The following is a 243,793-nucleotide window of genomic DNA, read 5'->3' on the forward strand; positions in this document are numbered from 1 at the left end:
TGAATGCTAGTTACACTGCTCAAGTCCCTACAACCTTAGCCTTCATCCAAAGCCATCTCTTTCTCTAGGAATCAGCATCAACAGGACATTAAGGAAAGGTCCCCAGAGTTACTGCAAAATGCTATATCTCAGGCACCCATCACGAGAAGGAGGGCGACCACCCACATGGAGTCAGTACAGAGGACCCGTGCTCGGGACACACACCCCAAGGCCACAACCCTCATAGCGGGCAAGCTCAGAGGAGCGCAGACCAGCAGCAAGGCCCGTGCCGAGGAGCCGGGCAGAGCGCCCACCCCCACCAGAAAGGCAGCACCGCAGACGCGGGCGAGCAAGGACACCGGGGTGGACGCGCGACCCCCGACAGCTGGAGGTGGGGGCGGGGCCTCCGGCAGGACCGAGGCGCCGTCACTGAACAGCCGGAGCCCGAGGACGGCCAAAGGATCTGGGGACCGGAAGGCGAGGCCGACAGGCCCCGGAGCGGTGCCCACGAAGCCGCGGGACAGCCCGGCAACTGCAGCCAAGACACTCCTTCCAAAACACCAGGCCGGGGCGCGGACCCCCGGGGCAGGGGGGCGGGCGGGGAAGGGAGCCAGAGCAGCCACCCCAGACGGAGCCCAGCCCACCCGTTCCTCGGCCCCTCTCCCGAGCCCCGCCACCCGAAGCCAGAAGCTGAAGGCCGCCAACTTCAAGTCTGAGCCCCAGTGGGATTTTGAGGAGGAATACAGTCTGGAGGTGGGCGGCCTGCAGACGGTGAGTTTTTCCTCTTCTGGAGACCCTGAGGCCCGCTCCCTCCCGTCCCTCCGGGGCTCTGCTCCTAAGCTCTCCCCCACACGCTCAACCAGGTGAGGGTGTGATCGAAGGGCTGCCCCGGTCCCCAGGAGGCCCGGAGGCTCCTCAGAAAGGGTGAGAGAGTGTGACCTCAGCAGGCGGAGGAGCAGGACTGGGCAGGGACCAAGGGACAAGAACGCCCCAACCTGGTGCCCAGCCCTATCCTCCCCAGAGAGAGAATTCCAAGACCCTCTCTCTCTTCCAGCCCTAAGAAAAGCAACCTGGGGCCCCAGCCACGGGAGGGGAGACACGGAAGTTTGCACACAAAACTGCAGCCAGGCACCACACATGAGACCCGTGGCACACGTCCTGCTCGCGGTGGGCTTGGGCGATCAATGACCAGGGGGACCAGAAGGCTCTGGGAATAGGATGGAAGATGTAGCGGAGGTGGGGCCTTTCCAGCTAGTTTCTGCTCCCGCGCCAACCTCCCCGTCCGGGCCCCAGGGCCCCTCACCCCACCCGACCCTATCCCCCCCGCCCCACAGCTTCCCCGGCCTCTCTCCGGACCTGACCCATCCTCCTGCTTGCAGACCTGCCCTGACTCGGTGAAGATCAAAGCCTCCAAGTCACCCTGGCTCCAGACTCTCTTTCTGCCCAACCTCACCCTCTTCCTGGACTCCAGACACTTCAACCAGAGCGAGTGGGACCGCCTGGAGCACTTCGCTCCGCCCTTCGGCTTCATGGAGCTCAATTTCTCCTGTGAGTCCTCGTTCAAGGGGCCTGGATGTGCATTAGGCCACAGCAGAGGGCCATGCTTCTTAAAAAGTATTTTTAAAATATTTTTTGGCCATGCTCTGCAGCATGTGGAGTCTTAGTTCCCCGACCAGGGATCAAATCCTCAGCCCCTGCATTGGGAGCGCAGAGTCTTAACCACTGGACCATGAGAAAAGTCCCAGAAGGCCAGGCTTTTTAAAAAGTTATGTTTTAAATCTGTATTTACTCTTTGGCCATGCGTTGCAGCATATGGGATCTCAGGGATGGAACCCAAGGCTCTGCACTGGGAGCGTAGGGTCTGAACAACCGGACCACCAGGGAAGTCCCAGAGGACCATGCTTTTCTGCCTCTGGCCCACCTCTCCCCTGCGGGCAATCAGCCCCGGGAGAAAGGGCCGGCGGCCCCCTGGCCCTGGCTGGGCTCTGAGTGGAATCCCCCCGGCCCCCACATTGCAGTGGTGCAGAAGGTCGTGATGCGCTTCCCCCCCGTGCCCCAGCAGCAGCTGCTCCTGGCCAGCCTCCCTGCCGGGAGCTCCCGGTGCATCAGCTGTGCCGTGGTGGGCAACGGGGGCATCCTGAACAACTCCCACGTGGGCCCAGAGATAGACAGCCACGACTATGTGTTCCGGTGAGCCTGCACCTGCCCCGACCCCCACCCCTCTTCTACAGAGCAGGGCTCTTCCCGGAGAGCTCACAGGGTGCTCCCTGCCTGGATCCAGAAGCTGGCTCCATCACTGGGCTCGCTAGTGCCGGCCCCCCATCCCTTCTTCCTTCCCCCGACCACCTCCACACATCACCAGCAGCCCTCATGTGCTCTGATTTTGTCTTTCTGGCTAGGCTGAGTGGCGCCATCATCAAAGGCTATGAACACGATGTGGGTACTCGGACCTCCTTCTACGGCTTTACTGCCTTCTCTCTGACCCAGTCACTCCTTATACTGGGCAGTCGGGGTTTCCGGCATGTGCCTCTGGGGCAGGTGAGCAAAGAGGGATGGGCCTGGCTGCCCACAGACTTTGGATATGGGAGGATGCAGGTGAGACAGGGAGACAGACAGGGAGTTAGGGAGCATCCTGAGTCTAGAGCCTTTCGTCGGTACAGTCTCCAGGCATATGAGGGACAAGGGCAGGGAGGGCAGCCATACCAGGCCGGAGGAGAGCAAGCAGGCAGCCTGGGATCAAAGTCAGGCCACCCCATCAAAGGTAGGACTCCTGGACCACACGCTGTCCTTGGTCTTCAGGATGTCCGCTACCTGCACTTCCTGGAAGGCACCCGGGACTATGAGTGGCTAGAAGCACTGCTTCTGAATCAGACCATGGCTTCAAGGAACCTTTTCTGGTTCAGGTACCCACCGCCCCCTCCCCTCACCCACAGACAAGCTGTGGAGGGGGCAGCCGGGAAGGGTGGACAGGTGGGGACATTCTGAGCTCTCACTTGGAGATGGGGGACCAGTCATGCCCATGACCCTGCCTTGGCCCTCCCCCGGAGAGGTAAGAGAATGAAGGACCCATTCCTGCCCACAGGCGCAGACCCCAGGAGGCCTTCCAGGAAGCCTTCCAACTGGACAGATACCTGTTGCTGCACCCAGACCTGCTCCGATACATGAAGAACAGGTGAGAGCAGGAAGCCCGTGGAAGGGGCGAATCCCTCTCATCCTGGTGAACCTCCTGACAGCTGGGGGGCTGGGCTGTCTCTTAGATTCCTGAGGTCTGAGACTCTGAACACTGCCCACTGGAGAATATACCGGCCCACCACGGGAGCCCTCCTGCTGCTCACTGCCCTCCAGCTCTGTGACCGGGTGAGGCCCTGCTTCTGGAGCCCGCGGATCTGGAGAAACAGCTCTGGGGTAGCCCTGGGCCTGCTCAGCAAGGGATGATGGCTGGGGGATGGGGGGAGGGGCCTGAGTGCAGACACCTGCCTGTGTGCAAGCGTGCCTCCAGGGGTCCTGCACCCAGACCCCCAGGGATAGAACCAGGATACAGGACCCTGCCCCCAACACACACAGAGAAGAAACCCAAGAGACACACACGCAGGCCTTATTTCTCCTCCACCTTCCTGCAGGTGAGTGCCTACGGGTTCATCACTGAGGGCCACGAACGCTTCTCTGACCACTATTATGATAAGTCCTGGAAACGAACGATCTTTTACATCAACCATGACTTCAAGTTAGAGAGGACACTCTGGAAGCGGCTACATGATGAAGGTATTATCCGGCTGTACCAACGTCCTATAACTTCCAAACCGACCATCTGAAGGGAGCCAGGGCTACCGAAGTCCCTTCAGTTATTCTAACACTTGGAGCACAGTGGGAGACCAGCGGCTCATCCGTCATCTTCCCAGCGCCTGGACCAGGCTCTGAGCCCCTCCAGACTTTGGGGGTAGAGGTCTACCAAACTAGTGCAGAGGCGGGGACACCCTCGAGATGGCAAATGATGGACTGAGGTTTCGGAGACCTTGGAAAAATTTCTGCAGGGTCTGTTCCATGGAGGTGGGGACTCAATTTTTGAAACCAAGGGGACTTCCCTGGTGGCTCAGATGGTAGAATCTGCCTGCAAAGCAGGATACCTGGGTTCAATCCCTCAGTCAGGAAGATCGCCTGGAAAAGGGCATGGCAACCCACTCCAGTATTCTTGCCTGGAGAATCCCATGCACAGAGGAGCCTGGCAGGCTACAGTGCATGGGGTTGCAAAGAGCTGGATACGATTTAGCGACTAACACTTTCACATTTTCACTGTTCAAAAGCTACTTGGCACAAAACGAGGAGTCTGAACTTATGGAGACATGTAGATTTGGGATTGAATTACAGATCTTCCACTTAGCAGCCATTAAATCTTGAAGGCATGACTGTATTTCACTCTAGACTGTCTGTTGGACCCTTCCAGGGGTTATCTGATTCTAATAGAAGGTCTACAAACTTTCCTTATCTTTGAGCTACTTGACAACTCTCTGGGTTGTAGAAAACTGATATTAATAAAAATGATTTCTGTCTGAATGAAAAATGGGGATAGTGATCAGTCTTGTTCCTATTATCAAATTAATTTTAGTATTCCGGACTGCCAATGTATATGTCTGGACTTTGGACTCTTTTTTGACCAGTTTTTACTAGTTCCTTCACTAATTAATGAGTTAAATAAAATCTCTGATATGTGTTCATTTTATATTTGTATAAGAATCACAGTTTTATCCCTAAAAAAAAGAAAAATCATCCTTAGGACTTCCCTGGTGGTCCAGTGGTTAAGAATCTGCCCTGCAATGCAGGGGACGCAGGTTCCATCCCTAATCGGGGAACTAAAATCCCACATGCCGTGGGACAACTAAGCTCATGTGCCACAAATTCTGAGCCCATGTACCTCAGTTAGAGCCAGTGAGCCACGAACTGCAGAGCCCACAGGCGGTGAACCATGAGCCGCAACTAGAGAGAAGCCTACACATGGAAACAAAGAGCTGGAGCACTGCAGCTAAGACCCAGTGCAGCCAAAAAGAAATAAATGATGAATACTTTTTAAAAAGTCATCCTTTAACATTTCCTTAGGCCGTTGTTTTCTAATCTGTAAAATGACTTTTGTTGTGTTGTCCAGTTTCTAAGTTATGTCTGACTCTTTTTGACCCCGTGAACTGCAGCACACCAGGCTTCCCTGTCCTTCACTATCTCCCAGAGTTGGCTCAAACTCACATCCACTGAGTCTGTGATGCTATCTAACCATCTTATCCTCTGTCACCCCCTTCTCTTGCCCTCAATCTTTCCCAGCATCAGGGTCTTTTCCAGTGAGTCAGTTCTTCACATCAGGTGGCCAAATTATTGGAGCATCAGCTTCAGCATCAGTCCTTCTAATGAATACCCAGGGTTGATTTCCTTTAGGATTGACTGGTTTGGGAGTGTCCATTTCACAAGAATTTTTTAAGTCACTGATGCAACAAGGCACGTTTTCCTTCTCCTTTCATTTTTATTAATCCTCCCATCAACCTGCATTTTCTAAAACTCCAGAAAGAGAATTTGGGCTAAGCTGAAGATACTTCAGTTCACCTTACCTCTTTGAGCTCTGTCTCCAGGATTTGAACTCTGAAGCCCAGAAGAACTTGGGCAGGCAGCAGAGTAGGGGAGTGAGCGGGTAGGGGGTGAGGGGTGGGGGACGGGGGGTGGGTGGCAGGGTGTTGTGAAGCAAGCTCCCTTTCAGACTTAATTCTCAGGTTCCAAAGCTAATTAATATTAGTGCTGCTGATTTGGTCAGTCGTGGCCGACTCTTTGCGACCCCATGGACTGTAGGCCACCAGGTTCCTCTGTCCATGGAATTTTCCAGGCAAGAATACTGGAGTGGGTTGCCATTTCCTTCTCCAGGGGATTAATACCAGTAGGTCCCGATTTGCTTTGTTCAAGGGTGCAGTACCAGCTCTGGGCGGCAGGTGGCGGCATCTCTACGTCCCCTTCTCAGTGGTACCCAGCTTTTATTAGGTTTTCCTAACTATTCCTGAATATTGGAGAAGGAAATGGCAACCCACTCCAGTACCAGTGTTTTTGCCTGGAGAATCCCAGGGGCGGGGGAGCCTGGTAGGCTGCCGTCTGTGGGATCACACAGAGTCGGACACGACTGAAGTGACTTAGCAGCAGCAGCAGCAACTATTCCTGCGGGGCTTCCCTGATAGCTTAGTTGGTAAAGAATCCACCTGCGATGCAGGAGACCCCTAGCTACTTGCTAGTTTGTTCTTTCATGTGAATTTCAGTATCCGTTTAGAATCATATGCTATTAGTAGAGGACGTTCAAATCTGCCTCCTCAAATTTAAACTTGGGCTACCCAAATATAAAGGCTGAGTCCCATGTGAAAGTGAAAGTGCAATGCCTCAGCTGTGCCCAACTCTTCGTGATCCCATGGACTATAACCCACCAGGCTCCTCTGTCCATGGGATTTTCCAGGCAAGGATACTGGAGTGGGTGCCCATTCCCTTCTCAGGGGATCTTCCTGACCCAAGGATTGAACCCAGGTCTCCTGCACTGCACGCAGGTTCTTAACTGACTGAGCTACCAGGGAATCTTTATCTGGGTCCAAATAGGACGGTGAAGAACTGGGAAGCCTGGTGTGTCCGTGGGGTTGCAGAGAGTCCAACACCACTTAGAGACTGAACAATACAAATCTGCATAAACGGTAAGATTAACTCACTCTGAGTGAATTAGAAAAGAGAAATCAAAGGCATAAGAATTAAAAAAGAATCCATGTGCAGATGATATTGTAGATATCATTGATATATTGATATAGTAACATACAGAGATAGAAAATTAATGGACTGAAACCAGTAGACTTCATAAACATAAATAATAACCAGGGAGATATAATGTAGAGAAAACCCCTCCATAGCAACCAAGAAGATGACATACTTAGCAATAAATTCAACGGAATGTCCAAAATTAAAGAAAAGACACAAAAGTAGGTTTGAACAAAAGGAGAGTCATTTCATCTTTTGTTCTTGGAAAGGATGACTCAACATAATAACTGTGTCAGTTCTCCCCAAATAAATTAATAAATTTAAGGCAATTCCATTAAAAATAACAAACTGTTTTTTCTAGATTCTAAATGCATACTAAAATACATATGGAAAAATAAACATGTAAGAATAGCCTAGAAAACATGAAAAAGAAAGGCAGGGAGGGAGATCTAGCCTTGCCAAATATTAAGACATAACATAAAGTCTCTGTTATTAAAACAACATAGGGACTTTCCTGGTGGTCCAGTGGCTGACTCTGCTTCCAATGCAGGGGGCCCAGGTTCCATCCTGGTCAGGGAACTAGATCCCACATACCACAACTAAATGTTCACATGCAGCATCTAAGACCCGGTACAGCCAAACAAATGACCAAAAATAAATAAATATAAAATAGTAAACAGCAACAAAAAAACAACAACAACGTGATGCTCTGTGTGAATAAGACAGATGACTAGCTGAATGGGGTAGAAAGTCCAGAAATCTACCCAAGTGCATAAGAACATCACTGGGTCAAAACCAACTTTGTGACTAGTGGTCCTCAGATAATAGATTCCTATTTGGAAAGAGATCAGACTAGGTCTACAACTTGCCCCCACGCATGACTAAACTCTAGATGGGTCAGAGACCTACATGTAAAAAATGAAATGCTAAGAGTCCAAAGAGATACCAAGGGAATATTTCATGCAAAGATGGGCACAATAAAGGACAGAAATGGTATGGACCTAACAGAAACAGAAAATATTAAGAAGAGGTGGCAAGAATACACAGAAGAACTATACAAAAAAGATCTTCATGACCCAGATAACCACGATAGTGTGATCACTCACCTAGAGCCAGACATCCTGGAATGCAAAGTCAAGTGGACCTTAGAAAGCATCACTACTTACAAAGCTATTGGAGGTGATAGAATTCCAGTGGAGCTATTTAAAATCCTAAAAGATGATGCTGTGAAAGTGCTGCACTCAATATGCCAGCAAATTGGCAAAACTCAGCAGTGGCCACAGGACTGGAAATGGTCAGTTTTCAGAATCTCAAAGAAAGGCAATGCCAAAGAATGTTCGAACTACCGCACAATTGCACTCATCTCACACACTAACAAGGTAATGCTCAAAATTCTCCAAGCCAGGCTTCAACACCATGAACTTCCAGATGTTCAAGCTGGATTTAGAGAAGGCAGAGGAACCAGAGATCAAATTGCCAACATCCGCTGGATCATCAAAAAAACATGAGCATTCCAGAAAAACATCTACTTCTGCTTTATTGACTACGCCAAAGCCTTTGATTGTATGAATCACAACAAACTGTGGAAAATTATTCAAGAGATGGGAATACCAGACCACCTGTCTCTTCTGTACATCTGTGTCTCTTTTTCTGTTTCGCATATAGGGTTATCGTTACCATCTTTCTAAATTCCATATATATATATGTTAGTATACTGTAATGGTCTTTATCTTTCTGGCTTACTTCACTCTGTATAATGGGCTCCAGTTTCATCCATCTCATTTGAACTGATTCAAATGAATTCTTTTTAATGGCTGAGTAATATTCCATGGTGTATATGTACCACAGCTTCCTTATCCATTCGTCTGCTGATGGGCATCTAGGTTGCTTCCATGTCCTGGCTATTATAAACAGTGCTGTGATGAACATTGGGGTGTATGTGTCTCTTTCAGATCTGGTTTCCTCGGTGTGTATGCCCAGAAGTGGTATTGCTGCATCATATGGCAGTTCTATTTCCAGCTTTTTAAGAAATCTCCACACTGTTCTCCATAGTGGCTGTACTAGTTTGCATTCCCACCAACAGTGTAAGAGGGTTCCCTTTTCTCCACACCCTCTCCAGCATTTATTGCTTGTAGACTTTTGGATAGCAGCCATCCTGACTGGAGTGTAATGGTACCTCATTGTGGTTTTGATTTGCATTTCTCTGATAATGAGTGATGTTGAGCATCTTTTCATGTGTTTGTTAGCCATCTGTATGTCTTCTTTGGAGAAATGTCTGTTTAGTTCTTTGGCCCATTTTTTGAGTGGGTCATTTATTTTTCTGGATTTGAGCTGCAGGAGTTGCTTGTATATTTTTGAGATTAATCCTTTTTCTGTTGCTTCGTTTGCTATTATTTTCTCCCAATCTGAGGGCTGTCTTTTCACCTTGCTTATAGTTTCCTTAACTATAAGTTAAGTTTTCCTTGTGCAAAAGCTTTTAAGTTTCATTAGGTCCCATTTGTTTATTTTTGCTTTTATTTCCAATATTCTGGGAGGTGGGTCATAGAGGATCCGGCTGTGATTTATGTCAGAGAGTCTTTTGCCTATGTTCTCCTCTAGGAGTTTTATAGTTTCTGGTCTTACATTTAGATCTTTAATACATTTTGAGTTTATTTTTGTGTATGGTGTTAGAAAGTGTTCTAGTTTCATTTTTTTACAAGTGGTTGACCAGTTTTCCCAGCACCACTTGTTAAAAAGGTTGTCTTTTTTCCATTGTATATCCTTGCCTCCTTTGTCGAAGATAAGGTGTCCATAGGTTTGTGGATTTCTCTCTGGGCTTTCTATTCTGTTCCATTGATCTATGTTTCTGTCTTTGTGCCAGTACCATACTGTCTTGATGACTGTGGCTTTGTAGTATAGTCTGAAGTCAGGCAGGTTGATTCTTCCAGTTCCATTCTTCTTTCTCAAGATTACTTTGGCTATTCGAGGTACAATTTCCATACAAATTGTGAAATTATTTGTTCTAGTTCTGTGAAAAATACCATTGGTAGCTTGATAGGGATTGCACTAAAATCTATAGATTGCTTTGGGTAGTATAGCCATTTTGACAATATTGATTCTTCCAATCCATGAACACAGTATATTTCTCCATCTGTTTGTGTCCTCTTTGATTTCTTTCATCAGTGTTTTATAGTTTTCTATGTATAAGTCTTTTGTTTCTTTAGGTAGATATACTCCTAAGTATTTTGTTCTTTTTGTTGCAATGGTGAATGGTATTGTTTCCTTAATTTCTCTTTCTGTTTTCTCATTGTTAGTGTATAGGAATGCAAGAGATTTCTGTGTGTTAATTTTATATCCTGCAACTTTACTATATTCGCTGATTAGCTCTAGTAATTTTCTGGTAGAGTCTTTAGGGGTTTCTATGTAGAGGATCATGTCATCTGCAAACAGAGAGAGTTTCACTTCTTCTTTTCCTATCTGGATTCCTTTTACTTCTTTTTCTGCTCTGATTGCTGCGGCCAAAACTTCCAAAACTATGTTGAATAGTAGTGGTGAGAGTGGGCACCCTTGTCTTGTTCCTGATTTTAGGGGAAATGCTTTCAATTTTTCACCATTGAGGGTAATGCTTGCTGTGGGTTTGTCATATATAGCTTTTATTATGTTGAGGTATGTTCCTTCTATTCCTGCTTTCTGGAGAGTTTTAATCATAAATGGGTGTTGAATTTTGTCAAAGGCTTTCTCTGCATCTATTGAGATAATCATATGGTTTTTATCTTTCAATTTGTTAATGTGGTGTATTACATTGATTAATTTGCAGATATTAAAGAATCCTTGCATAACTGAGATAAAGCCCACTTGGTCATGGTGTATGATTTTTTTAATATGTTGTTGGATTCTGTTTGCTAGAATTTTGTTAAGAATTTTTGCATCTATGTTCATCAGTGATATTGGCCTGTAGTTTTCTTTTTTTGTGGCATCTTTGGTTTTGGAATTAGGGTGATGGTGGCCTCATAGAATGAGTTTGGAAGTTTATCTTCTTCTGAAATTTTCTGGAAGAGTTTGAGTAAGATAGGTGTTAGCTCTTCTCTAAATTTTTGGTAGAATTCAGCTGTGAAGTCATCTGGTCCTGGGCTTTTGTTTCCTGGAAGATTTCTGATTACAGTTTCGATTTCCTTGCTTGTGATGGGTCTGTTAAGATCTTCTACTTCTTTCTGGTTCAGTTTTGGATAGTTATACTTTTCTAAGAATTTGTCCATTTCTTCCAAGTTGTCCACTTTATTGACATAGAGCTGCTGGTAGTAGTCTCTTATGATCCTTTGTATTTCAGTGTTTTCTGTTGTGATCTCTCCGTTTTCATTTCTAATTTTGTTAATTTGGTTCTTCTCCCTTTGTTTCTTAATGAGTCTTGCTAACGGTTTGTCAATTTTGTTTATTTTTTCAAAAAACCAGCTTTTAGCTTTGTTGATTTTTGCTCTGGTCTCTTTAGTTTCTTTTGCATTTATTTCTGCCCTAATTTTTAAGATTTCTTTCCTTCTACTAACCCTAAGGTTCTTCATTTCTTCCTTCTCTAGTTGCTTTAGGTGTAGAGTTAGGTTATTTATTTGACTTTTTTCTTGTTTCTTGAGGTAAGCCTGTAATGCTATGAACCTTCCCCTTAGCACTGCTTTTACAGTGTCCCATAGGTTTTGGGTTGTTGTGTTTTCATTTTCATTCATTTCTATGCATATTTTGATTTCTTTTTTTATTTCTTCTATGATTTGTTGGTTATTCAGAAGTGTGTTATTTAGCCTCCATATGTTTGAATTTTTAATATTTTTTTTCCTGTAATTGAGATCTAATCTTACTGCACTGTGGTCAGAAAAGATGACTGGAATGATTTCAATTTTTTTTGAATTTACTAAGACTAGATTTATGGCCCAGGATGTGATCTATTCTGGAGAAGGTTCCGTGTGCACTTGAGAAAAAGGTGAAGTTGATTGTTTTGGGGTGAAATGTCCTATAGATATCAATTAGGTCTAGCTGGTCCATTGTGTCATTTAAAGGTTGTGTTTCTTTGTTAATTTTCTGTTTAGTTGCTCTATCCATAGTTGTGAGTGGGGTATTAAAGTCTCCCACTATTACTGTGTTACTATTCATTTCCTCTTTCATACTCGTTAAGATTTGCCTTACATGTTGCGGTGCCCCTATGTTGGGTGCATATATATTTATAATTGTTATATCTTCTTCTTGGATTGATCCTTTGATCATTATGTAGTGTCCTTCTTTTTCTCTTTTCACAGCCTTTATTTGAAAGTCTATTTTATCTGATATGAGTATTGCGACTCCTGCTTTCTTTTGGTCTCCGTTTGTGTGGAATATTTTTTTCCAGCCCTTCACTTTCAGTCTGTATGTGTCCCTTGTTTTGAGGTGGGTCTCTTGTAGACAGCATATATAGGGGTCTTGTTTTTGTATCCATTCAGCCAGTCTTTGTCTTTTGGTTGGGGCATTCAACCCATTTACATTTAAGGTAATTATTGATAGGTATGGTCCCGTTGCCATTTATTTGTTGTTTTGGGTTCACATTTATACAACCTTTCTGTGTTTCCTGTCTAGAGAAGATCCGTTAGCATTTGTTGAAGAGCTGGTTTGGTGGTGCTGAATTCTCTCAGCTTTCGCTTGTCTGTAAAGCTTTTGAATTCTCCTTCATATCTGAATGAGATCCTTGCTGGGTACAGTAATCTAGGTTGTCGGTTATTCTCTTTCATTACTTTAAGTATGTCCTGCCATTCCCTTCTGGCCTGAAGGGTTCCTATTGATAGATCAGCTGTTATCCTTATGGGAATCACTTTGTGTGTTATTTGTTGTTTCTCCCTTGCTGCTTTTAATATTTGTTCTTTATGTTTGATCTTTGTTAATTTGATTAATATGTGTCTTGGGGTGTTTCGCCTTGGGTTTATCCTGTTTGGGACTCACTGGGTTTCTTGGACTTGGGTGGCTATTTCCTTCCCCATTTTAGGGAAGTTTTCAGCTATTATCTCCTTGAGTATTTTCTCAGGGCCTTTCTTTTTGTCTTCTTCTTCTGGGACTCCTATGATTCGAATGTTGGGGCATTTCACATTGTCCCAGAGGTCCCTGAGGTTGTCCTCATTTATTTTGATTCTTTTTTCTTTTTTCCTCTCTGCTTCATTTATTTCCACCATTTTATCTTCTACCTCACTTATCCTATCTTCCGTCTCCATTATTCTACTCTTGGTTCCCTTCAGAGTGTTTTTTATCTCATTTATTGCATTATTCATTTTTAATTGACTCTTTTTTATTTCTTCTAGGTCCTTATTAAACATTTTTTGCATCTTCTCAATCTTTGTCTCCAGGCTATTTATCTGTAACTCCATTTTGTTTTCAAGATTTTGGATCATTTTTATTATCATTATTCCAAATTCTTTTTCAGGTAGATTCCCTATCTCCTCCTCTTTTGTTTGACTTGGTGGGCATTTTTCATGTTCCTTTACCTGTTGGGTATTTCTCTGCCTTTTCATCTTATTTAGATTGCTGTGTCTGGAGTGGGCTTTCTGTATTCTGGAGGTCTGTGGTTCCTTTTTATTGTGGAGGTTTCACCCAGTTGGTGGGGTTGGACGATTGGCTTGTCAAGGTTTCCTGGTTAGGGAAGCTTGCGTCAGTGTTCTGGTGCGTGGAACTGGATTTCTTCTCTCTGGAGTGCTATGGAGTGTCCAGTAATGAGTTTTGAGATGGGTCTATGTGTTAGGTGTGACTTTGGGCAGCCTGTATGTTGATGCTCAGGGCTATGTTCCTGCGTTGCTGGAGAATTTGCGTGGTATGTCTTGCTCTGAAACTTATTGGCTCTTGGGTGGTGGTTGGTTTCAGTGTAGGTAAGGAGGTTTTTGGATGGTCTCTTATTACTTAATGTTCCATGTAGTCAGGAGTTTTCTGGTGTTCTCAGGTTTGGGGCTTAAGTCTCCTGCCTCTGGATTTCAGTTTTATTCTTTCAGTAGTCTCAAGACTTCTCCAACTATACAGCACTGATAATAAAACTTCTAGGTTAATGGTGAAAAGATTCTCCCCCGAGAGGAACACCCAGAGAGGTTCACAGAGTTACATGAAGAAGAGGAGAGGGAGGAGGGAGATAGAGATGAGCAGGAGGAGAAAAAGGGGGACTCAAGAGGAGAGAGACAGATCTACGCAGTTATCTGTTCCCAAAGTGTTCTCCGTAGCCCAGACACCCACAAAGATTCACAGAATTGGATTGGGAAGAGAAGGGGAAAGGAGGAAATAGAGGTGTTCTGAGGTAGAAAACAGAGAGTCAAAAGTGGGAGAGAGTAATCAACAGACACCTGAATAAACAGGAACTGAATATTGGATTCTTACATGTCCAACATTTATATCACATACTGAAAAACAAAGATTAAAAATCTAGAGGTTAGACTCTTAAAAATACAATATTAAAGACAAAAACAAAAACACAAAAAATTTTTAGAAATATATGAAGTTCGGTTTAAAAATAGGGCTTCTCTCTTTTTTTTTTTTTGGCAAGGTTATAGTGAAATGAAAATGAAAATTAAGGAGTAGTAGAGGAGTAATAGAGGACTTTAAAAGAAAATAAGAGAAAAAAAGAAAAGAAAAAAAAAAACAAGAAAAAAAATTTTTTTCCTAATTAAAAAAAATCATAAAAATATAAGAAAATGAAAGTTAAGGAGTAATGGGGGAGTAATAGGGAATTTTAAAAGAAAAGAAAAAAAATTTTTTTAATTAAAAAAAAAAAGGTAAACATATATCTAGGAATTTCTCTGGAGCTGTTGCAGTCAGTGTGGGTTCGGTTCAGTTTCAGATAGCTCCTCGTTCCAGCTTACACTTCTCGATATCTATAGGCCCCTTCCAGTGTAGTCGGTGTTACCTACAGGGATTTTAATCTGTTGCACGGGCCCCTCCTGAAGCGGTTCCCTTTGTTTATTTGGCTTCTGTTTGCGGTCTCTTCAGTGTCTAATTTCCGCCCTGACACAGGCGGGCGGAGGTGGTCTCTTGTTCAGGTTCGCTAGTTCAGTCCTGCTGCGGGGAGGGAGGGGCGCTGCAGGCAGATTTCGCTGTGTGTGGGCAGCGCTCCCCGTGTTCCGGCCACACTGCTCACGGGTGTGTGCTCTGCTCATGGGTGTGTGCTCTCGCCGTCTACGCTGCTCAGGCTCCCGGCTGCTCTATGTGGAGCGGGCCCTGTTGCGTGCGGTTCCAGCCCTCGGGTGTTCCACAAAAGCGCGGACTCGGTTGCGCCTGCGTTTTGTGCCTTCCCCGGCCGGAGCAGCTCAGGCAGCCAGGAGCCTGACGGGCGCACTCTCCCGGGGTGCAGTGCGCCTTCCCCGCTCCGCGGCCCCAGCCTCAGTTTCCGCTCGCGCCAGTCGAGTCTGGGTGCGTGTGCCTTGTGTTTAGCCGCGACCCTCCCGGCGGATGTCGACCATCCAAAATCTCAAGAAGTCTTTGGTTAGAAACTGGAGGCCTGTTTGCAGTGTGGTAGGGGATGCCGTCTCTGGGGCCGAGTTTGCCCCTTTCCCCTCCCCCCTGCCTCCTGCCTCCGGCGGGGCTGGGCCGGTCCGCAGCCGGCTAGCTCCTCTGGACTTTCTCGGTCCCTTTGTTCTGCGAACGGCCGGCAGTGTGTTCGGGCCAGTTAATTTTCTCTCTCTCTTTTGCCATCCCACAGTTTAAGTTGTATCTCACAAAAGCTCCCTCCAATTGCCCTCAGGGCACTCAGGCCCGGTCCTTACCCTAAGCAATGCCGCCCGCTCCTCTCCGTTGAGCCCCCACTTGCTGGTGGTGGATGCGGCCGTCTGGGGTACTTTTCTGTTGGGAGTTGCTATTACGCACGTAATCTGTGGGTTTTATTTATTTTTCCTCCCAGTTAGGTTGCCCTCCGAGATTCGAAAACTTCCCCCAGAACCGCCAGTGCGAGGGTTTCCTGGTGTTTGGAAACTTCCTCTATTAAGACTCCCTTCCCGGGACGGGTCTCCGTCCCCAGCTCTTTTGTCTCTCTATCTTTTATATTTTGTCCTACCTCCTTTCGAAGACAATGGGCTGCTTTTCTGGGCACCTGATGTCCTCAGCTAGCGATCAGAAGTTGTTTTGTGAAGTTTGCTCAGCATTCAGTTGTTTTTTCGATGAATTTGTGGGGAGAAAGTGGTCTCCGCCTCCTATTCCTCCGCCATCTTGGCTCCCCATGACATCACTCTTATGGCAGAAAGTGAAGAAGAACTGAAGAGCCTCTTGATGAAAGTGAGAGGAGAGTGAAAAAGTTGGCTTAAAACTCAACATTCAGAAAACTAAGACCATGGCATCTGGTCCCATCACTTCATGGCAAATATTTGGGGAAACAATGGAAACACTGACAGATTTTATCTTTTTGGGCTCCAGAATCATTGCTCACTTTACTCACTCACTTATCTTTGTATCTCCTCATATCTGGAGAAGCACTAAATCCCTTCATGGGGACATCAGATCCTCATGACTAACAAGAACCTTTTGTAAAATGAGTGCTTCATGGCACTGAACACCCCCTTCGCCAAAACCTTATATATTGAGTTTCCCCCACAGCTGCTTTGGAGCAGTCTCTCAGAGCTATCTGAGATGCTGCCTCCCAGGATGCAGTCCTCATTTCGCCCCAAATAAAACTTAACTCACAACTCTCAAGTTGTACATCTTTTTTTAGTTGGCAAGGTCTAGAGCCTGTGCTCCTCAATGAGAGATGTGAGTGCAGTGAGAAGCCTGTGCACCGTTAACGAAAGAGTAGCCCCTGCTTGCTTCAACGAGAGAAAGCCAGTGCACAGCCACAAAGACCCAGCATGACTGAAAGTAAGTAACTCATTCATTTTTTAAACTGGTACCTTAAAAAATAACCAATGTGACTACATAAATACAATAAAATTTTGTATGGCCAAAAATCACCATAAAGCCAAAGACAAATAAGAAGTGGGGAAAATATCTGCCGTAAATATCATGGTAAAAGGGTGAATGTCTCTGATATATTTTTTTTAAATCTCATGAAAATGGAAGGAAATAAGACCCAAAACCCAACAGAAAAATGGGCAAAAAATATGAACAGCAACAACTTCCTCAAAAAAGATATAAAAGTGGCCCTTAACCAGGTGAGAAAATGTCCAGCTTCACTCATCAGGGAGATCCAAGTTGAAACAACTCTGAGATACCCCTCTTCAGTTTTCAGATTGACAAAAATTAAGAAGCTTGACATTTTCTGGGCCAGGCTGTAGGAAAGCAGGAACTTCTAAAATAGACCATGGAAATGCAAATTTCAACAGCTCTTGTGAAGGGGAATTTGGTTATCTCAAACCAAACTATTGATACATATGTGTTTACCTCTTGATCTTTCCCACCAGAAAAACTCTTTATCTGTGAATTTACCCTGAAGATATACCTCCAACAATACAAAAATAAATATGCACAAGATTATTCACTGCAACATTGTTTGAAGTTGCAAAATATTGGAAACTGCTGAAATCCTTAAGCATAAGAAATGCAAACGTTGGAGTAGGAAATGGCAACCCACTCCAGTATTCTTGCCTGGAGGATTCCATGGACAGAGGATCCTGGTGGGCTACAGTCCATGGGGTCGCAAAGAGTTGGAGACGACTGAGTGAATAAACCTTTGAAATAAGCAAAAAAAAAAAAAGAAATGCAAACAAAGACTGGTACATCCATACCTTGTATGGAGTATGATGCAGCTGAAATAAAATAAGGAAGATACACATGAACAGATAGGGAGTGGTTTCTAGGACATATTGTTAAGTGGGTTTTTTAAGTAAAAACAAAAAGCATATACAATATTTATATGCTTTATGTAAGAAAGAATAAACAAGAAGATATACATGTATCTGCATATTTTTGCAAAAAGAAACACAAAGAGAAGATACCAAAATGTAGTGAGATTGGTTAAGGAGGTGGAAGGGTGAATAGGAAAAGGGTGGCCAGGATGAGTGTAGGAAGGGTGGCAGGAGGGAGAGACTTTACTGAGTGGATTTTTGGTTTTGCTTTTGTTTTTTTCTAGTTTTTGGCCATGCCACACGGCATGTGGGATCTTATCTCCCCGACCAGGGATCAAACCAGTGCCACATGCAGTGGAAGTGCGGTGTCTTACCCACTGGACTGCTGGGGGAGTTCCCCTGAGTGCCCTTTTTGGTGTATTTTGCCTTTGTATCTTACATACTCAATATCCTTTATTTTTTTCTATATAATCTCAAACCATCTCCCCCCAGACACTTACAAATTAAAGGGAAAACTAGTCATTTTAGAGTGAAGAAACCTGGTAAACACTAGCTTCACCAAGTGATGACAGTTAATATCACTAGTAATGGAACAAACCAACATCTGAGAAGGATGCAGTATTGCTTTTACGGCATCCCTGCGCTGTGCTGCTGTGCTGAGTTACTTCAGTTGTGTCTGACTTCGTGTGACCCCAAGGACTGCAGCCCGCCAGGCCCCTCGGTCCATAGGATTCCCCAGGCGAGAATACTGGAATGGGCTGCCATGCTCTCCCCCAGGGGATCTTTCCTACCCAGGGACTGAACCCACCTCTCATGTCTCCTGCATTGGCAGGTGGTTTCTTTACCACTAGCGCCACCTGGGAGGTGCTATAGTGTCCCTACTGATGGCATAATAACTTCAGTCTAATCATAAGGGAACACCAAAAGAATCCAAACTGAGGAACAGTCTATAAAATATTCTGTGAAACTTACATATTATCTTTAAAAAACTCTAGGGTCACAAAAGACAAACATAGGCTGAGAATCTGCACAAGATTAAAAGAAACCAAAAGGGATGACAACTCATTGTAATGCGTTATCTTGGAATGGACCCTGGACTAGGTTTTTATTTTGTTTGCTATCTAAGACTATTGCGACAATTGACAAAATACAAAGAAGGTCTACAGATTAGACAATGGTTTCATATCAATGCTAATTACCTGATTTTTAAAATAGTTGTACTGGGTTATATAAGAGACATGGGCCTCCCAGGTGGTTCAGTGGTAAAGAATCTGCCTGCAACACAGGAGACTCCAGTCTGATCCTGGGTCAGGAAGATCCCCTGGAGAAAGGAATGGAAAACCACTCCAGGATTCTTGCCTGGAAAATTCCATGGACAGAGGAGCCTGGCGGGCTACAGTCCATAGGGTCACAGAGTTGGACAAAAATGGCTTAGCGTGCATGCATGCATGCATGCACTGGGTCTTAGTTGCAGCATGCAAAATCTTTTAGTTGCAGCATGCAAACTCTTAGTTGCAGCATGTGGGATCTAGTTCCCTAAATGGGGATGGACCCTGGGCCCCCTAAATTGGGAGCATAGGGTCTTATCCACTGGACCACCAGAGAAGTCCCGCAAGCTCTTTTGAACTGAAGGCAATCAAGACCTAGATTTATAATCTAGGTCAAGAAAAATATTTACCCCTGCCTTAATCACCTAGAATTTAGATAGGGGACCTGGGCCAGGAAGAAAGGTAACTTTTTATCTAGATCACCTGTCTATGTGGCAGCACAAACATCTGAACACTAAGCCTCTGCCTTCTTATCATCTTGTGACTTACCCTCCTCCCCTTGGAAGCTCCAGTCTCCCATCCCATCTTAACAGCTTATAGCATAACTGACACCGTCTTGGGCAAACAGCCTAACTGGGAGAATCTGGAGCAATTAGGGCCACCTTCCAGAACACTGTTCAAGGACCATATATGAAGGAGGAGGAATAAGGCACATGCCTCTTGAGAAAGATCATCACCAGAAAAAAGATGAAGTCTCTTTATTTGACATTTCTAGTGCTACCACTGAGTAATCTCTAATGGAGAAGATCTTCAGCAGAAGCAGAGTGAGGCAAACTGCAGATCGTTGGACACACCCAAAGTCTGGTCATGGGCCAGTGCAGCCATGCCCAGGCTGTTGGCTGATTCCCATGTCCTTCTCTGGAGGATTGCCTTTGGCTAATAGGAGGCCTTTGCCCTGAAAATCTAGGGACAATCCACCCTGCCCCCAGTCCTGGAAGCCAAAGCTTCACGGAAGGACTGTAAGCCCCCTCCCCCTCACTTGTGTTCTTCAGTCGCTAAGTAGTGTCCGACTCTTTGCAATGCCATGGACTGCAGCATGCCAGCCCACGTCTTTCGCTATCTCCTGGAGTTTGCTCAAACTCATGTCCATCCAACCATCTCATCCTCTGTCAGCCCCTCCTCCTCCTGTCCTTGATCTTTCCCAGCATCAGGGCCTTTTTCAATGAATTGGCTCTTCCTATCAGGTGGCCAGAGTATTGGAGTTTCAGCTTCAGCATCAGTCCTTCCAGTGAATATTCAGGACTGATTTCCTTTATAATGGACTGGTTGGATCTCCTTGCAGTCCAAGGGACTCTCAAGAGTCTTCTCCAACACCACAGTTCGAAAGCATCAACTCTTTGGCTCTCAGCTTTCTTTATAGTCCAACTCTCACATCCATACATGACTACTGGAAAAACCATAGCTTGGACTAGATGGACCTTTGTCGGCAAAGTAATGTCTCTGCTTTTTAATATGCCGTCTAGGTTGGTCATAACTTTCCTTCCAAGGAGTAAGTGTCTTTTAATTTCATGGCTGCAGTTACCATCTGCAGTGATTTTGAATGAGTGATAGTTGTTCAGTCGTGTCAACTCTTTGCCACCTGATGGGCTGTAGCCTGCCAGGCTCCTCTGTCCATGGAATTCTCCAGGCAAGAACACAGGAGTGGGTTGCCATTTCCTTCTTCAGGGGATCTGAACATGTTCTGTTCTGTGTTGCTCCCTGCTCTATCACGGGAGGCTGTCTGGTACAGAAGGCTGAGGCAGTTAACCCCACAAGGGCAGCGATGATGTTAGGGGAGGCCTGAGAGGCTATGGTGTGGAGGCTGACCAAGAGTGCGGGGAAGGGTGGAGTTCTCTCTGCAAGGCCCACCTCTTACGCATCGGCCTCCTTCAGGCAGCCGACGACGGCTGCCCCCCAGGCCCAGCAGGTACTGCACACATTCATTCCATGTGGCCCACGGAGGCACCTCTTGCAGAGCCCGCTTGTAACCTCAGTTGACAGCCTCGATGTCCAGGTCCCAGGCCTCGACTAGAGAGGCAAGATGTCCCAGCAGCTGTGGCGTGTGCAGCAGGGTGTCCCCGGTCAGCCCGGTGCAGCCCGCGCCCCGCCACACACAGCTCCTCCCGCAGGGCGCACAGCCCACCGTCCTGCACCAGCCCGCACAGCTGCCATGGGTCTGTGGACGCCGTCCTGGAAGTGATTTTGGAGCCCAAGGAAATCAAATCTGTCACTGCTTCCACTTTTCCCCCCGTTATTTGCCATAAAGTGAGGGGACCAGATACCAAGATCTTTAGTTTTTTGAATGCTGAGTTCTAACCCAGCTTTTTCACTCTGCTCTTTCACTCTCATCAAGAGTCTCTTTAGTTCCTCTTCGCTTTCTGCCATTAGAGTGGCATCATCTTGCTTCAGTTCAATTCAGTTCAGTCACTCAGCCTGCAGCATGCTAGGCTTCCCTGTCCATCACCAACTCCCAGAGCTTGCTCAAACTCATGTCCATCGAGTCAGTGATGCCATCCAACCATCTTGCTTAGGTTAGAATAAAGCTGTGATATGATCTGTGCTCAGATCCCAAAATCTAGACTTTACCTGAGGCCTCAAGCTGACCGCCCCTTTTCTCTCCCTGACAGGTATTTCCTGAGGAACCGTCTCCTGATAAACCACCTCAGGCTCAGGGTCTGGTTCTGGGAAGTCAACCTGTGACAGAGCCCTTTCTGGCTGATCTTTAACCCATATCGCTGATTCAAACTCTCGGGATAACCCTGACACATTAAACCTTTCTGGGTCTCATTGTTTTATTGAATCATTCTTTCTTGCTAGAAAATCTCTCGACTGGAAACACATTTTGAACTGGCTTTCTTGGAAGCCTAGTTCTGTCATACATTTAAAAATACAATTTTAGGGACTTTCCTGGAGGTCTGGAGTTCAGATTCCACACTTCCATTGCAGGGGGGCCTGGGTTCATTAAGTGCCCAAAAACCATGAGGCTTGCCCACCCCCCCCCCCAAAAAAAAGAAAAGAAATTTAGCAGGAACACACTATCAGTTCAATGAGAGAAGCTGTACTTAATAGCTCTCACCCTTTTCTTTGACCTATTCCAGCCTGGTCTAAGAGCCTCAAGTTCAAGTTCACCCTTCCAAACCCTAAGGCTTGGGCATTCCTTGGTGGTCTGGTGGAATGAGCTTCCACTGCAGGGGGCATAAGTGCAATCCCTGGTCAGGGAGCTAAGATCCCACGTGCTTCCTGTGTGTGTGTGTGTGTGTGTGTGTGTGTGTGTGTGTTAGTTGCCCCGTTGTGTCCAACTCTTTGCAACCCCATGGACTGTATGTAGCCCACCAGGCCACTCTGTCCATAGAATTCTCCAGGCAAGAACATTGGAATGGGTTGCCATTCCCTTCTCCCAGGGGTCTTCCTGACTCAGGGATCGAAGCCAGGTCAGATTCTTTACCATCTGAGCCGTCAGATGAACACATGCCTTGTGGTGCGCACCCCCCCCCCCCCAAAACAACCACAACAACAACAAAACCCTACATCTCTTCCCCCCACCAGGAGTGCATTCGTAAGGATTCAAAGCCTGGGCCAGGAAGAGGGAGTTTTGCCAAAGGGCAAAACCCAGAATCTGCCAACTCAAGGGGCTCCCATCACTGAGCTTTCATTAGCCCACGTCTCTCTTGCCTCCCTCTGCTCAGAATTGCTGCTCAGGTTCTCAGTGTTACGAAGCCACTTGCCACTAACATTGCTTCTCCTTTCTCACACTCCTGGGCCTTATGTTTCTAAATCAGCACAGCTAGAGGATTTACAGCATGAATGTGCAATCCTACCACTGCTCACAGTTTTCTATTCTGACTACCTCTGCTCCACCCAGTGGCTTCTGGGTCAGCAGTTTTCCTTCCTGCTTTTCTTCTTTTTTTATATAAATTAAAAAACAAACAAAAAATTGTGTTTCTTTTCCGATGTGGATCACTTTTAAAGTCTTTATTGAATTTATTACAATATTGTTTCTATTTTATGTTTTGCTTTTTTGGCCACAAGGCATATGGGATCTTAATTCCCCAACTAGGCAGGGATAGACCCCGCACCACCTGTCTTGGAAGGCCAAGCCTTAACCACTGAACCTTCAGGGAAGTCCCTCTGCTCTTCTTGTAGTGAGAAAGCACTTAGGTTTTTTTGAAGTTTGTGAAAATGAGAGGAAATACCTGGATGCAAAAGTTGTTCCTGGGTCCAGGGAGTGCTACAGAGATGGAGAGGGATTATGAAGCAGAACGGATGTTGGTGTTAGTGACAGAAGGTCTGGAGTTGACTTAGCAGAGGATGGTGGCATCTTCCGTCCTCAGGGGCGATCCAGCACCTGCTGTAGACTGGTATAAAGGGACGGTGAAAGACCACACCAGTGTTCACAGAAGGCTTATCTTAACAAGCTCAAGGATTTATACACATCCACAGAATTGGTTGCAGAGGGGTTGATACTAAAACACGGCATTCTCTGGACTACCACCTTCTGGAAAAGCACAGAGAGCTGCAGTGTGCTGGCTGCCTGGGAACCAGGAAACTGGGAGCCTTCCCTGATCCTCTTCACGCACACACCAGCTTCCTCAAGATCTCAAAGCAAAAGCACACCCAGGTGATGCAGGACATGGCAGCCATCATATGTTCTCCATCAGTGGAATGTGAGGGCAGGAAAAGGCATGGCTCCATGTCCCCTTTCATTTCCGGTAGGCAACACACTCCTTCCAAATGAAACACAAACTCTTGGAAGACCCTAACCTATGTCATGGCTGAAGAACTCCTCTCCCCCGAGATGCAATAAACTTACCCAGCACTGGTAGTTGTTTGGGAGGTGTCAGAAAAGTACAATGAGGGGCTTCCCTGGTGGTCCAGGGGGTTGATAGTCTGCCTTGCAAATGCAGGAGGCAGGGGTTCAATCCCTGGGCTGGGAGGATCCCACATGCCCTGGGGCAGCTGAGTCCCGCAACACAACTACTGAACCTGCGCTCTGGAGCCTGTGAGCAGCAACTACTGAAGCCCGAGTGCCTTCAAGCCCATGCTCCGCAACAAAAGAAACCACCTCAATGAGAGGCCTGCACACCACAACTAGAGAGTAGCCCCTGCTCGCTCTCTGCAACTGAAGAAAGCCCACACTCAGCAACGAAGACCAAGCACAGCCAAAAATAAACTGTGGTTTGTTATTGTTTTTAGTCACTAAGTCATGTAACCTGCCAGGCTCCTCTGTCCACGGGATTTCTCAACCAAGAATGCTGGAGTGGGTTGCCGTTTCCTCCTCCATGGGATCTTCCTGATCCAGGGATCAAATTCAGGTCTCCTGCAGTGGCAGACAGATTCTTTACCACTGAGCCACCTAGGAAGCCCAAAGTAATTAATTTAAAAACTACGATCAATATCTCAGAGTTAAGGACTAAAGAAACCAGAAAACCCACATCAGGAGATATGATTGAATCTGAAAAAGAGGGTTGGTGAGGAAAGTGTTTGGGATGAGGGACCAGGTAGGTTTCTGATTTAGGCATTTAGACAGCCAGAGCAGTATCATTGATCACAGGGCTCGGCTTAGAGACAGATGCATGTCCCCTCTTGCTGGGGACGTTTATGGGTTTATAAATACACCCACACGGTTTCCCAGGAACCTCTCTCTCCCGCCTCATTGTCTTCCAGCCTCCAGTCTGGAAACTGGAAAGAGTCCAGTAGAAGGCTAATTCGTTTTCTAAGTAATCCATTCCTGCCACTGGAATTCCACTCCTGGGAATTCTGGAATTTCACCAGGATAAGCCCAGGGCTGATCTTCTCCAACCTGCAAGTCTGAGTCAGATCAGGAAAATCTTTTTCATTCACCCATGTCTTCCTACCTTATTGAGCTCCCTTTTGTCCCTAAGACCCATCCTTCAAGTCTCTTGCTTGATTTATAATTTACATATTTTTAGTTGTTATTTTTTGTCCTGTGAACCAAGCATTTGGATTTCAACCGAAGACTACACTCTTTTTTCAGATTCTCTTGTGAGGTTTTTGATTTAAAAATCCTGTAGCCCTGAAACTGATACATCTTTGTAAATCAACTACAGTTTTTTTTTCTTTTTGGCTGTGCTGGGTCTGTGTTGCTGCTTGGGTTTTGGTCTAGTTGGTGTGCGGGCTTCTCACTGCAGCGGCTTCTCCTGCTGTGGAGCACAGGCTCTAGGCTTCACTTCAGTAACTGCAGCACATGAGCTCAGCACTTGTGTTGCATGGCTTAGGTGCTCTGAGGCATGTGGAATCTTCCTGGACCAGAGATCGAATCCACGTCCCCTGAATCGGCAAGCAGATTTCTATCTACTATACCACCTGGGAATTCCTCTACTGAGTTTTTAAATTTATAAATCCTGTCTACCTGAAACTAACACAACACTGTAAATCAACTCTACTTCCATTCTTTAATGGTAAAAAAAAAAAAAAAAAAAAAACACTGCAAAAAAATAAAAAGTCAAGGTCTTTTTTTTTTTTATTCTTTCCGTTTGTTTTGGCAGGCGGGGAGGGGGGACATCAGTCCCAGAACATTTTTGAAAGTTCTAATAGAATCTCCCTGAAAGGACTCATAACAATTTAAAGTTCCCCTCCCACCCGCCCTTCCTTCTATTTCAGTGGTGACAGCTGGGGTGTTCAGCCTTGACCTCGGGTTGTGCAATCCTCCTAAATTAGCCGCCCTCTTTGGGCTGCTGAAAACTTAGCATTTCCTCAGCCACCAGGCCAGGCGTGTGGGATCTGAGATGTGATAAGAAAGCTGTTGGCACATTTGCAGGCCAGGGTTGAAGAGCCCAGAGTGAACCCTCTGCGGAAGCCCCAGCAGGAAGTGCCACCGCTGCTGGGCCCCCAGACGTCAGCAGCAGCTCCACCCCAGAGCCTGGGCCTGTGAATCCAGCTCCCTGAGAAGCGGTCCTCCAGGCCTTCTGAATTCTGAAGCCTTAAACAAATGACCACATATTTGCTCACGATTTTATGGCTCAACGATCGAGTCTGAGATTGGCTTCCTCCTATTATGGTCTGGAGTCACCCACGCAGCTGCCGGCCTGGAGCTGGATGCTCCAAGATGGCCTCACACTTCTGTCCAGTCATTCATGCTGGTTCTCATTCTCCTCTGTGAGCCCTCTCATCCTCCAGGAGGTTAGCCTGACTCCTGGACATGGTGGTAGAGGGTTCCAAGGACACCCTGGAGCAGAAGCTACAAGGCCAGGGATTTCCCTGGTGGTCCAGTGGCTAAGACTCCGTGTTCCTAATGAAGGGGACCGGGGTTTGACCCCTGGTCAGGGAACTAAGATCCCACATGCCACAGCTCACTGTCCTGCGTGCCACAACTGAGACCCAGCACAGCCAAATAAATCAATAAAAATAAATAAACATTTTTAAATTAAATTTATTTTATTTTTGGTTGTGCTGGGTCTTCATTGCTGCCTGTGGGCTTTTCTCTAGTTCTCGAGAGCAGGGGCTACTCATCACTGTGGTGTGCAGGCTTCCCCCGGTGGTGGCTTCTCCTCCTGTGGAGCACGGGGTCCAGGTGCCTGGGTTTCAGTACTTGCAGCTCGAGGGCTCAGTAGTTGCGGCAACCGGGCTTGGTTGCTCCACGGCATACGGCATCTTCCCAGATCAGGGATTGAACCTGTGTCCCCTGCATTGGCAGACAGACTCTTATCCACTGTGCCACCTAGAAAGTCCAATAAATAATTAAAAAAAAAAAGATGCTACAAGGCCAAATGAGGCTGATTGTCAGAAAGCACACGGTGTCATTTTGGCCACATTCTATTGACCAAAGAAAGTCCAAGGCCAGCCCAGAGTTAAGGGATGGGGTAACAGACTGGACCTCCTGTTGGGAGGAGCATGTATACTCAAGGCGGTTGAAGATGGGAGGGCTTGTTGTAGCATCTACGCCAGCAACGCACCTGCTGACACTAGGCTTTCATGTGTAGCCTCCTATCGCACCATCCAAAGCCTGGCACTGTGGGCAGACACAGCAGTTCACCCACAAGGGCCCTGTCTTTCTCCTGGTCCAGCATCTGTCCCTGACACATCACTTTTCAGTCTGCATCAGACTAAAAACCTCTGTACAGGACTTCCTCCACTTCTAGAACCACTGCATGCACATTTGATAAGTGTAGCAGTTCTTTTTTTAAATTATTTACTTGTAATTGGAGGATAATTGTTTTACCATATTGCGTTGGTTTCCACCACACAGCAACACGCATCAGCCAGAAGTACCTGCACATCCTCCCTCCCGTTTTTCACCCCATCCCACCTCTCTAGGTTGTCACAGAGCAGCAGATTTGAGCTCCCTGGGTCATATAGCAAATTTCCACTGATTATCTAATTTTACATACGGTTATGTATACGTTTCAAAGCTTGGTAAGTGTAGCAATTCTTATCAAGTTGTTACAGATGAGGAAACCGAGGTGTAGTGAGCTTGAAGAATTTGTCCCAGCTCACAGTCAGTCAACAGTAGAGCTGAGGGTTTTCCCTGGTGGCCTAGAGGTAAAGAATCCGCCCGCCAGTGCGGGAGACACAGGTTCGATCCCTGGTCCTGGAAACTCCTACAGACCGCAAGGCAACTAAGTCTGTGCACACCGTGACAATTGAACCTCTGCTCTAGACCCTGGGAGCTGCAACAAGAGAAGCCACTGCAACGAGAGGCCTGCCACCACAACTAGAGAGTCGTCCCCACAACTAGAGAAAAGCCCCCGCAGCAATGAAGACCCAGCACAGCCAAAAGTAAATAAATAAGTTAAAAAAAAAAAAGGCACTGAAATTGTGGATTGTGATCCACTCTCTTGGGCATCCCACTCTCCTGCCTTCTGAGGCAGAGGTATCTAGAGGTACCTTCTACCTTGACATCCCTCTTTCCTTCCTTGTCTCATCCCAGAGGCTCAAGCCCAGAGCTTTGAGGGGGATGGTGGCTGGAGAACACAGCCCTACCCCTTCTCTCCCCTATGACAGCAGCCGTGGAGGCCAGCAGGCAGGGCTTGGCATGAACATCTGAACTCCAGAGTTCCCTGGGGAAGGAGGCAGGTGAGGACTTGATTTGTTTCGGTGCAGTGGGCGACTGTCGCCAGGGACCGGCAGGGACAAGGAGCACTTGCCTGGTCTTGTGGAGGCAAAGCTGTGTAGGAAAGTGCAGTCACGTGGGCTCCCTGTGAGAGGACCGAGCCAGAGCGGATGGAGGGTGGGGTGGGTCTGTGCAGTTCTGGGCACCAGCTGAAGGGCACCAATTAGCACTGCCCTCACAGACACCCCTGTGTACGTGTAGGCGTGTACACACACACACATGCTTTCAATTACATCCTCTTTTTGAGCCCAGTGCTCAGTGCTCTCATAAGGTATGAAGTGAAACCAAATAGGTGCTCATGTGACCAGGCAGCTGAGCCTGTATCCAAGCTCGATCTTGCCCCTGGAACAGTTCGCTGGGACAACACCCCTGTGTCGCTCTCACCAGCTATTTGCCAGAACTCCACTGGGCTTTGAGCAGGAACAGGAGATCTGTGGTGTAAATTTCTTCATCACTTATAAGACATCTCCATTTATCCATGCATCTCCCAATCTGCCCAGGGAGAGCGTCCAGGTAGAGCGACAGGGAGCCGAAGCCCCTCCAGCTGTGCCTGGTTGCCAGTGAGAGAGGGCTGACTGTCTTTCAGCTCCCACAGTGGGAAGGAGATCCTTCTCTCTGTTTACTTGGCAACTGCAAAATAATCATGTGTTTGGATTCTGGATAGACATGGCAAATTTCCATTGCATATGAACTTTGTTGCTTTCCCACCCAGCATTTTTTTTAATCTTTATTTATTTGGCCGCACTGGATCTTCATGGTGGCATGTAGGATCTTTAGCTTCAACACGAAAACTCAGTTGCAACATGTGGGATCTAGTTCCCTCGCCAGTGATTGAACCTGGGCCCCCTGCCCTGCAAGTGTGGAGTCTTAGCCACCGGACCAGCAGGGAAGTCCTTCTACTCAGTATGAGTCCAATAGATTTGGTTTCTGTGTATGTGTGTGTGTGTTTTAAGATTTTCTTTTAATTTATTTTTTGATCTAGGCCCATGGCAATGAAAGCACCAAGTTCTAACCACTGGACCACCAAGGAATTGCCAAGACTTTATTATTTTATTTACCCTGGGTTCAATCCCTGGGTTAGGAAGATGCCCTGGAGAAGGGAAAGGCTACCCACTCCAGTATTCTGGTCTGGACAATTCCATGGACAATACAGTGCATGGGGTCGAAAAGAGTCGGACACGACTGAGCGACTTTCACTTTCACTTTATTATTTTATTTATTTATTTTTTGGCTGGGCTGTATGGCATGTGGGATCTTAGTTTCCCAACCAGGAATCAAACCCATGTCCCTTGCATTGGAAGCTCGGAGTCTTAACCACTGGATTGCCAGGCAAGTCTCAAGGCTGTATTTTTCTTTCCTTCTTTCTTAACTTTTATGGCAGTTTTAGGTTCACAGCAACATTGAGAGAAAGGCACAGAGATTTTCCAAAGACCTGCTGCCCCAGCACATGTGTAGCCTCCACCATTATCAACATTCCCCCACCAGAGCAGTACATTGGTTACAGTTGGTGAAATACATTTGTTTTTACATCAATAAGATTGGTTTCAGATTTGCTGATGTAAAGTGTAAAGGACACTTTTAACCCAGACTGTATTTTCTACAGATGAACAGATTTCAATTGTGAATTCACAAAGGGCCAGTTCCTGCATATGAACCTGAGTACCTGCCACAGTAATGTTCAACCAGATATTAAGTGCTTCCCAGGTGGTGCAGTGATAAAGACTCTTTCTGCCAATGCAGGAGATACAGGAGATATGGGTTTGATCCCTGAGTCAGGAAGATCCCCTGGAGGAGGAAATGGAAACCCCACTCCAGTATTCTTGCCTGGAAAATCCCATGGACAGAGAAGCCTGATGGGTTAGTCCATGGGGTTGCAAAGAGTTGGACACGACTGAGCACGCATGCAAGGGCTGGCTAGTGTTCAAAGAAAACCAAAGGAAAGGAAGCGAGTTCTTCCCACCCCTGCTCCTATGGGAACTGGACTTTATCTCTTCAATTCAGAAATATAAACTCTAAATTGAAGTCTATCTACAACCCAAGTGAGAATTTTCTAGTGCATTGCTTTGTGTTGAACATTAAACAGCAAGTAAACAAGTCTGAGTACAGCAAAGTTTACAGATAATAAAGCAACTTTAACACAATTCACATTTCTCCCGGAACTTGGCTGCACATTGAGACTTTGAATTTCTCCCCACTATGAATATAACGTATTACTATAAATTCTTTATGGTATTTTAGTTAGCTTTTATGATATTTTGTTGCTGTTTTAGGATATTTAGAGTATAAATAAATGGGAACATATTTTGTTCTGAGTTGTATATAAATTTGGATAGATAGGAAAGAATAAACACAGGTCATAAGGCAGAAAGGGAAAGGAAGTATACACTTGGTGTATAGACACTGAAACACAGACGTACATTCATACCACAATCACACACCATCTCAAGCATACCTCTGCCCATGGTACTAGCTGAATCTATTGGTGAATAGAGCCAGTATATGGCAAGTGTCCACAAAGCCAAGCAAAGGAAAAGCACCAGAAAAAGAACAACTACTAAGAATCTGAGAGGTGAATGAACCAGAGCTCATATAGCTCGAAAAGCCATGGCCAGCAGACCTGTGTTAGAAGAACTGTCAGAGGAAGTCCTGGAAGAAAAGGAAATTATACCCAGTGGGTACTCAGACCTACAAGAAGAAAGGAAGAGCTCTGGAAGTGATACAACACCGATTTCATTTTCAGTGTTTTTGAAAGATGATTGATTATTCAGAGAAAAGAAAATAGTGATGAACTGTAGGGTGTTAAACACATGTAGAAGTAAAGTGTCTGATAATATTGATATAAAGGATGCGAAAGGGAAATAAAAGTATACAGTTTCCACATTCTATGTTAAATGGCATGCTGTCATTTGAAAGTAGATTATGATAAACTAAAGATGAATGTTATAAACCTTAGAACAACCATTTTCAAAATAACCCAAAGAAATACAGCCAATAAGCCAATAGAGGAGATGAAATACAAAAGAAAAAAAGAACAAAGAACAGACAAAACTAATAGAAAACATTCAGTGATCTTGTGGGTATAAGTCCAATCATATCAGTAATTATATTACATGTAAATATACTAAATACTCTGAAAGACAGAGACTGACAAGCTGAATGAAAAAAAAGCAAGACCAGTCATAGATTATTTAAGAATGAAAAAAGTTAACCATGTAAACATTTATAATAAAAAATATTATATATATATATAATAATTCATATAGAGTGACTATATGAATACCAAACAAAATAGACCTAAGGACAAGGAATATAATCAGAAACAAACAGGAACCTTTTATAATGATAAGATGGGCAATATATCAATAAACAGAACAATCCTAAAAGCACATACATTAAATAACGGAGCTTCAAACTACATGAAACAAGAACTGACAAAACTGAAAAAAGAAATAGATAAATTCAAAGCTGTTTTGGAAATGTCAGGCTCTTTCTCCCTTCCTTATGATGTAGCAATTCCACCTCTAGATATTGACCCAAGAGAAATAAAAATATACACACAAAGGGGTTTGTACAACAATGTTCATAGCAGATTTACTCATAGTTCATAATAGCTAGAAACTGGAAACCTAAATGTCCATCAATAAGAGAATGGATAAAAAATGTGTGGTATATGCATACAGTGGAATAATAAATACGAGAAAAGAGAACAAGCTACTAGTGCACATAATCACAAAGAATACAGACTTCATGATCACATATTTATGAAGTTTGAGAACAATCAAAGCTAATTTTTATCGAAAGAAAACAATAGTGGTCGTGTCTAGAGGCAACAGTGGATTGACTGGAAAGGTAATGGAAATGCCTGTATTTTGATGGGGTTTCGGTTGCATAAGTATGTGCAGTTTCAGAACTGTATACTAAAACTATGTATTTCACTCCAATTAAAGATAAACACAAATTTTAAAAATATGTATTTCAGTATATATATGTAAGTATGTAAGTTATTCCTCCATTTAAAATATGGTATGGCAAAAGCAATCAATCTAATTCATACTAACAGAGGGAAAAGAGAGACCTAATAGGATTATCTCAATAATGCATTTGAAAAACTTTAAAATTCAACACCCATTTATGATTTTTTAAATTTTTAGCAAACTGGGAATGGAGGGGAATTTCCTTAACCTGATAAAATACAGCTACTAAAAAATAAAGTCAGTAACAAATATCATTCTGAGTGGCAAAATATTGAAAACTTTCCTCCTGAGACTAAGAAAAAGAGAAAGATGCCAGCTGTCAGGACTACTATTCAACACTAAAGTGGATATCCTAACCATATCAATAAGCAACAAAAAGCCATAAAATGCATAAAGATTAGAAAGTCATTCTTGTCTAGCAACATGATTGTACATATAAAAAATCCAGAATAATCTAAAAACTACTGATATTAATTAGTGAGTTTAGCGATATCTCTAGATACAAAGTTGATTCAACAGACCTTTGTGTTTCTGTATGTCAGCAACAAACAAATAAGAAATAAAAATTTTAAAATAGCATAATTTACAATAACATCCCAAGGCATGAAACTCCTAGGAAAAAATCCTAAGGGAAAATGTGCACATATCTATACTGAAAATTATGAAACATTACTGAGAAATTAACAAACTCAAATACATGCAACTATACACAAAGAGATATACTTAGAAACACTATAGATAGGAAATTCCCCAGTGGTTCAGAGGTTAGGACTTCTTGCTTCTACTGCAGGGAGTATGGGTTGATCACAGGTTGAGGAACTAAGATTGGACCAGGCACTTGGCAAGGCCAAATTTTGATTTATAGATAAATCAAAGTAGACTGCTAAAATAACACCCAGGCAGGCAGTAAAGGGTGGGGGATGTGGGGATTAGGGGCAGCAGGGAAGAACTGGGCTTCTCAGGTGATGCTAGTGGTAAAGAACCTGCCTGCCAAGGCAGAAGATGCAGGTTCTATCCCTGGGTTGGAAGATCCCCTGGAAAAGGAAATGGCAACCCACTCCAGTATTGTTGCCTGGGAAATCCCATGGACAGAGGAGCCTGGCGGGGCTACAGTCCATGGTGGCACAAAAGAGTCAGACATGACTTAGCAACTAAATAACAACATGTATGACCACAGTGACTAAGACTCTGAGCTTAGCAGGAAGTCTGGTCCAATCCCTGGTTGGGGAACTAGATCCCACATGCTGTAATTAAGTAGTTCACATGTCGCAAGTAGGAAATTGCATTCTGCGACTAAAAGATACCACATGCAGCAAGAAGATTAAATATTCCACATGCCACAACTAAGACCCTGCACAGTGAAATAAATATTTTTAAAAATATATGCATGCATGTGTGCTAAGTCATGTTTGACTCTTTGTGACCCTACAGACTGTAGCCCACCAGGCTCCTCTGTCCATGGGATTTTCCAGGCAAGAATACTGGAGTGGGTTGCCATCTTCCTGCAGGGTATATTCCTGACCCAGGGATCGAACCCACGTCTCCTATGTCTCTTGCAGGTGAGTTCTTTACCATTAATGCCACTTGGAAATCTGCTTGGGTTCATCAGTGTACCATATCTTCCACTGTGCCTGGTATCCTCCAGACCAAGACTCTATTTAACTCTTAGAGGAAAACAACCCTCTGGTCTTTTGCCAAGAATGAGGGGCAGCACATGGTTGAAGAGTGTGTGGAAAGGAATTTCCTTAAACGTATTTCTATCAAGCCTCATTATAGTTCACACCCCTTATCCTATTTCTAGAGGTACAAAATGCCAAAAATTCCTAACCCCTTTGAAGCTTCTATAGCATAAATTAGTTTGGTTGTTGCCTCCCCACTAAAAGTTCATATGCAGCTATCTGGAGATGTTAAATCAGTTACTTCTTATCCATCTGATTTCAATTTGCAGAAGTGTGTTACTATGATCTCTAATCCTCTCTCCCTCAACTTTGTGGGTTTATGCTTCCAAAAAATCCCTTTATTATCTATCGTAGTGGTTTCTTAAGAGGGAATAAAAATAAATGCATGTGTTTAGCCTATCATCCTTATCCAGAAGCCTGTGAGAAATGTTTAGTCTAGTGCTTTTCATTGTACTGTTTTCTTTTAAAAGTTTAAGAGAAGCCTTCCTGGTCATCTGGACACTGGTAAGTATTGTCCTATGGTTTCAGTGCCCCATTTATATTGATGATTATTTACCAATCTCCTAAAATGTCATATTTTAACTTACTTCTACCACAATGTTTCTCAAACTAGAGGACAGGGCTTTTCTATATATATGTAGAAAAGTATCCTCACACTTTAAAAATTACTATCAGTGATATGGACCTGGGCTTTCCGGGTGATTTGTGGTAAAGAACCCGCCTGCCACGGCAGGAGACATAAGAGCCGAGGGTTTGATCCCTGGGTCGGGAAGATCCCCTGGAGGAGGACATGGGAACCCACTCCAGGATTCTTGCCTGGGGAATCCCGTGGACACAGGAGCCTGGTGGGCTACAGTCCATAGGGTTGCAAAGAGTCAGACGTGACTGAAGCAACTTAAGCACACACGTATGATATGGAAACTCTGAAATCTTTTAAGAAGAAGAGAGGTATGTTTAGAGCTCCATCTAAGTCACATTGGCAGCTAGCTGAGCAAAAGTTGAATTTGAGAGGACAAGATGGAAGGCAGACTGGTAATTAAAAACAATTGTAACCCAATATCGTCCACTTATAGTAGGGGCGGGGACATGAGCACAGATTTGAAAAATATTTAGGATCCAAATAGTAAATGGATAGTAAATAGAGGGACTTCCCTGGTGGTCCAGGGATTAAGACTCCCAGCTCCCAATGCAACAGACCCAGGTTCCATCCCTGGTCAGGGAACTAGACTCCACATAATGCAACTAAGAGTTCCCTGTTCCACTAAGAGTTTGTGAGCCACAACTAAAGATCCCACATGCCACAACTAAGACCTGGCACAGACAAATAAATAAATATAAATAAATAAACCTCTAAAAAACACTTTATTTTTTAAAACAAGGCTCTCCTCCCTTAAAAACAAGATAGCACATGGATTCAATTTGGATTCCAAACTAACAACAAAAAAAGAAAAACCATAGTGAACTGTGTTAAGCATCATAGACAGAAAAATAGTAAATCACTGATTTATTTTGGAACAGTTAATTCATTATAATAAATACAGTATTATGGCAGTACAATTGAGATTAATGATGAAACTTAAAAGTAAGTTTCATAATTTTAACATTTTTGTTTCCTATTATTCCCAGGACCAATTATAATTGTGCAAAATTTTATCAACTGCACTGTCATAACAAACAGACAAATTATCTATTGTTAAGACTAGTTCTAATTTCTGACAAAATAACATTTGTTTTCTCAAGAAGCTGACATTTTTCAAGGGATTGAAAAAAAATTCCCATTAATAGGTCTATAGAAAAAAACATAAAAAAAGAAACATTTTACATCTTGAAAAGCATTAGGCACTAATTGTTTGAATCACAAATGCTAATCCATGTTCTGACTGACCCAGAACATCCCAGCTGATATTCAAAATTTTGTCATCAACTGTATTTTCTTTTTGCAAGCTAAGTTTCTACTCAGCTTCAATTCAATGCATAAATTTCTCTTCTTATAATTTCTTGAATTAAAACTGGAACAATTTTCATCATGGCTTTTTTCATAAAATAATAATTAATCATCTAAAAATGGTTTTGATTGAAATAACAAAAACTAGTTTCTGATACATAATTAGAACATCTGATAAATTTTGATTAGGAACTTGCTTGAAATTCATGCCATTTCAGATACTGAAAAATAAATTAATTTTTAGTTAAAAAAATTTTTTTACAAAGATGCTTATAAAAGTTGTTTCAGAATGAAGATCTCTCAGTTCTGTAGAACATAATCTTAGGTGAAAAGTATGTATATATACTCTTCAAGATTTTAATTCAACTAAATGACATATTTCTAAGATATCTAATGAAGTATATTTCACATGTAGACAAAAGAAAAAATTAACCATCAATTATGGAAAATTTCAAACATATACAAAAGTAGATAGGAGAGTGTAGTGAACTCCTACCATGCAGCTCATATTAATAACAGTTAATATAAGTACTAATACAACATAATAGAAAAATTGTCAACTCTTAGCCAATCTTGTTTCATCCGTAGTCCTTATCCCCTTCCCACTAGGGCCCACACTCAACTAATTTAGGCAAATCTCATGCATCATTATTGTTTCATCTGCAGACATTTCAGTATGCATTCCTAAGAGGTAAGAACTCTTTAAAATAATATTATTATTACGCCTAAAAGAGTTAAGAATTTCTTAGATTCACCAAATATCCAGTTTGTATTCAAATTTCCCTGATTCAAACAATAAAATTAAAGAATAACAAACCAACAGAAAAACCAACATTAAGTTAAAAATCATTGCAGGGGATAAATTTCCACTATGACAGCCCAAGAAATTCCACAGACCCACTCTGCAGTGGAACTGGTGAAAAGTAAAAAAAGATAACCATTGGGACTTCCCTGGTGGTCCAGTGGCTAAGACTCCACACTCCCAATGCAGGGGGCCCAGGTTCGATCCCTGGTCAGGGAACTAGATCCCACATGCCCCAACTAAGACCTGGTGTGGACAAATAATAAATAAGTAAATATATATATTAATATATATATTAATATATTAATATATATATTAATATATATATATTTTAAAAAACCAGAAGGCTGTGTTGAAAGGCAACTGGAAGGAGAGTGTAGATTCCATGAAGATCAGGCTAATGTGTAAGTCAGCTAGTTTGCAGGAAAGAATCAGGGAGAGAAACAAGAGACAGTAACCTCAGGAGCTGTCCCTTCAAAGGAGCCCGAGTCTGTAGAGCAATTTATGTGCCAGGGCATTGTTGAAAGCAACAAATCAACTGGCAATTAATGCATCTTGACAGCTGCGTGTGGTCAGGATCTAGCCCACGTCACGGCTGACCCAGGGTGACAGTGGGCAGACCCCAAACGGCACTTCCTTGTGCATCAGAGGTTAACACTTCAGGGACCACAAAGATCAGCGGGAAAGAAAAAAGTCTTCAGAAGTGTGAGGAGGAGGAGGAGATGTGAACTGACACATTCTAGCGGTGGGTTGCGGTGGGTGAGAAGATCCTGCTTTCGCTGGCCGAGAGGGTGGAAGGTTCTTGGAGGAAAAACCCAAGGGGTCGTGGAGGGGGACTTTCCCTGGCCAGGTCATCTGGGAAGGCTTAGGAGGCCCTGTCTCTGTGGATGGATGTCCTGCAGGGTGGCCGTGGGCCAAGCAGGTGTGGAGTACAACCCATCTAGTAGGTCCTAGCTAATGAGAGAAGACTGGACATCCGTTTCTTGATCCCCAGGCCTGATCTCACCCCTAAGCTGTGACTTTTCTGAGAACAGCATTCAGGGACTTTGTGGGTAGTGAGACCTGAAGGGATAAAAGGAGAACAAAAAGAAAATGGTAAAAGACCAAGTGAAATGTAGCATCTCAAAAAAAAATAAAATAAAGAAATGTGACATCTCCCAAGGTCCTGTGACCTCGAGTTACTTCTCAGCTTCTTCATCTGCAAAGTGGGGAGAAGGCGGTGGGTGAGGAGGGTGGCTTCATTAAAATAAGCCAGCCAGTCATAAACAAACAAGGGGGTTACAACAAGCCTGGGGGGCAGTGAGGGCGGGGGACCAGTACCCAGAGTTGCTACAACTCTAATTAAAATGTCCAGTTTCCAACAAAAACAGATGAGACAACCAAATAAGCAGGCGTAAAAAACTAATAAACAGAAACCTCAGTTAAATAGAGTCAGGAGACAGAAGGGGGAAGCTTTCATGCCCAGCGAGGGCAGCGGAGCCCAACAGGAAGAAGAAAGAGACCTCTTTCCTCCTGGAAAGGGCTCAAGTGAAAAGCCCTCGGAATCTTTGTTTACGGTAGCCCTCCCAGATCCCGTTTCCTCTGTAAAAGCCACTTCCTTCCCTTGCCCTGGGGGACCCGCACATGGTCCTTAGCTATAAATCCAGAATTCCAATTCTCTGCTGAGCCCAATTTTTTTTTTTTTTTTTTTTTGGCCATGCCAAGTGGCTTGCGGGGATGTTAGTGCCCTGACCAGGGGTCAAACCTGGTCCCTCTGCAGTGGAAGCACAGAGTCCTAACCACTGGGCCACCAGGGGAGATTAAACATATTTATACATAACTCGTATCTGGACACACCTTTCCTCCAGCTACGAAATACAAAAAAGGAATCTGTTCGGGACTAAAAACAACTGCATGCAGATGGAGAGAATGGACTTGTAGACACAGGGGGAGGAGGAACTGAGAGAGTGGCTGTGACGCATACACTGTCAAGTGTAAAATGTAAAGAGGGCTTCCTTGGTGGTTCAGTGGTAAGGGACCCGCCTGCCACTGCAGGAGACGGAGGAGACAAGGGTTTGATCCCCAGATGGGGAAAATTCCCTGGAGTAGGAAATGGCAACCCACTCCAGTATTCTCGCCTGGGAAATTTCACGGACAGAAGAGCCGGGCAGGCTACAGTCCATGCGGTCACGAATCAGACACTCCTGAGCGACTAAGCACGTGTGTAAAATAGATGCCCAGTGATAAGTTACTATATAACACAGGAGCCCAGGCTGGTGCCCTGTGATGACCTAGAGGGTTGAGACAGGGGAAGGGGAGGGAGGCTCAAAACGGAGAGAATGTATACGTATAATTATGACTGATTCACATTGTTATATGGCAGAAACTAGCACAACATTGTAAAGCAATTTTCCTCTGATTAAAAAATAAATTAAAAAAATAAAAATAATTGTGTGTGTACACAGTTGGGGCAAGTTCTGTTCCCAGACAACACAAACAGACCAAAAAACCCAAGTGCCACTTTTAAAGACCGGATGTTGAGAACAAAAGCAGGGTACGGTGCACACGCCCTGCACACACAACCACCCAAGGGGTGGGCAAACCATCTAAGCCACCACCCCTCTGGCCCAACCCCTGGACACACCCCTGCCCTGACCCCATATAAGGAACAAGCGTGCCCCTCCTCGGGGATCAAGCAAGCAAGAGTTCCTTCTGGCCCCCAGTAAAGCCTTGCCTGAATTTCTTATCTGGCTTCTGATCAATTTCTATTGATTAAAGAGGCCAGGAACCCTGAGCAGTAACTGTTACTTGTGCTATACAGTAGGTCAAATAAAACCAGTTTTACTGTTGAAATAGCTGGCCATCTGTTTGTTTCAGGTCCACACAAGAAAGCATGACTGTTAAACCGGAAAAATGCAGTCAGCAGAAACTACCTTGTGGGCGTGGTCAGATGCTGGATTTAACAAACACCTAAAAGGAGTCCTGAAGATGACACTTTCAGTTTTTTTTTTCCAAAATTCAAATTCAGAGGCCGTCGCAGCAGGACTAGAACCGGAAAATGTCTGTTCCACTGTTCCACTGGTAACGACACAGGCCCTGGTGGCCTCCGTGGGACAGTTTCAGTGGGGAGGTAGGTAAAGAAACCAGCTTCAGAGAGAATTGGTAACTGTGGATGTCCCAACAAGAACGAGGATGAAAAGGAAAGCGTAGTTAAGAGTGTCAGCTCAAGAGGTTTTGTTTGACTTTGTTCTGCTTTTTAGAATGAGCTCTTTGGGATATATTCATAGCCCAGGGGGGCTTCCTAGGTGGCGACAGTGGTAAAGAATCCACCTGCCAATGCAGAAAACACAAGAGACAAGGGTTCAATCCCTGGGTTGGGAAGATCCCCAGGAGTAGGAAATGGCAACCCACTCCAGTATTCTTGCCTGGAAAATCCCACGGACAGAGCAGGCTAGAGCAGCCTGAAGGCTACAGTCCATGGGGTCACAAAAGAGACGGACACAGCTGAGCACACACGCATAGGCCAGGACAAGGACCCTGTAGGTCGGGAAGGGACGGCTGCCAGAGGGCGACCCAAAGATTTGGGAGCACACAGCAGAGAGGCCGGCTTTTACAGGGGGAGAGCTTGGGCGGGTGCAGGTGAAGAGGCGTGGACTAACACATTAGGTGCCCTCACCGGATGAATCACATTTCTGCACACATTAGCAGATGCGCTAACTGCCTTTTGTCCCAGACTCTCTTTCCAAGAATGTTGGTATACAGCAAACTGTCTTGGAAGATAAAGATAATACCCCCATTTGGAGCAGAGGACAAATTTTCTTACTTCCAGGCTAAGTGTTTTTTTTTTTTTTTTTCCTCTCTTTAAAAAAAGTCTTTTGAAAAGAAAAAAAAAAAAGTCTTTTGGCAGTGCCCTGTAACAAGATCTTCATTCCCTGACCAGAGATTGAACTCGCATCCCCTGCATTGGAAGATCGGGCTCTTAACCTCTTCACCACCAGGGCAGTCCCTCCAATATAATTTTTAATGCCTGCCTCGAGGGAAATGGCAGGTTTGCTTGCAGCCCATTGTAAAAGATTCTGGTTTCCCTTGTTCAAGGTTCCTCATCAGTGGGGCAAACCCACTGTATGTGCAGCAAACCCGCTGTGTGGCCCCTTTTGGGTCCCTCTGCCTCACCTTCTTGGGGTCTGAGGAGCAAGGGGGCACCATCATGAAGTTCATGTTGCTCACTGTGCCACCAGTGATCAAGTCATTCATCTCTGACCCCAGAGTCTCATGTCTTCTGCCAGCATCCATAAAACTGTAGCAGGCTGATCTGTCAGCCTGATCACAGGGTAAACCTCAGACCCATCACGTTCTGGCCAGGAGGTGCCTTTGTAATTAGGGGCCTGGGAAATTGAAGCTCCCCTCTTGGAGGTATGGCAGGGAGAAAGGAGGCTTGAGGTGACATCCTGGAATCCCTGTTGGGCAGGATGGAAGCTGGAACTAACCAAGGACGGGGAAATGGCTGGTGTGGTGAGCCCAGCTGATGCCCAGTGGGTACTATTCTACTCTGGAATGAAACAGTCTCCAGCCAGCAGCTCCCAGCCAGGCCAGGGAGCGGGCAGCGTAGGGGAGGGGACACTGCACAGGCCGATCAGAGTGTGAATCCAGGTCGGAGCTCTGCTGGGCGGAAAGCCAGGAACACAGGAGAATCTGGGTTACGATGAAAGTAGCTCTCAGATTATGACCCCCAGGGGCCTGGCTGGAAAGGAAAGAAAGCTTCAGGGAGAGAACTGACGTGCCGGGAGACAGTGGAGGGGCGAGGACACGGGAGGCTGCAGACAGGAAAGAGAACCCCACGTGGTAGATAGGAAGCTCTGGTCTTAGTGGAGTATTACCTTTTAAAAATATATCTATTAAAAAAAATTAAAAATATATATGTATATATTTATTTATTTGGCTGTGCAGGATCTTAGTGGCAGTATGAGGAATCTTTTTAGTTGTGGCACTGGGGACCTTCAGTTGTGGTATGTGGGATCTAGTTCCCTGACCAGGGATCAAACCTGGGCCCCCTACATTGGAAGCTCAGGGTCTTAGCCCCTGGACCACCAGGGAAGTCCTGAGGTACTTGCCTTTTAGTCACTGGAGGTGGACCCAAATCCTTAACACAGATATGCTTGTGTGCATGTTAAGTCACTTCGGTGGTGTCTGACTCTTCACGACCCTATGGACTGTAGCTTTCCAGGCTCCTCTGTCCATGGGATTCTCCTGGCAAAAGTACTGGAGTGGGTTGTCATGCCCTCCTCCAGGGGATCTTCCCCACTGGGGGATCAAACCCCAATCTCCTGCGTTGCCGGAGAATCTTTACCATCTGAGCCACAAGGGGCTGGGGGTAGGTTTGGGACTTAGGGACTTAGAGAGAGGTCTGATGTTTTATCAACCCCTGAGGAAATGGGAGAAGGTGCTGATCAAGGGATAAGTAACAGAGACAGGGATTTGGGGGTTGGAAAACCATAAATATTAAAAGACTTGAAATCATCAGTTTAAGTCGGTCCGACAGGAGGGTAGCCAGGGGCGGCATTTTTTAAATAGTGTGAACTGAACCTGAAGGACCTGCTCTGCCCTAGAGCAGAGGCTCCAGCAAGTTTTCCCGAAAGCCTTGCAATTAGACAGATACCTGCTGCTGCACCCAGGCTTGTCCTTCAAATGAGGATCGGGGCCCGGTTGGGGGTGGGTGGGTTGCAGGTGCCTGTCATCCGTGCATTTGCCGACAGTTCAGGGTCTAGGGTATTTCACAGGTTTCTGGGGCCAGGATGATGTCCACCAGAGAACACAGTTTCTCATCTACTGCTCACCCCTGGAAAGGCTCTGCTTCCAGGGCACGGGTGCCTGGACTTCCCCGGGCCTTCCTGGTGACACCTGAGCCTCTGCTACACCTTTCAGGTGTCTCTGGATTGCTGAGATCTCCAGGTTGCCCCGGGTTTGTAACAGGGACACATTATGACTGAAGGCTCTGGCCAGTCACCAAATGAGGGAGACGGACAACCTCAGTTCTCCCGCCCTTCCCATCCCGGACAGGCCCCCTGCCTCACCCCCTCCAACTCCACCCGGGGTCTGAGCGGTCGGGGTTTAACCCTCCATGCTCCCCGCCCCTTCCCACGGGCCTCGGGTGCCAGGAAGCCGTGAGCCCGGGTAAGGGGTCGGGGGCGGGGTGGGCGAGGGCGCAGTGCGCGGCCCAGGCGGCAGGTGGCGGCGTCTCCCTGCGCCCCGCGGCCCCACGGAGCCCCCGGACCGCGCGCGCGCCCGCCCTTGACCGTACTGGGAAGCGCCCTGCCCAACACAGGCGTCTCTGGGCTGGGCCGTCCAAGTGCAGAGGACTGAGAGAAGCGCCTGAAAGGCGCGGGCAGCTCCGGGTGCCGGCGCGACACTCTCGCTCCGGGACCCGCCGCAGCCCCCAGGGGTGCGGCGGCGTCCGGAGCCCGGGAGCCAGCAGAGGGGGAGAGGCGGGGCGGGAAGCGCGGCGGGGCCGGGCGGGGCCGGACGGCCGACTCCGGGAGTCCAGCCCGGCGCACCCGGGCCTCTCCTCTCCGCCCGGGTCGGCTGCCGACGGGACGCCCTCGGGCCGAGGCTGCATGGGGCTCCCGCGTGGCCGGGTCTTCTGGCCGCTGCTCCTGCTCGCGGCTGTCAGCTCAGGGATCCTGGTCGCCCTGTACTCCTCGGCTGTGGAGTTGCACCTGGGGCCCCGCACCGGAGCCAGGTAGGAGCTGCCGCGCGGGACCTGTCCGGAGGGCGCAGGGGACGCGCCGGGCGCCCACCCCGGGGCCGGGCCGCCCTCTGGGGAGGCTTGCCGCGGGGACTTGGGCTGCGGCCCTTTGTACCCAGAGCCTCCACCCCGGCGTTAAACTCGTGCTACCAGGGGTCCCACAGCTGCTGCCGTATCCAAGAGGAGCTTCGCCCCTTGCGCACCGGAGATCCACTCCCGACAGCTTTCTGCTGACTTCCCTCCGGCCCTGATTAGAAACACTTTCATTTGTCCAACTTTGGCTGGGACATCGGAATCAGATAAAATCAGTCCCGGATTTCCAAGAAGTGTCCCTCGCTAACGTCACATTTCTCAGATTCTACTCTGGGGGCAGGGACCCAAGTCTCCCAGGTCCAGCGTTGCGCGCGGCTCCTCAGCCAGGCGGCGGCAGGTCGCGCCTCTCCGGCTCGCTGTGGTCCCCGCCCTCCCCGCGTCCGGCTGGCTTCTGTCCTCCTGCTCTGTTTCGTTGTTTATTTTGATAAGCCCCGTCTGGGCGCGATCCGGTGAAGAGGTGGACAGGGGCCCACCTTGGGCTCCATCCAAGTTTCCCTCCCTGAGCTGCTCCTGCTGCGCTCCGCTCCCCCTCGCTGACCCTGGGCACCTTCCTTTCATTTGTGCCCCAGGAGGAGAAACCTGAGAGCCTGCCTTTGGTAGGCCAGGGTTCCAGTTACTGAAGAAACCGTAAAAGGGATTTAGCTTTACTTCTGGAAGGTGGACCGAGCTGTGCCCAGCATGTGGATTTGTGAGGCCCCATAGGTACCTACAGCCTGGTGCAGAGGCCTCTGGGCCCTGGCTTTCCCTTCCCAGTGCTTTGCCAGACACACAGTCCTCACTAAAGGGAATGAAGTCAGAATTAGTGTCTGCTCTCAGGAATGGGGCTCTGCAGGTGGCTCGGTGGTAAAGAATCTGCCTGCCAAGCAGGAGACCCAGGTTCAATCCCTGGGTCAGGAAGATACCCTGGAGAAGGAAATGACAACCCACTCCAGTATCCTTGCCTGGGAAAACCTATGGACAGAGGAGCCTGGCAGGCTATAGTCCATGGAGTCACAAAAGAGTCAGACACTCAGACAGGACTTAGCAACTAAAACACAAAACCAAAAACACTCAGGAAACAAAGTCAAAGGGCACCCAGTGTCGCAAAACAATATGAAACGCGCTTGCCATTGATTATGCGTCCCCTCCGTTTAGAACCAAAGGTGCTCTAGCTGGCAACACCTGAAGTTAACTTTGCCTCCTTGGAGTCAGGCATTGCATAAGGAGAAGGACTGAAAAGGACTGAAGGTATTAAGAAAGGAGATCCATATCAGTTTTCTGTAAAGATTTTTTGAAACACATTTATTTGAACATCCTTCAAAAGTAACTAATATACCACTATAAATATGAGGTTGACTGAACATCCATTATACCTCAACAAAGCTTTTTTAAAAGACCGTTCATGTTTTAAAAATCTAGTACGACCTGACCATATCCTTGATGTTTTGGTGATGTTTGCATTTTAGCTAAACCCCAGGGGCCAGGTCCAGACTCAGCCTCATTAGGAGCTGGACAAGCAGAGGGGCAGGTGGGATGGAAATCTGAGCAGGGCGAGCAGGCTGTGTGACCCACTCACCTGGGGATCAGTGGGGAGTCCAGGGGAAGCCGCTGTGCTGGGACCAGGCCCGGCACACTGGAGATGGGAGGTGAGGCTCTCCTTGCTGGTTAGTGGGTGGAATCGGTCCAATCAGTAGTTCCCGGGCTTGGGATTTCTAGACTTGTTTTAGAGTGGGTTGGCATTTCCTCCTCCAGGGGATCTTCCTGACCAAACCCATTGTCTCCTGCATTGCAGGCAGATTCTTTACCACTGAGCCATTGGAGAAGCCTTATTCCCAGGGTGGTGTCTAAAAGCCTTTGGATTCTGGGGGAGGGTGTCGGGGGAGTCTCTTGAGCAGAAGGGGTGCTCTGGAGAGGAGCTGGCCTTCCTGACACCCAAGCGATTCAGGGCTCCCTCCTGTTTCTATTCCGCCCATTCAGCAGTTCCTCTGTCAGGTTCCAAGCCTGGCTGCACATTAGAATCACTGGGGAGAAAGGGATGACAGTGGGGGAAGGGGGGTTGAATCACTGGAGATCCAGAACCATCCGACCAGAATTCTGGTGTTTTTCAAAAGTTCCCTGGGGGTTCCTGAAGGCCACCTGGGCTGAACACCAAGGTCCCAGTTCCTCCTCCGAGAGGAGCTACAGGGTTTCGTGGTCGGCCGATTTGGGTTGAGGAGGAAAGGGGATCGCTCTGCTTTTTCTGGCCTGCTCTTCCAAAGTCTTTCACAACCTTGAACGCAGGTGGGGTCCAGGCGCCCTTGCGGCTCAAACGGTCTTGGTGCCTAGAAGCAAGTCACTGGAAGCCTTTGTTTCCTTCGAGACTGCTGGTCTCAGATCCTCCCCACCTGCTCCCTCGGGGTTGTAGGGGAGGCGGGAGGAGTAGCCTGACCACCCATTGAATGGATCGGGGCTCCTGTTCCTTCCTGTTTGCCCTCAGCCCAGCTGGCTCAGTGGTAAAGAATGTTACTGCTGATGCAGGAGCTGCGGGTTTAATTCCTGGGTCAGGAAGAGCCCCTGGAGGAGGAAATGGCAACCCACTCCAGTATTCTTGCCTGGAAAGTCCCATTGACAGAGGAGCCTGACCTGCTACATACAGTCCATAGGGTCGCAAAGAGTCAGACACAACTAAGCGTGCGTGCACACACACACACACACACACACACACTCTGGTGCAGGAACCACCTAGCACCTGGAAGGTGGGGGTGGGGCAGTAACCTAGACCCTTCCCTCCCTCCAGAAGGGTCAGTGTCGTTGCGGCTGTCACAGGGTCCCTTCCCTTTGCCCTTTAGGTAACAATAGCTAATATTTAGAAGACATTTCTTACAGAAGATAACACAGACTCTGTTTGAAGGCTCCCAACAACAATGCAGGCAGGGCTTTACTGGGGCCTTGCCACAGCAATAGGAAGCAAAACCAGTACCAGTTTCTCTTGCTTGCTCCCTGGGGTTTGGGGGGGAGGGCTCGGTGAGTTGGTTCCTTCTACAGGGTGACAGTAGGGATGGGCCCGGGGGGTCGGGCCAGAGAGGTGGCTTAGGTGGCCCACCCTAGTGGTGCCATGTGCAGGGCACATGTGCATACCTGCTTCTGCTCAGATTTTGGTCTTTCTGTATCTCTGTTCATAATTTGCCCCAACTGCCACATGCACTCAGCTACTTTGAGTCCCTTGTAGTTTATTTTGCATTTTGTTGCTCGAGGAGATGTTTCTCCAAGTGCAAGCACTGCAGCAAAGGGTCCCAGGCCCTAGCCTGTCTCAATCTGACCATCTTTGTACCTGCATGATCATCCCTGCTGAACAGACACAGACACTGAGCTTCTAAGAAGTTCAGTGGCTTCCAGAGATCCTGGAACCCAAACCCATGGAGTCGGGCTTTGGCCCCACCCCTTTCGCCAGGTGAAGGGGGCCCAGGGCACCTGGGATCTAACACCTGTTTCTGGGGCCTTAACAGGGAGACCGCTCAGATGGTCATGAGCCCAGGGCACTGGCAGTCTTTCCTATTTTATATTTTCCTCTCTTAACCACCATCTCACTGTTCCCATACATTCCACATTTCAGCCACTTGCCAAGGGGCTAGGCAGAACAGGTGATAAATATTTGTGCCCAGAGAGAGAGAGATGAGCAAGAATCAGGGCATAGGGGAAAAAATAAAAAATCAGACCCTGATGGACGGTCAGCCTCCAGAGTTACCGGAGGAGCATGCTCCACGGGCAAGTCAGACCCCGGCTTTACTTCCACCTTCTCCCCCAGGAACACCACGTCATTGTCTCAAGCTTTCTTTGGACCCAAGGCATCGAATTCTAGGACGAGAAAGGTACAGTGGCGGGCTACCCTGTGGCAGGGTAGGAGGGGAAAGAAAAATGGGAATGAGAACATTCTTGTGAGCTGGCTGGGCGGGAGCCCTCTGGAAACCCCTCCTCTTCTCCCCCCACCCCACTACATCCCCCTCCCCACCCAGAGAATGGAGCGCAGAACTGAGGGGCCAGCCAGTCAGCACTCTTCAGACCTGACCACTGAGGTCCCTGCACCCCAAAAGCAGAGAAACATGACTCCATCTTTACTCCTTGGGGTATAGCCAGCAGAAAAGTTCTTGCAAATCTTGATTTATCTTTAAAAGTTCTCTTTTACATTCTACTCCTCAAAGTGTCTTTTTATTGTAAAACTCACATTTAAACTGTTTGCTTGCATGCATGCTAAGTCGCTTCAGTCATATCTGATTCTTTGCAACCCTATAGACTGTAGCCCTCTGTCCATGGGATTCTCCAGGCAAGAATACTGGAATGGGTTGCCATGCCCTACTCTAGGGATCTTCCAGACCCAGGGATCAAACCTGCATCTCTTACATCCCCTGCATTGGCAGGAGGGCTCTTTACCACTAGCACCACCTGAGAAGCCCTTTAAACTGTTTGCCATGAAGTAAACGCCAAGCCCAGGGAGCTCCCCCGCTCTAACATAGCACACTGACAGTGGCCCAACAGGCCATCTCAAGCATCTTACCTGCGTTCTCTCACGTAGACCTGTCGGCACAGCTGGGAAGCAGCTTTTACAGTAAAATGAGACACAGAGATAGCCTGCTCAGGTTACCCGTGGGGAAGAGGTGGACAGGGATTCAAGCCTCTCGTCGGACCCCGGGGCTGGCTCTGAACTCCCGAGCAAGGCGCCCTCACCCTCTCTGTGGGCTACAGTCGAGTGGGATGATGACTGTGTAGTTCTAGCCTGATCCCGGTTTAAGAGTTGTTTTTCATGCCCAAGACACTGGAACTTGTTAACTGAGGTCTCATGGGGGCCAGATCTCACCACACGCAAGACTGAGTGACGGCAGAGCTGTCAGCGGCCGAGCGAGCTGCCCCCCAGCAGGCGATGGAGACCCCAGCCCCACCGCCCCAGGAACAGAGGTCAGGTGGACACCTGGCTGGCTGGCTGAAGAAAGGCCTCAAGCGTCTTAAAGCACTTGGCCAGGTCATCTTTACTTTTCCTGAAGTCCTTTTTACCTTGAGTTACTTGATGCTAATTGACATATTTCCTCATCTGGTTTAAAAACAAAAGGATTTGAGCTTTTGTCTTTTGGATATATATGACGTGGGGGAAAGAAAAAGAATAAAATGAAGAAGTAGGTAAAGGAAAAGTAAAGGTAACAACGTTAGACAATGTCAGATGAGTGCATGGAAAATATGCCAGAGGGTGTCAGAGATGCACTCTAAGCTTCCCTGTGACAACAACAAAGAAGGAAAACTTGCCACCCTGTCCATGAGATAAAAGCAAGCCAGCTGCCCAAGCCAAGTGCAGCCTTTCTGGATACGGAGACCTGAAGATTTTTCTCTTGGAGCCTTGTAAAGGCGGCCCTGGAAAACATCCCTACACTGAACTGAAGAGTAGTGAAACTGATGCAGTCAGTTCAGCTTAATGCTTGCTTTTAAAGCATGAATTTGGTCCATAAAGATTGCTATGGGAGTAAAACAAGTTGAGCAGAACCCAAATTTCGTGTGTGTTTATCAGTGATTTTGTCAGCCAGAACACTGGTAAATGCAGAAAACCATACTCCACCAAAGGGAATCATGTAGGAATACCCAAAAGGCATGCACATGCACACTTCAGACAGCCATCTGCTTCATCGCATGTTGTATAACTGGCTTCCCACCACTTCACGATAACTCCCAAACTGCCACCCTTCCGAAGCCCACATCCCCAAGCAAATGTCAGTTCTTTTCCAAGGTCAAGTGCCACATTTTGAGAACTACTTATATATTTCCTGGGCTTCCCTGGTGACTCAGGCGGTAAAGAATCTTGACTGCAATGCAGGAGACCTGGGTTCGATCCCTGGGTCGAGAAGATCCCTTGGAGAAGGGAGTGGCTACCCACTCCAGTGTTCTTGCCAGGAGAATCTCATGGACAGAGGAGCCTGGCAGGCTGTAGTCCATGGGGTTGCAAAGAGTGGGACACAACGGAGCGACTAACATTTTCACTTTTCTAGATGTTTCTTAACCAGTGAATGGATGTAAAACTGCTTCTATCTTCATTTTATACATCACTGAAACAAAAGAAATGGAGTCTCTCACAGTTCTAGAGGCCAGAAGTCCAAAGTCAGGTGTCAGCAGGGCCAGCCGCCCTCTGAAGGCTCTAGGGAAGAATCTCTCCTGGCCTCTTCCAGCTTCTGGGGACTCCAGGTATCCCCCGGCTTGGAGCTGCATCACTTACTCTCTGCCCCCACCCCCCGCCATCAGCATGTGCCTTCTTTGTCTGATTTTATTTTTGTTTATTTTTGGCCGTGCGGCATCTTCATTGCTGCATGGGCCTTCCTCTAGTGGTGGAGAGCGGGGGCTACTCTCTAGCTTCGGTGCACGGGCTTCTCATTGCCGTGGCTTCTTTTGAGGCAGAACACAGGCTCTAGGGCATACACACTTCAGCCGTTGCGGCCCATGGGCTCCATAGTTGCGGCTGCCGGGCTCTAGAGCACAGGCTCAATAGTTGTGCAGCATAGACTTCATTGCTTCATGGCATGTGTGATCTTCCGGGATCAGGGATCGAACCCATGTCTCCTGCACTGCCAGGTGGATTCTTTACCCCTGAGCCACCATGGGAAGCCTAGCACATGCCTTCTTATAAGGATACCAGCCATTGAATTTGGGGCCCACCTTAGTACGTTATAAGTTATACTCCATCTATGTGTGTGGCTCAGTCACTTCAGCCGGGTCTGACTCTTTGCAACCCTATGGACTGTAGCCAACCAGGCGCCTCTGTCCATGGGATTCTCCAGGCTGGAGTGTGTTGCCTAGCCCTCCCCCAGGGGATCTTCCCAACACAAGGATTGAAGCGTGTCTCCTTCACCTTCTTACATTGCAGGCGGATCCTTTACCGCTGAGCCACCTTATGGTATAACCTGAACTTACCAATTACATCTGCAAAGACCCTCTTTCCAAATAAGGTCATGTTCTGAGGTTTGGGGCAGACATGAATTGGGAGAGGGGACACTATTCAACTCAAGATAGGCACGGGCTGGTCAAAGATATCACAAATCTTCCCAGCAGCCTTTTCCACGTGAACCCTACTGCAGCAAGGACGGCCAGGGCTAGGGTTTGGACCAGGCTGATGGATTCCAAGGCCTGGGGTGGACCTTCTCCAACACATGGCAGGCAGATCTTACCTGTTTGTGGGAAAGTGCCCTCAAGTTCCCCTCAAGTGTGAGGTGAAGTAGTAGGCCAGAGCCGTCAGGCCCGAGAGACGTGGTATCCAGGGAGAAGGGCTTGGCAGGGTAAATCCAGAAAGCTCTCTGACCCCCACCGGGCCGCTGCACTACAGGCCAGCTTGGCTGGCACATCTAGGGGGTGGCCCAAGTCTGGAGGGAGAAGGTCAGCGCTTCTCTCCCAGCCCTCTTGTGGGGTGTGCGGGCTCCCTGGAAGGCTCCCACCCACCCCACCTTCCAGAAACAGCCCTGGGGGACTTCCCTGGGGGTCCTTGGGCTTCCCTGGTGGGTTTGATCACTGGATCGGGGGAGATCCCACCTAGTAGTAGGAAATGGCAACCCACTCCAGTATTCTTGCCTGGAGAATCCCATGGACAGAGGAGCCTGGTGGGCTACAGTCTGTGGGGGTCATAAAGAGTCGGACACAACTGAGCAACTAACACTGTGGGTCCAGTGGTTAAGAATCTGCCACGCAGTGCAGGGCATGTGGGTTCCATCCCTGGCGGGGAAGGGGGATCCCACATACCTCAGAGCAGCTAGGGCCACGGTGCAACTGGAGGGCTCGCGTGCCACACCTAGAGAGGCCTGACCACGAAGATCCTACATGACGCAACTGAGACCCAAGGCGGCCAAATAAATAAGTAAAAAAAGAAAGTCCTCTTATCTTGTCACCCACAGAACCTGCTCTGTCAACACCCACTTTCTCTCGCCGTTCAGCGGGACCCTCGCTTCCGGAATCTGTTTAACCTCTCCACTCCAGTGCTGCTGTCGGGGGACGTCTTCACCCAGCAGCTCTGGGACAGCCTGAGCCAGCACAAAGCCCCCTATGGCTGGCAGGGGCTCTCCCACCAAGGTAACCTTCAGCCCTCTGGCCCCAACGAGTCCATTCCTCCTGCATCTGGGCCACGGTGCCCCTCTCTCCTCACTTCCTCCCAGCCAGGCTTCAAGGCTCTTGCCCTCCTGGGGCCTCCCTGGCATGAAAGATGGCCAGTGTCCAAAGGTGGCCGAGGATGGCAGTTGTGAGCCCTCAAACAGCCTGCTGATGGATGCTGCTGGAAGAGACCACCCAGAGCCCCCTCCACTTTAAGTCAGCCCCTCCACCCCATCCCCACAGGCCCCAAATTATTTCCTTTTGGAATAAGCAAAGTTTTGGGAGGACTGGTTATCTGAGTTCTCGAGATGACTGGGGCCACGGCCAACCCTCGTGCCCCACCACCCTCTTTGCAGGTGTCCGGCTCCCGCGGACGTTTCACTGTGCCTCTCGAGAGGGGGCTGGTGTCAGGCCTCAGGCAGGTGCGGGGAGCCAGGAAGAGTCTCAGGAAGGCCCCTGTGCCCCTCACGGTGCCCCACCTTGTCCCACAGCCATCGCCTCCACCCTCAGCCTCCTGAACAGCTCAGAGAGCGCCAGGCTCTTCGCTGCCCCCAGGGAGCTGCTTCCTGGCTGCATCCGGTGTGCTGTGGTGGGTAATGGAGGCATTCTGAATGGCTCCCGCCAGGGTCAGAACATCGATGCCCATGACTATGTGTTCAGGTATGTGGGCCAGGGGCCAGGGAGGAAGTAGGAGAGGAGCTGGGTGGAGAGCTGGTCCCCAGCCAGCCCCCTGGGGGGAGCATGGTGGGTGAGGGCGTGGGCTAATGGAGCAGCAGCAGCCTCAGGCAGTTCAGCAGTTGTGATGGGCGGACAGGCGTGGACAAGGGTGTTAGGCAGACAGACCCTGAAGATGTGCGAGGCTGTGGTCAACCCAGGGGACCCGGGAGGAAGGAGCTGCCAGGGCTGGCTTCGCCCATTTCACAGGGCATCCCATCAGGTGCCCAGTTGTCAGGATGGGGCTGGCGACCAGGCACCGGGGCTGCCGTGGGTAGAGGGAGTGGCAGAAGCCTGGGGATGGAAGTCAACATGCAGTACCGTGTAGCCACAAGCAGGCTGATGAGCCTCTGTCTGGACCAGACTCAATGGTGCGGTGATCAAAGGCTTCGAGAATGACGTGGGCACCAAGATCTCCTTCTACGGTTTCACCGTGAACACAATGAAGAACTCCCTCATCTCCTACTCAAACGTGGGCTTCACCTCTGTGCCGCAGGGACAGGTGAGGCCCCAGTGGGCACCATGGTCCCTGACAGTCGGCGCCGTTGTTTCCTGTCCGCCCCCCCATCCCACCATGGGGCGGGCCACGGGGCTCCCAAGCCCCAGCCCAGTGGATGGGCAGGTTGTGTGCCAGGATCTAGGGCCTGTGTGATGGGGTGCCCTGTGGCTCAGGACCAGGGCGCCATATGGCTCAGGAGCAGGAAAGCTCTGGAGTGGAGCATGAATGACTAATTTACTGAAGGCTTATGGAGTGCTGGGAACTTTACAGAGGTCAGCCCCCTCTTGCTAGTAAGGGCACTAAGGCTCGGGGCCCCTTCGTTCAGCAGAGCGGCAGTAGAGCCGGACTCAAACCCAAAGTAACCCCCGACCCAGAGCTCAGCAGCACACAGCCAGCCAGAGGGTATTTACTGAGTGTCTCCTCCATGCCCACCCCAGACACTCACCACAGCAGCACCCGAGAACTGGAACCTGAGTCTGTCTGCTGCTTCCAGGCTCTTTCAACCACACCCAACTGCTCTAACACCATGCTTCCCCTTCTAGAGGGCTTCCCTGATAGCTCAGTTGGTAAAGAATCCACCTGTGATGCAGGAGACCCCACCTCAATTCCCAGGTCAGGAAGCTCCACTGGAGAAAGGAAAGGCTACCCACCCCAGTATTCTGGCCTGGAGAATTCAGAATTCCATGGACCATATAGTCTATGGGGTTGCAAAGAGGTGGACACAACTAAGCGACTTTTACTTTCTTTCCCCTTCTAGAGCAGGCTGGCTACCACATGCAGCGGGGAGGTCCTAGGATAAGGGTGCTGATAAGGGTGCTATGGTGCTCAATAGGGCTGGTTTGAGTTTCCAGAAGCTTCCTCCTCTGACCAGGGAAGTCAGGGGTGTCCTAGCCACAGCATCCGTGCTCCAAGGCCTCTTTTAGCTCATAATGAAACAAGATGGCACAGTTTCATTTCTGGTGTAGCCACAGAACCTATATGCGTGCGTGCTAAGTCGATTCAGTTGTGTCCAACTCTGTGCGACCCTATGGACTGTAGCCCTCCAGGCTCCTCTGTCCATGGGATTCTCCAGGCAAGAATACTAGAATGGGTTGCCATGCTGCCTCCAGGGGATCTTCCTGACCCAGAGATCAAACTCACGTCTTTCATGTCTCCTACATTGGCAGGTGAATTCTTTACCAATAGTGCTACCTGGGAAGAACCTGTAGGAGTTCTCCATAGCTGCATGACAAATGACCCCCAAACCTCATAGCTGTAAACAACAAACACTGCTTACCTTGCAGTTTTCATGGGTCAGGAATTCGGGAGCCGCTCAGTAGAGTGATTTTGTCCACTTTTTTTTTAGCCTCCTCTGGCAGCATGGAAGTGCTAGTCGCTCAGTCGTGTGGTCCAACTCTCTGCGACCCCATGGAGTGTACACTGCCAGGCTCCTCTGTCCTTGGAATTCTCCAGGCAAGAATACTGCAGAGGGTAGCCTTTCCCTTCTCCAAGGGATCTTCCCAACGCAGAGTCCAACCTGGGTCTCCCTCATTGCAGGCCGATTCTTTACTGTCTGAACCATCAGGGAAGCCCTTCCCAGATGACAAAGCAGGTAAAGAATCTACTTGCAGTTGAGGAGACACAGGAGATGCAGGTTCAATCCCTGGGTTGGGAAGAGCCCCTGGAGAAAGAAATGGCAACCCACTCCAGTATTCTTGCCTGGAAAATCCCATGGACAGAGGAGCCTGGCGGGCTACAGTCATGGGGTTGCAAAGAGTTGGACAGGACTGAGTGACTAAGCATACAACCACCACCAGCACGTGGGACCCTAGTTTGCTGATGAGGGACTGAACCCACCTGCAGCCCTGTGTTGGAAGGTGGAGTTTTAACCAGTGGACGAGGGAAGTCCCTCATCCGAGTGGTTTTGGCTCAGGGTCTCCCACTAGTCACAGTCAGGCTTGACAGGGGCTGCCGGTCAGCAGAAGGCCCGCCTGGGGCCAGGGTGAAGATGGCTCCCTCACAGCCCTCACCACGCGGGCCCCTCTGCAGGCTAATACACTGCCTCCCCGAGGGGGTAGCTAACTCGACCCAGAGCGAGTGATCCCAGAGAGCAAGGACGTTCCAGTGTCTTTTATGACCCCCTCTTCAAGGGGGGGTCACACACCCTTCCTTACTCCCACTTTTTCTTATCCATTAGAAAAATTCTTAGTCCCTCAGTCCAGCCCACACTCAAGGGAATAGCAGTTAAGCACAGCTCCTTGAAGGGAAGAGTATCAGTGGGATTGAGTGCTGAAACCCTCAGTGGAACCTGAAAGAACAGGGCACCTGAAAGTGGAAATCACAGACTCAGAAGGGAAACGCTCCTGCCAGGGCAGGGGGCTGGATTGGGTGGAGGGCAGTCCACTCGGAGCAGGAAGCCCCCGTGATCTTGTCCCCACCCCCAACAGAACCTGCACTATATCTTCATCCCCTCGGACATCCGTGACTATGTGATGCTGAGATCCACCATCCTGGGTGTGCCTGTCCCTGAGGGCACCGATAAAGGAGACAGGTGAGCAGGCAAGCAGGGAAACAGGGCATGGTACTGCTCCGGGGTCCACTGTCAGATGGGAAAGGTGACTGAAGGCGGCCAGAAAGGCCCCAAGAATCCACCAGAGCATTAGAAGAGTAAACTCTTTTTTATCCTACCCTCGGGAAAGACCACGTAACGCTGCTGGTCCCCAGGGACCCTCCTGACCAGGTGGGCTGCAGGTTCAAGGGGCTCCTTTTGGAAGGGGGCCGGCAGGCCTGGCCCCTCAGCTTCAGCTGCGGTCCCCATAACCTGCCCAAGCCCCCCAGCTGGCCTATCCGCAGCTGGTCCTGCTGTCCTGCAGAGTGCATTGTGTTTGGACACCAAGAGTGGGGGCCAGGGCCCATGCCACTCCTTGGCAGGCACCCTCCCAAGACTGCCCATGAAATGGGAGAGCAGGCTACGTGGGCCCAGTGTCCTGCGGAGTGGGAACAAAGGGCCCTCTGTTTGTCCTCCCCCACCTTCCTGGGCAGCAGGCCCGTGTCCGGCTCTTTTGAACCATGTCCGGGCCTCATCTGAACCTTCTCCCTGTGGTGCCGAAAACAATTTTCTGTCCCTGAGTCGGGTCCTCACAAATCTGCACCAACCCCTGTAGCCGCAAGGACCGGCCCTCCTGTCGTGCTGGCCCCTGGACGTCTCACCCACCCTCAAAGAGCACCTTCAGAGGCAACCTTAGGGGTTAAGCCCTGGAGGGCCAGGCCGGCTCCGCCAGCCCCGCCCTGGGCCCCGCCCGCACCTGCTGATGACCCAACAATCGCCTGGCAGCCACTCCTGGGAGTGGGCTTTGCGACCCAGACGGGACTGGCTCCTGGGGGTTGGGGGGGCTGGCTCAGAGACATCGGGTGGACATTAAGCCTCCCCAACACCAATGAGCTCCCCCTCCCATTCCCCTAACCCGTCCCCTGCCCAGTCCCCCTCCCAGTCCAGATCCAACCACACTAACCAGCAGCCCTACGCCAACTCTGGCGGCTCCGCTCCTTCCCCGTCCCCCACCCGGGGGTCTTCCCGTCCCCCCTCTCACCCTGCCACCCCAAATGCCTCACAGCCTTCTTCCCGGGCCTCCTCCCTGGCCCCCAGCCCTCATGTCCAGCCTCGGGGGTCTTCCCAAAACGCCACTCCACCTGCCTCCAAATCTCCCTCTCAATCTGGCTTGAAATCCCTCTCCCGAAACTCTTCCCAAACTCCCCCCCTGCCTGGCGCCAAGTCCCCCGCCCACAGCCCCGCGCCCTCAGCCTCCTACATCGGGCTCGGGCCCATCCGGGGCATCCCGTCCCACATCGCCCCCTACGTGCCCCGCTTCATGAAAGAGACTCCCTTCTTCCAGCCTCCTACTTCGCCCCTCCCGCAGAACCAGTGCTTCCCCTGCTCCTTCCCCTGCCGGGTCGGGGACCGCCCGCGCAAGCCCCCCGACTCGCTGTACTTCCCGCTCCTCCCGCCCCCTCCGCACCTGCCCCGGGTCAGCTGCTCCTACCCGTCTCCCCCCGCCCTGTTCACGCCCCCCTCCTCCCTCTCCTATACCCCGCCCACCGAGGTCCTGGTGGGCGGGAAGCCGCACGTGGTCCCCACGGTGCTGCCCGCCACCTTCTACACCCCCTTCTCCCGCTACTACTCCCAGCCCCGCCCCTACCGGCCCGCCCGCCGCCACCGCCCCGGCTCCTTTCACCTCTCCTCGCTGCACAACCCGGCCTACGACGGCTCGGGCCGCTCTGTTCACTTCTACCGTGGGTCCTAGGCCTCAGACCTACTTTGGACCGGACTCCTCCGTCAGCAAATTCAAGCTACTCCATCCAGACTTCATCAGCTACCTGACAGAGAGGTAGGTGCGGGCAGGGGTGGTGCTGGGAGCAACTCCCCCCTCCCGCGAACCCCACCATTCAGCCCACACCTACCCGGTTGCACTGGCTTTTTCCATGGAAGATGAAACCCAAAGCTGGGCCATGTGCTGAGGACCACCCTGGCCGCCCCCCGCCCCCCACAGCACTTATACTGCTTCATTTACTTTAGTCCCTCAGGGAGGGACAGTCCCTCCCTGTCCCATTCTTTGTGACCCCATGGATGGTAGCCCACCAGGCTTCTCTGTCCATAGCATCTCCCAGAAAGAATACTGGAGTTGGTTACCATTTCCTTCTCCAGGGGATCTTCTGGACCCAGATTGAACCCAAATCTTCCGTTATTGGCAGGTGGATTCTTTACCACTGAGCCACCAGGTTAAATACACTGATGGAGGTGATGTTCTATCAGTCAAGGTAGACAGGAAATAGGAAACTCAACAGGCTTACTTACCAAAAATATTCACCAAAGCTTAGGCCAGGCATAAAGGGACCATAAGTGTGGGACTGTATGGGGACTAGTGGAAGCCAGTGTTCAGGCCCACACAGGATGACCCTGGGAGGAGCCTGGGGAACCCCTGCCTGCAGATCTCCACCCCCACCCCACCCTCCAACCATCAGTGGCTCTCAGCAGGAGGCTGGTCCACTGTCCTGTCTGGAGAGTTTTGGTTGTCACTAGGCGACCTGAGTGCCCCTAGTGGGCAGAGGCTAGGGATGCTGTTGAACCACCTACAACACACAGGGCAGCCCCTGCAATGCACAACTGTCCGGCTGGAAGTGGTGACAGTGCTGCAGCTGGGAAACCTACTGCATGCAGCGCCAGGCTAGCACCTCAAGACCCAGAGCAGGCCAGGGGTGGTAGGAGGGTCTGGGAGGCAAACTGAAGACCACTCAACAGAGGAAGAACGGGCTGAGAGGCTAGGCGATTTGCCTGGCAAGGCCTAGATGAGAACCCAGGGCTGAGGTCAAGGCTCATGGTCACCATACTGTGGCCTCACTTTTGGACCATCTGGGTGTCTGAAAGCATGTACGTGTGCATGCACACGTGTGCACCATCTCACTAGCGGCCCAATCACAGGACCTACATGTACTCTGTCTTCATGTGTGGCTCCTGCTTGGCCAGTCTGGAGGTAGAAATTTAGGTGTCAGGTTAAATAACTATACCAACTATGCCCTAGACATTGTGGTGCGGGAGGGTGTTGCAGAGAGGAAAAGCAAGCTAGGCTGGATTCAGGCTTTTAGAGAGTGGGAGAAAGGGAAGAGTCTCACCTGTGGTTCTTCGGCAGGGCCTGTTCCTCCTCACTGCTTCTATTACCTAAGGTGTTATTTCAACCAAAGATTTTTGTGTATAATTCATCTTTCTCCAAATGACAGATGGGTGAGGGTAGAAGGGCCAGAAATTTTTGCCATTTTCCAACCTGCCTGAGTAGGTGTAATGGCACAACCCTCAAGCTAATGTGCAAGACCAGAAGTCTTCGTTGTTTTTATTTTGGGCTGCACTGGGTTTTCTTTACTGCATGGCTTTCTCTAGTTGTGGTGAACAAGGTCTCTTCACTGTGGGGTGCAGGCTTCTCATTTCGGTGGCCTCTCCAGAGTGCGGGCTCTAGGCACACAGGCTTAGCTGCTCCTCAGCATGTGGAATCTTCCTGGACCAGGGATTGAACCCATGTCCCCTGCACTGGCAGGCGGATTCTTAATCACTGGACCACCAAGGAAGTCCTCCGAAGTCTTTGAATTTTGATGCTTCTTTTTGCTTCCAGGTTTTTGAAATCAAAGTTGATTAACACAAAATTTGGAGACCTATATATGCCTAGTACTGGGGCCCTCATGTTGCTGACAGCTCTGCATACCTGTGACCAGGTAAGAGGTCTGCTCTTTCAGGAGCCCACAGCAGCAGAGCTGGTGTGAATGGAACCTTATTCCATCCATGAGATCCTCTACGTGAGGCCTGCTAGCTCAGACCTGGGACTCTGGGCCTCCATCCCGTGACGGAAGGCATCTAGGCTAGGGAATGGGGTGGAGGAAGTGCTCTTGGTCCCTTAGGGGACAGCCTTGGTCCCAGTCTTGCCTTCTTCCCCAGGGCCACCTTTCCCCGGGCTTGTCCTTTCACCCTCTGCCCCAGGGCAGCCACTGCACATGGTGTTTAAGGGACATACGACCCAAGTGCTCTTGTGAAAGCAAAATCTCAACCGAAGTGGGTAGGGTCATGTGTTTTGGGAGGACACTCTCAAACTGAGGTGGGCAACCTTCCACATGTGGAGTCTCTGAAATCACTCCATGAGCCAATTCTTGCTGGGGTGGTACCCACATGAGCTGCAGAGAAAGAGGCTGAGAAGCAGTTTTCAGGGAAAGGTGGTGGTGACCCAGGCACAAAAGCCGGAGGCCAAGCACCACTGGACTCTGGTCCCCTTTTCCATGTTTCAAACAGGACTCTCCTGCCTGCAGTCACTGTTAGAACAGGAAACGGGAGGTAAGGGGCTTTCTGCCTCCACCTTGAGCATAATGATCACAGCTTTGGTGTCACAGACCGGAGTTCAAAACCCAGCCTAGCTACTTACTAGCTTGTGACTGGGGACACATGTTTTGGTTATCCTTCTGAGCCCATTTTCCCATTTGTAAAATGGGGACAGTATCTACAATTATTTAGTTGGATGAGAAAATGTGCAGAAAGAGCACAGTGCAGGTATGAAAATGTGGGTGAGAATGGTTGTTTATCCTCATCTTCACACAATAAGTTCCTGTCACTTTATACACTATGCTTAGTCGCTCAGTCGTGTCCGACTCTTTGCAACCCCATGGACTGTAGCTCACCAGGAACCTGTCCATGGGGATTCTCCAGGAAATACTGGAGTGGGTTGCCATGCCCTCCTCCAGGGGCTGCACTGCAGGCACATTCTTTACCATCTGAGTCCAGGGAAGCCCTTCACACACAGCCGCTCAAATGCTAACTCAAATGCTAACTGTCCTTGTCCAGGTTAGTGCCTATGGCTTCATCACAAGCAACTACCAGAAATTTTCTGACCACTATTTCGATCGAATGAAGAAGCCACTGATATTCTACGCAAACCACGACCTGTCCCTGGAAGCCACCCTTTGGAGGGACCTGCACAAGGCTGGCATCCTTTGGTTGTACCAGCGGTGACCCAAAGGCATCCAAGACTTATTTTTGCAGAGCTGTGGCCCTGGGACCCTCAAGTAACTAAAGCTACCTTCTTGTGTCTTCTATCCTTGATACCCACCTAACCCCTTCCCTACAGAGGACAGAGTGGATGTGTCAATGTCACTGAAGACTGCTCTTTGTGGGACACCCTGCCTTGTCCTTAGCTCATCCAAGGAGACTACTCTGGGCCCAGGTAGACAACCCAACCTTGGTCAAAGAAAAAGACTGCTCTGCTGGGCTCATCTTTAAAACTTAAGAGAAAGAACACTCTCAAGATGAGACTGACCAGCGTGAGCATGCAGGCATCCTTCAGAGCTGAACATTTCCAAGCCAGCAGTGGACCGACGAGGTCAGTGGAGTGGCTCAGGGCCTCTCAAGCAGCAGTAGAAACAAAGCACTTTTCAGCCCAAATCCTCCCACTAGCATGTCCAGCCTCAGACTCCAAAGCAGTTCACCTCAAGGACATGTTGGAACAGCTTTTCTGAGAAAGGGAACTGTCTGACTTCTGCCCCCTGATAAAGTGGGAGCACAAAAGGCAGAAAGTCATTTGAAGTTAGTTAACTGCATAAATGATGGATAACCATTGTGTCTGTGTTTGTTGGGGATAGTAGGATATCACGCATGGTGTTTAGCATGGAGTCTGAACCACCGCGAAAGTTCTGGCCTCTGATTAAAGGCCCAGTGAAGATGTATTACCACCCCATCACCAAAAGGACATTACTCGGTAACAAACCCTCATCACCGGACATTGACTATCAAGGCTTCAGTCATCTGACTGGATACAGGCAGCTTTTAGATTATGCAGGCTTCAAAGTGTAAATCAACTGAATGACCACTATGCAGCTCCGCACACAAACCCTGGGTTTGACTCGTGTGGTGTTGCCACACCCTGTAAGGCAGGGGAGCGGGTTGGGGAGGTCTCCCCAGGGCTGGCTGGCAAGACCCTCCCACCCAGAACCTGGCCTCTGGGCCCTGGTTCTGAAGGGTCATTCCTCTCCGTACAACACTGCTGCTTTAGAAACTCAAGATGGGTGACATTTAGGATTTAACTACTACAGCAGCTACTTGAGAAAGCATGGCTTCCTGATGCCTGGGCCCCTTTCCCCGCATAGTTTATTTTTTCCCTATTGCCATCACATCTGTAGTTGAGCAAAACCAGTCAATTGTATAAGACTGATTTAGTGAGAAACTTTAAATTTCATTTATAAAAGAATGTGCTGATTCACAGAAGAAATCATTGCTCTTACAACGGGTCTCAATCTGGAATCCACAAATGCTAGTAAGTCAACTTTTAAATGTTTTAATTTGCTTTAAAGTTAAACCCAAGACACACTGTAGAAATCCACTGAGAAATGTTTTTTTAGGCTGAACACCTGTTTCCCCTTAGTCTTCAACAGAGCATGTACATGTAAGTTTCATTTTACAATCACGGCAGTCCCCCCACTGCACCAAGATCACCTAAACTCTGTGTGTGGTACTGCAAATGTTCTTAGTTATACCTTAATTTCCAAGAGGCAATCCTGAAGGAACTCATTCTAAACAGTCCATCATTTTGCCTGTGTTTGTGTGTGTGGAAGGCACAACCAGATTGATACAGTGCAGGCTGCTGTTGCTAGTGCAGGCTAACGGGTCCCAAATGCCTCTTTCCAGGAGACGGTGATCTGAGAGAACAGAATCTGGCAAGGGTCCAGTAAAGAGCACCCACCAAGTGCTGGGAGCATTTATATTCAGACGCCCTCTGAAGTCAAACATACAGGTTCGGGGAATCCCCTGGTGATCCAATGGTTAGGACTCGGCACTCTCACTGCCAAGGGCCGGGGTTCACGTGCGGCAGAGCTTAAAAAACAGAACACAAAAAACCCCTCCAGGTTCACTTGGGTCCCGCAGGACAGTCAAGTCCACTCAGAAGCAGACTGTAACCCAGCAGGTAGACCTTCCCACTTGTTAACACGTCCTTTCACTATGTTTTGCTTTAGGCTGTAGGCTGCTTGGACCAGTTTTCTAGTTCTTTAAGTCCCACCCCAAATATAGTTTCCTTGGTGACTGAACAAATATGTGACCTTACATATGAAGAGCTGCACATACCTCCCAACTTCAGCAGAAAAGAAAGGCAATCTGTGCCCACTTCAAGCGTGGCATTTCAATGGGAACAAAGCCCAGTGCCACTCTGCTACTCTCTTGCTCACAAGCCAGCCATGCCATTCAGACAAGAGCTGGGCTAACCCCAGGAGAGTGCCCTGCGTGAACAAGGCACCTGGAAACCATGCTAGTGCCCTGGTACCCCTTCTTTCCTGACATTCAGGATATAGTACAAAGGCGAGAGAGAGAGATCAGATTGTCCTGAAGTGTGCTCACTGCCACAGCCGGCATACATCTTCCATTGCCGTCTGTCTCAAAGAGCGCATTCGTTTTCTTGAACTATGTGACAAGCACTCTTTCATTCCACAATAAGAGCATAAGCCAAATCTGGGCCACTTGCCCATTTCTGCCACCTCTTATGGCCTGTGCCCTCAGAGCCAAAGGGTGACAGGGCAGCTCACCACTGGTTTTCAAGTGGCCGAGGGATGGCGCACCAGGACTGGGGTCTGGGCAGGGTATGTGAGCACAACTCCCTTTGGAGTGCGTTCCGTCTGATCCCTTGTAAAGCCTGAATTGCTTGTAAGAGCCCAGGGCCAGCCCCTTAAGCCTCAGAACAGATTGTTTTCCCTCAATCGAGATGTTCAGACAGGGATAACTAAACATCACAGGCTTGTGGGGATTCTTTCGGACACGTACGATAGAAACAGAAAGCTTGTGCTCGCTTCGGCAGCACATATACTAAAATTGAAACAGAAAGCTTACATTACAAACAACGGGAGACGAACGGTTTCACTTGCTTTAGGTAAAGCAGGTCAGTTCTGTTTCACACGCTGCAGACACCTAGCAAAGAAAACAGACCTATGTCAAAGTCTCCCTGCCACTCAGCACAACCCAAGGGCCAGGGGAAACAAAAAGAACATCCACCCAGGCCTGTTTCCCCTATTACACACATGAGAGAAATTCCACATCAGGTCCAGGGCAGTCACCACAGCACTGCAGCCAGTGTGTTTTTCTGGAGTATCCTTTTCGGCCTCCAACTGAAGCTGCACCTGGTGAGGGGAAATTGCAAAGGAAAACCTATTCAAGAAGGTCCACATAAGTATCTCTCAGACAGCTCACTGTTAATTCAGGCATTAAACAAACCAAATAAACCAGGCCTCAATCTTCTCTAAAGCAAACTTGGGAAACTGAGTCTCAGATATCCAGAGTCCACACTCAAAGGCCTTTTTTTGGCCTTCAGACAGGGATAACTTCACATCATCATAGACTCAGCTCCCCACCCAGCTGCCAATCCACAGCACAAGCAAACTATGTTTTCCTTACCAAATTCAGCTTTACTTCCTCTCCCGGGAACTCATTCAATCTTATGTACTTTATTAGAATGTGCTTTCCCTCAAGGGCAAAAACTTTACATCTAGTGCCTAGCTGTACCCAGCATCCCAGACCTGACACGGTGACAGTTCCTGTCCTTTTAAAGCCAAGGTCTCCCTGAGCACAAAGTGTCTAGTAGCCAAGTATATATTTCAGCATCTTTGGGCTGTCAGTAAAAATGCCTAAAACAGTGTGGATTATTCCTTTCGGTCAGACCACTGAAGGCCGGCTGAACAAAGGGTGCCTGATGCCAAGAAGAATCAACACCAAACAAGGTCACTGCTCCTTTGCTCACCTCTGTGTGCAAAATGATACTGCAGAGCAACCATGTGGCTTGCAGTTCTTTAAGATAGGGATTATAGATCTGCCCTGAGAGCTACTTAAAAATAGCCAGTACTATAACCTTGCTGTAATAAAAATCCCTGAGCTAAAAGTAGATCAGATCATCTCACTGTTCCTCCACTTCGGCTCTTAACTGGCCACTGGTGATTCTTGGGCCACACTCTAGAGCCCTCTCACCCATCTTAGCATGGCTGGAGGTGGGGTCCAGGAACATTTTATAGGGCAGAGCCAGGTCTGAAAAGCATCACTCCTGTCTTTTAGAAATGAAGAAACAAGGTTCTGGTGTGGTTACCTGGTAACCACAGTTAGTGGTTAGTCTAACACTGGGTTTAGTGTTTAGTTTCAGTCTAACACTGGGTTTCAACTTCAACTCTACATTTTGGGTGGGGAGTTCTTTGTCAGGGTGGTGGGGGACCTGTCACGTGCACTATAGGGTAATTAGGGGCATCGCCTGGATCCCAGCAACACCCTCTACCCCTAGTTGAGAACCACTAGCCTAACTCAGTAACGTTTGTTCAACTATATCTCAATAAAGCTTAATAATGTCCCCCTTCCAAAATCACTTATAGCTATATTTTTATGGTTCTTAAAAAAAAAAAAAAAAAAATCTAGTTGTGTAACTTTGGGCAAATGAACTCACTAATTCAGTTTCCTTACTCAGGAGCAACATAGGGAAAACATCTACCTCATACAGCGTTGTAACAACCACTGTGAGGGTGCTTGGCAAGGGGTCTAGGAAAGAGTTCAAACTATTTCTCTTCTCTGGGCACTAAAAGCAAAAACTATTCAAGGTCTACACAAGTGTCTCTCAGATAGCTGTTAATGTGTGGTAAGACCCACACATCTCTGAAATGTAACAAGCCAACACTTAAAGGAACCATAATCTTTGCAATTCTGTGAAAGTTAAAACTCTTACCATTTATAGAAATCTCATCACACGGATCCTTACATCTCTGGATGATGGTTTTCATGTGACTTTTTTTCAAAGCCCACAGTCTACATCTTTAATTTAAAAGAGAAATATGGATAACACATTAACAGGAACAAACTTAAGATATTCATTCCCAAAAAGTTATTTAAAACGTTGAGCCTCAGCAAGTTAGAATTCCTCACAACAGAAATCTTTTCAGACAGGGATAACTTTAAATCATCCTCAGCTCAACCAGTAACCAACATTTCTAAATCTCAATCAACTCTACAGCTCAAGTTCCAAGTCTCCCTTTTACCCGTGAATGCAGTGGCATCCACTTTGGTTTCCAACAGCGACACCTAGCGGCCCCAATTACACTGGTACAGGGAACATCCTCATTTCTGGATTCTGGGTAGGACCCGCAACTGGTCCAGAGTCAGTCAGGATTCAGAGCTGCGGTGTGTGGCAGGCCTTAACACCATCTCAGCTTTCTCATTTCTGTTGCCCACCCAGGATCCTGCCTACATGCATTCTTACCTATTTCAGATTTCCATTCGTTACTTCTAAGCTTCAACCTGCAGGTCTGCTCCTCACCGTCTCTGCAGATGCCGAAGAAAGGCCTGTGGGGAATAAAAACATAAGCATGTTAAGGGTCGCTATAAAACTACAGCCTTCCAAACAAAGTCCACCACGCCACTGATTATTAGCTGTAGAATTAAATGAAAATTGATTGGGGCCGTCCTCAAGGCACTCCAGCAGGAAACCAAATAATTCAGACGTTAATACCCTGGATGGTAATTGCGAGCTTGCCCCGTGGGAGGACCTGGAGACCAGCAGGGCCGCTGGGCCTGCAAGCTCAGCGCTTGTGTGGCCGTAAGGCCTGGGGGCTGCGCAGGATGGAAGAGCTGCTCTCCCCCAGGAGGGACGCTCCCGGTGCAAAGGTGGGCCTGGGCTGTCTCCCCTCAGAAACAAAAACTCGCGCCCTTTGGAAAGCGTTTTCTCCCCGAGTATCTCAGGTTAATTCTCCCAACCACCTAGCGGGGTGGGGGTTGGGGGAACCAGGCCTAGCGTCACTATTTCGCCTTCAAGCAGCGGGAGACCAAATATGCTAACGCCGTATCAAGGAATAAGCTGTTTACCCGCCTCCGCAGCCTTCCCTAGGCCAAAGGCCCGAGGTCGCCGGCCTTGCTGGAACCACAGCGAGGAAGCCATGACTTCCAGCTATGCAGCCCGCGTTGGAAGAGAAGGTGGGCCTCCGCCTGCGCTCAAGTCCTCACGGAAGTCTCGCCCGAACTCTCGCGCTATTGAGAAAGGGCTGCTGGGAAATGTAGTGTGAGCAACGGCCGCTGAGGGGCGCCCGCGGCTCTGGAACCCGGGTAAGATGGTGGCCGCCGCTGGGGACAGTAGAGATCCCAGGGCGGGAGGCTTGCTCTGTATAGAAACCCCGGCGGTTAGAAAACGAAGACCGTCCCTGGGCGGAACTGGCTGGGTGGTGGAGGCCGCAAAAAGTTCGAGGGGGCTTCGAGAGGAACGACTGAGGGAACTGGGAACTACAAAGGCCGGACTTTGTAGTTAATTGCTCGGCGGATTTTATTAGAGTCATGGAGGGGTGGTTGCGTTAGTGAAGGAAAAGGAGATTCCCTGGGAATTCGTTGTTCGACGTCCCGCTCCGTTGCTCTTAGTTGGGGCGCGGGCGGCAGAGGGTGCCCGAGAGCGACGGGTCGGGCCGGGTCGGGCTGGGCTCTAAATTCCCCTGAACCCCCGGGGCGCCACGCAAAAATAATTATACTTTACGAAAAGAACAGTAGTGTAACACTGTCTGCTACTCCTGAGGACTATTTTTTAGGCAGTCACCCCTGCTTTAGGGGGTTTTTGGGGTTTTTTCCCATTTATTTTTGTTAGTTGGAGGCTAATTACAACATTGTAGTGGTTTTTGTCATACATTGACATGAATCAGCCATCCTGCTTTAGTTTTGAAATTGTAAAAGGGCAAAAAAACAACTAGAGTCAGAGCCAGAATTTATACCTATTTGGAAATTAAATGTGCGGACTTCCTTGCCAATCCAGTGGTTGACTCTGGGCTTCCAGTGCAGGAAACACTGGTTCGATCCTTGGTCGGGGAACTAAGATCTCACGTGCTGCATGTCCTGCGACCAATAGTAGTAATAATAATAGTAGTTGCAAGACCACGAAGCCTTTTCTGCATCACCCTTTCCCCATTGTCATCAGCCCTTTAGCAATGATCTCAGTAGCATTTAAGTCTGGATTAAATTGTTCTGTGTGTAGTAATAAGTTTCGGGGACTTATTTTCAAGTTACCACATTTGTTAATGTTTGCCTTCCTTAATTTGATTGTAAGCTCTTCACGGCAGAAGTCTAATTTGTTTTTTCCTTTTAAATTCTTCACAGACCTAGTTGGTATTCCATTGCCTCTGCTCACAGTAAGTAGTCCACAAATACAATCATTAACTCAGCAATAGCTCCAATTGTGTGAAATTGGCCCCTAAGTTTCTCTGTTTTACCCTTGAAGACAATTTATTTTGTACAATACCAAAAGAAAGAATGAGGTCTCTCCCTGCAGACTAAATTTATTTCAGGCTCTAAGTGTGGAATTTGCCAAAAGCTGCTTGTGTGTAGGCAGGTGATCTGCTGGCAAAACAATAATGATAGCTAACGCTTTGTAGCACTTACTGTGAGACATTCATTGCTTGAATACTTTATGGATATTAATTCGTTTCATCCTCACCATTGCACAGTGAAGTGCGTTATCTCTACTCCTGTTTTTATAGATGGGGAAAGAGGAATATTGAAATGTTACATAACTTGCCCCAGTTCACACACTAGTAACTGGTGGAATCAGGGTTTGATCCTAGCCTTAGAGTCTGTACTTTTATGATGAAGTTATACCGCACTGTGAGTATATACATATAAATTGATCTTATATAGAAGGATTTTGGGTTGTGGGGAAGGGGAAGGAAAACAGATTTTGTGTGTTTGCATGGGTGGTTAGGGATGAAACTGGGAAGTGGGGTGTGGATGATGGGCACCTGTTCCACTGTTTCCAGCCATTTTCTGGCAGGAAGAATGAGGATGAGAGGCTGCAGGAGCTGATCTGTTGAAAGACTGAGGGCTCTGGGCTCTGGCGGGGCTGTCTTGAAAAGTGGAAGTGTTAGTCGCTCGGTTGTGTTGACTCTTTGCAACGCTGTGGACTGTAGCCTGCCAGGTTCCTCTGTCCATGGGATTTCCCAGGCAAGAATACTGGAGTGGGTTGCCATTACCTTCTCCAGGGGATCTTCCCAACCCAGGGATTGAATCCAGGTCTCCTACATTGCAGGCAGGGGGCTGTCTTGGGTCCCAGACTAGTTGCCACCCAATGTGCAGTCAGGGCTGTCTGTCCCAGCTCGAGAAGGGCGCCTGTGCCAGAGGACACAGCGGAGCTTTCACACCTGACAGGGCCTTGGTAGAACAGCAGCAGGCTCACAGTGGATAGGGGTGTCACGGGCTGCTGGGCTGTGGCCGAGTGACTGAGCACATTGCAGTGAGGCCTTGTGCCGGAGTACGTGTCAGGTGCACTGCACAGGCCTTCCAGAAGTAACTGGGAAACACTTACAAAATGTGCTAGCGTTCCTGAATGAGGGGGCAAGGGCTCAGAGCTCTTGAGAGGGAAATGCTAATGATGTGACTTCATTTGCTGGTGAGGTCTAGGACATTTGAATTTTACATTATTCAAGGCCAATGTAGACCTGTATTTGTTACATGGAGAGAGTCACACAGTCTAGAGATAAGTGACAGAAGTAGATCAGAAGCTTTACAGGGCAGGAGTCCCCAGGGCTGTGCATGGACCTTGGCTCTGATTGCAGAGGGGAAATCTAGTCAGCTGACCTGCTACGCTCAGGCAGTCAGCTCACAAAGTTCCATTCACTGATAGGATTTCACTTCAGGTCAGTCGCTCAGCCGTGTCTGACTCTGTGATCCCATGGACTGCAGCACGCCAGGCTTCCCTGTCCATCACCAATTCCCAGAGTTTACTCAAACTCATGTCCGTCAAGTTGGTGATGCCATCCAGCCATCTCATCCTCTGTCGTCCCCTTCTCCTCCCACCTTCAATCTTTCCCAGAATCAGGGTCTTTTCACATGAGTCAATTCTTCACATAAGGTGGCCAAAGCATTGGAGTTTCAGTTTCAGCATCAGTCCTTCCAGTGAATAGTCAGGACTGATCTCCTTTAGGATGGACTGGTTGAATCTCCTTGCAGTCCAAGGGACTCTCAAGAGTCTTGCCCAGCACCACAGTTTGAAAGCATCAACTCTTCAATGCTCAGCTTTCTTTATATTCCAACTCTCAACATCCATACATGACTACTGGAAAAACCATAGCTTTGAGTAGATGGACCTTTGTTGGCAAAGTAACATCTCTGCTTTTTAATATGCTGTCTAGGTTGGTCATAACTTTTCTTCCAAGGAGAAGGGTCTCTTAATTTCATGGCTGCAGTCACCACCTGCAGTGATCTTGGAGCCCCCAAAAATAAGGTCTGTCACTGTTTCCATTGTTTCCCCAAATATTTGCCATGAAGTGATTGGAGCAGATGCCATGATCTTAGTTTTCTGAATGTTGACTTTTAAGTCAACTTTTTCACCCTCTTCTTTCACTCTCATCAAGAGGCTCTTTAGTTTTTCTTCACTTTCTGCCATAAGGGTGGTGTCATCTGCATATCTGAGATTATTGATATTTCTCCCAGCAATGTTGATTCCAGCTTGTGCTTCATCCAGCCCAGGGTTTCTCGTGATGTACTCTGCATATAACTTAAATAAGCAGGGTGACAATATACAGCCTTGATGTACTCCTCTCCTAATTTGGAGCCAGTCTGTTGTTCCATGTCCAGTTCTAAGTGTTGCTTCTTGACTTGCATACAGATTTCTCAGGAGACAGGTCAGGTGGTCTGGTGTTCCCATCTCTTTCAGAATTTTCCACAGTTCGTTGTGATCCACACAGTCAAAGGCTTTGGCATAGTCAATAAAGCAGAAGTAGATGTTTTTCTGGAACTCTCTTGCTTTTTTGATTATCTAGCAGATGTTGGCAATTTGATCTCTGGTTCCTCTGCCTTTTCTAAAACCAGCTTTAACATTTGGAAGTTCACGGTTCACATACTGTTGAAGCCTGGCTTGGAGAATTTTGAGCTAGCATGTGAGATGAGTGCAATTGTGCAGTAGTTTGAGCATTCTTTGGCATTGCCTTTCTTTGGGATTGGAGTGAAAACTGACCTTTTCCAGTCCTGTGGCCACTGCTGAGTTTTCCAAATTTAAGACTTGGTATTATTCGAAAACTGTGTCTTCCCAGGTGGCTCAGTGGTAAAGAATCCACCTGCCAATCTGCCTTCAGGAGACCCTGGAGACATGGATTCAATCCCTGGGTGGGGAAGAGTCCCCTGAAGAAGGAAATAGCAACCTGCCCCAGTATTCTTGCCTGGGAATTCCCATGGACAGAGGAGCCTGGTGGGCTACAGTCCATGGGGTCGCAAAGAGTGGGACATGACTGAGCAACTGAGCACACACATTTGAAACCCACATTAATAGAAAAGAGTCTTTAAATATTGAGGTTAATGTCTTAACTGGGAAGTTCTGTTTAATTTTATGAGTAAGAACATGGAGGAGGAGCAGTATTTCCCAAGCAGTTGGCTGCTTACACCGGGAGCAGTTGCACCAGTGATATTCCCGGAAGTTCACCTGTGTGGCAGGCACCCTTAACCCCACCTCTGCCCTTCCTCCATGTCACGAACACCACAGAGCTGCTGGGAGGCAAGCCCTGGCCCTGCCCTGAGGAGTGAGTCTTGAATAGTCTGAACCAGGCCCATGAGAAATCTCTTCCCTTCACCAGGAATTGGTTTAAAAAATGGTCTGCAGTGCAGTTCTGCCACACTTGGGAAAGTTTTCTAGTTTTGAAAAACATTAGCCTCCCTTCTGGTTTTGAGACCCCGTGAAGTGATGCCTGAGACCATGAGAGCCACCTTGTGTCCAGAAGGGCTGCTTCCTAGGAAGAGCAGAAGGTTGGCAGTGATGGACAGAACAACCTTGAGTCCTTGAAGATGCTTTTGAGCTGCTGGAGAAACCAGTCCCAATGTCCCCAGCCTTCAGACCTTTAGTTTGATTCAGACACACACATTTTTACATGTCAATATTTCTGAATGTGGGAGGCATCCTGTGAGCACTGGCATCTTAGTTTGAGTGAAATACAGAGTGGGAGATTTTAAAAAATAAACCTCCTTATTGTTTAAGCCATCTTAAGCTAGGTGTTTCATTAGAATGATACGACTGTAAATGATAGGATTGACATATCCCAAATCATTCTCTCTTTTTTGTTGATGATTATTCTCGGGAAGAATGGGTCATGGCAAAATAAAGATGAACTGACACGATCAAATTGCCACCCTGAAAAAAATAACAGCTGGTGTATAGTGTTGACTCCATGCTAGGCACTGTTTTAAGTGCCTTTTTAAAAAAAACCACTTTACATACTGGACCTCTATAGTGGTCCACTGGTTAAGGATCTGCCTGCCAATGTAGTAGACACAGGTTTGATCCCATGTCTAGGAAGTCTCCACATGCCGCAGGTCAACTGAGCCACAACAAAGAGTAGCCCCCTGCTCACAGCAACTAGAAACAGCCCGTATCCACCAATGAAGACCCAGCACAACCAAAGATAAATAAATAGAAGAGTATACATAGTTTTAAAAACCTCTTTAACTGAGATCTGACGGACATACAAAAAACTGCCCAAATTTAATGTATAAAACTTGCTGACCCTAAGCACCTTCAGTTTGCTGTCTCATTTGACTCTCACAACAGCCCTGTCGTTATCCTCCCGTGTTTCAACTCAGGAGCAGAAAAATGAGTCATTAGTGTGTGAAGGCGCTGAGAACTCCTTGAGCCTCAAACCTGTGGTCTTGACCACTGTGCTGGGTTTCCTGGGAAGATAGACCATAACAGTGGATCATGTTTTGCTAACTCCAGTGATTTCAATTCATCCGGCTAGAAAGCACATCCTCAGAGCATAGAGGATATTTTCCACTTCAGTTTCTCAGGACTGTGAAAGAAGGTCACAAATCCTGTTCATCAGAAATCTGGGACCATTGCACAGAGCTTTTAACTTTCTGGAGGAGAAGAAACAGGACAACGTGTACCCTGTTTATTGAGAATGGATGACCTTGGGTTGCAGTGGATTCCTTCCTGTGGTGACCAATAACACACTTCATTTGCCTGCTCTGAAGATCTGTTGCCTCTCATAAAATTATTGCTTAATAGGCTTTTTAAAAATAAGTGAATTTGAAGGGTACATAATATGCCATTGACCTTTCCTCCTGTTTTCTGGACATGACTCCCCTTCCCAGAAGCCCCCTTCTCATAACTGCTGCAGCACCTGCTCTCATGCTGTTTGTTTGCCTGGACATTTCCTTCCCTTCGTCCTTCCCTTTATGCGTAGCAAATCCCGACTAATGCTTCAGCATCTCCTCTGTGAAGTCTTACCAGAGATGCTCAGACAGTCCCCTCGCTCTTTCCAGCGCTCCCAGAGCTGGCTGATGTGACACACGCTCTGCACCAGGCGGACCTGGGGTCGGGCCCCAGCTCTGCTGATGTGATGACTCCACCTCTCTCTGAGGCTCCTTGTGCAGCAGGAGGCGGAGGCCCTCACGAGCCTGGTAGGACTGTCTTAGGGCTGTGCGTGCAAAGCACCTAGATGCACAGGGAAGCATACCGTAAGTGGAACTCTTAATATGTGAACATCCTTCTTTTAAGACCCAGTATTTTATGATAATTTGTTTTCATGTCTGGCTTTTCCACTAGACCGTAAGCAAGACAAGAGTCAAAGCTTTATTCTTGGTTGTTTTTTTTAAACTCTTTAAGTCATCTTTATTGAGGCATAATTTACATAAAATAAAATGCATCCATTTAAAAATGTACAGTGCAACAGTCCAATAAGTGTATACACCTATGCAACCACAACCCCATCACGGTTTAGAACATTTTCATCCCCCAGAGATCCCCTTCACACCCTTTTACAGTCAATCTCCATCCAGCCCTGGCCCCAGACAACCACTGACTTGCTCTGTGTCACTGTAGCTTAGTTTTGCCCATTCTAGAATTTCCTAGAAATGGAACCCTACAGCAGGTACTCCCTTGTGTCTGGCTTCCCTCAGTTACCCATGCTGTGGCATGTAACAGTCGTGCATTTCCTTTTTAGTTACTGAATATTATTCTGTCAGATGAATATACCACAATCTTTTTATCCACGCACATGTTGATGGACATTTGGGCTGTTGGAACTATGATTAATAAAGCTGCAATGAACATTTTTATTCAGACCTGTTTGTGGACATAAGTTTTCATTCCTCTTGGATAACTGCAAGGGAAACTGCCAAGCTGGTATCCCCCGTGGTTTGCGATGCTTATATCCCCCAAGCAGCATATTTCAGAGTTACGCCGGTTCCACACCCTCACCAGGACCTGTTATGGTCAGTCTTAATGTTAGCCATTCTCGTGGGTTGTCGTAGTATCTCACTGTGGTTTTAACATGCATCTCCCTGTTGATGTGATGTTGAGCATCTTTCTGTGTATATTGGCCCTATGTGTACTTCTTTGTGACAAGTCTATTAAAACCCTCCCCTTTTTTTGGCCTACCATGTTACTGAGTTCTGGAAGCTCTTTATGTATTCTAGACACAAGTCCTTTCTCAAATATTTGCTTGGGAGATATTTTCTCCTAGTCTTTCCAGTTTTGATTTAGTGCATTTATCCATTTTGTTTTTATGGTTAGTGCTTTCTGTGTTCTGTTGTCAAGATTTTCCTTTCTCTGTTGAAGCACCTTTGTTCTGTCTTTGGATCCCATCGATCTGTGTGTGTGTCCTTTGCAACTGCCTCCTCTGCCCACCCCCCGCCACACTGTCTGGAACGCTGATCATGCCTCCTCACCCTAGTGAGACCAGCGTGGTCTGCATGTTCTGCCCCCCACCCCCATGCCGCAGGCAGGGAACTGTGAGGCAGATGCCCAGGAAGTCGTGAGGTCACCATCCTGTGTGCTGCCTCTTGTCAAGTGTCTGTTTCTTATATTTTGCTCAGTTTTCTAGTTGTTTGTGGCAGGAAGTCTTAATTCATTTCGGCATCCACAGTGCCTGGCACAGACACTCCATAAATGTCTGTTAAGAGAGCGAGTCCTTGTTAACACCTCCAGAGGCAGTCCATCAGAGTCTCTTTTGATTGGGAGAAGTTCTGGGGCCCCCAGAGGTCATCTGATTGATCCCTCAGGACGGTCATTAGTCCTTTACGTCGCCAGCGCCAGCCCACCTGAGTTCAACACATGCCTGTTAAATGGGGAGATGGAGGTCCAGAGAAGGAACGGTCACGTGGCCAGGCAGTGTCTGGGCTGGCAGAACTGGGTCTCCCAGGCCGAGGTCTTGGTCTTGTTCTAACTGGCAGGGCAGGCACTGTCCTTCTTCGCTGTCTCACTCCCAACACCTAATACAAGATTTGTATATTGTGGGCTCCCAATATGTGCTTGTCAAATAAACAAGCAAGTGAATACGTTAATAGTCTCCTTTAATGCTTAATTCAGCTGGCTTCTGCATGTGACATTAAATGGACATGTGTGTGTTCACCAAAGAATGGGACTGGCCCTTCCCACCCAGGCTTACAGGTCATGGTCATCGGTTACTTCTGTTTTAATTTTCTGTCCACCCTCTAGGCTTAGTCCCCACTAGGGGGCATGTGCATCTCACAGAGAGGGTCTGTAGTCCTTATGTACCAGGACTCGTTTCCAGTTTAAGTCAGGGGCTCCCTCTCGAAGCCACCTGCTCGAAGCCCTCCACCTCCTCCAGCTCCCCCTCCAGCCAGGCTGCTGGCTGTGTCCTCTCTTTCTGCCCTGGTTGAAGGGGACAGCAGATTGGCAGTGGCTCTGAGTGCTGGCCTCTGTCTGTCACCCCTGCCGGCGGCCACTGCCTCCTCCCCGAGAGTATGACAGATCCTGCAGAGCCTGCTCTTCTCTCTCCTGTCAGCTGGCAGGCAAGGACTGGCCATTTCAGGACCAAGTGTCTACCCTTGAACCATGGGTTCCAGAAGAGAGAGCACAGAGGTAACCCTGGCAGAGCCCTCCTGGCCTGCCTGCAGAGGCACCGCCCAGGTGGGGCCACGACTCGTTCCTTGTGCCTGGAGGCCAGCTCGCCCTGGCTTTCCTCGAGACTCAGGCCCTTCCTGCCCTGCCAGCTCGCGAGCTCCAGCATCACGTTGCCCGGGCGCAGGTCTGGCTTTGCCACCAGCTGTGAGTGACCTTGAGTGAGTTCTGTGAACCTCACTTTCCTTATTGGGTCAATGAGGTTAACAGCAGTTCCTGCCTCATAAATGAGACAGTGCTTATAAATAAAGCTCTTGGCACAGCGCCTGGCCCAGAGTGTTTGAGACCTATTAGCCATTATTAATAATAGTAGTAGTATCATTATCCTCAAAGTAAACCTCGGTATCAGCCTCTTGGCTCTTCCCCTGCTGAGGCTCTATCTCAAGGTCTTGGGCTTCTCTAGCAGTGGGGCGCCTGCACAGGGGATCCCGGGAGCCGTGGGGTCCTGCTGTCGTGTTGTGTCATCATGGCTGCCTCAGATGGGGCTGTGTCCCGCCAGTCTAGGACCGTCCTGTCCGTAGACAACGTTTGGGATGGGCTGGCACCCTCCCTGGTCACATCTGCACCCCAGGTCACGCCAGGCGCTGCTGCAGCTGCCTCCCTTGCTCGCCCACCCCACCCCCGCCACGCTGTCAGCTCTCTGGTCGTGTCCCATTCTCCCAGGCTCCAGGAGAGACTGGCAGCAGCCCTGAGCCTCAGCCACAGAAGTCGCAGAAGACAGTACCTCCCTGCCTCCGGCTGCTGCCCTCAGCTGCCCTGCAGCTCCGAGCAACCTTTTCCCTGTCACTCAGGCTCCCACGGCAGGGAGATTAGCATTCAGACGGAGGGTGGAAGAGCATCAGGGCAACCGCCGCCTGTCTTCTCTGGAGCTGAGAAGCGGAGCCTCTGGGGGGGGGGGGGGGGGCAGGTGTCCAGGCCAGAACCATCCCCACCCCCTGGAGGTTGGGACGGGGTTCTAGGTACCCAGAAGCGACAGCAGCCAGCTCTTGTACCGTCTCACTGGGTGCTAGGTCTTACTCGGTGGCCCCCACCCAGCAGTGCCACTCTCTGCTGTCCTCCCGTGTGTTTCAGAGTTGCCCAGTGCCTGGTGGTCGTCTATGTGGAAAGACAGGCCAGGAGGGGCCATGGGAAAGAGGGGAGGGACCCTAGCTGTTAGATTTACCTACTGATTATTCTGTAATTGTTCAGTAACTGACAATTTACAAACACAATCCCACTAGCTCACATCTATTGAACACTTAGTAATGTGGTAAACACGCCGCACACATTATCTAATTGAGCATCAATCTTGTGAGACAGGAAACTATTATCTCCATGCTATAGATGAGTAAACAGGCACAGGACATGCAGTAACGTACCCAAGGCCACAGAGGTATGAAGTGGAGGTGGAGTCAAGGTTTCAACCTGGTGCTCCAACCCTGGGCCCCTCGCTCTCAAATCCCTGATCACTATTTCCTAACAGCCCACACCCTGGTCCAGGAGGGACCCAGCTCTCCCTCCTGAGTCGCCCTTAATCCCCTCCTTCTTGTTATAGCTGACCTACCAAGCTCCTGAACTTTTCTGCTCTCATTACCAAGCAGCGGCTCTTTCTAAGGAAATGGGAGGGAGAGGGACTCAGTCTCTTGGGAACACTGGGTCCACCCCCCGCATGGGCTTCAGCCCAGCTGCTGGGATGGGAGATAGTGGGCCGAGGAAGGGGCGCCTCAGCCCCGGGCAGCCTCCTGAAGAGGAGTTCTCGGCTGAGGGTGGCAACTCTGCAATAGGAGCTGCCAGCGTGCAGACTGTGCAGAGCCCAGGGGTGGGAGAGCCCTGAGAATAAGAGGCGAGCGTGGGCCGGGCGTGTGGGGAAGGTGTAAACACAATCTGCTCCCACCGAAGCCAGCCTGCTCCCTGGGGGAGAGAGCCCCTCCCACCCAGCCCACATGGCACCCCGGCTGCCAGGGCCTGGGCAGCCTCCAAGCCCAGAAGACACCTCCCCCCACCCCCAGCAGCCCCTTCCTCTCGCTTTCCCTCCCTTCTTCCGGCTAATGGTCCCCAGGGGCGCCTTCACCTCCTGGGCAGACTCTGAGAACAGGGCTGCAAAGGGGTGTCACTCTGTGGATGTGTGTCTGGGCGGTGAGCCAGCCCCGGTGCAGCGAGCCGACCTTGCTCTGACAGTTCCTCAGCCCAGTGGAAGGAGACAGGCAGAGAGCAGCAGCCAGGATGAAGTGACAGGAATATGGCAAAGAGATTAGAGAATGAATGCAAAGATAGGATCAGGGAACACAGGCCAGGTCCTGGGAACAGTGCCCTCTGGCCCTCAGCCTGTAAGTCCTGTCACCAGGACGGTGATGCCTCCCGGAGAAAGACAGGCTGACGGGAGCTGAGACAGGTGGTCACGAACTTGTGGCCCATGTCAGATGGGCAGTGGGGCTCTGACTCGGTTCCAGCGCGGAGCTCCTTCCCCTGGTGCGACCCTTCCCCTGCCTCCACCCTGCCCTACTTTTTGAGGCTCCCACAGAACTGCCAGGCTCCCTGCAGCAGGCTGTGCCTCCTCCCTGTCCCTTGAGAGTGGGTTCCCCGAGTCTGCGGCATCTCAGCCTTCCCTGTTGTCTAGAGCTCCTCCAGTTCCGAAAGTCAAGGGGCAGGGGGCTGGCCAGACAGAGGCCTCGCTCCTAGCAGGGGGTGAGCAGTGGGAGCTGGAGGGGGAGGAGAGATGCACGTGGGAGGAGGGGTGCTTGGCAAGATGAATGGCCGTGAGGCAGTGGGCAGCAGCTGCCTGCCGGGTCTGCGCCTGGATCTCAGGGAGCAGAAGCGGAAATCTCCTTTTATCTCTGCTCAGGATCAGGCAGGATCGTAAAGAGAAAAATGGCAGAGCAGCTGGGGGCAAAGGAGGCCACCGCCGCTGCTACTGAGCAGTCAGCAGACTGACAAAAACAAGTGTCACGCTTCTCCCTTCCCACACGCTACTGCCCAGTTGGAACACAGGCTTGCATGCACGCGCGTGCACACACAAGCACGCACTCTGCGAGGACAAGCTGTGGGTTGCTTCCATCCAGCTGCAGGCAGACACCTCATAGACCCAGCCGGCCCTTCCTAGAGCTCTTTTCAGCAGAGCCGCCAGCAGGGTGAGCTCTGGGGACTGGGGAGAGGCAAATGTCACAGGATGTGAGCGCCACCGCCACCAAGTGACACCACACAGCCCTGGACGGGCTGAGCTGCCAGCGATGGGTGGCCAGGCCAGCAAAACCGCTTCTTCCCCTGAGCAGCCGCAGATTCCAGGTGGTTTCAGGAGGCTTGCACACCCTCCCCCTTATGAGCCTGGGGTCCCCCACTTTCTGGCTGGGTGATGCTGGGTAAGTCAGCGAACCTCTCTGCAAGTTTCCTCATTTCTAAACCGTGGATGATCGCATGACCAGCCTCCATGGGTTATTGTGAGGGTTCAGCAGAGGACAACAGGCAGCCCCTCCTTGGCGAACATGAGCCACCGCTGTCCCTCACTTCTGGAGTCTCCTCACTCCTTACTGTTCCCTCCTGTTGCCCCAGAGTTAACAGGGCTGGGGCACCCTACTGAGTCCCTTTCTCTGGGTGGCCTCCAAGGAAGGGAGCCTGTCCCAGAGCTCAAGCTCCTCCGCCCCTCCCACCTGCCCGGCCAGGCCCGCTTCTCCAGGAGCCCCATACCAGGGCCTGGGGCAGTGCAGACCAGCGGTCCGGGCCAAAAGGGGAGTCTACCTTCTCGACAACTGCTTTCCCTGGTCCCCCTCCTGCAGCTGCTGCTTCCAGCACATTGTCCTTCCAGGGTGGGGGGCACACCGGGACTTGAGCTGAAAGAGAAAACCCAGCTGATGGGCTGGCTGTCCCATCCCAGAACAGGGGCTTGTATTTCAGAGTGGAATCCCAGAGCACTGCCTCTCCCTGAGAAGTCCTCTAGACAGCCCTCAGGCCCCCAGCAGGACCGCCACCTCATCCCCAGGCCTAGAAAATGCTATTGAGATGACCCCTTGTTCTCTTAAAACTAACCCTTATGTTGTGACCTGGAACACAACAGCGTCCAGGCAGGAGCCGCCAGAAGGAGTCCACCCTCCTACCCTCAACCTCCGTGGTGACCACAGCCTGCTCCGCTCCCATGCAGCCAGGCCTCGTGGACTCTGTCCTTCCCGCCGTGTCCCCAGCCCTGCTCTCGGCCCTCGAGGCTACAGACCCTGCCCTACCTGCCGTGGCCAGCTGATCCCAGGCCCTGGGGCTGAGCTCCGCCTCAAGAGACCAGGGCTTACTTCAGAGGCTCTTTCTCCCTAAACAGGAAAGAACACGGAGTCAGAGAATTGGAGGGATGGACCCGCCCCTGTTTCCAGTCTTCCCCTTTCTCCCACCCCTGCACCTAGTGATTCACCCTACAATAGAGGAGCAGGAGTCCCCCAGAAGCCAGTTGGAATTAACGACAGTGGAATGGAGAGCACCCCCCATCCACGCCCCCCCCCCCACTCCCCGCCCCCAGGCCAGCCCTCCATGGAGCTGCCATCATCAGGAGGGGTAGATGGGAGACCAGTTTCTCCAGTTAACTGAGTCCCAAAGAGTTAACAGTCCTGGCAAGGCCACGGCAGACCAGGCCCAGCCAGATGGTCCCAGATTTGGCCTTTTCTCTCCTGACAGAAGCTCCAGGGGAATTTCATGTGGAGGAGATGAAGTGTGAAGTCAGAGACCTGCCAGTCCCACATCAACCACAAACTTCGCGGATGGCCTCAAGCAAGTCATCTCCATCTCCCTCTCCCTCAGTTTCCTGCAACCTTGGCAAGACCCAGAAATACTTGAAGTGCCAGACCTCTGAGGCCAGGGGATCTTCTGAGTGAGATCCCCTGGGGAAGAGAGCCCCCGGGGAAGAATAAAGCACTGATCTTAAAACAGCAAGAGAGAACCTGGTGTTAATTGAGCAGTTACTCTGTGCCCAGTGCGTTATAATGGTTATCTCACTCAAACCTCACAGAAACCTTGTAACCACTCTGTTATTAATCTCAGTTTACATATAAATAAAAAGATTACATAATTCACCCACAGGCTGTCAGTAAGAGGGGAGGTGGGATTTAAACTCAGGCTGCCCCACTCCAGGCTTCCCTGGTGGTTCAGTGGTAAGGAATCCACCTGCCAATGAAGGAGACATGGGTTCGATCCCTGCATCGGGAAGATCACCAGGCAGAGGAAACTGCAACCCACTGTGGTTGCCTAAGAAATCCCGTGGACAGAAGAGCCTGGTGAGCTACAGTCCATGGGGTTGCCCAGTATCGGACACGACTGAGCAACTGAGCACGCATGCCTGCCCCACTCTAGACCCAAACCCAACAGTGAGGACCAGGGAGCTTTCCTGGAGGAGCAGTGGTTAAGACACCGCCTTCCGGGTTGGATCCCCAGTCGGGAAACTAAAAGGAAGGGCATCACAGAAGTGACTCTGCTTCCTGCACAGGCCCTGGGCTTCCTGGGGACCCAGGGGAGGTAGGGGAGACGGAGTTGGGGGTGGGCAGGGAGCCAGGGAACATGCTTTTGACATTCCAAACCACTGAGAAGTCAGGGCAGAGACACCGAGAAAGACACGTTCTATTGCCCATCTCGACCTATCTGGGGGTCACACCACAGGCACGTCCCTCACGCCCTGGACGAGACATGGGGCTCTCAGACAAGCGTGCGTGCACATGCTGCCTGTCTGTACCATCTGAGCCCTGTGGGGAGGCAGCCTGCTCCCAGGGTCCCGCAGCCCAAGGCCGCCACACTGTGTCTTTCACGGGGAGTGAGAGCGGCAGTGCAGGGCTCCAAAGAAGCTGCTGCAGGAGAGGACATCCCTCTGCAGCCAGGCCTCCGCACCAGGTGGGCCCGCAGGCGCAGACCCTCGTCTCCCACAGCGTGTCCCTAACAAATACTGTTCAGTTTTCAGTGTGCTGTTGGCCACAGAGCCCCTCTCATCGAAGGACATTAGTCACCTGGGGAAGGAGAAGTCCAGACATCCCCCCCCACCCTAGCTTCACCCCTTCTAAAGGCCACATGGCTTCAGAAGAGGGAAGAGTTAACTTTCTGGCCACTGGAGACAGCGTCCTGCCCGCAGGGGCTGCCCAGCCAATGGCACTCGGTGGCGGTGATGTCATGCGCCTCCCGCGCCTTCTATTGGGGACCGGACAGCGAATCCTGCTGGAGGCTCAGGCAGCGGAGCTGCCGAGACTGGGTGGGGGCCGGGAGAGGGAGGGGGAAGGGAAGGCAGGCCGAGCATCACAGAGCTGCTGCTGCCTCCTCCCTCTCTCCACTCCCCCTGCGCCTCCCAACAGGGGGGCCCTGGGGGCCACCCCACACTCGGACACGCAAGACAGAACAGTTTGGGTCCACGAGGGGAGGCTGGGACTCCCATACCCAGCTGGAGAAAACAGATACTCAGCCTACCATAGGCACACAGGGAACAGGCGAGCTGGGGTGAGGGGCCAGCCTGGAGCGCATACACACACACACACACACTCACTCACACACGTACACCCCAGGGCCTGGGCAGGGACTAGGGACAGAGGCAGCCTCCTTAGTTACGCCTGACGGCCTCCCTGCTCCACTCCAGGCTCTTCTGCCTCACCTGCCTGAGGACTGGAGGTCTGTTTCCAAGCTGCTGCCCGTAACTGCCCCATCGACTCCACTGGGCTCTCTGCAGGAGGGAAAAGAGGTCGGCAGAGCTGTGGGCAACACCTGGATCCCAGACCCCAGACCCTGGACCCCAGGCCCCTCTCCTGCTTCTCTGCAAGACCTAAGCCATAGTGGGTTCTGGGGACCAGAGGCTGCAGCCAGCATCTTCCAAGAACTCCCAGTGCCCCCTACTCCAAGGGGAAGCCTCTCAGGGCTCCCCAGCAAGTCCCTCCCAGCCTCCCTGCTGAGTCCAGGCAGCCCTTGCCGACTTCAGCCCAACTGTTTCCCCTCCCCGCCCCCCCACCCCCACCCCGCCCCAGTCCATGGCCCAGTGAGTTTCTCACGGTTGGACCCGGTTGGCGAATCGGCGGCGCCAGAGCATGGCCAAGGTGCTGAGCAGGAAGAGGGTAGTGCACATGTCTCAGCTGCCCCATCCCCTCCGGACCGAGTCTGCAGGAGAAGGCCAAGGTGGCCCCCGCCAGCTCTCCCCAGTCCCTGCCCTCCGTCCTGAAGTTCCTGCTGGCGATGGATTAGGAGGCTCAAGCTGATTAGTGGGGTCAGCAGACCCGACCTTGTGAAGCCTGATTAACCTCACTGGACCCAGGTTGTCCCCCCAGTGGCAGGGTAAATCACCCTCTGCCTGTTGTGAATGTAGATATGACTAAGCCCTGGGCCTGGCCCTCTAGGGGCTTAGAGTCTACAACAAACTCCCTGGCAAGTTAAACAAATGGCCACCACCCACCGCGGAGAGACTCAGGCGATTAAAGACGCCTACAGAACTCTCTGAGAATTACAAGCATCAGGAGACACTTTAGAGAGAAGTTGGGCTCTCTCATCTTGGCTGAATTTGCAGGGGCTCAGGGAAGAGTGGGCCCCCAGACAGAAGACTCTGCCAGGGCTGCAGGCGTGAAAACTCAAGGCGTGTTCCAGCAACTGGAATTCGAGTATTGGTGGAGGCATGATGTCACAGGGGAGGTATCAGGAGGGGAGGAAGAGAGAGGAAGAATATAGACGATGAAGCCAGAAAGACAAGGGAGGCCAGGGAGCGAAGGGCTGGGCTGGCTAAATGGTTCACTTCTAACCTCTGGACAGTCCTCACCCAGTGCTTCTGATTACATACCCTCGTCAGCAAAAAGCAGAATTTAACTGTGCACTCATGAAAGACACACACGGGTGCACTCATAAAGGAATCATATGCATCCACTCATAAATTATACACCATATTACTGTGCAAATACAGTCCTGCCACCAGAGACACACATAAAGCTTGTAAAGGTTGAGATAAAAGTAATTTTCTCCTACTTTCTGTCCACATCCCAGGGGAATCTCTTGGGCCGCCATTTGGAAGGCCACTGCACTGGCCGTGGGAAGCTCTCCGAGGAGTTTCTGAGGTGGCCCAGCACAGCGTGCTCTGCCTTGCTCCAGGCAGCATGCGGAGCACAGATCAAAAGCGAGGACATGGGTCTAGAGTGGCCCAAGAAGCTGAGCCCACCCATTCTCCTCCATCCCTCTCCAAGACTCCCAGAGGAGGGCACTGGCGCTGCCCTCCCTCAGCTGAGACCTGCTGGCAAGAGACCTCCTGCCCAGGGTTCCAGCAAGGTACCTGGACCCTGGACTCCATCAAGGCCCAGACCTGGGGCTGTGCCAGGGCGCTCTACTTGGAAAAATGATTTTTTAAAGAAGCACATCAACCAAAGCTGAAGAGCCAAGCTACGCCTCTTGCTAAACTTGAGCAGTAGACAGAGTTGGATAGGCAGGGTCACCAGGAAGCCTTAGAGAGAACTGGACACACCGGACGAGTGCCCTCGCAGCTTTCAGATGCTTGCAGCCTCTGGCTTCAGCTGGGAGTCAGAGGCAGGACCCCCACCATACGGGTGGCTCTCAGAGGTACCGTCCCCACCTCTGGTCCAATCGCGCCTCCCTGAGAATCCCACCAGGACAAGAACTTGTCTTCTTCACCCACAGAACCCCTCCCTAACCCAGGCCCTGGCAGCTGAGATGGCTCCAGCTTCCTGGCCCTCCCCAGGACTTCTTGACATCCCACCATCCCCACCCAGGGCCTCTGCCCAGTCAGCTGCCTCTCCTTCCAACTTCGTTCCTCCAGGGCCAGCATTAGGGGAGCGCCAGGTTTTGGCCTGCCTGTGTAGTTGGTAAGTCACCTAGGGTCTCCAGGGCCTTTTTTTCTGAGGCCACGTGCGTGCACCTAGGGGCAGGGGTGCTGGCGGGAAAGGAAAGAGGGGCTCAGGCCTCTTGGCCGCTCAAGTTTGACAGCCGCCCTCCTGTCTCCGCACCGGGGTTTTCCTGTAAGGTGTTGGAGCAGGGAGATGACCCCAGTCCCAAACCCTTCGGAGTCTGGGGTCCGGAGCGCTGGGGGTGGCGCCAGGGCCCCGCGGCTGGCTCGGGGAAGGTGGAGGGTCTAGCCAGAGCTCAGCTCCCACCGCGGCGCTGCCGGAGGGGCTCGCGTCCGCCCCCTCGGGCTCGCAGCCACGCCGCAAACACCGGGAGTGTTTGATTCAGAGTCAGTTCCCCTTGGCGGGAAGGGTGCACACACGCCCCCAGACCCGCACACGCCCCCAGACCCGCACCCGCCGCGGCGCACTCCTGTGCGGCCCGCGCGACCCCGCGCCCGGTGTCTGCCAGCCGCCTCCTCCCGAGACCCCCAGTACCCCCGCCACACCTACGCCCCAGCCCCGCCCGGCCATCAAACTCCGGTCTGGAGGGCGGGCAGGCGCCGGCCGCGTCGCCCCCACCCCGCCCAGCCTTCACCTTGCCGGAATTGGCTCACGGACACGAGTTTGGGGGTTTGGAGCGGATTTATTTTTTTTTCACATTTTTTCCAGCAGACCACATCCCCGCCCCCCGCTCGCGGTCCCCCGCCCCCTGCACATATACCCTACACACACGCGCGCGCACACACACACACACACACACACACCCGGCGCGCACAGACAGACACGCTCCCTCCCTCCGGCGCGCTCTACCACTCGCCCGCCCGCCGCGCACGCAGCCGGCCCCGGCTCCCCGCGCCCCGCGCCCCGCCGCCGCCGAGCGAAGCCGGGCTGGGCTTGAAGCTGCTCATGGAGAAAGTGCCGGGCGAGATGGAGATTGAGCGCAGGGAGCGGAGCGAGGAGCTGTCCGAGGCGGAGAGGAAGGCGGTGCAGGCGACGTGGGCCCGGCTCTATGCCAACTGCGAGGACGTGGGGGTGGCCATCCTGGTGAGGTAGGTGTCGCCCCGGCCCGGCCGGGCCCGGGGGAGGGACGGCGGTAGCTGCTCCGGGCAGAGGCGGGCTCGGCCCGGGTCCGAGCTCGGGCGCCACCTTCCCAGCTGCGACTGGGGCCCGAGCCGGTCGGGGGATTGCGGGTAGCCTGGGGCGGCTTGGGGTGGGCGAAGCCCTGGCCGAGCCCTTCTTAGCTCTGGGCGAGGGGCTCACCAGAAACTAGGAACCAGATACAGAAGGAAGGCACCTCCTTCCCCCTCCTCTCCCGGGCCTCAGAACTCCTGGTTCAGCCAGCCTTGCCTTCCTCGCCGCGACCCCAGCCACCCGCAGCTGTTTTGGACACACATTTTACGGCCTTTCCAATGGGGGTCGTGGAGGCTCCCCATTCTAGAGACAAGAAAACTGAGGATCAGCCAAGGAGGACAAAGAGGAGCGAACCCTTTTCTCCAGCTCAGACAGCCCCTTTCCGTATTCAAAGACTTGGAAGGGCTGTGCAATGGGCAAAAGAATAGAGGTCAGAAGAAGTGGCCCCCAGAGGTCCCGCTTTCCCAGCTGGTCCCTTCCTGCCCCTGGGGCCAGGCCCGCAGGGAGCTCCCAGGTGAGATGCAGGTGAGTGGAGAAGTAAACAGTCCCCTCGGATACAGTCCCTGCTGAGTTTGATGGAGGGAAAGGGAGAAGCTTCAGAGACAGGGCCCCATCTCGTCCTTCAGAGACAGAGCCCGGGGTCTGGGGAGGAAAGGTCGTGGGTCTCGGGCTCAGGGGTCATCGAGGAACCACATGCCCCCAAGGGATGCACACACAGAGTGACACTGTTGTTCACACACCTACACACCAGTGCACATGCACGCCACTCCCACAGAGCGCACACGCTGGTACCTGACTACAGCTCCAGATCACTGCTCTCTTCCCACACATGCTGGTCCCTGGGGGGTGCAGGCAGAGAGGCCCAGACCCACACTCACCCCCAGCCCTCTGTCCTTGGCAGAGGGAAGCTGTCAAATCTAGGACAGATCGGGGCAGTCTTTTGGTTTAAAGATGGGGTGAAACCTCCCATTGGAAAGGACAGTTGAAGTGCATGCCTGTCTCCCAGGCTTGGCCCCATCTCTGGCTCCTCTTTTTCTCCCACACTCTCTCCCTTCTGCCTCCCCCAAGCCTGGGACCTACCCAGCTCCATAATGATGTGCCCTGATTCCAACTTAGAAACAGATTTTGGAGGAAAAAAAGAGCAAACAGCACTCTTGAGGAGTTCCAAGAAGGCGCCTAAGGAAGAGACAGCTATTTGGGCAGCTCCCAGGCTCAGAAACAGCCGGGGTGGTGGGGAAGGTAAGAGGGGATTTCAGGTTCCCAAGCCATCAGACATGGGAGATGCATCTCTGCACAATCGTGCACCCACATGATGGGTCGCAGAGTCACAGATGCGCCAGACTGCATCCCAGGGGGGCAGCTTTCAGCACTCAGGCCTCAGGATGCATGCGGATACTCACACAGGTCACCAGGAGGAAATGAGGCGAGGTTAACAGGACCATGGCTATTTTTTGTCCCGACACCCTGCCATTTGCCAATGAGAACATGTAGAGGAGGACTTGGCCACCCACTGCAGTGTTCTTGCCTGGAGAATCCCATAGACAGGAGCCTGGCGGGTTGCAGTCCATGGGGTTGCAAAGAGTCGGACACAACTGAGCGACTAAGCACAGCACAGGAGATGTGTCCACAATTCCGCTTCTGGGATCCCACCCAACTTCCCCAGGAGGATTGCCGAGGAAGGAACTGAACCCCGAGGTGTTTCTGGAGAGTCTGAGCTCTTGGCAAGGTTTTCTTTCTCTCTGTGTGCCCCTCTGTGTTCCCTGGGGGGAGCTAGTTCCTCAGAGGGGACTGGGTTGGGCTGGGGAGGTGTTTACCAAGTGCCCAGGCCCACAATTAACCCGAGAGACGAAGAGCGGCCAAAGGAAGACCGAGATAGCTGTTAGATCTGGCTTGCTGATGACCCCGGCTACACTTCATCTGACCCCACCTCTGTTGCCAGGAACCCAGCCCAGCCTGGGAGAGAAGCTGGTGGAGCAGACCCTCCCTCAGCCCACATCCCACCAGCCTCCCTTTTCTTTCACTCCTGCACCTGCTGTCTGCTCCAGGATGGGCGGTGTTAGGGGGCAAGACTGATACGCTTCTCAGATAAGGCCCCTCCCCAGATCCTGCACTCCCCCAGTTTTGTCCTGTCTTCACGGGCCATCCACAGGCCAGGTGGAGCCCAAGACAGTAGCCTTGGGGCCAGTCTCATCCCCTGAGGAGGCAGCAGATGTAAGGAAGGTAGCAGAGGGGCCACCCAGACCCCACACCCCCTCTCCCTGCCGGAGGAGGCCAAGAGGGAGCAGCCATGCTCAAGGAAGGCTCCCCTCCCGGTTGTAACTGCCACCTTCCCCCTCACGTGCAGACAGGCCTATTTCAGGCTCTCTTGGAAGCCCAGATGCCTCTGGAAGCTGAGAAACTCCCCAAGGCTGGCTGCTGAGGCTTCTCCCAGCAGCAGCGCAGGCCGGGACTGAGAGGGTCAGGAGTAAACACAGGGGGCCTGGGAGAGACCCCAGAATGAAGGAGCAGAGCTCAGGCCCTTAGAGTCTCATGGCTCAGAAGAGGGACCTGGCAGGACCATCCTTCCTCAGGGCCATAACATGGCACTGGGTGTTGAGCAGCAGACCCACTGGGTCCCAGGCCACCATTCCCGGAAGAGCAGCCTCTGAGGTGGACTAGGGAAGTCATCAATGTGGGGGCTGCTCCGGCTCCTTCCTAGTCCTGCTACCCACTCCACTGGGCAACCTTGGGCAGCAATTCCTCATTAAGGATATGGGGATAAAAACAGTGCCAACCTCAGGACAGTATCCCAAGGATTAATGAGTTCTTATAGTAAGTGTTCAATAAACAGTCCCTGCTACCTCCTAGTCAGTAAAATGGACATAATGCCCACTTGGTTGTGGCATTAAAGGAAATAACAAGTGGACGTGCTCTGCATGTTGTTATTCACCCACCAAGTCAAAATTAGTATTCTTATTGCCGTGTAAGACCTCCAAAGTCAGAGATTCCCCATTTAAAGCCAGATTGCGTTTTTCATAGCTATCCTTCACTGTGATGCTTTTTTCCAATGTGTTTTCAGACCCGTCACCTCATTTGTCCTCACCAGTGTATCTGTGAAGTAGCGAGCAGGGGTGCGGGGACTGCTCTCACACTTGTGCAGACAGAAGGTTGTGAAGCGATTTGCCCAAGGCCACACTTGGCCTCTGAGAGGGGCCCTCCCAGCTCTCCATGTGGACCGTGTCCCGGTCACTCCCCTGCCAGCCTCCGTCTCATCGCCTGAAAGGGTGGCGGGGGCCAGATGCTCTCCCTGCATCTACTCCAGCTCTCAGATCTGAGACCTGCCCCAAGGGTCATTTTAGCAAATTACCAATTCTCTCTGATCACAAAGGGGGACATTCCAAATGTGTGAAAACAACCTGAAAAAAAAAAAACAGGTCCAAGACAGTCCATCCTTTTTCTGAGGCTTCAGTTAAGTTACATAAGTTCTGATTGAGTCTGGCCATGTACCTCCCTGTCCTGACTGGGAGATGGAGCGCAAATGTCATCACCACCATCCTGCAAACTGCAGGGCCCTGTGCCAGGGTGAAGGGTCAGAGGGTGCGTGAGACCCGGGCTCTGCTCTGGGGCTGTGGGACCCAGACGGGTAGAAAGGGAAGAAGCCGTGAAAGGTGGCAGAGAACCCACTGATGGCCTTGGAAGGAAAACAGTCACCCTGGGCCTGACCGTATGCTCCGGAAGAGGCCCGACTGACATGGGGAAAGAGGGAGGGTGGTGGTCCATTGTGTGAAAGGACAGGCCAGCTCACCCGAGGAATCTTTTATTGATGCTAAGTGATGCTGTTGGGCTGGAGCATGGGGCAGAATGTGGACCCCATGTTGGAGAAGCAGGTGTGGGACAGTTTCTAAGAAGCCTGGAATCTCAAGGAATTTTGACTTTGTCTGGTAGAACAATGGTGAGTAATGGAATGTTTCTGAGCTGGAGAGCGACCCAGTGAATGTGACGTGCTGTGTGCTTAGCCATGTCCAACTCTTTGCACCCCCTGGACTGTAGCCCGCCAGGTTCCTCTGTCCCTAGGGATTCTCCAGGCAAGAATACTGGAGTGGGGTGCCATGCCCTCCTCCAGGGGATCTTCCCCACCCAAGGATCAAACCCAGGTCTCTTGCATAGTGAATGTGATATTTGGGGGGAATTAGACAATTGCAGATAAACCCGAGAGGGAAGGGGTAGATCACCCTAGGTCTGCCCCAAGGCGTGCACAGGCTGGCTGGAGAAGACAAATGTACAGACAGACAGGACTGACTTACAGAACCACACCAGGCAGGTGACATCAAGCCATATCTCTAATTAAATCAACCGATGACTGTTTACTGCAGGCTGAGGAGGGTGGCGGGGTAGCGAAGAGGGAAGGGACGGCACTGGGGGGAGGACTGAGTCTCATTTCTTCCCTTCCCTTCCGTGACTGGCGTTAAGTCATAGCTGGGGCCTTTCCTTGTTTAGGAAGAGAGCTCTGACCTTATCATAACAAAGGCCTTTACCGAGCACCCTGCATCCACACTGTGCTCATTGCCTCCTCCCAACGTCCCACAAGGACTCTCAAGAAAGGAGCAGTGATGCCCATTTCATGGATGAGGAAACTGAGGCTCAGAAAAGTTAACTGCCCCCAGATCAACACCAGCCCGTGATTCCCAGAAGGCAGGCTCTTACCCTCTCGGCTGCAACTGGAGCAGGCCTTGAAGAGCATGTGGCATTTGGGAGGAAGGCAAGAGGCAGGGGAACAAGGAAGGCAGAGACCTGGGAGAGGACATGCAGATCTGACTGATGCAAAAGGCCGGGACCCAGGGAGGGGCTTCATGTCAACCAGCTTGGCCAGAGGAACGGCTGGTGTTTGAGGGATGGCTGCACGCGGTGGTGTGGGAGTGGGTCCTGCCTCTCCCCCATCACCCTCTTCCACCTGTGGACCAGGCTCCCCTCCCCATCATCCAGGCACTTTGGGGGGGCACCCAAGGCCGCCCCCCTGCTCAGCGCCCACCTGCTGCCTCCTGCAGGTTCTTTGTAAACTTCCCTTCGGCCAAGCAGTACTTCAGCCAGTTCAAGCACATGGAGGAGCCCCTGGAAATGGAGCGGAGCCCGCAGCTGCGGAAGCACGCCTGCCGGGTCATGGGGGCCCTTAACACGGTGGTGGAGAACCTGCACGACCCCGAGAAGGTGTCCTCTGTGCTCGCCCTGGTGGGCAAAGCCCATGCCCTCAAGCACAAGGTGGAGCCCGTGTACTTCAAGGTGGGTCCCTGGATGGGTGCTGCCACCCAACACCAAACCCCATTCAGCTCCCGAGCCCCACAGCCAGCGACAGCCAGGGGGGCCACCCAGCCTCGTCCCCCGGCGTGGCTGTCCTTGGGAGGGGCAGCAGGATGGGACTGGGTCCTGAGGGTGTCTGGTTCCCAAAGCTGTCAGGCACTTGGGTCCTGAATGATGCCCTCAGCCAACCACAGGATTCTGGGGGCTGCAGGGGGCACGGCGGGGGGGGGGACCCCGGGGGTTCACTCCCCCCTTCCTTCTCTTCATTCTCAGATCCTCTCTGGAGTCATCCTGGAGGTGATCGCCGAGGAATTTGCCAATGACTTCCCTCCCGAGACGCAGAGAGCCTGGGCCAAACTTCGCAGCCTCATCTACAGCCACGTGACCGCTGCCTACAAGGAAGTGGGCTGGGTACAGCAGGTCCCCAACGCCACCACGTGAGGAGGCAGCGCTCCCTGCCGTGTCCTCCCCTGTCCCCCGGCCTCCCACCTCTCCTGGCGCCCAGGGGCTGACCGCCCTCCAGGGCAGGGACACTCCCAGGGCGGGTGGCTCTGGGGTGGACACAGAGAAGAACAGGCACAATAGGAAAAGGCCCACTCATGCCAAGGGCCCCAGACAGATTCTCCTCGGGCAGAGCCTCCCCCTCCCCTAGAACTGGGGGGGCACGCAGAGCACCCCAAGACCGAGGCTGCCCCTGGCAGAGAGGCTCGAAAGGTTCCTGGCAGGAGGCTGGCTCATCAGACCCAGAGGCGGTCCAGGCCAGCTCTGGCCACTTCCTCCCTGGGTACCCATCACATGGGGCTGTTTTTCATCTCGTGCTGACCAGCGCTCCCTCCCGCCTTGGCCTCCAAGCAGGCCGGAGCCAGGAGAATCACGGGGATGCACGCACGTGCCGAGCCCACCCAGGCCAGCGTGGGTGTCCCTCCCACGCACACCAGCAGGGCGGGTGTAGGGGGGATTGCTTCCGGGCTGACTCCAGAGTCCATGTTCCCAGTTCTGGGGTGAGGGCCCCGGGGACGGGCTCCAAGAGGGTGGCCAGTGGCCTCCCAGTGACTCCAACTGACTTGGAGCACGCGGGGAGGGCTGGCCCCCAGACGTGGCGGCTGGGAACACTCCAGCCTCCCTGGGCCCCCGTGGGGCTGGGGCTCTGGGAGCTCAATGGAGGGGCGGAGGCCAGGCTGGGCTGGAGGCGGGAGGCGGGGAGAGGCGCGGGGGCGGGAAGGGAATGGGAAGCAGGGGTCAGCCAGAGGCTCGGGACACGCGTTGGAGAGAAACAGTCCCAGCAGTTTCCCAGGGAAGAGGTGGCGTCCCCGCCCCCACCCCCAGGGCTCCAAGCTGGGAGCTGGCCCACGGGGCCGGCCGGACCTCTACCCGCGGACGTCCCCGCGCAGCTCAGGTCCTCTGAGGGCAGCCTGGCGAAGCCCTGCCTCCCGGCTTTCCTGCCACTGACCACCCGGCCCCCCCCTTCCTCCCTGCCTCAGGACCACTCGAGGGAGCGGAGCCTTCGGGGATTGCTGGCAACAGCCAGGGGACCGCTCCAGATGTTTGCAGCTGGGCCCTAGCCGGGCCCAGACCTCAGAGCGGATGGACAGGAAGCCGGCAGGCGGTTTTCTACCTGCCCAGGAGGTGCTGGCAGGGCCTGCAGAGCTTCCGGAAGCAGCCGGAGGGGCCGAGAAAGGGTCAGAAGGGGGAAGGGGGCTTGCCCTCCCACGCCCCTCCCCAGGCAGGCTCTGCCGCCAAAGATGAGCTTGTTTACAGCCAAGAGAGGAGACTTCCTGCTTCTAGAGAAAAGGGCTTTTTCATAGGGGCCTGGAGGGCCAGGGAGAGAGGGCTGGCCAGTGCGAGTGAATCAGAACCACATGGACAGCATTTCCCGACACGAAGCCCCGTCGCCTCCCCTCTCTTGCCTCAGCCGGACCCCTGGGACCGAAATCTTGCCAAACCCTAAACATTAGGAAACCGCCGAAATCTCCCGCCTCCCCCCTTTCGGCTCCTGTGGGCTCCATGGAGAAGGGCCTCTGTGGGGACTGGTCAGGGCCCTGTGCCCTCCTGGGCCCCAGCACCCCACGTTTCTGAGGGAATCCCCTCATCCCTTTCCACACTCGAGTGCCACCTGTGGTCTCCGCGGGGCACAGATGCAGCCCCCAAGAGGGTGTGTCTCCCTGGGCCCAGGGCCTGCAGACGCAGCTACTGCTGGGTCCAAATGGGTTCAGAGGGCGGGACGGAGTTCCAGGGCAGAGTTCTAGAAGGCCTCCATCCAGCCTCTCTTATCAGAGACTCAACAGTGGGCCAGACGCCACTGTTTATTGAACTGTCTCTGCTTCAGGGTGTGTGTGGGTGTGTGAGCGTGTGCGGGTGTGTGTGTGTGTGTTTGATGGGGGGTAGTCAGGAGGTGGCAGTGGGGGCGGGGGGTGGTGAGTGCAAAGGGGACGCCCGTGGGTGGCCCGAGAGGGCACCTCAGGCCAACCCGGGAGTGTGCGTGTCTCAGAACTGAGGACAGGCGCTCATGTTTGTACGGTTCTTTGCAGTTTGTGAAACACTTTCAGGCAGTTCTAGCACTCCGTTCTCACAGAGGTGGGCACTGCAGGCAGGACTCAGGATTTAGAGAAAAAGATATGAGGTTCAGGGGGCTGGCGGAGGTCGTACCGCAGGTTCCTGGCAGAAGAAGGCCTTAGAAGCTGGGTGTAGTGGGCTCCTTTCAGGGGTCCCGCGTGAGATTCCGGGAAGGTAGTACCTGTCTCACCAGTCCCTGACTCCTGGCCCCTCCGCGAAGGTCCCCTGGCCCCACATTGAGGCCCTAGTAACCTGTCACCTCCTTCTGTCTCATCCGCAGCCCACCGGCCACGCTGCCCTCTTCGGGGCCATAGGACCCCCTTCTTCTCCCCCATCCCTGGCAGCACCTTGAGCAGAAGGCCGAGTTCTGAAGACCCTCCTTGACCTTCCATCTCTGGGTGCCAAGGAAGCTGGAAGAATCCCTGACTCATCTTCCTGGAAAGAGGCTGCCTCCGCCTGGGCCACAGTCCCCCCTGGGGCCACCAGGAGGTGACGCTGGCTACCCGGATGCCGACTCCAAGGGCGCCAAAGCGGGTGGCCTGTGGGGATGGGGGACCCTCCCTCCTTGAAGAGCCGGGCACACCCTTCTTAGCTTTTCTACTCACTGTTAGAGACCAGCGGGATCAGGGACAGGTCTGTGAGTCACTCGAGGAACGAAGAGGCCTATTTCTATCTGCCTGGCCACACGCGGGTCTGGTCTCCGCATCACTTATCTAGAGTACCACGCACACGTCTACCGCATATACAGATATATTCTATATACAATCTCTATATAAATATATATATATATATACATACATATCTTATAATGTGTACAGTGGGGCCCAAAGGCACGTATGAGGCTTCAGTTCTGCCCACCAAGGGGTCCTGGCAGCTTCTGGGCAGAGATCAGAGTGTTCTGGAGGAGATGATGGGGGTCCCACAGAGGCACAGAGAAGATCATGTGGCAGGGCGGGGGCGACGCAGCTCGCCAGCAAAGCCCAGACCCTTCTCTCTGACCGGCTCCCCACATCCCGCTCTCCACTCAAGGCAGAAAGGTTTTGGTGCACCCTACCTCTGCCCCCTACAAAAGGAGGTGGCTTCCTGACTTGCCCCTAGATGGGCCAGGGCAGGCAGAGAGGGCCGGAAGTCCTGGACGGGGTGACTGCAGCCAGCAGGGGAGGAGCCGTGGTCAAGAAACCTGGAATGCCAGGCTCCATCTGCCTTTGCCGCTAAGACAGCGGGAGGGAATCCAGGCTGCTTGTCCGCCAGGCAGGGCAGTGGTAATGGGACCAGATGCCTCTGTCTCGCCTTCCCTCCCCTGCTGCTGGCTGGCGGTCGGTCCTGTCCATCCATCTAGGTCAGCATTGCTGGGGATTCCCCCCACCCACGTGTACCCCTGGGTCGTGTGTGTCGTCCTCAAGGATGTTTTGCTACTGTGGTAACTGTGCCTGCCTCCTCCTATCCCGTCTTTGTGCAGCCGTCCGTGTAACTGCCTGTCCTTTTGTAGTTTCTGACGTTTGTAACCAGACCCAGCCGTGTCATTAAACAGACTTGTTCTTCCTGTGTCTGTGCACGCTCATTTGGTCTTTTCCTGCCATCTGCCCCTCGCCTCTGTCTCCCCAGCCTGAGTTCAAGACCGGGGCATTTTTCTTGGAAGGTGACCTCCCCACCAAGGTCCCCCTCACCTGCATCTCAGCCTTGGCTGGTCGCGGGCCCCTCTGACTGGGGCTCAGGACGGTGGTGCGGGTCTCCCTGGCGGTTCAGTCGGAATCACAGAGCTGCAGACTAGAAGCTGGACTCTTGGGGGGTGGGGGGGCAGAAAGGGAGTCTGGGCTTGTTTTAAAATGTCCGGGGGACTTTTCACCTTTTGTTCTGGAAATCTCCCTGGTGTGAATAGGATAAGCAAGGGAAGACTCCAGGGAGAGATGTTCGGAAAGGAAGGTCCTGCTAGTTTAGTGAGTCAAGCAAGCCAAGGGCGAGGCCTTGACCTTCCAGACCTGAGCTGGGTGTCCCATACCCTGCTTGCCGCTCAAGGTTCATGGGTGGGGCAGGCTGTGGGCATTTGAGAAGGTCTGCCCTTACAAGCCTAACCCCCCCCAGGACCACCCTGACCCCTCAGCTCCCAGCCCCTTCTGTCTCCCACTCCACAGCCTCAGGCCAGGCCTGCCCAGCCCCCACCCCCGATGGCGGCCACAGTCAGCAGCACAGCCACAGTCAGCAGCACAGCTCCCCGAGGAGCGACCAGGAGGTCACCACCCCCGGGGTGGGCTGTAGGGGAAGCAGGAAGCAGCGTCTGCCCCTGGGGAGGGCTCCGGCTGCCTGGGAAGATTCAGCTGACATACAGGGAAAGTCTCCCTGGGCCGTGAACTCCTTGAATGCAGGCCGAGCCTCCACGGCCTGGACCTGGCACAGCAGAGGTGCTGATTGCAATCCAGGGAATAAATAAATAAACTCCGCTCTTAGAAAGCAAGACCAGTACCTGGGGCCAAAAGTGAGCTGGGCGCTCCACCGACACAGGCACGTGCAGGGTGGAGAGGATGGAGCGAGGGCAAGGGTTTTCCAGGGACAGGGCGCCCGGCTCTGCAGGGACAGTCTCCCTACGCTGTGTGACCTTGGGCAAGTCACTCGGACTTTCTAAGCCACAGGTCACCTCTAATTTAAAATAGGAGTGTAACATGAGACCTGTCTTGCGAGGCAGGTACGAGGAGAATGAGGATGCACGCCATGGTCCTGGGGACGTGGGAATGCTCAGGGCAGAGTGACCGCTAGGTCACTGGGAAGCAACAAATAGAAGGACGGGGTGGAGGTGGGCGGGGAGCTGGCTAAGATGAGTGATGAGTCTTGGAAGAGACTGCCAGACTTCCAGGTTTCGGGCCTTGTGGTCCCTGGCGGGCTCAGGCTGAGCCAGAGGGCTCTGGGTGGAGGTGGGGACCGCATGGCTGTGGTCCCCACGGTGGCTGTGACTAAGAGAAGAAGGGGTATCTGTGGTTGGAGGTGGGGGGTAGTCTCTAGAAACAAAAACCTCTCCCCATTTCACTTCTCTTGACCGGAGAGTGGTGAAGGGGTCTCGGAGATGGGAGTTTTTCTGGAACTCGGCCCTGGAGAAAGATTCTCTCCACTGCCCACCCCACAAAGAGGGGGCATTGGCAACTGGTGATTCACCCTATAGTTGGGGGAGGGGTGCTGCTTGAGGAGGGGGCTGATAAAAGTCTGAACAGAGGCGATGATGCTGGGCAGGGCTCACCGGGTCCTGGTGGGCGGCAGGCTGGAGGCAGGGGGCTACCGGGTGCTGGAGCACTGACTGGCGCTTTGTTTTCTGCTGTGTGCTGAGGGATAACCTTGTCGCCGACCGAGCGGAGCAAGTGGGTCAGCTCCCCTTGGCGGTGAGCGATAGGGTGTCAGGAACGCGGGTGCAGAGGCTGAGTCTCCTTCCCTGCCAAGCGGACCGGTGAAGCAGCCCCACAGTGACCCCTGCTGGCCGCGGCGGGAACGTCACGCGAGAAGAAGCCTCAGCCTGAGCGGGCGGGCCAAATTATTCCTATTTTCCTTCCTCTGGGGCTCACCTTCCTCCGTCGCTTTATTTATTTTTGGCCGCGGGTGGTTTTGTTCCCCGACCAAGGATCGAACTCAGGTCCTCGGCAATGAAAGCCCAAGTCTTAACCTCTGGACCAGTGGGGAATTCCCCCTCCCTTGCTTTAGAGGAAGTGGTGCCCCAACCAAGCCTAAAGCCAAAAGAAAAAATGGGCACCCCATGTATACTTATGAAAATATCCTCCCCTGTTTCGACCCAAGTGGGAAAAAAATAAATTATTTTTTAAAAGACTATACACAAAGCCCCACATTTCCTAAGCGGTTAGGTTACCTACATCAACAGATAAACTCACGTAATTGGTGACCAACAGCCATGCAAGGGTTATTAAAACAAGCAGCGGGGACTTCCCTGGTGGTCCAGAGGTTGAGAATCCACCCACCAGTGCGGTGGGCGTGGGTTCGATCCCCGGTCTGGGAAGATCCCAGGCCCGTGCCACAACTCCTGAAGCCCTCACGCCCTAGAGCCCATGCTCGGCGACAAGGGGAGCCACCTCACTGAGAAGCTCGGGCACCCTGACTAGACAGTAGTTCTGCGGGCGGCACCTGGAGAAAGCCCATGTGCGGGAACAAAGGCCCAGCGCAGCTGGAGGAGGGGGAAAGAAATACAGTGGCCTGTCTTTGTTTAAAATTTTGATTTTTTTGTCCATCATGGATAGTTTTGTTTTAATAAAGATTTTTTTAAATATTGTATTGAAATTGATTTCCTTTGATTACTGCCTCCACCCTTAAATATTGTGTCCCAGGCAACTGCCTCATTCATGTCACTCTATTCCCAGCCCTTTCTTAGTACATCCTTTAAGACACCCCAACTGAAAAACACTCATCTTTGGCCTCAAAAGTTTCCCCCCTCCAACCTCCCAGGGCAGTGGGTTTCAGAGCAGCTCATCTGATAACATTTGGTAAAAGCACTGTGGCACCAGGGTAAGAGCCTGGAATGGAACCATCCCTTAGGGTTGGTAACGGGAAACAGAGGTCCACTCAGGCTCCCCAAATGAGGGGGGCTGGGAAATGCGTTGGCGGTCCAGAGGTTGGGAGTCCACGCTTTCACTGCCGAGGGCTGTGAGTTCGATCCCTGGTGGGGGAACTAAGACCCCACAAGCTGCGCAGTTCAGGGAGTCAGGCCTCCAGGAATCAGGAAAAAACCACATGGCCCAACCTCGCTGGAAGGAGGGACCCCAGCATAGCTGCCCAGGAGTTTGCAAACGGACCAGGGGCCTGGGAGAGGGCAGCTCCAGGTCCGATGATCCTTCGTGAGCAGATTCACTTTCCCTGCTCTGAGGCTCTTCTCACCCTCCCTTCTTGCCTCCAAGTCCCTGAGCACCTCATGCACACTGGCTCCTCAGGAAAGGACCTTAACTCACGCTTCACAGAGATGCCTTCGCCCCCCTTCGTCTTAGTCTCACACCAGAGGCTCAGCCCACCTCTCTGTCTCCCCAGGTGAGTCCTCTAAGAGCCGCCCCCTCCCTCTGGAGCACTTCCCTCCTGCCCTCCTGGCCCCTGCTCTGTCCCCCCTCTCCTGACTCGGGGTGCCCCCCACCCCCGAGTTCCATGCCTCCTGACTTCCGCTCCTCCACTGGGGGTCAGGCTCCCCCATGTCCACTTTGCACCTGTCTTCACCTCTTCACCACTCGCTCTGGACCCAGCAGCAGCACTGACCTAGCTGGCCAGGCCCCCCAGGAATACTCTCTGGGCAGTTTCTGGTTTTGTCCCACCCCCCACCCACCATGGCCCCTTCTCAGCTCTCCCCTTGACCCCTGACCTCTGGGGTCTCTTCTGAAACTGTCTCATCGGTGAGCTCACCCACGCCCCAAATTTAAGCCCCAGCTCCGACAGCACCATTGTGCTTCAGGCTGCAGTGTCCAGCTGGCCCCTGGACGCCCTGCATTTCACCTGGATGAGCCAGAACTGTTGATGCTCCTCCTGCCAAATCCTGTTCTTCCTGGCGATTTTCCCCTAGAAAGTGGCCCTTCCACTCGCCAAAGTAAGCAGACCAGAAACCTCGGACTCATCCTCACTGTCCTCTCTTCACCCCTCACGTCCAATCCCCCCATGAATCATGTTGGACCAACTTCAAAAGTAAATCCCGACTGGGTCTCCCACCACCCCTGCTGCTACCCCTGGTCCAAGCCCCTGCCCACTCCCTCTGTCCCCTCCACGCCGCCTCCCGCAGCCATCATCCTCTCCGCCACCAAGCCGTGGCTTTAAAGATGTTCTGCCACTGGGACTTCCCTGGTGGTCCAGTGGTTAAGAATCTGCTTTGCAGTGCAGGGGATCAGGGTTCCATCCCTGGTAGGGGAACTAAGATCCCACATGCCGAGGAGCAACGAAGCCGGAGCACCACAACTACTGTGCTAAAGACCCCACCTGATGCAACTAAGATCCAACGCAGCCACACAAATAAGTATAAAAAAAAAAAAAAGCAGATTTTATTCACAACTATTGCAACTGGGGGAAAGAGAGCTCAGTTTAGAACCAGCTCAGCTCTAACACCTGGTGGGTGAGTGGAAGTTTCCAGCCAAGGAGCAGGAGTGGGAAGGGGCGGGGGGAGTGGTGGATGTAAGACTACTAAGAAGCAACATTGGGGGGCGGGTGTGGCTTCAATGATGGGATCCTTGCCAGGGTTTCAGACATCGTGGAAGGCGGGGGGAGGGGAGTGGGTTGTGGAAGATCAGGATGTAGCAGATTCTAGCTAAACCAACTGAGCCAGAGGCTAGCTAAAATTGGACAATACAGATGAACCCAGAAGTCCAAAGGTCAAGCCTAGTAGTAGAAAGATCAGGGGATTCTGAGTAGAATTAGAGCCTCTTTGTCACTTTCTCCCTCGGACCACAGGCTTCCCCACGGCTCAGTGGTAAAGATTCTGCCTGTAATGCAGGAGAAGCGAGTTTGATTCCTGGGTCAAGAAAATCCTCTGGAGAAAGAAATGGCAAACCATTACACTATTCTTGTCTGGGAAATCCCATGGACAGAGGAGCCTGGCCGGCTGCAGTCCACAGGGCTGCAAAAGAGTCTGATATGACTCATCGACAGCACACACACCCTCAGACCACAGGGCGGCAGCAAGTACCCCCCAGAGCAGGGATGAGCCCTGAGTAACTGCTCAAGGGCAGGTGGGCAGGTGGGCAGGCCTAGCCCTGGGTCCTCCAAGTGGACTGGCCTCACGGAAGAGGCAACACCCTCCCAGCCCAGAGTGTCCTCAGAGCCCATTCTGTCTCACCCATCCCTCCCTCCAATGTGGACGTGGGGAGAAGGTAGTGGGGAGGTGTGGGGGAGAGGAGGGAGGAGAGGGGAGAGGAAGGGGGAGGGGAGGGGAGGGGGAGGGGGAGGGGAGGGGGAGGAGAGAGGAGGAGGAGGCCTCCAGGGGCAGGTGGGGAGGTGAGCCCTTGACCTCCTGTAAGTCCAAAGACAAACCGTGCAATACCATTCCTTGTCAAAAGCAACAGTTTTGTTATGCAAAAACCAAAAAATTTAAGTGCGCTTCAGAAAACATAGGCTCACCCGGAATCCATCACCCTGGCCCAATCTTCCAGATGTCTTTTGTACATATTAAAAATTTTATAATGCTTGAAATTTTTATATGTAGCTTTAAAAATAGCATTCGCGGGGGTTTTGTGTGATTAAGAAAGCAATACGTGATCATTGCAGGGAATTTGGGGACAAAAGGAAAACACAAAAGAAAAAAGTCACCTGTGATCCCGCCAAGCAGAGGTGATTCATTACTGTTAGCATTTTGGTCTAAATCCTTGCAGCCTCTTCCCCGTGCTGACATACCTCACACCCGGCATATACGTATTGCATTTTACGTCAAGTTGGGAATCCTATGGTTCGCATTGGTTTCACCAAGATCTCTCTGCTAAATGGAGCCTCTTGGAGTTTGTGCAAATAAATGGTTTGTGTCCGGGTCACATGGTGATGATGACAGCTGACTCTATAGTGGCACATGTGCCAGACGTGATTCCAGGGAGATTCTGACTGGCCCTTAGTTTGTGTATTTTGGTTTTTTTGTTTGCTTGTTTTATTTTGTTTTAAATTTATTTTGGCTGCACTGGGTCTTCGTTGCTGCATGCGGGCTTCTCTAGCTGAGGAGCTCAGTCTTTAGATCACATGGACTCAGTAGTTAACAGCATGAAAGCTTAGTTTCGACGTGTGGGATCTTAGTTCCCCGACCAGGGATGGAACTCGGGCCCCCTGCATTGGGAGCGTGGAGCCTCATCCAGTGGCCCACCAGACAAGTCCCTGAGTCCTCAGTTTGAAATGAGCCAGGGAAGGAGGGCACCGTCTTTTCCCAGGCAACCAACCACAAAGCCCATCCCCAGCCTGCAGCTTCCACTGCCACCCCTGCGTCTTCCTCTCCACTCAGCACCCCAAGGATGCTTTCATGGTGAATAGATTGTGTCAGCCCTCCACTCACCCCCATCAACCCCCCCACACACAGCTTCACACAGTCACACTCAGAATGCAGAGTCCTGGCCTGGCCCGCTGGGTGGCACCATTTACCCCGGGGCCCATCTCTCCAGCCTCATTTCCGTCTCCATGCTCCAGCCCCACTCACCTCCCTGATGTTCCGAAGAGGCACAGGTGCCCATTCCTGCCTCAGGGCCTTTGCACCTGCTAAACAGCACCGTGCCACAGTGCTTTCCCTCGGCCTCATCTCACAGCTCTGCCCTTCGCTTCACTCAGGTCTCTGCTCAAAGTTCATCTCCTCAGAGAAGTCTTCCCTGACCCCATCCCATCCGTCTCTCTGTGCCCTGGTCGGCGTTTCCTGTGGCTCTGACCATGACCTGATGATGCTGCACTTTGGATTGCCTGCTTCCCTCACTGGCACAGCCGGCCGTGAGGGCATGAACCTCACGTGTCAGAGCCAGACTAGGATGAGGAGAGTGAGATACTCGCCTCAGGGGCGAAATTTACAGGGAATCTCACACCCCGAGAATCAAGAGAACTCTTTTTTCTGTCCACACTCAGAGGCATGTGGGATATTAGTCCTCCAGCCAGGAAATGAACCTGCATCAGAAGTACGGAGTCTTAACCAATGGATCACCAGGGAAATCCCAAGAGAAACCATATTTTAATGCATTTTTTTTCCTTTTGGCCATGCCCCTCGGTTTGTGGGATCTTGTTGCCTGACCAGGATCTTGTTGCCTGACTGAACCCTATCCTCCAGTGCAGTGAAAGCACAAAGTCCCCTGGACCAGCAGGGAAGTCTCTCCTGCAATATTTTTTTTTTTTAAGATAGAAGTTAATGCCCACAAAATCCGTGATGGAAAAAAATCAACATTTTTAATGAAGACAGGATCCGTTTCCCCTGCCCTTCTGTCCTGTTTAGAGCCGTCCAGCCACAGCTGAGGCTGGGAAACATTCCTGAATGAATTAAGAACAGCCGGGGAGAAAAGGGAGTCCGGTGGAGGCGAAAGACCAGAAGCAGGTGGACAGAGGGAGGAAGGACAGAGAGGAGGGGTCACCCCCAGAGGGGCCAGGCTGGGAGTCCAGAGGAACCCCCTGCCGGGAATGCAGCTGGGGCAAGAGGTTAGGTGGAGTCCTGAGAACCGGAGAGGGATGAGAGGCAGGGAAGTTTGTTACTAGAAAACTGGGCTCGACTCGCTGGACGTTGAGCCAAGAGACAGTCAAGCCAAACAGCGGGAGAAGGAAGCATTTATTACTTGCAGCAAGTAAGGAGAAACACTGGGGAATCTTTCCCAAAGCAGCAAAAATTGGGACATTTTTAAAGCTAAGGGTATGCATATATTCATGAAGGGGTTGGGTGGTTGGGTGATGTATGTATATTCATGAAGGGGTGGGGCTGGATGTTGTATGCATATTCATGAAGGGGGTGAAGCAGAGGAAAATGAACACATCGAATTGGGGCAAAGGTCAACAGAGACCAAACTTTAGCTGATTGAAGTCATGAGGGTCAGAAAAGGTCACGAGCATCATGCTTGAGGTTCTGGTTGACCTTGTGGCTGAGGGGTTTAAATTCTGCAAAACAGCTCAAGAAAAGGCTCCAAGCTAATCTTTACCATTGAAACAAAACCTGAAGTCTTTACAACTGATTAATTATCTTTGCTATTATTACTTCTCTTGCCTGATAACATTTTTTTTTTTTTTGCGGGGGAGGGGGGGGCTGCATTGGGTCCTAGTTGTGGCAGGCAGGATCTAGCTCCCGGACCAGCAATCGAACCTGGGCCCTTTGCATTGGGTGTGCAGAGTCTCAACCTCTGAACCACCAGGGAAGTCCCTTGCCTGCATTCTTTTGTTCTCTTAAAATCACTAGTTACTGAGACCTGTTCAGCAAGCACTGTGGCCAGGCTTAGATCACAAAATGACTTTTCAGCCAAAAATAGCATCTCTTCTGTCAAGAAAGCCATGCCTGGTTCCGGGGACCCCCTACCCTATCTACTAATAAGTTGGGCTTCTTAAAGGAGTGCATGACACTCTGACGAGGAGAGTCAGAGCTAGAGCTGGTGGTGTGGTTTTGGTGGTTGTTGTTCTAGAACTTGAATAACTCAATGTGTTGGCTTCCTGGGCTGCTGGAACAAATGACCACAAACTGGGTGACTTTAAAAAGCAGAAACATCTTTTTTCACAGTCTGGAGGCCAGAAGTCCAAAATGAAGGTGTGGGCAGGGCTGCACTCACTCTGATGGCTCAAGGGAGAATCCAGGTTATCGTTGTTGCTGTTCAGTCACCCAGGCGTGTCCGACCCTTTGTGACCCCATGGGCTGCAGCATGCCAGGCTTCCCTGCCCCTCACCATCTCCCAGAGTGTGCCCAAGTTCATTTCCATTGCATGGATGATATTGTCCAGCCATCTCATTCTCTGATGCTCTCTTTTTCTGCCCTCGATCTTTCCCAGCATCAGGGACTTTTCCAATGAGTCGCCTTTACTCATCAGATGACAAAAATACTGGAGCTTCAGCTTCAGCAACAGTCCCTCCAGTGAGTATTCAGGGTTGACCTCCCTTAAGATTGACTGGTTTGATCTCCAGGCTGTCCAAGGGAATTTCAGGAGTCTTCTCCAGAATCACAGTTCAAAGGCATCAATTCTTTGACGTTCTGCCTTCTTTAGAGTCCAGCTGTCACAACCGTACATGATAACTGGGAAGACCATAGCACTGACTATACAAACCTTTGTCGGCAGAGGAATGTCTCTGCTTTACAACTCACTGTCTAGGTTTGTCATCACTTTCCTGCCAAGAGGCAATCGTCTTTTGATTTCATGGCCGCAGTCACCATCTGCAGTGATTTTGGAGCCAGGATATAAGGTCCCCTCCAAAAATCCATGTTGAAACTTAATCCCTCAGGGAGGTGGGACCTTTGGGAGGTGATTAGTCATGAGAGTGGGGCCATTGTGATGAGACTAGTGTCCTTATCAGAGGGACGCCAGAAGCTCCCTTGTGCCTTCTGCCCTGTCACCTGCTGTAGCTTGTCTCCGCCCAGCAACATTTTCTTAATCATGTGGCCCCAGTTCAGACCTAGATGAGTCCTGAGATCTCACAGAAGCAGCAGCTGATGGCCGGGGAGGGCAGGGAGTTGGTTAATGAAGTGGATTAGGGACCCTGGATCTGAGAGTGAGGGGCGCTGGCAGGAGATAGCGAGTGTTTGTAGACTTCCTGTGCTCAGCTTCTTCTGATAGCGTGCAAGACCCTGTGGGGCTCCTGGGCACAAGGCCTTTCTGTGTTCCCCCATTTCTTTGATTCCAGGAAACTGCCTTTATTCAGCCTCCATGATCTTTCCTGAGTTCCAGTGGGCAGATTCAAGCAGTTGTTGATAAGGGGAGAGGATGGGAGAGCAAGGAGAAACAGTCAAGAGCAGCCTTGCTGCAAGGTCCTGTTTCTTCATCAAGGGACACACACAACGACATCTTTGAGCTGTTTTGCAGATACTAAAACCCCCCTCCAGGTGGGAGAAGTCCATAATTAAAGAAGTCATGGTATGCTGCCAAGCATGGAGACCCCTGACCAGCTGGACCCAAAGGTTGATGATGCTGACTCCTACTTACCTCACCACCAACCCATCAGAAGAATGTCCACGAGCTGATCATGCCCTCCTTGGGGCAATTAATATAAAGCTTCTCAGTATGTCCAAGTTGGGACACATGGGGATACATGGGTCCATTGTGTCCCCCTTTGCCTGGCAAAGCAATAAAGCTATCCTTTTTTATTTCACACAAAACTCTGTCTCCAAGATCTGATTTGGCACCAGTGTACAGAGAAGCAGAGCTTCCAGCATCACTTCTTGTTCTTCTTCTTCTTTTAATCTTTATTTATTTATTTGGCTGCACCGGGTCTCAGTTGAAGCATGCAGGATCTAATTCCATGACCAGGGATTGAACCTGGGAACCCTGCATTGAGAGCATGGAGTCTTAGCCACTGGACCCCCAGGGAAGTCCCCATGTGCTCAGTTTCTTATTTCCAAACTGAGATCTGGGCTGATAGGGGATCCAGGTGTTTACACACACACACACACACACACACACACACACACACACACATCTTAGCTAAACAAAGTCATACTTGAGGCATTATTCTGCAACTTGCTTTTTCACTTTGAATATCTTAATATGTGTTGCAGATGGTCTTAGTCCATTCAAGCTGTTACAACAAAATGCCATATAGACTGGCGGACTTATAAACAGCAGAAACTTACTGCCTACCGTTCTGGAGGCTAGAGGTCTCAGATCAGGTGCCAGGTTCTGGAAAGAGCCCTCTTCTGTTTTGAGAAGTTGGTAAACTTCTCATCATATCCTCTGTGGCAGAAGGGGCAAGGGAACTCGGGGGGCGGGGAGGGTCTTTTTATATGTATTTACTTGTTTGGTTGGGTCAGGTCTTAGTTCCAGCCCATAGGATCTTTCATTGCCGCCTGCAGGCTTCTTGCTAGTTGTGGCACATGGACTTAGTTGCCCCACATCATATGGGATCCTAGCTCTCCAACCAGGGGCCGAACCCATATTCTCTGCATTGGAAGGCCAATTCTTAGTCACTGGACCACAAGGGAAGCCCTCTTAATACAAGGGCACTAACCCCATGCCTAGGGCTTCCCTGGTGGCACAGTGGTAGAGAACTTGCCTGCCAGTGCAGGAGACATCGGCTTGATCCCTCGGTCAGGAAGATCCCCTGGAGAAGAAAATGGCTACCCACGCCGTATTCTTGCCTAGAGAATCCCATGGACAGAGAAGCCTGGCGGTTAACAGTCCCGGGGGTTACAAGAGTCAGACACGACTTAGCAACTAAACAAGAACAATCCCACGCGTGAGGGCTCTGCTTTCATGACCTAATTATCTTTAAAAAGCCCCACCTCCAAAGCCTCACCTTAGGAGTTAGGTTTCAATATATGAATGGGGGGAGGTGCAAACAATTATCGGCAGCAGAGATCTTTCCACCTCAGGGGGTGGAGTCCTACCACATTCTTCAAGAGTGTTATTTGGTGCTTCCTTGTGTGGATGTGTTTTAAGGAAAACTCACTCACTCACTGTTTCCTTCTGCTTATGCCTGCAACAGTTCTGACACCAGTTGTGTGGGTTTTCACACCAGGCAATTCTGACCCTAATGGCCTGGGTTAGCAGAGACTCCACAGGTTCAAAGTCCCAGTCCCACAAGACTGTGAGCCGTGGGTCCTGAGGTTACCTACAGCTTGTGTCTGACTCAGCTACCAATCAGAGGCTCCTAGGATCCCCTCTTTGGGTTTGATAATTTGCTGGAGGCTCATAGAACCCAGGAAAAGAGTTTACAAACTGTTGCCGATTAATTACAAAGGATATATATTTTTCATTTTATTTTATTTTTCACTTTCTCTTTAAACATTGGAGTATAATTAGCCCCTGGGACACTGGACACCCCAATACTTCCCCTGGGGGACAGGTGATCGGGCCTTGATGGGGGCTCACGGTAAAAACGGCTCATGATGTTGACCTTGCAAACAAAGAATAAAATCACAATGACACTTGAGACTGACCAAATTGCCCAAACAACATTCTGCTTTGCTGATGGTGCCTACCTTCTCAAGGTTACAAGACCACTGGATTTCAGACCTCTGGCTATCTGACTGCAAGACTCAGCTACAGGCTAAAAATTAACCATCCCTTCAGAGCATTTTTTCATTGGCGGGGTATAAGAAAGCCGTCAGAAAGGGAGGACACTGGTTGTCTTTAAGGGTCAGTTGCCCTCTCGTTTTCCCGCTAACAAATTTCCTTTTCCTGCCTGACGGCCCAGTTTGCTCTCTTTTTCTCCGCACTCGCCTTCCATTCTGTGAGGGAAGATCCACTGCAACAGGGTGGGCTGCTCTCACAAGCCCATCTCCGGTGCCCTCCCCACACCGTGGACCTTGCCCAGAAACTGAGATGAGCTCCGGGATGGGACTCTCCACTTGCCTTGCTGGACTGACATCCACACACCGGCCCACATTTCATCCATCAGTTACAAGGGTGAGTGAAAGGGTGAGTGAAATCCCGTTATCTCGGGATGCCCATTTCAAAGCAGACTATTATTACTATTATTATTAACCGGGATGCCTTTTCTCTGGGACCTTTCTCCTCGCTTTCTCTCACCCTGGTCTAACCTCCCTATTCGGCCACAAAACGGGAAATTCTCTAATCCCAGCCCTCAAGGATTACTCCTCTAGGATGCCTTCTCTGAAACCTAAAAGCCTTGGGCTTCTAATGGGAGATAAGACCAAAAAGACTTATTTACAATTCTAACACTAGCCACAATACGGACTTGGTAACAGGTCCCAAAGGCCAGAAAACGGAACTCCGGATTACAATACTTCTGCACGTGGTCAGAGATCCCTTCTGTTCAGGCTTTCTTCGCTCTCTCTGCTTTCGACCCTCCCTCTGTGAATCCTGTTCTACTTCTCAAATACCCTTAGCCCGCTCTGGGCCACATCCTCCACATACAGGATCTCCTGATCCCTGTTCAGACTTTTCTTCTTCTTCCTTCGACCCTTCCGACCACAGCCCACCTCTTGTCGCTCCCAATCCCATCAGCAAAGCAGATCCAATTCCACAACCTCCACCTTACGCCTCCTTCTCCAGCGCAGGCCACCGCCGCTCCTGAACCCCCTCCCGTGCCTGTTCCAAAGGCGCTCTGAGACCCCAGCCCCACCCTCTACTCCGAGGGTCCCAAGGCTCTACCCCAACCTCCCTAGACGCCCTCCCCACACCGGTCCCGAACAACTTTAAAACAGGAAATCTCCCCGCAGGACCCCGCTCCTTCCCCTGCCAGACTCCTCTTTTCCGGGAAGCAGCTGGAGCAGAAGGCTTTGTTTGGGTTCCTGTCCCAGCCTCCCTCACCGATCTATCTCAAATCAAAAAGTGTCTTGGCTCCTCCTCAGACCCGGATAATTATCTAGAAGAATTCAAGTATCTTTTCCAGTCCTACGACTTAACCTGGCATGATGTTTACATCATCCTTTCCTTCACTCTCCTCCCAGAAGAGAGGGAACGAGCACGGCAAACCTCTCAGGTGCAAGCTGATGAGATCCACAGGACTGACGATACAATGCCCGTAGGGGACACGGCTGTCCCCCCAGAGGTGATCCCAACTGGGATCATCAGGCAGGGAGACCTGGGCCAGCAGCCTGTCATCACGTGGTTGCTTGCCTCATTGTGGGCCTTCTAAAGGCAGGGCATAAAGCCGTCAACTTTGATAAGCCCCGGCTAATAACTCAAGGGCTAGATGAAAACCTGGCACAATTTCTAAAAAGGTTAACAGAAACCCTAAAAATTATACAAGATTTGACCCCACTTCAGCAGAGCGCACCATTGTCCTTAACACCCATTTTATCTCCCAATCGTCCCCAGACATCCTAAAGAAACTAAAAAAGGCAGAAGAAGGCCCTCAAACCCCTCAAAGAGACCTTTTAAATTTAGCCTTTAAGATTTTCAATAATTAGAAAGAACAGGCAAAGCTAGAGAAAGTCCCAACGAGATCAGGCCAAAAACCACCTTTTAGCCACTGCCCTACATGGCTCCAAATTTCCATCAACCAACAAAGGCAGGAAGTGACCTGGGCCCTGCTTCAGATGGCCCTGCAAAGAAGGCCACAAGGCTCATGCCTAAAGCCAAGGCCCCCTCCAGGCCCGTGTCCCAGCTGTGGCATAAAGGGACACTGGAAGGTCGACTGCCCAAATCCCCCTCCAGGGATCCGGACATCCCCTCCTGGTCCAAGCAGGAGTCCTCCGACCCAGCTCTGCCCAGCCTCCTTGGACTCGCCATTGATGACTGAAGGTGCCCAGGGCTCCAGGCCCCGACTCTCACCACCTCTAAGGAGCCCAGGGTAACTCTCACAGTAGCAGGTAAGCTTATCTTTTCTCATCGACTCAGGGGCCGCTTACTCCGCTCTGCCTGCCTACTCCGGAAAAACCAAGGTCTCAAGGTCTCTGCTGTGGGGGCTGAGAGTTTAATATCTACACCACGAATAACTGAGCCTCTACCTTGCACACTTCAAGACACCCCATTTTCCCATTCTTTTCTCACACGCCCCAAATGCCCCACTCCTATTCTTGGAAGAGACCTTCTCTCAAAATTCAAAGCTTCTGTTATTACCCCAACCCACCTTCCAATCTAGCCTGCTCCTTATCACCCACCACCTCTGACGTTCATCTGCAACAACAGGCTCCTTTCTGTTTTTCTAGACAAAACTCTGTAAACAATTCTCACCCCCAACTAGGAACTATGCCACACTCTGTAATCACACTTCACATCTCTCCTTCCCTTCAGGCTGATCGGTCTACCACGTCTCGGGAACTGCTGGACATTCTTTTGCTTCCTCAGGGAGACTCCCTTCTACTCCTCTTGTGGGGGTCACGCTGGTGAGCTCACTGTCAGTTTCAGAGACTACTAACAAGTTCCCAGAAAGACTCCTATTTGCTATCGATTTCAGCTGTTGTCTTCTTACCGCTGGACTGTTTTTCTTATGTGGAGCCATCACCTATTTATGTCTCCCATTAACTGGACAGGAACAAGCACCCTGGTATATCTGACCCCAGATACTTCTATTGCCGCTAACAATCAGACCTTCCATATCCCACTAACTCATAACCAACTCCAGATGGGCAATTCAATTCATTTCTCTGTTGATCAGTTTAGGAACATCGGCCAGGATTGGGACAGAGACTGCAGGACTCACAACCTCTTTAAATCACTACCAAAGCCTTTCTAAAGACCTCACTGAGAACCTAGAAGAAATAGCTACCAGCCTTATCACTATCCAAAACCAGTTAGATTCCCCGGCAGCCTTGGTCCTCCAAAACAGAAGGGGGTTAGATCTTCTAACGTCAGAAAAAGGGGGCCTGTGTCTATTTTTGGAGGAAACTCGCTGCTTCTACACCCACAAATCAGGCGTTGTAAAGGAAGCAGCAAGGAGTCTGACAGACAGGGCTTCAAGCGTACGTCGACACCTCAGTAATTCATGGGAAAACTGACTGAACAATTGGACTTGGATGCCCTGGGTCCTACCTTTTGCAGGCTCTCTCTCCTTCTACTTACCCTTATTCTAACTTTCGGCCCATGTTTAATGCGTCTCTTTTCAAAATTTCCTCAGGACCGCTTACAAGGCTTCACCAGCCAAACTATCCAGGGGCTACTTCTAACTCGCTCAAATTATCAAAAACTTCGACCCCACACAGATCCCCTTGACCCACATTCCAGCCTTTTCTTATCTCACCCCCATGATGCCCCTGTCCGGAAGGAAGCAGTTACAGAAGATTGACCTTCGGCCCTTATCCTAAATCAAAAAGGCTGCAATGATAGGGTCTACATGGGGGCTTACTGTTAAGATGGCTCACTATGTTGACCTTGCCAAATTGCCCAAATGACTTTCTGTTTTCCCACAGGCGTCTACCTTCTCAAAGCTACGAGACCACCAGATTCCAGACCTTCGGCTACGTGACCAGAGGACTCAGCTACAGGCTAAAAATTAACCATCCCTTCAGAGAATTTTTCATTGGTGGGGTGTAAGAAAGACCCTGTCAGAAAGGGAGGACACTGGTTCTTCCCAAGGGCCAGTCACCCTCTCGTTTCCCTCTAATAAATTTCCTTTTCTTGCCTGACTGCCCACCTCACTCTCTTTTTCTCTGCACTCACCTTCCAGCAGGTAGTTCTCAGGGTGCCCTTGTAACCCTCAAGCACCCCTGTAGAGGGGTCACAGGACAATCAAAGACAGTCAGGATGGCAGGAGAAATGTTGCATAGACTTTAGCATCTTACTGACACTCACAAGCCCTCCTAAGAGCGAGCCCGAGGCCTTCTGCCAGTAACCTTTAACCGCGACTGCCAAGTGTATACAGACAAAAGGAATCCCCCTGCGGCCCTTTGACCCCAGGTGGCATCCCTTGGTGCAGTACCCGTTAATGACACTAGATGGAGACTCTGCACCACCAATGCCAGCAGCCAGCGGAGGGAGATGCGGGTTCCCTTCCCTGGAAAACCCCTCAGTTTCATCCACCCAAGTCCATTCTTTCCTGACTTTGTCCTGTGGAGCCCGTGGACGAGGGGAGTTAAACCTGGAGCATAAATGGAAAGGAAATCTAGGGTCTTGTGTTGGCTAAATTCTGAAGAGAGAGGATGACTTTCTCAACAGACCCCACCGTTTGGGTCTCCAGGTCCCGCCCCCCTGGGGTCCCTGGACCCTTGGCAGCCTCTTCACTGGCCTCCCCATCTTCATCCAAACCAGTCTATTACTGTGTGGTCCATGGAAAGAGCTGGAAAGAGTGTAGGGCTTGGGTCCAGCACTCTCCTTTGGGCTCCACCAGCCGTGTGGCCGGCCTTAGGCACAGCCTTAAACCTCTCTGAACCTCAACAAGAAAGTGGACATATCCCTTCATTCAGTAGAACTTCATTGTGTTCTAAAAAAAAAAAAAATTAGAGGGAGGGGATATATGTATACATATAGCTGATTCACTTCCTTGTATAGCAGATTAACACAGCACTGTAAAGTAATTGTGTGTGTCAGTCATTCAGCCGTGTCTGACATTTTTTGCGACCCCATGGTCTGTAGCCCAGCCGGCTCTTCTGTCTGTGGAATTCTCCAGGCAAGAATACTGGAGTGGGTTGCCATTCCCTTATCCAGGGGCTCTTCCTGACCCACGGATTGATCCTGGGTCTCCGGCACTGCAGGCAGATTCTTTACTGCCTGAGTCACCAGGGAAGTAATTATACTCCAATAAAATAAAAATAAATGAGCCTGTAGGAAGAAAAAGAAATTTAGCTTAAATCCTAGCTATGACTAAGAAAGAAACTGCTAATATTTTACTCCCCAGGAAAGGTATGTGAGTTTGTGAACTGATGACTTCAAGGTCCTTTGCCCTTCTCTCCCAAACGTCACGATGTCTCATCTCCTTGATATGAATGTCACGAGGGAGCCTTGAGATTGCTCAGACGTGAAAGGAAGCCTGTCATTCTGCTGGGTTGGGGAACCAGCTGGTGGTTTCTCCTCTCTGCTGCCTTCCTGCAAAGCAGTGCATACAAAGGGCAAAGCTTCTCATTTTAAAACTGAGTGTGTGGTCTTTACTCACAGAGCCTGTTTCCTCACTGTAAAACTTGCCCTGACCTACCTTGCAGGATCGCCATCAAGATTGAAAATGTAAACATGTCTGACAAAGCCCCCTTTCACAGAGGGCTATATGAGTATAAAATACTAGAATGCAATTTCTCAATTAAAAAAAAAAAAACCTCCATTGGGACTTCCTTGAAAGTTCAGTGGTTAAGACTCCATGCTTCCAGTGCAGGGGGCGCGGGTTTGATCCCTGGTAAGGGAAATAAGATCCCACATGCTTCACAGCACAGCCAAAAAATAAAAAAACCAACCTCCATTACTTACAAGATAAAATAAAAACACTTTATCCTGATCCATCAGAGTCTTCTCCAGCACATGCCCACCTACCTGCCTGCCCAGTCTTGCTGCCATCCATCATTCTCCCAACACATCCTGTGATGCAACCCACCCCAGAAACCCGACATTTTCCCCCCAGAATCACTCCGGTGCCTTCCTGCTTGTTCTTTCCACCTGGAATGCCCTTTCCTCATTCTTACCTGTCAAGATCTTTCCTATACCTTTAGGCCTATTGAAAGAAAAGCTTAGACTGTGCTTTTCGGCTAGTTAGAAAAGTAATACGTGCATATGGTATGAAATGAAAAACAAGTCTCTGTTTTCCTTCTCTTAATTCCCCTCCCTCAAGTGCAAGGTCACTCCACAAACACACTTCCAGAAGTTTATATGGATCTATCAGCATATATGTGTACCTTCTCTTTTAATGTAGGTAAATGGAATTACCGCTTCCCCGGTGGTTCAGGGGTAAAAAATCCACCTGACAATGCAAGAGATGCAAGAGACTTGAGTTTGATTGATCCCTGGGTTGGGAAGATCTCCTGGAGCAGGACATGGCAACCCACTCTCATATCTTGCCTGGGAACCTGCCATGGACAGAGGAAGCTGGCGGGCTACAGTCCACGGGATCGCAAAAGAGTTGGACATAACTTAGTGACCACACAGCAACAAATGGAATTATACTTACATATTGAGTATGTAAGTATTATCGAGTATGTAAGTATAACTATATATTAACATGTATCTTGGATGTATTCCAAATCAGCACAGAGAGAGGTGGGCTCCCTGCTTTTAACAGCTGGGTGAGGGACTTCCCTGGCAGTTCAGTGGTAAAGACACTGCTTGCAGTGCATGGGTCACTGGTTCCATCCCTGGTTGGGGAACTAACATCCCACATGTTATGTGGTGTGACTGGGGAGGGGGGAAAGAGCAAACAATTGAAAAAGATCAGGAAAAAAAATAACTGGGTGACATTAGCACAAATCACCCCCCATTCTATTTTAACACCCTTCCCTCCAACAGGTGCTTGCTGTTGCAGCCAAGGCTGCAATGAGTATCCCCGCCCCATGTGGCCGGGCAGTGTGCCATGTTCCCATGGGACGCATCCATGACGTCAAACTCCACTGGAATCCCTCCCCTCCCGGGGGCTCCTGCAGAACTTTCCTTGGAGTTCCTGGGCTGAGCATTTGCCAGAGGCTACAATCAGATGGTGATTAGGTTCAAATACTAGTTGCTCCATCAACATCCCTCCCTGCATCACTTTTCTCATCCCTACAAAGGAGGCGATAATTATGGTACCACTTTCGGAGTTGTCTTGAGTATTACATGCAATAACGTGTTATAGCCCCTGGATCAGGGGAAGGACTCAGGATGGCTAGCTTCCCTCTCCTTCCCCCTCTGATATCCCACCTACCCTATGGAATGCCAAGCTTTGCATGTGGGCCCTGGTCTAGTCTAGTCTGCACCCCGCAGCTTCCCTGGATGTGGATGCGGTGGGTGCACAATAAATAAATGGCCCCTGCATGTGCCGTGAGGAGCAATCCTCCAGCTTTGGCCAGACCCCCACTCCGCAAGGCCTGGGGGATGGGGAGAAGTAGAGGTGCCTCTCTCTGGATGGTCCACAGCACCCCAGAGACCCTCCCCCTCTTTCCTTACCATCCACCCCCATCCAGGTCAGTGGTAAATAGCAGGAAGGTGGGGGTCAGGAGCTTCATGAAAAGCCAAGGCCCCAGCCCACCCTGGGACCAACACCACTGCCTGATTCTGGTCCCCACAGGGACCAGACACCGCCTGCCTCCCCAAGCCCTGGCCGGTGTCTCACTTCAAACTTGGCTCCTCTGGGCCAGCCATGTCTCTCCAAGGGGTGGGAGTGGGGGGAATAAGAGCCTGCTCAGGGCTGAGAAAGGGGCATTTGGACACTGGAGCTCACCCCAGATCTCACCACCGTCCCTGCGCCCCCCCCACCAATGATTTTGTTCGTCTAGTCTACCGCAGGAGGCTAGGCCAGAACATCAGCATCCGGAGGGGGGAACAGAGGCACCTGGGCAGCCAGATAGCAACCAAGGGGTGGGAAGGCCAGGACGGAGTCACTGGGCACCAGCAGGGTGTCAGTTGGGGCCACACACACCCGGGGGACCAGTTAGGTGGGTCCTGAGGATAGATGCCTCTGGGAAGGGGAGGTGCAGGGGTTTGGGCCCGGGTACAGGGCACATGCTTGAGACGTCCTGCAGGAGTGGGCACCTGGGGCGGAGGGGACTCTGCCTGCCCCCACCCCAGGGGAGCTATAGGGCCAGGGGAGAGGCTGCCGCAGAGGAGGGAGGCTAGGAATCAAAGCTGAGCTCCACTGGGCTGAGAGCAAGTAGAGACTGCGTCAAAGTTGAGGAGACATTGAGGTCCTCCTGTGATAACAGTAACAGCACTAGTAGTTAACAATAGCAGCTGCTCACAATTATGAGCACGTGCCTCCTGCCCTTCAAGGGGCTTCTTAAAAGAGACAGGGCCTATTTTTCAGTTCAGTTGCTCAATCGTGTTTGACTCTTTGCGACCCCATGGACTGCAGCACACCAGGGTTCTCTGTCCATCACCAGCTCCCAGAACTTGCTCAAACTCATGTCCATTGAGTCGGTGATGCCCTCCAACCATCTCATCCTCTGTCCTCCCCTTCTCCTACCTTCAATCTTTCCCAGCATCAGGGTCTTTTCCAATGAGTCGGTTCTTTGCATCAGGTGGCCAAAGTATTGGCGTTTCAGCTTCAGCATCAGTCCTATTTTTTATCAGGGCCCATTTTTACCTCCATTTTTATTTCTTTATGCAGGATCTTAGTTCCCTGACCAGGGATTGAACTTAGGCTCCCAGCAGTGGAAGCACAGAGTCCTAACCACTGGACTGCTGGGAAATTCCTTTTACTTCCATTTTATTTATTTATTTTTAAAGTGAATTATTTATTTAATTCATTTATTCGGTTGTACCAGGTCTTAGCTGTGGTGTGTGGGATCTAGTTCCCTGACCAGGGATTGAACCTGGGCCCCCTGCGTTGAGAGCACAGAGTCTTAGCCACTGGACCACCAGGGAAGTCCCTTACCCCCACTGTAAACAGAAGGAAGCCACAGGCCAAGGGAGGTTGAAGGATTTGAGGTACAGTGGCACACCCAGGATCTGAGGCTCCTTTGACGGTAGAGATGCCACCACCAGTGGTTTCACAGGTAAGAAAGTGGGACCGGGGTGGCTACTATGTTAACAGGCTCGGACAGGCTCCGCGGCCCGGAGGCTGACCCCGCAGTCCAATCTCCAGATCTTGAATGCTTTCCTCAGATGCAGGCATCCGTGCCAACCAAGGTCCTGCCCCATTAGGAAGGTTCCGTGTCATTGGGCCAGAGGCCACACGGGTTTTTTTTTTTTTAACTGCGTCTCCCCTAAAGGAGATTCCTGGAATTTTCCAGAGACCCCGCCGCCACACAGGCACTCAGTGAGGGCTTCTCCCAGGAGCAAACCCTAGGTCCCCTTCTTTCCTCGGCGCCAGGCCTGGACGCGGTGCCGGGGGCGGTTGGGCGGGGGAAGTTGAGTAAGACCGGCTCTCGGCCCGGCGGGGAGCCTTCGCTGCGGCAGGATGCGGAGGAGGGCGCGTTCGCGGTGGACGAGAGTCGAGAGCAGCGATGGAAATCAGAGGAGGCGTCCCGGAGGCGGCAACCGCAGCAGGACTTGCAGGCGAGACTCTCCAAATGAGTCTGAAGGAACGCCTGAGGGCTAAAAGGCCCAAGGGAACAGGCTCTTTTGATTCAGGGATGAAGACTCTGGGAGGGGGCTGTTATTGGAGAGGCTTTTCTTGGGAGTTCACGGGATGTTGGCATTTCAGACCTAGATTATACGTTTTATCGGGCGAAGAGGACGGCGCCCGGAAGAGAGCAGATCCGGCGGAAAATAGGGCTCTGCCCAGTACAGCACTGGAGCGACCGAGGAAGGGTAGCGCGACCCTGGAGCGGCTCTGCCTGGGGGACCGAGCGAGGCCCCGCCCCCCAGAGCTCGGCCCCGCCTCCAGGACCTGGACCCGCCCCCAGAGTTCGGCCCCGCCCCACCCAGGGCTCGGCCCCGCCTCCAGGACCCGGCCCCGCCTCCAGGACCCGGCCCCGCCCAGGCGTCCGGCCCCGCCCCCGCCGACTGCGCGCAGGTAGGGAAGAGGCGGGACGCTGGGGCCCCGCCCCCGGGAGCCACTACCCAGCGGCCGGCCGGCGCAGCTTGGAGCTGAGTCCCGGGGACTTGGGGCCGCAGGGAGGTGAGCGCGGGGCGCCGGGAGGGGCCGGTTCGCGGCAGCTGGGCGCCGGGTGCCAGAGGGGCCACGGGGTCGCGCCCGGGGCGGCGGTGCGTGACCGGCGAAGGGGCCGGCGCTGGCCCCACGTGGGCCGATACCGGAGGCCGGGACTGGACTGGGTCGGGGCCCCTAGACCGGGTCTGCAGCCCCTAGGCTCAGCTCGGATAAGACACCTCCGGGGTCCCTGGGCCACGGGTCACCAGAGGCGGGGACAGGATGACTGGGCCGCAGTTTAAAGTCCCGGGAGGAAGAGCAGGGGGAAAGCCCCAGGGCAGGACCGCGCAGTCCCGCCTCGCCCCAGAAGCGCCCGGAATTCAGACCTTCCCCGCCCCGCCACTTTCTCTTGGGTGAGCTGCAGCGGCCGGGGCGGAGTTTGTTCGGCCTCGCCGGGGTGGAAACAGGTGCCGGTGCCGCAGCCAGGCCGGACCGGAGCTCAGAAGTTGGACCCAGGAGTCCTGACTTCTGGACAGAGGGGCTTGGGAAGGTGCCCCCCCCACCTTCTCCGTTCCCCCAGGGTACTGCGTTGGGTTAGAGAGGAGTATGTCTCTAGAGTATAAGCCCCTAACTCCGGGGTCAGAGGGGAGCCCGGGGTGGAAGGCCAAGGGAGAAGGCCTGGAGTTGGAGCCGAGAGTTGGAGTGCCTGAGGAGGGGAGGGCTTGCAGACTGACCCCCACGTGGACCAGCTGCTCTTCCCCAGTGGCTAGCCTTGGACCCTGTGTGGGTGGCTTTTGCTGAAATGGGATGGGCTCAGCGTCTGTGTTATGTTACTGGCACTTGCTGTAGGTGAGGCAGAGCAAAGTGGAAAGCAAAGCTTCTTTCAGAGCAGTGATCCTCAAAGAGGCCTGGGGGGAGTGATTTTGCCTGCCAGGGGACATTCAGCCGTGTCTGGAGACGTTTTGATTGTCACACCTGGGGGTGGGGTGGGGAGCATGAGTGTTGTGGCTCCCAGCATCTAGTGTGTAGAGGTTGGGGACGATGCTAAACACCCTGAGGTGTGCAGGACAGGACAGCCCCCTACCATGAAGAGTTACCCAGCTGGAAGCGTCAGGAGTGCTTCGCTGAGCTTGGCGTGGTACCCAGTCCATCAGGTTGCTTCTCACTGACTGCCCCTCTCTGCCTCAGTTTCCCCAGGGTTAGAGGAGGAATAAACCTGAATGAGATAAGCGGTAAGAAGGCGTGAGGGCAGTCCTGTCATAACAGCAGGCCACCCTTGGTGCCACCAGCCTCTTCCCTACTTAAACCCCGAGCCCTGCATTAAGTAGTTCTGGGTGCCGTGGGGGAGGGGCTGGAAACAGGGGCTCTCTCACAGCTGGGCCCTGGAGTGCTTCACCCCCAGGGCACCTCCCACGCCGGGTGAGCCAGGGCAGCCCTGGGGGTCAGACATCCGCACAATGTGGAGGGTGGGAAGGGGGCGAGCTCTGTTCTCAGAGACTGTCCCAACCCTTGATCGCTGGGCGGGCCTGGATGCCTGACACCATGTGACCGGCTGTCATTTTCCCTTCTGAACCTACTCCTAACTCCTCAGTTACTTTATACCAGGAAAATAACAACCAAGGAATAACAGGACACATTCCTTGCTGCTTCACAGTCTGCTTCCCTCCGGCAGTAAAAAGTCCCGTGGTGGCTGTGGGAACTCTGGGTGAGTTGAGAGACCTAGGGTGGGCCCTGATGCTAGCGCAGCGAGGCCCCCCCTGCTCATGGTGTTAGCAGAGCCCCAGTGAGAGATGGGGGTCATTGGAGCCACAGGCCAGGGGGTTCCTGGTAGGGATAACTCTGAATTAATTATTTGCCTCGGGCTCCCCGCTGTGCAGGGGACTGTCATAGAGAGGGCAGGGTGGGATGGAGCAGCCATCCACGCCCAGGAGCCCAGGCCCCCTCACTGCCCTCCCTGCCCACTTCTTGACAATCTCCATTCCCACGCCCACCCTCCATCCTGTTTACTTGTGGTCCCTGGCCTCCTGACCTGGGAACCCTGGTGGGGTCAGAGGGCAAGTGGCAGTTTCTGGTTTGACTTTTGCTTTGGGGGGCTTCTTTTAATCTTTTAACTTTAAAAGGCTGGAGTGAGGCTTTCACCTTTTCAGCTAAAACGAAAACAAACAAATAAAAGCAACCTGTAATAGCGACCTCCCATCTTCTGTGTGCCTCTGAAGCTGCAGTCAGACTTGCACAAAGCTGTCCAGGAAGTAATCAGCAGGGCCTCACGTTGAGCCTGGGCCACCTCTTCCCAGGCCCAGCCCTCAAACCCTATGCCACCAGCTGGCAACAGAGCACCAGGCGACTTCTACCTCACTTACTCATTTCTGAGTTGCAGCAGTACCTGGTATAACACATGGACACACACACACAGGCATGTGCTCACTGCCCAAGGTGGGGGCTCCTGGTCCTCTAAGAGGAGGAATGAATCACGCCACAAATGCACTGTGGGGGTCACTGGGGTCAGTGGTGGCGGCCAGACTTCTCTGCAGGCTGTATGACTTGCTGTGTAAACTCTTCCCCCAGGAGAGACCTCAACTGAGAACAGGAAGTCAAGGGATGGTGTGTTTGTGCCTGTGACTTGAATGACCCATCTGGCACTTCCCTGTGGGTTGGGATGAGGGGTGGCGGGATTAGGGTGGCCCCGGCCCCCTGCATGCCCCCTTGTGGAACTTCCAAGGGGATGTACACTCTGGACTTCAGGTCCCCTTGGGGTCTCCATGACGCCCACTTTGGAGCAGACCTTAGTGTTGCCCTGGCCACCCTTGGGGATTTCCAGAGTGAGCTCACGCCTCTGCTCCCGGTTTCCCATCCAGCTGGGCCAGCCTGGGGGAGGAGTGGTGACCACACCGGGGAGGCTGTGAAGCAAGGGCTGCTCTCAGGACCGGTGTAGAGAAAGCATTTTCTTCTCCGCATCAGAGCAGTACAGACAGGCGCCGTGTCCACGTTCCCTCATTCAGTAAGTTTATCTAAGGGACCCAGATGCAAGGCTTGTGGTTTCAGAGCCTTGGGAAGGCACATTCTGAGCCTTCCAGGAAAGCTGTTGTTCAATCGCTCAGTTGTGTTCGACTCTCTGCGACCCCATGGACTGCTGCGCGCCAGGCTTCCCTGTCCTTCACCATCTCCTGGAGCTTGCTCAGACTCATGTCCATTGAGTTGGTGATGCCATCCGACCATCTAGGAAAGTGGCTGGCGCTAAGTGGGCAGCGCAGACAAGGTGGGCCCATCAGGGATGCTGGCCGGGAGGGTAGGGGTGGTAGTGAGAGGGGGTGATTCCCAGCTGGGGGAGTCAAGAAGCAAGACCCGGATTCTGGCAGGTGCCTGGGCTATGAGGGTGTGGTCAGTAGGATGGGGGAAGGGTCACTTAAATAGTCCATGCCTCAGTTTCCCTAGCGGGGTCACAGTGGTCTGCCCCAGAGGATTCCAGTGGTGGTTCATGTGAAGCTTGGGCAGGTGTCTGGCTGCATGAGGAGCGTGCTGAGGGAGTAACAGAAACATCACAGTAACAGGGACGTGTCCATGTTCCTTGGGACTGACTCGCGATGAGGCCAGAGGTCTTACCTCATGGCCTGTCGGGGGGACGAGCTGAGAACAGGCTGTGGAATGGCATTGAGGCTGTGACATCCTCTAGAAGTGGCTGGGTCCGGGGTGGGGGACCTCAGTGTCATGGAGGCCATGGGAATGGAGGGTGGGTTTTGGAGGGAGGGAAGGGAGGACCAGGCTGTGAACTGCTGGCCCCCACCTTCTAGCGTGTGCATCATGTTGCTGGGGGGCGGGGGGCGGTTGTGGAGGCCATGACCCTCAACCCTGCTCCCTGCTGGCCGGGCTGCCTGGAGCCGGGAGCCAGGCCAGCTTGGCTTTCTCTGCCTCCCACGTGTGGCCCCAGAGCTTGTGCCACGAGGATCCTCGGGTGGTCATGCCCTCTCCTGGTGGCTCTCCCAAGGTCCTGCCCCCTGGTGCAGACCCCAGAAGGCCTAGAAGAAAAAGGGGACCTGCACGGGACTGGATAGAAGCCGGCCTTGGAGCTGCAGTCTGCCCTGCAGAGTCCTGGCTCATTAGCTGATGGCTTTATCAGCCAATGACAATCGTAAGATAAGGACAAGGATGAGAGAATGTTTGTGAAAGCCCTAGATAAGCTGGGAAGTGCCACCAAGCGTTAGATGATGTCATTTCTACTTGGGGGGGCGGGGAGGGGCTCATGAGTCAAAGGCCTGTGCACCCCAAACTCGCCCCAGCTCCTGAGTCACCACCCCCTGCCCACTCTTCCGCCACTTTGCCTCACCAGTTCCCAGATGACAGGAGGCCACGGCCCCACGGCCTAACTGTGTAACCTCGGACAGGTGCCTTCACCTCTCTGAGCCTCAGTTACCCCACCTGTCAGAGATCTGCTGCCTCTGGGGCGCTTGGCTCAGATGTAGAAACCAAGTCATCCATGGTGGCGGGGGCCAGCCGGCAATGAAAGAAGCTACACATTAACCCTCCGCCAATTTTCCCAGGCGCTGGGCACTCACCATCTCATGTCATCTCTGCTGCATCACCCCATTTCACAGCAGAGAACACTGAGGCTCAGAAGTCATACCTTGCTCGGTCTCCCAGCGGGTAGGTGGCCAAGCTAGAGTGTGAGCCCCCTCAGCTCTCACTTCTCAATAAGAGGACCTCAGTGGCTCCAAAACGAGGTGGAGGGATGGAGCTGGTTATCCGTGCGGAGAGCCAGCCTGGTCCGAAGGGCCTGGCTGGCCCACGTCCACGCGTCCCCGAGCCCTTGCAGCAGGCGTCGGGACTGGGGCCAGCTTCTCCAGGGATGGAGCAAGCCCCAGGGCAGGATTCTGGGAAGTCTGGTTTATTAGCTCCTTGGTGACTGTTTACAAGCTGGAAAGTGTTTGCCTGGCATCTTCGCTCGGTGCTGACGGCCGACCCCAGCCTCCAGGGGTAAGGGGCACCCGGCATCCTGTCCGGAGCGTGTTGAGGTGAGCGAGCCCGGGCAGCCCAGGGCCTGACAGCGGGCGAGGTGCCTAACCTCTCTGTGGAATATCAGGCTTTGTCCCTTGGCTCCCCAGGCTCCCAGGGTGACCCCTAGGTGACAAAGCCTCAGATCTTGAGAGGCTCCTTAGCCTCTTATGCATAACACACCGAAGCTCAGAGACATCCAGTGGCTTGCTCAGTATCACACAGCGCTTAGGGCCAGGCCTTTGACCCCGTCTCCCCGAGTGGGACAGCTTTCTCATTGTCTGGAGCCAGGCTGCAAGGCGTGGGTGGAAACTGGGTGGCCTCCGCCCTCGCGAGCACAGGACAGAGGCCTGTTCTGTGTGCTGGGGTTGGTCGTGTCTGGAAACGCCTCGGGGTCTGGGAGCCCCCGGCGGGAGGGACGTGGGTCTCTCCTCCTCCCCTACCCTCGTTGCATTCATCCCCTCCCCACCACTGAGCATGTGCTAGGTCCTACCGGTTCCGAGGACCAGTGGAAACCCAGCTCCCAGTACCTGAAGATCCTGAGAGAGGCAAAATCCTCACGAGTGTTCGAAGCAAAGCCTGGTTCATGCCAGGTCTGGGTCAGCGTGGTGCCCAGCAGTGCATGTCCCCCCCACCCCCCCAGGCTCCCTCCTGTGCCCTGGTATCCAGCCTGGATGGACCAGAGCCTTCTGGCTGTGCTCCGGGAACAACAGAACCAGGAGGGAATAGACCACCTTCCCAGAGGAGGCCAGGCTGCCAGGCAGAGCATCCCAGGACCAGCCACTCCATCCCTTCCCGCCGTTGTCCTTGAGCGGCCTTCAGCCCCCAGCCGCTGGAGGCTGTGACTTGTCTGAGGTCTGGAAGGTCTCTGCCCAGCTGCTGCCCCTGGTCTGCTTCCATCAGCAGCTCCTGGAGGCCAGGGATTCCCAGTGGGGCCTCGGGGAGGGCACCGTGGTGGACAGGGCCCAGCCTCGTGGTCGGTTGGGGCCATCTGGTGGCAATTCTCTCCCGATAATGCCTGTCCCCGCATGTTACCAACAGTGGCCCACACCTTAGGATGGGGGGCCGTGGGGCTTGGGCAGTTCCAGCTGGTTTCTGGAATTGGGGTCCCCACAGGGAATGGGGCATTCACATGTCTGCCAGCCAGCCCCCCAGTGGTGTGTGGTCCTGAGCAAACCTCCAGGTGGTACAGGGTGGGGACTGGGAACACGGCAACCTGTCCTCCTCGCCCCTACACATTCTTGGCAGCAGCCTGGAGCCCGGCGCCCGCTTCCTGTGTCTGTGGTCGGCCGTGACTCCCAAGCCTCTCCAACTGGGTCACGGGGAACCCGAGCCTGGTTTCGGATGGGGCAGGTCACCAGGTCCTTGAACCTGCGCTCAGGCTCTTTATCTTCTCTAGTTTGAGCAACAAGCAGGATAAATCCGGGCCTCCCTGGGCCAGGGCCCTCTGTGAGTGGGGCCTCTCCCTGTGGTTGGGGTGCCAACCCACAAGTGGTTTCATTTTTCCTGTCTGTTGGGGGGAGCTGGGCTGAAGGGTGTCCTGTGAAGTAAGTCTGCCAGCTGGCTCCCCTGGGGAAGTGGGTACTTGCCAGGAGGAAGGGGCTCCTGGGGAGGGCTCCCGCTGGCCTCTGGAGACAGATGGGCATCCCCTCCCCATTCCTCTAACTCCGATGGTGGGGTTTGCGGCCTCCACCTGGGACACTTGCCTCCCTCCCTTTGCATCTGGCCATTTTCGGTCTCCCTGATCCTGTCCGACGCTCAGCTGGCTGTCTTGGCTCTTTTCCTGCCAGGCTCTCCTATTCGCACTCACTCTTGCCAGGACAGGGAGGATTCAGGGTGAGTCACTGGCTGCTTGGGCCAGCGTGGGGCCACGGGTAGGGAGCCCGGCCAGGTGACACCTTTTACATAAGCTGCCCCTTGCCAGGCCTTGCGGCAGCCAGAGCACCCCCCGCTTCCCGCCGGCCCCCACCCCAGCTCAGCAGAACCAGGGCTTTCGCTGGGAAGTTGCACACTGCCTGAGGGCCTGCTTCCTCCTTGCCGCTTTCTAAAACTGACCCGGTTCCCAGAACGGCTGTGGGGAGGAAAAAAGCAGGTTTCGGTTTCTGTGACAGGGAAGCAAGGAGGGGGGAGAGGCCACTTCCTCGCCCCCCGCCCCCACCCCGACATCCTGTGATTCAGCGGGGGGGGGACAGGCAGGACCCAGCCGCCTGGCCGCCTCCCTTCCCTCCAGACTGCCTGCCCGCCACCAGCTGGGGGGAACCTCTGGGCCAGATGGTGGTTTCTTCTTCCTGTTTGGGGGGCCTGAGGCCCTCGCTTTGGGGGATCCCCTAACCTTCCTGACCTTATCTCATGGCTCAGAAAGCCCCTGGGAGGAGGGGCTGCTCACTCTTCCTCCCAGGGCCCCCTCCCTCCCCTGTGTCCCCACGTCGGGCCACACACAGGCTGAGTCGTGCGTCAGGTTGCCCTGCCTGCTTCTGGCTCGGGAGGTCCTCAGAGCCCCGGGGGGTGTGGAGAATTCATCCACCCTGAGCAAGACCCGGGGGTGGCTTCAGAAACCTGCTGATGTGTCGGGGCGGGGCGGGGGGAGTTGGGCAGGTGGAGAGAGAAACAGGACACCAGAGTCAGACTCCCAGGGATGAAGCTACACCTGGGGGCAGGTGGGGAGGGGACGGCGGGCCCGTGCAGCCTGGGGAGGGGGCACCTGCCCACTGTGGGGAGGCCTGGCTTGCCCTGGCTGTGGCTGCCAGGACGGGGCTCAGCTGGCGGTGCCCGGCCCCACCCTGTGGGGAAACCGGATTCCCTGGCGAAACCAGCGTGCAGTGTCTGAGTCTGCGTTTCTGCCGTGTGTGTCTGATCCCAGGCTATGCCTCTGGGCGTGGAGGTGGTGGGGTTTCAGACCCTGGATGTTCCTTGGGGTGACTTGAACTCTGTACTGCACTTGCTCTGGGGATGTACCCCCCTACTCCAGGCTGGACCCCCGTCCTTTCCCTAGGCCCCTTTGGTGTCTCCTGGGTACCCTGGGACTGAAGGCCTTTTTCTGGAACAGGCTCCCACCAAGGCCAGAATTTTTATAGTCAGGTGGCAGTGGTCCAGCCAGGTGGGTCAGGCCCTCAAACCTCCCCGCCCCCGATCCATGGGCTGGATGCTGCAGCAGGCCTGGGGGGGTCTCAGAGAGCAGCGGATGTGACTGGGTCAGGAGGAAGCCTGGTCCCAGGATGTCACAATTTCCTCTGCAATGAGCAAGCACTTTTGGGGCGCGGGAGATAAGCGTTGGGTGGGGCGGGCGCTCCCAGCACTCCAGCACTTTTTCTGCCATCTGGGCCCCTCCACGCCCTAGACTTGGGTTATGGCAGGCACCCAGAGCTGTCCACGACCCCTGAATCTACCCCAGACACCTGCCACCCCCAGCTCCTCCCTCCCTAAGTTCAGAGGCAGGGGCTGGGCTTCTGGTACCCCCGCGCCCCGTGTCTGCATCAGCTGGGGCACACCCCCTCTACAGGGGGAGAGTGACTGAGGCAAAGTGGTGTTTTTATGCCCAATATGTGGGCTCGAGGATGTCATGGCAGGTCATCATTTTGTCCAACCACCTTGCTTAACGAGAAGGAAACTGAGGCTGTGGAGGTCACGCTGCTTACAGGCCAAGGCTCTGGGCACCACCCTACGAGGACAGTTAAATGGCTCCATGTGGAAATGCGCCCCCGCCCTGCCTCTGCTCTCCGGGACTGGCCACTTCTCTTTAGGACTGCTAGGATTTCCCCAGGGTGGGTCCAGTCTCCCCTCCTCCCCCAGCCCTGGACTGAGTCTGCGCTTCTTCTCATCAGGAGCTCCGAGTCACCAAGGGACCCGACCTATTCGGTGACCTTACTGAGCTCAGGCCGGGCAGCCCCAGACTCCCCCCAGCTTCCCCCACTGCCTCCCCTCATCCTTGGTGCCAGTTTCCCAGGGCGGTGCCCGCCTGGTGCCCTCTCACCGCACCCTGGTCCCAGGGCGGCCCAGCAGGAGAAGTTTCCGTGCCGGAGCCCCAGGTGAGGCTGTTGTCATGGAGCGGTCCCTTGAGTGGTGCCAAGTGGAGTCTGAGGTGCCTGCTGACAGCCCCTCTGCCCTGGGGTGTGGGTCAGAACTCCCCACACGTGGGATAGCAGGAAGGATGCCCAAGTCTTGGTCAAGCCTTAAGCAGGAAGCATCCTGGGCCCCCAGCTGGGCCTCAGATATCTCTCTGGCACCCCTTCTATACCGAGCTCCTCTCATCTGCAGTTATAGGACTGGAAGTGAAAGGCCCTGCTCAAAGCCAGAGGACTGCTGCCCTGTGGAATCAAGGGGGTCCCAGGCCCTCCCCCAGCCTCCAGTTCACCCCATGGCAGCCCCTTGGGCACCTCTGGTGACCCCAGGCCGCTGAGGAGCACAGTTTGCAAAGTGCTGAGATGTTCAACCAAGTTTCTCTCCAGGCTGGACTCTGCTCTGTCTCCCTGATAGGAGGCTCTCTGGCCCCGAGTGTACTCCAGATTTAGGGAGAAGAGGCGCCTGTTTCCAAAGAGGCTTCAGGCCCTGTAGGCAGAGCAGCCTGAGCCCCAGCTGCTCCCCATCCTGGCTGTGTGAGCTTGGGCAAGGTACTCAATCCCTCTGAGCCTCCATTCTTATCCACAGAATGATAGTTGATAACATCTACCTCGAAGCAAGTTTCGAGGACTGAGTGGGATAATGCACGTAAAGGGTCAGGCAAGACCCAGACCCCTGGGGCCCTGACCTGGCCCTGCCCCAAGCGGCCCTCGGGGGCTCCATCAAGGGGCCCCTACTCTGCTACACCAGCGTGTCCCTTATTCAGGACTTCTCAGAAACAAAGGCACGCCCTCAAGTTGTTTACTTTTTTTCTTTTCGTTTGGCCGCAGCACACAGCATGTGGGATCTTAGTTCCCCAACTAGGGATCAAACTCTCACTCCCTGCAGCAGAAGCATAGTCTTAACCCCTGGACCACCAGGGAAGTCCCACGCGTTGTTCACTTTTTAATCCTTTTATGGTGTGTGTGTGTGTTAGTTACTCAGTTGTGTCTCTTTGTGACCGAACAGACTGTAGCCCACCAGGCTCCTCTGTCCATGGAATTCTCCAGACAAAAATACTGGAATGAGTAGCCATTCCCTTCTCCAGGAGATCTTCCCAGCCTAGGGACTGAACCTGGGTCTCCTGCATTGCAGGCCCAGATTTCACCTAAACTAATTGTTAAAGAGCCGAAACGACAGCAAAACATGTCTGAATCCTTTAAACACTGCCTTGAATATCTGGCTTTGTCTAATTGAAAAGAAATCTTGATCAGAAGATAGCCAATAATGCCTGCATTTTTAAAAGTTCAGTGTTTCTAGTAAAGTTCTCTAGAAACAAGAAAAGAAAGTAGGAAGCGTATTGATTATGGTTCCCAGCCCAGAGCACGGGTCTTTATGTGGTTTTGTTAGGTACACGCCCAGAGGCCCCTGGCATCTGGGCGCCCTGAAGAACCTAGCTCATCACCACAAGGGGTGAAGAAGAGGGGGTTATTTCTTAATCCCCCACCTTTGAAGCTGGTGGAATTATCCCCATTTTATAGATGAGAAGACTGAGGTCAAGAAGATGGAAAGATGCATTGGTCCTGACATACCCCCTTGAGCCTGCCTTCCCTTCCTTTACAGGCTGTGAGCACCAAGGAAGCGACCCTGCCTGACCTGGAGTCATCTGTCTGTCTTTCTATCTGTCTCTGCATCCAGCCACCTCTCCACAGAGCTGGGACTTGACCCCAGAGCATCTCTGCAGAGTGAGGAAAGGACTAGAACATGCTCTAAAGTCCTCAGCAACAAGACCCAGGGAACTGCGAGCTCAGCCCACAGCCTGAAGGTAGGAAGCTGGGTAGCCGAGTGGCATGGACCCCAGCTACCAGCTGCTTTCCTTGCTTGCTTATCTGACTTTCAACAAGTCTGTACTGATGCTACCCGTGGGCCAGCACTCCACTGACGGTAAAGATGCAGCTGTGAATAAGGCAGAAAGAGGGAGACAAGCAGGGTGAAGTGATGGAGAGACACATGGGGTGGGAGGGGTGCTGCCTCAGGCAGTCAGGGAGGGCTCCTTGGAGGAGGTGGTGCTCAAACTGGGACCAGAGAAGGAGCCACATGCTGTGCGCAAGTGCTAATCTGATCTGGGGAGAGCCGGCAGGGTCCCAGCCAGAGGCCCAACGTTTATGGAGCACGTACTTGTAACTTTTTTTTTTAACTGCCTTTATTGAGGTATAGTTCACATTTGATTTATACAATTCATGTAAAATTCATCTACTTTAGGACATTTTCATCATCTCAGAAGGAAATCCCCATCCTTTAGCTGTCACCCCCAGCCCTAAGCCATGACTCATTCTTCTGTCTCTCTGGATTTGCCTCCTCTGGACTTGCATTTGGACCCCTGGAGTATGTGGTCTATTTGTGTCTGGCTTCTTTAATTTAGCCTAACGTGCTCCAGGTTCATCTGTGTTTAGCCTGGCTCAGCGAGTCATTCCTCTTCGTGGCTGAGTAATAGTCCCTTGTGTGGATTTAGTACATTTTGTTTACCCATTTATATGTTTTATTTCCCCCAAAGATTATAGTACACTTTTTAAAAAACTTTTATTTTATATTGGGGTATAGTTGATGTATCATGTTGTGTTAGTTTCAAGTGTACGGCAAAGTGATTCAGTTATACACGTACATATATCTATCCTTTTTCAGGTTCTTTTCCCATATTGCAGAATTTTTTTTTTTTAATTATGCTGGGTCTTCATTGCTGTTCACGGGCTTTCTCTGGTTGTGGAGAGAAGTGGCTACTCTCCGTTGTGGCGTGCGGGCTTCTCTTTGCGGTGGCTCCTCTCATGGTAGAGCACAGGCTCCAGGCGCACGGGCTTCAGTAGCTGCAGCGTGTAGGCGCGATAGCTGTGGCTCAGAGGCTCTAGAGGGCAAGCTCAGAAGTTCCGGTGCACCGGCTTAGTTGCTCCGCGATGTGTGGGATCTTCCAGGACCACGGCTCAAACCCGTGTCCCCTGCTTTGGCAGGTGGGTTCTTATCCACGGTGACACCGGGGAAGACCCATTGCAGAATGCTGAGCAGAGTTCCCTGTGCTATAGGTAGGTCCTTGTCGATTGTCTATTTTATATATAGTAGTGAGGAAGGAAGGAAGGGGTGTGTGCTCAGTCATATCCGACCCTTTGCAACCCTGCCAGGCTCCTCTGTCCATGGCATTTCTCAGGCAAGAATGCTGGAGTGGGTTGCCATTCCCTTCTCCAGGGATTGTCCCAACCCAGGGATTGAACCCTTGTCCCATGAGTCTCCTGCATTGTCAGGAGCATTCTTTACCTTTATGCCACAGGGAGCCGCAGGTATAGTAGTGTGTATATGTTAATCCCAAGCTCCTAATTTATCTCTCCCCTTTTCCACTTGTATTTTGATGAACATTTGGGTTGTTTCCACCTTTTGAGTTCCAGTGAACGTGGCGCTGTGAACATTCCAGAACAACTGTCTGTGGCCGTGCTGCCTAAGTACGTGTCATGCGTGCAGTCGTGTGACACCCAGGATGTCTCTTTAGGGGAGGGGGTTATTCCCCCCATAAGGTGAGGATCTAGGTGACCAGTGATCAGACGCAAGTCAAGCCCCAGGCCATCCAGCTCCAGTCTGTGCTTTTGACCATGAACCCCCAGCACCTCCTAATAGAGCTTGGCAGGTGTGGGGCAGTGAGGGACCCCATATGGCCTGATTGGGGTGAGGGGGGGTACCAAGGATGAGATGGAGGCACGAGGGGCCCAGCGGCTCCAGTGAGAAGTTTGAACTTGGTTTTAAGTGAGAACTGGAGATCCTGGCCTAGTGTTGAGCATGGTATGATTTGTGCTTTTAAAAGGCAAACTCTGCCACTAGGGGAAAATGGTCCTGGGGTGGGGGCTCAAGGGGGCAGCAGGTCAAGAGGAGTCGGGAGGCTGCTGGGACCCTTCGGGTGAGAGGCGATGGTGCCTCACCTGGGGGCTGGGCAGGGTTGGGAAAGAAGGCAGACTCGAAACAAAGGTGTCCGCTGCGTTGCCCTGACATCCAGCACCTTGGCCACATGTGTCCCCACCCCGATCAGAAGATGGATGTGAGGGAAGGGAAATCAGACCTGCCCCAGCAGCCTTGGGATGCAAGGAGAGGAAACAGCAAAGGATTTTAGCAAGACAAAGGTCACAAGGCAGAGTGAGAGGTGAAATGGAGAGACTAGTCAGGTCAGAGGGTGTTCGTTCTGTTGGGTCAAAGAGGGTGTGGGAGTCAAGTGTCACCTGTGAGGATGGAAAAGCCCCAGGTGGGGGTAAATTGCTACTTCCTCCTGGCTGGGCCATTTGGAAAGTTCCTCTGAAATTCAAGACACACTTTTCTTCAGTCCAGTAGTTCCCCTTCTAAGTTTGTCTTGTTATAAAACTCGGAGGTGGTGCTAGTGGTAAAGAGCCTGCCAACGCAGTTTCATGAGACATGGGTTCAATCCTTGAGTCAGGAAGATCCACTGGAGGTCATGGCAACCCAATAGTATTCTTGCCTGGAGAATCCCCATGGACAGAGGAGCCTGGTGGGCTACAGTCCATGGGGTCACAGAGAATCAGACAAGACTGAAGCAGTGTAGCATGGCATAACACACGTGATATAGGCAAGGGTGTTCCTTAACACTGGACACAAATCTAAGCTACCATCAGGCTGGAGTTAAGTAAATCTTGGTACATTCCATTCTTAGAAACCTTCCCAGTCTTCAAGACAGATCAGGTAGACCTGTCTGTCTGCATTGACAGAGAAATATGAGTGCATGTAAAGTGTTAAGTGGCCTTCCCTGGCGTCTCAGTGATAAAGAATCTGCCTGCCAGTGCAGGAGATACAAGTTTGATCCCTGGGTCGGGAAGATCCCCTGGAGAAGGAAATGGCCCCCCACTCCAGTATTCTTGACTGGAAAAATCCCATGGGCAGAGGCGCCTGGTGGGCTACAGTCCGTGGGGTCTCAGAGTCGGAATGCCTTAGCAAGTAAACAACAACAGTGAAATGTTAAGTACTGTGTCCTTTTCCAGGCACACAAAAGCACCAGGAGATGTGCACACCAAGCTCTTTCCTGGAACACGGGGTGACAGGCGGGCCAGCAGTTCACTTTTTTCTTTAGTCGTCTGAATGTTTTTCTTTTGCAATCCTCGTGTATCATTTTTGTCATTAAGATGTAATATTCTTCCTTTGTGAAAAGAAAAGAGTAACAGACAGATGGCAGTTTCACTTACTTTTGAAAGAGGAACTTGGCAGTCCAGGGGGACAGGGACTAGCCCGGCGGCTTTCTCATGTTCCCAGGAGTTAGGTTGGACCTTCCCTTCCTCGCTCTCAGCCCAGGGATTCCTTCTCTGAGAACCACCCACTCCCTGCACGGCTGCGGGTCCCTTGTTTATGGGCGGCCTGGAGCCTTCTCCCCGTCCTCCCCAAACCCTGCCCCAGGGACAAAGGCAGGGCCCTTTGTCCAAGGAATCTGCCCTCTGGCCCCCTGGCCTGCTCTAGCCAGACTGATGGGCAGGCCAAGATCACAGCCGCTCTGCATCCCTGGTCCTCACTTTCCTTTCTGGGCGTGGTCCTCGCCTAAAGTAGAGACCAGAAACGGAAGGAGGTGACAAGTGGGGGACCTCCCAGGCTCCTGCTAGCCCAGAATGCAAATGAAGGATGAAAATAGACCTTCTCACCCCACCCAGCCCAACTCTGTGCTGCTGCGTGGTTTAGTATCCGGAGTCGGGTTTGAACCAACTGTCCACGGGTTTTCAATCTGGGCTGCCCGCGTGGCACGCCCTGACACCCTGCACTGTCCCCGTGTCCCCCCGCCCCGTCCTGCCGCCTCTCGACAATACACCTGTGCCCCCTCCGTTTCCCTTCCAGCTGCCCCGCCCCCTCGCCCACCATGGCCTCCGATGACAAGAATGGCGCGAGGGTCTCCTCTGTGTCCAGCAGCCGCTTGCAGAGCCGCAAGCCGCCCAACCTGTCCATCACCATCCCTCCGCCCGAGACCCCGGCCCCCAGCGAGCAGGCCAGCATGCTGCCCCAGGTAAGAGGGGCCCCCGCTGTGCCCCCGGGACCCTTAGGGCAGTTCCACTTCCTGGAAGGGGGCCCTTCCGGAGCCTGCTGGAGCCCCTGCCATAGGCTTCACCCCCTCCTTCCCGGCCCCCAATGTCACTGGGAGTGACTCCTGAACTCAAGACCTCAGTCTCATGGCCGGCCAGGGAAAATAGGAAACTCTTGCCAGTCCCGCTCGGGCATCAGCTGTTTCCAGCCCCAGTCCCTTCTTTTGTTTATTTATTTTTATTTGGCTGTGCCAGGTCTTAGTTGCAGCATGCAGGATCTAGTTTCCTGGCCAGGGGTTGAACTTGGGTCCCCTCCATTGGGAGCACAAAGTCTTAGCCACTGGACCACCAGGGAAGCCCGCCAGCCCCGGCCGTTCTGCGGGCGGTGGACTGTCTGTGACTCGGGAAGGGACACCCCGACTCGCAGAGCTCCGCTCGTGCAGGAAGACAGGGATGAATCACCATTGCCAGCATCCTGACCAGCACTCCATAAAGAGTCCATTGAGAACCCGCTGCTCACAGCGTGGGCGCCCATACAGTCCGGGGCCCCAGGGAGGCCGTCTCGTGCCACCCAAGCAGCCAAGGGCACTGTCAACACGCAAAGCCGGGCCAGCCTACGGCTTAGCCACGGCCAGGACCTAGAGACGGAGCTCTGGATGGGGAGCTGTGGAAGTGAGTGCTGGGCTCCCGAACACCCTAGAAAAGGGCCCATCTGACCCTCAGAATGAGAAAGCGGCTCGGGGTCAGCTGGGGTCAAGGTTTGTCCTGTCCAGGTTTTCACATCGGGAGCCAGATCAGAGGCAGCTGGGGGTGGAGCTCGGGTCTCCGTGGAGTCACAGCCTGTCTCCCCCTCCCGCCTCCAGGAACCCGGAGGGCAGAGGCCCAAGAACCCAGGCCTCCTGAAGAGCGTCAGCCTCCAGGAGCCGCGAGGACGATGGCAGGAGGGCAGCCCAGAGAAGCGCCCTGGCTTCCGCCGTCAGGCCTCCCTGTCCCAGAGCATCCGCAAGTGAGCATGCGTGCCCTGCCAACATGCCCCCCACCCAGCAGACACCCCCTCCACCACTCGACGGACTCCGACACTCTGGGGCCCCAAGCCCCTTTCCGGGAGGCGTGGACAGGCAGCCCATGTTCCAGGCCGGAGAAACTGAGGCCCGGGCGGCTTTGTGCCTGGCAAGAAGACCTGGCAAGGAGGCTGCAGGGGGTCAAGAAGCTGGGGGTGAGCCTGTGCCACACTGCAGCTCCCGGGGCCTCCCCAGCTCAGCTCTCAGGCCCTGGCCTTTATTCCCCCTCCTCTGTCCATCCAGTCTCTGGACACTGAGTGGGGGCTGTCAGTCTGCCTCCCCACCCCCTGCTGCACCCACACATGTCCTGTCACCTCCCACTGCACACACGCGCCCTGTCTTGCTCCCACCGCCATGGTGACGCGCGCTCTGTGCCCTGTCTGCCCCCGCAGGGGCGCGGCCCAGTGGTTCGGGGTCAGCGGAGACTGGGAACTGAAGCGGCAGCACTGGCAGCGCCGGAGCCTTCACCACTGCAGCGTGCGCTACGGCCGGCTCAAGGCCTCGTGCCAGCGGGACCTGGAACTCCCCAGCCAAGAGGTGCCCTCCTTCCAGGACACCGAGTCTCCAAAGCCCTGCAAGATGCCCAAGGTGGGCTCCAGCCAGGGGCGGGGGCACCAGGGGACTCGGCCCAGCGCCCGGCGGCCTCTGCTCACAGCCTCCCTCCCATCCAGATCGTGGACCCCCTGGCCCGAGGACGGGCATTCCGCCATCCAGACGAGGTGGACCGGCCCCACGCCCCGCACCCACCGCTGACCCCCGGGGTCCTTTCCCTCACCTCCTTCACCAGCGTCCGCTCCGGCTATTCCCACCTGCCCCGCCGCAAGAGGATCTCTGTGGCCCACATGAGCTTTCAAGCTGCTGCAGCCTTGCTTAAGGTAAGGACACGGCTGCTCGGCCTGCTCCCTTTCTCCCCCATCCCAGGCACTTCCGTCTGTGCCAGGGCAGTGGCTGCTCTGGGATCCCTGGGTGGAGAAGGGGGCTGCAACCCAGTAGGCAGACTCACCCACATCCTTCTAGCCCCGCTTCTCCCTAGTGTGGGCAGCTGGTTTCTGTACCAACACATAGGCGGGAGAAGTAGGAAGTGAAATGCAGAGTCGCTGCTCCCTGACCCATGTTTGCAGAGCCCCCGTTTTGTGCTGGGCACGGGGGCATCACAGAGAGAATTGAGCCAGTGTCCCTGCCCTGGAGGAGCCCTCAGCTCGGGGGAGGGGAGATGTCACCATGCGGCGTGACAGGTGCCGGGGCCCACCCAGAGGAGGGGCTGCCCCGTCTTGCCCAGGAGAGGGGCTGCTGTCAGAGACGGCAGTTGGGAGGTACAAAGAAGGTTTCTCCGGGAAGGGAATAGCGTTCTCCGCAGAGGGAACGGCCTATGCCGAGGCCTGGGGTAAGAGGCAGTAGCAGGTAGTTTTGGGGAAGGGTGGTCACAAAAGGAATGGTGGGAGGTGGGATCAGAAAGGTTAGCAGGGGCCCCATGTGCTGTGCCAGGAAGCCCAAACCGTGGGAGTGAGGGTGCAGGGCGAGTGGTGGGGTGCCCGGTACCCAAGCCCAAGGGCGGGGGGTCGCCAGGAGAAGTTGGCAGCCAGCCGCGGAGAGAGTGCTGTGTACAGGCCAGGGGAGGAGCTGGAGCCCAGAGGCTCCTGCTCTGCGCAGGGTCCCACCTCCCCGGGCGGATGGCCTTGACACCCCTTTGGTGTTGGGGCAGGACCACCTCCCCTGGGCCTGACACCCATGCCTCTGCCCCACACAGGGGCGATCAGTGCTGGAGGCCACGGGACAGCGGAGCCGGGTGGTCAAGTGCAGCTTTGCCTACCCCAGCTCTCTGGAGGAGGACGTGGTTGATGGGGCGGAGACATTCGACTCCTCATTTTTTAGTAAGGCAAGCATGGGTGTGTGGGCCCTCGGGGTCGGGGGGCTGGGGTGGGCGGGAGCTGGGGGAAGAGACCTGGCCTCCATCGCGCTCTGCCGGGAGCCCCTCAGATGTCCAGAGGCCCGTCTGTGGGATGGGGGTGCCACCTCTCGGAGCTCCCGGGCCCTCCCATCTTTTGTTGGCAGAGCGAGGGCCTGGGATCAGGCAGGTGCCAGCCAGGAGAGTCACCATCAGGGCCCACAGACATGTGCCTTCCCCTCGCTCCCTCCCCGGGAGCCTGTCCGACGTCCTGCCCTTGAATTGAGCTGCTGGGGGGGCAGGGCGGGAGACAGTGACTCCTCACACTGTCTCTTTCTGTGTCCCCGACTCCACCCCCACCCCAGGAAGAAATGAGCTCCATGCCCGATGACGTGTTTGAGTCGCCCCCACTCTCCGCCAGCTACTTCCGGGGGATTCCGCACTCGGCCTCCCCTGTCTCCCCCGAGCAGGTCCCCCTGTGAGTTCCGGACAGTCCTCCCAGTGGAGCGTGATAGTGGCCCCGGGTGTGGGGGGGTGTGGAGGGCTTCCCCAGATCACAGGTCCCTCTTGGTCCCCCCCTCGTGGAAAGGAGGGGGTGAGGGTACCCGGCTGAGACTGCCGTCCTCACCAGGAAGGAGTCCAGCCGGGCCCCGGCGCCCCCCACCAAACGCGGCAAGCGCATCGCCTCCAAGGTGAAGCACTTTGCCTTCGACCGGAAGAAGCGGCACTACGGGCTGGGCGTGGTGGGCGCCTGGCTGAACCGCACCTACCGCCGCAGCATCAGCAGCACCGTGCAGCGGCAGCTGGAGAACTTCGACAGCCACCGGTGAGCCGCCGGCCGGGCCGCCACTCCGAGACCTGGGGGTGCTCACTCTCCCGGAGGGCTGCTCCCAGGAGTAGGCCCAGGGAGAGGGGTTGGGAGCCACCCAGGCGGGACCACGGGGCCTCCAGATCCCCCCGGGCCCTCTCCCGGAGCATCCCTTCTTGTTCAGCGAGCTTTTGATGAGCACCTCCTATGTGCCGGGGGAGCAGGGACAGTCCCCGGGGTCACCCTGCGAGCATGCACGTCTCCCGGGAGGAGTCGTCGGGTGTTACTGCCTCTTCTTGTTTTCTGGGCCCGCTTTCTCCCTGGGTCCCAGACAGCAAGCGTTCACTCAGTGCTGCGCAGGCCCTGGGACAACAGAGCAGGGCAGGTGGGTGGATCAGAGGGGTGGTTAGAAGTGGTGACCACGAGTGAGGGGCCTGTGGAGAGGGACTTTGTAGACCTTGGGGGAAGCCAGAGGATTGCGAACAGGCCATTTTCTGTGTACAGTTAGCAGCAACCTGATAGACACTGAACCCCAGATCACAGAAAATTAAGTGATAGCAGGTGTGGAGTGTGTCCCGGGGAAGGAGGACAGAGAGGGAGTGAACAGAGGGTGGGGAGGTGTGTGGTCAGGAGGAGCAGCGATTAGTTGGGTGAAGAGAGACGGGCAGAGCATCTCAGGCAAAGGACGCGTCATGTGCAAAGGCCCCGTGGCTGCAGGGCATGGGTTGCATTCCCAGAACTGCAAGAGGAGAGGAAGGAGGCCAGGAAGGTGGGCAGGCGCAGCAAGGCCTGGCAGCCAGCGGGAGTGGGCAGCATTACACTTGATTCTCAGAGCAGCGAGAAGCCACGGGGAGGGTTTCAGCTGGGAGAGAAAGGCGTAGAGGTGTGTGTTAGGAAGTAAAGGACGAGTCTAAGAAGATAGCAGAGGGTTGGGAGCAGGTAAGAGCTGTCAGCAGCTGGATGTCGCAGGCCTGAGGGTCAGGGTGTGAGTCCGGCTCTGCTGACCCAAGGCCCCTGCCCGCAGGCCCTACTTCACCTACTGGCTGACCTTTGTCCACGTCATCATCACGCTGCTGGTGATCGGCACGTACGGCATCGCGCCTGTGGGCTTTGCCCAGCACATCACCACGCAGCTGGTGAGTGGGGCTCGGGAAGGGGGTCTCCATGCTGGGAATCCTAGCCTCCCACCCAAGAGGCTTCCTTGTCTTGGGCCACCCAGTCCCTCCGAGGCGCAAACCCGACCCAGGCGGGAGGGGCCCTGGGCTCTCCCCTACTTTGCCTTCCAGCCCCTTCTGGAAGCCCTTCCCCGGGACCGAGAAAGCCCTGACCCTGCCTCCTTCCACCCCTGCACCAGGTGCTCAGGAACAAAGGTGTGTATGAGAGCGTGAAGTACATCCAGCAGGAGAACTTCTGGATCGGCCCCAGCTCGGTGAGGGGCCCAGGCGAGGGCAGCATCTCAGCAGGGAGCCCCCTGCCCCTGTCACCCCCAGCTGGGCAGAGAAGGGGTTGTGTCTAACCTGGAAGCCCCCCTCAGCAGGAGGACCCTCGGGAGGAACGCTCCAGCCAGGTCTGGGCCTGAGCTCACAACCCCCTCCCCGGCTGCCCCCTCCCCAGATCGACTTGATCCACCTGGGAGCCAAGTTCTCACCTTGCATCCGGAAGGACCAACAGATCGAGCAGCTTGTGCTGCGGGAACGAGATCTGGAGCGGGACTCAGGCTGCTGTGTCCAAAACGACCATTCGGGCTGCATCCAAACCCAGAGGAAGGACTGCTCGGTGGGAACGTGGGCCCTTCAGTCCCGGCCAGCCCACCCTGGTCCCCCACACAGGCTCCACTTGCCCCAGCCTGGGGGAGGGGCCCTTCAAGGGTGGTGTCTACACATTGCATCCATCCTTCCTTTGCCCTCCCTGGCCTCACACCCGGCCCCTGGGCTCACAACCCCCTCCCTGGGCTCACACCCACTCCCTGGGCTCACACCCCATTCCCTGGGCTCACACCCCCCTCCCTGGGCTCACACCCTCCTCCCTAGGCTCACACCCCCGTTCCTGGCTCACACCTGCCCCCTGGGCTCACAGCCCCCCTTCCCTGGGCTCATACCCACTCCCTGGGCTCACACCCTCCTCCCTAGGCTCACAGCCCCCTCCCTGGGCTCACACCCACTCCTTTGGCTCACACCCCATTCTCTGGGCTCACACCCCCCTTCCTGGGCTCACACCCCATTCCCTGGGCTCACACCCCCCTCCCTGGGCTCACACCCCCCTCCCTAGGCTCACACCCCCCTTCCTGGCTTCACACCCGCCCCCTGGGCTCACACCCCCTTCCCTGGGCTCACACCCAGTGTCAGCTCACACCCCCCTCCCTGGGCTCACACTGCCCTCCCTGGCTTCACACCCCCCTCCCTGGGCTCACACCCCATTCTCTGGGCTCACATCCCGATCCCTGGGCTCACACCCACTCCCTGGGCTGACACCCTCCTCCCTGGGCTCACACCCCTTCCCTGGGCTCACACCCCATTCTCTGGGCTCACATCCCCCTCCCTGGGCTCACACCCACTCCCTGGACTCACACTCACACCCCCCTCCCTGGGCTCACACCCACTCCCTGGGCTCACACCCCCTTCCCGGGGCTCACACCCCCTCCCTGGGCTCACATCCACTCCCTGGGCTCACACCCCCCTCCCTGGGCTCACACCCACTCCCTGGGCTCACACCCCCCTCCCTGGGCTCACACCCCATTCTCTGGGCTCACACCCCCCTCCCTGGGCTCACACCCACTCCCTGGGCTCACACCCCCCTCCCTGGGCTCACACCCCCTCCCTGGGCTCACACCCCCCTCCCTGGGCTCACACCCCTTCCCTGGGCTCACACCCTCCTCCCTGGGCTCACACCCCCTCCCTGGGCTCACATCCCACTCCCTGGGCTCACACCCACTCCCTGGGCTCACACCCCCTCCCTGGGCTCACACCCCCTCCCTGGGCTCACACCCCCTCCCTGGGCTCACACCCCCTCCCTGGGCTCACACCCCCTCCCTGGGCTCACACCCACCTCCCTGGGCTCACACCCCCTCCCTGGGCTCACACCCCTCCTGGCTCACCTGGGCTCACGTCCCCCTCCCTGGGCTCACACCCACTCCCTGGGCTCACACCCTCCTCCCTGGGCTCACACCCCCCTCCCTGGGCTCACACCCTCCTCCCCGGGCTCACACCCGCCTCCCTGGGCTCACACCCCCCTCCCTGGGCTCACACCCCCTCCCTGGGCTCACACCCTCCTCCCTGGGCTCACATCCCCCTCCCTGGGCTCACACCCCCCTCCCTGGGCTCACACCCCCCTCCCTGGGCTCACACCCTCCTCCCTGGGCTCACATCCCCCTCCCTGGGCTCACACCCCCTCCCTGGGCTCACACCCCCTCCCTGGGCTCACACCCCCCTCCCTGGGCTCACACCCCCCTCCCTGGGCTCACACCCACTCCCTGGGCTCACAACCCCCTCCCTGGGCTCACACCCACTCCCTGGGCTCACACCCCCCTCCCTGGGCTCACACCCACTCCCTGGGCTCACACCCCCCTCCCTGGGCTCACACCCCCTCCCTGGGCTCACACCCCATTCTCTGGGCTCACATCCCCCTCCCTGGGCTCACACCCAATGTCGGCAGCCTGTCACAGGGAGGGTACCAACCTCCCCAGCCCCGGAGAAGTGAAAGCTGCGTCCTGGGAGTCTCAGTGAGGGATGGGGGTCTGGGAGGTGAGCCAGAGACCTGGACAGCAGGGAATGAGCCCCTGCCCTGGAGGGGCCCCTGCCCACTCATGGGCATGACCTGTCCAGCCCGCCATGACCACCCCTACCCCATCCTCCAGGAGACTCTGGCCACTTTCGTCAAGTGGCAAGATGATACGGGGCCCCCCATGGACAAGTCTGATATGGGCCAGAAGCGGACTTCTGGGGCTGTGTGCAACCAGGACCCCAGGTACCCACAGCTGAGCTCTCTGAGAAGACAGGGCTGAGTGTCATGTAGTTGGTGCCACCTGTGTGGGTGCTGGCTGGTGGGCGTGGCAGGCTGTGGGTGCTGGCCAGGGGGCGTTGCAGGCTGTGGGTGCTGGCCGGTGGGCGTGGCAGGCTGGGGGTGCTGGCCGGTGGGCGTGGCAGGCTGTGGGTGCTGGCCAGGGGGAGTGGCAGGCTAGGGATGCTGAGGCCCCACATTTTGCCCCCTCCAACCTCTGCTTCCAGAACCTGCGAGGAGCCGGCCTCCAGCGGTGCCCACATCTGGCCCGACGACATCACCAAGTGGCCGGTGAGTGTGCGGGGAGGAGAGTGGTCTGGGAAGGGGAGGGAGGCACACTGGCCGCTGCACAGCCCTATCCCCCACTCCATGCCCCTCCTGGCAGATCTGCACGGAGCAGGCCGAGAGTAACCGCTCGGGCTTCCCGCACATGGACTGCCAGATCCGGGGCCGCCCCTGCTGCATCGGCACCAAGGGCAGGTGAGCCGGCCTGGGTCCTGGGCCTGAGCCCCTCTGCGCCGCCTCTGCCACCCCCTCCCAGGCTCTGTCCTCCCTGCCCGTTCCATCCATGCTATGAGGGTCCCTGAAGAGGGGCATGCATCCTGCCAGCGATGCCTGCTGCGGCCAGGTGCCGGACACCGGGTGAGGGATTGGGACTCAGTCCCCTGACGTCCGCTCTTGCCTCCCCGTCCCCAGCTGTGAGATCACCACGCGGGAATACTGTGAGTTCATGCACGGCTATTTCCACGAGAAGGCCACGCTCTGCTCCCAGGTGAGGCGGGGCCCTGGGCACGGTGAGCAGCCTTCGCGCCCTCCCACAGCAGGTGTCCGGTCCCAACCCCCCCACTTCAGGGCCTCCCCCGAAGCCGGGTCCCCGGGACTGACCGCCGTGCGCTGCCCCCAGGTACACTGCTTGGACAAGGTGTGTGGACTGCTGCCCTTCCTCAACCCCGAGGTCCCCGATCAGTTCTACAGGCTCTGGCTGTCTCTGTTCCTCCACGCTGGGTAAGAGGCCCCTCGCTGCCCGCCCCCCAGGCCCCCGTGGTGCCCGCCCACCTGGACCCCCGGAGGAAGGCCCTTGAGCCAAGGCACAACCTGCCGGGCCCCGGTGCCCCCCAAGTGCCTGGCTGGTGGCCACGGGCGGAAGCCAATGCCCATGTGTCCCCACCCAGCGTGATCCACTGCCTCGTGTCTGTGATTTTCCAAATGACCATCCTGCGTGACCTGGAGAAGCTGGCTGGCTGGCACCGCATCTCCATTATCTTCATCCTCAGCGGCATCACTGGCAACCTCGCCAGCGCCCTCTTCCTCCCATACCGGGCGGAGGTGGGGACTTGGGGCCCTCTGGGGACTGGGCGAGGTGGGGCTAGCCCTGCTACTTCCCCGCCCTCCACCGCCACCACTACCCAACCTGGGTCAGCCAGAGGGATACACAGCCCCTGCCATTTCAGGCTCAACAGTCAATGGACAGCTAAGCTGGGGGCTTCCTGGCCAGTTCCTTAGTCTGTTCTTGGGCACAGGGGAGCAGCGATGCCCCTGGGTCACGTATAGAGATCACCTCCAGAAAGACCTTCCTGGCCACCCCACCCCACTCCTGCTTCATTTCTCTCTGTGACCATGACCACTTGCCAGCACGCCCCTTAGCTACAGGCTGAGCCCTATGAAGTCGCCCTCGTGTGGCCGTTCTTGCTAAGAAAGAAGGGTTTGTTGGTCAGTTCCCCCTCACGCTGCGGGCTAGTTCAGTGTCTGTCCCCGCCACGTGCGCTGCCCAGAGCAGGCTGTCTGTCCTGCTCACTGTACCCGCTGTGCACGTAGTAGGTGCTCCGTGTCTGCAGAAAGGGTGGGCGGAACGAGTCTGGCTGGGTTCCGGCAGCTCCCCCTGCCCCCTCGGCCCTCAGCTTTGGGGTCCCCACCCTGGGAGGGGCTCACGGAGGGGATGACCCAGGTCCCAGGGCTCCCGCCTGGCGCCTGGAAGTGACGGTGTCCCCGCCCCACCCGCCCGCCCCAGGTGGGCCCTGCAGGGTCACAGTTCGGCCTCCTGGCCTGCCTCTTTGTGGAGCTCTTCCAGAGCTGGCAGCTGCTGGAGCGGCCCTGGAAGGCCTTCCTGAACCTGTCCGCCATCGTGCTCTTCCTCTTCATCTGCGGCCTCCTGCCCTGGATCGACAACATCGCTCACATCTTCGGCTTCCTCAGCGGCCTGCTGCTGGCCTTTGCCTTCCTGCCCTACATCACCTTCGGCACGAGTGACAAGTACCGCAAGCGTGCCCTCATCCTGGTGTCGCTGGTGGTCTTCGCCGGCCTCTTCGCCTCGCTGGTCATCTGGCTGTATGTCTACCCCATCCACTGGCCCTGGGTCGAGTACCTCACCTGCTTCCCTTTCACCAGCCGCTTCTGCGAGAAGTACGAGCTGGACCAGGTGCTACACTGACCGCCTGCCCGGCGGGGCCAGCACGGCTGCTCCCACCCACCTCGGAGGACACGGGGGCTGTGTCTGGACCGAGCTGTCCACCTGCACAGCGCCCCCCCACACACCCCAGAGACCCCATGGGGCCGGCCCTGCTCCCAGGAGCTCCCTCCCCCAGGAGAGACGGAGTCCGAGGGGAGACGCTCCTAAAGGCAGGCTTCTCGGGGGGCCAAGGCCCCCCTTCCTCGGGCCCAGGCTGGGGGACACTCGGAGCCCGTGCATCTCTGCAGCTCGGGGCCCAGGCCCTGACAGCCCCCCCGCTGCCGGGCCGTCGGGACCCCTCCTGGGGGGGTGCTCAGCCCCTACCTCCGGCTCCACTGGTACAGTCCCCGCCCCTCCCTGTTACTGTGAGCGAGCTCCTCCCGAGGATGAGGCTGGGGTTCCCGCCGGGTTCCCAACCCTGCCTGGGTGCGGCCCCCTGCCCATTGCCCCTCCCCTCTCGGCCCTGTGTGTCCATGCCTGGCTTCCATCAGTGGCCCGGTGAGCCTCCCCATTACGCTCCTGAACCAGACCTCATGGGGGAAGGCTTTGGCCGTGGTATGGGGCAGAGGAGGAGCAAAGAGACACAGCTAGACTGGGAAGCTGAGAGCCTGGGCTGTTATCCAACAGAAGCTGAACCCACCAGCCCACCCCAGGGCCCCCAGTCCCTCCCAGCCAGCCCTTCCCTGTGTTCAGCCTCGTGGGGCTGGATGGATGCCAACCAGCTCCCCACTCTCTGCCTCACTTCTGCCAAGAAAGGAGCAGGGCCACCCCGTGGACCTGTGCCCAGGGGTTGCCCAAGGTCAATCAGGAGTTTTTTTTTTAACCAATTTATATCATGGTCCTAACTTTTTAAGGTAACGCTAACTTTGTATGGACAATGTCTGAAATGGATTAAATGATATTCTTTAAGAAAGGATTAACTTTTGATCTGAGGCCTCAATAAAATAAAAGATGGAACTTTACTTTGAGGGTTGGGTGGCAGGGGTCAGCCATGAGGAGCAGGGGGCGGGCATGGCCCAAAGGATTTGTGGAAGCTTGGGGGACTTTCGAGGGATTTGTTAGGGGCAGAAGCCAGGTTGGGGTCACCTGGAGGGTTTCAGGAGGTGTGCTGAGACGATGCTGGTAAATCCTTGGACTCCCGCGGTACCCCAGCCCCAGCTGCTTGTAGAGAGAGTCAGGGGTCTGGCTGGGCAGAGTGGAGGGCCTGGCGGAAGCCGTGCTGGGGGTGGGGGAGCAGTTCTTGGGCTTTCACTGCACCTCCCCCCAGCCCTTCACCCCACACGCGATGGGGCACAAGCATGGTTACTGTGGGCAGGGAACCTGAGGCGCTGGGGTGTGGGGGAGCTGAGAGGTGGCCCCTGCCCTTCCCCCAGCTGCCCCCACTCCAGGGATGAGGACCAGAAGGGGCAGCCCTGGGTCTGGGGGGATAGGGGCTCCTTTGGTGACGCAGAAGCAAGGCTGCAGGATGCCTCCCACTGACCCCAGTTCACAGACCCAGCACGTGTGGGCGCAGTTTGGATGCAGGGGGTCCGCAGGGCCTGGCGTGGACAGAGAAGACCACAGAAGTACTGTGCCCCAGGAGGGCACCCAGGCTGGGAGCAGCCGCCCCGCCTTCTCTTTATTTCACCCATTCCCCCCTCTCCACCATCCACTGGGAATCACCGTCTCCCTTCAGACCAAGCGGTGCAGGAGAATGGCAGGATAGAGAAGGGGACCGACCAGGGATTGGGTAGGAGCCCCTGACCGTGGGCTCCCCGGGAGGCAGCAGGTCAGGGGTCACTGTTCCGGCGCAGGGCGGCATGGCCCTGCAGGGAGCAGTGCATCTCCGTGAAGGTCAGCGAGCCCACGACGATGGCACATGGGCCCACGGGATGGAAGCCGAACCTCTGGTAGAAGGGCACCAGCGGGTCCTCGCACATGAGCACGGCCCGGTGCACGGCCAGCTGGCCGCCCACGTGGTGCAGGTAGCGCCAGAGCAGGACGGAGCCCTTGCCCTGCCGCCGGAAGGTGCGGTGCACGGCCAGCACGTGCAGGTGGGCAGCATGCCCCCCGGGCCTGTGCAGCGTCAGTGACGCCTGGGGCGAGAGACAGACACGAGTCAGGGTCGCCTCTGTGCACCCCAACACCACCCGCGCTGGGCCAAGAGCAGCCACTCCCGAGAGTCTCCAATCAGGCCCTCTTCTACACAAATAGGAGCTATGACCCCAGCCCCTTTGTGGTCCCCTTCATGAGGGTCTTGAGACCCCAAAGGACTGGGCTGTCTTGCCAGGAGAGGACCCACCGTGAGCTCCCGTGTTGGATCTGGAGGAAGACATCCCCGCCTCCCGCTCCTCCCCCACCTTCTGCCTCCATGGGAAGTGGTGACCTCTTTTCCTGAGGCCTTCCCGGGACCGGGCAGGTCACCCCATCCTCACCTGAGTAAGTCTCTCCTCGTCCCACAGGGAGCCGATGATGAAGGCCACGAGGCGGCCCTCCACAAACCAGCCCAGGGACAGCTCGGGACACAGGGTCAGGAAGTGCCGGACCTCATCCAGATTCAGGGGGCAGTTGCCAGAGACAGAGACGAAGGCTGCGTCAGGAAGCACAAGTGGGTGACCCTCCGTCCACTGAGAAATCTTCTCAGATGCTGGGTGGGCTCCCCGGGTCCCCAAGCCTCCCCTGGGAAGCATGGGATTCAGCGCTGCTCTTCCCTCAACTCGCCTGAAACACACGTGCTCCTGCACACGCATAGAAACACACACTGTCAGATACTCTGGGGGCCTGTCTGCCAAGGACAGGGGACTCCAGGGTCTTCTCCCCCAGGGCAACGGCGGCAGAGTTCAGCAGAGTCCCAGACCCTGGGGGGCCGGGGGGGCTGCTCACCCTCTCGCTCAATCTCAAACACGCCAGCAGCGTCCTCTGGGGTGAGGCAGCGAAACTCGTTGGCGGGGAGCGTGTGGCGCCGCTGGCGGCCTGGGGACCCTGGGATCCCAGACGGCAGGCGCAGAGCCGAGGGCTTCAGGCAGTGGATGCTCAGCGTGGACATCCTGGATTTGGCTGCCACCCAGTGGGTCCCGAGCTTCAGAAGTGGCCCCTGTGAACAGGAGGGTCCCTCGGTACCTGTTGGAGAGGGGTGATGGTCAGGGGGCTGGTCCTCATCTCCCAGGGGGCCGTCCAGGGCGATGACGCATCTTGCCTCTCTTGTAGGGGACCTGGAGGGGGAGTCTGGGCGATAGGGCATTAATTCCTCCCGCCCTGTGCCTGCTCACAGGCTCCCTGGGTCCCTTTCTGTCTCTCTCCCTGACCCCCTGTCGATGTGCAGATCTTAGAGGCAGCCATGCCTCTCTTACGAAGCCCGTAATTTGCGAGTTGCCTTCCCCTCCCTCCTCCACCTTCTCTCCCCACGTCTCCAAGCCCCAAGCAGGGGACTCCTGTTCCTGGGAGCCTGTGAGAGGATCCCACTTACCAAGACCACAGGGCCAGTTAGCCCAGAAGCTGTCCTTGGGCTCAGGAGCCAGGGAAACCCAGGACCTGCTTTTGTAGCAGGTGTGGCCAGGCAGCGCATGACAGTGTCCTCAGAGATTTCCAAGGCAATGTCCCACCTCCACGTCACCCCAGGCAGGAGGAAGCCAGCAGGGCTGGGCCCTGTCCCCAGCCTCTGAGGGCAAAACCTCAGGCTGGCATGCAGGACACAGAGGGGATTATAGCAGCTGACGAGGCCCCGGAGTTTGGGGAAAAGATCACTTGGGACTGCTCAAAAACAGAAGTCAACCGAGTCCATTCTAAAATCAAATTGGCTTTATTCAGGGATTCATGAGTCAAGCACCATCCCACCTGGCAAGTAGAAAGGAGCTCCAGGGCTTCCCCGCTGGCTCAGCGGTAAAGAGTCCACCTGCCGAGGCAGGAGACCCGGGTTCGACCCCTGATCTGGGAAGATCCCACTTGCCGTGGAGCAGCTGCATCTCAACTGTTGAGCCTGTGCTCTATAGCCCGGGAACCGCAACCTCTGAGCCCAGGCAGCCGAGAGCCTGTGCTCTGCAACGAGAAGCCCCCACAATGAGAGGCTTGTGCACCGCAACGAGAGAGAGCCTGTGTGCACCAACGAAGACCAAGCACGGTCCGAAAGAAATAAGTATTTAGAAAGGAGTTCCAAAGAGTTGTACAAAATCGGAGACCTTCAAAGACTGAAGGGGCCAGGAACAAGGAGAGAGCTGATGAGGAATTCCTTGATGGTCCAGCGGTTGAGACTCAGCTCTTTCACTGCTGGGGCCTCTTAAATGAAAGAGTAGATGAGGTCTATTAGGAAGAGTATGTCACTAGTGCTGACCAGGAAATTCCAGACTGACTGGTTTAGCATCCCAGATCCGAGAGAGGCAGAAGCTGCCGAGAGGTTAGGTATTAAAACCTCAGTTTGGTGCGGCTTAGCACTAGAGACTCCATTTTGGGCCTGACATTGATTTCTAAACAGGGTTAAGCCTCAGGAGTCAGGCTCTAACCTCTGCTCTGGTGTTCACTGGTTGGCTGGGGCATCACCCTCTGTCCCCTGGGGACCTGGGCATGCCCTCCTCTGAGGTTCTTCCAGCCCTGGCAGCCCGAGATTGCTACATTTATGGCACTTGATACCTGCTCAACCCTGGATCAGAGTCTGCTTTAATCCACATGACAGCTCTGCCCAGTGAGTATGAACCCCATGTCAGAGAGAGGGAAACTGAAACTCAGAGAGGGGAGGTGACCTGTGTGTGGCCCCCGGGGCTGCTGGGCCCCGTCGATTTTCCAAATGATCAGTTCACAGCTTTGCATCCTCCAGTCAGGGTCTACCAAGCAAAGGGAGCTAGTGAGCCACCTGTCAGCTCAAATCTGGTTCTCGGATGGGCAGGTGGGACCAGTGAGCCTGGACACACACGCGTGGCTGCTACTGCGCTATTCAGACCTTACTGTGTCCACAGGGACAAGCCTCTGAAAGGGTCCCATCACTGACAAACCCCGGAGGCCCTGTCCGCATACATCACCTCCTCCATGGTGTAGGCAACCAAAGTCTGGTTCCGCACGTATGCCTCTTTCTGAGCACTGGGGAAGATCTCCAAATGCAGTGTGTGCTAAGTCACTTCAGTTGTGTCCAACTCTGTGTGACCCTGTGGACTGTAGCCCGCCAGGCTCCTCTGTCCTTGGGGATTCTCCAAGCAAGAACACTGGAGTGGTTTGCCACGCCCTCCTCCAGGGGATCTTCCTAACCCAGGGATGGAACCCAGGTCTCTTGGGTCTCCTGCATGGGCAGCTGTGTTCTTTTACCACTGGGAGGACCAGTGCCTGTCTGGGGGCGTGGGGGTGGGCTTTTTGTTAAATCCCAGCTGTACCCCAAGCGGCGTGTAGGATGTTAGTTCCAAGACCAGGGATGGAACCTACGCCCCCTGCAGTGGAAGCTCAGAGTATTAACCACTGGACCACCAGGGAAGTCCCCTCAAACGGGGCTTTTGGGGAGGTGCTGGAAATGTAACGTTACATTCTTAAATTTAACTTGTGTGATTTTGTGCATACTTGTTCTACTTGAAGTTTACTTAAATATCCGGAAGACTGCTTCACCTAACAGGTGCACTCCAGAGTTCCCTGTCTACCAGTGGCTTCACCCCATGCCCAGGGCTGCCCTCTGATCTTAGTATCTGACGTGAGCTTTCCCTCGGAATCTAGAGTCTCAGCAAACTGCCTCCTGCTCCCCTCTCCTTTGCCACTACCCCAGCCCCTCTTCAGGCCAGCAGATGGCCCCTGGCTTCCCTTTCCACCCCCAATTCACACCCCTCCTGCAGCTCTCAGCCGCTCCCTAGCGAGCACCCAGCCCTGTCCTTCGTTGACACACACTGCCATCAGCCCTTAGCTTCTACACGCGCACAGCAGGGCTGACCCCTGTCCACACACCACAGAAGGAGCCCCTGCTCTCACCAGGATCCGGGAGGCGCGCCAGTGCTGGCCCGGCCAGGTGCTGCTGGGCCCACCTGGTCCTGATGCTGGAGTGACCTCAGACCAGCCCGGGTGCCCCCACACCCTTTCACCCAGGGCCCCTTTGCTGTCTGCAGCCCAGCAGAACCCCCAGAGTTCACATGGCCCCCCCACTCACCACACCTGCCACTGGGCAACTTCCAGTCTTTCCCCTTCTGGGGACCCACGACTGACTTTTCAGGACTGACCAGAAGACTTCCTCAGGTTTGGCCTTCACATCTGCTGGGGCAGACATGTGCAGGACCTGGGCTGGGCACCCCGACCTCCAACCTGGGGCCCCAGAAAAGGCCTCCTCTGTTAGGGGCTGCCCAGGTGGCTCAGTGGGTAAAGAACCTGCCTGCCAAGCAGGAAGACGTGGGTTCCATCCCTGGGTCTGGAAGATCCCCTGGAGAAGGAAATGGCAACCCACTCCAGTATTCTTGCCTGGAGAATTCCAGGGACAGAGAAGCCTCACGGGATACAGTCTGTGACGGTCAGAAACCTCTTAGCCACTAAACAACAAAGCTCTTCTTAGATCCTGTGGCTCCACCTCGCCCCCTGGTGGCTGATCACGACAGCCTGGAGTCGTGAAGAAATGCAGGCTCTTTTGTTTGGACACCATATGGCGTATGCTTTCTGGAAAACCCGTTCAGGCACACGGATCCTCAGAGAACAAGACCAGTAAGATACAAAGCACAGCTAAACGGGGGCATGGCTCCCATGGTGGGCAGGAAAGGGCAGGGAAGGGTGATCATGAGGCCTCTCTCCTGGTCAACAGGAAGAAAATGACAATACCCCATTACAGGGAGGGGGTGCTGGGAACAAAGATGAGGGTGCCCTCTGCAGTGAAATCAACATCAAGAGTGACAGCAATAGTGTCTGGTACCAGCCAGAGTAAAAATCTGCTGAGGTTTTTTTTTTGGCCTAACCCCAAAGCACGCAGGTTCTTAATTCCCTGACCAGGTATTGAACCCAAGCCCCCTGAAGTGGAAACACAGAGTCTTACCCACTGGGCTGCCAGGGAATTCCCCACTGAGGCATTTCAGGCCACTAGACTTGATAGTTGGAGAAGGCAATGGCACCCCACTCCAGTACTCTTGCCTGGAATATCCCATGGACGGAGGAGCCTGGTAGGCTGCAGTCCATGGGGTCGCTACGAGTCGGACACGATTAAGCGACTTCACTTTCACTTTTCACTTTCACACATTGGAGAAGGAAATGCAACCCACTCCAGTGTTCTTGCCTTGAGAACCCGAGGGACGGGGGAGCCTGGTGGGCTGCCGTCTATGAGGTCGCACAGAGTCGGACACGACTGAAGTGACTTAGCAGCAGCAGACTTGCTAGTGATATGTCCTCCTCCTCCCCTGGGCTGTAATTGAATCCATCAACCAAGGGAGTAGCCCCAGGTTATGTCCATTAAGTCTGTCCAATTATCAAATAAAAATGCAGGACACCTGGTGAAATTTGAACCAGGTATACAACAAATACTTTTTAAAGCATGAATGATTCCCAGGTGGCGCCTGGTGGCAAAGAACCCGCCTCCCAGTGCAAGTAGACTAAGAGACGTGGGTTCAATCCCTGGGTCGGGAAGATCCCCTGGAGGAGGGCATGGCAACCCACTCCAGTGTTCTTGCCTGGAGAATCCCCATGGACAGAGGAGCCTGGCGGACTACAGTCCACAGGGTCACAAAAAGTGGAACACAACTGAAGTGAGTGAGCATGCACGCATACATTCGATGTGTAGAACATTTTTATACTAAAAAGGAGTTTATCTAAAATTTCAATTTCACCAGAGGTCTTGAATTTTGTCTGGCAACCCCGTTTGTGAGGTATGAGAAGGGACGTGGTCAGCCTGGGCCGGAAAAGGGACGTGAGGGAGAATTGCAGGTCTGCACCAGGCATGGGGCACAGGGAAGCAGCTATCGGAGCCTTGGGCTGGCTGGACCCTTTGGCTACCAAACCTCATACAGTTATTGCCTTCTTCTCAAAAGCCCACGTTCTGCCATTTCGCCTTTATGAAAGGCTTACATTAGTACTTGTTTTCACTAACCAAAAGAAATCTGAAGATGATTTTCGCTGTTACTTGAAAAGAGGTGAAAATCTGGAGAAGGAAATGGCAACCCACTCCAGTATTCTTGCCTGGAAAAGTCCATGGACAGAGGAGCCTGGCGGGCTGCAGTCCATGGGGTTACATGACTGAGCATGTGTGCTTGAGGGTGGAGGGAGATGGGTTGGTAGCAATAAAGTAGTAGAACTAAAAAAAAAAGAAAAGAGGTGAAAATCGAAAACAGCATTGGGGAATTGTTTGGCAGCGAACAAACTGAAGGCGGTTGTAAAAGGCCCGAGGGAAGGCGTCCGGGAACTGGAGAAGCTGTTGACTGAGGTTTTCGCTGTGATTGCCAGGGCTGCAGTGATTAACAGGAAAATAGGACTAATTTTGAAACAGCATGTAGGTTTAGGGCGGCTTTGCACATTGACTGCCTACTGAGGGTTCTATGATAGGAAAACGCGTTAAGCTAAGCAGCCAAGCTTACTATCCTATTCCCAGCCTTCCTCACCAGCCACACCAGCCACATCAGGTACAGCAGACAGCGACCTTGACCTTTGACTTCGAGGCAAGCAGACGTAGAAGACTCAGCTGTCAGAGACTTGCCTGCCCTGATGGATTCAGACGGTGGTGAGATGTCATTAGATGAACCATTCCTCTCTGTCCTGCACCCCAGTCTCAGGTACCTTTCTCCCCTGCAACCACCAAGACTGACCCTAACCCACCGTCATCACCACCTCTTAGCCTCTTAGTCTAACTGTCGTACATTATTTCTATTTGATAAACGCTGTGTGATTATCTTATGATTCCTGCCTTTGCTTTATGTTAGTGTCATTTTAATGGTTTTACATGTTATTTGGTATGATTTGGAAGATTATTTTGGGGTATGGGAACACTCAAAAGTGTTTCCATATAACTTAGTGGTAATTGCTTCTTCGCTTTATGCCCTTTTAACCTACAAAACTTTTCATGAGAACTCCCTACTTTCCGACAGTGGGGGAAACCTGTAATGTACACCCTGGTTTGATGCCCCCGGCCATGACTGTCCAGATTTCCCTGCTTCAGAACCATGGTCCTCATGCCTGGCTGCCCATTGGAATCCCATGGGAGCTTTAAAAATATTCCAATACCTGTCTCACCCGCCGAGATTCTGATATTAAAGTCCTGGGATGGGACTCCAGGCCTATGTACCTTCCCCAGGGGATTCTCCTGTGCAACCTGGGCTCAGAGCCACTACTCAAAGCGCATGTTCTCCCAACAGCCTTTTGGTCATGACTTTGAAACCTGTTTGTCTTCCTGTGGGGAAAGAATGTGGGTCACCCCACACAGGTACCCAGCCCGCTGTGTGCACAGAGCAGGCGGGCTGCAAACCTCTGTAGCCCCAGCCATTCTTTCCAGTGGAATCTGTGGCAGAGAGTGTAGACGGACCAAGGGCTGCCTGGCTGGAACTCATGGCAGTCCGCACGTGGGTTGGAAGAGAATTTCCAGACACAGAGTATTGCAGAAAGGAGTGAGTTTAGTAAGAACAAAGGGCAGAGATAACATGGGCACGAGAGCGCAGCAGGCCGACACCTTCTGACAGCCCGGGAGAGTTGACCGAAGGGAGAACAGAGTTTATGACTGGGAGACGCTGTTAGGACAGTGGGCATGCTCGAGGGAGAGATGATGTTTTTCGTGGGTTGTTGTTGCTGTCCGGTCACTAAGTCGTGTCCGACTCTCTGGGACCCCCTGGACTGCAACACTCCAGGCTCCCCTGTCCTCCACTATCTCCAGGAGTTTGCTCACACTGACGTTCATTGAGTCGGTGACGCTCTCTGACCATCTCCTCCTCTGTCGTCCCCTTCTCCTTTTGCCTTCAATCTTTCTCAGCATCAGGGCCTCTTGTGGGTTAGTAGGCAATTTTTAAAGCCTCAAGACAAAGAAAATTCCTGCTGGAGAGCTGACATTAGGTGATTGGTTCGGGTGCTATAGGGTCAGCACTGGAGTGGACGTTTTTGACTCATCTGGGGTCAGGAAGCTGGCTGGTGATGATCAGGGGGCTTTTGGGAATGGTTACCAAAGGGTTCAGTCTGCTTTGGAGGTGACCGTGGCTCTGGACTCTGTTTCTGTGGCCTTGGGGCAGGACTCCACAGAACTGCTGGGAATATGTGAGGTTCCCCAGAGGACCCTGCTAGAATAATGGGGGGCATGATGAGGGCCCCCGCAGGGACCCAGGAGTGAGATGGAATTCCCGCAGAGGCCTAGACCCACGGTTCAGCCTCCTGGGCCCTTGGAAAGCCCACCCCACATGCCTTCCCTCCCTGGTCATGACTCTTATCTCTTGTGCCCACTCCACTGCCTGTGGCTGTTCAGAGGCCTTCTGAGGAGGAGAGAAGGCCACCTACCTGTGAGGCAGTGACCGGCGACGCCACTCTCACGCCAGCGTAGAGATGAGAGGACAAGGCTGGGTGCGGGATGCAAAGTGAACGCCATCAGCTGAGTCCGAGTGGGGACTCTGGCTCGGGGGCTGCGTCCCAGGCCCCTAATCATGGGGTTCTACCCTCGAAGGCACGGGCTCCCTCCAGCACCAGCCCCCTAGAGAAGGTCCCAAGACCACGGCTCCCCCAGCTCTGACTCAGCTCACCTCTCGCTTCTTCTCCCCAGCTGCTCCCCTTTAGGGGTCCCATTGTCACCTATTCCGCCAGATCTCCTCCGGGGCCCCCCAGTCTACACAACAGGGCTACACACATCTGGGTACCAGCTGTGGCTGCCCGTCAGGTCTCTCCCACAGGCTCTGTGGTCCCAGGCAGATCCTGGGAAGTGGTGGGCTCCTGCTCCAGAACATTCTATGACAGTGGAACCAGGTTGTCCAGGCCACAGGGAGAACCCCAGAGGACCATGGGACCTGACTGCCCACCTGACCCAGCTGAGCCCGCACCGCACTAACGCTCTAGAGCGGTGAGATGACCAGACAGACTTGGCTGTCCTCACGAAGGAGAGGATATTGAAGTCTCAGTCTTCAATATTCAATCAGATTCAATATCAATATTGAATATTGATATTCAATATCAATATCAATATCAATATTGAATATTCAATATTCAATCAATATTCAATATCAGAGGATATTGAAGTCTTCTGAGGGGCTGCATGTCCCCACAGGGAAAGTGGGGGCTGAACTGGGGGATGTTCTCTCGGGGCCGAGGGTGGGCAAGATGAGACGATAACCAGAAGAAAGGTGAGGAGACGAGCAGATCCAGAATCGGGAGCATCACTGAACCCAAGGAGGAGTGGCCAGTTGCATCTCCTGCAGCCAGAGTGCAGAGAAGAGCTCAGCTTCGCCCTGATGGCCGCTGGGAGTCCTCCCAGGACTGCTGGGGGCGGGTAGGGGCCAGAGGCCCCAGGGCTCCTCCGGGGGACAAAGCAGAGGTAGCAACAGGGCAGAGGACATCGGTGAAAGGTATACTGACCCACCAGCGTGGCCAAGGCCCGGAGAACTCTCTCCCACCCCACCCCCTGCACCCTGCCTCCAGCACAGAGCCGGCAGTAGCTCAGGGCGCCTAGAAGGCCTGGCTCGGGGCGGCTGACCATTGATCTGGGCCAGGTGGGCAAGGGCCGCATTGGTGTCAGGGTCCCAGGGAGCTTCTCAAACGGGGCCCACCTGCTCCCTCTCCTCTTCCGTGTGACAGCTGCAAGGTTCCCACTGCTGACTCCTTAATCCCGGAAGAGAGGGAACAGCCGAACCCTTGATTCATGCTCCAAGGTCACCTCCATGCTGGGACCCCGCCCTCCGCTCCGCCTCTTCTCTGCTTTCTCTCCATGACCTTGACAGGCCGCCTGCCAGCACACCCCACACCTAGGAGTTAGGGCAAATGAAGTCGCCCTTGTGTGACCCTTCTTGACCCTAAGAGCCAGCAGTGTGTTGATCAGTTCCTCCTCAGGCTGTGGGCTTGTTCAGTGTCTGTCCCTCCCAACGTGCACCACCCGGAGCAGGCTGCCTGTCCTGCTTACGCCCTGGGCATGCACACAGTAGGTGCTCAATGTTTGCAGAAAGGGTGGGAGGGAGGAGTCCAGCTGTGTTCTGGCAGCTCCAGCGGCACCTCCCGCTGCCCCAGGCTCTCAGCTTTAGGGTGCCCACCCTGGGAGGGGATGACACATAGGACGACCCGGGTCCCAGAGTTCAAGCCTGGATATGCCCAGTCCTCCCCGCAGGCTTCCAATTGGACCTGGAAGTGACCCTGTGTCCTCCCCACCCACCCTGCTCATCATCAGGCTACCCCAGGTCTACCCCAGGCCCTCACCTGCCTACCCTTCACCAGCTGCTTCTGCAAGAAGAGCTTCCCTGGTGGCTTAGAGGGTAAAGCGTCCGCCTGCAATGTGGGAGAGCCAGTTTCAATCCCTGGGTCGGGAAGATCCCCTGGAGAAGGAAATGGCAACCCATTCCAGTACTCTTGCCTTGGAAAATCCCATGGATGAAGGAGCCTGGGAGGCGGCACTCCATGGGGTCGTAAAGAGTCAGACACAACTGAGCGACTTCACTTTCACTTTCTGGGAGAAGTACCAGCTGGACCAGGAGCTACACTGACCACCTGCCCAGCGGGGCCAGCACGGCTGCTCCCACCCAGCTCGGAGGACACAGGGACTGTGTCTGGACGGAGTTGTCGGCCTGCGCAGCTCCCCCACACACACCCCAGAGACCCCATGGGGCCGGCCCTGCTCCCAGTAGCTCCCTCCCCCAGGAGAGGCCGAGTCTGAGGGGAGACCCTCCTGAAGGGGGGCTCCTTGGGAGACCGAGGCCCCCCTTCCTCAGGCCCGGGCTGGGGGACACTCGGAGCCTGTGCATCTCTGCAGGTCGGGGCCCAGGCCCTGACAGCCCCCTGCTGCCCAGCCATCAGGACCACCTCCTGGGGGGACTCCTTTCTTCCAGGGTCCTGGGCTGTTGCTCGGCCCCCACCTCCGGCTCTGCTGGTATGGTCCCCTCCTCACTACTGTGAGTGCGCCCCTCCTGGGGACGAGGCTGGGGTTCCCGCCACATTCTCAGCCCTGCCTGGCCACGGCCCCCTGCCTCTTGCCCCTCCCCATAGGAGAGTCAGGGTCCGCTGGTTGGAGGGGAGGGCAGGCCGGGCAGAGGCAGTGCTGGGGTGGGGTGCAGCACTCGGTCATTCACTCCGCCTCTCTGTCGCAGCCTGGGGGAGCAGAGACCAGAACCTGCCCGGGACTCGAGGGTGCGGCACACTGCGCCCCCGTGACTGTCCCAGGAAGCATGCCCAGCGGACATTCTTAGGGCGGCACGTGCTCTCTGCCGGCTTCACTGCCTACCCCAGCGTCTGTCCCCACGGAAACAAACAAGATATTCCTGATAACAGCAGAGCCTTAACTTTACTCCCTCTTTACAGGGAGCTAATCCAACTCCCCCATATAGCTATTCCCTAATGATCTCATGTGACTTCTGCCAATAAAATTGTGGGCTGCAAGAAGGCATTTTGTTTTCCTGCCATGGAGAGCAGGAGAGACCCCCTGACTCCCCCCTGGCCAAACTACATGTGTCTGTCTTTTCACTACACGCTCACCCCCGTTTCAGGTCTGTCTCACCCACTGTGCTGGACTTGGCACCTTCCCTCAATCCTTCACCCCCCACCTGATGGGATGGAAGTTACTGTGGGCAGAGGACCCGGGGCACCTGGGGTGTGGGGGAGCTGAGAGGTGGCCCCTGCCCTTCCCTCCCCCCAGCTGCCCCCACTCCAGGGATGAGGACCAGAAGGGGCAGCCCTGGGTCTGGGGGGATAGGGGCTCCTTTGGTGAGGACGCAGAAGCAAGGCTGCAGGATGCCTCCCACTGACCCCAGTTCAAGGACCCAGCACGTGTGGGTGTGGTTTGGATGCAGGGGGTCCGCAGGGCCTGGCGTGGACAGAGAAGACCACAGAAGTACTGTGCCCCAGGAGGGCACCTGGGCTGGGAGCAGCCACCCTGCCTTCTCTTTATTTCACCCATTCCCCCCTCTCCACCATCCACTGGGAATCGCTGTCTCCCTTCAGACCAAGCGGTGCAGGAGAACGGCAGGGCAGAGAAGGGGACCGACCAGGGATTGGGTAGGAGCCCCTGACCGTGGGCTCCCGGGGGGGGTCAGCGGTCACTGTTCCGGCGCAGGGCGGTATGGCCCCGCAGGGAGCAGTGCATCTCCGTGAAGGTCAGCGAGCCCACGGCGATGGCACATGGACCCGCGGGATGGAAGCCGAACCTCTGGTAGAAGGGCACCAGCGGGTCCTCGCACATGAGCACGGCCCGGCGCACGGCCGGCTGGCCACCCACATGGTGCAGGTAGCGCCAGAGCAGGACGGAGCCCTTGCCCTGCCGCCGGAAGGTGCGGTGCACGGCCAGCACGTGCAGGTGGGCAGCGTGCCCCCCGGGCCTGTGCAGCGTCAGCGACGCCTGGGGCGAGAGACAGACACGAGTCAGGGTCGCCTCTGTGCACCCCAACACCACCCTTGCTGGGCCAAGAGCAGCCACCCCCGAGAGTCTCCAATCAGGCCCCCTTCTACACAAATAGGAGCTATGACCCCAGCCCCTTTGTGGTCCCCTTCATGAGGGTCTTGAGACCCCAAAGGACTGGGCTGTCTTGCCAGGAGAGGACCCACCGTGAGCTCCTGTGTTGGATCTGGAGGAAGACATCCCAGCCTCCCGCTCCTCCCCCACCTTCTGCCTCCATGGGAAGTGGTGGCCTCTTTTCCTGAGGCCTTCCCGGGACCGGGCAGGTCACCCCATCCTCACCTGAGTAAGTCTCTCCTCGTCCCACAGGGAGCCAATGATGAAGGCCACGAGGCGGCCCTCCACAAACCAGCCCAGGGACAGCTCTGGACACAGGGTCAGGAAGTGCCGGACCTCATCCAGATTCAGGGGGCAGTTGCCAGAGACAGAGACGAAGGCTGCGTCAGGAAGCACAAGTGGGTGAACCCCGTCCACTGAGCATCTTCTCAGATGCTGGGTGGGCTCCCCGGGTCCCCAAGCCTCCCCTGGGAAGCATGGGATTCAGGGCTGCTCTTCCCCCGACTCGCCTGAAACACACGTGCTCCTGCACACGCACAGAAACACACTGTCAGATACTCTGGGGGCCTGTCTGCCAAGGACAGGGGACTCCAGGGTCTTCTCCCCCAGGGCAACGGCGGCAGAGTTCAGCAGAGTCCCAGACCCTGGGGGGCCGGGGGGGCTGCTCACCCTCTCGCTCAATCTCAAACACGCCGGCAGCGTCCTCTGGGGTGAGGCAGCGAAACTCGTTGGCGGGGAGCGTGTGGCGCCGCTGGCGGCCTGGGGACCCTGGGACCCCAGACGGCAGGCACAGAGCCGAGGGCTTCAGGCAGTGGACATTCAGCGTGGACATCCTGGATTTGGCTGCCACCCAGGGGATCCCCAGCTTCAGAAGTGGCCCCTGTGAACAGGAGGGTCCCTCGGCACCTGTTGGAGAGGGGTGATGGTCAGGGGGCTGGTCCTCATCTCCCAGGGGGCCGTCCAGGGCGATGACGCATCTTGCCTCTCTTGTAGGGGACCTGGAGGGGGGAGTCTGGGCGATAGGGCATCAATTCCTCCCGCCCTGTGCCTGCTCACAGGCTCCCTGGGTCCCTTTCTGTCTCTCTCCCTGACCCCCTGTTGGTACGCAGTTCTTAGGGGCGGCCGTCCCTCCCTTACAAAGTCCATGAGTTGCATGTTGCCCTGCCTGCCCTCTGCCACCTTCTCTGCCCGTGTCTCCAAGCCCCAGGCAGGGGACTCCTGCTCTCAAATTCTGGGAGCCCAGGATCCAGGGTTCCACTTACCAGGGCTCCTGTGTTGCAGAAGCTATAATGTTCCCCCCACAGAGCCACCACTCCAGGGGCTGTCCACAGCCTCAGAACCAGAAAAATCCAGACACTTGTGATGTTGATCTCAGAGACTTCTAATCCCCTGTCTGCCCCACCCCCATGTCGCAGGCAGATGCAGCCAGCAGGGCTCTGCGCCCCCACCCCCCGCGCCGAGCCCTGTCCCTGCGGGCTGAGGCTGAAACCTCAGATGGCACATGGATGTGGAGGATTACAGTGGCTGGCTGAGGCCCCAGGGTTTGGGGGGATGAGCACGGGGCTAAGCCTCGTGGGTCCAGTCTAATCCGTGTCCTGGCGCCAGCTGACTGGCACAGGCATTCACGCTCTGTCCGCTGGACAAGCCGGTTTCTGAGGGTCCTCCCAGCTCTGGCAGCCCGAGCATGTCATCATTTAGGGGACTTGCTCAGTGGTTAATCAGAACTGCAGAACCAGAGGCAAGATGACAAGGCTGGGTATGGGATGTAAAGTCAACATCATCAGCTGTCTCCATGTGGGGACACTGGCTTGGGGGCTGCATCCCAGACCCCTAATGATGGGGTTCTACTCTCTATGGCACGGGCTCCCTCCAGCACCAGCCCCCTTGAGAGGGTCCTGCAATCGCGGCTCCCCAGTCTCTGACTCGGCTCACCTCTCGCTTCTTCTCCCTAATTGCTCCCCTTTAGGGGTCCCATTGTCACCTCTTTCACCAGGTCTCCTTTGGGGCCTCCCAGCCTACAAGACAGGGCTACACACGTCTGGTACCAGCTGTGGCTGCCCTCCAGGTCTCTCCCACAGGCTCTGTGGTCCCAGGAAGATCCTTGGCAGTGGGGGGCTCCTGCTCCAGAACACTCTATGACAGTGGAACCAGGTTGTCGAGGGCACGTAGAGAACCCCAGAGGACCGTGGGACCTGACTGCCCACCTGCCCAGCAGGGCCTCCCTCTGAGCCAGCTGAGCCCCCCACCCCACTAATGCACTGGAGCGGTGAGATGACCAGAACAGACGGCTGTCCACACGACAGAGTGGACATTGGGGTCTCAGTATAGGAAGGACATTCTGAGGGGCTGTGTGTCCCCAAAGGGATGCTGGGACTGAGCTGGGGGATGTTCTCTCTGGGTGGAGTGGGGGGGGGGCAGGATGAGCCATCAACAGGAAGAAAGGTGAGGAGACAGCAGACCCCAGATCAGGACACATCCCAGAACCCGAGTACTGGACAACCAGCAGCACCTCCTGCAGCCAAGCATGAAGACAGGAGCTCAGATTCTGCTAACAAGGACACCCCCAGTGACCTTGACGAGTCCTTCCAGGAGAGGGGTGGGGGAGGGTGGGGACACAGGCAGAGGCAGCCGCAGGGCAGGGGGCACTGGCGAAAGGTATAATGACTTGCCGGCGTGGCCAGGGCCTGAAGCCTCCCCTCACCCGGTCCCCCATCCCCAGCACAGAGCCTGCCGCAGCTCAGCTGCACCTGAGGGCCTGGCTCAGGGTGGGCTGCACCTGCTCCCCGCCACCGTGTGACTGCTGCCCGGTTCCCACTGCAGGACCCTGGGGCATCCACCCGGGGGACACCGAAAGGTGGGACGCACAACAAACTCCAGTGATGCCTCTGAGACACCAGTGTTCCCACCAGAGCAACTGAAAGGCCCAGACAGGCAAGGAAGACAGCGCTCAGTTCAGGCACTCGTGAAACTTTAAGAGTTGCATTTCTTGGTAGTTTTGAGGGTGGCACCCTTCTCTCATTCTTCCCCTGCACTTAAGATCTGCCCTGCACGGCGGGCACAGAGCACATTTTGCCTAATCACATTTACCTTGCCAGCCTTCCAGGTGGCGCCGTGGTAAAGAATCCGCCTGCCGATGTAGGAGAGGCAGGTTTGATCCCTGGGTCAGGAAGATCCCCTGGAGGAGGAAATGGCTACCCGCGGCAGTCTTCTTGCCTGGAGAATCCCATGAACAGAGAAGCCTGGTGGGCTACAGTCCATGGGGTTGTAAAGGGTTGGGCACGACTGAGTGACTAAGCAAAAATGGACATTTCCCACCTTAACCTGTCACTAGCAGGTTCTCCAAGGGATGGAGACCGAGATGGAGAATTGCGTGCAGGAGGTTCACTGGGCAAGCTCCAAGCAGCTTATAAATCCCTGGAAAACAGAGATTGCCTTGAATGTGTGGCAGCGAGAGATACATAGACTAGGATTCTATCAGCTAGGTGATGAGTCTTCTGCTGGTGAGGATGACACGTAGCTCGACTTCCTGTGGATTTCTTTTGAAGCCTCCTTTGGATAGATAGGCTGAATGTGGGCCTGTCCTTCTTTAGGGTTTTCAGTATCTGCCATGGTACACAGTTTCCTCAGGAACCTTCCAGACCTTTCTGGAATGGAGGTGTCAAAAGCAGAGAGAGATCGCCACCTCCTGGAGAAAGAAGGGACCTACAGCTCCCCAAGGATCTGGAGCCCAGCTGGCCGCTAAAAAGAGCCTGGGAGCCCGAGCCCCATATGTGATTTTCAGTTTTCTAGTAAACTCATGAGAAGACACCAAAAGGAACGGGTTAACTCGATTTTAATAAGATATTGTATTTAACCCAGTAGACAGAAAGTATGGTCGACAGTAACCAATATAAAATTATTACACATATTTCATATTCTGTTTTTTTCTTTTTATACTGAGTTTGTATCTTGATGCAATAAAATATCCTGAATTATAAAAGAAGAGTACAAAGTTGTGGTACAGTGTGGTCCCAAGTATATGTGACTCTATACTTGAGGACCCTTTTGTTTTAAAAAAAATTTATTGTTTCTATATTATATAATTATTTATTATAGAATAGATACAAAATACAGATGAAGGATGACAAAAGGGTCATGGTATTTTACATTTACAGCACATGTCAGTTCGGACCACCTACATTTTTAAATGATGCCGAAATAACTTTATTTATTTATAAAATATTTATTTATTTGGCTTCTCCAAGTTTTAGCTGCAGCATGGAGACTCTTAGTTGTGGCATGTGGGATCTAGTTCCCTGACCAGGGATTAAGCCCAGGTCACCTGAACTGGGGGCACCAAGTCTTAGACCCTGGACCACCAGGGAAGCCCAAGATCAGCCACATTTCAAGTGCTCAAGAGCCACATGGGCTTAGGAGTTACTGCAGAGGGCAGCCCAGATCTAGAGACTAAAGTTTAATGAGACAGCAAAATCTTGGGGAAGGGGCAGCACATATGTATGTGTGTACGTGTGGGTATACACGTGCATATGTATGTGTGTGTGTGTAGGGTGAGTGTGCCTGAGTGGGGTGTATGTCTAGGAAAAATGAAGAACTGGGGACTTGAGCAAAGACAGAGGTGTCCAGTGACCTGTTGGCATATTCGGGGCCTTTGAGAGAGGTTGGCTTGTTTTGCACAATCATTCAACATAGATAATTTTTTTAACTGAAGTATAGTCGATTTACAATGTTGTGCTCATTTCTGCTGCACAGCAAACTGATTCAGTTATACATAGATATACATTCTTTTTCATATTCTTTTCCATTATGGTTTATTATAGGGTATTAAATATAGTTCCCTAGGCTATACAGTAGGACTCTGCTTTTTATCCATTCTATATGTAAGAGTTTGCACCTGCTGACCCCAAACTCCCAATCCATCCTCCTGCCCCTCAGCAACCACAAGTCTGTTCATTCTCTATGTCTATGAGTTTGTTTCATAACAAAACTCCTTTGAGCGCCTACTACGAATCAGATCTGTGTTAGATGCTGGATTACAAAGGTACAAAGAAGACGCAGTCCCACAGGAGAGACAGGCATGCAAACAAATGGTCCTAATAGAGTGAAATAAATGCAATCAGGCAAGTACGACTAGGTAAGTGGAGGAATAAGTGGGCACAAGGGGGCTCTTGGAAGACGTCATAAGATGAAAAGGAGTTCTTTACGCAAAACCATGGGCTGAAGTAGAGGAATAAAAAATGACAAGCAAAAGCACAGAGGCACCGGAAAGGCAGGCTAGTGGCGTGAGCAGCTGAGGCTGCAGCATAGAGGGTGTGTACTGGGTGCAGAGGTGGAAGGCATGACGGGAGGCAGCTGGGAGGAATTCATGAAGGGCCCCGAGTACCACGCCCTGATGGACCGTGGAAAGCCACGCAGACACTAAGCTGAGAAGTCAGATGGTGGGGTTTACATGTCAGTCTTCTGGGAACAAGGTGGTAAGCGGGGAGATGAACTAATAGCAGCAGCTAACGTTGATCAGGCTCCTACAGAGTCCAGGCACGGGCAAAGCATCTCCAATTCTTCATGTTAGTTAAATTCTAACAGCCTTATCTAGTAGATATTGCTATCATTCCCAAACGAAACCAAAGCTCAGAGAAGTAAAATAAGTTGTCCAAGGTCACATAGCGAGTCAGCGGCAACACAAGCTTCAAACCCAAGTTTATTTAACTCCAGAACCTCAGCCTTAACCACTGCACCATCCCATCACCCCAGCCCCATCCGACCCATCCTGTGAAGCAGCCAGAGGCTATTTGCATGTGAAAAGGGAGGGTAGAGGGACAATTGTCTGGGCTTAGCTGCCTTACGGAGCTCCATATCAATGGTTGACCCTCAGGTGGCCAACTTGGTACCCAGGTAAGTGTCCCTGCCATTAACCTGGATGAAGACTCTGGGAGAAGGAAGGGGTTTTAGGGAGAAGATGCCACTTTGCAGCCATGGCTGGTCATCCAGGAAGCGCCCATGCTTTGGTGGCGGGGCGTTGGTGGTGAAGAGCATGGCATGGTTAAGCCACAGCAGCCCTCTTCCTGTTCTGCAAGCTGGTCTGGCAGATCTTCTGTCCTCGGGCCCTGAGTCCTCAGGAAGGAGGGATGCAGGATGAGCCTGCCAATCCTGGGCTCTCACTCACAGTTCACTCTTTCCACTGTCGCCCCCAGCACAAAGGGTTTCACCCAGTGGACTGCAACCCATCCTCATGGTCAGGAGTGAGAATGACCAAAGACAAGCTGCTCCGGGTCTTCATTCTGATTGTGCTGCAGGGTGACCCTGGGCATGTCCCGCAGTTACTTCAACCAGGGTATCAAAGCAAGAAGGCTTGAGGCTCCAGGAACAAGAAGAGCCTTTAAAAATTTTTTTTTAAAGATGGTACTGATGAACCTCTGGAGGAGGAAATGGCAACCCGCTCCAGTATTCCTGCCTGGAGAATTTCATGGACAGAGGAGCCTGACGGGCTACAGTCCATAGGGTCACAGAATTGGACACGACTGAGTGACTAACACATACACACACCCCTATCTGCAGGGCAGCAATGGAGATGCAGACATAAACAGGCTTGTGGACACAGCACAGGAAGGAGAGGATGGGGACGAATGGAGAGAGTAACAGGAAATATAAGCACTACCAAATGTAAAACAGACAGCCAGTGGGAATTTGCTGTGACACAGGGACCTCAAACCAGGGCTCTGTGACAACCTAGAGCGGTGGGATGGGGCAGGAGATGGGAAGGAGACCCAGGAGGGAAGGGACATATGAATACTTATGGCTGATGCATGTTGATGTATGGCGAAACCAACACAATATTGCAAATCAATTATCCTTCAATTAAAAATAAATTTAAATAAAACCTTTTTTGACTGCATGGGGTCTTTGTTGCAACACGTAGGCTTAGTTGCCCTGCAGGGTGTGGGACCTCACTTCCCCGAATAGGGATCAAACCCACATCCCTTGTATTGGGGGGCAAAACACTTAACCACTGGGCCACCAAGGAAATCTAAAGGCCTATGATTCTACAGCAAGCCACTGGTGGACCTCAAAGGCATTTCTCCAACCAGCCACTGAGGGTGTGGGAGGGGTCCCCAAGGCCACACCCTTCCTGCCCCGCCTTTCCCAACCAAAGACCCCAGTGCTGCAGGCAGCCTAGAGCTCCCAAACACTCACTGCAAGGTGGAAGGGCCCTCTCTGGACTCTGGATTTCCTCCTACGCGGAGGTTTGGAGAGGTCAGGCAGGGTAGGGCTCCGGCAGGGGGCAGCATGGGGCTCATGCTCACTTGAAGGTTTCTGGAGAGGTGGCCATGGCCAGTTAAGACAGGGAAAGACACAGCCTGCTTCACAGGGATCTGTTCACTGGGCTGCAGGTCCACTGCCTCCTGCACCCAGCTAGCCCCTTAGCAAGGGGAGTGGCCAGGCTGGCTAAGTTTCCAGCAGCACATTTGTAAATAAGCAAAATTCTCCTGAGAATTATCTCTATTCTCCATGAAGGGCTAAGTACTGGGGTCATGAGAGAATGGGGATTCTCTGCTGGGGAATACTGGTCTGTTTTATTTTATTTTTTTCCCCATTCAACAATAATGAAAATAAAAATCAGGCAGTCACTTCCATCCAGGATCATCCCCACTGCTGCTGCTAAGTCACTTCAGTCATGTCTGACTCTGTGCAACCCCATAGACAGCAGTCCACCAGGCTCCCCCATCCCTGGGATTCTCCAGGCAAGAACACTGGAGTGGGTTGCCATTTCCTTCTCCAATGCATGAAAGTGAAAAGTGAAAGCAAAGTCGCTCAGTCATGTCTGACTCTTAGCGACCCCATGGACTGGAGCCCATCAGGCTCCTTTGCCCATGGGATTTTGCAGGCAAGAGTACTGGAGTGGGGTGCCACTGCCTTCTCCCCCTACTAGCCAGCCTGGAAGCGCCAGAGACTATGGCTGGGGGCCTGGGGTTTGGGAAGGAGTCAAGTCTCACACCTTGTCCAGAGCATCTCAGGGCTGAGTGAAGTCACTGAAGGTCACTTGGAGGTGGGGAGGGACGTACTGAGCTTCTCTTTGGAAAAGGGCTCAGATGCAGCTCAAACTGCGGGTGATAGACAGGGCTTTGAGATAGAACAGGCAGGCGGGGGCCAGAGAGGGCTGCTCTCCCCACCCCAGCTTCAACTCCTCAGGTATATGGAGGAGAGGATGGGAAACTGGCCCGATAGAAGTTTGGAACCTCACACATTTGATATACCCACCAAGATGGTACCAATACTGAGTGCCAGTGCTTACTAGGCACCAGGTTACACATATAAGTGCAAGGATCCACCAGCGTGAAACAGGTTGAGCAAGGGAGGGATCAGCATTTGAAATCAAGGGCTCTTGCCTACAACCTAGCATGTTCCTAGTAGTGGTGGGGGACGGGGGACAGCATAGTCTGGGGTGGTGCTTCACAAAGTGGGGCTGATACTTCCTCCCTCACAGGTTAAATCTATGTAAAGATGGGTAATCTATGTAAAACACTTATCATAGTACCTGGCATTAAGTTACAGCTCAATACATGGTAGCTATTATTAGCCATTATTATAAGAAGCTGCAGAATAAACATGGCACGTCTTCCTGGAGTGCTAATTTTACTCAACGATTAGGGAGGAAAGGACATTCTTATTATATTAAAACAAACACTGGCATAAGCTGGAGTAGAAGGCAAAACTCACTCCGATTTTTGACATCAAACAAAGATCTGCCCTGCCCCTTCTAAGGTCTTGCTCCCCCCCATCCCTTGATGGATACAGAGACCCTGAAAGAATTCCCTGGCAGTTGGGACTCTGAGCTTTCACTGCCGAGAGCCAATGTTCAATCCCTGGCTGAGGAACTAACATTCCATAAGCCCGGCCTGGCCAAAAAAAAGACAAGACCCTTAACTTGAGTCAGGAAACCTGGGTTCCAACCTGACTCTACCAGTTACTACCTTATTACCTTAAGGCACTGAATTCCTTGGGCCCTGTTTCTCACTGGTAAAAGAGTTGATGACACCTGTATCCAGAATTGTGATAACAAATAAGATCATATGAATGTGTCTGCCACAGTGCGGGTCAATAATAGGTTATCGACAAATGTTAGGTGATCAGGGGCCAAGGAGATAGAGCTAAAGGGACATGGTAGATGGAACAGAAGCTACTATGTCACTGCTACTAAGCTTCCCAAGTCTTTATGGGGAAAGGAGTAGGGAACTGTGTCCTTACAGCAGTAATTCCAGATGGATATTCTGCACTGTGGTCTGGGATAGGAAGGCCATGATGTGGGAATTAAGCTTTGTCTCTCCATCATATCCTCATTTCTCCTTAAGTCTTTTTTCCCTATACCTTAGTATGTGAGTTTTCCAAGATATACATCCATTGACAGCCATCCCATGCCCAGTATTATATCAATACTCCGTAAGTACTTAACTCAGGGCATCTCAAGTACTCAGGTTGCCACCTGCACTTCTTGTGCGCTTTTTTTTAAATTAAAAAAAAAATGTTTTTCCTTTCTTGAATGCTCATTACTTCTGTTTTATAATTACTTTTAATATTTTAAAATGGCAATCTGGAGTAGATTGTAAGTCTAAGAATTCTGCCACTCTAGAATGTTAGTCTAGGCAGGGGGTTTGAAATATTATAATAATGTAATATGTAAAAAATTCCTCTATTGGGGAACTATACGCCGGGCACTGTTCTATTTCACTTAATCCTCTCAACTGCCAGATGACAGAGGTACTGCTATTACCTCCCCAATTTTACAGATGAGAAAATTAAGGTGAAAAGAAGTTTGTCAGCTTGCCAACTTTATAAGGTTAGTAAGTGTCTATGCCCAAAATTGGAATCGATGGCTTACACTCTTAATTACCCCTCTCCTTCTTGCCACGCATAAGCCTCAAGGAGCTTTGAAATCATCTAAATGAGTTTAAAGCCAAACCAAAGGGGCCACTAACACTTGCTCTTGTTTCCGATCTTTCTCTGGGACTCCTTCACCAATTCCTTGACCAGTCCCTAAGGGGTCATGACCTTCCAGGCTCTGCAAGGAATTCCCTAATGCAGTACTCTCTAGACACACTCTATATTTACCCTTGATTACAAGCTGCCTTGGAGTTGCTTTTAAGCTATTTAATGTGTGTATGTTTCGTCTTCCCAACTAGATTGTAAACAGATAGAGGACAGAGGTTGTATCTTGTTCCTTCTGTATCCCTTCCAGTGCCTAGAACTAGACTGGAGACGTCCAGGGAGCTCATTAAGTGTTGCGGACGGTCTCCGGACCATCCTCCGTCCCACCTTGAACCCTTCCCTCTTCCTCGGTGAGCACTCCACTTCCCGCTCCTGGGTCCCCATCCCTGCCTCCTCTCTCCGTCCTTTTACTCCTTCGGGCCCCGCCCCGCCCCGCCCTCGTGCAGGCCATCCTTTCTCACCCCGCCCCTCGCCTGCGGCAGAATCTCCAGCGTCCCCTAGCGACCAGGCAGTAGCCCCTAGCAACCGCATCTCTGTTCCCTGACGACGGCGGCACGCAGGCCACGTCAGCGCGCCGTGGCCCCGCCCCCCGGCGCCGGCAGGCCCCGCCTCCTCGTGCCTTTTTCGCCGCCGCTGCCGCCGCCGCTGCTGCCGCCGCCCGAGACTCGCGCAGCGCAGTTATGGCGGATCCCGCAGCGTCCGCGCCCGCAGCCCCGGCTCCCACCCAAGTCCCGGACGCGCCCCCGAGCCCGGACGCAACCCCCGCCCCAGCCCCGGCGCCAACACCCGCCGCGGACTCGGGCTCCGGGCCATCCTCGGACTCCGGCCCCGAAGCCGGCTCGCAGCGGCTGCTCTTCTCCCACGACCTGGTGTCGGGCCGTTACCGCGGCTCGGTGCACTTCGGGCTGGTGCGCCTCATCCACGGCGAGGACTCGGACTCGGAGGGCGAGGAGGAGGGCCGTGGGAGCTCAGGCTGCTCGGAGGCGGGGGGCGCGGGCCACGAGGAGGGCCGGGCCAGCCCGCTGCGCCGCGGCTACGTGCGCGTCCAGTGGTACCCGGAGGGCGTCAAGCAGCACGTGAAGGAGACCAAGGTGCGGCGGGCCGGCGGGCGGGGGCCGGGCCGGGGGGCCGGCGGGGGACCGAGTCGGCCGCTCGAGCCCTGGGCCGGGAGGGGAGGCGTTCAGGGCGCTGCCGGGTAGTGGTGCCACACTGCAGTGGGGCCGAGGTGGGAGGACAAGCCTCCGCGGCGGGGACGCTCCGGTGCAAAGTCATTGCACCAGCCCTGGGCCCCCGGGCCCCGGGCTTCCTCCACGCGAAAGACTGGCAAGCCCGTGCCAGGCAGCTGCGGTGTCGGCCTCAAGATCCTGTATGTGAACCCAGTCCGGTTGGGGAACTCTTGGGGCAGGCATGCTCTCGGCTTTACACCAGTGCGGCGTTCTGCTGACCCCCAGAGCAGCTACCTACTGCATTGTGCATCCAGAAAGGAAGGCCGTGCCGGTCCGTGCAGGGAGGGGTTGTGGGCATTCCAAAACAAAAGATAGAGGTGAAAATCTCGGCCGACATGAAACCCCAGGAAGTTCACTGGATTGCAGAATGCGTTATTATGGGTGAAGAAAACCAGCCCCTTTGTGTTTTAGCTTGTTGCCTGGTTTTAACTGCTGCGGGGAACTTTGAGTAAAATCATTAACAATCGGAGTCCTGATATTAATAGCACTGGGGGTGCAGGGAGGGATGTGGCAGCTGCTGACTGGAATTGATGACTCTCTTAAGTACAGTTGGACTTCTTGGGGAAAAAAAAATACTGTAGAACCCTGGATGGAGGGGAGCTATCCATTTGGGAACCTGAAAGATTTGTCTTACCTGAGGCCATTAAGCACATAGCAGACTCCCCTGTTCATCATCATAAAACTTAAACCCTGCACCAGGGTTGGTTTGGTGACTTTTCTTGTCTTGTTTTCCCCGAGTGTGAACTCCTATCAGTAATTCACAGACATACACGCCTCTTGTATCTTTTACCCCTTTTTCATCTCCTCCTCCTTCTCTCCTGCAGGAAAACATTTCTTGGCAAGAATCAGGCCTGGACTGTTTTAGCTGCCCGGGATGTTGAGTGGTCTGATTTCAGGGGAGGGCACTTTAGAAGTTAATCTGGGTTTCTGACCCAATGGGAGACAAAGGCGACCTGCACAAGGGGTCTGTGATGACCTGTCTGGCTGGGAAGAAGTCCCCACTCTCCAGAAGAGCCTGTGATCCATTTCCTAGTGGCAGAAGTCACCGCTGATACCAGCAGGGTCTTTTTCCCGGCCAGTACATGCGCATCCACGGGCTCAGAAATCCGTGCACAGGACCCCTGCTTCCCCTCAGAAAAATACAGATCAGGAGGTAGCTTCTCTGAGTCAGAGAGAAAATGATAAGTTCACGCAAAAGTATGTGGAATAGATGACCTTTTGCCTCGGGATGCTGGTTAAAAGTTACTACCAGTATTGTTGGGAATTCAAGATTTTTTGCTCTATACGCTGTGTTTGTGTGTTAGCACACTAGCGAAGGTTGTCACACTGGTGACGGGTTGCCAGCATCTTTCCGTTGGTTCTTAACGTTTTCCCTGACCATCTCCTCTAGGGGTTTGTGACATCTGGGATGGAGCTCATTGAACTCTGTCAGAGCCTCCTGCCCTGGGACTCAGGGAGGCAGGCCCGGCTCACTGCTGGGAGCTGCCATGTTTATCAGTTGTTGTTCCTGTTCATCTTGACTTTGGTGGTTAACTTTGTTTACAGTTAGGCTCAGTCTGTCTCCTCCCACATGTGTAATTATATGAAGTTTGACTTAAAATAATCTATTTTGGAATTAAATAGAAAATAAGTTTAAGGTCCTAGGTTGGATATATTTTGAAGCTGCCCTCTTGTGACTTGCTTTGAATTTGGTGAAGTCCATCGTGGCTCCAGTGGTGATGTTTTCTTTGCCATTGTAGTTTCTGCCGCTTCTGAGCTTGGCAAAGGCCCAGGGACATAGGATTCTAGGATGGGGTAACTCTTAGTGCCCTTTCATGGATGGCAGGACGTAGTGCTTCTATCAGGATTTGAGACTAGGTTTATTGGCGGGGAGGAGGGGAGTTTATACCTGGTAGGTAGCTCTCTATTCGGAGAAGGCAGTGGCACCCCACTCCAGTGCTCTTGCCTGCAAAATCCCATGGGCAGAGGAGCCTGATGGGCTCCAGTCCATGGGGTCGCTAAGAGTCAGACACGACTCAGCGACTTCACTTTCACTTTTCACTTTCATGCATAGGAGAAGGAAATGGCAGCCCACTCCAGTGTTCTTGCCTGGAGGATCCCAGGGACGGGGGAGCCTGGTGGGCTGCTGTCTCTGGGGTCGCACAGAATCAGACACGACTGAAGCGACTTAGCAGCAGCAGCAGCTCTCTATTACTGTGAACCACAGGCACAGATGACCTTGGTCAGCTGAGTGTCTCACTCGTTCTGTTCCTGAGGTGTTGCTCCTGAGCACCCACTGGGGTGGTGGGGTGGGGCCTGGGACCGTGTGACATTATGGTTTAGGAAGAGTTTCCCTCTCACTTCCCACTCCTAATATACCCATCGAAATGATAGTGTGCTGTAAAGACCATTAGACCAAGACTGAGCTTTTAGGTTCTGATTCCTACTCCATCACTAATCTGCTTATGAGACTTGAGAACCCAGTTATTGATAGGATAAAGCAGTGACAGTCTTGGGAAACTTTTCTTTTTAAAGCTGTCACCTATTGCCATTTTATAGTGTCCTTTTAATGTGAATTGTTTGGTAGGCTGTGGAGTGTTGTAGTTTTCATGTTAATATGGCAGACAATGAGTACTCTTAGTTTCCTAATTTAAGTTTTTAATGAGCAAATTGAGAAAGAGATGAAGAGGCTGGTCAACAAGTCCTATCCCCTCCTGGCCACTGCCATGAAAGTTATCAACAGAAAAATAAGTTGTTCTTCCTGGAAACTGCAGGATTTATGGTCCGACTCCTGAGGCTTCAAGCAGCCAAAGTTATAAGCTTCTTTAGGACTTAAAAGAGGCCTGCAATCTGTGCTCCTTCCTTTCCTTGCGCTCCTGACCCCTTCAGTGTGATAGCTGATTTATCCACTTGAGACTCGTCCCATTTGGCCATGGATCTCCTGTGTGGACACTTCGCCCTTCCCATCCGTGGTCATCCTTTGAGTAGGTTTTTGGGATGAAGCCGAGTGCTGACAGCCTCTTGCCCTTCTTGAGCATTGGCTGAACGTGGTGGGTCATTCTGGCCTCCACCTGTCGTGGTTGGACAGAGCAGCCCCTGTGAGGAAGCGTGTCAGCTGCTGTTGTCTGAGCAGGTTTAGGGCCTTTCTATTTCCACTCCTTTGCTTTCCCGTCTCTTGTGCGTTGTCTGTGGCTCTTAGTTGCCACGGTTTTCGCGGTCTGTCTGTTCATGATCACCCTCCTTTTGTGAGGTGGTGTGTGTTTGTGTGTGTGGCATTCCTGGTGACAGGTCCCTCTGGAATTGGCTTTTGGGTTTATTTTTGGCTCCTACTCAGGCCAGTATTTCCATGGGGAAAGCTATTTAGGTGTAGCATCATAGCGTGTGAGATTTGCTTGCCTCACTGGTCCAGTGCTGGACCCATTAAAAGCGATTGTTCTTAGTGATGTAATAGGAAGAAGTTACGTAAGGTTAACCAAGGTGCAGGACTGAGTGCATCTAATTGCATTTTATTCAGGTAGGATCACGGCGCTGTGGCATCTCACCACTATTCTGTGATTTTAATCTTTGTCGGCTTCTGGTTTCTAACTCCTAGGCCTCAGTGTTCCTGGTTTCTCTGTCTGGCCCACCGCCTGACTCAAGGGCACTTTGACCAGATGAGGGACATGTGTTTGCGTCCTGTGATTGGAAGTAAAAACTCTTGGGTGCTCTTGCTGGCTGTCACCTACTCTGAATGACCTTGGCCTCGTCACTGCCTCCTTTTCTCTGTCTTTCTAGCCACTGAACTGAGCCTGCACAAGTGGAATAACCAGAAGCTTAGCTGGGTGGTGCCCCGAGCAGCCTCTTGGCTGTTGGCAGACACTATCTTGATGTCCATCAGACAGGGCCAGCTCCACCCCTTCAGGAGATCACGTCCATGTGTCACAGGGTGATGCTTCTCCACAGAGAAGCCAGAGGTGCGGTTTTTTCCAGTGTTGTAGGAATTCCTGTTTGGTGATGTTGCAGCTTATGACCTGGTGGATTACACCTTTGACTTCTTCTTTAAGCCTCTTCTATAAATACTCATGATCTTCACTCTTCAGTTACTTCATAAGAAAACAGTAACACCTGGCAAAGTCTACCAGCCTCCAGGAGGGGGATGGAATGAATGTGTGTGTAGGTATATATATCTTCCAGAATCTAGGGGCAGCTGTTGAAATACCCAAAAGACAGGAAATGAGATTATGAATTACAAGGATGGCAGAGTATTGCTTTTGTATGTAAAGATTACATAATGCCTGTTCTTATTGTGTTACTATGTGCTGGGCACTCGATAAGTGCTTTATGTGTATTGCTCACTTATGTGTACAACATCCCTGGGAATTAGGTACTATTATTATTATTTTAGAGGAGGAAGCCGAGGAACAGAATAGTTGTGTAACTTATCCAGTCACACCGATAATAGCGGAGGAACCCAAATATAAGTGGAGGTAAATATAGTTTGCCGTCACCTGAAGTTTCATAGGTTGTTACTAGAGTCGAGTACCCCCATCAAACATGATTCACTAGCCCTGTGGTTGGCATTAATCATCCAGTCTTTTCACACTTGGATGTCCTGGTGGAGTGGGAGGGAACCACAGGCGAGGGGAAAGGGCAGGGTGTTGGGATGGGGGGAAGGTGGACCAGTGACCACAAGGGAGGCCATCTTGGCCAAGAGCAGAAGTGGGGGGGGAAACACCCTGTTTGCGCTACAGGCTGCTTCCTGCCTCTATCTGTCATTCATTCCCTAGCCCCGTGGTCATTATCCGAACAACTGTCAGAAGACACTTTATTTCTAGAGAACCTTTGAGTACACCTAGGTGTTGAGTGAAAGAAACCTATGCAAGTCTGATTCCCTGCCTGCAGGTAACTGGCCTTCCTGTGTTGTATTAGACAAGGGCGGTGTCAGGAAATCCAGCTTGACCTCCTGCCCCGACTCGCTGCCATCTGCCGTCGTCACCTTCCCCCTGGGAGTGCTGCTGAGTCACCAGTCAGGTTCAGGGGACTCCTTCAGCCTCTCCTCCTGGGTCCAGCCCCTTCCCCTGTCAAGCTGACTCTGCTCCCCACCTGTTTTTGCTTTAGGACTCTAAAGGTCTTCTGGTGCTTTCCCCATCCCCGGAGTTGAATTTACGGTGATTTCGGTGATGAGCGGGTTCTCTTTTAAAGAGCCTTAACATTTGGAAGACTTAATCTGTGCTCCTGTTCTGATTGAAAGAAGCTTTCGGAGTTTGCTGCCCAGATCGGAGTGGGAAGATGCTCAAGGGGGAGGAAATGGCCAGCAGGACCGTTTCCAGAGTGCTTTTCACTTTACACGATGCTGTCACTCACTGCTGTCACTCTTGTCGACTAGCAGTTTGGTGTTTTTAACCGTAGCTCCTCCCTGAGGCCCCAGGGGCCCGGGGGCTGGATGCCAAGCCCTGAGAAGGACGAGGTTTTCATGCTCCTGAGCCCACAGTGGCAACTCTGACTGAGCTGGAACACACGTTCAGAACTGCTTCTCTCCCTGACGTTTCTGCCAGCCTCAGGGGGCTCTATTAGGAGCCACCTGACACGTGTGGTTACCAACAGCGAAGAGCAAAACGCTTACTGGAATTTTTTGTAGTTCAGAATAGAACTGAATCATGTTAGTGGATGACCCTCTGAATGTATCTACTTCAAGGTTATTTGCCCATGTTTTGCTCTTCAGCTACACCCTGTGGTTGAGGGTTTCATGTCCTTCGACCCAGGCTGACTGTGTTGAATGGATCTCTTGGTCCGTTGGGTCCGCAGGTCCACTGTGTTCTTCTGAAGCAGGATTGTGAAAACATTTTATGATTTAAACACTGAGGCAAATGATACGCTGTTCAGAGGGGTTCAGCTCAGCAGTAAGTCCTGGGATGTGTGTCCTTTGGGGGTTAAATCTAGTTGACTGGTTGAGGGGTTTTTGGTGTGTTTGCATATTTTGAAAGACTGAAACATCTTATTTTCTGCAGCAAGATGAAAGGAACTAGACACCAGATCACTTATGGTTTAAATTGATAGCATAGCTATATCTGGTAAAAATTCATTCTGACTGTGACAATCTGAGCAATTAAAAAAATTTAAGATACTGAGTAGTGCTTTAAAAAAAAAAAAACAAACAACCGCAGTCAATCCTATTCAACAATAAAATGAAAACCCCCAGCTCCTGAAGAGATTTCCTGCAGTCTGAAGAGTATTCTTCATTTGCATCCTGCAAGTGAGAGCTGGTTCTTCACACTCAGCAGCTCTGATGAGGTTCTTCCTCCTAGCTTTAATTTTAATCCTTTTTTGTGGGAGATGCTGCTGTGATGAGGGCTCGCGGAGCTGCCTTGACAGGCATGTCCACGGGACTATACTTACTGGCCCCCTAAGTGCAGGTGGGAAGGAAGACAGACACACAAATCTGTGTCTGTTGTGTGGCTTCCGGGAGCATCAGGACCTGACATACTCCGGGCTGAAAGCAGCTCTGACTGTTTAATTACTTGAGGGAGTTTGAGGGCCCTGAAGGCCGATGATGTCATCTTCAGGACAAGGGAGAAGAGGCATCTCGCCCTTCCCCAGCGTGCTTTGGGGGCACCCAGCACCCTCGGGTGAGAAGGGGTGTCTGCCTGCAATTCCCCTGACCGGAGCACCCTGAAGCCTTTCTCCTTCTGGCCTCCCACTGAAGGGTGTGAGCAGCTCTTCCAGAGGTCACAAAGGCCTGGGGACCCCTGGTCACTGCGCTTCCAACTTTATCTCTGTGCCTGCCCTGCTGACCCGCCGACCTTGTCAGTATGGGCCGTCATCACCCTCTTAGTGGAAACTCTCTTCCATTGAGTTCCGCTCTCCTGGCTGCAGTGAATTTTTCTCTTCTACCTTCTTCCCTCTTAGGAAGTTTTGGAGAGTGCCCTCTCCCCTGGGCTTTTCTTCAGCGCTCACCGGCCTGCCGCGCTGTGTGCTGTGCTTAGTCGTCTGGGACTCTGGGACGCCGGGGCCTGTAGCCCGCCAGGCTCCTCTGTCCATGGGGGCTCTCCAGACAAGAATACTGGAGTGGGTTGCCATGCCCTCCTCTCGTGGCTGTTCCCCAGCCAGGGGTCGAACCCAGGTCTCCCACACTGCAGGCGGATTCATCTTCACCGTCTGAGCCACCGCGGTACCTGCATGTTGGTCCTTACCCGTGCGTTCCCTGCTGCCTCCTTGATGTCTCCATCCTGTCATCTAGAACCTCCGACTTTGCAAGTGTTAACTGCCCTCTCCACCCGCAAGTCTGGGGAATTTTAAACATTTCTTTCCCCAACTTTTTATTATGAGACAGTTTTAAACATACAGAGGAGTTGAATGACTAGGCCAGTGATTACTAATTACCAGCCACCGTGAGTCAGCAGTTAACCTCGTGCCAAGTTTGCTTTATCTGTGTCTGTAAGAGTATGTAAATACGATTCCTCCAGAGCCCCTGGTGAGTCAGGAGCAGACGCCACAACGCTCACCTCCAGGTACTCAAGTGTACATCTTCGAAACATCAGAACATTTGGGATCATTTAAAATTCTCCTTTTGGGGGCTCCCATTCTGACCCTTTTCCCTGTTATAAATAATGCTGCTGGGAAAATGGATGTACCGCTATCTCTTTGAGATCCTGTTTTTCAGTTCTTTTGGTTATATACCCAGAAGTGGAATTGCTGGATCATATGGTAATCCTATTTTTACTTTTTTGAGGAGCTGCCGAACTGTTTTTCCATTGCAGCGATACCATTTTACATTCCCATCAACAGGGCACAAGGGTTCCAATTTCTCCACACCCTACACTTGTGATTTATATTTACTTTTTTTTGATAGTAGCCATCGTGCTGAGGTAATACCTCATTGTAGTTATGATTTGCATTTCTCTAACGATTAGATTAGCGGTGTTGGGCACCTTTTCATGTGCTTATTGATCACCTGTGTGTCTTCTTTGAAGAAACATTTATTCAGGTCATCTGCCCATCTTTGACTTGAATTGTTTTCTGTTGTGCTGAGTTTTAGGGGTTCCCTGGTAGCTCAGTCAGTGAAGAATCTGCCTGCAATTTCGGACACCTGGGTTTGATTCCTGGGTCAGGAAGATCCCCTGGAGAGGGAAATGGCAATCCACTCCAGTATTCTTGCCTGGAGAATTTCATGGACAGAGGAGCCTAGCGGGCTACAGTCCACGGAGTCGCAAAGAGTCAGACACGATTTAGCGACTAAACCACCACTCTATATTCTGGATATTAATCCTTCATCAGATACCTGATTGCAGGTATTTTCTCTCTTTGCGGGTGTTGCATTTTACTCTCTCGGCAGTCTTTTGGTGCATAAAACTTGTTTTAATTTCTCTGAAGTCCGAATTGCCTGTTCTGTTTGCTTTTGTTGCCTGTGCCTTTGGTGCCAGGCGCCCGTTCTCATCTGCCGCCAGACCTTTGTTGGGAATGCCCCTGGCCTGCACTGGTTCGCGCGCTGACTGCCCCAGCCCGGACGCGCCTCCTGGCCGCCGGACGCCTTTCCAGCCCAGCATGTAGGCTGACCTCCCGGATGAGGCCTCCAGCCCTGCCTCGCTCGTCTTCAGGGCTCCTCACCTCCTTTCACACAGTCTTCTGCCCCTGGGTTGGACCCCCGGTCACCTGTGCTGTTGCCTGCGTCTCACACCCTGTGGCACTCAGACGACACACTCAAGTTTCTCTCCCCGGGTGGGGTGCTTCTTGAGAAACAGGGCTTTCTGTGAAAGCTTACATTCCGAATGACTCACACGTTGGAGTGAGTAACTCCTTCAATTAAAAATGGATCTAACCACCCTGTTTACCTGTGGGGCCGGGGGGAGCAGGGAGAGCATGGTAAATGATCCCCAGTCACACCTGCGAAAGCTGCCTGCGTGGAATCAGCTGGCTCTTGTTAACGCAGGTTCTTCTGACACAGTCAGATGGGGGTGGGCGGGCCCGAGGACCTGGAGGTGGAGTGTCCTCCCTGTGACGCAGAGTCTGCTGGTTGGAACTAACTACCCTTTGAGTTGGGCTGATGAAGCGACTTAGCAGCAGCATCAGGAGCATAGGTGCTTAAAAATCTGTTGCAGTAGATTCCGTTTTTTAATCTACCCCGCACCCCATGTTTTAAGTGTCTATATATCTGATTTAGGGGTCTTGTGTCCCCTCTGCTTAGTCTTCTAGGAGCAGTGTTGATGCCTGAGATTGGCAAAAGGTGGGCCACAGGACGGAAGGAGCATTGAGTTGCCCTCGATAAGCAAGCAGTGCTTTCAGGTCCTAGTAGCAAAAAACCTGTTTTCTTCCCCGTCTACCCTTTGCCTGGGCTTCCCTGGTAGCTCAGACAGTAAAGAATCCTCCAGCCACTGCAGGAGACCTGGGTTTGATCCCTGCATTCGGGAAGATCCCCTGGAGAAGGGAATGGCAACCCACTCCTGTATTCTTGCCTGGAGAATCACATGGACAGAAGAGCCTGGCGGGCTGCAGTCCCTGGGTCTCAAAGAGTCAGACGCGACTGAGTGACGGAGCGCACACACAACTCCCTCTTGCCTACTGACCAGTGTTAATACGCGGCTGTCGCTAAGACGTGTCGTTGGATTTAATTTCTTTTAAGGGTGAAAATATATGACAGTTGTTGTGAGTAGAATGCAACCAGTCTAAGAGGAAAAGGGCTGAAATTGCTGTCTTGTGTCCGGCCCGTATCCATGGATTGCCAGCTGTGTGCCAGGCAGTGTCATGATGTGAGCTTTGAATGTGTCATCTTTCTCTTTCCCTAAAGTGGCAGAGACCTGGGTTTCCCAAGGGCTCAAGCAGGTGATGCCCCTCCCGTAATAGCACCAGGGACTGAGGGTAAGGACTTTCAGTCTTGGTTGTGCTGTGTCTTGGGTGCCTGGAAGCGTCCACGTGAAGAGAGATACCTGCCGTGGAAATGCATATTCATTCTGTCCCCATCTTCTTTTTTTTTGGGGGGGGGGGGGGGATTCTTTTTTTTTTTTTTCCCCATTTATTTTTATTAGGTCCCCATCTTCTTATATTCTTAGCATTGTCCTATTTCATGTCTGCGTTTAAAAAATAAACTCTCTTGAGGTTTATAGGAAAGTTCAAGGATCATGGTATATACCCTTCTCCTAGATTCCCCCGAGGTTGACATCTTATGTAATATGGTACATTTGTCAAAAGCAAGAAGTTAGTCCTGGTTCCACACCATTAACTGAAATGCACACTTTTGCTTGGATTAGTTTTCCACTCATGTCCTCCTTTTGTTCTAGGATCTAAACCTACAACTCTACATTGCACTTAGCATAATTGCCTTTTGAATGTTGGAAAAACCATTCTAATTGCTCTTTATCTAATCCACATTTCATCCTTTGCCCTGAGAGTCATTGTACTCAACAGCTTTTGCTCAACAGCTTTTGATGCTGGAGAGAAGGGGTCAGGCTCTCTAGAAGGAGACAGTTGGAAGCCGCACGTAACCGTGGAGGGCGCCAGAGGAGAGCAGAGGGCGGCGGCGGGTGGACCGGTGAAGGCGAGGGCGTGGGAGTGTGGCATCCAGGTTGGGCGTGCGGGGAGGGTGCAGGCTCAGAGGCCCCTGGTCAGTCTCTCTGATCATCACTGAAGAAAAATCGGTGGGGTTGTTCTCTTATTTGTCTTAGATGGATAGTTTTGTTTTGTTTTTTCCTGATTGCTCAAGTTATTTTGAGTTACTTATACATAGTACACAGTTGCAAGAACATACAAAAAATTGGTTTAAAAATAATCACCTATAATTCCACCAGTGAGGTATAACTGCCGCTTGTCATTGCAGTGGATGGTTATTCTAGTCTTCTATGAGCGTATCAGTATTTATTTACAAAAGTACACACTGCTTAATCCCAGCCCCACACCATTTAGCAAACTTAAAAGTGGGCCGTGTAAATGGACCATTTGCACGTGTCCAGGGGAGTTCAAGTTTGCAGTACTTGTGTATTTCCACAGAAGAGTGGAAGCTTTAAACCGAGAGAATCGTCTTCTCTTTGCTGGTCAGTGTTCTGGAACACACCATTTCCACGACAGGCAGTGTCGTCTGCATGGAAACCTGGTCACATTTGTTGCTGGGCAGGCCACCCCACCTGCTTTGATGTACACTGATTCTCTTGGGCTCGAACCTAAAGACTTACTCCCAGGTTGTATTTTATGAAGTGAATTTTAAAAATTTGTTTATTTAATTTTTCGCTGCCCTGGGTCTGTTGGCTTTTCTCAAGTTGCGGCGAGGGGCTCCTCTCGTGGCTGTGCGGGGCTTCTCGCTGCAGAGCGCGGGGCTCTGGGTGCACGGACTCGGTACTTGGGGCGCACGGGCTTTGCTGCCTCACGGCACGTGGGATCTTCCTGCACCAGAGACCAAACCCGTGTCCCCAGCATTGGCAGGCGGATTCTGATCCACTGAGCCACCAAGACAGTCCCTAGATGGTATTTTAGAAACACCACCAGTGACCTTGCTTCAGCCTTGGGCTCTCAGTTCTGAACCTTCTGTGGAATCCACACTGGTGCGCTGTGGGCACCTCACAGGGGCTTGTTCAGCCCTTCAGGGCCCTCTCCACTGTTGACCAGCTCATCCCGTAAACTGCTCTCGAGATGCTCTTCCCCATGCTTTTTATGCATTCTCTTTTATTAGAATTGTTGCCCATACCGTGGGGCCTTCATACTCTCCCAAGTTGGGTGTTCAGAGGCAGATATGTTTCTTTTTGGTAACATTTTCATTTCACAAAAAATCTTTGATAGCATGATTCTTAGTGTCCATAATTCCATCCGATGGATGAGCCTGTTTCTCTGATCAGTCTCTTTCAGCCAGCTAAATTGTTGTCAGGCTTTCAGTTTTAAATGATGGGACTAACATCTTGTACTTTTTATCTATCTTGGTCTACCTCTGTAAGTTTCTTAGGTTAAATTCCTAAACGAAATTACTGGTCAAGGGGTAGAAATACCTTTTTAAGACTTGATTCATTTTACTACGCTGTCCTCCCCGCAAGTGGTCTCCCCTAACACTTCCATCTTAGAATGCCTGTTTCCCAGTGTGATGCTGAAGCCTTTTGTGACTTAGGCAGGAGTACCCAGCTAGTTGGCAGCATCTAGAGGACTGGAGCTCAAGTCAGCTGACTCTGCCCCGGTTGCCAAGAAATAAGCCCTTCATGTGCCAGGAGTTGGCCCTGAGCTCTTCGGGCCGGGCAGGGTGGTCTGTCGTGCCTTCAGCTCACGGCGAGCATTTTCCCCAGGCAGAGGGCTGGACGAGGGGGCAGTGAGTAAGGCGGGGGTGCAGGAAGCGCTCCCTGGGTCTTGGAGTCGGCATGGAGACCTGTGATGGCTCCATGTCCACAGCTCGCTCCGTAGACAGAATCTTGGACGGCTTCTGGGACTGGACAAGATCACCCTGAGCACCACTCAGCATAGAGCTGGCTAGCAGCTGCCACTACCGGGGAGTCGTTTAGCTCCGCTTCAGTTTCCTGGTCATGTTTGGGAGCCCACACCGTAAATATGATTGCAGGTCCGAGGGGGGATGTTGCTAATTAGCTTGCCTGCCCTTTAAATTGAAATCTTAATGCTCTTGTGTGTGTGTTTAAATAGATAATATATGCAGATGGAACAACATTCAAAATGCTTAAAGAGGATGTCGTGAAATGTTTGTTTCCTTCCTAACATTTTTTCTCCTCAGAGACCATCACTGTGACCAGATATAGTCTGTTCTAAGCATATATATTTACCAAGACTAGGCATATATTAACACCCCACTTAAAATTTCTCTGTGATGGTTCTGCAGCAAGACGGAATTAATTTTTTTTTCTTTTTTCAATGTTTATTTATTTGGCTACATGGGGTCTTAGTTGTGGCATGTGTGAACTAGTTCCCTGACCAGGGATTGAACCCAAGCCCCCTATATTGGGAGCTTGGAGTCTTAGCCACTGGACCACCAAGGAGGTCCCTAATTAAATTTTTAAAACTATTTGCTACTTCTTCCTCCCTGCCCCCGTGTTTTATTGAGATCTAATTGACATACAACTTTGTATAAGTTGAAGGTATACAGCATAACTTAATATATGACTTAAATATATCATGACATGATAATCAGAATAAGTTTAGTGAATATCCATAGTCTCATAGATAAAAAATAAAACAAATTGTTTTCCTTGTGGTGAAAACCCTTCGGATTCACTCTCAACTCTCATATATAACATAGAGCATGTTAATCACATTTGTCATGGTGCCCATTACGTCTGTAGTACTTACCTTACAACCGCCAGTTTGTGCCTTTGACCACCTTCCTCCAGCTCCCCCTTCTGATTTGCGCCGGGTAACCACAGACCTCCTCTCTCTCTCTGTGAGTTTGTTCTTGAAGTGTGTTTGACCTCCAGTGCTGGCAGTTGCTGGTACACAACATAGGACTTCAGGACTTTTGTGCGTTTCAAAATGGTCTCTGCTCTTGTCTGCCTGTTCTGACATGCATGTATGTGTATTTTCCTCCGCCCCGCCCTCTTTTTTTTTGTTAAACACGATGGCTTTCTGGACGGCTGTCTGCATTTGCCAGGTCGTACTCCAGGCCAGCCTGGGTGGGCTTTGCCCTCTCTCTCTGTTAGCTTTGTGACATTGAGTGATGGACTTCAAGTGTCCCGTCCCTGGCCTGTCCTTCCCCACTTTCTCTCTGCACAGGCAGCGTGCCATGTTGAGTTGGGCGCCACATAGGGAGAGACCACTGAGCTGTTGGGGGCGGCGGGACCAGCGTTTATTTTCTCTTGGCACCCGCCCCCAAGCCCTCTGTCTGGGGTCTTCTCAGTAGCCAGAGGCGCCACTGATATGGGTGGGGGCTGTTGGCAGTACTTGAATGAAAAGACCTTTGGCGGAGCCTGGGATGGGCGGGGTGAGGAGCAGGGGAGGGGAATGATAGTGGTGGTTTGGTTTGGTTTTCTTTTTTCTTTTCAAGTTTAAACGAAGAAGCATTCCCAGAAACTTCCTAGTGCCTTTTGTCTCCACTCTTGGCATTTTGCTCACATGGTGTGAACGTTCAGGCTGGGGCCGCCCCAGAAGGCTTCCAGAAGCCGAGGCTAAATAAACTCTTGAGAGGACCCTCCACAGCCCCAGAGCAGACCATGCCACGGGCAGTGGGCTGTTTCCTGTCTCCAGGGCAGGCGTGATCCTGGCACTCAGACTTTTCCCTGTGGCTCCAGTGAGACATTTCCCAGGTGGCACAGCTCACAGAAGCACTGGGGCTGTGTCCTTGGCAATAGTTCCCAAGGTCAGCATGTGTTTCCTCCATAGAGGGGCTTCCAGCTTCCCTGCCTCCCATGGACACTCACACCTTAGGTTCCCCTCTTCTGTGCTGGTGACCCTGGGCCATGAGGGCGTGATCAGTGCAGTGAGGCTTGGAGATGCCTGATACTGGCTGCATCCCAGGTTTTAGGGCGTCAAGGTCCATGGCAGCAGGGAAGGGACTGGAAGGGGTGATCAGATTTGGTTTGACTCCTTTATTTTGTAATCGAGGAACTAAGACCCCGAGGGGCTAAGTGGTTGAGGTTAAGGTTGATGGAAGCTACAAATGGACACCGACGCTAAACCTTAGGAGACAGAAGTCCACAGGAGGGCACCCATCTAATTTCTGAGTAGAAATCAAGGGGGTCAGTGGTGTTGATTTTAGTTTTCTGGTGATTTTAGTTGTAGTGGAGACAGTTTCTGGTTTTTGACTTGGAAAGTAAAATCTATAATACAGAGGATTTAGGGGATTTACCACCATGACTCAAGAGACATATTCCAAAAAAATTTTCTACTCAAGAACATACAACCAGGCAGCTTAACCTGGGCTTGCTTGGGGAAAAAAAAACAGCCACCAGCTTTATTGAGATATAACTCATATGCCCAGGTGGTGCTAGTGGTAAAGAACCCTCCTGGCAATGCAGGAGACATGAGAGATGTGAGTTCGATCCCTGGGTTGGGAAGATCCCCTGGAAGAGGGCATGACAACCCACTCCAGTACTCTTGCCTGGAGAATCCCATGGACAGAGGAGCCTGGCGGGCTACAGTCCATGGGGTCGCCAAGAGTTGGATATGATGAAGCAAGCTGCTTAGCTCGCATACCATAAAATTCACTCTTTTAAGGAAGACAATTCAAATGGTTTTTAGTATATTCAGAGGTTTGTACACCCACCATTACAGTCTAAATTTAGAACACTTTCATCACCCCCAGGAAAGAAACCCTATACCCACCAGCAGTTACACCACATTCCCCAGTCCTCTCAACCCCTGGTAATAACCACTTTCTGTCATTGTGGGTTTGCTTGTTCTGGACGTTTCATATAGTTGGAAACATAAGGAGTTAGCCTTCTGTGTCTGACTTCTTTCCCTTAGCCTGTTTCCACGTTTCTTCATGTTGTAGCACGTAACTGCATGCGTGCTCAGTCATGTCTGACTCTTTACAGCCCCATGGCCTGCAGCCGGCCAGGCTTCTCTGTCTGTGGGACTCCCGAGGCAGGAATACTCAGAGTGGGCTGCGGTTTCCTTCTCCAGGAGATCTTCCTGACGTCGGGATCAAACCCACGTCTCCTGCATTGGGAGGCAGATTCTTGACCAGGGAGGCGCCTGGCGACAGCAGAGAACAGTGCTTCCTTCCTGTTTCTGGCCGGGTGGTCGGCCGCTGTGGGCTCCCCTGGGGGCTTGTTGGTATCAGTCTTCGGATGGTAGCCATCCTAGAGGGTATGCAGTGCTATCACATTATGGGGCCGTGTGCATTATGACTCATGATGCTGAGTGCCTTTTCATTATGTGTTTTCATATATGTATTTTCTTGGGAGACACGTCTATTGAGATACATCCTTTGCCTGTTTTTTTAGCTCGGGCGATGTGCTGACTTGCCTCTGAGACCCTGCACTTGGGTCTTGTCTGTCCTTTAGACCCTGGCAGGTGGGCCCCCTCCTGTGGTAGGTGCCCTGTCTGTGTCCCTGGGGTCTGTGCCAGGTGTCTTGCTTTACGCTGGGCTCTAGCTTCCTTTCCTGTTTGAATAGCTTAGGGGATTTGAGGCCCTCAGTTGACGGAAAGGTCTTTAGGTTCTGCATCTTCCCAAAAGCAGAGTTCCGAAGGCTGTGCCTCCGGCGCCCCACAGTGACTCTAGGATGAGAACGAGGCTGTCGAACGGGCTTCTCGGACAGCAGGGCAGCCTCTCACATATGTTCCAGTCGCTTGAAATATGCATAGTATGCCATTTACATTGAAGGTTTCCAAAGGCATAGACTATACTGTCTTTTTTTTCCCCCTCGACTCTCGTAGTACAGATTGTAATATTTCTTATGCGGTAAGTGATGAAATGGGGTTCTCCAGGTAAAGAATCCATCTGCCAATGCAGGAGACGCAGGTTTGATCGCTGCATCGGGAAGATCTCCTTCCTGGAGAAGGAAATGGCAGCCCACTCCAGTATTCTTGCTTAGAGAATTCCATGGACAGAGGAGCCTGGCGGGGCTACAGTCCATGGGGTCGCAGAGTCAGACACAACTCAGCAAATAAACAATAGCAACAGTGGTGATGAAATGCTTGTTGCTTGACATGAATGTGCTTTGGCCATAGTCGTTTCTGGAGCCATTTGGCAGGTGGCCATGCCGAGACGGTGCGAGGATGCCTGTGTGTGACACGGGGCTTTGTCTGCAGAGACCCTGGGCTTTCCGAGTGTGTCTTGGCCGCCACCGCTTCACAGATCCTCCCTCCTCAAGCAGCATGGCTGGCTGCCGAGGGGCACATGTGCTGCTATTTATGCCCTGCGACTTTCTCAGTGGTTGTTTGAGGTTAGCATGTAAGAGTCTGATTTCATTCTGTAAGTGTGTGAAGTGTTGATTGCCCGCGCCTGTTGCCTGACAGTGACTGCAAGTCCTTCCCTCCCAGAGCCCAGCTTTGTCCTGGATCAGTTCTGATTGGAAATCACAGCCATCTGTGGAATTTAAAGTTTCTTTGACATTTGAAACAAATGCTGTTTGTAGGAGCAGACAGGTGGCCCTTTCAGAGCACCGAGGGAGTTCGAAGTGGAGTTGTGCTTTCTCTTCCTGTCCCCCCATTCCGAATCTTGGAGTTGCCAGTACTGGAAGAGCCCATCAGAAATGCCCTGGTGTCTAGTAGATAGTGTGCACATACTTGCAGGTGAGTGTTGAAACTGAAGATTTCTAATTTGAGTTTGTGATTTCTTGTTTTTGTTGACACGTTACCATCTCTCCATCTTCACATACGTCCCATTGTTGTTGTCGTTGTTCAGTCTCTAAGGCATGTCCGACTCTCTGTGACCCCATGAACTGCAGCAGGCCAGGTTTCCCTGTCCTTCACTCTCTCCCGGAGTTTGCTCAAGCTCGTGTCCGTTGAGTCGGTGATGCCATCTAACCATCTCATCCTCTGCCACCCTCTTCTCCTGCCTTCAGTCTTTTCTAGCATCAGGGTCTTTTCCACTGAGTCACTTCTTTGCATCAGGTTGCGAAAGTATTGGAGCTTCAACTTCAGCATCAGTCCTTCCAATGAATATTCAGGGTTGATTTCTTTAGAACTGTAAAAGTGAAAGTGTTAGTCGCTCAGTTGTGTCTGACTTTTGAGACCCCATGGACTGTAGCCTGCCGGGCTCCTCTGTCCATGAAATTCTCCAGGCAATAATACTGGAGTGAGTAGCCATTACTTTTTCCAGGAGATCTTCTCAGCCCAGGGATCAACCCTGGCTCTCCCCCATTGCAGGCAGATTCTTTACCATCTGAGCCCCCAAGGAAGCCCTTTAGGGCTGTGGTTGTGTGTAAATACTTTGCAGAATTCAGGTTAAGGAGCTCTGGTTGACATGGTATGCTTGGGTTAACACGGGTGATTGAACACATTATTTCCACTTCCTCCAGAAACCCTTCTAAAATGACAGTAAAAGAATTTTTAAAATGTCTAAACCCACGAGGACCAAGAATAGGAGAGAAGACATAAGACAGGAGGCTTCAAGCTGTGGAAGATGGACAGTGGAAGGCGGCAGAGCAGGAACTGAAATGTTGGTGCCACAGAGGCCTGCCCAGGGGGGGCAGTATGGAAGCCTGGGGTCCTCAGTCCCGGGACTGCGTCTGGGCCTGAAGACGGGGCGATTCGCTGAGAGTCTCCATGGGAGGAAACGAAGCTCCCTGAGTTACCTGTCTGCTTGTGCCAACCAGAGAATACTTATCTCCTCTGCCCACAAGAGCAGAGGCTGATGCTCTGGAGAAATCCTCAAACCAGGCACTCTGGACGAGGCACCTCAGGTGGAGCAAAGTGGGCAGCCAAACCCTGAAAGCGGATTCAGGGCAGTCTGTCCAGTTGAGGGGAAATCCCAGAGCCCGAGGCCAGGCAGGGCCCGGGGTTGGAGGACTCCCCTCTGGAAGAAGAAACAGTGTCAGACCTGTGGTTGCTAGCGTCTGGCAGGCCCTCAAAGCAGAAGCTGGGTGCTTAAGCTAATACCCTCAGTACGAGTCCGGAGGCTTGCTTGTGTGCACAGAGCTTCCATCATCTTTTTATTGCCTCAGCTTTTAGATTTTTTTATTTTGAAATAAATGTAGATCCCTAAGAAGTTGCAAAAAATGGTACAGAGAGGTCCCCTGCACCGTCCATCCAGTTTGCCCCAGTGGTTACATCGTACGTAACCACGGACAGTATCAAAACCAGGAAGTTGACGTGTCCCAGATGCTTGTGTTTGTAGCTTCACGTAAGCACCATCGCAGCCAAGGTACGGGCCTGCTCCATCATCACAGACAATTCCCTGATGACTCATGGACAGCAGGGATCGCTGCCTGTTTTCCTAAGGTCCCCTGCACGAAGGGTAGAGGCTAGAACAAGCAGAGAAAGATACATCAGAGGAAACAGCCGATAACTGCAAACAGAAAAACCCTCAAAACATATAGCGAATAGCCTCAGAGAAATAAGAGTCAGTATTTTGTCAATGAAATAAAACAAGATGCTGTAAAAGTCAGAAGAGGAAATAATTCTTAGAAATTAAAAACACAACATTAGAAGGAAAAAAAGTGTTGACAAAGACTCCCAGGAAATAGAACATCTGACATCTAGGCAATCTGTCAAGAGAGGGAAAACAAAGGGCAGAAATGTATCAAAGAAACAAGAAATGTTTCCAGAATTGGTGGTCACAAGGTTCCAGGGTGGTGAATGGGAAAGTCCTAACTGGCACTTTTGTGTAATTCCAGAACCCTGGGGATAAAGCTTCCAAAGCGATCAAACAGTCACTGAGCAAGTTTGGGAATGAAGATGCATCGGATTCTCAACCTCATGGGGAGGCAGAAGGCAGTGGAGTGGGTTTCCAGTCTGACGTGGTAGATCAGGCTGAGGTACGATAGAGCGACTCTTACTGCAGTCACAGAGAAGTGCCATGTAAAATATAACAAAGATTTTAAATATAACTGAACACATGAGAAAGAAATGAAATAACAAGACACAGAATCAAAGAGGGAGCCTCAAACCAGAGTAGGCTGCAGATGTCCTGGCAGCTCTGGGTGGGTCTGTGTGTGTGTCAGTCCCTCAGTCGTAGCTGGCTCTTTGCAACCCCATGGACTGCAGCACACCAGGCTTCCCTGTCCATCACCAACTCCCAACTTGCTCAAAGTCATGTCCATCAAATCGGTGACGCCATCCGACTATCTCATCCTCTGTCGTCCCCTTCTCCTGCTTTCAGTCTTTCCAAGCGTCAGGGTCTTTTCCCGTGACTCAGTTCTTTGCATCAGGTGGCCAGAATACTGGAGCTTCAGCATTAGTCCTTCCAATGAATATTCAGGGTTGATTTCCTTTAGGATTGACTGGTTTGATCTCCTTGCAGTCCAAGGGACTCTCAAGTCTTCTCCAACACCACAGTTCAAAAGCATCAATATCTTCGGTGCTCAGCTTTCTTTATCATCCAACTTTCACATCTGTACATGACTACTGGAAAAGCCATAGCTTTGACTGTAGGGACCTTCATCGGCAATTCCTACTTCAGGGACCTTCCTTACCCAGAGATTGAACCCACATCTCCTGTGTCTCCTGCATTGCAGGCAGATTCTTTACCCACTGAGCCATCAGGAAAGCCCCAGGGATGTTTACTGGGCCCTGAAACAGGCCCAACAATAATATAACTTTGGATTCTTTTAAAAATGTATAGAACTGAAATAGAAATCCCCATTAAAGGGCTATTAACTGGTAAAAGGGGAAAAAACAGACATGAGAAAATCTCCCCGGTGGAGCCCGAGAAATGATTAGAAAGTTTATCACTGTCCTGCACTCAGGTGCTGAGGGAAGTCTCCTGTGAGCAATTGAAACATCTGCGTTTGAGGTCTGTGTTTATAATCCCTATGTGTTTCAGGAATCCCCAAGCCAGCACCAGACTGGTGATACTCCTGGACCTACTTGCAGAAAGGAAAGCAAAAAGTTTGTAGAATGACCCTTGCACAGCTCAGGCCACCTGGAATCCTACGATTTCCACAAATTATGATCTCATGCCAATAAATTATTAAACATACAGAAATCATAAGCAAGAGTCAGGTGTCACAGCAAACAGGAGGATTTCCAACATTTTACAACTTCAGATGATAGAAGAGATTGTAATACAATGTTTAAGGTGATCAAAGGGCTTAAAGAAAGATTAGAAATCAAGAAAAGAATAGGATACAGTACATTTTAAAGAGGCTGGGGTTTTTTTGTTTTTTTATTTAAGGAACCACGTAAAATCTCTATGATAAAAACTCTAGCCATTGCATATAAAACCCAACAGAGATGTTAAACAGCAAAATAGACGTGCCCCAGGAGAGAATTATGTATGAGCCAGAAAAGAGATCTGAAGTAGTTAAGTAGAGTTAGCACAGAGATCCAGGGAGTTGGTGCAGAGGGGAGGACGCGAGGAGGGCCCGGCCGGCTCTGATGGAGTTCCCAGAAGTCTCGGACACATCTTAAAAACAGCTTGAGAGGAAAACAGAGATCGCTCCCGAGGCTCAGCAGTGAAACTCAGCAAGTGTCTACATAGTAACAGGGAGGTCAGACCACGGTAGAAGATACTCTTCACGAGGACGGTAAGACCAGCATGCCATTCTATCGCGAGAACAGAATACAGGCATTGTGGTGGGCGGGGGAGATTCAGGAGAGAGGGGACACGTGTATGCCCATGGCCGATGCATGTTGGTGTGTGGCCGAAACCAACACAATATTGTAACGCAACCATCCTCCAGTTAAAAATACATGAGCATTTTCACAGAAATAGAAACCCAAGTTTATTCACTCACAGACTCTTACTGGACTTGAGGAAGAAGGAAACTAAACCCAGGACAGAGACACAGAGAATGGTATGCAGAGACAGCAGAAGCTTGTGGTAGAGCTGAATCACGGTCAGCGAGTAAAACAGCGGTCATTACTGACTTGAGGAGAGTTGGAAACTAAGATCCTGACAAGCGGTCAGTGGAAATGGGGAGAGAGTCATGGGAGTGAACCTGAAGGTCTTTGAACTGTTAGGGGAGAATGGGAGGGCGACTGGTTTCCTCTAGACTTTCCGAGTCAGTCGGACGCGTTAAAACGTTCATGGTAGAAATAGGATCAATAGCCTTCAAACCAATAGAGGGAGAATGTTCGGAATTATAAAAACTAGGTCATTTCACTGGAAAAAAGAGAAAAGAAAAAGTGCGGTAGACAGAAAGTGCTAGAGGTGATGGAAGGACATCCACACGGATCACAGAGAATATAATCAGAGCAACAGCGCCAGGTAACACGGAGTCCCTCAGTTTGGATGAGCAGAGCCCTCGATGCTCTGCGGGAGCGTCTCAACCAGCCGGTCACCTGGCAAGCGCTTCTGCCTGGGCCTGCGGGCGCTGGAGACACGTGCTCCCGCGGACCTTCTCCAGAAGCTGATGGGAGGTGTGTGCGCCTAGGCCAGCGGGTGTCCTGGGATCCAGGCCACGAGATCCCACCCAGGCAGGCATTGGAGAGGCGGGCTGGAATGGGACAAGAGCCCTCTCCCAGAGCCGTCCTGTCAGTCGGGGGCCCCGGGGGCGGGGTAGAGGGCCGACTCCTGGGCCAGGCCGATGACCACAGTCCACGTGTGATGGGACCCTGCCCTTGAGCAGCGGCTGTTCTAGTTGGAGGAGAAACTCGGATGTTCAGAGGTGGCGGCCAGCAGAGGGTCTCTCGCTGGGCACGCGCGACGGTTATGAGGCTGAAGCCGAGCCCTGCCGCCTGCCCAAGCCGGCATAAGGCTCAGCTGGCAGACTCGGCTGGCCTGTGGGACACCAGCCTCATGGAGGGGGCCGGACCGGAGGCGCCGCCCTGGTTACCTCGCAGGCCGCACCCTTGAGAGCCTCAGACCTGCCTTCGAAGTCTTAAAGAGAGGCCCTTCCCCAGCCTGAGGTCCCTCCTTCCAGCCTAGTTCCCTAAGGAGCTGCCACCCTCCATTGCCTGCTTCCTGGGGGGCCAGTGGCTTGGGGGTGCAGCTGAACACTGCCTCTGTCCCCGGCCCAGGTCCCGCGGGTTTCCCCACGGCCAAAGCCGTCTGCTTCCGGGGCAGGGCAGGTGCTGTGGGAGAAGGAAGCAGGGCGGTCAGAGAAGGTCTTCCTGACAGGGTGACGCCCGAGCAGAGACGAGTCAGCTGGCTGGGCACGTGCAAAAGCCGTGACTGTCACCGTGGCGGTGCCTCGTGTGTGACTGCTCGTTGCGCTTCCGTGCCCCCGCCTACTCTTGGCTCCTCCCGGCCTGATGTTTCGTTAGCACCAGGCACACGCAGCGTCTGGCATCCTCGTAAGTGTGCAGATTGTCGCCGGAGCATGTGGATAGATAAATGGATGGATGGTCCGCGGTCGTGTGAGCAGCCTGTGACAGATGTCAAGGGAAGCCAACCCAGGCTTCTGCAAGGCGGGCTCTGTCCCTGCCGGGCTGCTGGGGGAGGAGGGGTGGGTCTGGAGCCCAGGCCCAAGGAAAGCGGGGTTCACACTGGGTGCCCCGTCGCCTCCTCTCCCTGCGTGGCTCACTGCACAGCTCTGCGCTTCCCCTCCCATTTCAGGGCAGCTCAGACTGACCGGTGAAGTCAGCCCTGCAATTGCTGGGAAAGCATGAGCAGGGGTGGGCAAGAGAGCTGCCGTCCCCGTTACTCGCCGCATGCCACTCGTGTCCTGGGGCCTCCATCTCAGAGCCATCCTGCCGCCTGCTGTCACCCTCGTGTGACTCAGTTAGACCTTGAGAGGATTGTGGCAGGGCGCTTATCCCCATCTTCCTCCACTCAGATTGATGGGGAGCCCTGGATGCAGCCTATGAGAGGTGGGAAGGATTCTTCAGATGCCAGCCTGGGGTCATCTTCTGGTTATTCACATTTCCTGTCCCGCAGCCTGTTGGCCAGTGCTGAGGCCCCGGGGATTAAGAGAGATAAGGACAGCCCCGGTCGGAGGGATGGGCTTTCCTGTGGCACGGTGGTGAAGAATCCACCTGCCAGTGCAAGAGATGCAGGTTTGATCCCTGGGTCAGCAGGATCCTCTGGAGATGGAAATGGCAACCCACTCCGGTATTCTTGCCTGGGAAATCCCATGGAACAGAGGAGCCTGGCAGGGTACAGTCCATGGGAGAGCAAAGAGTTGGACACGCCTGAGCGGCTTAGCATGCATGCAGGTTGGAGAGATAGCAAGGCTGAAATGTTTCTCGTAAAGGGTATATACCGCGTATCCCTGGCAGGTTCCAGCCTTTCTCAGGCAGGGGTGCTGATGCCCCAGGGCATACATCAAAATGTGTTAATCGATGCTGATTGCCACCGTAGTCAGAGATCAGAAAATAGTCAGCTTCTGTGCCCTGAGGGCTCAGATGACGACGACTCTGGAGGAGTTGTGAGCTTGCAGGACCCAGCTGGGTCTCTGGTGCCTCCAGGTGCTTCCTCCTCACCTCGCTCCAGTGCGTGGCGAGTCCTTTCCTTGTTCACAGCCACGCCAGTTACCACACGCTCAGCTCAGAAGCCGGCTGCTCAGTAAGCATTTGTTCTGTTAGAAATCTTTGCTCAGAGGGCAGGCTGCCCCATCCGCCCCTGGTCTAATTCTGGTGACATGGGGTGGCTGAGAAAGGACTGTCGAGGTGGGCGCGGGTGAGCGATGAGGCCAGTCAGCTGCTCCCCAGCGGGGCCAGCCTGTCTGTGGGGCTCCGGGTGGCTGTGCCATGGACCGAGGGCCTCAGGCCGGTTCAGAAGGCCGTCAGCACTTTGGGAGCAGCTGGCTGTGGGACTGTCACTCAGTGATGTGAGGCCCTGGCTCGCTTTCCATCCCGGGGGTCCTCCTCACTTCCTCCTTGCCTTTCTGTGCCTTGGCCAAAGCTCTTGCTTCCTGGGCAGTGGGTGGGGAGAGAACATGTTTGCAGCCCCTCATCCAGTTTGTGTTGGAAAGATGGAGATTTGGAGTTAAGGAAAGCAGAGGACCACAGTTATTCCGGGGAGAGTCCTGGAAGCTCCTGCCCCCCCCCCCCCCCCCCCCGTGTGGATCCCCCTTACCTGCCCGCGGGGCGGCTCAGGGCGTGGGTGGGATGGGGGCACCCCATTCACCATCGGATGGTGAAGACAACTGCCCAGGAGGTCAGCCCCCCCCCCCCCCCCCCGACCTGGCCCAGCCCAGCCCACCTCAGTGAGAACCTGGCCCCAGAGGAAAGACTCGGCCTTGGACCAGGGCTCTGGTGTGTTATTTTTACTGCCTTTTCCTCCCATGTTTGCATTTTTAAAAATAGCAATGCAGAGTGGATCCCTGTCAGTCTGAGTCTGCTGTGGAAGGTAGGATGCATTTCACAGGGAGTGTGGCTGTTGATCAGCAACAATTCTCAGCGTTTGGGATCATGGACCACAGGAACCGTGGCTCTCCTCGGGGGAGCATCCCCAGCCTGCCACTGTGGGAACAGGCCCAGCTCTCTGCCGGCCAGCAATGACGTCATCTTGAAGGTGATGTCACTTTTCTGCGGGTTTGAAAGGGGGGAGGTGAAGAGGGAGCAGGAGCATCTGGGAGGCAGGGTCCTGGTGGTCGTCCCTGAGGACCGAACCAGGCAGAGACTGGGCTTCCTGCCAGGGTGGTTCTTTCTCAGACTTGGGGTTCTTACCCGCAAGGAGAGCCGAATTCAATGCACCAGCTCCTGCCTATTCGGTCACCCAGCTCTAAAATCCCCGAGGTTCTTGTGGCCACAGTGTGGGGCCCGGACCTGCCTTCCTGCCTGGAGGTCTCCACTGTGGGAAAACCGAGTCCCCCAGGTGTCCAGGGACATGTGTTAGCAGGTTCCGTTCTTTGCCATCTAGGCAGCAGCCGTCTGGTCAGGTCCCAGGGCTCTTGGCCCCCAGGGTCTGGGGCTTTGTTCTTGGCATCTGCCTGGAAGCTGACGGAGGCCAGGGTCTGGACCACCTGAACAGATGTCAGAGTTGGGGCCTCGTCGTTTAGAGAACCTGGTGCCTGTGTGTGCTCAAGGGCTGACCCGCTGGAGGGTGTCAGGGATACTTGGGCAGGTGTGAGCCTCGCCTCACTTTGCTTTGCTAGTTACTGTAATCCACCTCACTTTTGCATCTTGATCCGCCAGGTTTTTTATCTTGAAATTTTTTTAAAAAATTAATAACAGGGACCTCCCTGATGGTCCAGTGGTTAACTACAGGGGACAAGGCTTCGATCTTTGGTTAGGGAACTAAGATCCTGCTCAGGCCATGGTGTGCAGCCAAAAAAAAAAACAAATGTCCCTGGGTAGTCAGGGCCCTCTTTTGTTTTAGAAGAAAGAGAAACATACTGGTTGAAAGTAGAGCTATTTTAACCAGGCTGGTAATCGGACTCGCCTAGGGAACATTAAGAAATAGATTGCTGGTTTCACCTAGAGATTCATTCAGTGGGTTTGAGGTTTTATATATATCAGGAATCAGTGTTTTTGAAAGAGCTCTGAGGATTCTGACAGTTGCTTTAAAACTTAGTCCTCCTCCCAAGGGACCTGCCGAGGTGGCATCCGTTTTTCTTCATAATCTTTTGCTATTTCAACACTGCTGGGTTAAATATATCTAGACTTCTCCACTGTGTTTTTATGGGGCCATTGGTTCGTTTCCACCAGTTGCCCTTCAGAGATCAAACACAGTGGTGGGTGTTCAGCCAAAACACTGCCTTGCTGTTGCTGATTTTAGGGCTTGGCGTCTGGAGGTGGGTGTCCAGTAGTGGAGATACGTTTTGAATCCCTCACTCTCAGAGCCGTGTCCTCCTTCAGACCTGTGACAATATGGATTCTAGCTGAGACGTCCTTCTTCCTGTGTGAGACCTAGAGGAGCTGGGAGGAAGTTTCCTGCTTAGTCAGAAAAGAAAATCAGGCCAAGGTCTCGTGTGCTGGCGTCTGCTCACTGGTCACCCCTTCTCCTTCGACAGCCCGGGGGCTCCGTGAGGCTCCAAGGCTGTCCTGGTCCTGGTGGGGGCCGGGGGCGAGGCTCACTCTATGAGTGCCAGCTCTGGGACCACCCCCTGCACGCCGTCTCCAGGCCCTTGCTCCTGAGCGGGCTGTGAGCACTCCTTCCCCTGCCCCCACCCCCCCGCTCTAACTCCTGGCCTGCACTGACCCCGTCCCACACGGTGCTGTCTCCTCCGCGCTGGGTCCCTAGATCACACCTCTCCTGGGGTAGGCACCTCAGTGCCGCTGGGCCACCACCTGAGCGCTCCATCTCCCACGCACTCTGATTCACTCTTGGCCGTATCCCTTTGGTCCACATCACTCTTGGTCCTGGAGGTGGGTGTGTCTGCTCTCATTAAAAGAGGAGAATTGTGACCATATAAACAAGAAGGTAGTGACTGGCAGACTCCAAGATTTCCTGGGATTTTCTTTGAAAGAGCTCCCTGATACTGAAATCCTTTCAGTTTATACCAGACCTTTTTAGAAACGCCCTCTAAATCAAAATGCAGCTGTATGTTAATTTTTGCCTCTCGTTTCTGTCTTCATAGGTGTAAATTCCATATATTTGTTGCCTCCAGCTGAGGTCTTGAGTTCCTGGGGAGGACCCTTCAGGGGTGCGGTCCAGGCTCTGCCCTGGCTGAGGGGACGAGCTCTGGAGCCGGAAGGGGCTGCCTGTCCCGGGGGACGCCCGGGGAGGTGACGGGCCTTACTCAGCCTCGCAGCCGGGGTGTGGCTGTGCCCTGGCCTCCCTGGCTCTCGGCGTGGGCAGCCGTGACCTTGCCTCCCTGTGCCAACGGGGCTGGAGGGACACTTCTCCCCGCCCCAGGAAGTCTGTTTTTTTTTGAGGTCAGTCAGGGTTTTAGGACTTAAAAAGCAAACCAGGAGGTTGATAGCAGCCCCCAGGAGCCATTCAGTCTCTGCCAGGGTCATCAGGCCAGTTGGTGCCTGAGTGACGCCCAGTGCCCTAGGGTGGGTATCCCTTCCACGCCTTGAAATAGTGACAGCAGGTGTCTGAGGCACACGCAGAGGTTGGTGTGCAGCCCAGGAGGCTGTGCTTCCTCCACATGGGGTCCCTGACACTTGAGGGTGGGCTTGGCCTGCCCCACTGGACTCAGACACAGGCCCTTTCAGCTGTTTCTCCTCCTCTCTTGCTGCCTTTAAAATGCCAGTCAGAAGAGCCAGGATTTGGGGCTGTGTATCAAAATCGCTTTAGGAGCCTTTTCCGAATGCCTGCTTTCAGATTACCATCCGGGGGATGGACCGGGTAGGGAGCCTGTGCTGGGCCCCTCCTTCCACCCCCAGGCCCCTCTGTTGAGCCGCTGTTACGTGAGGACAAGGTGACATGCCCCTGGGTCACCCGGAGACCTTGTTAACCAGTGGACTCTAAGGTGGCCAGGCTGGCGGGGGCCTCCGAGCCTGCATTTCCAGTGAGATCCAGGAAGATGCCTCAGGGGCCACGAGGAGGGCCACGCCCGCCAAATGAGGAAGGAGATAGCAGATCCAGGCCCCTCACCTCTCTGAGCCACCAGCTGCTCTGTGGGGTGAGAGAGACCACTGCAGTACCTCTGACGTCTACACGTGGGGCTTGTCCCCACAGTGTGAGCTCCGTGAAGGTCTGCCCACAGGGTTCCCAGCCTGGGTCATCGTGCTGCGACCTAAGCTGACATCAGACACGTGGGGGTGAGGGAGGGGTCTGGAGAGTGGCGCTGAGGCCTCGCTGGGCCTGCTCTCTGCCTCCTCAGGGATGCCCAGCAGTCCAGCCATGAGGACAGGCCTGAAACCATGCTGTTGACTTCTTTACCTCTTGAGGAGGGAGTTCTTTTCACTCGGAAGCTTCCCATCTCATACCCTCCTTCCGAATCCAGGAGTCCTGGGCTCTTTTGTCCTTTTTGGAGCCAGGCTGGTCAGGCTGGGGCCAAGACACTGGGCGCAGTGCTGAGTTCTTGGAGGCCGGCGCTGCCCTCCCCCCGAATGCTGCAGCATCTGCAGAGACCCAACTCTGCTGCCCGGGCTTCAGCCGGTCCGCTGCCCGGCCCAGCTCTCCGGTCCTTCCCCCTCACTTAGCAGGCAGTTGGACTCGGTCCCCTTTGTCTGTCCCCTTGGGCACGCTGAGCCTTGGGCCGTCTCCACAAGCTGGCAGGCCGCAGCTGCAGTTTCCAGGCAGTGATGCAGTCATGCTGCATTGCCTGGCCCTGATTGCAGGCTTCTGGTCTGCAGTGTACATCAGAGCAAGGGGGACCCTGGGGACAGGGCCTCCACCCCAGCGGGTGAGAGAGAGAGGCCTGGCCAGCACAGCGTTCATCTGAAAGGGTGTGAGTGCGGCGCGGGCGGTGTGGGCGGTGGTAACCCTTGCCTACATCTCTGATGGACATTTCCTCTGCAGCCTGGCCCTTCCAACCTCCCCCACCTGCCCTTTGGCAACAGAAGTTTTAGTATTTTCAGATATTTTCATTTTGTCTCCCTCCAACTAAATGTAACTTCTGTAAAGCTGGGACACATACCTTCGTATTTGCACTCTTGTCTCGTTCTGAAATCTATAGAAAACACTAAAAACTATTGAATCGATTGACCTCAGTGTTTGGATTCAGCGGAGCTTCTGCCGAGTGGTTTCTGTAGCATGTGATTGACAGAATTTTCCAGCGAGGGGCAGCAGCGTTGGTCTGTTCTCCCACTGCCCAGCCGTTTCCAGCTCTTCTCCCGCAGGCACGTGAGGCCCTCTGGCCATTTGTGTTTGCCAGTGAGACCTTCGATCCTCAGGTGGGCAGCTTGCTGATGGCTGGATTTTTAGGGACCTTCAGTCACATGATGGTCAACTGCTGTGAGAACGTCATTACTCTGGCATTCACTAGGCTCACTGGCCAGTCAGGTCCCCAGATGCATTCAGAACTGAAAGCTGGCAGAGGAGCCCGGCTCCAGCCCATAGTTAGTACCGTTTCCTGCCACTCCCAGTGGGACTGTTCTGAAAGCCAGCATACTGACATTTTAAGTAAGGTCAGAAAGAGTTAAGAGTTTCCCCAGCTCCACAGTGTCTGCGTGTAAACATTTGGATCCTAGGATTTTTGATCGTTTGCTTGGTTCTGGCTCTGGACCAGCTTCTGACTAGAGGAGATGTGTCCCTCCACTTGATAGAACTGGCTGAAACCCAAGCCAGAAAGGACCCAGCCAGAGAGGATCCACAGGGCAGCTGGGTGGGGACTCGCAGGCATCTTGAAAGTGACCCACCACTGACTGCACCTTTTATGTCGCGACCCAGGACTCATGTATGTTTATGCAATTGAAAAAGATTCCTCAAGACAGTATTCACCCTTCCTGTATGTGATGAGCCCAGTGTTGGCCATGACCCACTAAATTGATTTCATAACCCACTCACCGGCCCAAACCCTCAGTTGGAAACAGTGTTGCTCAGGAATTCCCTGGCGGTCCAGTGGTTAGGACTCCCCACTTTCACTGCCAAGGGCCTGGGTGGGGAATGGGGATCGCACAGGCGAAGCTGCATGGCAAAAAGAAAAAAAAATCTCTGCGGTAGGGAGCATCCATTCCCAAGGCTTTTTCATAATTGTGCACCGGGGGGTAAACCTGCCAGTCTGCCAGCTCAGCTTCTCTGGCCTCCAGATTGCATTCGTGTTGGAAGGAGGGAGTCTGTATCCCTGGGCCTGCCCTTCTCCTTTCCCCACCCATCTCTGCACCACATCCTTTTACACCCTTAAAAGAGTGTGTACATTCCTTGTTTCACATTTTGTAATCTTAGCAAGCCTTGACTCCGTAGGAACACTAAAAAGAGTTTCACTTACCTCAGTCCTAGGTTTTAGCAAAGTTCCTGCTGAATAGTTTCCTCCAGTCTCACCCCCCAACTGAGCTGGGCTGGCCGGCGTGCCCCCGCCCCCGTCTCACTCTGCAGCGCACAGGGCGGCCTCCGCAGTGAGCCCAGGTTCTCAGCCAAGTGGACCCAAGGGCAGCAGGACTGGGACTTGCTGCAGCCTCTGCGACCTCGACTGAGAGAGTGAGGGGGGCTGGTTAGGGGACCCGAAGTCCCCCCACCTCACCCCGCAGTGACCACTGTGCTGGCTCGAGGGGCAGGAGGGATCGTGTTTCTTGGATTGTTTTTACCCCTGGGGAATAGCAGACCTTTAGAAATTTCCAGCGCTGGTCTGACCTCATCGTATTTCTTGGAGGAATCGTTCTTTGAGTCCTGGCCTAGGTAAACAGCCTCATCGCCTGAGTGTGTCTGCTGGACCTGCCACTTCCTTGCACCCCCACCCCACCCCAGGAAGGGCCTGACCCAGCCCACCAACCACAGCCCAAACTGGGGTCACAGCAGGCCCTTCCCCCCCAACACACATGCCGTCTTCCACGTCTTCCACTCACTCCCCAGGGGCTCTGTGGGGGGCTGGCAGACAGCTGGTCCTTGAGCCCCGAGTTCGAAGCCACTCCCATTATCAGTGGAGGATCTGGTGCAGCCCACATCACTAACCCCTGGAGAAGCCCGCGTGGTTCTCTTGCTCTTGCTCTGAAGGACACACGCCTCTCCTCCCCCGTGTTTTGGCCTCCAGAGTTTGACAGGACAGTGGTGGGTGGGCGGCTTCCAGCCTCAACACAGATGTTCAAACTCCTTTCAGGGCCCTTCTCTGCCTGTTGTCTGACTTCCTACTGCTTCCCCTCTCACGCTAGGGGCCCCGTTAGTGGGTGCTGGTCTTAGGGACCAGGCACGAAGGCCCCTCTTATCCCTCGGGCACGTGCTTGGCCTCCACTGAGCATGCCAGCCCGTAGGGCCACGCGGTCCTACAGGATGTGATGTTCAGATCCACTGGAAAGTAGCATCTTGTTTCAGCTTCCTTGTGTTTTCAGCCAGTCGATCAGCCTTAGATTGCCTTTTTCTCCCCTTAGAGCATTTTTATTCAGTGGTTTAGGTTCTTCCAGGTCAGCCGGGAGCAGTGTTGTGATGGAGGGTCTAGGCCCTGAGCTGCAGCACCATCAGTGCCCAGCTCCAGAGCTGCGCGCGGGTGGGCCGTGTGCGCCTTGGGCAGCCCCGGGGGCAAGGGGCGGAGTGTGGGCCTCCTGGCCTGGGCAGAGCCCCTGGGAGCCCAGAAAGGGGCAGAACGGATGTGTGCAGCCTCCCTGCCAGGTTGTCCTCCCCCCACAGGGTCCCCACTCCCTCCTGTGCCACCACATCACTTTCCAACTTGAAGCACCCCATTAGTTCTGATCTCAGGAAGCAGGGAGGGCGATCCCTTAACCACCCCCGGTGTCCACACCACCGGGCTCTCCTGCGAGCAGCCTGAGGGTGCCTCCACCTCCGCACCGATGATGCTTTGGGCTGATCATTCTCTGTCATGGGCTGTCCTGTGGTTTTTGGATGTTTAACGGCATCCCTGGCCTCCACCCACCAGGAGCCCCTTCCCCCAGCTGTGACAACCAGATGTCTCAAGATATTACACGTGTCCCCTGGGGGCACAGTTGCGCAGTTGAGAACCTCTGGGCTGCCTGCTCTGCAGCATCTTCTCTGCCCAATCACCAGGTGATTCTCCCAGCGTGCCCCACCGCAGAGACCGCAGGAGCTTCCGCCTTGCTCAGGGTGGACGCTCGGGTCCTTCCCTGGTACTTTCTCTCAGGCCCGAGACACCTGGCCTTGCCTCCTGCTCACTGTGGCTGTCACAGCCTCTGCTGGTCATTGAACACTCCAGGCACATGCCACTGGGTCTTGGGGACAGCTTTCTTGTCTGCTTGGCAAGGTCCTTCCTTTAATACACTCAGATCTCTGGTCACATGTCACCTTGGAATGGCCTTTCTTGATCACCCACTTAAAATAACTCACTCGTGCTCACCTCCCGCTTCCAGTCACTCCCGCATACATCACCCAGTAGTGCCTTGATTTTCTGTGTGGCACATGGCACCGCCTGATCTGTGTGTGTGTGTGAGTGTGCCCATGCACACACGCAAGTAACTATCTGTTCCTGTGCTTCACTGACCGGAAGCTGAGTCAGAGCAGGACCTGTCTCAGCAGTGCCTGTTCTCCTTGAAGGCTGGCTCCCCCACCTGCAAAGGTGCAAGAATGCCCCGCCCCCCACGGGGAGCAGGTATGTTGGTTGCTACTCCTGTTTCCAGAGGAGGCGATGGAAGCACAGGACGTGTGTTCTTGGATTCCACCAGGCACATCCCTCAGACACGTCCCAAAAGTGTCTAAGCACAGGGAATTAATTATTCTTACAATAACCTATAATAAATATAATGTACCAAGAAAAAAACTCACAAAAACAAATCTCTGTGCCATACACTTGAAACTAACACAGGATTGCAAACCAGCTGTTGTTGCCTTTGTTCAGTGGCCAAGTTGTATCCGACCCTTTGCAACCCCATGGACTGCAGCACGCCAGGCTTCCCTGTCCCCCACCATCTCCTGGAGTTTGCCCAGCTTCATATTCATTGAATCGGTGCTGCCGTCCAGCCATCTCATCCTGTGTCACTGTCTTCTCCTCCTGCCCCTCAGTCTTTCCAAAGTAATGCATGTTCATTTTACAAGCCACCTGTAGCCCCTCTTCACTCAGACACTGGTCATTTTGGTGTGTTGTGTTGTCTTTTTTTTTTCTGTTAAGAAACCTCTGACAGCTACAACTCTCCTCCAGAAATGTTAAACCATAGTTGACCACCTCAGAGCTTGTTCAGAATTCTAGAGCTGATGATGATAAAAAAAGATCCACCCACCTTCCACCTCAGACCCCACCCTGGTGACTTTAAAAACTACATCAGAGTGCACCCAACAGAGAATGAGACTCTGTGTGTGCCTTAGTTTCCCTCTGAACCTGGCAGTTTCCTGGGGCGGGCGGAGCGCCCCCTGGTGTCGGCCCCGTGTCTGGCACCTGTGGTCCGGGTACTGGATCTCTGGAGGGCGGGAGGAGCAGAGGGCACTGCTGAGAGAGACCAGGGGGCTTCTCCCACCCAGCGGCCGTGGTGGATGCTCGGGGGCCCTCATGACATCCGCCGTCTGAAACCGTGACAGCTGCCTGCCAAGTGCTCCAGAAATGAACAGAGCAGTTACTGCTTTTACAACAAGAACAAGGATTACTGTCTTGCAGAGTGCATGGAGCTACCAGAAATGCGTTCTGCTCCGTTCTTGTCTCTACAGCTCTGGGAAGGGAGGAGCTTTTTATGTGGTTAAGAGAATGGACTCGAGCTGGACTGCCTGAGTTCAAGTCCAGGCTGTACCACTTGGGAGCCGTGTGACCCTGCACGCATGGTTCATCAGCTCTTTGTCTCAGACTCCTCCTCTGTACGGCCAGGATGGTATACTGATTCCACAGAGTTGTGGAGCATTTCTCCGGTTAAAACACTTGAACTGCTTGAAGACCGCGTGTGCATGGAGCGTGACACACACCAGGTGTGCTGTCGCTGTGAGGAGAGGCCTCCAGAGCAGGGGTTCCTTCCAGAGCCTGTGAGATGCCGGGCGCACGTGCCCGGGGCAGGGAGAGGCGAGGAGGACCAGGGGAGGCCCGGTCCGCGCCTGGTGTGGGGGCATGCGGGCGCCCAGGAGGTAACGCTGTGGAGCAGAGGGGAGAGCCTGGCGGCTCGTCCTGCCTCCCAGGCGTCCCGTGCTCTGCTTCTGGGAGCCCCAGGGGAGGGCACACAGACAGAATCGTGGCCCCGGCGCCCCGCTCTCCTCCCTGCCATCCCTGCCGCTCCCACTCAGCACGCACTGTGTCATTGTCATTGTCCTGCTGGATTAGAAGAGTCTGGAGACCCGGCTTCATGGTGGAAGGGAGGCAGGCTCTGGCAGGAGGCCGAGTGCAGGTCGGGAGAGCCCCACCCAGGACGTGTCGGCTCCCCAGGCCCCCCACCCCCACCCCCCGGGAACTCTGTGACCCGCCTGCCCCACATCCTGTCAGTGCTTCCACAAGGGGAGGAAGGAGAAAGCCCCCCTCCCCGGCCTGACCGTGATGCCAGCTTTCACAAGCTCTGGCCTCAGCATCCCCTCCGCCCGCGGGGGCAGCGGGGCTGGGCCATGTCCCCGCCGGGACTGCACTGACTCAGGGTCTGCACCGAGCCACTCCCATCCTTTCCCCAGGGCGATCTCGGGGACTGACCCCAATGCAAGGTGGGGCTGCTGTACCTCACAGCCAGACGCAGGATCGCCTCCTGCCCCTCACTCACAGCCCCTCTCCCAGAAGGCTTCCCCTCGCTGCAACTCCTGGTTTCCATGGCAACTTGGAAAGACCTGTAGTTGTGGTCTTTTGAAGTCTAAAATGGGAGCAGAGGTTTGAGATGGAGCGGGACAGCACTGAAAATACCATGTCCTACCCGGGGATTTGGACCCAGAGGGTTAGAGGACGGGATTGCTTGAATTAGAAAAACGGGTACCGTCATTCCAGTACTTTCTTGGCAGAGTTCCACGTGGCCCCTCGAAGCCTGCTGGGGTCTCGGATCCTGAGCTTGGGGTCGTCAGCCTGCACCTGGGGGCAGCGGAGGTGGGTGGAGTGATCTCAATGGGCCTCGACTGCGTGCTTCCTATGAGCCAGGCGCCCAGTGGCCGTCTGCTTTCACCGCCTTGTGAATCTTCTGAGCCCCGGGGGCTGCAGTGCCGTCTCCTCTCGGGTGAAGGTCTGCTGTGCCTAACCCGGGGCTCCCTCCTTGTGGGAGCATCTCGGTCGCCTGTCGGTGGCGGGCCCGTTGCTCCTGCTTTCCTTCTTTCATAAGTCACATTGCATGGATGCTGGGGTTTCGGTGACCTTGAGCCTGTCTCCCTTTTCAGTACCTCAGGCCGCCTCATGGCGGTCGCCTTTCCAGGCCCCCAGTTCTGCGGTGGCGAGAGTGACCCCGAGGGGTTCTTCAGCTGGGTGTCTGTGGGAATGGCTCCTCCCCGCTTCTCGTTTGGGGTCTTGGAGGTTCTGAGCTAGGGAGGTGGTCAGTCCCAGAGGGCCCCCCCTTCCCCAGGACACAGTGAAGAACCCCAGAGGAGCCGCCCCAGGCTTGGCGGGCCAGTGCAGAAGGTGGGCTGGCTCAGTGGAGAAGCGTCAGGCTGTTGTGGGGATCCTTGGCGGGGGTGGGGGACAGTCATGCAGGGGAGGGGTCAGCACTTGCTGTGGAGCCGGCTGGGCTCCAGAAGCCGCCATCCTGAGTTACTCAGCAGCCTGCAGTCCTCCGCAGGGCCGTCGATAGGAGCAGGCTGTAGCTGGCCGGGCAGGATAGCCCAGATTAGCAGGTGGTGTGGCTGATAGCTGCCTCGGGGTGCTCCCGGGCCCTGCATCACGCTCCTCCTCCAGCCCACCCTCCCCAGCACCCAGCAGCAGGGGCGCGGGGCAGGCAGAGGTGGAGAGAGGACTCCACTCACAGCAGAATGTTTTACTCTGGTTTAAGTGAGGCTTTCCGTGGTCTATCGCTTAGCCACCCTTTCCAGTGTGATCAGTTCCCTCCGGTGAGCCTGACAGTCGCCTTGGACCGGGGAGGCCGCTCCTGGTCTGTCCCTGATCGGAGTGCGGCCCTGTCCCCCGACCCGGGTGCCGGGGAGGGGCGCGTGGGACTTGGGGTTTTGCACTTGGCTGCACGTAGTGAAGCGTTGCTGTACTGCGGAGCTGAGAGGAGACCGTACCCCATGTGACTGGACGCCGAGCTCTGTCTCTCTGCTCTCTGTTCCAGCTGAAGCTCGAGGACCGCTCCGTGGTGCCCCGCGATGTGGTCCGGCACATGCGCTCCACTGTGAGTCCCTGTCCCACCGGCGGGCGTGGCCTGGGGCAGCTCGGGGCGGGTCTGGGGGGCCCCCAGGGCGCCTGCGCGGGCCTGGATGCCTTCTCGCCCGCAGGACAGCCAGTGCGGCACCGTGATCGACGTGAACATCGACTGCGCCGTCAAGCTCATCGGCACCAACTGCATCGTCTACCCTGTCAACAGCAAGGACCTGCAGCACATCTGGGTGAGCCTCCCGCCGACCTCCCGTCGCAGGGCTCTGCTTTCCTCCAGGCCGAGCGGCCAAGCCCAGGGCTCGGCCTCTCCTTGCGGCCTGATGGTGCTTCTGACTTGAGGTCAGGTGGTGCTTTATGTCTCCAGCAGACATGGCTGGTTTCCTTTCTCTTCTAAGACTTTTTGTCGTTTTTGAAACAAATTTTTTTTTCCGATAGTTTATTTATGTTTTTAAGATTCCAAACTTACTGCAGGTTGTAGGTACCAGTGTCTCCTGCAGCGTCGGGATTCCTCAGCTGGTGACGTGGCGCCGCGTCAGCACCTGCGCGTGTCTGTCCTCCCTCTTGCCCACCCCTCTCTCCCTCCCTCTCTTTTTTCCTCTTTTCTGAAACTTTGTTTTTAACCTTTTTTTTGGCCACACCATGCAGCATGTGGGATCTTAGTTCCCTGACCAGGGATTGATCCCGTGCCTGCTACATTGGCTGTGTGTTAACAACTGGATGGCCAGGGAAGTCCCCGCTTTTCTGAAACATCTGAAAGCAAGCTACAAATATGATGCTGTATGCCCCCTAAGTGCTAAGTGTGTATTTTCCCAAAACAGAAACACTCTCCTATTTAACCACCATTCAAACCCCCAGATTAGGACCTTAACCCATTACTGTCCATCCACAGACCCCACTCAGTTGTCCCAACAATCTCTGTTTTCCCCTGCTGACCTGGACTCCATCAGGAGCACACATTCAGTCGTCAGCTCTTTGATCTCCCCCAGGCTGGAGCGGTTCCCAGTCCTGCTTTGTCTCCCTGTCCCGGGTGACCCTGAGCATGGGGCCATCTACAGTGCCCATGACAGCCTCGGGCCCCGTGCTTTTGGCAGAACTGCCCCAGAAGTACTGCTCAGCTCTTCCCTGGCCCGGAGCATGCCTCGGCCGCAGTGTGGGGATGTTCTCTTTGCTCCCCAGTCGTGTTGAGCTCTGCTGAGCCGCCTCCCAACAAAGTCAGAATTCACCCCTTGGCCAGCGATCATATTGGTTTTGTGGGGAGATATTCCGGGATTGTGTCAATAAACTGGTGCTTCTCAACCCCCATCCACCAGCCTTAGCCTCCATTAAGAATTCCCACCTGACCCAGCCAGCGTTCTGATGGCTGCTAAATGCTGATTTCGCGACACCATCACTGCCTGGCTTTGTTATGAGTTTGGCATTCTACCATATGGAAGAGCTGTACTTTCTGTCCCATTTATTTCTGCATTTTTTGCATCAGATGCAGAGACTCCTGTTTTATTCATTGGTTGTAATCCATTACTTGTTTTGTTGCTTCAGTGATCCCACCCAGATTTGGCCAGTAGGAACCCCTTCAAGCTGGCACCTGTGCTCTTTCAACATGTCTCCACCATTTTTTTTTAAAACACTTCCTTACTTTCCATATCGTATTATTTCTGATCCAGCCTAGAATCAGCCGTTTGTTCCGAGAGCCCTAGTTTCTTTCAGAAGCCACGGTCTGGGTGCAAGCTGGGTGTGCTAATTGCTCCTGGGCCCCACTCAGGGCAGCACTAGGGAATCCACGTATGTGTATGTAGGTGGGTACGCGCACACGTCTAAATATGCCTGTGCCCATCCTGTGTACGTATTGAGATGTGTGAGTTCATCTTGACCCCTCTGACCCCAGTCCAGCTCCTCTCTCTTCCCCTGCCTGTGTTAGTGATTGCTATCCCCAGTAGGGAGAGACTTGGCTCTTGATGTCCTCCATATAGTTATCTGTTTATTTAAATCACTTTACTGTGTAACCTCCCACCCCAGCCCACTCCCACTCACTGTCCTGTGTCCTCGGAAGGCTGTCCAGCCTCTGCCGCTGTGGGGGCGAGCTGCTGGGGACTCTTGGGGGACACTTGCTGCAAAGTTACTAGGTCTGACCCATGCGGAGCCTTCCTGCCCTGTCTGTGGGGCCAAGAGGAACGGGGGTCCCGGACACCAGAGTCCTCCACCGTCTCACCACCTGTCTTCCTGGTCTGCAGCCCTTCATGTACGGGGACTACATCGCCTACGACTGCTGGCTGGGCAAGGTCTACGACCTGAAGAACCAGATCATCCTGAAACTGTCCAACGGCGCCAGGTACGGTCTCCCCACCACGCAGGAGCCCTCACGGGGCGGGGGCAGCCGGGCAAGGGGCCAGGGGTGTGTCCTAGGTCCCGCGAGGGCCGTGCCAGGGGCTGTGGGCCTCGAGTCTCAGGGCCCGACCCCGGGCTGGTCTCCTTGTCAGCCTGGCCGGATTCTCCGGCTCAGTTCCCGGTCTTCCCTCTACTCTGGCTTGGGGAGACCCTCATCGTCACGTAGGACCCGCAGGAGGGGCTGATGTTCTCCTTTAGGCACGTTAATGGGGTGAACGCTGAGATCTGCTGACTGGGTCCTATTTGTTTGAGAGAGTTCCTTATTCCAGCGCAGGGACTGAGGTGTGGGCGGAGGGTAAATTTCCCATTTTAAGGTCGGTGGAGGCACTGACGCCTCCGGATAAGTCCTGTAGACTCACTGACCAGCTCCTTACGGGGTCCTGGCCGCCTCGCCTGCCCTGAGACCCAGGCACCGGGTCCAGTGCCCACCAAACCCCCGCCCCCTCTTGTAGGTGCTCCATGAACACAGAGGACGGCGCCAAGCTCTACGACGTCTGCCCGCACGTCAGCGACTCTGTACGTTGGCTCCACCCCAGGAGCCTGGGGGTCGGTGGGGGCACACCTCCTGTTCCTCAGCCCTGGGCTCTGCCAGAGCGGGGCTCGGGCTTCTCGGCAGAGAGCCGGGGGCTGGCCCCGGACCGACTGCCATGCCTCGGCCAGGGCTTTCCTGGAAGGAGGGGTTGTGTATCAGAAGGTGTAAAAGCTTGGATGTTTGCAGGAAGCCGTAGAACTTCCTTTGCATTTTGTTAACTTTTTATTTCATCCTTTTAAAATCTCCCTTTTTCTTGGAGTGGACATTTTAGAGCAGTGGTACATGACAGTTTAAGTAATACTAGGAGAGTGTGTGTGATCAAGCAGGTGTGGGGACCCCCGCCCTTAGAGCTTTGTCCCCCCAGACCAGCAGCATTGTTGTGGCCCGAGGGCGTGTTAGAATGGGTCAGCCTTGCCTTTTAATGAGTAAGGCCCCTGGTGGTCTGTGTGCCTCTGAGGTCTGAGAGGTGCTGCTCTGCAGTCTGAGGAGGTGTGGAGCACAGAGGCCCGGGGTGGACAGGGGGTGCGGGTGTGGACAGGGCCCCCCCACCCCGAGGAGGCCGCACTCACAGGGACCCCCCTCCGGCCCCCAACCCTGCAGGGTCTCTTCTTCGATGATTCCTATGGCTTCTACCCGGGCCAGGTGCTCATTGGCCCTGCCAAGATCTTCTCCAGTGTCCAGTGGCTGTCAGGCGTCAAGCCGGTGCTCAGCGCCAAGAGCAAGTTCCGTGTGGTGGTCGAAGAGGTAGGGAGAAGGCGGGGCGGGGAGTGAGGACGGGGGAGTCCGGGCTGAACGAAGTGGGGGGTGGCCAGTGGCAGGTCCGCTGGGCCCTTCTGGAGGGGAGGAGGCCTCCGTGACCTCTGGGAGGGTCTGAACTACAGTGAACTGCTCTGGAGAAGAGCTGCAGAAAGCGAGGGGCGTTAGAGTCAGCTGACTGGGGCCCTGCCCGCCCCCCTTCCCAGGTGCAGGTTGTAGAGCTGAAGGTCACCTGGATTACCAAGAGCTTCTGTCCAGGGGGCACGGACAGCGTCAGCCCCCCGCCCTCTGTCATCACCCAGGAAAACCTAGGCAGGTGAGCGGCCCCAGCTCGCCCCCTGCCCCAGCACCCTCAGGGGTGGTCCCCAAGCAAGTCTCTGGGCCAGCGTCACAGATGCCAAGGGGAGGGGTTGCCAAGGACCCCCTCACCCAGCGCCTGCCTCTCCCATCTCCCCTGTCCTCTCCCAGGGTGAAGCGTCTCGGATGCTTTGACCATGCTCAGCGGCAGCTTGGGGAGCGCTGTCTGTATGTCTTCCCAGCCAAGGTAGAGCCGGCCAAGATTGCCTGTGAATGTCCAGAAAAACACTGCGCCCAGGGGGAGGGCTCTATGGCCAAGAAGGTATGTCCTCGGGGTTGGGGCTTGGCGGGCGTTGGAGGAACTGGCCTTGAGCCATTTCCACAGCAGGAAGGTCTGTGCTTTAGGCCTTGGGGGGCAGCCCTGACCACCCTTGCAGGCCAGTTAGGTGTGAACAGACGTCACCCCTCAACTGAGCTGTCCAGGGTCAGCTCTCCATGGCGCCCGCCCTCCCGCTCTGCCGGCAGGTGAAGCGCCTCCTGAAGAAGCAGCTTGTGAGGATCACGTCTTGCTCCCCGGACGTCCAGTGCTCCAGGGACCATTCCGTGGAGGATGCAGGCAAGAAGGGGGCGGCCAAAGCCAAGAGCGAAACAGGCTCCGCCAGCCCCGAGGAGACGCCCGATGGGTCCTCCAGCCCAGTGGAGATGCAGGACGAGGGCCCAGAGGAGGCCCACGAGGCAGGCGAGCAGCTGCCCCCCTTCCTGCTGAAGGAGGGCGGGGACGACAGGCTGCACTCAGCCGAGCAGGACGCTGACGACGAGGCTGCAGACGACACAGACGACACCAGCTCGGTGACCTCCTCCGCCAGCTCCACCACCTCCTCCCAGAGCGGCAGCGGCACGAGTCGCAAGAAGAGCATCCCCTTGTCAATCAAGAACTTAAAGCGGAAACACAAGAGGAAGAAGAATAAAATCACACGCGACTTCAAGCCAGGGGACAGGTAGACTCAGGGGCACCCTCTTTCTCAGCTGGGTGCCCATCCCGAGACCATTTCCTGGCACCCGCATGCACACGGGCTCACACGTGGTCTGCAAGCCCTGTGCAGGCTCGGGTGCCGGGGTCGGCCAGGTGGGATGGAAGGATCTGAGAACGGGAAAGGGCGAGACCAGGGTGGAGGGATTCTCCTGGAGGAGGCGCTGGGCATGGAGACTGCAGGGGAGCAACTCTGTCTCCTCCCTCCTGCCTGAGGCCGAGCTCCAAGTTACCAAGCCCACAGGGAGGGCGGGTGGGGAGGGAGCGTCCCTGGCCTTTGCTCACAGGCCCGCCTGCAGGGTGGCCGTGGAGGTGGTGACCACGATGACCTCGGCGGACGTGATGTGGCAGGACGGCTCTGTGGAGTGCAACATCCGCTCCAACGACCTCTTCCCGGTGCACCACCTGGACAACAACGAGTTCTGCCCTGGAGACTTCGTGGTGGACAAGCGAGGTAGTGCCGGGTAGAGCTCAGGAGGAAAAGTCACAAGGTCTGGCATCAGGCCTCCCCTGGGAGGTGGCTCCCGCTTTTGTAGTCCAGGGCAGCCTTTCTGGCCTCCTCTGACCAAGCCAGGGAAGCAGTGGGTCCTGGGCCCCTATGCTGGACGTGCAGCTGGTGGGGGGGCGGTTGGTGGCCCCACCGGGGTGCCTTAGCTCACCCCTCCCCCGCGCTGGGTCCACAGTCCAGAGCTGTCCGGACCCCGCTGTCTACGGCGTGGTGCAGTCTGGGGACCACGTGGGCCGCACGTGCATGGTGAAGTGGTTCAAGCTGCGGCCTAGCGGGGATGATGTGGAGGTGAGCGGGGGCGCCCCCGTGTCTCCTTCAGGGTGGGTTGTGGTGAGGTGGACGTAGAGCTCCCCGGGCTCACGACCGCCCATCCCGCCCCAGCTGATCGGAGAGGAGGAAGACGTGAGCGTTTACGACATCGCCGATCACCCTGACTTCCGGTTCCGCACGACCGACATCGTCATCCGAATCGGGAACACTGAGGACGGAGCCCCGCACAAGGAGGACGAGGTAGGGCGTCCTGCGCTCCCGCTGCAGTACCTGTCGGTGCCGCCAGGGGGCCTGCGTGTACGCCCCGCCCCGCCCCGCCCCGCCCCGCCCCCTGTAGGGCCGCCTGCCTTCCGCACAGGGTCCTCAGAGCTGCTCCCCGGGCTCCACGGGTTATTTCTCAGGGGCGCACAGCCCCGTGCTCAGTGCCGTGAGGGTGGTGGCAGGTGCCGTAGGAGCACAGGAGAGGCCTGGGAAGGTGACTCTGAGCTGGGCCCCAGGGAACAGGTGGGGACATGGCAGTGAGGTCAGGCAGATTCTGGGCAGAGGAGGAAGGGGGACCAGAGTCCCAAGGCTGGAGCCTCATCCGGGGAGCGTCCAGAGAGACCAGGCTCAGTGGACAGCGAGTGCTGGGGGTGTTTCAGCCAGAGGGTCGTGCTCTCAGTACTCACGGTGGTCTCTGGCCGGCGCCCACATCGCTTCCATTCTCACGTCCGCGCCTCTGCCCTCACCCTTGGAGAGCTGCCCCTCTGACCCCGTCCTGTTTGCCCTGCAGCCATCGGTGGGCCAGGTAGCCCGCGTGGACGTCAGCAGCAAAGTGGAGGTGGTGTGGGCTGACAACTCAAAGACCATCATCCTGCCCCAGGTGAGACTCCTGGGAGCCCATGGCTCAGCTCCAGACTCTGGCAGCCAGGCCGAGGGTTCAGGTCTTCCTGGTGAAGGAATCTTCTCTTGGGAAGCAGGGTCTTGGGGAAAGGAAGGGCAGTGTTAGACCCAGAGCCCCAGGTGAGAGTCGTAAGAGCGGAGTGGCTGCCCACAGTGGGCCCGACCATCCTGCCCCACCCGGCGGGCTCCTGGTTGCCAGGCACGTCTAGGTTCTCATAGATCTAGCTGGATCCCTATCTCACTGCGCTGAGAATGCACAGGTTGCACCCTGTAAGAAACATCCTTCCCCCAACACTTCTAGGAAACTGTCACAGATCAGGGGGAAGGAATGAACAGGGCTTTGGCGGCTCCATTTCTGTGCCCCCTCGTTTGATCTGATGCTCACACCCCAGCTTCCCTCTCCGGTGCCAATACAGGATGGACGAGGGTGTGGCTCCCCCTTCGTCCAGGAGGCCATTCCAGGAACGGGAACAGAGTCACAGAGTCTGCCATGGTCCAGCGGGCCAAGTACACTCAGTGGCAAGGAGGCTGGAACTGGCATTTGCTGGGCCCTGGACCCATGGGCTGGGCTGGGTGGCAGGGGTGCCTCCCAGAGGCCTAGGGACCACCTAGCGCAGAGGCCCAACCACGAGGCCAGAGCAGGAAAGGGGGGAAGGGTGGCAGGGCCACTGAGGCCTCAGGGCATCCAGTCACTGTCAGCTCTGAGGCTCAGGGTCCCCCGCAGGGGGCCTCTGACCAGCCTGCGCCCCGTCTCCCCTCAGCACCTGTATAACATCGAGTCTGAGATCGAGGAGTCTGACTACGACTCGGTGGAAGGCAGCACCAGTGGGGCGTCCTCGGACGAGTGGGAAGACGACAGTGACAGCTGGGAGACGGACAATGGGCTGGTGGAGGATGAGCACCCCAAGATAGAGGAGCCCCCCATCCCCACCGCAGAGCAGCCGGCAGCCCCCGAGGAGGACAAGGGCGTGGTGATCAGCGAGGAGGCTGCCACAGCTGCCATCCAGGGGGCCGTGGCCATGGCTGCCCCCGTGGCTGGGCTGATGGAGAAGGCTGGCAAGGACGGGCCCCCGAAGAGCTTCCGGGAGCTGAAGGAGGCCATCAAGATCCTGGAGAGCCTCAAAAACATGACGGTGGAGCAGTTGCTGACAGGCTCACCCACCTCCCCCACGGCAGAGCCTGAGAAACCCACGCGGGAGAAGAAGTTCCTGGATGACATCAAGAAGCTGCAGGAGAACCTCAAGAAGACCCTGGACAATGTGGCCATCGCTGAGGAGGAGAAGATGGAGGCGGTGCCGGAGACGGAGCGCAAGGAGGAGAAGCCCGAGGGGCCGTCGCCGGTGAAGGCCGAGTGGCCCAGCGAGACCCCAGTGCTCTGCCAGCAGTGCGGCGGCAAGCCCGGCGTCACCTTCACCAGTGCCAAGGGCGAGGTCTTCTCGGTGCTGGAGTTCGCACCCTGTGAGTTCGCCCGGCCTGCACTCCAGGCCCAGGGCCAGGGCGCCGTGTCCCTGGAGTGGGCACCAGTCCCCGTGCCAGAAGAGGGCGGGTGGAGGTGTGTGTGGCTTTGCCCACCCATCTGGGGATCACGTTCAGCCACCACTGCCCCTCCGGGTTGTGTTCCCAGGCCTCGCCAGAGGGACTGACCCTGCTCTTTCCCCCTCTAGCAAATCACTCTTTTAAGAAAATTGAGTTCCAGCCTCCAGAAGCCAAGAAGTTCTTCAGCACAGTGCGGAAGGAGATGGCGCTGCTGGCCACCTCGCTGCCCGATGGCATCATGGTCAAGACATTTGAGGACAGAATGGCAAGTAGGCGGGCGCGGGCAGGCACGGGTATCCGGGTGGGCGCCCAGGAGGCTGCAGCCTTGGGCCCTGGGCCTGCAGGCCCGGGGGGCACCCGCAAGGCCGCCTGCCTGCAGCCCCTCAGAGGGCAGGAGAGGCTCCAACAAGACTCCCACAGTTGTCTAGACCAGACAGCCATCTTTTTAAAGCTTGGTTTAGAATTATATAATACTTTACTTGACTTTTCTCTTTTTTTGAAAAATTAGAATGTTGTTACAGGAAAGGCTGCATTCTCCTTTGACCGGTCCCTGCCCCGCGTCCGGGCAGTGACTTCAGGAGTCTCATAGTTCTTGCCACAAACACAGGCTTTTTAGTAGGATTTGTCCCACAAGGCTAGCATGTCATCATCTGTAACTTGCTCATCACTCAACAGGATAAATTTTGAAACCTACCCATGTTGAATGACAACCATGTAGTTCATTGCTTTTTAGCTCCAGGACAGTATCACCTCACCTGGCTACGTCCCACTCCATTTGCTGGTCTTGTTTGTGACCTGTTTGAGTCACACTGGTGGAGGTGTGTGAGCGCTTCCTTGTTGGTCCCAGGAAGAGTGAGGCAGTCCGTCTGCCACCTTGTTTGTTCAGCTGGGCCGTGTCCTGTGCCAGGCACTGTGTGAGACCCTGAATTTGGGTCTGAAGCCTCACCTCCGGCCCAGCCCTGGAGAAAGGGACCACAGAAAAGGATGCAGTGGGAACGGGCCTGCCAGCACTCGCACTGGTCCGCTCGGCCCTGGCAGACTCTCAGCTGGCAGCTCACCCGGCAATGGCACCCCCGCCCCAGCCCTCAGCCTGGGTCTCTGATGTGTATGGAGAGTCCCTTTAATGACTGAAGGAGCATTTTCCCCCGAGTTCAAATCCTCTCATCCCTCTACTTCCCTCGAAGCCAGTGCAGCCTTGCCATCCTGGATGTTCTTTCCTCTTACTGGTTGTCACTGTTGCTGCTTTCACTGCGGGGAGGTGGAGGGGTAGGTCACAGTGGTGTTTTGAGGAATGCAAGTTACAAGTAGTAGTTTATTAAAAAAAAAAAACCTGGTAAGATAAAAACCAGTTTGGAAATTCCTTTCATGCCAGGAGTTAAGAGGTGCCAAGTAGGTCTGCACAGAGATGTCTGCGTTCAGCTTCTCTGTCGCTGTCCACGGGTGTCCGGATCCTGGGGCCGCTCCCTCTCCCACTGCAGCCCCATGGCACCCTGGAAGAGTCTGGAAGCAGGTGCCACGTACGGGTGCCTGCTGCCCACATCAGCCTCCCCGCTCTCTCCCCCTGCCCCCCCTAGGACCTCTTCTCGGCCCTGATCAAGGGCCCCACTCGCACCCCGTACGAGGACGGCCTCTACCTGTTCGACATCCAGCTGCCCAACATCTACCCGGCCGTGCCCCCCCACTTCTGCTACCTCTCCCAGTGCAGTGGCCGCCTGAACCCCAACCTGTATGACAACGGGAAGGTGTGCGTCAGCCTCCTGGGCACCTGGATTGGAAAGGTGGGTCAGCACTGGCACGCAGCGAGGGTGGGGGTGGGCTGGGCCGGGCAGGTGTCTGGGACACCGCTGATCAGCTGCACCGTGTGTGTGCACGTGTGTTTCAGGGGACAGAGAGGTGGACGAGCAAATCCAGCCTTCTCCAGGTGCTCATCTCCATCCAAGGTACGGTGGGCAGGGCGGGGCTGGAGGGCATGGTCACTCTGGCCGTGGCCCCTTTTACCTCCCGTCTGTGGCTCTGACCTCCTCTTGGGGGTGGAGGTCGGCCGGCCTTGAGGGACTTCCCCTTCCCTCCTGCAGGTCTAATTCTGGTGAACGAACCATACTACAACGAGGCGGGCTTCGACAGCGACCGAGGCCTGCAGGAGGGCTATGAGAACAGCCGCTGCTACAACGAGATGGCCCTCATCCGCGTGGTGCAGTCCATGACCCAGCTGGTCCGGCGGCCGCCCGAGGTCTTCGAGCAGGAGATCCGGCAGCACTTCAGCACCGGCGGCTGGCGGCTGGTGAGCCGCATCGAGTCCTGGCTGGAAACCCACGCCCTGCTGGAGAGGGCCCAGGCGCTGCCCAACGGGCTCCCCAAGGACAGCAGCTCGCCGGAGCTGCCGGCCGTGGCCGAGCTCTCGGACTTTAGCCGAGAGGAACCTGAGGACGGGGGGCTGGCCCCCGGGGAGGCCTCCCAGGGCTCAGACTCGGAGGGCCCAGCCTCAGCCAGCAGGGACCACGTGGAACAGGCCTCGGAGGCCCCGCCCGACGCCTCGGTGCCACCCAGCGTCAAGCCAAAGAAGAGGAGAAAGAGTTACCGGAGCTTCCTGCCCGAGAAGAGCGGCTACCCTGACCTCGGCTTCCCTCTCTTCCCGCTCTCCAAGGGCTTCGTCAAGAGCATCCGGGGAGTCCTGACGCAGTTCCGGGCCGCGCTGACGGAGGCAGGCATGCCCGAGAGCGCGGGGGACAAGTAGCCAGCAGCCCCGGAGGAAGGCACGTTGCCACGGGGAGAGGCCGCCCCCCTTCCCTCTCCTCCTCTGTCCCCAGTGCAGGACCCCCCGCCCCCCGCCCTTTGCCCCCTCCTTCCCAAGGTGGGTTTGCTGCTGACACGCAGAAAGTTTCTTGAGATGCTGCCATTTGTATTCCGAAGCAATCTTCCAACAGGCAGGTGCCCTGTGGCAAAGGAAATCGGATCCGCGTGGCTGATTTTCCCCTCGTCCCAGGCAGCGTGCCCCCGCGCTTCCTCCCTTGCCGTCTTGCCCTCAGGGCAGGGGTGGGCTCTCTCTGGGGGCTGACACAGGAGAATGCGGGCCACGTGGACGTGCCTTGCATGAAGTGTGGGTTGCTGCGGCGGTCGCCCCGGTCCCCCCTGCCCTCTTGAGTCCCGCTGACGCTTCCTGGTGTCCCAGGCCCTCCCGTCGCCACCGCCCACCTGGTCTTCCCTCGCCCCCCAGCTCTGCCACCCTCCCCAGATCGGTGCCGCCGCCGCTGACTCCCGGCTGGGCCCCGGCCTGTTGAACTTGCTGTCTGCGAGAGGTGGGCACCAGGCCGGGTGCAGAACGATGCCCGGGAGGTGGTGGCCCTCGCACACTGCCGCGGGGTGAGGACAGGGAGCTGCTGCTGGGAAGACACAGCTGTAGGTGCCTTGCCCTTCCTGCCCCTCGGGGCGGGGGGACTGCAGCTCTGGCGTTAAGGCCCCCCTCCCGGTCCCCCAGAGGTGGGAGCCGCAGCACAGACGAGGGCCTCTCCCTCCGGTGTCCAGTGCTCATGCCGGAGGGGGCAGCATGCAGCTCACGGAACTCGGAGCAGGCCAGCCCTCTCCCCGCCCCGGCCGAGGACAGCCCGTAGGCTGGACGCAGGAGAGCGGTGGCGGGCAGGGTTCTCCCTGCAGAGCCGGGCCCAGAGGTTTACAGGTTTTCTAAGCGTTTGATAATGTGAAGCTCCAGGTGAACAGGATGCCGTTGAGCACATTGCAGCTATGTAATTTTTGGTGTATGTAATGTAATATTTAAGGTTGAAAGAAAATAAATCAAAAAATATTAACTCTTACTAGGAAAAAAAAAAAGAGACAAAATAAGAAGCCAAAGCATGACGTGTCTTGTCCGCCTTACGCTGGCTCCACACCTGGGCCGCCGCGAGCACGCGGCTGGCAGCAGCGCGGGGAAGGACGGGGCCCGGACCGGGGCTGCGGCGACCGGAGCCCGGAGTCGGGGTCTTATTTGAGGATCACCCGGAGTGACTGGCGGGGCTGTGCTTCCCAGTGCATTGTTCACGTGGAGATGTGAATGCCTACTGCTTAAGATATCTGTATAAAGTGCTGTGTGATTAAACTCTTTTTTTTTTTTACTTGCATTTTTTTTGGTTTGGCTCATTACAATGTACAAAGCAGACAAGGTGGTACCATTAAACCTGCCTCTGCCGTTCATCTGGGCTCTGTCGCCTTTCTTCCCCTCGGGGGCACCTCACACACCCTCCCCAGGGGAAGGAAAGATCCCTGTGGCTGGGGCCAGGGGAGGGGAGGCGTCTAAAGGCAGCCACCCCTTCCCCACCCAGCCCGCTCCCAAGCCTCTTCGTCTCCCATCAAGGACTCACAGGGGCCGGGAGCTGAGGGTCTTGAAGTCCAGTGAGTGGGTTCTCTTGCCTCTGAGCAGGGCCTGGGTCCTGGAGCCACCTTCCAGCAGGGCAGCAGCAGCAGCAGCTCTGGTCCCCAGGGGCCTCTGACCAGGCCCACCAGTTCAGCTCCTTCCAGATGCGGGGCGGGGGCGCTGGCTTGGGCTTGAAGCCACTCTGGATGGCTGGAATCTGCCCCTTCTCACTGCTGCTTCCTTATAAACCCCAGCCCACCACTCCCCCACAAGGACAGACTGGAGGAGGGCAGGGGAGGCAGGGGGAGCCCCAGAGCCCTCCCTGGAGAGATACAGACTCCTTGTAAAGCAGGAACAGCTGTCTGCTATTTTGACCTCTGTTGCCCCTTGCCAATTTTCCCCAGTGCCCCTAACTCGGGGACATTCTCCCTTTTGGCTGAGATTCTCTGGCTGTATGGCCCTAGGTAAGACATACTTGCTCTAAACCTCAGTTTTCTACCTGTGCAAAGAGGCAGTTGCCTCCAGGCCAGAAGGGGTATAATCATCACTGGGGCAGGGCAGGGTCCCACCCCATGCAAAAGCAGCCTAGACCAGCTCTGGTCCTGTGCTCACTACCAAAATGACTTCCCAGGGGCCGGTACCACACGCTGCCCTATCTAGGAAGGACCTCGGTTGGGCATCACCTTAAATTCCAGAGCCCCAACAGAAGCAAGACCCCACTCCCCTCACCCCCTAGGATAAGACCAGCAGGCTGGGAATGTCACTTTATTCGGATCTGATTCAAGGGTGGCTTCCCTGCTCCTAGTCCAACACTCCATCTGGCCTTTGGTGGGCAGAGCCTGTCCTTCCCACTCTTCTCCAGGCGTCTCCCTCCTCCTCCTCCCAACTCACCACCTGTGCTGTGGATAGGCCCTCCAGTCCTGGCGGAGGGAGAAAGGGGTGGGGGGCCTGAGTGCAGAGTAAACCAAGTAGACAAAGGCACGGAGTCACCGGCGCTCTGCTGGGGGCGTCCTCTGCTGAGACTTCCTGCGGGGGGAGGGCTGCGGTTTCAGAGAGGGTGGGGACTCCGTGCAGCCACTGACCATCCAGAAGTAGTTGGGGAGAACCTGGCCCTGGACAGCCCCGCTGATCAGCAGTTCCCCATCCACAGCAAACACACCCTTCCCGTCCTTGGGCTCCAGGCGGAAGGCGACCACGGGCACGTACACCAGGTGGGGGCAGTGGTACTCCATGTGCCTGCCTTTCTCCATGGCCAGGAAGAGGCGCAGCAGCGTGGCCCGGGACACGCCGGCGCGCACGTAGAACAGGTGCATGGCGCCGGCCGAACAGCGGCCCATGGGGGCGGTGAAAAGCTCACTGGCCAGGTGGGAGTGCAGGAGCGCCAACACCAGCACAAAGTCCTGCTCGGGCACCACCGTCCAGTGAGGGGGCACTGGCTGCTCCAGGGGCACCACGTGGGTGTCCGCGGGGCCCTGCGGGGCCCGAGCCGGGGAGGGTGCCCCCCTGGAGGCCAGCGTTTCTGCGGGCAGGTAGGCCAGGCTGCCCCGGTAGGTGCGCAGGGCCACCAGGCGCAGGCAGGTGCCCAGAGTGAAGCGCATCTCGCCCAGCCGCCGAAACTTCTCGCTCTCCAGATCCACGTCGGCGATGAAACCCCACGCCAGGCTGAGCACGGAGAAGAGGCGCTGCCCGCAGGCGGTCTGCAGGGATAGCAGGTCCATGGGCGCCAGCAGCCGGCGGCACAGCAGCTGGGTGCAGTTGGTCAGGAGGTCTTCGTTCGTCACCTGCTCGTACCTGCAGGGGAGGGAGTCGGATGAGGAGGGCAGGAGCCCTCACATGCCCTCCCCTTCCTCCTCCTGGGGAGCTGGGGCAGGCCAAAGTGACCCTGAGCCCCTGAGGGAGTTGGCAGGGGGTGACAGCCAACTGGAGTCACAGAGAGAGAGGACCCCAGAACAGAGGCTCAGGGCTCCAGAGACCAGTGGTAGTCACTCCTGCTCGCGGACACTCATAAAAGAAAGCCTGGCAGTAGGCGTGGCCCCGAGGGAAAACAAGCCCACTCGGACCCTGGGCTCTCACCCGGCGTAATGGTTCAGAGAAGCGGCCATCGCATTGCCAGAGCCGGCTGGAAGGCTACACAGGGGCTTCTGGATGGCGGTCTCCCAGTCAGGCCGCTCCATGAGCCCGTTCACCACCTGTTGGAGCACAGGCGGCCTCAGCCTGGGAACCTTCCCCCACCCCACCCCGGGCCCCACGACCCAGGCCCAGCCTCCCCTGGGAAGGCTTCACCTCGTGGATCAGCCCGTCTCCGGACATGACCACCAGCGCGTCCCAGCGTCGCAGGTCCTCGGCGCGCACCAGCTCCCGGGCGTGGTTCCGCCGCTCTGTGCAGAGGGCGTGGCTATCAAGGTGGGAGGTTGGAGTCGCGGTTCCCCGGCTGGGGATGCTCCCCGCGCCCGCTCCGGGGGAGACACTCACCAGTGAGCATCAGCGTGAAGGAGACGTCGGCCTGGGCCAGCAGCGGCTGCACGTGGCTCCAGAAGAGCTGCAGGGCTTTGCCCTTGCCCCCGCGCGGATTTAACAGCACCAGCACGTGGCAGGGCCTTGGGAGCGGGTTCCGGGAGCCGCCCGCTGTAAACACAAACCGGAACCCGCCACTAGGGGCTGAGGATCACAATGCGGGCACCCGGGTGGAAACGCGGGGCCTGAAATCCACCGGTAGTTGATCCAACTGAGCCCGGCCAGCGGCAGCGGCAGCGGCCTCCAGCGGGGCGCTCCAGAGGGAGCTTCACGCTCCACACCCAGCCAGCTTGACTGGGCTCAAATTCCCACCAGTTTCTGGTCTCGTGGGGAAAAGGGCTTCTCTCCAGGGTCCCAGCCCCTCTTTTGTTCACTTGACTCCGGCCAACTTTCCTCACCAGGGAGACAAGGGATCCCCCTACAGGCCTTCCCCGCCAAGCCCCCACAAACCTGCATCCATGACCTCGGCCCGTGGCCCCCGCTGCCGAGGGGTCCCCGAAGCTGTCCGGACGCTGTCCGCCGCGGTGGCTCTTGACTTCAGCTCCTTATCGGTGCTGCCCAGGCGGGCGTCTTGGTGACGGCTGTGGGGCTCGCCCTCCCCGCCCGTTGCCGTGGCTCTGGGGGCACCCGTGTCATTCCCTGCGGTTGCCGGATCTGAGGGAGAGGAGACCGCACAGGTGGAGTCTGGAGCGGTACCCTTAGGTGGGGGGCGCCCCGTTAGGTCCTGGGACCACGCTCGGGAAGCCGCGCGCACCGGCATCGCCTAGTTTTCCGAGAGGTCCAGAAAGCCGAGGTCCAGTGCCACCAAGGGCGCTCGGGTCCTGGAACTGAGCCCCCACCAACCCCCCCCCCTCCGGGGGGAAAGGGTCTTTCCCCGAGAGCCTATCTTTTCTAGGACCTCGGGTTCCGACCCGACGATGAGTCAGAGGCCCGTGGCTCTCTCCGTGGGATCAAGTCCTCACGCCCCTCCCCGGGGGCCGCCAGGGGGAGGGGAGTCCAGTTGCGTTAAAAAATCCCAGGTGGTGAGTGGCCATCGCAGCACGCGAAGTTCGGGGCGAGCGATCCTCGGCCCAAAACAGCCGGGTCGTCGGGTCCTGTACCCCGAGATCTGGAGCGGCCCGGATCGCCGCGCGCGTTTCCAAGGGCCAGGTTCTGCGGCGCCGCGCGCAGCGCTCGTGGAAGCGTCGCTGGAGTCGCGCGAAAGCTAAGCCGGAGCCGGGCCGCCAGCCACCGCCTCCCTCAGCCAGAGCCGAGTGGGCACGGAGGCCATGTGCTGCACGGCGGCTCCCCCGGCCGCCCAGGAAGCCAAGAAGGGCGAGAGGGCAGGGCAGGCGGCCAGCCCTACCCAGTCGGTCCAGTTTCCTGGGGAAGCGCTACCTCCGTTCCCCACAGTGGCCTAGGGCTGAACACAGCCGGTCCCGGGCTCAGTCTCGCATTTGTGGAGCAACCGGAGCGCCGAGTAAACGCTGACTGCGCGGCCTCGCTGCCTCCAGCCTCAAACTTTTCGCTCAACTTCGGGGAGGGCGCAGTGCCTAGCGTCCCGGCCTGGCCACGCCCCGCGGCCCCGGCGTTCGCGGGGGTGGAACCCGCGCCCCGCACGGCGCAAGCCAGCCGGGCCCTGGCCTCGGTGCTCCACCCCCGCCAGGTCAGCGCCCACGGCTCGGCCAAGCGCGTAGCCCTTTGGCTGGGTCCGGGGACTCTGGGACCCAGAAGGAAGGTGAGCGCCGCGGTCGGGCAGAGACGTGGAGGCCACTGGCGAGGCGCGGAGCCCCAGGCCCGGCACGAGCGGCGCGCCGCGGGCGCAGCGTCCCGGGCGCGCGAGGGTGAACGCGCATCACAGGCCGCGGCGCACAAAATCGGAGCGGCCCCCGGGTGGGGCTCCGGGCGCGCGTGGCTCAGGGCTCTCGTTAGATTCTCACCTGTCCCTGGATAGAGTCTCCTGGCGGAACCCGCCCCGCTGCCCGCGCCCCCCAATCCCACCCGGATTTCGAGGTCCAAGATCCGCCAGGTACCCCTCACTCCTTGCTGGGGCGTCTCTGCAGCTGCTCCCATCCTCCCCGAGTTATTTTAGCCTCCTGGACCGCACGGCCTTGGAGCCTCAGACGGAAGAGCCATCCCGGGAGGGGTGCCAGCAGCGCGGGGGGTGGGGGGGGGGACGCGGTCCGAAGTAGGGGGCCTTGTTAAGAACCTCAAAAGTTAAGAACCTCAAAAGTTGGGTGCTCTCCCCAGAGGACAACATCAAGGCTCGCCTGAACCTGCGGGAACTCCAGGCCCCGCGCCCCTCACCCACCTGAAAGGAACTTGGCGGTGTAAACAGGCCTAGGCGACCCCATTCGGACTGGGGAGCCAAGCACGGGGCGTGTCCTCCGTCGCCGCCACTGGCTCAGCGGGGAGCTGCAAACTGGCCCGGGGCCTCGTGTGTCAATGGGGTGTGATAAACCGGCCAGTAAGCGTCCGACCTCAAAGTGTCCACGACCCACTCGAGTAAGCTCCCTGTGGGGTAGTGTGTGGCGACCCAGAGGAGGAAGTTGCCAAGGTCAAGTCACCAAGTTTCTAAATCTAACCAAAGTCAGAAAAGATCAAAGCGCTGTAGGAGGCTGAGCTGGTGCAGGCCCCAGCTGCAGGGTGCTCACGCGCCCACACCTGCCCCCACCCGACACCCATTCACACGTCTCGTTTCCCGTCGCCCCTAAAAGTCGAGAAGAGGCAGGTCCCGGCACGGCTCCGAGGAGCCCCTTTGCGAGAGGACCCAGGCGGCCCTGTTTCCCAACACCTGGCGGGGCCGGGCCCAGGTGTCCCCGGGTAGGGGAGAGGCTCGGGCTGGGACGCGTGGGTCCCGGGGCCGTTGGCCTGGCACGCGGCCGGCTGGTGGCCACCTCCGCCCCGCGCAGCTCTGGGGGCAGCCCTGGTTGGGTCGTGAGCGTCTCGAGCGCGTTCCGGGAAGGTGACTCAGCTATGCTTTCACGGGTCGAGAAACTCTGCGAAACTAGGAACCCGAGCGGGGAGCGGGAGCGGGGCGTCATCACCCTCTAGCAGCGCCGCGACCGGAGTCCACCGAGGTCTGATCTTGAACCTCCAGGCTCCCCACCCCCGCCCAGGAATCCCGCGCCGGGGGCCGAGCGCCGCGCTGCAGCCGCAGTGCCGCGGTCACGCGACGCGGGGACGCCAGCGCCGGCGGGAGGAGGGGGCTCCTTGCGGGAGCCCGGGCTCGATCATTCGCCTCTCCTCTCCCCCTCCTCCCTCGCCTGCCTGCTCCTCCAGCCAGGACTACGGTCAAAGTCAGGGCTTTGGGCTCCTGGAAGACGCGGGACGCGGCGTGAGGCTCCCGGGGATCTTGGATCTTAGAAGGAGGACGGCCTCCCTCTTCTCCCCCGCCCCCCCGAGCGCTTCCATCAGTCCTGAGAAGCCGCTGCTTAAACCTCGGAGTCTGGTGGGACTCAGGCCCGGGAAGCGAGGACGTGGCCGTGCACGAGCCTAGTGAGAAAGCCCACCTGCCGCAGGGTTCCTCCGCCTCCCTGGCTGGAGGCCCCCCGGGTCGTGCGGCCGGGCGGGGGCGGGGTTGACTGGAAACTGAGCGGCGAGGGAGGCGGGGCCGCCTGCTGGGTTGTTATCCGGCCTCCGGGAGCCCAGTGGGAGGGAGGTGAAGGGCAGAGCCCTCTGGCCCCAGTTCCAGTCCGCACAAAGGCTCCTCTGTCCTCCCGGCCGCCTCTCCCGCAGCCCCCGTCCCCACCCCCAAGGTCCCTGCTCTGCCCGCTTCATTCTCATCTGTCACCTCCTCCCTCCAGGCTCCCTCCCTCCGGGCCCACCCCGCCCCGCCCGCAGCCCTTCTCTAAAGAGCTTTATTTCATCTCCAGAGACCCTCATCAGTACCCATGGCCCAGGAGACCGGATTGGGCAAGAGGAAGATGCTTTTCCCCTTTTGATAACTGGGGGAAGTGAAACCCTGGGAGGTGAAGAGTCTTGCCTAACTGAGCCACTGAACCAGCTCCCTACAGAGCTGAGAAGCAGACCCAGATCCCAGCCCCCAGTCCAGGAGGCCCAGCTGACCCCAGGCTTCTAGCTGGCATTTGAGTATCCATCTGCTTCATGTGTTGCTTGCCACAGAGCTGCCTCACCCACCCCGCTGCTCAATCGCTCTGAGAAAGAGGAAGCATCTGGAAGCTCTATCCAGGCTTCATCCTCCAGTTCTGATTAAGCAACTAGCTGCTGTGGCCAAAGGCCTGGCATGAGGCTTGATCTGTCCCAGTCACCAACCGTCAGGTAACACCTGTCTCACAGGTGAAAGAGACTGCTGTTCCAACTCCCCCAGTCACCCTGCCTCCTCCTTGTGGGCAGCCTCCCCAGCACACACCTGAGAATCCCTCCTTTTTTGTTCTTTTTCCAAAAAAAAAGCAAGCAGACATGCACTGGGCCCGGCCCAGCTCTCTGGAAACTTGGAGCCAAGGCTGCCAGATGGCAAATGACTTGCTTTTATTAGAAGAGGTTTCCTGCCATCTCCTTGGCTACCCACTCCAGTATTTATTCTTGCCTAGTGAATTCCATGGGCAGAGGAGCCTGGCGGGCAACAGCCCATGGGGTCGCAGAGAGTTGGACACGACTCAGCGACTAACATTCATGTGTTCATTCCTGCCATTTCACCTATTCCTGAGGTTCCAGCTCCCAGGCTGAACTGCAGGATCCGGAGGCCTGCCTTGACCTCAAGGGCTTTCTGCCTGGAAGGCTGCGAAAGGGAAAAGGAGATGTCCGGCCTGGCAAACTGTTTTTAAGACTGGTCTCCTGGGATGGCCCCAGATGTGGTTTTCCATTCTGAAATCCCGGTGACCCTGCCATGCATTGAGGGTGGCAGGCTGTGGGTGGAGGGATGTGCCCTGCATGGGCATGCAGGAGACCAGACTGGTCGCACGAGTTTCCTGACTTGCAGGCGGTGTTCCAAGTTTCTGTCTCTCCAGGTGTGGTGGGGTGAGCCTCGCTTTACCTCGGAGGTGGCCTCCTCCTCCACACGGGTGTCCTTGCCGAGGCTGCCAGCCAACGTCTCTTCTGGGCCTCTGGACTCTGCCTCCCACACACCCGGGACCTGCAGGCCTGCTCAGCGGGACACATCCTTTTCAGGGAAGTTCACTAGCACAGCCTCCCCAGAGAGGCCTCACCCCCGCCACTCATTTCAGCTGCCAGTCTGGGATCTGAAGGCATCTGTGTTAGTTTCCTCAAGTTGTCATAACAAGATACCCCAGACTGGGTGACTTAGAAATTTACTGTGTCACAGTTCTTAAGACATCCGAGATTAAGACGTCAGCAGGGTCGGTTCTTTTCGAGGCCTGTGTGGGGTGTCTTGTTCCAGGCTTCTCCCCTAGCTGCTAGTGGTTGACTGGCCAACTTTGGTGCTCCTTGACCTGTGTGTGCAGGCTTCCCAGGCGGTTCATCAGTAAAGAACCCACCTGTCAATGCAGGAGATGTGGCTTCAATCCCTGGGTCTGGAAGATCGCCGGCAGGAGGGCATGGCAACCCACTCCAGTATTCTTGCCTGGGAAACCCCACGGACAGAGGAGGCCAGCGGGCTACAGACCATGGGGTCACAAGTTGGACACGACTGAGCACGCACGCATAACCTGTGCACGCATCACGCAAGCCCTGCCTTGGTCACCGCATGGCCCTCTTCCCTGGTGAAGGATTTGGCTGAAATTTGTTGTTTCAGGGTCTGCATTATCTTCTGCCGGCCTGTTCTTTTTCGAATGCAAATTACTCTGGGAGGAAAACCCAGTTAGTTAGGAGAACTCTAGTGTGAATGGATGTATCACTTTTTAAACTAAAAAAAAAAAAAAAAAAATTTAACAGTACTAGGTGTCTCCAGAGAGGACAACAGTGCACGCTCCTGTGGGTATCAGAGGAAAGGGATCTGGGAACTGGACCTGCCCGCCTCCCACTGTTGGGGGAACTTGTTTACATCTGTGCTGCCAGCTGACCTTGCCCAGGCTTGCACACCTCCCCAGCTCCGCCGACTTTTCGATCTTACCCTGCACCTCAGCTTATAGCATCTCTGGTTTTCTGAGTAGCAGGTTTCTTCCGCAGTCCTTGGAAGAACAAAGCTGGTTTTTGTGTTAGTGTCCTGGGTTCTCATTGCTGTACCGATTTCTCATCTTGCATTTCTGGAGGTCACAAGTTTAGAATGGATTGGCAGGGCTGAGCTGCCTTCCTGTTCTAGCTTCTAAAAGCACCTGCATTCCTTGGCTGCGGATCCCTTCTTTCACCTCCGTGCTGGCAGTCTAGCATCTCCAAGTCTCCATCTGACTTTTGCTTCTGTTGTCACATCTTCTCTGACTCTGACCTTCCTGTGCTGTGCTAACTCATTTCAATCGTGTCTGACTCTTTGGGACCCTAAGGATTGTAGCCTTCCAGGCTCCTCTGTCCATGGGATTCTCCAGGCAAGAATACTGGAGTGGGTTGCCATTTCCTCCTCCAGGGGAATCTTCCCCACTCAGGGGATTGAACCTGAGTCTCTTATATCTCCTGCATTGGTACAAGGGATCTTTACCACTAGCGCCACCCGGGAAGCTCCCAGATCTTCCTGAAAGTGAAAGTCGCTCAGTCGTCTCCGACTCTTTGCGCCCCCACGGACTAAGCAGTCCATGGAATTCTCCAGGCCAGAATACTAGAGTGGGGAGCCTATACCTTCTCCAGGGGATCTTCCCAACCCAGGGATCGAACCCAGGTCTCCCGAATTGCGGGCAGCTTCTTTCCCAGCTGAGCCACCAGGGAAGTCCAAGAATACTGGAGTGGGGAGCCTGTCCCTGCTCCAGGGGATCTTCTCCACCCAGGGATTGAACTGGAATCTCCTGCATTGCAGGCGGATTCTTTACCAGCTGAGCTACCAGGTAAACCCCCAGATCTTCCTACCTCCCTCTTGTAAGTTCTCCTGTCTGTGATGACATTGGCCCTAGCTGGCTAACCAAGGCTGAGCTCCCCTTTAAAAAGCCTTAATTTAATTTAACTTCGCCACAACTGCAAAATCGCTTTTGCCATATAAGGTAACGTAGTCATGGGTCACATGGAACCATGACGCAGACATCTTTGGGGGCTGTTATTCTGCCAGCCACAGTGGGGCAGGGAATGTCTGGGAATCATGTCCTTATTGGCGCCAGAACCTTCTTTCCAGCATTCCGCATCTCCGCAGTGCTACCAGCGGAACACAAACCAGGAACTTGGTTTCCCCCAATTCGCATTAGTCATGGTGGGACCAAAAACACTCCTGCTGAGGTCGTTGACACGTGATTCTGTAGACTTTGTGGTCTTTGACTCATCAGACAGAGGCCCCTGCAAAGAACACCGGTTTCCATTTTTATTTTTATTTTTTTTTTTATTTTTTATTTTTTTTAAGTACCAAGGAGCTTTATTCTTAGGTCTGATATTCAATCTGTGGCTGCAGATAATTCGTCACTATGTAGAGAATAAAAGGTCCCATTATCTTCATTCAAGTCTTCAGCCACAAAGTACACCTTATTCTCACACAAGATAAGGGTTGGTAGGGGATTAAGGAGGTACAGAGGAGAAAAGCAAAGGGAACCAACACTTTTACAAGCATATCGTCCCAGTTACCGTGAAGGTTACGTTTCAGGTTAATTTACAAAAGTAGTGACAGAACCATGATTTCAGTGAAAATCAACACGTTATACCTTTTAAAAACCAATTCAGAAATACTAAGTCAGGCAAGCATGCAAAATTCAGAGTATAAAAAAATGCAAGGGCTGGCAGCCCAAACAGGTATTTCCCTCAGAAAGAGGGATTTGAAAATGCTGCACAGAACCAAAGGAATTAGAAGCTGAATTAGCAGACCCATTTCCTCAGTTTATATGTGAGGCAAGTGGTCAGACATTAACTGGTAAAGCTTACTCAGCCAGATTAAGAATATATAGACATCTAATTCCTGGTGCTATCTGCAACTACATGTATCTAAAATACAAGGAGATAAATATTCAGAACACATCAAACCCACTGATTTAAAGAAAACATTCAAGGGTGGGGGTGAAGTTGTTATTATAGCATAGCAGCACATTACACATATTTAAGAGATTAAATGGAAAGAAATAATCTCTTATTTTAATGCTCAGTTTTGATCAACACAAGTTTCCAGCCAACTTTCTGATGTAGAGCAAAACAAGTATATTCTTCAGTTTTCTTCTACACTTTTTTGGGCCCATCTTTCAAAACTGAGCACCGGGTATTTTTAATGTAAGTAATGGGATGTTATATGTACATTCTAATTACACATTTTAGGAATAAACAAAATGCATATTTCAGTAATTCATAGTGTATTTATAAAATGAAAAACTCTCTATCAAAATACACTTTTCACTGGGAAAAATAAATAAAACAGACAAATGGATCTACACAAAGTAAAAATTAACTTTGGTAGACTTCACTGTGGAGGACAGTCCATAACAAGCTCATCTGCCCTTACTCCCCCAGAGCTGATCATCTTCCGAGTTAAGATTTTAAAAATATGTTTTAATTGATATCATTATGTTGATAATTGTTTCTCATTCCACATCATCTTCAGCCAAGCTCTGAGCACTTACAATTCTCTGACTGATTGTTGGGAGCTTGGTCAGAAGCATCTGGAACACCGGCGGCGGGAGCGTCTGCTGCAGCACCTGCAGTAACTGCTGTGGCTGCCCACACACAGCAAAGGCGTTCGTCAGGTGGTCCACACCCTTCTCGTATTCACCTTGAGCTAGTAATTCTTCACCAAGCTGTATTTCTTCTAGAAAGAATTTCTGAACGGCTTCAGCATCTTTAAGGTCAGGTAACTTGGAAAGCCCAGCTCTCTCCTTGGCAAGCTTTTGTTTCTTTCTTCGTTCTCGCAGCCTGTTCTTGAAGTTGGGGTCACTCCGTCTCTTGCGGTCGAAATAAATGCAGTAACCGATGAAAAGGGCCCCGCAGACGCCGGCGGCGATGGCGCTGTTCCGGCCCACCATCGTCTCTCCACCGAAGAGCCGGGTCGGCTGCGGCGGGGCCCGCAAATAAGCCGTTGACCGCGAAGCCTCGGATCCGGTTTCCATTTTTAAAAACTGCACAGGAGGAAAAAAAGAAATTGCCCAAGAAGAAGCAATTGGCATATTTACTAAACATAGGAATTATAGGCTTGCAAATGACTTTTCACCTGAGGAAAGGGTGGGGCGCAGACCTGCCCATCCATTTCCAGCTTGGCAGACTTCCCCACTTTGCCGGAAGGGCTTGCCACCGGCCCAGCCTACTGGGTACCACACAAAAGACGTGGTCCTCTCAGCTCCTGTCATGAGGCCCGACAGTTCAGCTACTTTTACACTCTGTGGTGAGGCTGGACCAGGCCAGCCATATGGAGAACGGTGGCTGGGAATATTCCATAGGTTCTTGCTGACATCAGCTCCAGTTTGGGCTCTATAGCGGGCTCTGGCCTGTCTCCAGCACCCAGTCCCACATCCTGGACACTGGTGAGGGGAGAGAAGGTCCCCGTCTGAGGCTGCAGCCAGCCCCCACCCTACCCAACTGTATTTTTCTTTTTAAAGAAATGATTTTATTTATTTTTGAATGAGCTGGGTGTTTATCCCAGTGCATGGACTTCTTTTTCTAGTTGCCACTCCTAGTTGTGTGCAGGCTTCTCATTGCGGTGGCTTCTCTCGTTGTGGAGCACGGGCTCTGGAGCACACTGGCTTCAGTAATTTGGGCGAGTGGGTTCAGTCGCTGCAGCTCCCGGGCTCCAGAGGACAGGTGCCGTAGTTGTGGCGCATGCGCTTAGGGGCCCAGCGGCATCTGGCCCTTTCCAGATCAGGGGTTGAACCCATGACTCCTGCATTGGCAGGCGGACTCTTTACCACTGAGCCACCCGGGAATCCCTCAACTGTGCTTTGAAATCACTTACTCATTTGTACTGGTTTATACTCGTTTATACTGGTTTAACTGGTTCGGCTTCCCTAGTGGCTCAGATAGTAAATCACCTACCTACATTGCGGGAGACCCAGGTTCAATCCCTGGGTCGGGAAGATCCCCTGGAGGAGGAAATGGCAACCCACTCCAGTACTCCTGCCTGGAAAATTCCATCGACTGAGGAGCCTGGTTGGCTGCAGTCCATGGAGTCGCAAAGAGTCGGACACGACTGAAGCGACTTCACTTCACATACTGGTTCGGAGAGATGCTTTGCGGACTGGTCGTCTCCTTCAAGGGAAGAGCAGCCAGCCACCATGTCAAACTGCTTTGGGTGATTCCCAAAAGGAGAACTTCTGGAAAGCAGGAAGAGAGCCCTGGCCATCTGCAGCCAGGCAGCAGGAACGCTGAGCCGCTTTTATTTGGTAGCAGCCCAGGTCCAGGCCAAGGGGATGGGTGTGTACACAGTTTTCCGGGCGTTTTTTGTTGTGCAGTGTTTTCCACTTTAACATCGCTCCAAAGCTAAGCCGCGTCCTTGGGTTGTTCCCAAAGCAAACAGGCTGGACGCAGCGCTTTGGCGCTAATGGTCTGGGGTGGTTTCCTCCTACCTGGGAATGGACCACTTCCACAGGGCAGAGGTGACAGCCTCTCTCACCCCCTCCGGAGGTGCAGGAACGCCCTTTCACAGCACCCTGCTGGCCCCTGGTGGGCACCTGGAGTTGCATCCCTCTCCCCTCCCAGGCCTCCTTCACAGAAGCCAATTCACGTAGGCCAAAGAGGGGCCAGCGCCCTACTTTGCCAAGCTGCACAAAAAGACGGGCGCCTGGAGTGGGTCTTGCCTGCCCCTGACGCTCATTATCCACATCCCGAAAATAGAAATTCCCCTTCCCTGGAGGCTGGCCTCCTGAAGGTCAAACTCTTCGATTCTTTCCAGACAGAACCCTGGTCATTTAAGTAATGATTACACAGGATGGGCTGGACAGCTGGGGCTGAGGAGAGGGGCCCCGGGGCAAGGGACACGGTAACCTCATTCCACACGTGTGCCCCCGAAGCTTTGTGCTGCCAAGGGAGTGATGCTGTGCTGATCCGACAGGAGAGCCACTTCCAAAGGCGGCTCGTTGTCCTTTCTGCTTCTTGCCCTAAAGTGCTGACCACGGCAACGTGACCGGCATCTTGAAAATGAGTTGAGATGTCATTTCTCCTTCAAGGCACCATCAGCAGCCTCCTCTAAAACTCCGTCTCAAAACAGAAGAGGGAGCCGAGCGATTACCTGTCAAAGCTTACAGACTAAGGAATGAAGTTATTTTTAAAGAAAACAAAAGATGGAATGGACTCGGGAGGAGCATATAATGGGAAGCATATTCGAATAAAATATCCTTTCTTTTCTGTTTCCGTCTCCTTCCTAGAGCTGCCGTGAGCATGGTTCTATACACAGAAGTCCTCAAGAGAAACGCTTGTGGGCTGACCCCCCCAACCGCAGCAGAGGATCCAGGGGAGGGAGCCCCATCTGGGCGCCAGGTGGCTGCTGCAGCGATGCAGAGAGCCCAGGAAGGGCACAGTCAAACACCCCACCTCCTCCTGGCTCCCCGCAGCAGGCTGATGGGTCCCAGGAGGGAGGGACAGACAGACAGCTCTGATGCAGAGTTTAAAGGACATATCCATCTTCCAGACTCAGCATGACCTAGAAAAACCCACAGCATCCCCTTGACATTTGCCAACAAGCGCAAAGATCATATCATTTTAGGCTGAATTCCAGTTGCCACGTGGCAAGTATCTGTGACCACTTGGTTCTCAAATTGAGGACTTGGAGCACTTAAGGAGGGAAGACAATCTAACTGTAAAATAGGATTAGCATGGAATCAGACATGCCACCTGCATCTCTTGGCAGGAGTGTTATTCCTAAGGGGAGAGGCGTGTTGAGTCCTCCGGGGTGGATCTGTTACCCCGATTTGCAGCCATTAGTGGTGGACTGGGGGAAGGCTGGCTGGCCGCCAGGAGACAGGCAAACCCTAGGACACTAAGGTCTCAGGCATTTCTGAAATGCTAAGGACCCTGAGTGGAAGAGCAGGCTTCAGACTTCATTGTGCTCAGTAGTGTCTGACTCTTTTTGACCCCATGGACAGTAGCCTGCCAGGCTCCTCCGTCCATGGAATTTTCTAGGCAAGAAAACTGGAGTGGGTTGCCATTTCCTCCTCTGGGGACCTTCCTGACCCAGGAATGGAGCCTGCGTCTCCTGTGTCTGCTGCATTGGCAAAGGGATTCTCTACCATTGAGGCACCTGAAGGAACAACAGCATCATTTTAATTCTAAGCTGAGACTTGGATGTTACGTGTACTTAACAAAGACAGGCTGCTCACCATGAAAAACTGGTCCTAACAGATGTGGAACAGGGGCTTCCCTGTAGCTCAGATGGTAAAGAATCTGCCTGCAATTCAGGAGACCTGAGTTCAATCCCCTGGTTGAGAAGGAACCCTGGAGAAGGGAATGGCTACCCACTCCAGTATTCTGGTCTGGAGAAATTCCATGGACAGAGGAGCCTGGCAGGCTACAGTCCATGGGGTCACAGAGTCAGATACAACTGAGCAACTAAGGCTACTACTACTAATAGATGTGGAAAACGAATCTGGAGTACCCACCAGCCCTTGAGGAAAATATATGTTAAAATTTTCTTTATTGAAGTATAGTTGATTTACAATACTGTGTTAGTTTCAGGTGTATAACAAAGTGATTCAATTACACATATACATATTTTCTTTTTCAGATTCTTTTCCATTATAGGTTATTATAATACATTGATATAGTTCCCTGTGCTGCACAGTAGGTCCTTGTTATTCTTCTCTTTTTGTATATATAGTGGTAGTGGTGTGTATCTGTTAATCCCAAGCTCCTGATTTAACCTCCCACCCTTCCCCAGCCACTACTGGTGGCTCAGTGATAAAGAACCCACCTGCCAATATAGGAGATGTGGGTTCAATCCCTAGGTTGGGAAGATCCCATGGAGAAGGAAACAGCAACCCACTCCAATATTCTTGGCCTAGGAAATCCCATGGACAGAGAAGCCTATAGTTCATGGGCTCCCAAGTGTCAGACATAACTTAGCGGCTGAACGACAACAACCCTGCCCCAAGAAAAATATCTTTTTTCCCCTCTTTGGCTATGCCAGGTGGGTTATGGGATCCCAGACCCTCAGCAGTGAAAGCCTAGAGTCCTAATCACTGGACCACAAGGTAAGTCCCAAAAAATATCTTTTAAAAAGGAGAGACCTGGGACTTCCCTGGCAGCTCAGTGGTTAAGATTCTGAACTCCCAATGCAGGGGACAGGGTTTCAGGGAACTAAGATCCCACATGCCACATAGTGTGGCCAAAAAAAAAAAAAAAAATAGAGAAATTCAAGGTTCCTCAAAAAATTAAACATAGAGTTACCATGTGACCCAATAATTTCACTCCTAGGTACCCAAAAGAACTGAGAACGTGTGTCCACATAAAACCTTGTACACTAATGCTCATGGTAGCTCTGTTCACAATAACCAAAAGGCAGAAGCAACCCAAGTGTCCGTCAGCAGATGAACGGGTAAAAGAAATGTGGTTTATCCATATTAAGGAATAGTATTTGTCCATGAAAAGGGATGAAGTCCCGATCTGTGCTACCCTGTGAGTGAACTTCAAGAACATCATGTGAAAGAAGTCACAGAAGGCAGACAAAAAGGCCACATATTGTGTGATTCCATTTAAATGAAACCTCCAGAATAGATAAATTCACCAAGACAGAAAGCAGGTTGGTGGTTGCCAGGAGCGTGAGGAAAACAGTGCTTAATGGACATGGGTTTTATTTGGGATGATTTTATTTCGGGTGATAGTTTTATTGTGGGTTTTATTTTGAAACCAGATAGAGTTCATTGTTGCACAATATGAATATGTTAATTGACTTATTTCCTGTTATGTGCATTTCTTCCCTTTTTTTTTTAAATGAGGCACTTGAACCAGAAATGTCCCTTTCAGCATCATTCTTTTGTGATGCACAAAAAGTCCATTTCTAATGATGCAGTTTAAATTCTGATTTGACTGCTGTTAAAGAAAAACATTTATTCCAGGCATTTGTTAAAGAAGGGTAAGGTGAGCTATATTCAGGACCTCTGTGATAGGGGCAGGCACCACTACCTTGGGTTCTTGCTGATAGGCGGGAGGGAATAGAGACTGAGTTCAACTGTGAATACAAAGAGAAGTGGGAATATAAGCCAAGGAGTAGTGTAGGGGTCAGTGGGTGGAAGATTACTAAAAGGAAACATCAGGGATCAGGGGAGATTCTCACTAAACCGACCTGGCAGAACTTCCAGTGGCTAGGATGCCACATTCCCATTGCAGGGGGACCGGGTTCAATCCCCGTTTAAGGAACTGGATCCCACATACCACAACCGAGAGTTTGCATGCCACAACTAAGACCCAGTGCAGCCAAATAAATAAATAAATTAAAAAAAAAAAAAAAAACTTGCTGAAGGCAGGCCAGAAGGCTCAGATATCACCAGAGAACGCTGGACAATGGGGAACCCAAACATTTTGAAGATGACCAGACCTGGAGGATGGGGGTTCTGGCTAAACTGAGTTATCAGGATTCTTGTTATAACCGGACTTTGCATGGAAAGACAAAAGGGCCCCAGGTTTGAGACCTGGTCAAAGACAGGCGTTAAGATGAGCCTCAGAGAGGCTTAGATTAGATCAAAGAGAGAATCTTGCTCCTTGGCACTGAATTATTCGGAGTCTAGTATGCCAGCCTCACGGAACCTCCCATGGGCTCCTTCCCTGTCCTTACAGGGGTGAGAGGTGGCCACCAGCACTTTAGTGGCTTTATTTGGAGGGACTGACCTTGTCTCAAAAGCTGTGTCACCTTGTGGAGGCCCTAAGGGCCAATCCTTGGTTTTCACTGGTTCTTTTTTTTTTTTTATTTCTCTGTATTTCCCCACATAGTTACGCAGTATGTGTGGGGTTTTTATTTATTTTAGTTTTTAGGGTTTTTTGGACCCCTGCCATGCAGCATGCGAAATTCTTAGTTGCCTGACTAGGGATCAGACTTGTGCCCCCTGCAGTGGAAGCATGGAGTCTTAACTACTGTACCAACAGGGAAACCCCTTGGGTTTTTTTCCTAAAGAATGTACATATCTGTATAACTGAATCGCTTGGCTATGTGGGATTTTTATTGAGGTATAAATATGTACAGAAAGCACATATTATAAACTATGAATTTATGAGCCAACACATCTGCATCACATCCTAGAACTCATCCTAGAAAAAAGAACACATCCTAGGAACCCCTGGTGCTCCCTCCCAGCTCCTCCCCACCGCCCAACCCCGATAACTACTCATGCGGTGTACTTTTATATTGGGGGAAAAAATACTTAAAATTTAAACAAAGCAAAAATACATTAGAGATGGAAAACTTTTAAAACCAGCACTTAAACAAAAACAAAAAAAAAACAGCACTTTTTACTTGTGAGTGAAGTCGCTCAGTGGTATCTGACTCTTTGTGACCCCATTGACTGTAGCCTACCAGGCTCCTCCGTCCATGGGGTTTTCCAGGCAAGAATAGTGGAGTGGGTTGCTATTTCCTTCTCCAGGAGATCTTCCTGACCCAGGACCTGGGTCTCCCGAATTGTAGGCAGATGCTTTACCGCCTGAGCCACCAGGGAAGTTTATTTGTGAAGGATCTTCCAAATGGCTTAGACATGGTAAAGACTGAGAGCTGTGAGTTTCAGGCTGCTCCCAAGGGAATGCAGAAGGAGGCAGCTGGTAGCAGCCATGGGGTCAACTGACCGCCCCATCGCCTTCCGGGGTCAACTGGGCAGCACTTTGGCGCCCCCCACAGGGGGTCTTCAGCATTATAGATGCCTGGGCTCCATCCGCAGAGATGGTGATTTCACCGGTCTGGACTTCAGAATTTTTCAAAGCTATTTAGTGATTCTAATATGCAGAAAAATTTGGGAACCACCGACTTAGCTTACAAGGAGGATCTGAAGCTTGCCTTCCAAGTAGGTGGGCAGACTCAAAAGCCTCCCAGAGATTCTGTAACTACCACAAAAAGCCATCTTCTTCAAGAGCATCATGAATTGTCATGGTCCCCGTGACTATGTCACTTCTGGAAATGAGTCAGCCGTAGTACACAAGTGACACATACTCTTACGGCCTCTCCCCACATCCTCCCCGACGCCGGCGTGGGAATGTGGGAACAGTGACAAAGCTGGCTGCCACCCAGGCTCCAGGAATGTGGGGCGTGGGGGCTGGGGCGTGGGGGGGGGGGGGGGCTCGGCGGTGGGGAAGGGAGGCTCTGCTGTTAATACAGTCACTTCCACTAGGTGGCGTCCGAGCAGATGCTCTTGTGAATATCTTTATTATTATTTTTTTTCTTGTGAATATCTTTAAAAAAAAAAACAAAAAATTCAATCAAACCTTATTTCCCTGTGCTCCTTCTTAGTATCGTACTGGTATTTAATTACTGGTGGGATTCTATTTTCCCTGAAAGGAAGATAAAGTTGCCTTACTCTCCCCAATTCCTCCAACCCCCAACCCCCTGAGGACTGTCACTGTGGGGGTTAACCTCTGACGTTTCTGCTCCTCCCACCTAGACACACTGTACCTTCATGATATGGGTGAGATTTCTAAGAATCTGACCGTGTTTCTATAGTGGTTGTTTGAAATAGTGGTTTAAAATTTACGGAAGAATGGGAAAGGCTTGACAGCAGGAAGAAGTGGGCAGGAGGGGGAGAACAAGGGTTGGGGGGCTGGAATGCTTTCATGTCACTCACCTTATGAGCTGATACAGTGCCTGAGCTAGGACTTAGGACTGGAAGAGTGTTTGGCGTGTATCTTTCCACCAGCCCGGATATGCCACTTATGCAAACCCTTCCTGGACAGTCAATAGAAAGACAATTTTTCATCCAAGAAAGCACCATATGTTTCTGAGAGTACTTGACTCCCTAGGGAAGTGTTCTAATTACCTGTTTCCGAGTGATAAATCACCCTAAAATGTAGTGGCTTGAAGCAAAAATTTACTGGGCCCTGTGCGGGATGACTGGACTCAGCCGGGTGGTTCTCACTTAGGGACTCATGTGGTTGCAATGTCAATGGTCTGAACATCTGAGGTGGGTCCCACAGGAGGGACTGCCCCCTTGAGGGGGGCTGTCAGCTAGCTCAGCTGGGGCGGCAGCCAGAGCTCTTGCGTGGCACCTCCAGGTGACATGGAGCCTGGGTTCCCAGAGCGATGGTTTCACAGGCATCATTCCAAGATGCCCAGCGGAAGCTGTGTGGCGTCTCATGCCCAGGCTTTGGAAGTCCCAGGCTGTCACTTGCGTCACATTCTGCAGCTCAAGCAAGTCACTAAGGCCAGGGCCGACTCCAGGGAAGGGAGCCAGGGCCCCTCCCCCTTGGTGGGGGAGGAGGGGGCTGTGGAGGCCATATTTAGGGACTCAGTTACTTATCTCAGGAAGTGGGAACTGGGACAAATTTAGGGAACTGCTTCATCCTGAAGGAAACTGTTTTTCAGTTTAAGAACAGAGACCTTCAAATTATTTTCAGGAAACCCCAGTGCCTGGTTGATCAAAGTCCCAGTTTCTTGGGTGTCCGTGCTTTAACTGGAACCAGCTACCTAGCCAGACAGCATTCATCCTTAAGCCCTCTCTCTCCATTGGAAGCTGCTGATTTTCCACTTCCTTCTTAATACAAGTGCTAACATTCATCACGCTCTTACTTTGTGCCAGACACTGTGCGGAGCAGTGCATGCACTTAGCCCGTTGCGTTAAGACTTGTCTGTTAGGAAAAGGTTGCTTGCTTGTTTTGTTTGTTTCCAAGAACTACCACCAGCTGTGCTCTGTCCAAACCCCCTTGGTCACTGGAGGGCAAGGCTCCCCATTAAGGCACCTCAATCTGATTCCACTTTTCCAGTCATTTTGTTTTTGTTGTTGTTATTAAGGCAGCCCCACTTGGGAGTTTAAGGCTTGTCCGTTTAAAAAGTCAAACTTGGAAAAATAAAAATAAAAAATAAAAATTAAAAAAAATCAAACTTGGGACTCAGATGTAGAGAACAAACTTACGGATACCAAGAGGGGGGAGAGGGGTGGGATGAACTGGGAGCTTGGGATCGACATGTGTCTACACTAGCTCTAAAACAGATAACTACAGAGAACCTACTGTCTAGCACAGGGAACGCTACTTAATGCACGATGGTGACCTGAATCAGAAAGAAATCTAAAAAAAGAGGGAATATATGTGTATGTATGAGCTTCCCAGGGCTTCCCAGATGGTGCTAGTGGTAAAGAACCCACCTGCCAATGCAGGAGACATAAGACATGCGGGCTTAATCCCTGGGTAGGGAAGATCGCCTGGAGGAGGGCATGGCAGTCCACTGCAATATTCTCGCCTGGAGAATCCCATGGACAGAGGAGCCTGGTGAGCTACAGTCCATACAGTCACAAAGAGTCAGACGTGACCGAAGAGACTTAGCACACACGGGCTTCCCAGATGGTTCATTGGTTAAGAATCCGCCTGCCAATGCAGGAGACAAAGGAGATGTGGTTCGACTGCCGGGTCGGGAAGATCCCCTGACGTAGGAAACGGCAACTTACTCCAGTATCCTTGCCTAGAGAATCCCATGGACAGAGGAGCCTGGAAGACTACGGTCCTTAGAGTTGCAAAGAGTGGGACACGACTAAATGAGCACACACATACATATACTTAGAGCTGATTCATTTTGCTCTATAGCAGAAGCTAACACAACATTGTAAAGCAACTATACTCCAATAAAAATTAAAGAATAAAAATAAATAAAAGAGTCAAACTCGGGAATTCCTTGGTGGTCCAGTGATTTGGACTCTTCACTTTCACTTCCGGGGCCACAGTTTCCATCCCTGGTCAGGGAACTAAGATCCCAAAAGCCACGTGGTATGGCCAAAAAAATAATAAAGTCAAGCTTGTCTCAGATTACCCCTACCCTTGCCGAAGCACAGGCTGAGGCTCCAGCACTGAAGCAGGGGACCAAGCATACCTCTCCCACCACCCCTCCTCCCTGCTTATGAGGCCCTGGGGAGAGAAATGGAAAACAGAGGTGTTTCCTGGGGTCACTGGCTGGGGGCAATGACCTGGCTGTCCTGTGTCCTGGGTCTTTACTGCTGACCCAACTCATTCTCTGGAGCAGGGTTTCTCATCCTCAGCACTACTGATGTTTAGGGCTGGGTTATCTTTTGTTGTGGGGCCCTGGCATATGCATTGTTTGGCAATATCCCTGGCATCACCCTACTGGACGCCAGTTGTTCGGTCCTAAGTTGTGTAGCACTCCCCAGGTTATGCAACCAAAAATGTGTCAGCCAATATCAATATGCTTGGTGTGGACAAGGGGGTGCCCCATGGGCCTACTGACCGAGACTCTCTCCCACGGGGCTCCCCTAGTTACATATTCTTGTGGACCCTTGATCTCATGACATATTGCTCTGAGGTGTTCCCCTGCCCCCAAACCCCAGAATCCAATTCTAGCCTTCCCTGGTGGTCCAGGAGTAAAGAATCCGCCTGCTAATGCAGGGGACGTGGGTTCGATCCCTGGTTTGAAAAGATCCCATATGCCACAGAGCAACTAAGCCTGTGAACCGCAAGTACTGAGCATGTGCTCTGGAGCCTGAGTGCCACAACTACTGAGCCCGCATGCCCCGGAGCCCAGGCTCTGCCACAAGAGAAGCCACCGCAAGGAGAAGGCCAAGCCCAAGCGCCAGAGTAAACCGTAGCCCCTGATGACTGCAGCCAGAGAAAGCCTGCATGCAGCAATGAAGACCCAGTGCCACCAGGAGTAAATTACTAAAAAAGCCTCAAAAAACACAAAGACTCTGCAACTCCATCCATACTCTGGATCCAGCTCTGGGGCTGTCGGGGAGGTGGGGTGGGGATGGCCCCAGTCCTTTGCCTCCTGGCAGACTGCCCACCACGCCAGCTCCCCTGGACACTCTCCAAACTTCAGGAGTCCCAGGGCAGAGCCACCAGCCCACGGCCAAGTGGACAGCCAAGTGGGAGACGAGGTGTTCCTCCCTGCCGTCCCACTCGCTGTTCACTGACTGTGTCCCCGACCCCCTTCACTCCCACCTGTTTCCCAGAAAGGCCAGTCAAGTCTTCTCACCCCTCTCACCCCTCCTCCCTCCCTTTTCCTTTGGAGGCACCAACTACCCAGGATTGGGCCAAACTTCACAGGTTAAGGGCTCCGTGCTCTGAAAGACTGCCTTCACTCAGACACCAGCTGCCAGGTCTGGGGGGTCCCCAGGCCACATATGTTTTATCAGTTTGCTACAAACCTGGGGGTTCCCCCTACTCCCTCAGGCTTAATAATTCGCTAGAGTGACTCACAGGAAAGTGCCGTACTTGCCATTCCAGTTTAATGATAGCGAAAGGATACAAATCTGAACCAGTCTCAAGCCAGGTCTGGGGGGGGGGGGGGTGGTCCCAAACTTGAAGCTTCTGACATCCTCAGGGACATGTTACCCTCTTGGCACATCAGTATGTGACAATATGCCCAGCACTGCCAACCAAGGAAGCTCACCAAGCTTAAGTGTCTAGAGTTTCTGTTGCTGTTACTGTCGTTCAGTCACTAAGTCATGTATGACTCTGAAACGCCATGGACTGCACGCCAGGCTCCCCTGTCCTTCACCATCTCCCAGAGTTGGCTCAAATTCATATCCATTGAGTTGGTGATGCTATCCAACCATCTCGTCCTTTGCTACTTCCTTCTCCTTTTGCTTTCAATCTTTCCCAGCGTTTTTATTGCGGTTTCATTATATGTGTACACCGTTGACTGAATTCAATCTCCAGTTCCCCTCCCTTCCCCAGAGACTGAGCTAATAACACATGGTTTATCCTAAACCAACAGGTCGAGTTGGAGGAGTCCAGTGTGAATAACTGACACTCCCATCACTTAGAAAATGCCAAGGATTTAGAGGTGGCCTCCCAGGAACCAAGACAAAGACCATCCAAATGCTGGGTTACACACAGGATTCATAGAGTCAGTGCTGTGTGGCATCCCCCAACCAGCCCCTGGCTGCTAGTTCTCTGAACTTACAAAGTGGGGTGCATTTTATTCTTGGCAGCAGGCTCTGGCAATTCTTGGAAAGCAGGAAAGACCCTGCAGGGTGCCTGCCTCCACCTTGTCGCACATACGTCATCTCATTTGGTCAAACCGGTCTCCCACCCCCTGCCCCCAGGCAGATGTTATTGTGATCACCCTTCCACAGATGAAGAAACGCACCTGAGAGAGACTCCTCAGGTGAACCAGTAGAACAGGACCGAGTCCAGGTCTGCCTGACTCCAGAGCTGCCCACTCACGAGGAACGGAGCTCTGGTTCCCCCCAACCCCCCTATCCCCTGCCCCCACTGGTGTAGTCATGCCAGCTCCCCTCATGGCCTCCAACACACCTCCCTTCCTCCTGCAAAGCCGTGCCCTGACCCTCTGCTACGGGGCTCACCCTCCCCTTGTGGTCGCCCACTCCTCTGGGACGTCTCTGGCCTCTGCTCTCAGTCTTCCTGGCTCCGAGTTCTGGGAACGTGTAGAACATTAGGTTCTGGGAGCTGGATGCCTGCCATAATCACTCTCCGATCTAGAGTGTTTTCCATCCGCGTCCGACCTCAGCCTTGCCTCCCTCGCGGCCGCCCCCGGTCCACCAAGCCCTCCTCCAGGGCTGGAGTCCACGTGCCAGGGCGTCCTGCTCTCTCCCTCCGGCGGCCGCGCTGTCATTCAGGCCTGCCTTTAACCCTTGAGCACCTCCTCTCATTCCTCCAGTCCGCCGTCCTGGGGCTGTGGGCAGGGAGAGGAGGGGCAGCCGCTGCCGGGACTCTGCGAACCCCCGTTTCTCCTCCGCCACGCCTCCCTTCCAGCCTCTGCCGCCAGGGGCGCTGGCGGGGCCCACACGGCCGGCGGAGCGGGGAGGGCTGTGGCTTCCAGTCGGCTCCCTGGTCGGGCTCCCGAGCATCACCCTGATGTTTGGCTCCAGGCTCCAAGGTTCATGTGCTCCCAGAACCAGCCTCTATGCCTCACAGAGATCCCGCACCAGCTGGGCAGTGGCGCCTCGCCAGAGATCCGAGCCCAAGCTCCCTGGGACCCCCTCTTCCCGGCTTCTAAGGATCCCATAACCCCGACCTGTCCTCTCGGTTCTCCAGCCAAGGGGGTGGGGTAGCTGCTTCCTGTGGTTCCCCTAGAGTCGGTTTTCTGCCACTTCTGTCCTGCAATACCCATTTAACCAATTCTCTGTTCTAAATTCTTTGTTAAAATAATGAATGTGCTTCTTTTCCTGGTTGCCCTTGACTAACAAATATGTATAAACTTTTCCCCTCTCCCTTCCCTGGGGGCTCAGAATCCACCAGTGCAGAAGACCCGGGTTCGATCCCTGGGTTGGGACGATCTCCTGGAGGAGGGCATGGCAGCCCACTCCAGTATTCTCGCCTGGAGAATCCCATGGACAGAGGAGCCTGGTGGGCTGCAGTCCATGGGGTTGCAAAGAGTCAGACACGACTGAGCGACTAACACTTTTCACTTGATTACCTCCAACATGCCAGACCCTGTTCTGCTTGAGATGTATGGGCTCACTTAACTCTCACAAAACCCTTCTAAACAGCAATTACTATTATCCCCACTTCAACAGTGGAGAAAACTGAAGGGCAAAGGAAGACAGAATTACATGCTCAGGGTCACGCAGCTGGTGAGAGTTGGCCCACAGACAGCACACATGTACGCACCCTCTCAGGGTGTCCCTGGGGCATTAAGTGAACACATAGTTTCCCAGTTGATGGATGGACTAGAGCTATTTTTGGATGTTTACGTCATGTGGAGGTTTTAGCTATTAGAGATCCTGAATCACCTTGAGCCTGACAATTTAGTTTGCTTGAGCCAGGAATCTTGCAACTTTCTGAATTATTTGGTTCATGATTTGTTACAACCTGCCTCCTTAACGTTTGTTTGTTTTTAGTAGGATTGTTTTTGTTTATTTATTTGGTTGTGCCAGGTCTTAGTCCTGGAACATGGGATCGTCAATCTTCATTGCGACATGTGGGATCTAGTTCCCTGACCAGGAGTTGAACCCAGGTCCCCTGCACTGGGAGCTCTGAGTCTTAGCCACTGACCACCAGGAGAGTCCCCTGTCTCCTTGATGTTTATCTTCTATCTTATCAGCCCCTACTGACATTTTTCTTCCCTTCATGTCTTTCCCTATGAGCTCCCCCACCCCCTTGCCAGAGCTGCTATCAATCTGGAGATATGGGCAAGGAAACGTCTCCTGTTTGGCAGAACTCTAGAAGGCACTATGGTCTCACCTTGAAGCAAAGTCTTCAGCAAGCATGGGTATTGGTGATGCCCTGAAATGTCTCTGACTTCCCAGGTGGAGCTAGTGGTAAAGAACCCACCTACCAACGCAGGAGACATAAGAGACACTTATGTCTTCACAGGTTCGATCCCTGCGTGGGGAAAAGAGCTTGGAGGATGAAATGGCAGCCCACCCCGGTATCCTTGCCTGGAGAATCCCATGGACAGAGGAGCCTGGTGGGCTACAGTCCATGCGGTCGCAGAGAGTCGGACACGACTGAAGCTACCTAGCACATAGCACATATTTCCAAGGCCTTCACCAAGAGTTCCTGAAAACCTCACAACAGAGAGGTTCTGCCCTACTGAGACTCTACGCTGGATTCCATTTCAGACTTTCCCGTGGCCATCAGGGCAGCTGCTCTCCACTGCCCTTGCTCGAGCTGGGAAGGGTCACTCCCAGCGCGCTTGGCTCGGTCTACCCAGTATTTTGCCCTCGTCCCCAGCATGGTTTCTGGTGTCCTATGGAGAGAATCAGCTTAGAGATCCAAATCGGTATTATTTTTAGAACTAAAGATCATTTGGTCTCAGCTTGCTTTTAGTCCTGTTCAGGGAATGAAAACAGGGAAAAGTCTCATATTTTTTCAAAGTTCAAGTCAGAGTAGTGCGACTTGGAGGCAACACTTCTGAATCACCGCCTAAAACGTTTTCCTTTGTTGCAGAGACTGACCTTGTCTTCCAAAGGATTCATTCCCCGGGGACAAAGCTGCGTCTTTTAAAACACACCCCTCTTTGTCTTTGTCTGCTTTCTCCTGTACAATTCTTCTGGTCAAATCTGAACCTGTGCTTTCTCTTCCAGTTTTTAGAACAGATGAGATTATGTTTCCATAATTTATGCTGACCCTGCAGCCCACTTAACAACAGGTTTTTTTTTTTTTTTAACTTGAAAACTGAAATTGAGTTGAATGTGGAAAATGTCATCTTGCACCAAGCAGAGAGATCTGTTTTTGTTTGTTTGTTTGTTTGTTTGCAGGAAATGTCCTGCAGATCTGGAAGATCAGCCTGTTCTTATAGAGAAACCTTTTTTTTTTTTTTTTTAAAAAAAAAGAACTGGGCAAGAAAAGTCTCATTTCAAACTGAAAAAAAAAAATTATTTACAAAATGAGCACAGGTATTTTTCCCCTTGGTTCAGACCCTGTATTGGTCAGGGTTCTCCAGAGAAGAAACAGATTTGATATGATTATCTATCTATCTAGAAAGCAAAAAACTTTTTAATATTTATTTGGCTACACCAAGTCGTAGTTTCGGTATATGGGCTCTACTATAGTTCCCTGATCAGGGATCAAACCCGGGCCCCCTGCATTGGGAGAGCAGAGTCCTAGCCACTAGACCACCAGGGAAGTCCCTAGAAAGCAAATATTGAAGAACTAAAAGGAAATATAAAAAACTCCACAATCAGAGAACAAGCAGATGAAAAATAATTAAGGTAATAAAGAGTTTGAATACAACTAACAAACTTGATCTAACTAACAGATATAGGACGTGCACCTCCAAACTGCAGAACACATATTCTTTTCAGGTGTAGGTAGGACATTTACCTACATAGATCATGTGCCGGGCCACCAAGAGTGTCTCAACACATAGCCGAGGACTGGGTTCCTTAGAGTGTGCTCTCTTACCAAGTGGAATTAAATTAGAAATCACGTCATAAGCCTCTATAAATTTCTCAGTTTAAAAATCAAGCAACGCACTGCTAACAATTCACAGGACAAAGACGAAATCATAGTGAACATTCCAAAGATTTTCAGACATAAAAAACCACGTCATTTTCAGCAAATGGCAAAGAGTTGAGAAAGCCACAGGCCCAGGGCATGGCCTATGGGGTGGGGGGGAGGGGAAAGCAGGAGATGGGGAAGGAGGCTCAGACCATGTCAGGCTAGGGAGTTTGACCTTGTAGGCAGTGGACAGCCCTGAAGGATTTTTACCAGGAAATCTGCTCTGTGTGTGGAGGGTGGGCTAGAGCTATTGGAGGGAAGGAAGGACAGAATGTGAAAGAACGAGGCCAGCTGCGAGACCTCCGCCCAACATCAGAGGTCAATAGCTATTTGCTGTTTCATGTGTCGGGTCCACAAATACAGGCAGAGCCCTTACTATGTGCCAGGGACCCGAAAGGCACTACTAATACCTTCTCCCAAGTACAGTGTGTGAACCATCTTGGCACCATGTAGATTATTATACACAGATCACTAACTGGGAACACTTCCAACAGCGTAACCGAAATGTTCATTTTTTATGAAGTGTCACATTAAAACAGAACATGTAGTTCTTGATGCCAGGCTAAGATTAAATGCCTAGCTTGATGGCACTTCCAAAGACATTCTGTACATAAAGCCCAGCCTCCTCCCTCCACGCCTGAGGCAGTCTGGGAGGGCAGCTGCTTCTCATCAGTAGCCC

General features: G+C 53.3%; 10 protein-coding genes, 4 long non-coding RNA genes and 4 other non-coding genes across 32 annotated transcripts in view; 8 read left to right on the forward strand and 10 right to left on the reverse strand.

The window, feature by feature from the left end:
* Positions 1 to 4,696, forward strand: part of ST6GALNAC1 (ST6 N-acetylgalactosaminide alpha-2,6-sialyltransferase 1) — a 19,924-nt gene extending 15,228 nt beyond the window's left edge. For 2 of the 3 annotated variants that reach the window (XM_070479918.1, XM_070479917.1), the window contains exons 3-9: positions 69 to 750; positions 1,359 to 1,527; positions 1,998 to 2,169; positions 2,379 to 2,882; positions 3,062 to 3,151; positions 3,237 to 3,336; positions 3,600 to 4,696. In XM_070479918.1, the coding sequence (XP_070336019.1) occupies positions 69 to 750; positions 1,359 to 1,527; positions 1,998 to 2,169; positions 2,379 to 2,882; positions 3,062 to 3,151; positions 3,237 to 3,336; positions 3,600 to 3,791 (1,909 nt within the window). In that variant the 3' untranslated portion in view covers positions 3,792 to 4,696. The remainder of the gene's footprint in view (positions 1 to 68; positions 751 to 1,358; positions 1,528 to 1,997; positions 2,170 to 2,378; positions 2,883 to 3,061; positions 3,152 to 3,236; positions 3,337 to 3,599) is intronic. The other variant, XM_020915597.2, reaches the window with a different exon arrangement.
* A 31,692-nt stretch (positions 4,697 to 36,388) lies between these two features.
* Positions 36,389 to 36,461, forward strand: TRNAG-CCC (transfer RNA glycine (anticodon CCC)). The gene has a single exon. It is a non-coding gene; the product is annotated as a tRNA-Gly (tRNA).
* Positions 36,462 to 42,757: 6,296 nt separating this feature from the next.
* ST6GALNAC2 (ST6 N-acetylgalactosaminide alpha-2,6-sialyltransferase 2) lies at positions 42,758 to 60,453 on the forward strand. 2 transcript variants are annotated; one of them, XM_070479919.1, is made up of 9 exons: positions 42,758 to 42,957; positions 46,820 to 46,883; positions 50,928 to 51,102; positions 51,612 to 51,780; positions 52,198 to 52,336; positions 54,760 to 54,863; positions 56,497 to 56,697; positions 58,471 to 58,570; positions 59,685 to 60,453. In XM_070479919.1, exons 1-9 carry the CDS (start codon positions 42,833 to 42,835, stop codon positions 59,850 to 59,852), a joined length of 1,245 nt encoding a protein of 414 aa, XP_070336020.1. In that variant the 5' UTR covers positions 42,758 to 42,832; the 3' UTR covers positions 59,853 to 60,453. The 2 variants fall into 2 exon arrangements, with proteins under 2 accessions (XP_070336020.1, XP_020771203.2); XM_020915544.2 differs by having other exon boundaries at positions 42,761 to 42,957; positions 56,614 to 56,697.
* A 701-nt stretch (positions 60,454 to 61,154) lies between these two features.
* On the reverse strand, positions 61,155 to 65,829 carry LOC110152042 (uncharacterized). Its single transcript, XR_002318249.2, has 6 exons — positions 65,712 to 65,829; positions 65,110 to 65,192; positions 64,579 to 64,664; positions 62,900 to 62,998; positions 62,712 to 62,789; positions 61,155 to 61,706 (listed from the first exon to the last, which is right to left on the reverse strand). It is a non-coding gene; the product is annotated as an uncharacterized lncRNA (long non-coding RNA).
* LOC139039284 (small nucleolar RNA R38) lies at positions 63,137 to 63,221 on the reverse strand. The gene has a single exon (XR_011492603.1). It is a non-coding gene; the product is annotated as a small nucleolar RNA R38 (small nucleolar RNA).
* Positions 64,747 to 64,824, reverse strand: LOC139039283 (small nucleolar RNA R38). The gene has a single exon (XR_011492602.1). It is a non-coding gene; the product is annotated as a small nucleolar RNA R38 (small nucleolar RNA).
* A 36-nt stretch (positions 65,830 to 65,865) lies between the features above and the next one.
* On the forward strand, positions 65,866 to 79,611 carry LOC110152041 (uncharacterized). The gene is made up of 3 exons (XR_002318247.1): positions 65,866 to 65,948; positions 66,981 to 67,012; positions 79,357 to 79,611. It is a non-coding gene; the product is annotated as an uncharacterized lncRNA (long non-coding RNA).
* On the reverse strand, positions 72,536 to 81,769 carry PRCD (photoreceptor disc component). The gene is made up of 5 exons (XM_020915545.2): positions 81,696 to 81,769; positions 81,305 to 81,373; positions 78,918 to 78,998; positions 78,439 to 78,530; positions 72,536 to 74,075 (listed from the first exon to the last, which is right to left on the reverse strand). The coding sequence occupies exons 1-3, from the start codon at positions 81,767 to 81,769 to the stop codon at positions 78,977 to 78,979; spliced, it is 165 nt and encodes a 54-aa protein (XP_020771204.1). The 3' UTR covers positions 72,536 to 74,075; positions 78,439 to 78,530; positions 78,918 to 78,976.
* A 2,441-nt stretch (positions 81,770 to 84,210) lies between these two features.
* Positions 84,211 to 94,025, forward strand: CYGB (cytoglobin). Of its 2 annotated transcripts, none has more exons than XM_020915587.2 (4): positions 84,211 to 84,571; positions 89,678 to 89,909; positions 90,201 to 90,338; positions 92,761 to 94,025. In XM_020915587.2, exons 1-4 carry the CDS (start codon positions 84,429 to 84,431, stop codon positions 92,830 to 92,832), a joined length of 585 nt encoding a protein of 194 aa, XP_020771246.1. In that variant the 5' UTR covers positions 84,211 to 84,428; the 3' UTR covers positions 92,833 to 94,025. The 2 variants fall into 2 exon arrangements, with proteins under 2 accessions (XP_020771246.1, XP_020771247.1); XM_020915588.2 differs by having other exon boundaries at positions 84,227 to 84,571; positions 90,201 to 90,364.
* A 20,845-nt stretch (positions 94,026 to 114,870) lies between these two features.
* TRNAE-CUC (transfer RNA glutamic acid (anticodon CUC)) lies at positions 114,871 to 114,943 on the reverse strand. The gene has a single exon. It is a non-coding gene; the product is annotated as a tRNA-Glu (tRNA).
* A 1,111-nt stretch (positions 114,944 to 116,054) lies between these two features.
* On the forward strand, positions 116,055 to 142,285 carry RHBDF2 (rhomboid 5 homolog 2). Of its 6 annotated transcripts, XM_070479921.1 has the most exons (20): positions 116,055 to 116,141; positions 126,756 to 126,957; positions 128,135 to 128,206; positions 130,992 to 131,157; positions 132,037 to 132,179; positions 132,627 to 132,822; positions 132,906 to 133,109; positions 133,982 to 134,110; positions 134,485 to 134,597; positions 134,751 to 134,945; positions 135,952 to 136,063; positions 136,282 to 136,356; positions 136,542 to 136,703; positions 138,781 to 138,890; positions 139,151 to 139,214; positions 139,309 to 139,403; positions 139,620 to 139,695; positions 139,828 to 139,928; positions 140,096 to 140,249; positions 140,932 to 142,285. In XM_070479921.1, the coding sequence occupies exons 4-20, from the start codon at positions 131,014 to 131,016 to the stop codon at positions 141,349 to 141,351; spliced, it is 2,493 nt and encodes an 830-aa protein (XP_070336022.1). In that variant the 5' UTR covers positions 116,055 to 116,141; positions 126,756 to 126,957; positions 128,135 to 128,206; positions 130,992 to 131,013; the 3' UTR covers positions 141,352 to 142,285. The 6 variants fall into 6 exon arrangements, with proteins under 6 accessions (XP_070336022.1, XP_070336021.1, XP_070336026.1 ...); XM_070479920.1 differs by lacking the exon at positions 128,135 to 128,206; XM_070479925.1 differs by lacking the exon at positions 128,135 to 128,206 and having other exon boundaries at positions 116,069 to 116,141; positions 126,831 to 126,957.
* An 853-nt stretch (positions 142,286 to 143,138) lies between these two features.
* On the reverse strand, positions 143,139 to 144,394 carry LOC110152081 (serotonin N-acetyltransferase-like). The gene is made up of 3 exons (XM_020915628.2): positions 144,232 to 144,394; positions 143,784 to 143,938; positions 143,139 to 143,444 (listed from the first exon to the last, which is right to left on the reverse strand). The coding sequence occupies exons 1-3, from the start codon at positions 144,392 to 144,394 to the stop codon at positions 143,139 to 143,141; spliced, it is 624 nt and encodes a 207-aa protein (XP_020771287.2).
* Positions 144,395 to 155,278: 10,884 nt separating this feature from the next.
* Positions 155,279 to 157,236, reverse strand: LOC110152065 (serotonin N-acetyltransferase). The gene is made up of 4 exons (XM_070478455.1): positions 157,150 to 157,236; positions 156,557 to 156,793; positions 156,113 to 156,267; positions 155,279 to 155,773 (listed from the first exon to the last, which is right to left on the reverse strand). Exons 2-4 carry the CDS (start codon positions 156,717 to 156,719, stop codon positions 155,468 to 155,470), a joined length of 624 nt encoding a protein of 207 aa, XP_070334556.1. The 5' UTR covers positions 156,720 to 156,793; positions 157,150 to 157,236; the 3' UTR covers positions 155,279 to 155,467.
* Positions 157,237 to 166,469: 9,233 nt separating this feature from the next.
* Positions 166,470 to 215,370, forward strand: UBE2O (ubiquitin conjugating enzyme E2 O). 4 transcript variants are annotated; one of them, XM_020915636.2, is made up of 18 exons: positions 166,470 to 166,956; positions 203,044 to 203,103; positions 203,207 to 203,317; positions 205,316 to 205,413; positions 205,922 to 205,985; positions 206,602 to 206,745; positions 206,964 to 207,073; positions 207,226 to 207,376; positions 207,580 to 208,052; positions 208,384 to 208,538; positions 208,768 to 208,880; positions 208,974 to 209,102; positions 209,635 to 209,724; positions 210,506 to 211,202; positions 211,409 to 211,545; positions 212,855 to 213,058; positions 213,163 to 213,220; positions 213,356 to 215,370. In XM_020915636.2, exons 1-18 carry the CDS (start codon positions 166,546 to 166,548, stop codon positions 214,012 to 214,014), a joined length of 3,864 nt encoding a protein of 1,287 aa, XP_020771295.1. In that variant the 5' UTR covers positions 166,470 to 166,545; the 3' UTR covers positions 214,015 to 215,370. The 4 variants fall into 4 exon arrangements, with proteins under 4 accessions (XP_020771295.1, XP_020771302.2, XP_020771297.1 ...); XM_020915643.2 differs by having other exon boundaries at positions 207,226 to 207,301; XM_020915638.2 differs by lacking the exon at positions 166,470 to 166,956 and adding an exon at positions 179,206 to 179,569.
* LOC110152089 (uncharacterized) lies at positions 170,371 to 180,639 on the reverse strand. Its single transcript, XR_002318267.2, has 2 exons — positions 180,310 to 180,639; positions 170,371 to 171,256 (listed from the first exon to the last, which is right to left on the reverse strand). It is a non-coding gene; the product is annotated as an uncharacterized lncRNA (long non-coding RNA).
* Positions 179,576 to 187,661, forward strand: LOC139039184 (uncharacterized). Its single transcript, XR_011492465.1, has 2 exons — positions 179,576 to 182,987; positions 186,237 to 187,661. It is a non-coding gene; the product is annotated as an uncharacterized lncRNA (long non-coding RNA).
* A 1,004-nt stretch (positions 215,371 to 216,374) lies between the features above and the next one.
* SPHK1 (sphingosine kinase 1) lies at positions 216,375 to 221,634 on the reverse strand. 3 transcript variants are annotated; one of them, XM_020915645.2, is made up of 6 exons: positions 220,430 to 221,634; positions 218,590 to 218,793; positions 218,098 to 218,250; positions 217,909 to 218,003; positions 217,699 to 217,814; positions 216,375 to 217,416 (listed from the first exon to the last, which is right to left on the reverse strand). In XM_020915645.2, exons 1-6 carry the CDS (start codon positions 220,470 to 220,472, stop codon positions 216,612 to 216,614), a joined length of 1,416 nt encoding a protein of 471 aa, XP_020771304.2. In that variant the 5' UTR covers positions 220,473 to 221,634; the 3' UTR covers positions 216,375 to 216,611. The 3 variants fall into 3 exon arrangements, with proteins under 3 accessions (XP_020771304.2, XP_070336027.1, XP_020771303.2); XM_070479926.1 differs by lacking the exon at positions 220,430 to 221,634 and adding an exon at positions 220,152 to 220,378; XM_020915644.2 differs by lacking the exon at positions 220,430 to 221,634 and having other exon boundaries at positions 218,590 to 219,477.
* Positions 221,635 to 225,469: 3,835 nt separating this feature from the next.
* Positions 225,470 to 227,182, reverse strand: LOC110137273 (mitochondrial import receptor subunit TOM20 homolog). The gene has a single exon (XM_020893541.2). It carries the CDS (start codon positions 227,106 to 227,108, stop codon positions 226,671 to 226,673), a length of 438 nt encoding a protein of 145 aa, XP_020749200.2. The 5' UTR covers positions 227,109 to 227,182; the 3' UTR covers positions 225,470 to 226,670.
* Between the last annotated feature and the right edge of the window lie 16,611 nt (positions 227,183 to 243,793).

Source organism: Odocoileus virginianus, chromosome 17, assembly GCF_023699985.2.
Source record: "Odocoileus virginianus isolate 20LAN1187 ecotype Illinois chromosome 17, Ovbor_1.2, whole genome shotgun sequence".
Taxonomy (NCBI): Eukaryota; Metazoa; Chordata; class Mammalia; order Artiodactyla; family Cervidae; genus Odocoileus; species Odocoileus virginianus.

Bases quoted from the DNA above. Each gene is read 5' to 3' on its own strand.
- PRCD (XM_020915545.2), bottom strand. From the start codon at position 81,769: ATGTGCACTACCCTCTTCCTGCTCAGCACCTTGGCCATGCTCTGGCGC. The intron at 81,374-81,695 runs GTGAGAAACTCA...TCCCTCCTGCAG, and splicing joins TTCGCCAACCGGGTCCAACC to AGAGCCCAGTGGAGTCGATG. The intron at 78,999-81,304 runs GTGAGGCAGAAG...TTTCCTGTTTAG, and splicing joins GACCTCCAGTCCTCAGGCAG to GGAGAAAGAGCCTCTGAAGT.
- RHBDF2 (XM_070479921.1), top strand. From the start codon at position 131,014: ATGGCCTCCGATGACAAGAATGGCGCGAGGGTCTCCTCTGTGTCCAGC. The intron at 134,946-135,951 runs GTGAGCCGCCGG...CCCTGCCCGCAG, and splicing joins GAGAACTTCGACAGCCACCG to GCCCTACTTCACCTACTGGC. The intron at 136,704-138,780 runs GTGGGAACGTGG...CCCATCCTCCAG, and splicing joins CCCAGAGGAAGGACTGCTCG to GAGACTCTGGCCACTTTCGT.
- LOC110152081 (XM_020915628.2), bottom strand. From the start codon at position 144,394: ATGTCCACGCTGAGCATCCACTGCCTGAAGCCCTCGGCTCTGCGCCTG. The intron at 143,939-144,231 runs GTGAGCAGCCCC...TTCCTGACGCAG, and splicing joins GTTTGAGATTGAGCGAGAGG to CCTTCGTCTCTGTCTCTGGC. The intron at 143,445-143,783 runs GTGAGGATGGGG...CTCTCGCCCCAG, and splicing joins ACGAGGAGAGACTTACTCAG to GCGTCACTGACGCTGCACAG.
- ST6GALNAC2 (XM_070479919.1), top strand. From the start codon at position 42,833: ATGGGGCTCCCGCGTGGCCGGGTCTTCTGGCCGCTGCTCCTGCTCGCG. The intron at 51,781-52,197 runs GTATGTGGGCCA...TGTCTGGACCAG, and splicing joins GCCCATGACTATGTGTTCAG to ACTCAATGGTGCGGTGATCA. The intron at 52,337-54,759 runs GTGAGGCCCCAG...CACCCCCAACAG, and splicing joins CCTCTGTGCCGCAGGGACAG to AACCTGCACTATATCTTCAT.
- LOC110137273 (XM_020893541.2), bottom strand. From the start codon at position 227,108: ATGGTGGGCCGGAACAGCGCCATCGCCGCCGGCGTCTGCGGGGCCCTT.
- CYGB (XM_020915587.2), top strand. From the start codon at position 84,429: ATGGAGAAAGTGCCGGGCGAGATGGAGATTGAGCGCAGGGAGCGGAGC. The intron at 89,910-90,200 runs GTGGGTCCCTGG...CTTCATTCTCAG, and splicing joins TGGAGCCCGTGTACTTCAAG to ATCCTCTCTGGAGTCATCCT. The intron at 90,339-92,760 runs GTACAGCAGGTC...TCTCATCCGCAG, and splicing joins CCTACAAGGAAGTGGGCTGG to CCCACCGGCCACGCTGCCCT.
- LOC110152065 (XM_070478455.1), bottom strand. From the start codon at position 156,719: ATGTCCACGCTGAATGTCCACTGCCTGAAGCCCTCGGCTCTGTGCCTG. The intron at 156,268-156,556 runs GTGAGCAGCCCC...TTCCTGACGCAG, and splicing joins GTTTGAGATTGAGCGAGAGG to CCTTCGTCTCTGTCTCTGGC. The intron at 155,774-156,112 runs GTGAGGATGGGG...CTCTCGCCCCAG, and splicing joins ACGAGGAGAGACTTACTCAG to GCGTCGCTGACGCTGCACAG.
- UBE2O (XM_020915636.2), top strand. From the start codon at position 166,546: ATGGCGGATCCCGCAGCGTCCGCGCCCGCAGCCCCGGCTCCCACCCAA. The intron at 206,746-206,963 runs GTAGGGAGAAGG...CCCCCTTCCCAG, and splicing joins TCCGTGTGGTGGTCGAAGAG to GTGCAGGTTGTAGAGCTGAA. The intron at 211,203-211,408 runs GTGAGTTCGCCC...TTCCCCCTCTAG, and splicing joins GGTGCTGGAGTTCGCACCCT to CAAATCACTCTTTTAAGAAA.
- SPHK1 (XM_020915644.2), bottom strand. From the start codon at position 218,899: ATGCCGGTGCGCGCGGCTTCCCGAGCGTGGTCCCAGGACCTAACGGGG. The intron at 218,251-218,589 runs GTTTGTGGGGGC...TTGTGTTTACAG, and splicing joins GGCCGAGGTCATGGATGCAG to CGGGCGGCTCCCGGAACCCG. The intron at 217,815-217,908 runs GTGAAGCCTTCC...GTGCTCCAACAG, and splicing joins GAGACGGGCTGATCCACGAG to GTGGTGAACGGGCTCATGGA.